A 288358-nucleotide genomic window follows, 5' to 3' on the forward strand; every position below is an offset into this window, starting at 1 on the left:
TGGGAATTATATCAGCAATATGGCTAATATCAAATGAGACTTGCTCTGAGGATTAAATGAAGTTATGCATGTACAACACTTTATAAAATGTTTGGTATAATGCTTAATAAAGATGAGCTGTTATTGATATTCAAACATCAACAACTACATATTTATTTAAATTGACTTTTAAATATTATAATTATCCCACAATATCCATGTTCCTTTAGTATTTAAAGGAAATATATTGTGTTCAATTATGCTCTCTTAAAACACCTACTCAAAACCAGCTGTTAGAATATCTCTCAATGAACATATTTTTATGACAAACTATTGCCTTTTAGAAACAAATCCTAATTATATGTTAAAATATTTACATGGGTGCATTACTCCATAATCTTTAAATCAATAAATCTGATGTACAATTTTCAATCAGTAAGTTATGATAGGAATTAAGTGTCTACTCCAGCTCTTCTTGCACACCAACTCTGTAATAAACTTGGTTCTTATATGTATTTTACATGTTTATATTTTCTTTGTAGTTTGTGATCACCTAAGATGACCTGAATGCTGAAATCTTTATTTGAAACCTCCTCTCCCTCTTTAAATCTCTCCTCTTAAAAATATTGTAATTAATGTGTCACACAAATTAAACTATTTATTAACAGCTTGACCCCTCCTTGAATACTGTGTGAAAAATAAATGAGATGCTGTGCCTGGAAATATAAATGTGCTGAAATATTAATGAAGGGATTTAGGAATGATCAGGTATGTCAATGTAGCTATCTGTATGATATATTGGAAATGTGAGGCAAAGTTTGTGTTTACTACCACTACTAAATCTATCTTAGAAATAAAAATGTAAGGTCTTTAAAGGGAAAAATTAAACTAGAATGGATATCTTTAACAAAGCAGTCAATTCCCTTTATTTTTAAAATTTTATGTACACATATGAATGATCTGTATAATGTACATTCAATATAGAAAGCTTTATATATTTGATAATGTATAGAACATTTCACAATTACACTAATCTCTTACATAACATCTTGACATCTGTTTTTAAATTTTTTTGCACAAGCTCCTTTTTCATTCAATTTGGTAAAGCCAGTTATATATATCAACGAGTACTGTGAGCTCTCAGGAGGTTAAATGATTGAGGAGAGGGTACCAGTGAACAGGTGCAAGGACAGAACCTAAAAGTGTTCAACGATGGGCGAACAGCCAGGCAGACTTGAGGCAGGAGAGGGGGATGCCCTTCTGGGGGCTCAGTGACTTTGATTTCCCAACCTCTGTAGACTGCAGTTCAACCCACAGTCACACTAATTCGAAAAAACATTATAAAAACTAGGAAGAAAGCTTTGTCTTTTTGATTCACAGTCTTGTAAACAGATATAAAGGAACAAAATGTGCTTACATACATCAAGAAAAAAAATTCTTGTGTACCCACTTAGGTTGATCCACAGAGTGCTTTCTTACAACGTGATACAATTAGAATCACTGACTTTTTTCCTAAATAAAAATATATTTATAGAAAAAGGAATAACACTGTCATGAATCCAGGAGAAAGGCAGTTAAGAGTTTTCTTCAATGGATCAGCTGGAGGAATGTGGACAGGGCACTGGCCTTTCAGCGTTTATTGTCTCTCATGAAAGTTTCACGTCTGATAGCCAAGGTCACCTGCCTCATGGTCTACAGGAGGCGGCAAGTTGGACATGACTGATGAGGATGTCCCTGCAGTAAGGTAGCCAGCAACTCCAGGTCCTGCAAGAGAAAAAAAGGAAAACCTTCTAAAGAGCAGTCATGTGAGAACACCGACCTTTATGAAAATGTGAGAACCAGGTCAAGCATCCCATCACAAGGACCTGATGCAATCTTTTAGGATTATCTAAGCATACAACAAAATCTTAACAAACACCTGCAACACCATTTTCATGGTTTGCCTTTACTATATGACAAAGTTAAAAATCATTTCAAAATTTATGCTAGACAGTAACACTGGTGAGGAAACATGGAAAAATTTTCCCTTCTCACATCTGGAAAGTTCATTTAAAAAAAAATCCTGGGCACTGAAGGATATAGCTAATGTCAAATGAGGAAAAAAAAAATGGGAAAGAAACTCTGTACTCGAGTTAGCCCATTCAAAAGTCATACTTGATGAAATTCACAACAAAAACACTTCCATCTATACTTAAGTTAAACATATTTTCATTTGGTGCACAAAAATGCTACTGTAACAAATAACACCAAACGAACAAGGGTCTCTGAGAAAGATAAGGCAAACTCTGGACACCTAGTCATAGGTCAAAACATGAATGCTATGGAAAAGGTTATTAGTATTTTCGTTTTATATGTCTTGACTCTTAAGTCTCTAGTGCACAAAAATGCCATTATCCCAGCATTTATTAAGATGTGTCCTATGAGCATATAGCCTTCTAGTTTAACTTAAAACACTGCAGGGACACTTAATTACACCTCAGAATCATTGCACAACTGTACAAAGTATTTGTAAAAGACTCTGTACTATACCATAATACTATATATTGAGCAATATTTTTAGCTGAAATCATAGGAAACAAAGCAAACGGCTAGGGAACATTGAAGGGTTAGGACTAGAAAGGCAGAGGAAGTGGCATGCATTTAGCAAAATGGTTCTCTACCTGCTTCAGAGAGCTACACAGAAGTTAGCAAGCTGCCTGGTGGAGCGGATCTAAAGTCCGCTCCTGAGGTGAAGGGGGCTGCTGCCAGTGAGAAGGGAAGGAGAGACACCTGAGGGGAAAAAAGAAATATAAGCAGCAAGGGAAGTTGTAAGGAAGTGCAAACAGCAGAGCAGGCTGAAAGGCTAAGGTCTAATAGGGACTGAAGTAGGACAAAAGGGAACAATATAGATTTATCTTTTTTTTTTTTAAACCTCTTGAGCATTTGTACTGAGGATTTGAAGAAAGCAGACACTGTAGCATGTGGTTACACGCAGCCAGAGACAACTCAGCCTGCATGAACTGCCACATGCCACCTGGAATGCCCAGGCACCTGGAACTTTGAACTTAGAAAACTTAAGGATTTTCTGTTTTTTAAGGAATGGTGGGCTTACATCTATCAACCCCTGCTGTCAATTAATCAGGACACCAGGCCTTATACAGACTGCTCAGGAGAGACAGTAGGGAGGACAGGAGACACACCCCCTTGACAGGCAGAGACACATCCCACTGACAGGCAGTTCAGAGCTACAGTGCCACACCATCATATTACTTCCTGCCAACGTTCCACTCTGGACCCTAGGCAGCAGCAAGATTGCTAGGGAATAAACCCTTAAGAATAACCCCCTGAACACTCCAGATTGGTATAGTCCCTGAGCACTTCTGATTGTGGGCTCAACTTTGTTCACATCAAACGAATTGATTATGAGACCAAATCATGAGTGCTAAATATAGAAAACGGACTAAGGATATAGTTCTCAGACTACATGCTGAGGCACTCTGGGGCAAATTCCAGGACACCACTGAATGTTTTAAATCTGGAGACACAGTGACATCTGTTGGATACTGTATGACTACTCTCAAGTTGTTTGAATGTAACTACTTAATAAAATTAATTACTATTTCTTTTGGTCTAGGGATAAAGAAAAAAAATCACTAAGCTATGAAAGCACTGTGAACTGAGAAAGTTTGGGAACCTCTGGGCTAAAATATAAACTGTGAACGATGGACCCTGAAGGATTATCCAGGGGAGATCAAATTCTAGTGCCACCATTTGCCTCTTTAAGAAAGACAGGTCAATTCCTGATATTTTTTTAAATGAAGTCTGAGATGCTCTCTCCCTCACATCTCTGGCCTCTTCCAGACATGTCTGGTTTCTAGGGGCAGGAAGCTACAGGCTGCTAGGATGGGGCAGTGTTTTCTCCAGAGACTTGTGGGAGCAAAGAGTAGGGTCTAGTAGGGTCTGCCAGAAATGGGGTGCATGGCACACCGTGTAAGGCTGCTGGAGTTAAGAGGGAAGAGAAAAGATAAAAATCAACAAAGAATCCCACAGACGGAATTGGCTACCACAATGGAGTAGTGAAAGGAGTGTGGGCTTTGGTGAAAATGAACATGGGATTTTCAGTGGGGAAAATTAAAAAAAAAAGAAAAAGGAAGCCCTGCCTCAGCAGCAGTGCCCTACTATAAACTGACACTGACCTTAGGAAATCTTTCCTAACATGGCTCCCACTGTGTAGTCTTGGACACATATAAAGACAAAAACAAAAGGTAATAAAAAACCCAACTGTGCAAAGATCTAATGAACTAGTCTGATGAGAGGCCCAAGAAACACTCCCTCTCTCCCTTTGATGACCTTAGGAAGCCAAGTTAACTATTCTACCTGCCTCTAATTAAGTAGAATAATTAAGCGTACAGTACAAAGTTCTTCATCTCCAATCCCAGCTCCTAAATCATCTTCGCCTTGGCCTGTTTCTCTTCCTTTCCCTGTTTTTTCTTTCTCTATTGATTTTCTAGGTGAGGAAATTTGAGGATTTTCACTGCTGAAATGCTTGTCAGCACCAAGCTCTTCTAGAACCTAAGAAATGGTTAAGTAACACAGGGCCCTGGACAGTGAGCAGATACAGCTAATCCACACCACAGGAAAAGTTCCACTGAGGCACTTTTGATGAACATTTATCACAAGACATAGCAATATGCCAAGCTAGGGAGTCAGTCTCATCTCAATTTATTAACACTGAGTAATCTGGCCTAGAATATTTTAATTTTCATTCCAAACTCTGAGCATGTGACTGAATGACATTTTCTCAGCTGCCACGAAGAAAATCATACATGTATTTTTGGTCATTCCAATCTTATTTTGAAATAGTAATTAACTTTATCTCCATCTCCTAAATAAGTCCACATATCAGAAGAAAGGGCTGGCGATGACTTCTGTTCTCATGGTACCTTATTTTATTTGCAAACTGATTAGAGAGGGGCTTGGTACAATCTGAATCTTCTCAAGACTGAAGGCAGGATGGAGAAAATTTAAAATTCCAATTCAATACAACATTGTGTACACTCCATGGAGTTTCACATAATGAGATCTGATCATTATTAGAAGTACTTGCCCCTTTTATCAAACAGTGACAAGCAACACATCAACAGAAAAGTTCAAACACAAAAAAGAATCGGTAACCCGAGCAATAAATACACATCAGTTCAACTGGCAGTACTTTCACAACAAAAGAACACACCAACTTGATGATGCACTATGAACTGGACAGTTTGGGGGCCAACACAGCTCAGGACTAGTCCAGATTGTCCTATGTTGACTGATGTGACTGCAGGCTTCAGCAATGACCTTCACAATCGACACAGTAACCTGAGGCCCTTTCCAGGGTGGGATTTATACCACCCTCCACTTTGATGGCTTTATTAGAATTTCTGCCCCTTGAGCTGGACCAAGGATGTGAAAAAATTCACAAACCCAAGCCTTTCTCTTCTGCTAAACTTCACTCTCTACAGCTCATCAAAGCTGCTTCTCACAACTCATTCAGAAGCCACCACAAGGATCCCAGTAAAAAGAAAGGCAAGACAGAAATCTATTTAATCCCTGAACTTTTTCTATAATATTAGGAAATGAGGGTGGGGCTGAGGACCCAAATCATTTTGAAAGAAACTCTAGGTCTCTAAAGATAAATCCCTCTCTCTTGTGTATTTTAACCACAGACCACTTGACCCACAGCTGTTAGTACATCAAGGACCACCTGCAGTCTTTTATTCCATCCAGTAAGGTCAATGGATGTGAAGGTCACTCAAGGACAAAAGAATTAGATGATGCCTTCCTAGGGACGCTTATAACCTACATATCTCCCTATTCTTCAAGGTCATATTTTAAGTAAGCTTACTCTGAGCTAGAAAAAAATAAGGCAGATTTTTTAATCATACAATTCTTACATACAAAAAAGGTGGTATTGTGTAAACTTTCTGGGCAGAATTTAAAGAGGTAAAGTTCTTGGTGTGTCTATGAGAACATACTCCTACTTAGAAGCTACAGCTTGAAAGATCTGGAAGAGACTAAGACCGTATTCTAGGTATCTCTCTCCATAGCCAACATAGGGCAGGTGATGGGAAAGTGAGAAGGGAGACCTATGGCCTCTACTCTTAAGTACACACATGCACAGCACCACATGTTTGTAAACTCTACAGCTCTGATTATAAATTTTAGTGGATTAATATTGAAGAGGTCACAGTGAGAAAAAAGCAGTAATGTCACAATCAATCCTAAAATTAAAACCATGCAAACTTTCTCCAAAGTCCCTATTTTGGATTAGTCAAGATTTAGTCTTCAGGATTTATAAATTTCTATACTAGCGATAAGGATTATTAAAATAGTCACACTGGTATGAGAAATATTGGGTAGTAATTTTTTCTCTTAATTTACCTACATCATCTCTGGTTAGAGGAGGTTGTAGGGCTGACATTTTAAAAAATACACTATAATTTCAGGCAATGGCAAGAACCACTTAATATTCCTAAGGTTAATTTCAAACTAAAAACTTTAATACCAAAGACTATATTTCATTTTTCAGCATTTAGTAGTTTAATGCTATGACCTTCTTTTTAAACAGAAGCCAATATGAAAATGAGTATTTCAGAATTATTATGTTAAAATAAGTGTGCCAAATGGACAAATATCTGGAGTTTCTTTTGACGCCCAGGCAGCAAAATATCCTTTCCTTTATGGCACCCATATATTTCCTCCCATGAGAATACAAGCCTTAAATATTTAATAAAATTACAGATTAGTCACTGGTAACTTAGAAGAAAAAATATTTGACATGTGAGTGTGCATAGTTGGAACTTCAATCTATTAATCTGACAGAATGGAATAATGCTATCATGTTTCTGATACTGATAATTCTGAGTAAATACTTCTCCACTCTTTATGTACATGTTCAAGATAAACATTTTAATACAGCCATACCCAAAATATAAAGTATGACATCCTGGATTAACTGGGTTAAAAACTGATCAGAGTCCGCTTTGTACTCAGCATACATTCAACACCACAATAGTCCGTATGTTGTCTGGGCTAGAATCAGGGGTCCACTGCACTTCCATGACATCTCCAAGATGGGTAGTTATAATAGGAATCTAGGAAAACTCGGTAAATGCTGTTTTCAGTCTAGACAGGGCAAAAGGAAGGTCCATATGGCTACTGCCATATGTCTTAGGAAAGAGAATTGGGTGTGCTTTGGTTTACCTGTGAGGTATCCTGCTGTTTGTGACTCAGAAATAAACAAATCATGTTTCTGATCTTTGAAGGCACTCCAGACTGAAGAACGAGACAGGATTTCATTCACCTAGGGAAGTAAAACAAACTCTTTGAACATAAACCAACTGGATGTTGGTAGATTAGATTAAAAAGAAAAAGCAAACTTCCAAGACAAACCAAAGAGGCCAACTCAGGAAAGGTTCAAAGATGAACCGAGACATTCATCACACACTCTACACCAGGCACATCTCATTAAACCAGACCCAAAGAAATGCCTAAATCAGTCCTCCCTCTAGACTTGGACTCAACTATTCAGACTTATTGGTTTGCATGTAATTTGGGCAGTAAGATATTCATGTGATAGTAACAATTGGCTGACTGTGGTGTGGGCTCATGAAGTATTTCTGAGGAAGCGATTTGGGACAAAATATTGCAAAATTCAAGCTAAAACTTAAAGCACTCTTTCAAACTATGGATGTGACCTGTTAGAAGGAATCAGTGAACTAAAATAGCCAGGACTGGGTGAATTTAATTCATATGACCATTATATCTACTACTGTGGGCAAGAATCCCCTAGAAGAAATCCTCAGAGTCAACAAAGAGTCTGAAATGCAGTACTTGGGTGAAATTTCAACAACAGAATCTGATCCTGGTTCGTTTCCAAGGCAAAAATATTTAACATCACAGTAATCTAAGTCTATGTTCCAACTGCTGATGCCAAAGAAGCTGAAACTTAGTGGTTCTACGAAGACCCAGAATACTTCCTAGAACTACTAACAACACCCCCCAAAAACGTCCTTTTCATCATAAGGGATTGGAATGCAAAAGTAGGAAGTCAAGAGATACCTGGAATAACAGGCAAGTTTGGCCTTGGGGTACAAAATGAAGTAGGGCAAAGGCTAACAGTTTTGTCAAGAGAACATGCTGGTCACACCAAACATGCCTTTCCAATAACCCAAGAGATGACTCTACACATGGACATCACTAGATGGTCAATACCAAAATCAGGATGATTACATTCTTTGCAACCAAGGATGGAGATACTCTATACAGTCAGTCAAAACAAGACCTAGAAGCCACTGTGGTTCAAAGTATCAGTTACTTATTGCAAAATTCAGGCTGAAATTGAGGAAAACCACTAGGCCATTCAGGATGCCTAAAGAACTATGAATGGAAGTTCATAACATCGTACAGGAGGCAGTGACCAAAACCATCCCAAAGAAAAAGAAATCCAAGAAGGCAAAATGGTTTTTGGATGAAGCTTCACAAGTCGCTGTAGAAAGGAGAGAAGTGAAAGGCAAAGGAGGAAGGGAAAGATATGCAAACTGAATGCAGAGTTCCAGAGAATAGCAACAAGAGATAAGAAGGCCTTCTTCAATGAACAGTGCAAAGAAATAGAGGGGAAAAAATAGAATGGGAAAGACTAGAGATCTCTTCAAGAAAACTGGAGCTATCAAGGGAATATTTCATGCAAGGACGGGCACAATAAAGGACAAAAACAGTAAGGATTTAACAGAAGCAGAAGAGATTAAGAAGAGGTGGCAAGAATACATAGGAGAACTATACAAAAAAAGGTTTTGATGACCCGTATAACCACGATGGTGTGGTCACTCACCTAGAGCCAGACATCCAGGAGCATGAAGTCAAGTGGGCCTTAGGAAGCATTACTATGAACAAAGCTAATGGAGGTGACTGAACTCCAGCTGAGTTATTTAAAATCCTAAAGGTTGATGCTGTTTTAAAGTGTTTTAAAGTGCTGAACTCAGTATGTCTGCAAATTTGGAAAACTCAGCCATGGCCACAGGGATGGAAAAGATCAGTTTTCATTCTAATCCCAAAGAAGGGCAATGCCAAAGAATGTTCACACTACTGTACAACTGTGCTCATCTCACATGCTAGCAAGGTAATGCTCAAAATCCTTCAAGCTAGAATTCAGCAGTATGTGAACCAAGAATTTCCAGATATACAAGCTGGGTTTAGAAAAGGCAGAGGTATCAGAGATCAATTTGCCAACATCCATTGGATCACTGAAAAAGTAAGAGAATTCCAAAAAATTCACTTCTGCTTCACTGACTACATGAAAGTCTTTTGACTATGTAGATCAAACTGTATAGATCAAACAAACTGGGAAATGCTTAGATGGGAGTACCAGATCACCATTCCTGCCTCCTGAGAAACCTGTACAGGGGTCAAGAAGCAACAGTTAGAACCAGACATGGAACAACTGACTGGTTCCAAACTGGGAAAGGAGTATGTCAAGTCTGGATATTGTCACCTTGCTTATTTAACTTATATGGAAAGTACATCATGTGAAATGCCAGGCTGGATGAATCACAAGCTGGAATCAAGATTGTTGGGAGAAATATCAACAACCTCAGATATGCAGATGATACCACTCTAATGGCAGAAAACAAAGAGGAACTAAAGAGCCTCTCACTGCAGATGGTGATTACAGATATGAAATTAAAAGACACTTGCTCCTTGAAAGAAAAACTATGATAAACCTAGACAGCATATTAAAAAGTGGGGACATTACTTTGCTGATAAAGGTCCATCCAGTCAAAGCTATGGTTTTTCCAGTAGTCACATATGGATGTTAGAGTTGGATCATGAAGAAGGCAGAGCGCTAAAAAATTGATGCTTTTGAACTGTGGTGCCAGAGAAGATTCTAAAGAGTTGCTTGGACACAGGGAGATCAAACTAGTCAATCTTAAAGGAAATCAACCCTGAATATTCATTAGAAGGACTGATATTGAAGCTCCAATACTTTCGCCACCTGATGTAAAGAGCCAACTTACTGGAAAAGACTCTGATGCTGGGAAAGACTGAGGGCAGGAGGAGAAGGGGTGGGGGGGAACAAAGGATGAGACGGTTGGATAGCATCACTGACTCAATGGACATGAGTTTGAGCAAACGTCAGGAAATAGTGCAGGACAGAGAAACACGGTGTGCTGCAGCCCATGCGCCTGCAGAGTCGGACACGACTTAGTGACTGAACAAAAATGAACAATCTAGAAAGTAACAGTATATCACATATAAAATGCGCAGTATAAATGACTTGTGTGTAAATGCATACTAAGAGGCAAGACATGTTTCTTTCTGGGAAAAAGATTTAAGAAAAAAAAACAACTTAAGAAATTTCAATGTAGAAGGTATCTTTAAACACATATCAAGGTTGAGATCAAATATTTATGGAGCACTCAAATCATGGGTTCCACAGTGGACACAAAGATGAGAAAGACATTCTCTGTCCCTGAAGTGCCTACAGTCTAGGAAAGGAGATAGATGGTGCCAGATAACATAATGGGAAGCATTAAAGTAGAGATACACATGGGGACCATGAGAGTCCAAAAGACTCTTTCTCCCAACCATGGAGCGAAGCAGTGGTGAAAGTGATTTGTTGTGAATGTGCTGGAGTTTCTACTTTGGAAATTATTGTAATTCTTTCCTTCCCTTGTGAGTGGAAGGTGGTTATCAAGAGTTGCTCCGTCAATTCTCATCAACAGGAATCCAGTGGCAAGTTGAGGGGAGCATGATTGGGGGCACGTGGTACACAGGAATGCCTTTGCTTGGCATTCAGAACACCCACAGGCAAGTTTAATAAACATATAGTTAATGACTGCAATAGCACATGCCATCTCTCTTCTTTATTTTCACCCCAAACAGCTCAAATGATAAGTCTGCTAGAAGAGAAAATGGCATAAAAAATGCTTCTTTAGTTGGAACATACAAACACAGTGGATTCACTAAAGGAAAGCTTTAAGTCAGTTTAAATCTACAGAAGAACATTAGTAAATAGAAATAGTCCAAATACTTATGAACAGATAAATGGGTAAACATGGCATATACATACAATGGAACATTATTCAGCCTTAAAAAGGAAGCAAGTGTTGAAACACACTGTAACACAGTTGTACCCTGAAAACATGCTAAGAGACAGAAGCCAGACACAGGTCACATACTGCATGATTCCACTTATGTGAAATGTCCAGAATTCCTAGAAAATAAGAGTGGTGACTGCCAGAAGCTGAGGGAAAGAAGAAATGGGAAATAACTACTTAATAACTATTTCTGGGAACTAGGCAGGTGGTGGTTATATAATTTTTTTTTTTTAATTTATTTTTGGCTGTGCTCATATTCACTGCTGCACGTGGGCTTTCTCTAGTTGTAGAACAGCGGCTGCTCTCTAGTTGTGGTGTGCAGGCTTCTCACTGCAGTGGCTTCTCCGGTGTACAGGTTTCACCTTGTGCTCTAGGGTGCGGGGGTCTCAGTAGTTGTGGCACACGGGGTTAGTTGTCCCAAGCCATGTGGGATTCTCCACATGTGGCATCAGGGATCAAAGCTGCAACCCCTGCATTGGCAGGTGGATTTTTAACCATTGGACCACCAGGGAAGCCCCACAACATTGTTAATGTACTGAGTATCAGTGAATTTTTCAGTTTAAAAGGGTTAATTTTACGTTATATGAATTTCGCTTCATTTAAAAAAAAAAAAAAGAGCATTACTAAATGGACTATATAATAATATTGAATGAGGAACTCCTCAGAAGCAATATTAAGAATAAAACCAATGAGGAAAATAAAATTACTGAACTGGTTTGAACTAGGCGTGCTCATGCAGCTGAAACAATTGTAGAGTGGAGTGTTACTCTCTCAGCTATGTCTGACTCTTTGCCACGCCACGGACTGTAGTCCCCCAGGCTCATAAGTTCATGGAATTCTCCAGGCAAGAATACTGGAGTGGGTAGCCATTCCCTTCTCCAGGGGATCTTCCTGACCCAGGAAGTGAAACTGGGTCTCCTGAATTGCAGGTGGATTCTTCACTGATTCTTCACTGAAGCCCAGCTGATACACATTAATACACACCTAATTGATGCTTTTGAACTGTGGTGTTAGAGAAGACTCTTGAGAGTCCCTTGGACTGCAAGGAGATCCAACCAGTCCATTCTGAAGATCAGCCCTGGGATTTCTTTGGAAGGAATGATGCTAAAGCTGAAACTCCAGTACTTTGGCCACCTCATGCAAAGAGTTGACTCATTGGAAAAGACTCTGATGCTGGGAGGGATTGGGGGCAGGAGGAGAAGGGGACGACAGAGGATGAGATGGCTGGATGGCATCACTGACTCGATGGACGTGAGTCTGAGTGAACTCCAGGAGTTGGTGATGGACAGGGAGGCCTGGCGTGCTGTGATTCATGGGGTCGCAAAGAGTTGGACACGACTGAGCGACTGAACTGAACTGAAGTTACAACAAAAGAGACTTTGTTGGGCTAATAGCCAACACTTTGTAAGTGCTAATGAAGGAGATGAAACTAAAATGATATTCTGTATCTTTTTAAAGATATTAGGGTAGAGTCAGTGAAACTGGTTATCACTATTTCACAAGAACTTCTAGAATTGAAAGTTAATTTTAATCAGCACTAAATGCTCAACATTCTTCTATGCTTAAGAATGTGCAACACGCTATCACTATCCAGAGAAAGAATCCCCCTGGTGACTATCTGTTGTTGTTTAGTTGCTAAGTTGTGTCAGACTCTTTTGCAACCCCATGGACTGTAGCCTGCCAGGATCCTCTGTCCAAGGGATTTCCCAGATAGGAATATTGAAGTGGGGTGCCATTTCGTTCTCCAGGGGATCTTCCTGACCCAGGGAGCAAACCCACATCTCCTGCACCGGCAGAAGGATTCTTTACCACTGAGCTACCAGGGAAGCCCCATTTGAGTATATGGTTTGTGTTTATAAGGCAGGTATGCTAGTCCATTTGTGATCTTGGGATCTGCTCCAGTTATGGTCAACAAACACACCTTTAAGTAGAACCTGAGCTGAAGTGCATGGATCACCAATGGTCAAGACCCCTGGTTTTGAAAATGTCTTGTAGTAATGAACAGATCAAGTTACCTCTGTGCAGACTCACCTGTTCTCCATGCTGCAGGCTTCGAGTCATTGCCTTGAGAGCTTTAACAATCTGAGCCTTTGTGGCTGCTGGGCTGTCCAGATTTTCAAGGCCAATGCCTTCAAGTAATTTTAAAAGGTATGGGACCAAATCTACTTTCAGGGCCTAGAAGAAAATATTAAGTATATATGTGTGTGTATGTATGTGTGCATATACACACACATATGCTTTAGAAAAAAATGTAAGCCATCCACTGAGGAAATAATTTCACTCCCAGGACCCTACCTGGAAGAGGACACTCCACTTTATTTTAATTCCAGAGACAGAATTTGGGGGTAGACGTGGGTATCTAATGATAGGGACATTTTTATTTAATGAGATCTTATTCTCTTTCATCAACTATTCAAATGTTATATGCTGATTATTTTACTTAATCCTCCCCAAATCAAATGATGAAGGCACAATTATTATCGATGGAAAAATCAACACATGAAGGCCTTGGCAGTCAGAGCTAGGTGGCAATGGACTCTGTATCTAGACCTATGAAGCACAGAACCTGAGTTTATAGCCAGTATATTGGTCTGCCTCTTCTAATGACATATACTGATGTGAAACAATATTTGGAAAATACTAATTTTTTTCACATTCTCTTAAAACATCAACCTTTACAGTCCCCATACATTTTCTATCGGCCTAATAAAAGCTAAGTAATACTCTGGTACCACACAATTTTCAATGCCCACTCTGAAATTCAAAAAGAAGAGGTGACAAAGCAACTAACATTTACTAAGTGTTCCTCTTTTTATAGATATTATTCTCAGAACAACATTGTGAGAAGCCGTAGCTTTATTTTACAGACAAGGAATCTGAGTACTGCTAAGGCTAAATAACATGCCTGAGGTCACAGAGCCATCAAGTGGCAGAACTAGCTCATGTTCTTTCTAATACAACAACCCACCTAGTCAGTTTTAAGTCTGAACCTCAGAGCATCTAATTATCTCCTTGAAATGTACCCAGTACTTCTAACTTGCGTGAATGAGGAACAGGGATGGAAGTAGGGGTGGGTGGAGAGAGATGATCTGAGAGGAAAAAGGGCTGGAAAATAGGAGAGCCAGATAATAAAGATGTAGGGCCTTGTATTCAGGTTAAGGATGTCAGATGTAACTTTGTCATCTGGCAGATAATGGGAAACCACTGAAGAATTTTTAAGTGCAGAATAACTTATAAAGAGTTCTATTTTAGAAGGATCGCTTTTTCAATGATTTTTAAATTGACTGTATGGTTTTTGTTCCCTTGATGTCTGCTACTACTTTACATTGGAATCCACCAAGTCTTCTTTTCATTAGTTTTCTTTTATATTCTCCTCGAAAAGGACTATAAAAGTCTTGGTGTGCTTTTCAAATGTGACTTAAGAAACAAAGGAATATAAACAAAAATGAATCTTTCAAAAAGGATAAACCAAATTTTACAAAGCTAAGGATAAATGTTTAGTAAACAATCAAAATTTAAAATTCAAACATCACAAAAGTACTTTGACATTGGTAAGATTTTTGGTAGCTGGCCTACCTTTTCTGTGTGTATATATACATGTTTCATCCGGTATGTGTGTGTGTATATAAAATATAAAATTGTACATGCACCAGCTCACAAGTTACCTCTCTGCCAAGTCAGGGAAGCCAAAATCAGTGCTAAATAAGTGAAAATCTATTTGTTTGGTATGTTGCCGTCCCTAAAATAGGAATCTAGAAAGTTACTTACCTGTGCTACTAATTCACTCTGCTCCTTCTGAAACATTCTATTAATTGCCTCACAGGCTAGGCCAATGGTATCCGGTCGTTTTTTCATTCCATTGATCAGTGGGCCAATGGTCTCCAAAGATGCCATGGTTCGAACACAGAGCTAAGAAAAGAGAAGGTTACTTGTAGAAAGCAATAATTTATGTAACACAGTAAATACCACAATAATATATGAAAAACCTACATTCAGTTCAAGTTTTGTTTGGCCATGCTGTGAGGCATGTGGGATCTTAGTTTCCCAACCAGGGATCAAACCCACACATCCTGCAGTGGAAGTGTGGAGCTTTAACCACTGGACTGCCAGGGAAGTCCCATCAGTTCAAGTTTAACAATGAACTGAGTCAAATTCAGTCTCCTATTAATCATATCATTTAAACCAGTTTAAGAACCGTTATAATAGCATGCAGTTCATATGGATGAAGGTACGTGGTAGGAAAGGGATTTATTCTGCAATGTACATTAGTCAGGAAGAGGGAGCACAGATAAATTCTACAGCTTTAAGCTACCAAATGGATTTATCATCAATACCTCATTTTCAGACAGGGCATGAATAACTCGAATGGCACTCTTAGGAATGGCGTTGTTCCTATGATTCATCGCCTGGATAATTTTGGGAAGATGGCCCAATGGTGGGACCTGATCAGCCAGCTGAGGCTGTGCACTGAAGAGACATACCGTTGCCATTGTCAAAGTTTCCAGAGTCTCTCCCTGGAGGGCATAAAAAACATGAACAAGCAAACTATAAAAAACTGATACAGTCTTAAATTGGTAATTATTTGGTGTTCAAAACAGATTCTAAGTGCTGGTGCTTGAAAACTGATCCACAAATCCTAAAAGAACAACAAACATCTCCATCTTGATAAAAGCATGAATTTAAAGGACTCTAAGAATGTGATATCTGAATCTACACAGATTTTCTCTGGGCATTTCTATTTTACATCTCATTTCTACTGCAGACAGATATTTCTATTTAGAGATCATCTCTCAAAAAATATTACTAGATATTTTTAGGTAATGTTACAGAATTGTCAGTATTGGAGAACATCAATAATTCAGGAAAATGCAACAACTAGTGGAATGTTTTCCCTGGTTCTGTAAAGATCAGAGTAAAGAGAAATCGTGACTATAGAAAGAGATATATATATAAATATCTGACATACTATTTATATTTTTTAAAAAGTCTTGAAAAGCTAATGATACCAACTAATGATTTCTAAGTACTTTACATTATACTAAGTGCTTCACATTTATCAAAACTCATGAAAACTTCAGCCTTAGAGGCAGATGCTGTGATCTTTCTATGAGGCAACTGAGGCAGAGTTGGGAGGTATTACTCCAGGCCACAGGCTTATCACAGAGCCTGTGTTGTTTGATGGATGCCAGGACCATCAAACAACACAGGCTCTTAGCCACCTTGAAAGCCAGCTTTTTTAATTAATTCAACAACAATCACATACCTCAGTTATTTTAATATATAGATTCAAATAACAAAACTTTCTATTTCAGGGTTTATGACTGGCCAAACCAAGACCAAATCTACTTTCTTACTTACTCTTGCTTTCCTGCTAGCTTTTGAACATAGGTACAGGGTTCATTCATTTATCAATAGTTAAGACTTTCCTATCAATTTCTTTAGCTGAGTGAAGATATATGCCCTAGCAGGACTCACTTCCATTTAGATTTCTACATTAAACCTTTAGGTTTCTCCTTAAAAACCACACAATCACTGGAAATGGGATGGCAGAAACCTTTCTGAACCTCCGCAATTGTTCTTCAGACTAAGAAGTTTCACTTTTGATCACGCATATACGAATTTAAGTGTGGGGGCTACCCTAAAAGAGGTATCCAATTCTTAACGTGTGGTCAATGAGAATGGTGTTTTAACAGAAACACTATCAACATATTTAGCAAAATATGTGAAATATCTCACTGATGACTAAAGCTTACATGAGGACTGTTCTTCTCCAGAAGCTCAGTTAACTTTTCTAGCAGTGCAGTAAGAAATTCTCTAGGCTTTCTTAGAACCCAAGCTGGTTGTGCAATAAAGATTCTCAAGAAAACTCCTCCAACAGCAAGTTCACCTTCTGCTTCTCCAAACACCACAGCAAAATCTTCAGGCAACTTTAAATAGATAAAGAATAGTCAAGTTATTTACTAATCATTAGTTATATTGGATTGGGCAAAAAAGTCTGTTTGGGCACCAAACTTTTTTTGCCTAGCCCAATACATTAACAAGAAAGAAATAAAAAACCCTATTAAAGAAATCTTCATGCAATGAAAGTGAAAGTGAAGTCGCTCAGTCCTGCCCGACTCTTTGCGACCCCATGGATAGTAGGCTGCACCGAGCTCCTCTGTCCATGGGATTTTCAAGCAAGAGTACTGGAGTGGGTTGCCATTTCCTTCTCTAGGGAATCTTCCCAACCCAGGGATCAAACCCAGGTCTCTCACACTGTAGACAGATGCTTTACCATCTGAGCCAGCTTTAAAAGGTCATTAATACAATCAAGTCAAAATTATTTGTTTTATTTTCACTTAATATATTTCAATAAAAGTTCCTTTGATTAAGTTACTCTTTTCAGAAAAAGTCCTTTGATTAAGATACTCCAAAAGTGAAAATTCCTACTTTTTTTTTAATGTTTAAAACCTTGTTTTCCAGGGGAAGATTTAAGTATCTTAGTAACAAAGCAAAGGATGGCTTTATATTCACTCAGCAGGAACTTAAAACAATAAATTTACGGTAAAATGTAAAATTCCTTCCTCTGAATAAAAGTATACTTTACCTTCCAGTTTACGTCAGGGTTGTCTTGCTGATTTTTAAAGTGCCTTGGGGAAAAAAAGAAGGACAGGACATCAAACTTTAGTCACAAGACACACGTTCATTAACCCTTATACAGTAAGTCTTGGAGCGGTGACAGATGACGTGGAAAACGTCTGCCTCCCTGGTGCCTCCACCTGCAGGTCCCAAGTTGTTCATGTGTGTCTTTACTTACTCGAGCATCATTTCTCTAACTGTCGTGGACACTTTATCTCTGGAACTATCGTTCCAAATTAACTCAGGATTTTCATGCGTTCCTTCAAAAATATGGACAGCAGCTTCAGGGTTGTCCCTCATGGCATCCATAAAAACGCTTGGGAGAAATTTCATCAATGTAATTCGAACCTGGACGAGGAAATTTGAGAAAGAAAAAAGACCTATTGAAAACATCTCAATATTTGGTTTGCTTTACATTTCTCTAAGAATGATGCTATAATGTGTGTTAAGGCTGATACGGGCCATAACTAACATCCAAAAGTCCTGGATAACAGATAAACCCTGGTTTATGGTGGCTCAGTCGTAAAGAATCCATCTGCCAATGCAGGAGATGTAGAAGACTCAGGTTCGATCTCTGGGTTGGGAAGATCCGATTTCCTGGAGAAGGGGATGGCAACCCACTCCAGTATTCTTGCCTGGAAAATCCCGTGGACAGAGGAGCCTGACGGGCTATAGTTCATGGGACAGCAAAGAGTCAGACACAGCTGAGTACGCACACACATGCAAAGGTAACAAGACTCACTACGACCTCCTACTTACCTACCTGGGTTAATTTCCTCTATCCACCTCAGATTTAAGTAACGTTAAGAAATTCAGCAGCACTGGTGTGTGAAGTTCCCAGAGCACACCAACCTACCAGACCCTGCCCTACAGATGCTGTCCCCTCTTCCCAGAAAGCCCTCAGCTGATCTGTCCCTCTACCTCTCCCCAACCCCACCCCACACCCTCACAAATTCTTCTCATGCTTTGTGTTACACAAGTAGTTTTTAGTACCATGTTTTACATTTTACTGTGCCTTTCCCCAAAAAGGATTTAAAAAGCACCTTAAAAAAATAACATCTGACACACACATAGAAACTGAAAATTAGTTTTATAGCTTGTGCTTTTATGTCACAAACTGAGACATAAGGGCAAAGGGAAAATGAAGGTTGGGAAGACAAGTTTTTCCCTCAGATCTCCACATAGTTTTATCTCCTTTGTGTGATTCAAGTCTGTGTTAAATCTCATCTTATAGAAACCTTTCCTGGCCCAGTCTGTCTTGTCAGTGCCTGTATTTTCTATTCCCTGGCACAAGCTGATACTCAAAAAACTTATTTGAACGAATGAGACTAACAGGAATTAGTACATAAAGAAAATATCAAAAGCTCTTTATAAATGCAAGCAATATATAATAAACTTAGCCCTGAACTTCCTGGCAGTCAATGAATCAATGTCAGTTACATGATAGAGAGCATCCACAAAATAGGATGTATGTCACTTCTCTTGGTCAAATTGATCTAAAATGTAAACACAAGAGTGAAAACTATAAAACACCTAGGAAAAAACATAGGCATAGATTTTTGTAACTCTGGATTAGATAATGGCTTTTTATATAATAAAAGCACAAGCTATAAATAGGACTTCATCAAAATTAAAAAAAACAAGAAAGTGGAAAAACATCCACACAATTGGGAGAAAATATTTATAAATCATATATCTGATAAGGGATTGGTATCCAAAATACATAAAGGACAATTATAACTCAACAGTAAAAAGACAACTGAATTAAAAAATGAGCAAAGGATGAGAATAGACATTTCTCTAAAAAAGATGTACAAATGGCCAATAAGCACATGAAAAGATATTCAACATCATTAGGCACGAGGGAAATGCAAAGCAAACCCTGATACAGCACACTTCACACCCACTGCTGCTGCTGCTGCTAAGTCGCTTCAGTCGTGTCCGACTCTGTGCGACCCCATAGATGGCAACCCACCAGGCTCCCCCGTCCCTGGGATTCTGCAGGCAAGAACACCGGAGTGGGTTGCCATTTCCTTCTCTAATGCAAGAAAGTGAAAGTGAAAGGAAGTCGCTCAGTCGTGTCCGACCCTCAGCGACCCCATGGACTGCAACCTACCAGGCTCCTCTGTCCATGGGATTTGCCAGGCAAGAGTACCAGGATGGGGTGCCATTGCCTTCTCCCCTAGGATGACCATATTCAATGAAGTTCTATATAGTAAGTGTTAAAGAAGAGGTGGATATCACCATCAGTGGTGGTATGTAAAAAGGTGCCGCCACTGGGGAAAATAAAAATAGTCTGATAATTCCCTGAAAGGTTAAAAATAGTGGTACCATATTACCCAGATATTCTACTCTCAGAGAAATAAAATACATAGCCACACAAAAACTTGTACACATGTGTTCACAGCAGCATCATACAGAATAGCCAAAAACTAGAAATAATCTGTATGTCCATTTTCAATCAATAAATGGAAAAACAAAATGTGGTGTAAGTATAGGGAAGTGACTGCTAAATTAGGATTTTTCCTGGTTTGATGAAAATGTTCTAAAACTGACTGTTGTTGCCCAAAACATTGAATGGTATACTTTATGTGTATGAATTGTATGGCATGTCAATTATATCTGAATAAAGTTATAAAAATGGAAAAGAAGTTTACTGACCCCAGTTCTAGAATCTCTTGTTGCAAATCATTCAATTAAGGAGCTGACACTTTATATTTTTTCCTATATAGAAAATTTAAGTAAAAATATATTCAGCTTGGTAAAATTTGTCCCTCATGTATTTCAAAGGTTAAAAAATTACTAAAAAGCTCAAAAATTAATTCTAGTACATATTTTAAACATCTAAAACATTATTTAAAATATAACAGTAGACATTATAGTTATGTGCTACCCAACTCTGGCTTTAAGAAAACTCAGTATTAAATATCAATATTCATGATTTTATGGGCCCTTGCTACAGGCACCCAAATGTAATGTTCCTTATTCATTAACCCTACTGACGACAGATTATTAGCCATATTCCCCAAGTAAAGCTATTCCAGGTCTTATGACATATTCTCAATATCTAAATCAGGAGATCAGGTAAGAAAAAAACACAACTGAATCTAGCTTGTTTTCTGTAAGGGGGAGCTCAGGAGCCTTTATTTCATATTTGGGCTGGCACAGACAGTGCTTCAGTGAGCATTACTTCATGTGAAACTGACTCAGTAACAGAAGAAGGAAACTTTGATTACAACTGTGTCTGGATGCAATTCTACTTAGAAGTATTATTCTAATGGGTTTCTGCTCTATGAACTGAACCACGGTTCCAGAGATCATTTTGTCTTCTCCAGATTTTTAATGAGAGATCTCCCTGCAGAGAGGAGAAACAAAGGCACTGTAATACTCACCTTCACAAGCCAATTCTCGAAGTGTGAAATCTAACCTAACCTAATCTATCTTCTGTCACAACTTAAAACATACTTTTAAAATATGTTTTGGCTCCTTCAAGGGAGATGAACAGTTTCATCACCATAATTCAAACACTCTATTAAGACTTCTCAAATCTAGCGCAGGCTTCCCTGATTATAATTTTTCTCTAACTAGTAATGCTATGCTAAGTCGCTTCAGTCGTGCCCGACTCTGTGCGACCCCATAGACGGCATCCCACCAGACTCCCCCGTCTCTGAGATTCTCCAGGCAAGAACACTGGAGTGGGTTGCCATTTCCTTCTCCACTAGTAATATATAGGAATAATTCAGGTATGCCAATCTTTCAACTTTCATATCAAGTCACTTTACTATTTCAGACTTTGGTAATCCTCATGAAATTAGTTACCAAAGTAACAGAGCTTTAATAATTAATTTCTTTCTAAGAACCCATTTTGTGCTCACCTTTGGACCTATTAGTTTATCTGCTGTCATTTTAGCAAAAAGTTCTGCTGTCTGGGCTCGAACCTGTGGATGTGTTGAATTGCAGAACATATCTAGTAAATAAATCAAAGCTCCTGTGAAGGAAAAAAAGCATTAGCGTTTATATGCTAAATAAAAAAATATGACTTTTCTAGTCAGTAGAATTTACTTTCAACCTTATTTCAACTCAATGCAGTTTGCTTTTTTAAAAAAATTGTAAGCCTTCCAAAGCATTCTTCTAGTTTATCAGACTATATAAAGTAGCTCAAAATAAGCTCTACCATTACAAAGTATGACTAGATGAAAAAGCACTTTATACACTACCTCTTGCCATTGCTTCTTTGATAATTTTTGTACTTGATGTCAAAGCATAGAGAGTCTCCAGAACAAGCTGACGACCTGCAGAACAAAAGACATTACAAGAATCAAATCAGCACACCACCTTACATTTACTAGGCATCAGTGCCAGGCACTGAACAAGGTGCTTTACAAAGGGCATCGTACTTTTAACTTCACAACAACCAGCCAGACAGGTATTGTGGTCTTGCTATGAGGAATCTGAGATCCAGTTTGAGTAGCCCATGAATTCACAATTAGTGAGTGGTATAACTCACTATACCACTGAGGTATATAGAGGTTTACAGAGGTCTGACTCCAAAATCCACACTCATAAGCACTATGCCATACTGTCCTCCTACCTCACTGCTCATTCTGCAAACAAAATCTCACCTCCTGACAGCCTGAGGATACTATATTCAGAGATCTATTATTTTTATATGGTGCTAGTATCTTAGAGAAATGAGTAGGAAGTAGCAGTTGCAAGACACTGTTCCAGTGTAAAACACAATAGCATCCTTCTGCACAAAGTCTGTGCACTTCTCACCCCTTCCTTGTCATTGAAGTAGACTGGACAACTGGACTTTACTCTTCCAAAGTCAAGGGGCAACAAGAGACAGGTGACCAGAGGAGTGAAGAGCTGGCAAAGAGGGTGAAGGCTGCCAGGTATTAGGCCGAGACGAAAACCAAGGATGGTAGCCAGACTGAGCTAAGTTAATAGGCAGGAGAATAAACACTCAAAATGAGACTTTTGTTAAAATGAGACTTCTTTAAGACAGGAAACAATATTTCACTGAAAACCAGTCACTGTTCTAACCATAAGTTCAAAGGAAAACAAGACTTTGGAGGGGACAGAAGAAGTCAATTATTTTATGTTTTTAATGTTCCTGAGCAAACAGTTGAAGATAATTTAGTCTAAAATATAAATGAGAACAGAATAGGCTAAGATATCTAAATATCAGCTGTTTTACCAGTAAGATTAAAACCATGACTGCACTATATAAATTCAGTATGAATATACTTTTAAACCATGACTTCTGTTAACATTCAGCCACTTTAATTTTGCATTGTTTGTAGCTGTTAAAAACTAATAAAAAAGAAAAACCAACTAAGGCTGTAGGAGTGACCAAAAAAATAATAATAATCTGCTAATAACTTTTAAATGCTGCCATTTAAAAGCTAACAAGAATATTCAATAATAACTGAACTCCACTCAATTCACTGAACATAATACATAACATGTGCAAGGTACTGGGGCAGAAAATGAGTGAGACTGGTTGCTGCTCTCAAGGAGGTGGACAGGTGGGAAGTCAAGATTAATGTGACTTCTGAAGGGCAGGCAAAGCTGACTGAGCAACGCATGTTGATGGGGAAGTGACAAAGTTGGAGTTGTATCACAAGTGTCTTTGAAAAGCAATCTCAAGGTTGATCTAACACAACTACACACTTATGTGAGACATAACTACAGTGTGTAAGGAGTCTATATTACTGCAGGCTGTACTCAAGAAATCAGGTTGCTATATTTTTAAAAACTGATCTCATCTGGTGCTAACAGTTACTATTAGCATCAAATCAGTAAAGGACAAATAATGCAGGACTGAACTTTAAGTAAAACATAAGGTGATTTTTATATTAAGCATTTTTTTCTACCACACAAGTTTAATTGAGTGTTTTTTTACTAAAACATGGAGTATCCGTTAATTCTCAATCATTCATATGTAGCTTATACTTAGCAAATTGAAAATCCTAGATTATTTTCATTTGCTTTTGGATCTCTATCATCTCTTCCAAGTTTGGATATGGAAATACAAAATAGTTAACTTCTGTAAAAATAAACTAGGAAGACAAATCTAATACAAAGAATACCACTTAAAGTATTTTAAAACACTATGTTGAAGGTTTTGCATCATCTATGTAACTGCTCCTCTCTATGCTGACTGTGCTGTGGTTCTAAAAATTCCAGTGAATATACATACTTGATGGTAAAGAATGCAGAAGAGCCAATAAATTGGACAAAACCATTGATTCAGCAATATTGTTGACACAATCTTGGTTAGATGTCACTATATTCACAACCTGAAAATCAATCAATAGGACATTAAGAGTTCTGGAAATAACTTCAAACCTAGACAAATTAAGGCAAATTAGTCAGACCTAAATAAACTTAAAGTTTATTACCAAAATGAGAAAAATGCTCGGAGGACAAAATATTTAACTTTTAGGCAAGAATTTAATTCTTAAAAATTGGCTTTATTACTTTGCTCTTTTGTGAATAAAAAATGTTAATGCTAGTATGTGTGTGTGTTTGTATATATCAGTTTTCTATTAACTTAAAGGTAACAATCAAATATAACAATCTAAACAAATATTTTAGCACCAATTCACAATCCTTAGGCTTATAAGAAGCCTTCAATCCTACACCAGTTCATGCTCCAGAATTATGGTGTACACTATCGTATTTTCCAATTGGAGATTTGGGGTGGGAAGTGATTAGCAAGATAATCATCTTCACTACTTGGATTTTTTCTTTTAGAGGGAGAAAGTAAATGTCTCCAGTGCCCAGTACAAAATATTAGGTCTATCTTTCTATTATAAAGAAATAGGCATGTTTTCTTCAAAAGAAGATGACCGCTCAAGTCTAACTTATACATCTAAAGATTAATGCCACAACTTGAACCATGTGGTCAACATCTCCAAGAAAAATATCACAGATACAATAATGCTTATTTTAAAAATTAAAAGGTACTTGAAGGAATTAAGTGGAGAAGAATGCTTTTCAAAGAAAAGACTATGCTTGTTAAGCTGTTAACCAATTTAACCTTTATTATTTTAGTAAACATTTTTTAAACCAAAATGCAATTTAAGAACACTTAATCATTCATAAAGTTCACTGTTACTGAAAGGTTGAATTTGGTGTTCTTTATAATAAATCGTGTGTGTTACAATAAGCAGGATCACATGAAAAAAGATCCTGGGTGTTTACTCTGGGTTGCCTAGATAAAGAGGACCCTGTGACCAAGGTCTTCCTGCTTCTTCCAGAGGAAAAGGCTCCACACAAACAGCTTCCTACAGGACCAATGATTTCATTCTCCTAAAGGAGGGCCCTCCAACCACTCTTGGACCTCTAAGACCCACAGGTTCTGGGTAGCTGGAAAGGATGCTTTTGTACCAGACCCATAAGAAGGGAGAGCAACTGAGGGAGATGGAACCAAACTCACAGTGTGTAGCTTGGTCTCAACATGTCTCTCTGTGGAAAAACAGAGATCCTGGAAAGTTCTGCTCCCTTTTTTTTGTCATCTGTGGCTTCCAAGCATCCCGAGTAAAGTCCATTCCTTAACTCATCCCATATGACACTATAGAAATGCATCCCAAGTTCTAATGCATGACAGATGATGACCACAGAGGGAAGCACTTTGAACACTGTACAATATTTGCTCTTCAAAATGGGCATATAATTCAAGTTTTAAAGACATTCACTTGCCTTAATAGGCAAAATGAAAAAAAAAAAAAAAAAAAAACAACCACACACAAATTTCCACTCAACTTTAGATGATGATTAATGAAGGTTCAAACCATGTACAGTATGTTGCAGGAAAGAGCATGCTTTAGAACAAAGTTCTTTTACCTCTAAAGCCAACTGCTGCACTTGACCAGCTCCATGGACTCGAAGAAGAGAAAATATTAACTTAAAATGACCAATGCATTCACTTTCAGAGCCTAGAAAGAAAAATAAAATGCTTGTCTTTTATTTCCAAGCAATGTTCTATCAATCTTCAGGAAACAGATATATTTTGTTTACTGTCGAGTCTGTGGTAAACTTTTCTCAGCAATTGTGACATTAAGTGAGTACAGTATCACTAAGGAGTAGTAAATCTTAAGAAGTTAAACAGTATTAAAGTTTATCTGGTTTGTTTTCTCTTCATTTCCATCCCAACGCCTAACTAACCAACAGGCTAAAAACAAGAAATTTATCAAATACAATTCAAAAATTAAAAGTGTTATGGTGGTACTTTTAAGCTTTACCTGTAGACCTCAAGAGCTAACCTTGTCAGCCTAATTACATCTGGAGACAGTGTGACATCATTTGGCTTTTAAGTAGGACTGAGTTAGAACTCTGTCACTTGAAAACTACATTACAGACAAGTTCCAAATCAATTCCCAGATTTGCAGCAATTTCTTTGTACCTAATATGCCAAAATCAAAAAATGAAGTTTTCTTCAGATTTTATAATACTGCCTTTAAAAACATGTATACCATGGGAATGAAATTTTCTTAGACAGCATTTAATTATTGTTGGTTATTTTATTTGAATAATTTGTTGGCAATACAACTGTAAATTATAATAGTACTGTAATACATACTGGCAAGAGCAAAGAAGTACAAGAAAGATAATATTAAGTGTTAATAAAAAGTTTTGAGGTCTTCAGGTAAGAAACTGAATATTGAATGTAATTTTATATTCCATATTTATATTTTATATTCTATATAATACTCTATTTTATATTCTATAGTTTATACATATGTGTCATATTTTATACTCAGGTTTTATGTTCGGTATTTTATCAATATATTCTATCAATTCAGTTCAGTTGCTCAGTTGTGTCCACCTCTTTGCGACCTCATGGACTGCAGCACACCAGGCTTCCCTGTCCATCACCAACTCCCGGAGCTTGCTCAAACTCCTGTCCATTGAGTCAGTGATGCCATCAAACCGTCTCATCCTCTGTTGTCCCCTTTTCCTCCTAACTTCAATCTTTCCCAGCATCAGGGTCTTTTCTAATGAGTCAGTTCTTCATATCAAGTGGCCAAAATAGTGGCGCTTCAGTTTCAGCATCAGTGCTTTCAATGAACATACAATATTGATTTCCCTCAGGATTGACCGGTTTGATCTCCTTGCAGTTCAAGGGACTGTCAAGAATTTATCCAACACCACAGTTCAAATCATCAATTCTCTGGCGACCAGCTTTCTTTTGGTCTAACTCTCATATCCATACATGACTACTGGAAAAACCATAGCTTTGACTAGATGGACCTTAGTCAGCAAAGTAATGTCTCTGCTTTTTAATATGCTGTCTAGGTTGGTCATAGCTTTTCTTCCAAGAAGCAAGCATCTTTTAATTTCATGGCTGCAGACACCATCTGCAGTGATTGTGGAGCCCAAGAAAATTGTCACTGTTTCCATCGTTTCCCCACCTATTTGCCATGAAGTGATGGAACTGCAAGCCATGACCTTTGTTTTTTTAATGTTAAGCCAGTTTTTTTCACTCTCCTCTTCAAGCCTACTCTTTCATCAAGAGGCTCTTTAGTTCATTTTTGCTTTCTGCCATAATGGTGGTGTCATCTGCATATCTGATGTTTTCATATTTCTCCCTGCAATCTTGATTCCAGTTTCTGCTTTATCCAGCCTGGCATTTCATATGATGTACTCTGCATATAAATTAAAAAAAGCAGGGTGACAATATACAGCCTTGATGTACTTCTTTCCCAATTTGGAACCAATCTATTGTTTCATGTCCAGTTCTAACTGTTGCTTCTTGACTTGAATACAGGTTCCTCAGGAGGCAGGTAAGTTGGTATGGTATTCCCATCTCTTTAAGAATTTTCCACAGTTTGTTGTGATCCACACAGTCAAAGGCTTTGGCATAGTCAATAAAGCAGAAGTGGATGTTGTTTTGGAATTCCCTTGCTTTTTCTATGATCCAATGGATGTTGGCAATTTGATTTCTGGTTCCTCTGCTTTTTCTAAATCCAGCTTGAACATCTGGAAATTCTCGGTTCATGTACTGTCAAGCCTCACTTGGAGAATTTTGAGTGTAACTTTACTAGCGTGTGAGATGAGTGCAATTGTGTGGTAGTTTGAACGTTCTTTGGCATTGCCTTCTTTTATACTGGAATGAAATCTGACCTTTTCCACTTCTGTGGCCACTGCCGAGTTTTCCAAATTCGTTAACATATTGAGTGCATGCAGCACTTTAACAGCATCATCATTTAGGATTTGAAATAGCTGGAATTACATCACCTCCACTAGCTGTGTAGTGATGCTTCCTAACACCCACTTGACCTTGCACTCCAGGATGTCTGGCTCTAAGTGAGTGATCACATCATTATGGTTATCTGGGCCATTAAGATCTTTTTTTGTATAGTTCTTCTGTGTATTCTTGCCACCTCTTCTTAATATCTTCTGTTTCTGTCCTTACTGTGCCCATCTTTGCATGAAATGTTCCCTTGGTATCTCTAATTTTCTTGAAGAGAGCTCTAGTCTTTCCCATTCTATTGTTTTCCTCTATTTCTTTGCATTGATTGCTGAGGAAGGCTTTCTTATCTCTCCCTGATATTCTATGGAACTCTGCATTCAGATGCTTATATCTTTCCTTTTCTCCTTTGCCTTTAGTGTCTCTTCTTTTCTCAGCTATTTGTAAGGCCTCCTCAGACAACCATTTTGCCTTCTTGCTTTTCTTTTCCTTGAGGATGGTTTTCATCACCACCTCCTGTACAATGTCACAAACCTCCATCCATAGTTCTTCAAGCACTCTATCAGATCTAATCCCATGAATGGATTTGTGACCACTGTATATAATTGTAAGGGATTTGATTTAGGTCATACTGAATGGCCTAGCGGTTTTCCTTACTTTCTTCAATTTAAGTCTAAATTTGGCAATAAAGAGTTCAAGATCTGAGCAACAGTCAGCTCCTGGTCATGTTTTTGCTGACTGCATAGAGCTTCACCATCTTTGGCTGCAAAGAATATACTCAATCTGATTTTGGTATTGACCATCTGGTGACGTCCATGAGTAGAGTTATCTCTTGGGTTGTTGGAAGAGTGTGTTTGCTACAAACGGTGTGTACTCTTCACAAAACTCTGTTAGAATTTGCCCTGCTTCGTTTTCTCCTCCAAAGCCAAACAAACTTGCCTGTTACTCCAGGTAACCCTTGACTTCCAACTTTTGCATTCCATTGCCCTATGATGAAAAGGACATCTTTTTTGGGTGTTCTAGAAGGTCTTGGAGGTCTTCAGAGAAACGTTCAAGTTCAGCTTTTTCAGCATTAGTGATTGGGGCACAGACTTGAATTACTATGATACTGAACGGTTTGCCTTGGAAATGAACAGAGATCTTTCTGTTGTTTTTGAGACTGTACCCCCGTACTGCATTTTGGACTCTCTTGTTGACTATGAGGGCAACTCCATTTCTTCTAAGGGATTCTTGCCCACAGTAGTAGATATAATCATCATCTAAATTACATTCACCCATTCTGCTCCATTTTAGTTCACTGATTCTTAAAATGTTGATGTTCACTCTTGCCATTCCCTGTTTGACCACTTCCAATTTACCTTGATTCATGGACCTAACATTCCAGGTTTCTACGTAATATTGTTATTTACTGCATTGGACTTTACTTTCATCACCAGACATATCCAAAACTGGGTGCTGTTTTCACTTTGGCTCATCCTTTTCATTCTTTCTGGATCTATTTCTCTGCTCTTCTCCAGTAGCATACTGGGCACCTACTATCCTGGGGAGTTCATCTTTAAGTGTCACATCTTTTTACCTTTTCATAGCGTTCATGGAATTCTCCAGCCAGGAATACTGAAGTGGTTTGCCATTCCCTTCTCCAGTGGACCATGTTTTGTCAGAACTCAATTTTCAAGCACAAAAACTTTCATCGTAAGGACCAGTGGTGGAAAAATTAGATAACCTCATCAATAACTCTAACATAAGCACTTACACCTTGTATGTCAATTTATGTCATCAATGTGATGTTTTATACTATCAAGTTATTCTGCCTTTTCAACTTATTGAAACTCATTTGCTCTTAGAGATATGAATTCTAAGCATGATGACTGACCTCTCTTTCCAGCCTATTATTTAGAGGTAAAAATATTATGGGGTCAATAACCAAGCATAATTTTCCTAGAGTTTTCCTGGTAAAATTGAGAACTGGTATTTTTAGGGCTCTTCTATTTTAAGGATCTTATTTGTCAAGGGTACAATCACATACCTGGATTATATTTTATAACATTTCTCAGAGCCTCCAAAGCCATTTCAACTCTTGGCAAGCGGTCTCCATGTTGCTCTGACTCCACTTTTGCAGCATGAGTGATGGCCATGAAGGTGTGGAGGTACTGGGCCTGGGAGCCTATATAATCCAGGAGACTTGCAGCAAATGCTTTTGGAACCTAAATCAAATAGAAAAATATTTAAAAACATGCGTGTCCTTATAAATAACCTATAACAAAGACTTCACAGTAAAAGCAACAACAAAACATTTCAAGTCATGGAAGTGATTAAATTACACAGACACAAGAAAATACCTACGCATTAAATGAGAACTGAGGAGAAAAGGGATAAAACTTAACAGCATTAGAAAGTGTTTATCACTGTTGGCCCAAATCCATCAGAAATCTGATTTACTCCCATCGGTAATATAGTATAACAACTCTGAGATAAGAATATGCCCCTACTTTACCGAGATAATTGATAGTATGATATGTAACTTCTATAAATTGGTTGCATTTTTACATTTAAAAATTATATGTTAGATTATAAATTCAAAAAGAAGTTTTCAAAGAGACTTCACAAATCACTAAACTCATTCTTCTTAGCAGCTATTTTTATATATTATTCTGTGATAAATAACATACATCACAGGTTAGTAAATTCCTTTTTTCAAGAGCAAACTCTAAAACAAAGCCTCACTTCTTTCTTCCTTACAAACCAATCAACCACCAAATCTTTATCACCCCCTCCAAAAAACACTATAACAAAACTTTCCTATGTGATCCCCAAGAACTAAGGAAAGAAAAGATTATTTGCTTCTGGAAGTGATTAGGGGTCATCACAAGAAATGACCTGATGTGACCCAGTCATCTTCTAAAAATTCTCTTTGCTCTCCCCTTCTATTTTCTTAATTTTAAAAACTGGCCAGAGATAGACTACTGTCTGGTGGTCTGATATTTAACATGATAGAGTGAGTATGTAAAAGGCTTTACAGTTCCACAAGAGACTGCAGAGCTGCAGGCATATATACAGGATACAGTGGAGAAGCATTATGCATGAAATATAAGAAATAGCTGGGAAAGGAATAAATTCTTATTCATGAATCCATTAAATTCCCCAACATTCAAAACAAAAAGTCTCGTAAGTTATCCATGGTCACCCTATCACATACCCAAGTTAGTATAAAATATTTGGCAAAAAACAGATATTATTTCCATATATATAGTGTGAATAAACCAGTAGCTTTTAATAACAAATGATCAAAAGTTACAGACAAAATCAAAAGTAGAGAGCTTACCTCAAGTGGGAAAGTAGGGACTTCATTATAGACCCTAACAAAAATCTCCCCTACAATAAGTTCTTTGGCATGATCACTGTAGACAAATTCTGATCCATAAGTTTTGTCACAGTCACCCTTTAAAAAAAAGAAAACTAACTGTTAGATATAAATCAGAATCATTAGTGTGTAGTTTATAAATCTATCCATATTCAGTTTAATAACTTATCAGAAAAATAACTTCAAAGATCCATTCATTTTTCCATGGGAGAAAAATGTGGTGGGATACACATCACAGCACTTAATGCAATTTTAACATTTATAATTAGTAATATGTCCTCTGGAAAAGGCATGCGTGTGTGAACGTGTGTTAGTCACTTAGTCATGTCCAACTCTTTGTGACCCTTTGTAGTGTTACCCGCCAGGCTCTTCTGTCCATGGGATTTTTCAGGCAAAAATACTGGAATGGGCTGTCATTTCCTCCTCCAGGGGATTATTCTAACCCAGGGATCAAACCTGTATCTCCTGTATTGCAGGCAGATTCTTTACCTGCTAAGCCATCAGGGAAGCCTCTAAAAGAGTTATGTTATTTATAGGCAGAGAGTTATTTTATTTTTTAGACCAAAATTGAAACTCATTTTAAAATTTCAAAAGATGACTGAAGTCAGCCAATAAAGTATCTTAGACCTAGTGTTTATGCAAGTATGACACGTGGCTCTCCTCTCAGCAGACATTTGGCCTGGTCAGATATAGGGTGATAGAATTAAGAGATGAACATGTCTGAACTGGCTTTAAAAAGTAATACATTAAATGATAAAGTGCAGGAAAACAGGGTCTCTGAATTAAAAAAGCAAGGTAATATATCAGTTGATTTCTATTTAAGGACAAAGAAAAAGATAGGAAAACAGGTAAGGAACTGGGGAAAAAATAGCCCCAAGAAGATTGAAATTACATAAAATTTAGGTTGGACTGAAATAATATATAAAAGTGTATAATAAATTGCAAAGAAAAGTGAATGCTCCTCTGTCCATGGGATTCTCCAGGCAAGAATACTGGAGTGGATCACCATTTCCCTCTCCAGGGGATCTTCCCGACACAGGACTCAAACCTGGGTCTCCTGTACTGCAGGCAGATTCTTTACCAACTGAGCTAGGAGGGAAGCAGGAATAAACTGTAAAGGGCTAAACGAAGAAAGAATGATATTCTCTCTCTTCTGGTAAAAAAACAGATGATATGTAGAAATCTGAGACTGGTTCTTCCTAGCTCTGCAATTCTCAAAACTTCTATCAATGAAGAGCTCTGAGTGACTATCATGAAATGAGTGGTAAGCCAAATTTTGCAATCCAGGACATTCAGTGATGGTTACTCCTTAATGAAGTCCAAACTCACAAACATAAATGTCTTCTAAACCATCAAGATTCAACCGTCTAGTTATGTATTATTCAGGCCAACTCCTTATCTCCCATTCTACTCTCTGTCTTGATTTTTTCATGACTTACTACCTTCTCCACTGGAAGGTGGGAGGATGCAAGAAATTATTAACTTACTTTTTTAATCATGCTTTCCTGTTGAGATTCAAGAAATTCAAGTAGTTCTGCTCTTGTAGAATTGTTCCATATCAAATAGGGGCTCTCTGTGTTACTGTTAAGCATCTTCAAAATCTAGAAGACAGAATATTACTGTTTTATAATATTTAGAAAAAATATTGAAGTTATCATTCATTTAAATTGTCTATGACTCACCAAGCTCTGTAACAGGAACCTTAAGTACAACGGGCTTGAATAATTTTAACAAGTTTGAAAATATAATGTTTACCATACTGCAGCTGAGAAAAATCAAGACTTCTCTGAGAAAGATCAAATTATTTGTTCCAGGTCTCACTTTTAAGTGGTGAAACTGCAATTCAAATTTGAGTCTGTTTTTACATCTCATTCTTAACATTTGCTTTGCTTTGGTGAAAATCACACACGATATTTTATTAAAGTAAATATAAACAGTAAATATAAGCTTAAAAAGAATACCACATGACTTTTTATTTGAAAACAAAATCTAAGTCTTTATGAAGCATACTCCCAAAAAGGGAAGTAGAATTTATGGGCAGAGATTCAGTTCCAGTTTTCTCAGCCAAACCCTGATTCAAGGCTGCATTAAGTAGTTCTGCAGACATAAGCTTATGCTTGCTTAGCCATCTAGAGTGTTTTCCCTTTGTGTCGCTTTACTCAATTTAAGTGTACACATACACACTTAACTCTCCTTTAAATGTTTTTTTGTGGGGACAGAGAGTGGGGGTGTGTGTCTCACGGCTTGCAGGATTTTATTTCCTCAACCAGGGACTGAATCCAGGCCCTTGACTTGAATCCAAATCCTAACAACTGGACCATCAGGGAATTCCCAAAATGTTTTAATTAGAAGTTTTTACACTTTACATTTTCTGAGCTTTGTGCTTGAGGAAAAAAGGGAGTTATTAACCCCAGACGTATAGAGCTGCTATCCTCAGCACCAAGACACAATAACCAAATTTCTCAGTTGAGAGAACAAGCGTGTGAGCATTTTCAATTTTTAGGTTTCTGAGAGCAATCGACATTGTTATATTCCTCTATTATGTAAAGGATCTTGCAATATTTATCAAAACCCAGGCTAGCTCTGAAGCACATACCTCAGTAGCACTAATCACAGCAAGTTTTCTAGCAACATAGGGGGTCAGCATGCCAGCTAAACTTTTCCTTATGGTTGGATTTTCTGGTGTTGTTTGTTCTTCAGGCAGATAACCTCCAAGGCGACTTAGAGCTCGGACACTCAGTTTGGCAAGGCTGTTGGCTACTTCCTGTTGCAAAAAAATTAACACATTTATTAAAATAGATCTCTTACCAGGCAATAGTACATTTATGGAATCAAAACAGCATGGAACATATTAAGGAAGAGAAAGCAAAGAAAAAGAAACAAAAAAGGTACTGAAGTCCCCAATACTAATGTCAAGAGTTTATGAAAAGTAAAAGTCAAGAGAATTCAGTACCACCAAACCAGCTTGAAAACAAATGTTAAAGGGACTTATATAGTTAGGAAATACAAAAGAAGAAAAAGATCTAAAACAAACAAACAAACAAACAAAAAACCCAAACAATTAAGAAAATGGCTGCTGCTGCTAAGTTGCTTCAGTCGTGTCCGACTCTGTGCGACCCCATAGACGGCAGCCCACCAGGCTCTGCCGTCCCTGGGATTCTCCAGGCAAGAACACTGGAGTGGGTTGCCATTTCCTTCTCCAATGCATGAAGTGAAAAGTGAAAGGGAAGTCACTCAATTGTGTCCAACTCTTAGCGACCCCATGGACTGCAGCCTACCAGGCTCCTCTGTCTGTGGGATTTTCCAGGCAAGAGTACTGGAGTGGGGTGCCATTGCCTTCTCCAAGAAAATGGCTATAGGATCATATATATCAATAATTACCTTAAAAATAAATGCATTAAATGCTGCAACCAAAAGACACAGACAGCTGAATGGATACAAAAACAAGACCCATATATATGCTGTCTAGAAGAAATCCACTTCAGATCTAAAGATACATATAATGACTGAAACTGAGAGGGTGGAAAAATATATTCCATGCCAATGTAAACCAAAAGAAAGCTGGAGTAGCAATCCTCATATTAGACTAAGTAGACCTTAAAATAAAGAATATTACAAGAGATAAGGAAGAACACTACCTAATGATCAAGCAATCAGTACAAGAGGAAGACATAACAACTGCAAACATCTATACAACCAACACAGGAGCACCTCAGCACATAAAACAAACACTAACAGACATAAAAGGAGAAATTGACAGTAACACAATAATAGGAGGCGACTTTAACACCCCACTTACACCAGTGGACAGATCATGAAAACAGAAAATGAATAAGGAAATACAAGTCTTAAATGACACATTAGACAAAATGGATCTCATTGATATCTTCAGGACACTCCATCCAAATACAGAAGAATACACCTCCTTCTCAAGTGCACATGGAACATTCCATTCTCCAGGATACACCACATCTTGGGTCATAAATCTAACCTCAGTAAATTTAAGAAAATTGACATTGTGTCAAGCATCTTCTCTGACCACAATGCTATGAGACGAGACATCAATTCTAAGAAAAAAAATGTAAAAAACACAAACATATGGAGATTAAACAGTACATTTCTAAGTAACAAACTGGTTACTGAAGAAATCAAAAGGCAAATCAAAAAATTCCTAAAAACAAATGACAAGGAAAACACAACTCAAAATCTATGGGATGCAGCAAAAGCAGCTCTAAGAGGGACGTTTATAGCAATAAAATCCTACCTCAAGGAACAAGAGAAAAATCAGACAACCTAACTTTACACCTAAAACAACTGGAAAAAGAATTAAAAAAAAACCAAAATTAGCAGAAGGAAAGAAATCATAAAGATCAGAGCAGAAATAAATGAAAAAGAAATGAAAGAAACAATAGTAAAGATTAATAAAACTAAAAGATGGTTCTTTGAGAAGATAAACAAAATTGACAAACCTTTAGCCAGACTCAAGAAAAAAAGAGAAGAGTCAAATCAACAAAATTAGAAATGAAAAAGGAGAGGTTACAACAGACAGTGCAGACATATAAAGGATTATAAGACTATTATGAACAACTATATGGCAATAAAATGGATAAACTGCAAGAAATGGACAGATTCTTAGAAAAGTTCAATCTTCCAAGACTGAACCAGGAAGAAATAGAAATTATGAAAAACCCAATTACAAGCACTGAAATAAAAACTGTGATCAATAATCTCCCAAAAAACAAAAGCCCAGGATCAGATGGCTTCACAAATGAATTCTATCAAACATTTAGAGAAGAGCTAATGCCTATCCTTCTAAAAGTTCTTCAAAAAGTTGCAGAGAAAGAAATACTTCCAAATCCATTCTATGAGGCCACCAACACCCTGATAACAAAACCAGACAAAGACAACACACAAAAAAGAAAGCTACAGGCCAATATCACTGATAAACATAGATGTTAAAATCCTCAACAAAATTCTAGCAAACAGATTTCAACAACACATTAAAAAGCTAACACACCATGATAAAGTTGAGTTTATTCCAGGGATGGAAGGAATCTTCAATATAGGCAAATCAATCAATGTGATACACCATATAAACCAATTGAAAGATAAACATATGATAATTTCAAGATGTGGAAAAAGCCTTTGACAAAATTCAGCATGCTTTTATGATTGAAACTCTTCAAAAAATGGGCACAAAAGGAACCTACCTCAACATAGTAAAGGCATACATGATAAGCCCACAACGAATATTATTCGCAATGGTGAAAAACTGCAACCATTTCCCCTAAGATGAGGAATAAGACAGGGGTGTCCACTCTCACCCCTAGGATTCAACATAGCTTTGGAAGTCCTAGCTACAGAAATCAGAGAAGAAAAAGAAATAAAAGGAATCCAGATTGGAAAAGAAAAGCAAAGCTCTCACTGTTTGCAGATGACATGATACTGTACACAGAAAACCTTAAAGATACTATCAGAAAATTACTAGAGCTAATCAGTGAATTTAGCAAAGTCACAGGACAGAAAATCAATACACAGAAATCACTTGCATTCCTATATACTAACAATGAAAAATCAGAAAGAGAAATTAAGGAATCAACCCCATTCATGATTGCAACTGAAAGAACAAAATATTTAGGAATACAACTAGCTAAGGAGACAAAAAAAACTGCATGCAGAAAACTATAAGACACTGATGAAAGAAATCAAAGATGACATAAACAGATGGAGAGATATTCTATGTTACTAGGGTGGAGGAATCAACATTGTGAAAATGACTATACTACCAAACACAATCTACAGATTCAATGTGATCCCTATCAAATTACCAATGGCATTTTTCATAGAACTAGAACAAAAAAGATCTCACAATTCATATGGAAATGCAAAAGACCCCGAACAGCCAAAGCAGTCTTGAGAAAGAAGAACGGAGCTGAAGGAATCAACCTTCCTGACTTCAGACTATTCTACAAAGCCAGAGTCATCAAAAAAGTATGATACTGGCACAAAAACAGAAATATAGACCAATGGAACAAGATAGAAAGCCCAGAAATAAACCCACATACATATGGGTACCTTATTTTTGACAAAGGAGTCAAGAATATACACAGGGGAAAGATAGCCTCTTCAATAATTGGTTCTGGGAAAACTGGACAGCTGCATGTAAAAAAATGAAATTAGAACACTTTCCTAATACCGTACACAAAGATAAATGGATTAAAGACCTAAATGTGTAAGACCAGAAACTATAAAACTCTTAGAGGAAAACACAGCCACAACACTCGATGATACAAATCAAAGCAAAATCCTCTGTAAGCCCTGTCTTAGAGAAATAAAAACAAAAATAAACAAGTGGGACCTGATTAAACTTAAAAGCTTTTGCACAGCAAAGGAAACTATAAATAAGGTGAAAAGACAACCCTCAGAATGGGAGAAAACAACAGCAAATTAAACAATGGACAAAGGATTAATTTCCAAAATATAGAAGCAGCTCGTATAACTCAAGGCCTGAAAAAAAAACAACCCAATCAAAATGCAGGAGAAAAGACCTAAACAGAAATTTCTCCAAAGAAGACATACAGATGGCTAACAAATACATGAAAAGATGCTCAACACTGTTCATCGTTAGAGAAGTGCAAATCAAAACTACAATGAGATATCACCTCACATTGGTCAGAAAGGCCATCATCAGCTAGAGAAGGTGTAGAGAAAAGGGAATGCTCTTGTGCTGTTGAAGGAATGTAAAGTGATACAGCCACTATGGAAGATGGTATGGAGATTCCTTAAAAAACCAGGAATAAAACCACCATATGACTCAGCAATCCCACTCCTAGGCATATACCCTGAGGAAACCAAAACTGCAAAAGACACATGTACCCCCATGTTCACCGCAGCACTATTTACAATAGCTAGAGCATGGAAGCAACCTAGATGTCCATTGACAGATAAATGGATAAAGAAGTTATGTACATATACACAATGGAATATTACTCAGCCATAAAAAGGAACACATTTGAGTCAGTTCTAATGTGGTGGATGAACCTATAGCCTATTATACAGAGTGAAGTAAGTCAGAAAGAGAAAGATAAATACCATATACTAATGCAAATATAAGGAATTTTAAAAGATTGTACCAAAGAATTTATTTGCAGGGCAGTAGTGAAGAAACAGACATAAAGAACAGACTTACAGACATAAAGAACAGACTTACAGACACAGAAAGAGGGCAGGAGAGGGTGAGATGTATGGAGAGAATAACATGGAAACTTACATTACCATATGTAAAATAGATAGCTAATGGGAATTTGCTGTATGTCTCAGGCAACTCAAACAAGAGCTCTATACCAACCTAGGGGGTAGGGTAGGGAGGGACATGGGAGAGAGGTTCAAGAGGGAGGGGGCATATGTATACCTATAGCTGATTCATGCTGATGTTTGACAGAAAATAACAAAATTCTGTAAAGCAATTATCCTTCAATTAAAAAATAAAGAATTTAAAATAAAAAAATGATTAAAAAAAGTTCATGCATTACAGCTTATTCTTCTATTTATATGAAAGACAATCAGGATCTATGTAGTCATTTGTATCCAATATAGTAACTTGCTGATAACTGGAAGCAGCACCCTGGGGGATAGGATGGGGAACAAGAGATGATTAAGTAGATCTGATCACTAGAGGCACATATTCACAATATGAATAATGAATAAGAAAGGAGTGATGGAAAAAATACCTGTAAGATAAAAAAAAAATCTGTAAAAAAAACAATCAGGTAAGTTCTCAAGTGTTTAGGCAAATAAGCTTCAACAGCACTGTTATCACTTCCCTGTGATATACAACCATAATTCTGCAATCATAAAGGTGATTCTGAGTAATCAAGAAAAGATTAAGTTATGCCCAGTATACCTATTGCAAATTCCATGGTCTTGAAAACTTCTGGGATAAGTGGTTACGATAAACAGATTTGGGGCTTAAAGAACAATAAGCTTAATAATCTTGAAAAATGGTTTATGCCTTGAGGGCTCTGGATAGCTAGGGCTTTGCTTTTGCAGTAATCTACATTTTGGGCTCAAATCCAGTGTTAATGTTCACATTACCTGCTGGTTTGTTTCTTCACTTTTCTGAATACCACTCTCTTCCAGGGTGTAGTCATAATTAAAGAGATAACCAAGCAGATGCCACAAAATTCCAGCTTGTAATAGGTGTGTCTGTAGCCAGAAATCCACAGCAAAAGAGCTAACACATTCTACCCCAAGGGCAGCCACTCTCGGAATACCCTGAGAATAAAAATAATGGAATTAAAAAAAAAAATGATGGATTTTTTTAAAAAAAGCTCCCAAGAGAAACAGACTGTGAATGTAGGAGAAGTTACTTAACTATCTTATTGTATGTGTGTTTACCTCCTCTTACATTTTCTATTCTGATTTATATCCGAGTCCTGTATCATTTAAAGCCTAAAATTAAAGTAACCATGTGACAAGACACAGAATTACTATTTTAAAAAATTAATTTGAAAACTGAAGCATGGTTGTTTACAATATTGTGTTAGTTTCAGGTATACAACACAGAGATTCATTTTTTTTGGAGATCATATTCCATGATAGGTTAATACAAGATATTGGGTATAAGTCTTTGTGTTATACAATTAGATAACAAATCCTTCCTATTTTATGAATGAAAGTGAAAGTCACTCAGTCATGTCTGACTCTTTGCGACCCCATGGACTATACAGTCCATGGAATTCTCCAGGCCAGAACACTGGAGTAGGTAGCGTTTCCCTTCTCCAGGGGATCTTCCCAACCCAGGGATAGAACCCAAGTCTCTTACATTGTAGGTGAGTTCTTTACCAGCTGAGCCATAAGGGAGGCCCAAGAATACTGGAGTGGGTAGCCTAAGCCTTCTCCAGAGGATCTTCCCGACCTAGGAATCAAACCAGGGTCTCCTGCACTGTAGGCAGATTCTTTACCAACTGAGCTATCAGGGAAGCCCATTTTATATATAGCAGTTTGTATTTGTTAATCCCATTTTTCTTCCTTTCATTCACTCCCATTGTCCCTCCTCGCCTCCCTCTTCCTTTTCTTTTTGGTAACCATAAGTTTGTTTTCTATGTCTGTGAGACTGTTTCTATTTTGTATATATGTTCATTTGTATGGTTTTTTAGATTCCACATGTAAGTGATATCACACAGTGCTTGTCTTTGTCTGACTTGTTACATTAAGCATAATATTCTCTAGGTCATTCACACTGCTGCAAATGGCAATATTTCATTCTTTTTTTATGGCTCAATAACATCCCATTGTGTGTGTGTATTTGTGTGTGTATATACAGTGTGTGTGTATACACATCAACTTAAGCCAACCATTTGTTGATGAGCACCTGGGTTGTTTTCATGCCTTGGCTATTATGAATAGTGCTATGAACACTGGGTGCACGTATCTTTTCAAATAATGTGTTCAGTTTTCCAGATATGTACCTAGGAGTGGAATCGCTTCATCATATGGTAGCTCTCGGGCTTCCCAGGTGGTTCAGGCAGTCAAGAATCTGCCTGCAATGCAGGAAACCCAGATTTGATCCCTGGGTCAAGAAGATCCCATGGAGAAGGGAATGGTTACCCACTTCAGTATTCTTTCTCTATTTTTAGTTTTTTTAGGGAACCTAAGGCAATGGCACCCCACTCCAGTACTCTTGCCTGGAAAATCCCATGGATGGAGGATCCTGGTTGGCTGCAGTGCATGGGGTCTCGAAGAGTCGGACACGACTGAGCGACTTCACTTTCACTTTTCACTTTCATGCATTGGAGAAGGAAATGGCACCCCACTCCAGTGTTCTTGCCTAGAGAATCCCAGGGACGGGGGAGCCTGGTGGGCTGCCGTCTATGGGGTCGCACAGTCGGACATGACTGAAGCGACTTAGCAGCAGCAGCAGCAGCATGCTGTTTTCCATAGTGGCTGTACTACACCAACTTACATTCCCAACAACAGTATACAAGGGATCTCTTTCTCCACATCCTCTCTAGCATTTATTATTTGTAGACTTTTTGTTGATAGACATTCTGACCAAAGTGAGGTAATACCTCAATGTGGATTTGATTTGTACCAGAATTACTATCTTTGAAGCCAATTAGTGTTAAAGACTTGAGAATACTGTTTTGTTTCACTTCTTGTATTTTTAAAAACAGTGATAAGGCATTAGTAGCAATACATGTGCCAGTGATCATAAGTATATCAATGAAGCCTTTAGTGTAGGTGTACAGATTGACTTCTTTATACCAGCATTTCTTTCTTACTAGACACATCTAAGTATGTCAAGTAAATATAGCTGGGGACATGTTTTCATCAGATTCCTTATTTCTAGGTACCTTAGCCCAGGATCAGCAACCTAGTCCTATTCTATTCCAACACAACTGTCACTCTGCTCAGTTACCAGAGAATCTCTTTCCTTTCCAGTCACTTATCACATCACCCATAGTCAACTTCCCTCAGCAGTGTTGGACTGGGAAGAAACAGCAAGCTCTCAGATCCCTATGACCTTTTCACCATGCGGTGACTTGACTCTTGGCTCAGAGGTTGAAGTGTCTGCCTACAATGTGGGAGACTCGGGTTCGATCACTGGGTTGGGAAGATGCCTTGGAAAAGGAAATGGTAACCCACTCCACTATTCTTGCCTGGAGAATCCCATGGAGAGAGGAGCCTGGTAGGCTACAGTCCACGGGGTCGCAAAGAGTTGGACACGACTGAGCGACTTCACTTTCACTTTCTTTCACTTTACTTTCATTAGACTGATTTAGTTTAGTCTTCTCTCTTGCTTCCCTGCCTCTGTTCAACTGTTCAGAGGAAACCAACTTCCATTTAAATATGTCATTCTTGTCTTATTCTTTGTGGGCCAACCCAGGAACAAAGTCATCATTTATGGCAAGGATTCAGTGAAAAATGTTTTTAGAGATCCATGTCATTTACTTGAAAATAATTTTAGGAAAAGAACTTAATTTATAAATTGAGGACTGGCTATTTGATGAGAAAACTCATTGCTGATTGAATCCAGAAAGCAATAAACGTAATGTCTACCTTGCCGAAGTAGAGCACCCGACAGAGATCCCTGATGATGCCAGGCATTTCTGTAATCTTCTCTCGGCATTCTTCAAACTGAGCAGCCACACTATAGCATCTGCTTATGTGTCCACACACCTGCAGATAACACAACAGAGTAAAAAAAGGTCACATGTGCATTCATGTTTAAGACAGTGGAAATCAAATCAGCAGAGATTCGTAATAATGTTTAATGATATATATGACGCTCCAAAATTAAACAGAATATTTCTACTGAATTATCAGTATTTCTGGTTAAGATACCCTATAGATGCAGGGTTGGCAAACCATGGCCACTATACGGCCACAGGCCAAGTCAACCATGATCTGTTTTTGTATGGCCAGGAAGCCTTAGCTTTTACATTTGCAAAGAGTTGTAAAAGTCACAAATAAAAACATGCAATAAGATTTCCCTGGTGGTAGCGGACAAGAATCCATCTGCCAATGCAGGGAACACAGGTTTGATCCCTGGTCCAGAAAGAGTCCACATGCCATGGGGCAATAAAGTCCATGTGCCACAACTACTAAGCCTGCGCTCTAGAGCCCTCCAGCAGCAACTACTAAAGCCCGTGCACCCTAGCACTGGTGCTCAGCAATGAGAGAAATCACTGCAATTAAAAACCTGTGCACCATGATAAAGAGAAGCCCCCACTCTCCGCAAGGAGAAAGCCTGTGCTCTGCAACAAAGACCCAGTCCAACCAAAAATAAATAAATAATTTAAAAACTATGCAACAGACTACACGTAACCTGAATGTCTCAAATAACCACCCTCTAGCCCTTTATTAAAAAAATTTGCCAACTTCTAGATTAAAGTATTTTTGCCCTGAATTCTAATAATGTACTATACTTATTAATAAAAATGAAACTCAAAAGCCTGTACTGAATTGTTTTATATTCTAAATTTTGCTGGCATATACAAAAGGTCAAAAAGATGCATTTTACAGTGATCTTAATGTTCCTGATGGTTCTTCTACCAAAGAATTCAACAGAAAAGAAGAAAATGAAAACACTAGGTATGGGAGTGGGAAGTAAAGAAGGAATTAAGGAAGGGGATGGAAGATAAGTGAAACAAAAATGGAAAAATTACAGATGTTTGAAACTGGGTAAAGGGGACATGGGATTCATTATATCACTCTCTATTATAAGGAACAAAATTAAACCAACAGATTACATATGATTTAGCACAGTACTTATTAAAGTGTGATACACAGAATAACAGCATCAGTATCATCTGGGAATTCTGTTAGAAAAGCATATTCTCAGGCCCCTACTCTAGAGTTTATGAATCAGAAACTCTGGGCAGAGGACCTGGGAGGCAGACCTCAGCAACCCAGGTTTTAATGAGCCCTCAAAGTGATTCTAAAACAGACCTAACGTCTGAACTACTAGTCTAGCGTAATAGTGTGTTTCAGCCTTACCTGTACTGACATGTCACTTGGTTTACTAGAACGATTCAAGACAGCCACACAGCGACTAAATGCCTCTTGTAACACCTGCAGAGAAAGAAGTCTGCCGTTAACTCTCGAAGTTTGAAAAGCCTCTTCTGCTAGGAATAAAACATTAATTAACCTTCCAGTATTAGAAACTTGGCAAATAAGTGTTGGCTCAATTAACATTTGTTAAATAAATAAGTAAACAAAGAACCCTGCAGTTTTTTAAAGGCATCCTACTACACTATTTTGCAAGTAATATTAAGTTCACCAATTTTGAATCCAATATCCTCAAATTCATGTTATGCAATAAGGCTCCATTTATTTTAATTTTGGTATTAGAATATAAAGAACATGCTTATCTGTTGCAATAAATTAAAGAAACTGTATCAACTGTATTTGTACTTGGTGAATTTTTTATTGCTAAGAGACAGTTCGCCTAAACTAGCTTTAAGACAAGGACAAAGATCATTCCATATTACCTCAATTCCATTCTCCCGTCTAAGCTCTTCAGCATTGAGGGCTGAGCAGTTAACCGTATGGAAAGCCAGCTCTGCAGCAGCAGGCAACAATGGTGATTCTTTTGAGAAAAGGAGGTCATCTGAAGTTTCCATTGTTATAGTCCTAATTAGCATGGGGTATCCTGCATATTTATAAGGCTGTAAATCTGAAATAATCATGGTTTTAAGTTAATTTTTAATTACATTGTCAAAAAAAAAAAAAAGATTAAAACAGTCAACATCTTAAATGTTTCCTAATTCTAGTTTATATAAAGAAATTAAACTGAGTACAAATCCCTTGGATCTTTTCTACTAGCAAACTTGTTTGGTTGACCTCTCTAAAATGTTTCTACTAGAAAAAGAGTATTTCCTGGTAGATTAAAACTAAACTTTGTGTATAGTGGTTTTGATCCTTCGCAGAGTATCTACTTTCTGTACGGTCCATGTGATCTTTATAACTTTTACCTTTTGAGATGACCAATAATCTACTTTAAATTAATGCATTTTTAAGATAGCTTAAAAAAAAAAAAGCCCCTTGGAACTGGTCCTGGTAGTCCTAACACATACATACATAAGAAAAAGAGTGAATGAATTAATGTTAAGTTTTATCAGAGGACCCCCTACCCCAGAACTTACTGAGTATAAACTCCATTTGTGAAAAGTAGAAGACTGCGTGAAAAAAAATTCTCATCTTGATAATACATAAAATGAGCTACAGCTGCACTATGGTGGCTAAAATAGTTATCAGCCAAAAAACAAACCAATGGTTTGAAAAAGACTTCTTTAGATTCATTCTCATTAGTGATGTCATGTAACTAAATGTTTTACAAATGCTTTCTGTTGAGTTTATATGCAAAACTGAATCAATTTAATCACTGCTCTAATGTCCAAGCTGCTCAATCCCCATGATGTCCCCTCCAATAAACTGGAATCCTACTGCTGCTGCTGCTAGGTCGCTTCAGTCGTGTCTGACTCTGTGCGACCCCAGAGACGGCAGCCCACCAGGCTCCCCCATCCCTGGGATTCTCCAGGCAAGAACACTGGAATGGGTTGCCATTTCCTTCTCCAATGCATGCAAGTGAAAAGCAAAAGTGAAGTCACTCAGTTGTGTCCAACTCTCAGTGACCCCATGGACTGCAGCCTATCAGGCTCCTCCTTCCATGGATTGTCCAGGCAAGAGTACTGGAGTGGGTTGCCATTGCCGTCTCCAAAACTGGAATCCTACTTATCTTAAATTAAGCAACACTCCTATTTATTTCACATCTCTCATTATTCTCTCTTTTCTCCCATCATCCTACAGAGCAAATAGGTTTCCCATTTAGTGTGTAAGCCAAGTTTAGTTCCAAGCCAATGCACACCTGTTATACTGAACCTAAATCCAACTTCCCCAACAAAGTCTAAAAAATTTTCAATGTGCTCTGAGCTTTCTGGCTGCTACTGTTTAGCTACCACAAATCACCCTGAAAACACTGGAAATTCCCAATAACCTGTACCCTAAAATCACACCGATTTCATTTGTAAAATTTTCAAAGTGTTTCATAAGATCAGAGGATTTTGAGAGCTACCACAGAAAATGAAGTGTGAGGGGATATATATGATCATTTGAAAAGTCCCCCCTTGCCTTTATTTTTTTTAAGATTTATTTATTTATTTAATTTTTTGGCTGTGGTGGGTATTCTCTGTTGCACACGGGCTTTCTCCAGTTGCAAAAAGCAGTGTGCGGCTTCTCACTGTGGTGGCTTCTCCTGTTCGGAAGCATGGTTCTAGGTGCAAGGACTTCAGTAGCTGCAGCTTGCAGGCTCTAGAGCATGGGCTCAGCAGCTGTGGTGCACAGGCTCAGTCGCTCCAAGGCATGTGAAACATTCCCGGACAAAGGATCGGACCAGTGTCCCTTGCATTGGAAGGCGGATTCTTAACCACTGGACCACCAAGGAAGCTCTGTTGCTTTTTAAAAAACAGGGCACCCTAGATGTTTTCAGCCTTTAGAGGTTTATGGATAGGTGCAGTCTTACAAAAGACGTGATCCTTAACTTCCAGGTCCATTTTAGATCTCATTTAATATGTTTATTATTAAATGGCTAAAGACAAAACTAACCAAGTACCTCCACAGAACAGAAATGTCCTTTAAGAAGGAACAATGAAATCTTATTGAGAATGTAAACTACTAAAAACATAGGCAAGAATTGGAAGGTATGAAACAAACATTTTGGGTCTAACTACAGAAAACTACTCTTTTACTGTATTTAAAATGGAATTCCAAGAGTCTTCTGCATAATTAGAAATACGTAGGAGGAAGGTTCAAGAGGGAGGGGACATACGTATACTTATGGCTGATTCACAGTGTTGTACAGCAGAAACCAACACAACATTGTAAAGCAATTATGCTCCAATTAAAAATAAATTTAAAAATATAATAATAAAAAAAATATTAACCTCCCCCCTCAAAAGAAAGAAGAGGCAGAAACGAGGAACATGGTAGAATGAACTGGAGGAAAAATCGTAACATATGTCTTACCTTCTTTATGACGATTGAAGAGAATGCTCTGAGTTTTCAGAATTAAAATTATATTCTCTGGATCTGGTCCATCCATAATTTTTGCGGATTTGGTACATAAAAATTCATAGGCTTTATTTACCTTTTCAAACATATCCTGTATGTAACCAAAGACAATCAACCTTTAATTCAGAACATCTAAAATCACAACTTAGAACACAGCTAGTTTGTATTTTACTAGTAACTTTAGTTATTATTTTTTCTGTTTTTTATATTACGGAATTCATTCCAACTGGAATTTAGGTGGCATACTTTTCAGATGAAACAACTTTTTTTTTTCCCCAAAAAAGGTATTCAATGATCTCAATACCATTTATTGAAAATTATTTCTTCACTGGCTTATACCCTATGTTATATTAAATTCATACACACCAGATACAGTTTCTGAATTATTATAAAAAGTTATAAGAGGTACTATTTTTTGAGCACTGTGGCAGGCACCCTGCTAAATGCTTTACATACATTATTTCACATAATTCTCAAAACACTATATAAGGTAGGTACCCTTATTAACCTCATTTTTAAGAAGATGTTACATAACTTGCCTAAGGTCACAAAGCCCATTGCTGACAGAGCTAAGACTCACATTCATGTCTGACTCCTACATCCATGCTCTTAATTACTATTTTATAATGTTCCCTGATCTATATGTTGATCTTTGTGCCAGCAGAATACTGTTATTACTATTGTAGTTTTACAGAGTACTTAGTATCTGGTAGTTTAAGTCTAGAAATTTAATACTGATTTCAAAATTTCTTCCTATATTGATTGTTTTCTTTCCTAGAAATCTGAACTGCTTTAAATTTCTCAAAAAACGTCCCAGGTTTTTTGATTAAAACCACCTTAAGTACATAAAAGTGATGTTTTTTCCAATGCTATCTTCCTGCTCAGGAATACTGCCTATCTCTAATAAAAAACGCTAGGCTTGAATCAGGGGAAACTACCTGAAGTTTCTAGCAACAGACTATGAGCACTGGTTTTAGTGGTCCTTATGTGATTTTATGAGTGTCCACTGGCATTTTAGTAGGAAGCTGCAAAAGACAAGATCAGGGAATACTGGCAGCAGATGACTTTAACTCTGAACCAAATTTTCTGTTTTTTCATTAACAGTCATAAGAAGTTGGATGTTATTAGAAAGAAATAAATTATGCAAAGCAATCTGAGTGGCAATGGTTCACCAACAGATGAATTAAGTTCACCCATCTCTTGGCTGTCTTCAATTACTCATGTGACAGCTCATTAATTTTCAAACAAACATGGGTAAGGAAAGAGAAGAAAAACCTTAAGTTACTAGTCGTGCTTCCCCAGTGGCTCAGCTGATAAAGAACCCGCCTGCCAATGCAGGAGAAGCCAAGAAATGTGGGTTTGATCCCTAGGTCAGGAAGACCCACTGGAGAAGGAAATGGCAACCTGCTAGGGTATTACTTAGGAGAAGGCAATGGCACCCCACTCCAGTACTCTTGCCTGGAAAATCCCATGGACGGAGGAGCCTGGTAGGCTGCAGTCCATGGGGTCGCTAAGAGTCGGATACGACTGAGCGATTTCACTTTTACTTTTCACTTTCATGCACTGGAGAAGGAAATGGCAACCCACTCCAGTGTCTTTGCCTGGAGAATCCCAGGGACGGGGGAGCCTGGTGGGCTGCCGTCTATGGGGTCACACAGAGTCAGACACGACTGAAGTGATTTAGCAGTAGCAGTAGCAGCAGAGTATTACTTATTCTTGTCTGTAAAATTCCATGGACAGAGGACCCTGGTGGGCTATAGTCCATGGGATCACAAAGAGTGAGACATGAGTGAGCACAGACACACTAGTCAAAGAGCAATCCTTTTGATAAAATGAGAGATGACCATTTATGCAAAAAACCAGCACGTCGATCAGAAGTTAATTTAACATATACTAGACATATATTATGAGGCAGACACTGGTGCATATCTTTTCTCTACCTGAAATGGCAGTAGAACAAAAGCAAGTCAACCCCAAGGCCCTAACTCCAAAGGCAGTACATACCCTCCCTTCTGGATTCTTATCAGGATGATATTTCTGGGCAAGTCTGAAGTAAGCTTTTCTAATTTTGCTCTCATCATGCCTGCAAAATAGGAAAACTGTTTCATGAATTGAGTAACGTGCAAGAAAAATGTTTACACAATCATCTAAAATGATTATTTTTAAGAACCTTACTTTTATTGTGTATGATCATATATTAGGCACCTAATTAAACCAGTAAGACTAAGTAAGGTTATTCTTTTTTAAAAAATATCTTTTAAATTTATCTATTTTAATTGAAGGATAATTACAATATTGTGATGGTTTCTGTTATGAATCAGCTATTGGTATACATGTGTCCCCTCCATCCTGAAACTCCCTCACAATTCCTCCTCACCCTATCTCCCCAGGTCTACACAGAGCACCAGCTTTGGATGCCCTGCTTCACGCATCAAACTCTCACTGGTTATCTATTTTACATATGGTAATGTATATGTTTCAATGCTATTCTCTCAAATTATCCCACCCTCTTCTGCTGAGTCCAAAAGTCTGTTCTTTACATCTGTGTAGTTTGTTGCCCTATATGTAGGGTCATCGATAAAGATTATTCTTATGTATTATCTTTACCATTAAAAAACAAAAAATTACTTATACAAGGTTACCATATTCACTTCAAATTACAAAACCATATTTGGGGTTCAAATAACTAAGAATTATTTTTAAACCAACTTTTCAAAATGTCACTTCAAACTATAATTCTAAGTTATTTTAACTTTCAGTTCAGTTCAGTCACTCAGTCGTGTCTGACTCTTTGCATTCCCATGGACTGCAGCACACCAGGCTTCCCTGTCCATCACCAACTCTCAGAGCTTGCTCAAACTCATGCCCATTGAGTCCATGATGCCACCCAACCATCTCATCCTCTGTCGTCCCCTTTTCCTCCTGCCTTAATCTTTCCCAACATCGGGGTCTTTTCTAATCAATCAGTTCTTCGTATCAGGTGGCCAAAGTATTGCAGCTTTGGCATCAGTCCTTCAAAAGAATATTCAGGACTGATTTCCTCTAGGATGGACTGGTTGGATCTCCTTGCTGTCCAAGGGACTCTCAAGAGTCTTCTCCAACACCACAGTTCAAAAGCATCAATTTTTTGACACTCAGCTTTCTTTATGGTCCAACTCTCACATCTATACATGACTACTGGAAAAACCATAGCTTCAACTATCAGGACCTTTGTCGGTAAAATTTTAACTTTCAGCCTACACTTAAAATGTTTTTTTTTCCTATCATATGTATTCTACTATAAAACTTCACTGATTAATTAATAAATCTGCATTCTTTCCTATACGTCATTTACTATCCTAGACACACTGCTATCAAATGTCTTCCTCAGGTATAAGACAAATTGCAAGAAGAGGGGAAAGATGATAATGAAAATAACTCACGGTCCCTGTCCTTGAGGGAGATTAAGCAGTTCATAAGCATCATCTATTGACATTGTAGGTGGCTTCTTTTCTACTTCCTTTTTCCAGGCATCAAGGGTATCTTTTAGAAGCTTGACCTTAAAGACAGAATTAAAATTTATGTTTAGCAGCAGCAGCAGCAGCAAAGTAAAACTATTTTAGAATATAATTTGTAAGTTACGAAATTGCTGTGTTATATTTACTTAAATTGACATTTTAGGCTAAACAACGAACAGCTTTCTAAACACAAATAACCAAAATTCCCTTCTAGTATTGTTAAATGTTAAGTAGCAAAGTATTTGTTATGGGGCTATTATTTTTTTAAAGTGGTATCTTAATTCTCTGCCAATTTTTGCCTCTCCTTTTAATTGTTAAAGAAAGTATGGAAAATGTAGGAATTAGTAATGAACTGGCAAAAATAAGAGTGTCCCAGGAATTAATGCTATGTTTTTTATGTGAACTCTCAGTTAATCTTACCAACCACCACAGGAATAGCTGCTGTTAGTAGTAACAGCACTATTATCATACCTGAGATTTAGAGAAGCCAAGCAATACGCTCAATAATATGTTGTTGTTGTTTAGTTGCTAAGTCATGTCCAACTTTCTACAACCCCATGGATTGTAGCCCATCAGGTTCCTCTGTCCACGAGATTTCCCAGGCACGAATACTGGAGTGGATTGCCATTTCCTTCTTTAAAGGATTTTCCCAACCCAGGGATCAAACCCATGTCTCCTGTACCGCAGGCGGATTCTTTACCTCTGAGTCACCTAGTAAGTAAGTGAAGTCGCTCAGTCGTGTCCGACTCTTTGCGACCCCATGGACTGTAGCCTACCAGGCTCCTCTGTCCATGGGATTTTCCAGGCAATAGTACTGGGTGGATTGCCATTTCCTTCTCCAGCAGATCTTCCCAACCCAGGGATCGAACCAGGGTCTCCTGCATTGTAGACAGATGCTTTACCGTCTGAGCCACCAGAGAAGCCCATAAATAGGTGACCCACAAAGAGCTTGTCCAGGATTAGAAACCGGAACCTTACACACCCAGATAATCATACCCTAGACCGATGAGCTATTAATCACCAAACTCAACCCCAGACTGCCTAACTTCAGCATCTGTGAATTTAATCAATCTCTTATAAAGACAAGCTCCCACCAAGCTATTATAATATGTAATTATATTATATAATTACATAATCTCTTAGTATATTATATAATTATATAATCTCTTAATAGATTGAGAAGATTAAGAAGAGGTGGCAAGAACACACAGAACTATGCAACAAAAGGTCTTAATGACCGAGATAAGTATGATGGTGTGATCACTCACCTAGAGCCAGGCATCCTGGAGCATGAAGTCAAGTTGGCCTTAGGAAACACTACTATAAACGAAGCTAGTGGAAGAGATGGAATTCCAGCTGAGCTATTTTAAATCCTAAAAGATGATGCTGTTAAAGTGCTGCATTCAATATGTCAGCAAACTTGGAAAACTAAGCGTGGCCACAGGACTGGAAAAAGGTCAGTTTTCATTCCAATCCCAAAGAAGGGCAATGTCAAAGAATGTTCAAACTACCATACAACTGCACTCCTTTCACCTGCTAATAAGGTTATGCTCAAAATTCTTCAAGTGAGGCTTCAGGCAGTATGTGAACTTAGACTTTCCAAATATACAAACTGGGTTTAGGAAAGGCAGAGGAATTTGTTCGATCATGGAGAAACCAAGGGAGTTCCAGAAACACACCTACTTCTGTTTCATTGACTACACTAAAGCCTCTAACTATGTGGATCACAAGAAACTGTGGAAAATTCGTAAGAAATGGGACTACCAGACCACCTTGTCTCCTGAGAAAACTGTACGCAGGTAGAGAAGCAACAGTTAGAACTGGACATGAAACAATAGACTGGTTTAAAATTGGCAAAGGAGTACGTCAAGGTTGTATACTGTCATCCTGCTTACTTGACTTCTATGCAGTGTACATCATGCAAAATGCCAGGCTGGATGAAGCACAAGCTAGAATCAAGACTGCTGGGAGAAGTACCAACAACCTCAAATATGCGGATAATACCACTCTAAAGGCAGAAAGCAAAGAGGGAACTAAAGAGCCTTCTGATGAGGGTGAAAGGGGAGAGTGAAAAAGCTAGCTTGAAACTCAACATTCAAAAAACAAAGACCATGGCATCCAGACCCATCACTTCATGGCAAAAGAAGGGGAAAGAGCAAAAGCAGTGACAGATTTTATTTTCCTGGGCTCCAAAATCACTGTGGACAGTGACCACAGGCATGAGATTAAAAGATGCTTGCTCCTTGGAAGGAAAGCTATGACACATCTAGACAGCATATTTAAAAGCAGAGACATAACTTAGCTGACAAAGGTCCGGACAGTCAAAAATATGGTTTTCCCAACAGTTATGTACAATGTGAGAATTGGACCATGAAGAAGGCTGAGCACCAAAAAACTGATGCTTCTGAATTGTGGTGTTGGAGAAGACTCTTGAGAGCCCTTTGGAGAGCAAGGAGATCAAGCCAGTCAATCCTAAAGGAAATCAACCTTAAATATCCATTGGAAGGACTGATGCTGAAGCTGAAGCTCCAATATAACCTGATGGCAAACAGCTGATGCAATGAAAAAGGACCTGATGCTGGGAACAACTCAGGGCATGAGGAAGTGGGGGCAACAGAGGATGAGATGGTTGGATAGCATTACCAACTCAGTGGATGTGAGTTTTAGCAAACTCCAGGAGGGTGAAGGGAGGGAAGCCTGGTGCGCTGCAAGGCGCCATGGAGTTGAAAAGAGTCAGACACAACTTAGCGATGAAACTTCAACAAATTTTGTTACATGTATGAAATTGAGTTTGTTTTTGTCAGAAAAGATCAAGATGGTAAAGTCCTTTTATGCTCCCTGAAAAAACTGTCTTTCAGTTTAGGATTTACCCAAATACACTCAAATTACAGAGTGCTTAAGTAAAAAGAACTATTTAAGAAATCTATTATCCTTCTTAGAAAGAAGAAATACCCAGAAGCGATTAGAGGTTATTTTTATGATTTAAGAAGGCACAAATTAATCTGCTGACTTACCGGGTCTTTAATTGGCCAATCTGGAAACCGGAGTGTATCACAAAGTTGTTTGAGATAATAAATATTACAAAATAGTTCATTTTCTAGTTGTGGGTAGTTGATAACTGGGATGGGACAATATTGATAAAGTGCTCTTGTGTTACTCTGAAGACGAGGTGTGAAATCAGCAAGATGGGCAGCAATCTTCTCTATCATGAGCCGCCTACAATTAGAAAAGTCTCCAAGCATTATGATGGAATTATTTATTTTAAAAAATATTTACTTACTTGGTTGTACCAGATCTTAATAGAGACATGTGAGACCTAGTTCCCTGACCAGGGATTGAAACTGGGCCCTCTGGATTCGGAGCATGGAGCCTTAACCACAGGAACAACAGGGAAGTCCCTATTTTATTTTGTATTTTAAAGAAAAGTTTACGACAGGAAATCATGCAAGATAATTACATGGATCTTCTTCAGAGTAATTCAGTTATTGACCTAAAATGAGAGCTTAAGAATGTTACTCAGAGTGTTCTAAATTTATTGTGTACAAACACTCTATGGATATAAATTTGTTTGTAGTACTACCTATAGAGAAGACCAAAGAGAAAAAGACTGAGAATACCAACCCTTCTTACTGAAAATTCAGTCATTAGACGGTCAAAAGGTATGGAATCTGCATGCATGAGGGCACAGACATGGAATCAAGTCAGCTCTCTCCCCAAAGAAGCTCACTCTGTGGGCTTTATTTTAGTTAAATTAGCACAACCTAGGATCTGGCCCTCAGCTAAGCAGAAACCGGATCGGCTCAGGATACACAAAGCTACATCCTTTAGATGAGGGACTCATACCAACCAATCTCAGAAGAAAAATATTACACAGAATAATTATAATAAACTTATTCATATTGCTATACATTTGTTCCCAGTGAAAAATATGACAGTCATACAGAATATATTCAAATTGGTGACTAGTACATGTCAAGCCTATAGGTCAAACTATTAGAGAAGCCAAATGATGACCAGCAGGTAGCACTGTGAGTGTGGGCCAGCCAAAAAAAGAGTGGGTAACTGACTCAGAAAATCAACTGCCATCCAGCTAGGAAGACTGAGGGGTTGTCCAGAGAGGCAAACTTGACACTGGAATCATGAACTGCCAAGTCTTTACCAGACACAGCCTGTATGGATACTGATATCTGCTTCTGGGCCTCTCCTTTTTCTTGGTGGAAAATGGACTTTACTATGGCATTCCTCTGGCAACTTCCAGATTACGGTCAATGTGTGCTGGCTAGCACACATTGAAATTAAATTAAATTTCAATTTAATTAAAATGAAATTAATTAAAATGACTCTAGGTATCTCTAGTCCGATCTACTTTTGTGGGCATAGTTTTTAAATGGGACACAGTTCTATTTCCAAATACTCAGAAGAAGTGTCTTAATTTAAGCCCCATATGTCCCTTACATATACATTAATTCATTGCCTGAAAGTCCAGTGGCAATAGGCTCCATACCCTCATGTAAAACTCTACTAAGGTAACAGTAATTTTGTCACATCACGTTAGAACAAGAAAAAAGCTGAGGGCCTTGTGAACAAGTCACTTGATTTGGCACCAATGACTACTGTAGCTTGAGATTAAGCAACTACTAAAAGTAAATCTTTTCACAGAAGTCAAATCAGAAGGCAAAAGGTTGAGAGTCTGTATAAAATACAATCGACTGGTTATTTACCTCATTTCACTGCTCCAGATTGCTTCTGGAGTATCAAATTCTCCTAGAAAGATCTCAGAAAACTTTTCAGGCTCGTAATTTTCTAAGTAACAAACCATTGCTTCTGGTAGAATGTGCCCAAGTATACTTCTCTGAAAAATATCCTGTCCTTTTGTCTTTAAAACAAAACAAAACATAGTTAGAAACACTTTAAAACTTTAGTTATCTTCCAGTTTTCTACTAAATGAATTGGGATTAGAGAACATTTTAAGAAGCTAATTGGAACATACTGCTTTTATGCTTTGGAAATTTGATGGAAAAAAATGGCAAAATGAGAATAGTAAGGTTCCTGGTATGACCTGCCTTGGAATGAGCTCCAAGATGGAACTTGTATCTAGCCCTGCAGCAGCCTTAATTCTCCTCAGGGGTCAGGTACTGCCAACATTATTTAGGGCATTTGGCCTCTGACCATGTGTAATGGTAGTGACCAACAAAAGGAAAACCCAGCAAAGATTTACATCAATTATTCTGTTACACTGCTGGCAGTAGTTCCCAACCTACACTTGCTTCTGTTTTCAAAAATAAGTCTAGAAAAATCAAGATCTTAAAGCCTATCCTCATGACGTGTGGATAAAACTTAGATGGAGAATTTCTATTAAAAGTAATTATAATTAATGGTATTAAGAACTTCATATTCTCTGGTTGGCCAAATGGAGTCAGGGTAATGTTCATACTTTTATCATGGTAAATTTTTAAACTCATTTCTTTACCTAACTTGGGGGGGAACCCCTAAGGACTATAAATACTTTTCTTATTTCCTTCTAGGCAAACTGAGGACATTTTATTCCTCTAGGATCTGACAAAGAAGTGAAAAAAGCCCACATATGATTTTACTACTTAGTGCACAGACAAATTAGATGATGAATATTTTCAGGCTTTTTACTAATAAAAGCCATAAATTCACTGTTAAACTTTTAGGCGAAGAACTGCTGTTCTGTCCTTTAGAATACTATTATTTGGTTCTACATCTAGAGTTCTGTTATAAACAAATAGTGTTTTGCTGTAATTATTCAAAATAGTTAGGTGAAATGATTTTATAATATAAAATTTGAAAAAGATTACATATACATAACTGCACAGAGAAAAGGGGAAAAAAAGAATGACAAAAGTGCTTTATGTTGCATTAATGTGGTAACATTAGACCCAACTTTTTAAGAAACTTGTTATTCTCATTTTCTATTTGTATAGAGCTATGGAAACCATACTTCCATGGGCATCACTTTAATATTGTTAGATTGTAGATAGATTACTTTCTAGGGTTTTACTGGCTTCTCTATAAAACATGCAGTTTTGGTCTTGTGTCTGTTGTCAAAGTAATGTAACACTCCTTGGTTAGTCTCTTAAACAGAGGTCCAGTTTCGATTTATACCACTCTCAATAAAATCTGAAAATCAATGTTTCATGAAAAGTCTAACAAAATTTCAAACAAGATTCAGTTATTTATTTGCAGTAAACATTTCTGCAAAATGTAGGTCAAAGTTACATTTGTCAAAGCTACCTGGATAAAGTCTCATTTTTTATATTCCTATTATTCCTCCCCAAGTAAAATGGCAAGAATACTTGAGAGCACCTGAAAAAGTAAGTAGCCTCAAAATAAAAACTTAGCACTTCTCCCACACTGGGATCTGAACAAAAAGAATGTGAAAGTCTTACTGAATCTGAGCTGACTATATGAGACTCAGGCATATAATGAATTATTTACTACCACTACTAATTAAATTTTACACAAAGGGAACAAATTATACTCATAGATAGCAAATGTCAGGTTATACTCATATCTATAATTTAAATATTAAGTCTAATAGGCAATATTTATTTGAAAACATTAGCTTAGACTTTCTTTGTGCAAGGTACCACAAGGAAAGCAAAATTTGAATAAAAGAATATCTGCCTTCAAGTGCTTATAAGCCAATAAACATATACAACTTAGGAAACGTTAGTACCAGGACAGGTTCCCCAGTATTAAGTCCCATATTCAGAGGATTAATCTGGCTTACCTCTTCTGACTTGAAGGCCTGTTTGGTATGTGTGTACTTCAAAAATCTAGGGGGAAAAAAAACTACTTATCAGGTACAGGAACTGATTTAGATTTAATAACCTTAATTTTCTAAGACTGGGTTTTTTTTTGAAGTATAGTTGATTTACTATGTTGTGCCAGTCTCTACTGTATGGTGAAATGACTCAGTTATACACATATATTCTTTTTTCATATTATTTTCTATTACAGTTTATCACAGGATATTGAATATAGTTCCCTGTGCTATACAGTAGGACCCTGCTGACTAAGACCAGATCTTTTTTATAAATAAAAGCCATAAAAAAAGGCTCTTAAACTTGTAAATCCATATTCTCAAACTGCTGAATTTTTATTTAAGGCAAGATTTATATGAATTAGAAAAAATTTTTAATGATGGTCATATAATAATTATATAATAAAAACATTACTCAATTTTAAGAAAAAGCAAAATGTAAAACAATATAAATACATTAAATCTGTATGATTAAAATACTAGATGATGATACAATTTTTATGTTAGATGTGGTAAAATGGTGTGATTCTGAAAAACTTTTCCCCAATCTTCTAATTTTCAAATTTTCAGATATATAAACACCTCTTAAAATGAAAAATATAATAAAGGCAATGGTATGCTCACAAAACATAAATTCAATAAATCTGTCCATGTACAATTCAAATAATTTCAAATAAATTTTACCGAGCAACAGGAAGCACATTGGAACCTGTATACATCATGATGAAGAAAAATACTCCACTTAGATAAAGTCGAGGTAACTGTGGGTTATCTTGCATAATATGGTATAACAAAATAGCAACCTTCTCAACAAGGATAGGGTCAAAGGTCAACAGTAGCTAAAAAAAAGAAATAAAATGTTTTTGTTACTGGGCTATTAAAACTTGCAACATCATCATTCATCTTAGGTTTTATGCATTTCATGTGCTTAAGTTACAGTTTCTCCTAAGTAGAAAGTGGTGGTGATGGTTTAGTCGCTAAACCAGATCTTGAGATCTGTGGACTGTAGCCTGCCAGACTCCTCTGTCCATGGGATTCTCCAGGCAAGAATACTGGAGTGGGTTGCCATTTCCTTCTCCAGGGGATCTTCCCAACACAGGACTTGAACCTGGGTCTCCTGCATTGCAGGCAGATGATTTACCAACTGAGCTAAGAGGGAAGCCAAGCAGTAAGTAGTAAAATAAAAATCAGATTGACTCAGTATGTTTGTCTACCAGCTTCTAAGCAGATTTGAAAAATATTTTATAGATTTAATGCAGAGACAGTAAAATATTAATAGAGAAGTAATCAAGATTTATTCATTAAAAGCCCAACCATGCCTGAAGCTGTTTTGTTTGATTAGAGGGAAAATTGTTTTCTGGGCAGGACTCTTCCTGAATGGACTTCTCTGTTAATGACAAAAGGAAAAAGAAGAGTAGCTACACTTTGGGTTAGTTTCAGGTCAGTTTATTTGAAATGAAGCATCCTGTGAAGACTATTTGGGAACTCAAAGAACTGAGCAGAGCACAGCTTTCAGGGGAACAGCACTAAAAACAATAGTGCAAGTGCAGGTACCAGGCAAGAGGGTAACCAAATACCAGTAGGGCTGCTACTACCAGACGGTACCAAGAGATGCCATCTCCAGAAATCTGAGCTAGCAATACTGAAGGAACTATCTGGAATCTCTGGAATGCACCTGGACTAATTAAAAAAAAAAAGTGTCAAGTACTGCTATGACTAAACATGTGATAAATTTAGTAAGTTTTATCTTAACAAATGTAACATTTCAATTTGCCATGAACACTTACTTTCGAGGAATCCCCAATTTGGAGTCAAACGCTACCAGTAAAAAAATTACAATAATGAAAATAAGTATTAGCTCAGACTAGGGGTCAAAGTTCTAGATTCAGTATATGAGACTGCATAGCCATATGTCTTCAAGTAATTTACATTTTTCTGTTTTTGGTGTCTTATCTATTCAACAAGGTATTTAGATTATACATAGTAAAATAGTACTAGGATGTATTTTACAAAAGAAAAACTGAGACATAATAACATAGGATTTTTCCTAGAGTTAATGGTGTTAAGATTAGACATCACTCTAACAAAAATATGGCAATTAACAAGCAACAACCTAGAATATCTGAAATAGTGACTATACCATAAAACTTAGGATATTCATTTGCTACATCCTAGACCATTCCAAAAATCCTGAAGCTGTATTAGATGGTAAAACTGGTTATTGCTCTTATAGTCAAATGATGTACAGAAACCTGTACCGAGCAATGTAGATAGATAATGTTCCTGAAAAACACTACAGCTTCCTAACTATGCTTTGCAAGAATAAGGCCTCCCAGAATATAGAAAATTAAGTGAAAACAAAAACAGCTTCTAAGAAACTTTTTTATTTTAACGGTATAAAAAAATACAGGAGGCACAAACTGCTTAAAAGCAGCTAGGTTTATCAATAAATTTCTTCTATCATTCTATTGATACTTGTTCAGATATTACCAAGAACTTTTGGTTAATTAAAATATATCTTCCCCTCAAAACTTCATGGTACGCTGACCACATCTCTTAAAATTTGTTTTTCAGTCAATCCTTCCTGGCCCGAAATTCAACCTTGTTTACATCTACTTCTTTTCTCTCAGTTTGTAAGTATTGGAAAATGTTTGGCAGAGGCAGATGTTTTAGGCACGGTCCTTTATCTACATGAGAGAGGCCAGGATGGAAAACAAACCCTTCTCCTGTACCATGTCACATGTGCAGCTACAGAGACATCTAGGCTAGGGTGGTAGTAGCTGCAAGAAGTAACTGCAGTGCTCTTCAGAAGAGTACACGAACACTGAAAAGCTGGCAAGCTTAAACAACAGAAGTTGGGGAAGATTTTTTTTAAAGTTGATAGGGCCCTGTCACTGTCATATTCCAAGTTTTTTTTCATTACCAGTGACTTTCACAGGCACCTATTATGTATCTGTGAACATAAAATGATACTGAGTAACTCTCCTCTCCCTTCTCACACCAAAGTACAACTGAAAGATACAAACTGCACAAGTTACTGACATATTTTAAAGTCACAAAATGTGTGGTTAATATAAAAAATTAGATCTGACAATAGAATAATCAATAGATAGGGAAAACAATGACCTGAAATCTCAAGGAACTGACTTAGTTGGGGCTCATCTTGAGTTTAGGCAGCTTACTTCCCACAGAGTAGAATAACAATAAGGAATAAATAAAAGATACTTTAGTACATCCAGTATAATTTCAACTCAATACTCTGGATCAGCTGAGATCCATGGAAACATATAACTAAGAAGACTCAAAATGCTGACAAGACTGCTGCATCCATGTCTTGAGATATAATCCAGCACGTCTACATCTGTGGCCTGCTGTATGCTTCCCTAAAACAGTACCCCTAAAAACACCATCATGCACCATACACTTGAGCATGTCACCTTTCTGTTATTATGTTGTTGGGATTTTTAAGAACAGATAATAAAAAAACATCTTGAGAAAATTTTGGAGCCTGGAGGCTTCCCAATTCTAGGTTCTTGGATGTACACCCTTCCACAGTAATTCATGTTTTTTGAAAATGGAACAGACTACAATAAAACAAAGACTGGTGCTCACAATACAGTTAAATAAGGGAAAACGATTCTGAAAATATTATTCCTAGTTTATTACATAAAAGTAACTTACCTGAATAATATGGGGAAGGCAAGCATTGTCTGACAATAATCTTTTCACTCTGGGTAAAGGCCGAATGATGGCATTATCTTGATCCCTAGAAAAATATTTTCTACGGTTAATATTTAATTTAATACCTTTATTAAAATTTGTATGTTCAGAGAATGTGGCATTCTACTAGGCATGAAGCATGTTACCTTATGTTTTTGTTAATGAAGACTAAGCTCTCATACAGCTGGGAACATGATTAGGTATTTTAGTTTAAATCTATTTGACTGCTTAATAGGATTTCATTTCCTTCCATAAGATTTCCTCGAAAAACAGTACCCTAAAACAGCCAGAGGTTCTTATTTACTATTTAACTGATTAAACTTGATGTTGTCCAAAACACTGTCAGTGGATATTACCCCCAAAGGGCATATCAAACCTTTTCACATAAATTTAAACTTTAACTACTCAGTATTTTCCAGATAAGGCCTTAATTTTTATGCTACATTACTTCTGAATACTAACTATGTTTTTAAGCTTGACCTGAATTCATATTTTAGAGAACTGGAATTATGAAAGTCTCAAGTACTATAAGATCAACAACTAATCAGTAAATTCCATGACAAAATATCTTTATTATAGTAACAAAACAAGATGATATATATTCAAGTTTGATAAAAATTGAAAAGTTCTATGCAAGGGTTACGATTATGACTATCACTGGATACCTTCACTAGTCAAGTGCGGCAAGATATGGGCCTAGACTCAGGTTCTTAAACCAGGAGAGACTAACCTGACAGATCAGGAGCAGGCACTAGGCACTCACTATTATGAACTACAGTGTTTATTTCAAAATGTTCCTACCCCAATCACATGAATATGACAACTTGTACTGTTGATAGAGAACAGCTAGTAAACCTCAATTTTTAAAGATTATTTGAAGCTTCCCAGACGAAGTTGCTTTTTAGCTACCCTATCAATAAAATTTGCAGATTATTTCATTATATCATTTCAAGAAGCTCCAAAATTCAAAACAGCATTCCCTCAAAAAGTCACAAATGGAAAACCTTTGCTCTAAGTCACTAGAAAAATACAATGCCTTAGAAAACATCTATAAAAATGAGGAAAACAACATGTTTTAGAGTCCCTGTTAACCATGGAAATATTCAGTTACATTTTACCTGCTTGGAAAATATCCACACATTGTGATCAACATGTTCAATATAAGGGTGGCAAGGTCAGTTTCATTTAGTACAGCCTGTCCACTGGCTAAGAGACACCACTTAAGCTGGGGTATTGCCTGAAGTGGTCGCCATCCATCCATGCCTTGAGCCCAGCATCTGGTTTTTGCATTTAACATTCCTTTGGTCCACAATTCTTGCATCTAAATGAATCAAAGGCATCATTATTACAAGCAGACCAAACAAAATGAAGTTTGCTAATGTTTTCTATTTCACAGAAAATATAAAGCTATGAAATGTATGTGCAAATTCACTATTAGAAAACAACAGATTTTGTTGGCAGGCCTTCAGGCACTCAAATTTGTTTAATATTAGAAAATAACCATTTAGTTGGTTAAACTGCAGAGCATTAGAAACATACGAAATAATAAAAACCATAGGCAGAGTATAAACAAACAAATTACATATAAGCAGAAGGCCTGGTCTTCTATAAAACTATCTTTGACTAAATGCCAACTTAGCCTGGAAGTCAAGACTGGGAGGGCAGGACTTCCCTGCAGGGCAGGTGGCCCAGTGGTAAAGAATCCTCCTGCCAATCCAGGGAACATGGGTTCGATCCCTAGTCCAGGAAAGTTACAAGCCACAGGGTAACTAAGTCCATGTGCCAAAACTACTGAAGCCCACGTGCACTAAAAGCCTGCATATCACAACTATTGAGCCCACGTACTGCAATTACTGGAGCCCACGCACCCGAGAGCCCATGCTCCACAAGAGAAGCCACTACACTGAGAAGCCCATGCACCACAACTAGAGAGTGGCCTGCACTTGCCGCAATGAGAGAAAGCCTGCCATAGAAACAAAGACGCGGTGCAGCAGCAAGAAACAAAAAAAGACAGAGACGGAAGGACCAAACATCACCAGATGTTCAGATGGAAGTTGCTATTGAACTGGATATGCAATTTTCAATGACTTTAAGACTGCATATTAAAACCTACCTGTTCATACCATAAAGAAGCATTACTGTTTAACATAATTATTAAGATAGCTATTGTTATATAAAAGTCATGAAAAATCTGAGCACTACCTCAAAACTTTATAATTTTTATTTTCTTAATAATAATACCTTAATAATGAGGTATACTTGATTTAAAATGTTAATTTCTGCTATACAGCAAAGTACATTCTATTGCACACATATACTTTTCCATTATGGTTCGTCACAGGATCTTGAACATAGTTCCCTGTGCTATACAGTAAGACCTTGCTGTTTATTCATTCTATTATATATATACTAGCTTGCATCTGCTAACTCCAAACTCCCAATCCATCCCTCCCCGACTTTTTTCCCTCCTTGGCAACCACAAGTCTCTGAGTCTGTTTAGGTTTCATGTATAAGTTCATTTGTGTCGTATTTGAGATTCCACATATAAGTGATATACAGTATCTCTTTCTGACGTACTTCACTTAGTGTGATAATCTCTGGTTGCACCCATGTTCCTACAGATGGCATTATTTCATTCTCTGTTGTGGTTGAGTAGTATTCCACTGTATTTAGGTACCATGTGTTGCATGTGTTGTTCTTTATCCACCCATCTGTCAACAGACATTTAGGTTATTTGCACGTCTTGGTTACTGTGAATAGTGATGCTATGTACATACAGGTGCATGTACCTTTTGAATTACAGTTTTGTTTGGACATATGCCCAGGACTGAGACTGCTAGATCATATGGCAACTCTATTTTTAGTTTTTTGAGGAACCTCCATACTGTTTTCTACAGTGGCTGGACCAGTTTACAGTCCCATCAACAGTGTAGGAGGGGTTCCCTTTTCTCCACACCCTCTCCAGCATCTGTTATTTGTAGAGTTTTTAATGATGGTCATTCTGACTGATGTGAGGTGGTATCTCATTGAGTTTTGTTTCTATTTCCCTAATAATTATTAGGGATGCCATGACAACGGCTTTTAAAGTGTTTAATTGCATTCTGAGGATGCATTCCTCTTGAAACAGTTTTATTTATTGATTCATTGCTCATGCCATAGCACAGGGGAACTTAAGTTCCCACACCAAGGATCAAACCTGGGCCCCCTACAGTGGAAGCGTGGAATCCTAATCACTGAACCACTATGGAAGTCCCAACAGCTTTTAAAACTAAGAATTAAAGACATGGCTGTGTGTGTGTGTGTGTCTAGATATGTGAGTCTTTCAAATTGAAATGAAGTCCTTGGAACTGATGATAGCAAATTAAATCGCAGATTTAAAATACTAAACATCTCTATATGTGCTAAACAGGAGGACATCAAAAAGGCTAAGACTTCCATGAAAAGTTTCTCTGAAACACATACCTCATGAAATCCATATGGCCCACTCCTTTCTTTGTCTGCATTGCCAAAGTACCATTCCTTTTCACTCTCTCTCTTCATATCTGGAGCAGCTTCAATCACATTGCTCTAAGTTTTAAAAGGATTTAGTTATTTTTCAAGGCAGAAGTCTAAGGGGACAGATATCATAAAAAGTTAAACAGCACTAATTTCTTGAGTTTATATGTCTTTAGAAATCCACCTAAAATTTAAATTACCTGATTTTAACAGTTGAGAATTAGACACCTAACAGTACTAAAATGCTACTTGTTATTATGCATATGAAGTAAACAGTTTCCTAAATTCACTTGGCTAGCTAAGCTAAGTCACTTCAGTCGTGTCCGACTCTGTGCGATCCCATAGATGGCAGCCCACCAGGCTCCCCCGTCCTTGGGATTCTCCAGGCAAGAACACTGGAGTGGGTTGCCATTTCCTTCTCCAGTGCATGAAAGTGAAAAGTGAAGTCGCTCAGTCATGTCCAACTCCTAGCGACCCCATGGACTGCAGCCTGCCAGGCTCCTCTGTCCATGGGATTTTCCAGGCAAGAGTACTGGAGTGGAGTGCCATTGCCTTCTCCGATTCACTTGGCAATCTAAGCTAAATTCAAAGACATCTATATGCCTGATTAGTAAGTGTTAGTCGCTCCGTAGTGTCTGACAGTTTTCGAACCCATGGACTGTAGCCCACTAGGCTTCTCTGTCCTTGGAATTCTCCAGACAAGAATACTGAAGTGGGTAGCAATTCCCTTCTCCAGAGGATCTTCCTGATCCAGGGATCAAACCTAGGTCTCCTGCTTTGCAGGAAGCTTCTCACCCATCTGAGCCACCAAGGAAGCCCAGTAATAAATTATCAGACACTAAAATTTTAGCAGCAAATACTGCAAATAGCTATATAATCAAACACAGGCCACTAACCAAAAATACAATGCTTAAAATATTAAAGTTCTTTTGAGGGAAAAATTTACAACAACTGAAAATTTCAATAAACACCTGAGGTCAAATAGTTACACAGGAAGATATTCAGCTTTTTTAAATAGTTACTTTCAACCTACTACCCTCATGACAGATAATTCTTTCAATTTCATATACCACTGTTTATGACAATCTAGGACAAAATTTTTATGTACTTAGTATATTTTATTAAAACATGATTTAAATACCCTGATTACTATCAGCTTTCAGTTAGATTTACATAGAGGTATAGGAAAGTAGTTAAGAACATAGATTCTGGCTTCTAACTCTGGCTCTGTCCATAATTAGGTGATCTTGGACAATATACTTAGCCTCTCTGTAGTTCCTTTATCTCATCTGTAAACTGGGAGGGCTGTTATGGGATTTAGAGATTTATTATATTGTGTATAATAACAGTACCTTAGTTCAGTCCAGTCACTCAGTACTGTCCTACTCTTTGCGACCCCATGAATCGCAGCACGCCAGGCTTCCCTGTATATCACCAACTCATGGAGTTTACCCAAATTCATGTCCATCGAGTCAGTGATGCCATCCAGCCATCTCATCCTCTGTCATCTCCTTCTCCTCCTGCCCTCAATCTTGCCCAGCATCAGGGTCTTTTCCAATGAGTCAACTCTTCGCATGAGGTGGCCAAAGGACTGGAGTTTGAGCTTCAGCATCAGTCCTTCCAATGAACATCCAGGACTGATCTCCTTTAGGATGCACTAGTTGGATCTCCTTGCAGTCCAAGGGACTCTCAAGAGTCTTCTCCAACACCACAGTTCAAAAGCATCTATTCTTCGGTGCTCAGCCTTCTTCACAGTCCAACTCTCACATCCATACATGACCACTGGAAAAACCATAGCCTTGACTAGACAGACCTTTGTTGGCAAAGTAATGTCTCTGCTTTTGAATATGCTATCTAGGTTGGTCATAACTTTCCTTCCAAGGAGTTAGTGTCTTTTAATTTCATGGCTGCAGTCACCATCTGCAGTGATTTTGGAGTCTTTTAATTTCATGGCTGCAGTCACCATCTGCAGTGATTTTGGTCTGGTATTTCCGTACATTTGTAATCCAAGTGTTATAATTACTATTACTTGTACCCAATAATAAAAAATGCTATTTCTGCTTTATTGACTATGCCCAAGCCTTTGACTGTGTAGATCACAATAAACTGGAAAATTCTGAAAGAGACAGGAATACTAGACCACCTGACCTGCCTCTTGAGAAACCTGTATGCAGGTCAGGAAGCAACAGTTAGAACTGGACATGGAACAACAGACTCGTTCCAAATTGGGAAAGGAGTACGTCAAGGCTGTATATTGTCACCCTCTTTATTTAACTTCTACGCAGAGTACATCATGAGAAACGCTGGGCTGAAAGAAGCACAAGCGGGAATCAAGATTTCCCGGAGAAATATCAATAACCTCAGATATGCAGATGACACCACTCTTATGGCAGAAAGTGAAGAGGAACTCAAAAGTCTCTTGATGAAAGTGATAGAGGAGAGTGAAAAAAAGTTGGCTTAAAGCTCAACATTCAGAAAACTAAGATCATGGCACCCAGTCCTATCACTTCATGGCAAACAGATGGGGAAACAGTGGAAACAGTGGCTGACTTTATTTTGGGGGCTCCAAAATCACTGCAGATGGTGACTGTAGCCATGAAATTAAAAGACACTAACTCCTTGGAAGGAAAGTTATGACCAACCTAGATAGCATATTCAAAAGCAGAGACATTACTTTGCCAACAAAGGTCTGTCTAGTCAAGGCTATTAAGAGTTGGACTGTGAAGAAGGCTGAGCACCGAAGAATTGATGCTTTTGAACTGTGGTGTTGGAGAAGACTCTTGAGAGTCCCTTGGACTGCAAGGAGATCCAACTAGTGCATCCTAAAGGAGATCAGTCCTGGATGTTCTTTGGAAGAACTGATGTTGAAGCGAAACTCCAGTCCTTTGGCCACCTGATGCGAAGAGCTGACTCACTGGAAAAGACCCTGATGCTGGGCAAGATTGAGGGCAGGAGGAGAAGGGGATGACAGAGGATGAGATGATTGGATGGCATCATCGACTCGATGGACATGGGTTTGGGTGGTTGGACTCTGGGAGTTGGTGATGGACAGGGAGGCCTGGCATGCTGCGGTTCATGGGGTCCCAAAGGGTCGGACACGACTGAGGGACTAAACTGAACTGAATACCGAAATAGCACTTTGTACACAATTCTACTCACCTCCTCAAAGATTAAACAAAAATTTAACATTAACACTAAAAATATCACCAATGAGATAAGTATAGATCCTTTCTCTTAAGTTAGGTATTAGAAGAAGTCTTTCGGTTAAATTGTAGTTTTGATGATACAGAGTTCTATTATTTTTCTGCTGACTAATCATCAGACAATGGTACTGAGTAATAGTTACATAATCATAGGTAATTACAACTGCAAGCCATAATGAAAACATGATTAACCTAACAATATAAAATAATTGCATACAATTTGGGGGGGATTCACGCAGAGTGATATGGTAAGTGGCAGTGCATATATGCACATGTTTTCATCTGCTCAGCCAGTCTATGTCTTTTGCTTGGTGCATTTAATCCATTTACATTGAAGGTTAATCATCAATATGTATGATCCTGTTATTTTCTTAGTTGTTTTGGGTTTACTTTCTGTAAGTAGGTTTTTTCCTTCTCTTGTTTCCTGCCTAGAGAAGTTTCTTTAGCATTTGTTGTAAAGCTGAATTCTCTTAACTTTTGGCTTGTCTAGAAATTTTCTGATTCATCAAATCTGAAGGACAGTCTTGCTGGGTAAATATTCCACCCAGCAATGTTGCAGGTTCTTCCTTTTCATCACTTTAAATATATCATGCCATTCCCTTCTGGCCTGAAGAGTTTCTGCTGAGAATGAGCTGATAGCCTGATGGGAGTTCTCTTGCATGTTCTCATTTTTCCCTTGTTGCTTTTAATATTTTACCTTTATCTTTAGTTTTTGTCAGTTTGGTTACTATGTGTCTTGTATGTTCCTCCTTGGGTTTATCCTGCCTGGGACTCTCTGTGCCTCCTGGACTTGGTTAACTACTTCCCTTCCCACGTTAGGGTAAGCATAAGTTGCTCAGTCATATTTGACTCTTCGTGACCCCATGGACTGTAGCCCAGCAGGCGACTCTGTCCACGGAATTCTCATGGCAAGAATACTTGAGTTGCTTGCCATTCCCTTCTCCATGGACTGAACCTAGGTCTCCCACATTGCAAGTGGATTCTTTACCCTCTGAGTCACCAGGGAAGCCCTCATGTTAGGGAAGCTCTCAGCTATTATCTTTTCAAATATTTTCTCGGGTCCTTTTACTCACTCTCTTCTCCTTCTGGGACCCCTATAATGTGAATGCAGGTAGTGGTTTAATGTTGTCCCAGATTCTTTTGATCTGAGGTCATGATTCTTTTGATGCTAAATTCATATTCAAAGAAGGTTAAACTTATGAAATCTAGATAAGCATGCGTACCTGCAGTGGTACCGTAGCTCGGCTTACATGGAGGTGTGCAAGGGTAAGCAAATCCACAAGGATTCTAATTCCATTTGAATCCATCAGGTCCTTAACATTTTTCTGAAACACAGAAACATGTTTACACAATTCAAAATCTTTCTCTCCAACAGATATGACTACCTAAAAGGTTCTCAAAGAAGAGACCCTTTTATGTGGAACATATGGAATATATATGTGGAATATGTGGAATCTCTTTGGAAAAACTAACATATAAATGGTATTACTCAGTATTTTCAGAATTTTGTGTTCAAGGAGTATCAATTTAGATAAAAGTTAAAAAGGCAAAACAATATTACAGAGAGTTCACATAAAGAATTTTTACTTAAATATGTTCTGAGCAAAACAAAAATAAATTAAAGACTGGATGGAATAAACTCTGGTTCTGTAGTTATCCTCCATCTTTCCAATATCTTTTTGTTAATAAATAGATTATTCTATAATTAGAAGTAGAATCTAGTATATTAAAAAAATTTAATTCCTGTTTGTTTTTGTAAGCAAGATAAAACTGATAATTTCTTAGAAGTTAGGAAGAGATTATAATTGAAATTAAATTTTCATAGAACTTATTTTATTTCATTGAAAAACATCTGCATTATTTACTAAAAATGAGAATGAAATTAAGCAAATCAGTGTCAACTAAAAAAAAAAAATGAACATCTGGCAAGAACTTTTCCCTTCAAGAGTTGAGTGCACACAGAGTTTCCTGATCTAAAAAGAGAAAATTAGACAAGAACCATGTCTTGATAATTAATCCACACGGTAATCATTTCTCTTCTTTACATATGTGTGACTTAACTTGGAAACAGCAGCATATTATGCAAAATACTGTACCTTATTAAGGATCAACTTGTTAAGGAAGAGGATCAACCTATCCCGTTCAAGTTTATCTGTACACTATTGAAATAAACAAGAATTTAGTCAGAAGTGAATAAATACAAACACAGATTAAGACATTATCATCACTGGACAAAGCCAACCAACAGCCAAAAAGAAATAACGTCATCCTGCAAACAAAGAATATCAGAGAAGACTGTCAATAACTGCAATTTCTCAATGTCTTACATTTTTTGTAACTTTATAAAACATGTCTAATTTCTCTAGAAAGGCAGATACTTTAAGTCATAAACAGATTAATACATAGCCTTTAAGAATGCACATTAAAAACTGAAATAAATGAAAAAATTGGCCCAAATGATACTCTCAAGTAAAAATTATAAAGAACTGATTAGTGATATTTCACATAAATCACATAATCATGAACACAATAAGAAAAAATTTATCTGCCTAAAACACAAATGCTATGTCACAAGTACTCAGGTTCACTCGAATAAGAGTGAATTAGAATTCAATTGTGAAATCTGGTATAACAGTGAAATAAAGAATTTTCATCTGGTTATTTCCTGGGTCTGTTCTCTGAACTTACTCAGAACCAGTTTTCTATCCCACAAAGTATGGCTGAGAGTTAAGGCAATTATAGCAAGCACCAACGACCATTTTAAAAACTGGTGAAATGATTCTAAGGCTGAAACACTGAAATTTAAATTGTTAAAAGGAATGCAAACACAAAACGAAAGAATAAGATGTATAAACTGTAAGAGGTAAGTAATGCTCAAATTTGAGCTGTATAATGGATGAATACGTCAGTTTGTTCTTGTCTCACCTTGCTCAAATGTTAAACAAACTTTATTAAATTAAAAAAAAAAAAAAAACACTCCTAAACTATGCTAACTCAAGGTTCCCTTTCTAAAAGTTTTACTATTTTTACACTTTGAAGCTTAGTATGCTAGCATCATTTAAGATTCTTCCAAAATGTCCATTTCAAAAGAATATTCAACTCTGAAAGTCACTATTTCTTTTATACACCTGTCCAATTCATCCATACTTAAAGATTGGCAAATAGGTCACTAAAGTTCACAAGTAGCAACTAAAAAAATAAACTGACATGGACAAATGCTAACCCATTAGTTATTTCCCTGTTTTCCTAACTTATATTTAAATAAGTATAATATAAACAACAGAAAAACTCAGGTAGAAAGTTCTGGCAGCAATGTGATCAAATAGTACTTTAGTTCTGAAAATTTAACATATACTCCAGTGACATTATCAAATAGCAGTTTCTTTTACTGACATCCTTACCCTTTCTAACATTCCAATGATATATCTTGTATCTGTAAAAGGTCCTATTTCTTCATGACATCTGCCATAAACAATAGCAAGGGCTTGTAAACATAAACACTTCATGTTTACTTTTGGGGTGAGTAGGAAACGATGATAAAGTTCATTGAAAAATTCATACCTAGATTAAAAAAAAAAATTCATAATAGAATTAACCATGAGACTAACAGTGAAAACAAATATAACGATATGAAGAGTAGCTTACGATCGCTTAATTGATCCACTGTCTTCATTCTCATCTTCCTCCAATAGTAATCTCAGGTAATAATCTCCTATTTTGATCTCCTCTGCCAAGCACTCATATTTAACCTTTATTAATAAAAGCAAATTACATTATTATAGTTTACAATACAGTTTTGGAAATTTTCACACAATCATTTCTTAAAATTCTTCCTGTTCAGAGCTTTCTTCTTTTCTTGATGAGATAGTCTTTAACAACAAAAAATCATCATTTCTTAAAACGTCTGGTAATTATTATTAATATAACTTAGTTCAGTTAAATGCTCAGAGTCAGAATTCCACACTAGTTTTATGAATGTAAGGCTTTCAAATAAAAACTGTCAGAGGACTATATATTGTCCATGAAGATTTAAGGGAAGAAAACACCAAAATACCATAAAGAGATAATCTGGCTACAACTAAGCAAAAAGTAAATGATTACACACCACACACAGTTTGCCAAACTCATACATGGTACTTGTATGAGTTAGGGCCTTCTTTGATCTCCCAACACATCAACTATATTTTATGACATTTTTTATAGTATCAATTTTTATATAGTATTCATTCTCCATATATCCAGGTTACACATTGGAATTAACATGTGAGGGAGTAGCCTATGATCTGGAACTGGGGTTTGTCTCAAGCGAAGATTTGCGAACAACTATAAAAAGGAATTTCTTGACCAGATAATCAAAATTCTTTTACCAAAGCCTACAACGACTGTTTTCTAAAATTATAAACTATACAGTATAAAATGTATATGTATATCTATTTCATTTTTTCCCATAAATTCCGAGTTTCAATTTGTTCAACCCCATTTATTAAGAACATAAGGTATGCATTATGCACTGTTCTAGTTATTAGGGATGTAGCATTAAACTAACAAACAATTCTGTCCTTACAGGAGTAGCAGATAAAAAAGAAATATATATATGATAGTTGGGTGATAGTATGTACTATGGAATAAAATAAAGCAAGGAGGGAGTGGGAAGACAGAATATGTGTGCCTATGTGTGTGTGTGTTCACATGTTTATGAAGGCTGTAATTTTAAACACAGTGGCCAGAGAAGGCCCACTCAGATGATGACATCTAGCAAATGACTTGAAGGAAATGAAGTTCTCTGCAGAAAATAAAATTTTAAGCAAAAGGAACTGCAAGTAGAAAGACCTTGATTCAAGAATATGAATTTCATGTTTTTGGGGAAGCCAGAGTGGCCAGTCAACAGTGACAGCATACCAGGAGATGAGATCACAGAAACACTGCTTCGATTTAGGGGATACATATTTTGTTTTGTAAGTCATTTTAAAGACCCAGGCTTTTACTAAGTGAGTTGGGAAGCTATAGAAGTACCAGAGTGCTTTGAGCAGAGAAGTGACAAGATTGACTTACACTATAACAAGATCATACTGCTAACCAAGTAGATAACAGATTGCAGAGAGGCAATGGTGGAAGCGCAGAAATTGCTACAATCCCATAAAGAGAAGAGGGCTGGATTCTGGGTACATTTTGAAGGTGCACTGAATAGAATTTGCTGACAAATTCTATGAATTGGGGCATAAGAAAAAAGATGATTTCAAGGGTTTTGACTAGAAAATAAGGAGTAGTCATTATCTAAGATTAGAAAGACTATATGTGAACTAGATTTGAGGGAAGAAGCAGAGCACAGTTTTAGAGCTAAGTTCTGGAAGTTTATCAGATATCCAATTCATAAAGCAAAAGCATGAAATCTAGAAAAGAAAGTCTAAGCAGACGATAAATGTCTTAAAGCCATCATCATGTGTATGTGCTAGTTGCTCAGTCATGTCTGACACTTTGCAACCCTATGGACTCTAGCCCACCATGCTCCTCTGTCCATGGGATTCTCCATCAGTTCAGTTCAGTTCAGTCACTCAGTCGTGTCTGACTCTTTGCGACCCATGGACTGCAGCACGCCAGGCTCCCTTGTCCATCACCATCTCCAGAAGTTTACTCAAACTCAAGTCCATTCAGTTGGTGATAGCATCCAACCATCTCATCCTCTGTCATCCCCTTCTTCTCCTGCCTTCAATCTTTCCCAGCATCAGGGTCTTTTCCAGTGAGTCAGTTCTTCACATCAGGTGCTCAAAATATTGGAGCGTCAGCTTCAGCATCAGTCATTCCAATGAATATTCAGGATTGATTTCCTTTAGGACTGACTAGTTTGATCTCCTTGCAGTCCAAGCGACTCTCAAGAGTCTTCTCCAACACCACAGTTCAAAAGCATCAATTCTTCACTGCTCAGCTTTCTTTATAGTCCAACTCTCACATCGACACATAAATACTGGAAAAACCACAGCTTTGACTAGACGGACCTACATCGGCAAAGTCTGCTTTTTTAATATGCTGTCTAGGTTTGTCATAGCTTTTCTTTCAAGGAGCAAGCATCTTTTAATTTCATGGCTGCTGTCACCATCTGCAGTGATTTTGGAGCCCCAAAAAATAAAGTCTCTGTTTCCATTGTTTCAGAATCTGTTTGCCATGAAGTGATGGGACCAGATGCCATGATCTTAGATTTCTGAATGTTGAGTTTTAAGCCAACTTTTTCACTCTCCTCTTTCACTTTCATCAAGAGGCTCTTCAGTTCTTCACTTTCTGCCATATGAGTGGTGTCACCTGCATATCTGAGGTTATTGATATTTCTCCCGGCAATCTTGATTCCAGCTTGTGCTTCATCCAGCCCAGCATATTTTGTACGATGTACTCTGCATGTACGTTAAATAAGCAGGGCGACAATATACAGCCTTGACGTACTCCTTTCCCGATTTGGAAACAGTCTGTTTTTCCATGTCCAGTTCTAACTGATGCTTCTTGACCTGCATACAGATTTCTCAGGAGGCAGGTAAAAAGTGTTAAGTCGCTCAATCATGTCCGACTCTTTGTGGCCCTACAGACTATATAGCCCACCAAGCCCGCCAGGCTCCTCCGTCCGTGGGATTTTCCAAGCAAGAATACTGGAGTGGGTTGCCATTTCCTTCTCCAGGGGATCTTCCTGACCCAGAGATCGAACCCAGGTCTCCCACATTGCAGGCGGTCTCTTTACCATCTGAGCTACCAAGGAAGCCTCAGGCAGGTAAGGTGGTCTGCTATTCCCATATCTCTTAAGAATTTTCCACAGTTTTTTGTGATCCACAGAGTCAAAGGCTTTGGTGCAGTCAATAAAGCAAAAGTAGATGTTTTTCTGGTACTCTCTTGCTTTTTCGATGAGCCAACAGATGTTGGCAATTTGATCTCTGGTTCCTCTGCCTTTTCTTAGCCCAGCTTGAACATCTGGAATTTCACGGTTCACGTACTGTTGAAGACTGGCTTGGAGAATTTTGAGCATTACTTTGCTAAAGTAATTACTTTCTCCATCAGTAAATAACAACAACAACAAAAAAAACCCCATGAGAATGGATAAGAGCACCGAGTCAATATAAATGAAAAAGAAGACCAAGAACTGATCCTTCAGGGCCAAGCAACATTTAGCAGTTGAACAGTAAGGAAAAATGAGCAAAGGAGGCAGAATGGACAGTGAAGGAGAAAATCCTCAAGAATACAGATTCCCAAAACCACAGTAAAGACAGGTTTTTCAAAGGGGAGGCGATGAGCAATAACAAATTATCAGTAAGTTTAAGAAATGCGGTTGGGTTAAAGAGCAAAGTCAGCAGAGTCATGAACATGATCAAATTTACAGCTAAAATAAAAATTTAGACACACAAGAGACAGCATTCCACCACCATGTTTCTTGTTCTTATTTTGTCATTATTCACATCACTATTTCAATAGAGCAGCAAAAAAAAGGCCACATTCAGAATTAAAATAACACAAAAAGTCTATTGAACAAGGTACAAGAAATAAGAGGAACAAGTATGTTTCAACAAAGAATCTAAAGGGAAAGAAAACAAGCACAGAACAGATCTAGAATGCATAGGATCAAATCTATTAAAACTCCTACATGATTTTCAGGTACAAAACCCAGGTACTTAACAAATTTAATTTTTCATTTGTCTCAGGCAAAGTAAAAGTTTTCCAATATTTCCTGTATAAAATTATAAGTGAAAGGGAGAGATATACATTAAGCAATTACAAATTAAAAAAAAGCATAACTCCAAACTAACACTTTTAAAAAATAAATACACTACAAAAATTAAAATTTACCTCAAATTCATGATGGTTCCAGGAGATAACATTAGCACTACCAAGCTCTCTATCAATATTAAATGCTCTCATTTCAGATTCAAGACTATCTCTCAATTCTTCTCGTGTTTTGAAATTCCAAATTAAGTTTGACCTGGCATGGTCCTGACCAAACCTAGATATACATGTAATCAGAAAATAGTGGGAAGCAATAAATAATTTTAAAAATCTACAAATCTGCCTAACAATAACTTATAATAAGCAACAGGAGAATTAATAAACTTTAGCAAACATAAATAAAGAAAATAAAATCTCTGTAAAGTTAGTATAGTAAAATATTAATAGTAAAATTTCAATCACAGGTATACAAGTGCTCATTGTAAAATTCTTTTACCTTTTCGGTACATTTGAAAGTTTTCATTATAAAATGGTGAGGGGGAAAAATGAAGCCAAACCATAAAACAAATCTGTATGGATTTCAAAACAAGGAACTGATACTTTAATTTTAATATTTATTGTTAACATAAATTAAGAAAAGAATTATAAATAGATGACATTACAGGTTGGGGATAAGAATTTCTGGATAATTGAGTGTGGAAGTGTGTGGGATGAGCAACATTCCAGATTAGAACCTTACTAACTATCCAAGAAAAAATACTACTACACTGCCAACCTCTGATAGATATTTTCAAAATACCTTTCTTTTATTCCTGGAATTATTTAACTATCATAATAAATTTGAACTCAAGTCTGAACTAAGGGTGGGTGGGCTTCCTACCATTCACTTTTAACCTGCAATCCTCCTAAAAAGTCTGATACCAGAATTTCAAGGAAATTTTAGGGAGGGCAACACAACTGAGAAATTCCAGAAGAAGAAAACCAAGGAATATTCTTAAGGCCATATTATAAACACACTACACTCATAAGGTACTGTGGGAAGATTCTAAAGCACTTATTTTCCCCTATATAATCAATAGCAGCTTCCAGACTGAGTAGTGTGAATTATCTCAAAAAAGTTTTTGCAAACTCCACCAAATGTTTCAAAGTCCTTCAATGTGTGTATAACTGTGAGTGTGTGGGGAGGGTGTTAAGATGGAGGATGCTGGGATGAAACAGTAGATGGGGAAGAGAGGCTACCATGGAGAAGGCAATGGCACCCCACTCATGGATGGAGGAGCCTGGTAGGCTGCAGTCCATGGGGTCGCTAAGAGTTGGACATGACTGAGCGACTTCACTTTCACTTTTATGCATCGGAGAAGAAAATGGCAACCCACTCCAGTGTTCTTGCCTGGAGAAGCCCAGGGACGTGGGAGCCTGGTGGGCTGCTGTCTATGGGGTCGCACAGAGTCAGACACGACTGAAGTGACTTAGCAGCAGCAGCAGAGTCTACCATATTAGAAAGGCTGGAAAAGTATATGAGGTCAGCTCCCTGGATGTCCATTTCCCACAAGTCTCCTTATGTTTTCATCATCCAGCTCTTTTAAGACTGTATTTCCAACAAGGCTTAAAGAAGTTACAGTTATATCTAAGCCACAATAAAGTGTTTTAAAGTAACCATCTCTAAGCCTTAATAATTCTAAAAGTTCTTTTGGGTCATCAGACTACCAACACTCTACAGAAAGTCTTAATTTTATGAAAGCATCACTAATCATACCAATCTTTCTTTTTTAATCATACCAAACTTAACAGCTATAATTCTTCACCCTGATAGCATAAAAAATACCTATAGCATAAAGCACTGCATTCAGGCAAAAACAAAGAAACAAACAAAAAATTGTCATGATTTTTCTAAGACCAATGCTAAATTTAATTAACTGGAAAAGAGGCCTAAAGTTTACCTATAATAGAAGAGATCCCAGTTTGCTTCTATTTTTATTCTTTGTCTTCTCTTTCGAAGAACTACTGGCTTTTGATTTATATTCTGGAAAAGAAAAAAATGTCATAGTGCTCAATCAGGAACTATTTAAATAAGCTCAGTGAGAATCTCATTATTTTGTAAGTGATGAGAAACATTTCCATTATCAAATTTTGGCAGAGACAAAATTAATGAGACAGAATCTATAAAATATAGAATATGAGATTATATCACAATGTATTTATAATACTTTGTCAGCATGTATTACTATAGTGTTGCTGAAATAGTTTCCATGTAGCCTGAAATTATTTTTTCAAATCCAAACTTTGTTAATAACACTGAAAAACAGGTGACTTATTTTAAACATTTACATGCAGTTAATATACAAATCATATCATAGCAAAAAAATAAACACAAAAGATTAGAGGTTACTAAATTGCTACCAAAGACAAGAGGAACAAGTATAAATTGAAATAGCTGATGGACAAAAACTAAGTAGCTATATTCATATACATGTGAAATACAACTTGAATTCAATTTACTAAACAAAGAATATCAAAGACAACTTCACATACCAGGCAGTTTAGTGTATTTCATACATGTAGCAGGGACTTAAACTCATCATGTTGTTTCTGTCCTGAATTTAATTGTTAAAAGGGGGGAAAATTTTTTTAAATAAAAATGAGTGAGCCTATATATCTACACTATCTCTATTACACAAATTCTGCAAGGATGCCATCAGTAAAAATTATCTTTAAGACTAAAGGCCCACCTACTTCTCTAAAGACTATGAACCAAATTTTAGGCAGTCATAAACGTATCTGAGAATTCAAAGAAAGTTATGGTCATATTTCACAGAAAGGCACATACATAAGGTTTATAACTGGAGGGGAAGATTTCAAAGATTTCTTGGAAGTCTGAAGGTTAAGAACCTTTGTTCCAAGTAAAATATGTAGATATCAATCATGAAATACTAATCGTCAATGTGACTTTCTAAAAGTAGAAAGTAGCATAGATTAAAACATGAAAGTCAGTAACTTCATTAAGGAAGTGGCAAACTATATAAAATAAACCAATAAAACAGAGTAGATATCACAGAAAGAATAAAGGCAAAGTAGTAAATTTTAAAAAGTAAATGCTGTTTGAAATATAAAACATATTGACTGAAGAAATACTCCCTACAAATTTTAATTCTATGCATTATCATGAAAACTAATGTTAGGTGACTTGAATACAGTATATAAATAGCTCAAAATTTTAGTTTTAAGGACAAACCTTTCCTTAAAACCTCTAATTAAGTAATACTATCTTCAATTTCCCCTGCCCTCAGGACAAAAAGCTGGGAGTCTAGAATTATAAAAATGTAAACACTATGCAGAAAAAGGACAACCAGCTTGTCTTAAACTAAGCTAATTTAGAGATGCAGGTTAAAAGCTCTAAGTGGCTAAACAAACCCCTAAACTGTAAAAAAAATTTACATAACATAAATAAGAAAAAACCAATTCTATACATTAGCCAAAGGTTATTATTAACACAACACAGAACATCAGAAATGGAACTGACTTTCTAAACATTCTGATTACATAAGAAATGCAGGTCATTTTAAGACTAAATAGTTAATCTGGACAATGATTAATTTTCAGACTTTAGTTGAAGCTCATTAATTACATATTTTGATATTAATGTTTCCATGAATAAAGTAGTCACAAAGATTATTCACTGTTTTATAAAGAAATTAATGTTGAAAACAGTACTCTGGCAGAAATAATTAGTTTACTACCACAATAATTTACTGACTAGCATATTAATATTTGGTGTCATTATTTGCTTAGCACTTTAGGTAATATCTCATGTAAATGAAACCAACTAACTGATAAAACATTATTGAAAATAAAAATATTTCTTTTCCATCTTAATTCTTACCTTTAAATAATAGATGCCATTCACATTTCTAGCTAAAATAGCTTTGTGTTCAATTTTATACTGGATAAATGTTATATATGAAATCTGATGCAAAAACTTATTTTCTGTATAATTACACCCAACAGCTTGAAACAAGTATTACTTCAGCAATGGGTTTAACTACTTGAACCCAGAAGCTTGCTATTTTTAATAACTATGAAAATCGTTCATATCTAAAGCCTTTCAATTTTCAAATGCTATAGCAATATTATCATGACATGTATTGCCTTTTATTATACGTACTTTTAATACTAACTTCCTTGTGCATCAAAGCAACCTCAAAGGACAGAGATAAGAGGTACTGCTATTCTGATTTTATGAAAAAGGAAAATAAAATTCTGAAAACCCTTAACTTACCATATGGGTTAGTAAGTGACAGAACCAGGCTCAGATGTAGGTTAACCAATTCAAAGTTCAGTCTTTTTACTATCCTAGACATTTGAAAGCCTATCTATTGATTCTTTATAGTGATATGTCACTCATTCAAACTAACATTAACTCATTATGCTCAAGTTCTAAAGAACTGAATTTTGGTCTCAATTTCAGATCGACACATAAGATAATAATATTTCTGTTCTGGTGCACCTGATGCCTTAAGTTTAGACATTCTGGAAATTCATTAAGAAACCTATTTATTTTTAGAGACATATTATTTTCCTTGAATAAGAAAACAGCTACCTTAAATAAAGAGATGGTTCAAGAGAAAGAATATAAACATGGTCAACAAAATCCGAGATCAAGTCAACTTTTACATGAAACCTTAAACCATTTTCAACCACGGTACATTCCATCTTAGATAGAAGGATGAACATTACTGGATGAGGTTCTCTAGCACATACTACATGCTGAAGAATGAAACAAACTGTTTCAGATCTGACCTTGATTTGAAGAAGTAATAATGAAATTTAAGTACATACAGTAAATTTAACAATGTTAATCTTATTTTCAAAATACTTGTCTCAAAAAAGCTAAACAAGAAGGGCAGTTTTATTTCAATAGATAACAAAACAAAGTTCAGACAAGGAAGGAAAAAGATATATATGAAATTAAAAGTGTGGACACTGTTCAGTTATGGAAGAAAAATTAAGAGTGAAAAGAGAAAGTGGCAGTTGCTCAGTTATGTTCGACTTTTCGTGACCCCGTGGACTAGAGCCTGCAAGGCTCCACTGTCAAGGACCGGCGCCCACCAGACTCCTCTGTCCATGAATTCTTCAAGAAAGAATACTGAAGTGGGTTCCCATGCTCTTCTCCAGGGGATCTTCCCAACCAGGGCTTGAATCCAGGTCTCTCACACTGCAGGCAGATTCTTTACCATCTGAGCCACCAGGGAAACCCAAGAGTGGAATTTTATATTAAATGATTAAAATCCTAACCACTGATTCATGAAACTATGAATTAAGAAGAATTTATATAAAACATAATCAGAACTAGGTGATGTATCTTTTCAGGTGTTCCGTCAAAAGTATCTGACTACCATTTCTATGAACAGTGACAACTGAAGTAACCTAGGATACATGGAAGTCTTAGAAGTTCAGAAGAAGACTTTATTTTTACCTCTTTTTGTGCAATGCCCATTCTATCCCTCCAGTGCATTAAGACAAGATCCACTTTTTCTTTGGCAAATTTTTCAACTTCTTTAGCAGCTTTTCCAGCTAGTCTTTGCCACTCTGGAACTTTATTAAATTTTCCATACTGATCCTATTAAATAATGTTGAATTCAATTACAGTCCTATATTTGTGAATTTATTTTAAAAATATAATTAGAGTGAGTCACACTATTTTACATGATTAAACAAATACTCAGAAAAAAAAAAAAAACAGTGGAAAAACAAAGTGAACATTTCCACAACATATTATATATTTTGTCCAAGAAATCTTAAATTTTCTATTTTACAAAATGAATATTTTAGAGGGATAGCAAGATATTAAGTGGGAGATGGGTGCAGACAGAGAAATGAGGTGAAGAAAGGAAACAAACACATTCTAATTGTTATTATATGACATCATTACAACAGCATATCTTGAAAGTCATTAAGTAATTTTCTCAAAGATAGCCACCAGTAATAATTAAGACTGCTTTGTAAAGGAAAAAAAGCCCTACTTAGATTAATTTTTTCAATGTTAGCCTCTTTCACCATTTATCAATTTATGTATTATGTGTTAATATCACTTTATAAATTTGAAACAAATTTTTAAAAAATCCATTATTTAATGTGCCTATATGCTGTTAGAGAAAAAAATACAAGATAATTACTATTCATAAAATTAGATTCTGGTGATAACTTAATTCTAAAGATTATAGAACTGTACACTAAAAATAGGTTAAATTTTGGGGATGTAAATTTTACTTCACTAAAGCTGTTAATAGTAATAACTTAAAGGAATACTACTAATTAAGTGTTTCACAAAAAAGTACTCTTTCATACTGAAAAAACACTTATGACAAGGATATTTACCATTGCTATTTTCACATTATCTCTAACGTGCATCCTATCAGTATCCTTCTCAGGAACTGGATCGGAGCTGTCCAAGTATGCCAGCAAGCCTGGGGGCTAAAAACAACAATAAAAAACAAGATATACAATCCATTTTCAAAACAACTGCACACACAAAATCTAGCCTTCAAACACCAAATAAATTAATACGATGACTTAGCTTGAATGGGCGAATTTAATTCAGACAATCACTGTACCTACTACTGTGGGCAAGAATCCCTTAGAAGCAATGGAGTAGCCCTAACAGTCAACAAAAGAGTCTGAAATGCAGTAAGTACTTCGGTGCAATCTCAAAAACAAAACAATGATCTCTGTTCGTTTCCAAGGCAAATCCATTCAATATCACAGTTACCCAAGTATATGCCCCAAACACTAATGCTGAAAAAGCTGAACGGTTCTATGAAGACCTACAAGACCTTCTAGACTTAAGACCAAAAAAAAGATGCTCTTTTCATCATAGAGGACTGGTATGCAAAAGTAGGAAGTCAAGAGATACCTGGAGTAACAGGCAAATTTGGCCTTGGAGTACACAAAGAAGCAGGGCAAAGGCTAACAGAGTTTTGCCAAGAGAATCCATGGGTCACAGCAAACATCCTCTTCCAACAACACAGAGACGACTCTACACATGGACATCACCAGATGGTCAATACCAAAATCAGGTTGATTATATTCTTTGCAGCCAAAGACGGAGAAGCTCTATACAGTCAGCAAAAACAAGACCAGGAGCTAACTGTGGCTCAGATGAATTCCCTATTGCAAAATTCAGACTTAAATTGAAGAAAGTAGGGAAAACTACTAGACCACTCAGATTTGACCTAAATCAAATACCTTATGATTATACAGTGGAAGTGACAAATAGATTCAAGGGATTAGATCTGATAGACAGAGTGCCTGAAGAACTATGGATGGAGGTTCGTGACACTGTACAGGAGGCAAAGATCAAAACCATCCCCAAGAAGAAGAAACGCAAAAAGGCAAAATGGCTGTCTGAGGAGGCCTCACAAATAGCTGAGAAAAGAAGAGAAGGTAAAGGCAAAGGAGAAAAGGAAAGATACACCCATCTGAATGCAGAGTTCCAAAGAATAGCAAGAAGAGATAAGAAAGCCTTCCTCAGTAATCACTGCAAAGAAATAGAGGAAAACAACAGAATGGGTAGGACTAGAGATCTCTTCAGGAAAATTATAGAGATACCAAGGGAACATTTCATGCAAAGATGGGCTCAATAAAGGACAGAAATGGTATGGACCTAATAGAAAAAGAAGATACTAAAAAGAGGTGGCAAGAATACACAAAAGAACTATATAAAAAATGTCTTCATGACCCAGATAACCACGATGGTGTGACACTCACCTAGAGCCAGACATCCTGGAGTGTGAAGTCAAGTGGGCCTCAGGAAGCATTACTACAAACAAAGCTAGTGGAGGTGATGGAATTCCAGTTGAACTATTTCAGATCCTAAAAGATGATGCTGTGAAAATGCTGCACTCAATATGCCAGCAAATTTGGAAAACTCAGCAGTGGCCACAGGACTGGAAAAGGTCAGTTTTCATTCCAATCCCAAACAAAGGTAATGCCAAACAAAGTTAAAACTACCACACAATTGCATTCATCTTATACGCTAGCAAAGTAATGCTCAAAATTCTCCAAGCCAGGCTTCAATAGTACATAAACTGTGAACTTCCAGATGTTCAAGCTGGATTTAGAAAAGGAAGAGGAACCAGAGATCAAATTGTTAACATCCGCTGGATCATCAGAAAAGTAAGGGAGTTCCAGAAAAACATCTACTTCTGCTTTATTGACTATGCCAAAGTCTTTGACTGTGTGGATCACAACAAACTGTGCAAAATTCTTCAAGAGATGGAAATACCGGACCACCTCATCTGCCTTCTGAGAAATCTGTATGCAGGTCAAGAAGCAATAGCTAGAACCGGACATGGAACAACAGACTGGTTCCAAATTGGGAAAGCAGTATGTCAAGGCTATATATTGTCACCCTGCTGATTAAACTTATATGCAGAGTACATCATATAAAATATGTTAGGCTGGATGAAGCAAAAGCTGGAATCAAGATTGCCAGGAGAAATATCAATAACCTCAGATATGCAGATGACACCACCCTTATGGCAGAAAGGGAAGAAGAACTAAAGAGTCCCTCAATGAAAGTGAAAAAGGAAAGTGAAAAAGTTGGCTTAAAACTCAACTTTCAGAAAACTAAGATCATGGCATCAGTCCCATCACTTCATGGCAAATAGATGGAGAAACAATGGAAACAGTGAGAGACTTTATTTTCTTGGGCTTCAAAATTACTGCAGATGATGACTGCAGCCATGAAATTAAAAGACGCTTGCTCCTTGGAAGAAAAGTTATGACCAACCTAGACAGCATATTAATAAAGCAGAGACATTACTTTGCCAGCAAAGGTCCATCTAGTCAGAGCTATGGTTTTTCCAGTAGTCGTGTATGGATGTGAGAGTTGGACTATAAAGAAAGATGAGTACCAAAGAATTGATGCTTTTGAACTGTGGTGTTGGAGAAGACTCTTGAGAGTCCCTTGGACTGCAAGGAGATCTAACCAGTGAATCCTAAAGGAAATCAGTCCTGAATATTCATTGGAAGGACTGATGCTGAAGCTGAAACTCCAATACTTTGGCCACCTTATGCAAAGAACTGATTCACTGGAAAAGACCCTGATGCTGGGAAAGTTTGAAGGCAGGAGAAGGGGACGACAGAGGATGAGATGTTTGGAAGGCATCACCTTCTGGATGTACATGAGTTTAAGCAAGCTTTGGGAGTTAGTGATGGAGAGGGAAGCCTGGCATGTCTCAGTCTATGGGGTTGCAAAGAGTTGGACACAACTGATTGACTGAACTGAACTGATGATTTAGCTACTGAGGATAACATTTATTATATGATAACTCCTTTGATTAGTATCTTTTATATTAAAAACAAACAGGTAAACTAAAAAAAAAAAAAAAAAACAACAACAACCCTTAACCATATAAATAACTTATCAATGAAATTTTATTGGGTAAGAATATATATTCAACTGACTTACCAAAATGCGTTTCAACAAGTTTGTTGCAGTTGCATTATCAGCTGTCCAGAGTCCGACTAAATGTCTACTTAGCTGTCTGAAAAAAGCAGACGTTGAGAAAGGTTTGCTGCTTTATCTCAGCTAGAACAAAAAGGAATTTTTAAGAACAACATATCATGTAAGAAATAAGACTACAGTTAAAAAAAAAAATTCTACCTACTCAATACTCTGTAATAACCTATATGTGAAAATAATCTAAAAAAGAGGTGATATATATATATAACTGAGTCATACTGCTGTACATGTGGATCTAACACAACACCCTAAATCAACTATACTCCAATAAAAATTAAGGAAAAAATCATTCCGATGTTAAATACTAAAAATTAATATTTTAACTTGAGATATATGAGTTAGTAATTCAAATATTACTAACATTTCAATATTTTCCTCAAATTAAAATGCTTCCTTCTTGAACTCATCAATTTTCAACAGATCTAAACATGAAGAGGTAGGTTCTTACCACATATTTTTAAAGACAGGGAAACAATTAGACTTGATAATATAATTAGTTTGTATTACAAGTCCTGCTATAGTGATCATATCATTCTGGAATTCTTTGGAATTCTGAACATGAGCAAATGTCAACTATGTTCTAATACATACTTCCTGGCAAGGTCAGAGATAGAAAATATTTTCAGTTTTGAAGTCCGAACAAAGACTTAAAAAGCACTTTTGAGCTAAAAGAATATTTTGATTCAAAGTGAGTATCTAAGATTCACATTGAATCTAGGACTTAGTCATTTATTAATCTTAATCCCCATGATGATATCTGTTACCCAGACTGGAAGCTTCTTGTAAACAGGGAATACATTTTATTCACCAGAGACCCTTCTATGCTTTGGTAGGGATTCAACCGCCATTTGCAATAAGAATGAGGATGAATCCTGTGAGGGGAATGACCAAATAACCACTTAAGGGCATATATGTTTCACTACCAGAAGAAAGCAGTTTAATAAGAAAACCCAAACTGTGATTTGTTCTGACACCAAAAAAACAAAAATCACTACTAAAACTGTTTACTCTATGTCTCTCTGGAAGCCTATTAACATACTGAAGTAATAACACATAATTTCCTTCACTGGCATTTGCTAAGTGTCGTATTAATGATTCCTAAAAAGATTTTAATTAGAGATAAGAGATAACATTTTATAGCAGCAATTTATAAAAGATAAAGCAATGTAAATGATAAATAGTATTTCTATTATAATTTGACAGTTTTTCAATATTGTTACTGATCACAGTAGGGAATGCAACTGATTGATTAAACTGATTAATAAAAAGTAAGACAAATAGGAAAGGGCTAGCATAGGGGTTTAATGGAATAAGATATTAAATAGTCTCTACTATGTAATATCTTAGCAAATATATAAGGCAGTACATCAAGGAAATAACCTTTTTATATCTTTTTGTTTTCACAAGCAACACTGAAGACTACTTTTATGCCTAGTATTTTCAAGTAAGGGATGCAGATAGCTTCTCATAATAGTAAAAACAGAAAACTGCTGGCAGAGCAGCATACTACAGTAGCCAATAACCAAACATAGGTGATAAATACATGAAATTTTATTTCTACAATAAAGTAAGCATAAGTCAGCAATTTACACTATTATTTTAAAAAGCCAAAAAGAACATGATTAAAGTATTACGTCAAGAATTATAAAGAAGAATTAAAAGAGCCGGAATTCATACAGCAGGGAGTAAACAGATTTGTGTGTTTCCTCATATTTGAAGGATTTTTTTAAAAGAGATGATTTACCTAAGGGAAAACCTTTAACTGCAAGAGACTTAGGATAGGCTTGATTAGGTAAGGCTGGCTAGATAATTAAGTTTTCTTTTTTCTTAGAGTACCTAACAGACCAAAGTTATTTAAAAATCACTAGGTGGGTCATCTACATACAAGATAACCAGGAGGAAATGTAAGGAGAAAAGCCTTGGGGACATGTGGTTCTAGTTCCGTCAGCTACAAAGCACTCTTTTCCATGTTCCAGTCCCATGACTATGTGGTGTAGAGCTGGATGAGCAGAGAGTGGGGGGAAAAAAGCAGTTTTATTTTTTTCCTCCCCAGTTATGCAGGGACATGGACAATGATCTTTTGGGTACAATCTTTCCATAAGGAAAGGACAAGAACTAGGTGAATCAAAAGAAAATGAAACATCTGTGTAATCCAAACACTCTGTTTTATGTAATATCTGAACCCCTCCTCTAAACAAGTTAACTGATAGCAAATTAAATTTAACCTACCTATTTGTAAGCATCCTTTGATCTGAGCTTATTGTAAACATCGCAGTATGCAAGTGTCGAGGTAAGGCACCTTCACTTAGGGCAAGCTCCTGCATTTTTGTGGCAATTTCTTTGTCACCTTCCTTTGGAAAAAGGGTAAGATGATCCCTAAAGCAACAATCTAAAGCAAGCTATTTTAATTTTGTTAATTTTACATCTCTAGATAAAATAATTATTCAGTATACAATGTAATAAAAAATTAAATATGCAACTCCAATTATCTGAAAATAACATAGGTGAATAAAATTATAAGTCATTTAAAAACATTATTTGCCTTTGGAATAAGGTTTTAATGTTCCAAGATATAGTTATCTCATGAATTATACATTGCTTAACTTTAAAATTAGGTTCATTCCTTGAGTATATATCAGCCAATGAAGGGGAGAGGTGACTTACAGAAATCAGTAACTCCTACCAAAGGCATCTGCAAACCTGCTTGCTCTTGTTGACAAAGATATATTCACTTTTATGGTGAATACAATTCTTTATTTTTTTTAAAAAGAATGATGTGATGTTGAGGTAGTTCTTTGTATTCTTATTTCACTCTGCTTATTTAGACTTACTTTCACAAAAGGGTAGGATAGATAGGACTACTAATCAAAGATAAATAGAGCTATGAATTAAGCAAGCACTGTGATATTTAAGATGTGTGAAAAAGTAAAAATACAATGTTACTGAAAAAAAGTACAAGTATATAGTATAACTGAAGATTCAGAAGTATACAAATGTACATGCAGTATGAATATGTACATATACCATTTGATACAAATGAATGTAGTATGTATATAAATATACATAGTATGTATATGTACATATATAATTTTGAACATGGTCTGAGAGGAAATTCACCAGAAAACTAACAGCTGTTGTCTCTGGATGGTAAAAATACAGGTGATTTATTTCTTCCTTGTGTTTTTTCTGAAAAACCCAATACTTCTTAAAAAGATCATACACTGCTTTTACAATCAGAAAATAGCAACTTAAGATATTTGCCAGGATTTCAGTGTAAATTAAAAAAGCCTCCCTATACAGACACTGCTCTAGTAACTGGCTAGGAATCTGACACCTGTGACTTGTACTGAAGTCAAAATGGCCTTTTGGTTATATCTGCCACTCATTAAATATTTCTGAATGAATGGCAATATATTAATGGATCAAATCCAGGAAGACTCATTGGTATGGTCTCATGGTCCTAACTGTCCTTGGCGACTTCAAACTATGTAAGTGAGAGATGTGGCATTTACTTTGGAAGCTAATATTAAGCATAGAACCTATTAGCTGAAGGGGGACAATTCACTTTTATTTCATGAATACACTAAAAATGCAAATAAACTTTGATGTTCCAACCAATCTAAGTCTATATATAATTTTCAATAGCTGTTTAACAGTATACTAATACTGTGCTTATTATTTAGCTACTTGTTATATTTATGAACTATAACGGCAGAGTTTTTTGACAAAGAGAGCATTCTTACATTTTATCCAATTATGACAACAAAAGTATATAAAAGCCATTAAACTTATATTGTAAACATCCAGTATGTAAGTTCATATTAATAGCCATGATCTCATCTTCTAAAAAATATCTATCTATACAAAGTCGCTCAATTGTATTTTACTCTTTGTGACCCCAAGGACTGTAGCCTGCCAGGCTCCTCTGTCCATGGAATTCTCCAGGTCCGAATATTGGAGTGGGTAGTCATTCCCTTCTCCAGGGGATCTTCCCAATTGAGGGATCGAACCCAGATCACCCACAGGGCAGGCGGCTTCTTCACAATCTGAGCCACCAGGGAAGCCCAAGTAAACTGGAGTGGGTAGCCTGTCCCTTCTCCAGGGGATCTTCCCAACCCAGGAATTGAACTGGGGTCTCCTACATTGCAAGTGGATTCCTTCTTTCCCACCTGAGCTACCAGCTGAGCCCCAGAAAAAACACATAAGGCTAAAGCAACTATCCTGCAGAAGCAAGAGTTCATGTCCAACAATATCATGTCCTGATCTCTGGGGCTTAAATATATATGCAGGTTAGCATGAGAAACTTTGTGTTTCAATATTTATTTAATACTACTTGGCTATAAACTAACTCCATTAATAGATTACCATATAGACTTAGTACCTGAATGAAGTTTCAATACCATCACCACTACCATCCATAAAAGAGAGGAAGAGAGAAACAATGCTAACTATTCTTTTAAAATAAAACAAATAATGGAGGACCACAAAAATTCATTTGCTCTAAATCTACTTACTTAAGAACTTTAAATTCTTAGTTTATTATTGAAGGATTGTTGTTGCAAGTAGTTTAAAAGTAATATAAACATTTAAAATTACTTTTCTTACCCAGAAATACTGCATATTTCCCATAAAAGACTGAAAGTAACTTTGTCAACCCAAGTTAAAAGAGCCAATCAACATTCAAGTAAGTTGAACTTTCAAAATTGTTTTCTCACCTCTATTATTGCCTTCATAACCAATCCAGCTCCCTTTATAATTGCCATGGAAGGATGCTTTAAAATAGGGAGAAAAAAGTATCACAGAATAAAAGAGTTTTATTCCAACATATTTAGGGGTTGCTCTTAAGAGGGATACACAGTTTTATGCAAGGTATTAAGTCATAAAATTGAAAGTGAAACCCTTTCACCCTTTCAAGCCATAAAATTAGTACAAAGCTACATCTCAAAGTCAGTTCACAGTATGGTTTAAAAATTTTAGGTATTCTTACAATATACCTTTACAGATACTACAAAGAGTTTACAGAAGTAGAAACAGCTAGTACTAACGTGAATAATTATATATATTCTACTTATTGGAATGATAAATATAAAATAATTATGATATTAACATAACAGAAACAGACATTTATAAATATAAATATCATATATACACATGTGCATAATAAACATGATGGCATTATATGAAATAAATGTTTTCAATTGCTCATGAAAGGCCCTGCTAAAGCTCACCTTAATATTTGGAAATTTATAAAGAAAAGAGAACTTTGAGTTGATCACAGGAAAAAAATCAGTTTTCCACTACTTTTAAGATGGAAAAGATGGGCAACAGAGTCAAATATTGATCAAAAGCCATCAATAGAGCTCTACATGAAACATTAAGAAATCAGTGAAATATTCTAATACTATAACATACTAGGCTGTATTTATTTAGATTACCACAGAAGCACACATACATTATTTTATAAACAAACTGACCAAAAAGTGGTTCTCTCGGATTAGTTGTTAGCTGATAAAAGTGTAAGCTCTCACCTGAAAGAGTTTAAAGAGTGTTCTTCCATTGGATGCTACCATCTCCAAGAGCATATCGAACTGCTGCCCTTCTGTTGTCTCACTATATGGAGCACACAGGGCAAAAGTAAGGAAGTCCAAGAGTGAACTAATAACTAGGGCACCAGTCCCATGATCCTGAAACAAAGTAACATATTACCTTGGCTTAGCCCAGAGAGCTTCACAGCTAATAATGGGTTTTTTTCTGTTATCCTATTATGTGAGAAGTAAACATTTAATTTACCAAAATGAATTTTAGAGTGCTCTCAACATGAGTACTACTCGAAGCAGTACTTGTTTTACTAATGTAGTATATCCAGTGCTTATCTTGTCTCAGAAAGAAAACAGTTAAAATTCAGTCAAATTTCAAGAGAATAACCAAGACTCCTCAAACATGTATAACTAATGTTAATGCATATTTGTATAAAAGGCAATCTTGGATAAAACCTGCAAAGCTCTAGCAATCTGTTCATATTCCTTCTAGATGTTACAGACTGCCCATCTCCAAAACTGTTAACCAATGATTGAGGAATAAAAAAATTTTTTTAAGCAAATTATTTCATAATGACATTTTTAAAGCGAGCAGAAAAGTAAAAATCTGGTATATAACTAAAAAGTTAAAGGCTTTGTAATTTATCCTTTCCTAAATAATTAAATAGCCTTAAGACACTATTTTATAGTAATAAAATAAGTAAGTGAGCAAGCTGAATTGTAACCAATACTGAAATGAGGGCCACAATTTAAAACAAAACAGAACAAAAACTGTCCATGTTGTATTTTCAGAATATCCTCAATCTCTATGGTATCACTCATCACGACAAATTTAATTTTAACTCACCACATGGGAATTAAATTTCTCCAGTAAGTTTTCCAGAAACTTCTTTGAAGAGAGAAGAGAAGCTTTGTTTAGCTGTTCTTGTCTTAAATCATAGTCATCATGCATGGGCTATTGATTAAAAACAGTGATAAATTCATAAGCAGTTGTATCACATAAATGCTATTTATGAAGAGTACTCACTGAACACTGAAAGAACTAAAAACTACATCCTTTAAATTTAAGGCAGAAAGGAAACTTGTGATAAGAAAAGCAAGCAGAAATGATGATTTCTACTGGGTCTGATGAGACTGTGGATAATTTGCCTAAGCGTAAATAGTACTGCAAGGGTACTTTTGAGAGAATAAGTCACAGATCTCCCTCTTAAAAGGCAAATAACACCCATTCTGCCTCCCACAATTTTATACTATAAATTTGAAACTATAAACTTAGCATTTTAAAGTAAGTACATTTTAAAGTAAGTACTAAAATTAACACCAAATACTTCATTGTCTCAAGATGATTCACTTTTGACAGTTGGAATAAACTAAGAGCATAAAAAGGATTCCAGCATGATAGTTAGGAGTAAAGATCAAATTCTAATTCTGGTAATGACTATAGCCAACCTTCAGTTCACTTTAGTCGCTCAGTTGTGTCCGACTTTTTGCGACCCCATGAATAGCAGGATGCCAGGCCTCCCTGTCCATCACCAACTCCCGGAGTTCACTCAAATCCATGTCCATTGAGTAGGTGATGCCATCCACCCATCTCATCCTCTGCCGTCCCCTTCTCCTCCTGCCTCCAATCCCTCTCAGAATTAGAGTCTTTTCCAATAAGTCAATGCTTCACATGAGGTGGCCAAAGGATTGGAGTTTCAGCTTCAGCATCACTCCTTCCAATGAATACCCAGGACTGAACTCCTTTAGAATGGACTGGTTGGATCTCCTTGCAGTCCAAGAGATGCTCAAGAGTCTTCTCCAACACCACAGTTCAAAAGCATCAATTCTTCAGCGCTCAGCTTTCTTCACAGTCCAACTCTCACGTCCATACATGACTACTGGAAAAACCATAGCCTTGACTAGACGTACGTTTATTGACAAATACCTCTGCTTTTTAATATGCTATCTAGGTTGGGCATAACTTTCCTTCCAAGGAATAAGCATCTTTTAATTTCATATCTGAAATCACCATCTGCAGTGATTTTGGAGCCCCCAAAAATAAACTCTGGCACCGTTTCCCCTGTTTCCCCATCTATTTCCCATGAAGTGATGGGACCAGATGCCATGATCTTCATTTTTGGAATGCTGAGCTTTAAGCCAACTTTTTCACTCTCCACTTTCATTTTCATCAAGAAGCTTTTGAGTTCCTCTTCACTTTCTGCCATAAGGGTGGTGTCATCTGCATATCTGAGGTTATTGATATTTCTCCCAGCAATCTTGATTCCAGCTTGTGCTTTCTCCAGCCCAGCGTTTCTCATGATGTACTCTGCATATAAGTTAAAAACCAGGATGATAATATACAGCCTTGACGTACTCCTTTTCCTATTTGGAACCAGTCTGTTGTTCCATGTCCAGTTCTAACTGTTGCTTCCTGACCTGCATACAGGTTTCTCAAGAGGCAGGTCAGGCGGTCTGGTATTCCCATCTCTTTCAGAATTTTCCACAGTTTATTGTGATCCACACAGTCAAAGGCTTTGGCATAGTCAATAAAGCAGAAATAGATGTTTTTTTGGAACTCTCTTGCTTTTTGGATGATCCAGTGGATGTTGGCAATTTGATCTCTGGTTCCTCTGCCTTTTCTAAAACCAGCTGGAACACCTGGAAGTTCACGGTTCACGTATTGCTGAAGCCTGGCTTGGAGAATTTTGAGTATGACTTTACTAGCATGTGAGATGAGTGCAATTGTGTGGTAGTTTGAGCATTCTTTGGCATTGCCTGTCTTTGGGATTGGAATGAAAACTGACCTTTTCCAGTCCTGTGGCCACTGCTGAGTTTTCCAAATTTGCTGGCATATTGAGTGCAGCACTTTCATAGCATCATCTTCCAGGATTTGAAATAGCTCAACTGGAATTCCATCACTCCACTAGCTTTGTTCGTAGCCAACCTTAGACACAGTTAAATTACTTTAAACTCTCTCAGTTTCATTTTCCTCAGTTATAAAGAGGGAATAAAAATACTTACCTTATTGGATTATTATGAAGCTCAAATGAGATAATTCATCCAAAATTATTCAACACTACTATTACTTTTTGTTCTAGTGTTTCCACGAATTCTTTTTAAAATTACTTTATGCACTTTTGTCTGTTCTGGGTTTTCACTGTTCTGCACAGTCTTTCTCTAGTTGTAGCAAGTTGGGGGGGCTACTCTCTAGTTGTACACAGGCTTCTCGTCATGGCGGCTTCTCTTGTTGTGGAGCACTGGCTCTAGGGACCATGGACTTCAGTAGTTGCGGCTTGCGGAATCCAGAGAGTGTGGGGTTCAGTAACTGTTGAGCAGGGACTTAGCTGCCCTGTGGCAGCTAAGTGGAATCTTCCTTACCAAGAATCGAATCAGGTCCACTGCATTGGCAGGTGAATTCTTAACCACTACATCACCAGGGAAGTCCTTCACCAATTCTTTAATGGAATTACTTTTAATAAAGATAATAAAATCCACTTTGGGAATAAATGCAAGGTTTTGTACAAGTGATTTTATACAAGGTTTTATACAAGGGCTTCCCTGCTGGCTCAGACAGTAAAGAATCTGTCTGAGATGCAGGAGGCCTGGGTTCATTCTCTGGGTTGGGAAGATCCCCTGAAGAAGGAAATGGCTACCCACTCCAGTATTCTTGCCTGGAGAATCCCATGGACAGTGGAGCCTGACGGACTACAGTCCATGGGGTTGCAGAGAGTAAGACACGACAGAGCAACTAACACATTCAAGTGATTACTTATACTTAATGTATACCATTAAGTCTGCCTAAAATACTTACTATAAGGAACATATGCTCTACACAAAATTGAAATAAACCAAAAATTTCAGTTTTACAGCTTTCTCCCCACAATAAGCTGTCTGCAAGTTAAGAGTTTTACCTCGCAAACCGGTTTCAAATGTGCCTTCTTTAGTCCATCCTACTTCAGCATTTCATTTCTTACATGATAATTTGCTCTCCATGCCTCTAACTTGACCTCTAATCTATACTTCCCATACCATCCATGAATTTCCTAAAATTCCACAACTGACATGTTACCATTCCTCTGTTGAAAAAATCAGTTTTCTTTAGCATGCAAAACTAGCTTCCTTGATACAAAAGACTGTTTATGGTCTCTGCACACATCTCTAGCTCTAACTCCTAAACCTGTGTGCCTACATTCATGTTATGATCCAGTCATATTCAATTATTTTTCGTTTCCCAAATAAACTTTTGCCTATGCTAATTATTCTTCCTGCCTCTTGAGAAACCTGTATACAGGTCAGGAAGCAACAATTAGAACTAGACGTGGAACAACAGACTGGTTCCAAATAGGAAAAGGAGTAAGTCAAGGCTGTATATTGTCACCCTGCTTATTTAACTTATATGCAGAGTACATCATGCAAAATGCTGGGCTGGAGGAAGCACAAGCTGGAATCAAGATTGCTAGGAGAAATATCAATAACCTCAGATATGCAGATGACACCACCCTTATGGCAGAAAGGGAAGAACTAAAGAGCCTCTTAATGAAAGTGAAAGAAGAAAGTGAAAAAGTTGGCTTAAAGCTCAACATTCAGAAAACTAAGATCATGGCATCCGGACCCATCACTTCATGGCAAACAGATGGGGAAACAGTGGAAACTGTGACTAACTTTATTTCTCTGGGCTCCAAAATCACTGTGGATAGTGACTGCAGCCATGAAATTAAAACACACTTACTCCTTGGAAGGAAAGTTATGACCAACCTAGACAGCATATTAAAAAGCAGGGACATACTTTACCAAAAATGGTCTGTCTAGTCAAGGCTATGGTTTTCCAGTAGTCATGTATGGATATGAGAGTTGGACTGTGAAGAAAGCTGAGTGCCGAAGAATTGATGCTTTTGAACTGTGGTGTTGGAGAAGACTCTTGAGAGTCCCTTGGACTGCAAGGAGATCCAACCAGTCCATTCTAAAGGAGTTTAGTCCTGGGTGAACTCAAGCTGAACTCCAGTACTTTGGCCACCTGATGCAGAGAGCTGACTCACTGGAAAAGACCCTGATGCTGGGAAAACTTGAGGGCAGGAGGAGAAGGGGACGACAGAGGATGAGATGGTTGGATGGCATCACCGACACAATGGACATGGGTTTGGGTGAACTCTGGGAGTTGGTGATGGACAGAGAGGCCTGGAGTGCTGTGGTTCATGAGGTCGCAAAGAGTCGGACACGACTGAGCAACTGAAAACACTGAATTATTCTTCCTTAGGAAAGTCTTCTCACAACTAGAAATATCTACCTGACCTTTAAGATTCAGATCAAGTGTAACATATTCCATAAAGACTAACCTAGAACCTTTTGTCTTCTCATCACAAAATCATAATCAAGTCCTGCTTTTTAGGGATCCCACGGCTCCTACTATGTATACAGTTATATACAAATGTGTAGCTCAACATTCAGAAAACTAAGATCATGGCATCTGGACCCATCACTTCATAGCAAATAGATGGGGACAGTGTCAGACTTTATTTTTTTGGGCTCCAAAATCACTGCAGGTGGTGATTGCAGCCATGAAATTAAGACGCTTACTCCTTGGAAGGAAAGTTAGGATCAACCTAAATAGCATATTCAAAAGCAGAGACATTACTTTGCCAACAAAGGTTCGTCTAGTCAAGGCTATGGTTTTTCCAGTGGACATGTATGGATGTGAGAGTTGGACTGGGAAGAAAGCTGAGCACCAAAGAATTGATGCTTTTGAACTGTGGTGTTGGAGAAGACTCTTGAGAGTCCCTTGGACTGCAAGGAGATCCAACCAGTCCATTCTAAAGGAGATCAGTCCTGGGTGTTCTTTGGAAGGAATGATGCTAAAGCTGAAACTCCAGTACTGTGGCCACCTCATGCGAAGAGTTGACTCACTGGAAAAGACTCTGATGCTGGGAGGGATTGGGGGCAGGAGGAGAAGGGGACAACAGAGGATGAGATGGCTGGACGGCATCACTGACTCGATGCAGATGAGTTTGAGTAAACTCCGGGAGTTGGTGATGGACAGGGAGGCCTGGCATGCTGCGATTCGTGGGGTCGAAAACAGTCGGACACGACTGAGCAACTGAAGTGAAGTGAAGTGAACCTTACTAGACTGTTAGCAAATTCAGGGAGGAATTTTTTTTTTTTTTTTTGAGTCTTTCTCTTTATTTAGCAGGGTACCTCCTTCAAAAGAAACCAAAGAGTTTTTTAAAATTTCCATCAATATGAACTTATGGATTTCTTTTTTTTAATTTTTTTTTTAAACTTTACAATATTGTATTAGTTTTGCCAAATATCGAAATGAATCCGCCAGAGGTATACCTGTGTTCCCCATCCTGAACCCTCCTCCCTCCTCCCTCCCCATACCCTCCCTCTGGGTCGTCCCAGTGCACCAGCCCCAAGCATCCAGTATCGTGCATCAAACCTGGACTGGCGACTCGTTTCATACATGATATTATACACGTTTCAATGCCATTTTCCCCAATCTCCCCACCCTCTCCCTCTCCCACAGAGTCCATAAGACTGATCTATACATCACAGCAGGATCCTCTATGACCCACCTCCCAGAATATTGGAAGTAAAAGCAAAAGTAAACAAATGGGACCTAATTAAACTTAAAAGCTTCTGCACAACAAAGGAAACTATTAGCAAGGTGAAAAGGCAGCCTTCAGAATGGGAGAAAATAATAGCAAATGAAGCAACTGACAAACAACTAATCTCAAAAATATACAAGCAACTCAGGGAGGAATTTTGTCTTGACATCTTAGTATTTCTTTTTGAAAACAGCACAGTGCCTAGTTTATAGGCTATGCTTAGCTCAGTGGGTAAACAATCTGCCTGCAATGCAGGAGACCTGGGTTTGATCCCTGGACTGGGAAGATCCCCTGGAGAAGGAAATTGCAACCCACTCCAGTATTCTTGCCTGGAGAATCCCATGGACAGAGGAGCCCGGCAGGCTACAGTCCATGGGGTCCCAAGAGTCGGACATGACTTAGTGACTCAACTAACTACTACTACTAAACAAATGTTTACTTGAATAAGTAAATGGCTGTAAGAGCAAGTTAGGAATTATAAAAACACTGAATTTAACTGAAACAATAAAATCTAGGTTTGTGAAAATTGAAACCATCAGTCACATAGATTCAGCTTCCTTGAGAAAAACACCAGTACTTACACACATGAGGGCACAGAGCATATCAACAGCTGCATGGATGACTCCATTGTTGCTCCTCTTGAGTGCTTTTACTACCTTCACTCCAAGACGCTCCCGAAACCTCATGGGACAAAACAACAGCATATAGTAGCAACACCAGAGCATCGTTCTATTATTTTACTATAAAACTATTACACAGTAAGTTATTTTAAGTTTCTACTACATTACTACAGCAATTACATATTCTGAATCCCATATCTAGAACATAACAGTTTTCATAATTTTTTTCCTTTGGAGGGGCTGGGGTGGGCGGGGGAGCAGTTGAAGGTTGATTAAAGCTAAAAGGCTTGAACTTCCCATTCAAATTCACTAAAACAAGAGTCAGTAATATCATGGGTGAATGTATAAATAAGAGTCAGCAATATCATTTCCATTCATTCATCTTGCTTTTTTATATCTCATGAATAGAAACTACTATATCACCATATTAAAAAGTAACAAGTTTAATCAGATATAAGGAGGTAAATTTGTTGATTATTTGCTATTTTGAGTTTTTCAAATTCTTACTAAAAAAAAAAAAAATTAAGGCAACTTACTTTGGAAGCTGAGTAAAAGCTAGAAAACCAGCTTTGGAAGCCACAAGCCTCCTCACAGCCTGGAACTGACTCTCAAGTTCTGCATTTGAAGCAACAACATCCCCTTCCTGGGACAATAATGCCGTTATGGCATTATTGATCAGTTTTTCTTTGTTTTCTGAGAAGAGACCCTAGGTGAGGAAGAGTATTTCAAAAAAGTTTCTATACCAAAAATTAATGACAATGAACAAATTATGATACAATTTATCTTACATCCTGCGTCACTGCATGCAGAACTCCACTATATGAAATGTTAGCGTTGAACCTGAACACAGCATCTGCAAAGTTGCCATCTGTAAGGAAATGAATGATTCAAAACGATTTAGAGGTCTGCACTGTATTTATTTATTGTTAAGTAGATGGATAGAAATGAAATTATACTTAAATCAATACTTACTTGGAGGTGTAGCCAAGAATCTGAGATGAAGGCTCTCTACCTCCTCATCGACAGGCATGCTGAGTAACCCCCATCGCTGACCTTTATGAGTTGATGTCATTTTTACACAAACATCTCTGTTACCAGAGGCTCTTACTCCATCCAGCAAACTTGCTAATAAGGAATCTCTAAGCAAAGTTAAAAATAAAAAAGGTTTTAGGATTGATAATCTAGGGAGATTTTCACTTAGAAAGCAACATAGGGCCTTTAGAAGGTAACCAGCTCAGGGGGGCACCCTGGGTACCAGGGAAGTACTAAGGAGAAGTGGCAGGAGAGAACCTGACCTCCAATACTAGTTCTTCACTTTCCTGTTTCACATCATGTACAAGTTACTAAAGAAATGGATTGTTAATATTTTCCTCTTGTTTTCTAATTTTAAGATTATCTTTTTAACAGTTTTACTGAGAGATAACTTACAAATCACAAAAGTCATTCAATTAAAATGTAGAGTCTGATAATTTTTCATAAATTTATACAGTTGTACAATCATTACCACAATCCAGTTTTTATACATTTCCAGCACCCGAAAAAGTTTCCTTGTGCCCATCTGCAAAAAACTCCCTAGCCTCAGGCAACCATTTATCTGCTTCTTTCTCTACAGTTTTACTTATTCAAGAAACTTCATCAAGAGAATAAAAAGACAAGCCACAAGTTGGGAGTAAATATTTACAAAAGACATATCTGATAAAGGATCATTACTCAAAATATACTAAAAACTCTTAAAATTCAACAATAAAAGGAATAACCCTATAAAAAAAACGATCCTACATCCTGGGTGGGAGGAGGGTTTGGGGGAGAATGGATACATGTATATATATGGCTGAATCCCTTTGCTGTTCACCTGAAACAATCACAACTTTGTTAACTGGCTATACCCCAATACAAAATTAAAGTGGGAAAAAAAAGGAAAAAAAAATGATCCAAAGTACTATATGATGCTTTACATCATATAACATCAGGAAGATGCTAATTAAAACAAGATACCACAACATTAGCATTAGAATGGCCAAATCTGAAATACTGACACCACCAAATGCTGATAAGGATGTGGAGAAACAGGAACTCTCATTACTGCTGGGTGGAATGCACAATGGTAGAGCCACTTTAGGAATACAGTTTGGCAGTTTCTTATAAAACTCAACAAACTCTTACCATCTGCTCCAGTGACTACATTCCTTTGTATTCACTTAAAGGAGTTTAAAACATACCCACACAAAACCTGCACACAGGTTTAGTTGTTTTACCATGTGGTGTTAGTTGCACTGAGTGTATTTTTATCAAAGTAACTGGCTCAGTTCAGTTCAGTTCAGTCAGTCGTGTCCGACTCTTTGCGACCCCATGAATCGCACCACGCCAGGCCTCCCTGTCCATCACCAACTCCCAGAGTTCACTCAGACTCACATCCATCGAGTCAGTGATGCCATCCAGCCATCTCACCCTCTGTCGTCCCCTTCTCCTCTTGCCCCCAACCCCTCCCAGCATCAGAGGCTACATCAGGTAGCCAGAGTAACTGGCTACCATTATCCAAACAATTTAAGAATGAAAGTGAAAGGTATTATTTTTAAATACTTAAAAAGTGTAAGTTTCAGAAACATACTTTATTTTCCATCCTTTGATTTAATATCAAGTAATCATTTTTATGGTTTTTCCAGAGGTCACGTATGGATGTGAGGACTATAAAGAAAGCTGAGCACCAAAGAATTGATGCTTTTGAACTATGTTGGAGAAGACTCTTGGACTGCAGGGAGATCCAACCAGTCCATCCTAAAGGAGATCAGTCCTGGGTGTTCACTGAAAGGACCTATGTTGAAGCTAAAACTCCAATACTTTGGCCATCTGATGCAAAGAGCTGACTCATTGGAAAAGACCCTGATGCTGGGAAAGATTGAGGGCAGGAGGAGAAGGGGACGACAGAGGATAAGATGGTTGGATGGCATTACCGACTCAATGCACATGTGTTTGGGTAAACTCAGGGAATTGGTGATGGACAGGGAGGCCTGGCGTGCTGCGGTTCATGGGGTCACAAAGAGTCAGATACGACTGAGCGACTGAACTGAACTGAACCATTTTTATACTCTTTCAAAACTTGAAGACTAAATGAAAGATATTTTAAACATGCAACAAAATAAAGTTGTCTTTTCCTTCATTACATAATTTTAAAGTTCTAGATAAAATTTATCTTTTTTTTTCCTCTTTGATGAAGCACTTTGCCTTGCACATACTAAGATCTCAAAAACTAGATGAATTAAAAAAAAATACCTCTCTGTTGAAGAGTATTTCCGTATTTGACCTTTTATAAATTCAATGGTAAAAAGCTGTGGATTTTCTGAGTCACAAACCAATGCAAACACCTAGGGAACACAAGAAATAAGTTCCATGAAAGATGTTAGTTTTATGGTATTCCATTAGAAAATCTACATATCATTTAGTTGACAAAAGTCAATATTTAAAAATGTAACTTGGTTATAATATCAGAATTTAAGAGCTGCTTAAAAGTCTCATTCAAATTTTCATATAATACTTAATAAAAAGTTTTCATTATGTACTTGAAAAACAAATTTTACAATATTCATTGTTCTAAGATCAATAAATACAATGAAAATTTAAATGCAGATCGTTTCCTGTTCTTTAGGCATAAAAAATATTAAAACAGAAAGAAAATTATTCTAATATACAAACAGGAAGAAATCTCATTTAAACTATTACTGAAACTTACTTCTCCTAAGGGCTTCAATGTTGCAATATTATAGGTTGCTGGATCACGTTCTACTAAACATGTTTCTGTAAGCGCTAGAATTCTTTTTACAGGTTCCTTCAAACAAAATTGACATATATTAAAAAACTATTGAAGAAAAATGTCAAAATCAGATGAACAAATTTTCACTTTTAACATATGAGCTTACCGAATGTCTAGGTGATATTTTCTGGACTATAAACTCTGCTAAAGATGTGATGGATTCATCAGTGCTGTATTTGCCAAATCGGAGGTTCAAATATTGCTCAAATTCTAAAGGTTCTTTTCTGATCCGCAATGAAATACCTATATAGTTGCCAGCATGATCTATTGCACTTTTGATAATTTCTTCTCTTTGCTCTGATGCAAATAAATGCTGCATAAATTTTGAAATTTAAAATGTTAGGGTTGAAATCATTAAAATGTGACCATAGTGAATCAACTTATAGGAAAGTGCCTGAAGGAGCAATTCTAGGAGGAAAAAAGGTAGATCTTATCAGAAGTAAATAAGCAGTATGTTGTGGCTGATTATAAATTAAAATCAAAGTCTGAAATATAAAACCTTGCAAATAATCACTGAAAGGAAATTATCTCATAAATTCTCAGAGTCTGGTTCTCATCCCTGTGTGGAAAACAGCACTCTAGGGCTCCAAAAAAGGCCCCAGCCAAGTCCAATGGAGGTGCTGGATACTACGGTGGACAGAATTCCAGTTTCAACTAAGGTAGCTCTGACTTCATCTGTTTTTATACAATGGGCTTTCTCGCAAGATTACCTTGAAAAATGCTTAAATGCTCACCACGTCACTGGCCTATGAATATTACAAACCAACCTCCAGAGTGTATTAAGGATAAGGTATTGCTACTTGCATGTGGTACCTGGAGGCCAAAAATGCTGTGAAGGGCAGGATAGGAGAATCCCACAAGAAAGACCTGTCCTGCCCGGAATGCCATGAACTACCCTGCTGAGAAACACTGGATCAGATGTTTTAAAACCTGATTTCATTTCCAACAGCTTATCTCAGTCACTATGGATGCAGAAGATATCAGTTTCTTGAATGAATCTGTCATGGTCTCATATCTGTAGTGAACTGACTCATTTTAGCTAGTGTTTTTTAAAAGGCAGACAGTATGCTTAGCTTCCTGCAACTCAAATGGTCATCCAAGGACCAGGAAAGTCAGCATCACCTGTGAGCCTGTTAGATGTATAGCATCTCAGTTCCACCCTCAATCCTACGGAATCAAAATCTGAGAGTGAACAAGATGCCCCAGCTGATTTGTATGCACCTTCAAGTTTGAGGCACACTGCCACATACCATACTATGAATAAACGTGTTCCCAAACTTGCCTGAATGTTCAGCTCAATTCCGGAGTTTTAAAAATTGCAATTGCTAGGCCTCCCATTATATTAATTGAATCAGTATCTTCAGAAAATGAGCCGAGGGCATACTGGGCTTAAAAAAAAACTCTCCAGGTGATTACAATGTGAAGACAAGTTAAACCCACGGACCTACATATTAAGGCTACCAAGTTTGACGTCACCTATCATTTAATAAAAGTAACATATCTGAAAAAAATTAAAACTGCTTGATGCCAACAAGCAATAAAACATGTTGGCAATTGAGGAGTGTCACAATTCTTATCCTTAATGTTTACTTTATGCATTGGAAGGCTTGATGAATTAATGTCACTCTGTTAAGATCTGTGAAGCCATATTACTGTAATCAAATATGTTTTCCACCAAGAGGTTAATCATTATAAACTTCTACCATCCAGGGAAGAGACAAACCTTTGGGCAGCACTATGACAGGAGGTTTTAGGCTGCTTTAGGGTGGGAAAGGGAACTGATTTTCTCATGGATCATTCATTTTTTGGGTCTAGACTCAGCAGTAACAAAATGTCTACATGCACATTCCTAGATGAGTGGCACTAGGCTGGTACCCATCATCTGGGTGGAGTGAGGACGGGACAAGGCCTGTAACTCTGAAGAAGCTAACATATTTTGTAAATCAGATCGCTCACCCCATCCATCATTCTCTTTTCTTTTTGCTATACTTAGCCTCTTGTATGGAGAAGGCAATGGCATCCCACTCCAGTACTCTTGCCTGGGAAATCACATGGACGGAGGAGCCTGGTGGGCTGCAGTCCATGGGGTCGCTAAGAGGTGGACTCGACTGAGCGACTTCACTTTCACTTTTCCCTTTCATGCATTGGAGAAGGAAATGGCAACCCACTCCGGTGTTCTTGCCTGGAGAATCCCAGGGACGGTGGAGCCTGGTGGGCTGCCGTCTATGGGGTTGCACAGAGTCGGACATGACTGAAGACACTTAGCAGCAGCAGCAGCCTCTTGTATTTCCAAAAGACTTGCCCTGGTTCTGCTATCCAAGGATGGATAATTTATCTACAGAACACTAATCTTGGGAGTAGTGTTCCCAAGATATTAAGGTAGCTACAGGATTTAAAATCTCAAGAGAAAGGACTCTGAGAGTAAGTTCACCTGAGCCTCTCCATCTGGACACTCTAATGCTCATCTCTGAGGTATGGGGTTTAATAAAGAAAGGCAGGATGTTTCTTATAAAAAAAAAAATGATCATAATCTATAGCTGTTTCTACTGCCAATTAACAAACAGGATCTCAGTACCTTAAGAGGTTTCTGTTGTGTCCCAAAATTTACATGTAACTCAGAATTTCAAAATAAAACATGCAATGAACTCCAAATTTGAATTTTCAAAGTATATTCAGATTTCAGATTACAAATATCTGGGCAAAGGAAAGAAGACTATAAAAAAAGATAGTTTAACATAACTTTTCAAAGAAAGTTTAGAAACTTTCAAGTAACACATTAATACTAATGAAAATAAAACTGTGATCACTGTTTATTAAATATTAAGTGACATACTGTGCTAAGAATTTTATATAAAGTATCTCATTTGATCAAAAAACCTAAGACATACACAAATTTTCCTCCACATTTTAGAGAGCTGCAAACTGGAATTCAAGCTGATGTCTACCTGATACCAAAGCCTGCACTCAAAATAACATACTTCCTTCCAGAGGACTCAAAGGAAATTTCAAAATTAACTGTAAAAACTCTGCTTTCCTTCAAATGGTCATGTCTCTTTTAAAATAACTTTTTAAAAACACTACTTACCAATCTACTAAATCCTCCATAAAGTATACAAAACCCTCCTTGATAATCAGAGAGATCTACAAAGCCTTCAATATTTCTGTAGTCATAGGAACAGAGGACTCTGTTTGTTGCAGGGTTAATTTGGTCAAAGCCTCCTGGTGTTACTTCCAAAACAACGGGTTTTCTTGTATCACTCCAGTGATGCTTATAGCAGTTATATCTCTGCAGAGAAAAATAATAATACTTTTAAATTCATATTTAAGGTTACCATAAAACACCATTACATTTAGTGTATCACTCATTGCAGAAAAAAAAAAAAAAACCCTGAAAATCTAAATATTATAAAATTTTAGAGCTACTAATCAAATTCTTAAAGACATTTTTACTTTGGCCATTTGGAGGTTTATGTTTATTCAATTCAGAATGTTTAGGCTAACTAAAGACAGTACCAGTATCACTTGAGGTGCTCAGTTGTGTCCAATTCTACGACCCCATGAAGAGCAGCATGCCAGGCCTCCCTGTCCAACACCAACTGCCGGAGCCTACCCAAACCCATGCCCATTGAGTCAGTGATGTCATCCAACTATCTCATCCTCTGTCGTCCTGCTAGCCTCAATCCTTCCCAGCATCAGAGTCTTTATCAGGTGGCCAAAGTACTGGAGTTTCAGCTTTAACATTAGTCCTTCCAATGAACACCAAGGACTGATCTCCTTTAGGATGGACTGGTTGGCTCTCCTTGGAGTCCGAGTCTTCTCCAACACCACAGTTCAAAAGCATCAATTCTTGGGTGCTCAGCTTTCATTATAGTACAACTCTCACATCCATACATGACCACTGGAAAAACCATAGCCTTGACTAGACGGACCTTGGTTGACAAAGTAATGTCTCTGCCTTTTTTTTTTTTTTTTTTTGTCTCTGTTTTTAATATGCTATCTAGGTTGGTCATAACTTTCCTTCCAAGGAGGAAGCGTCTTTTAACTTAATGGCTGCAGTTACCATCTGCAGTGATTTTGCAGCCCCCAAAAATAAAGTCTGACACTGTTTCCCCATCTGTTTCCCATGAAGTGATGGGACCGGATGCCATGATCTTAAGTTTTCTGAATGTTGAGCTTTAAGCCAACTTTTTCACGCTCTTTTTTCACTTTCATCAAGAGGCTCTTTAGTTCTTCACTTTCTGCCATAAGGGTGGTGTCATCTGCATATCTGAGGTTATTGATATTTCTCCCAGCAATCTTGATTCCAACTTGTGCTTCTTCCAGCCCAGCATTTCTCATGATGTACTCATGGTAAATAACCAGGGTGACAATACACAGCCTTGACATACTCCTTTTCCTATTTGGAACCAGTCTGTTGTTCCATGTCCAGTTCTAACTGTTGCTTCCTGACCTGCATACAGGTTTCTCAAGAGGCAGGTCAGGTGGCCTGGTATTCCCATCTCCTTCAGAATTTTCCACAGTTTATTATGATCCACACAGTCAAAGGCTTTGGCATAGTCAATAAAGCAGAAGTAGATGTTTTTCTGGAACTATCTGACATTTTCGATGATTCAGTGGATGTTGGCAATTTGGTCTCTGGTTCCTCTGCCTTTTCTAAAACCAGCTTGAACATCTGGAAGTTCACGGTTCACGTATTGCTGAAGCCTGGCTTGGAGAATTTTGAGCATTACTTTACTAGCATGTGAGATGAGTGCAATTGTGGTAGTTTGAGCATTCTTTGGCATTGCCTTTCTTTGGGATTGGAATAAAAACTGATCTTTCCCAGTCCTGTAGCCACTGCTGAGTTTTCCAAATTTGCTGGCATATTGAGTGCATCAGTTTCACAGCGTCATCTTTTAGGATCTGAAATAGCTCAACTGGAATTCCATCACCTCCACTAGCTTTGTTCATAGTGAGGCTTCCTAAGGCCCACTTGACTTCACATTCCAGGATGTCTGGCTCTAGGTGAGTGTGAGTGATCACACCACCGTGATTACCAAGGTCGTGAAGATCTTTTTTGTACAGTTCTTCTGTGTATTCTTGCCACCTCTTCTTAATATCTTTTGCTTCTGTTAGGTCCATACCATTTCTGTCCTTTATTGAGCCCATCTTTGCATGAAATGTTCCCTTGGTATCTCTAATTTTCTTGAAGAGATCTCTAGTCTATCCCATTCTATTTTTTTCCTCTGTTTCTTTGCATTGATCACTGAGGAAGGATTTCTTATGTCTCCTTGCTATTCTTTGGAACTTTGCATTCAGATGGATATATCTTTCCTTTTCTCCTTTGCTTTTCACTTCTCTTCTTTTCACAGCTATTTGTAAGGCCTCTTCAGACAGCCATTTTGCTTTTTTGCATTTCTTTTCCATGGGGATGGTCTTGATTCCTGTCTCCTGTACAATGTCACAAACCTCTGTCCATAGTTTATCAGGCACTCTGTTTGTCAGATATAATCCCTTAAATCTATTTCTCACTTCCACTGTATAGTCATAAGGGATTTGATTTAGGTCATACCTGAATGGTCTAGTGGTTTTCCCCACTTTCTTCAATTTAAGTCTGAATTTGGCTATAAGGAGTTCATGATCAGATCCAGTAAGCTCCTGGTCTTGTTTTTGCTGACTGTATAGAGCTTCTCCATCCTTGGCTGCAAAGAGTATAATCAATCTGATTTCAGTGTTGGCCATCTGGTGATATCCATGTATAGAGTCTTCTCTTGTGTTGTTGGAAGAGGGTGTTTGTTATGACCAGTACATTCTCTTGGTAAAACTGTATTAGTCTTTGCCCTGCTTCATTCTGTACTCCAAGGCCAAATCTGCCTGTTACTCCAGATGTTTCTTGACTTCCTACTTTTGCATTCCAGTCCCCTATAATGAAAAGGACATCTTTTTTGGGTGTTAGTTCTAAAAGGTCTTCTAGGTCTTCATAAAACCATTCAGCTTCAGCTTCTTCAGCATTACTGGTCAGGGCATAGACTTGGATTACCGTGATATTGAATGGTTTGCTGTGGAAACGAACAGAGATCATTCTGTCTTTTTTCAGATTGCATCCAAGTACTGCATTTCAGACTCTTTTGTTGACTATGATGGCTACTCCATTTCTTCTAAGAGATTTCTGCCCGCAGTAGTAGATATAATGGTCATCTGAGTTAAATTCCATTCCAGTCCATTTTAGTTTGCTGATTCCTAGAATGTCGATGTTCACTCTTGCCATCTCCTGTTTGACTACTTCCAATTTGCCTTGATTCATGGACCTGACATTCCAGGTTCCTATGCAATATTGCTCTTTACAGCATCAGACCTTGCTTCTATCACCAGTCACATCCACAACTGGGTGTCATTTTTGCTTTAACTCTATCCCTTCATTCTTTATGGAGTTATTTCTCCACTGATCTCTAGTAGCATATTGGGCAACTCCCTACCAACCTAGGGAGGTGAACTACCAACCTAGGGAGATGAACTCCCTACCAACCTAGGGAGATGAACTACCAACCTAGGGAGTTCATCTTTCAGTGTCCTATCTTTTCCTTTTCATACTGTTCATTCTGGCAGAATGTGGTCCACTGGAGAAGGGACTGGCAAACCACTTCACTATTCTTGCCTTGAGAACCCCATGAACAGTATGAACACTATGAAAAGACAGTATATCTTTTGAAAATTAACAAAGGTTTTAGTTGTGAAACAATTTTAAGTCACCCTCATGCAAATCTTAAGGGCAATCTTAAACAGAAGTTACTCTGAAGGAATTCCACTGGAGAAAAGATTTCAACTTTTGTCGATGGATTCTTTTAATCAAGTTAGACATGGAAAAGAGCTAAGTCACATTTCAGGGCTTTTAGGGTATTTAAATTAAACAACCCAAGCTAATTCAATATATCAATGTAGATACTTTTCTTGTTGTTGTTCAGTCGCTCAGTCGTTTCTGACTCTGCGACCCCATGGACTGCAGCAAGTCAGGCTTCTCGGTCCTCCATTATCTCCTGGAATTTGCTCAAATTCATGTCCACTGAGTTGGTGATGCTATCTAACCATCTCAGGCTCTGCTGCTCCCTTCTCCTCTTGCCTTCAATCTTTCCCAGCATCAAGGTCTTTTCCAATATGTCCACTTTTCACATCAGGTGGCCAAGGTATTACAGATTCAGCATCAGTCTTTCCAGTATTCCAATATTCAGGGTTGATTTCCTTTAGGATTGATTGATTTGATCTCCTTGCTGCCCGAGGGACTCTCAAGAGTTTTCTCCAGCATCACAATACAAAAGCATCAGTTCTTCAGTGCTCAGCATTTGCTATGGTCAAACTCTCACATCCCTACATGACTACTGGAAAAATCATAGCTTTGGCTATATGGACCTTTGTTGACAAAGTGATGTCTCTGGTTTACAGTACGTGGTCTAGGTTTGTTATAGATTTCCTTACAAGGAACAAGCATCTTTTAATTTCACTGCAGCAGTCATCGCCTACAGTGATTTTGGAGCCCAAGAAAATAAAATCTGTCACCACTTCCATTTTTTCACCTTCTATTTGTCATGAAGTGATGTAGATTTTTTTTCTATACACACAAAAAAGCTGAAGCCTCAGTTTGACTGTAGGCTTTTCTAAATACACACCACTGGGAAGTCATCTTTAGAAGTTTGATCACATTAGCAAGTAAAATTTGATTTAGATAACTGGTGCTAATTGTGTTTGATTGACTCTTTGCAACCTCATCAACTGGAGCCTGCCAGGCTCCTTTGTCAGTGGGATTCTCAAGGCTAGAATACTCGAGTAGGTTGCCATTTCCTTCTCCAGTGGTCTTCCCAATCCAGGGATCTAACCCACATCTCCTATGTCACCTACATTGGCAAGCAGTTTTTTACCACTAGTGCCATCTGGGAAGCTCTATTTAGATAACATTCCTTTATAAATTAAAGAACTTAGTATCAGAAATAATTACAAGGGTGAACATCCATTTACTCCCCAGTTTTATTCTTAGAAAAAACATTTAGTTGAGGCTGATAACCAAAATGATATGTACAGAATAAAGGCAAAATGAGACCAAGAGAAAATAGGATAACAAAATGTCAGATGTGAAATGAACATTCCCTTGTTGACCCAAAAACTCCATAAAGTTTTCTACCCACCAATATGAAGTGGAATGCATGGTCAGTTACATGATTCTTAAGGTAAAAATAAACTGGTTGCTGCTCAAAAATACAACTACTTCTAACACTAAAATGGCAGAGAAATTTTCTTGCAGGTGTTCGGAAAGGAGAGTAAGACATTAGATAATAAATATCTCCACCTCCCAACATTAAACCCAGCAATGAGGTTCACAGAATCATATCCATCAATTCCCTCAGCATTTCTGAGCTACGGCATCATGAACATGACAGTTTCATAAAAGGAATTCTGCAGAAAGACCAAAGGGCCTGCATTAACCCAAGAATATATTTAAAGCCTTGATTCTGCACTAAAGGATGGAGCAGTACCACACCTTTCCAGCAGAAGTGGGTCACAAAATTTGGTGGGAAGGGAGGTCACAAAAGTTGGTGCTTTTCCCACTATGCTGGTTTACATGCCTCAGCCCAGTCTGCAGGATATTCTCCATTCTTTCAGAAGGTAATCAACTGTAAAGCAGTGAGATTTGCCAAGGGAACAAATCACTGTCCTTCAGGATTGTGGTGGCCAAGACAGTCTTAAGAGAATCTGATTTAGAGTATATCTAGGAGCGATGGGAAGCCGAAGACCAAATTCAACTTTTATAAAACTGCTGCTCTTCAGGCTATCTTCTAGGGATACTGTTTCCACCAAAAAGTTTGAAAAATATTAACTTGCTGAAATTAACATATATAAAGGGGAACTTATAACAAAATCTATAAATATGCTTTAGGAAGCAGTTGTTTTCCAAATAGATGAGCTATACAGAAAACTCACCTACTAACATAATTAAAATAAGTGTACTAAATTATGATTTATAGAAATGTGATAAGCAGCAAGGAGCTCACCAAAAACCATTAAGCTATTTTAAATGGCTCCTTGGCAACCAACCATTTGCTTGAGTTGAAATCAGGAGGCTTCTCAGATACTAAAACACAGAACAGAATACCCATAGAAAGGATGAGGGCTTTTAAAAAACAAGGGAACGGTACTGCCAGCATATTAGAATTCAGGTCCTGCCTTTTGCCAGAAGCTAGAGTTATGGACAGTGCTCCGAATTTACACATCACTCTGGATCCCCCAGCCCTATTATATAAGCAATACCTTCTCATGGAAAGAAATTCCGTATTTGAAGGGAGTGAAAGAAAAGCATCAGCGCCCATTTCCTCTCCCCAGAAGACTCAGATTTACTTTAAATGCTGCTATAACATGTCTAGAGAAGGCCTGGAAAAGTTAAGATTCTAATAAGCAATAATTACTTCCTGAAAGCTGTCATTGCACCATGCAAATCCTCATTATCGGCAAGACCCAGTGAGTGTGAGCATGATCAGTCTCTCAGTCATGTAGGACTTTTTGTGATTCCATGGACTGTAGCCTAGTAGGCTCCTCTGTCCATGGGATTTTCCAGGCAACAGTACTGGAGTGGGTTGCCATTTTCTCCTCCCAGGGATCTTCCTGACTCAGGCATTGAACCCACGTCTCCTGCACTGGTAGGTGACTGAGCCACCTGGGAAACCCCCGGATTCAGGGTGAGGGCATACAATGAGACAGTTTCAATACATATATTTTCTTACAAGTTTAATACTTCCAAAATAAGAATCTTGTACAACAAACAACAATTGCATGTTCTAAGAAGTATTATGAGCAGTGTGAAGCTTCTGTTGCTGTTAAGAAACAGAATAAAGACTTGCTGAATGAAGCCTTGTTTTTAATATTTAGTTCTGCCTGAAAATTGTTATCTAACTATTCGCATTAACAATCATAAATCTAATTTCTCATATTTGAGTTTCCTGTTAAACTACATTTATCTATCACATGATATCAGGAGACATTAAAATTATGTTTCAGTTTCTTCAGCTTTGCCACAAAGGGAATACACAATTTATGCAAGGATTTCTAAAGTGCAACACTGATAAGCCAAAAAAGATATTAATAAATGTTAGAAATACTTGCCCTTCCTGTGATTTTTCCTTCTGAAAAATCAGTTCTAAATCTCTGAAAGAGAAGACATACAAAACATAGTTTATAACAACAGACTTATTAACAGAGACTCTCAGTTCAGTACTTTCTATCCAAAGTAAGTAAAATTCCAACTTGGTAATCCTGATATTAAAAAATGTTATTAAAGTTATAGTTGAAGGATATTTAATAAAAAGTGTGTGAAATTTTATTGAAAAACAGGGTAGATTAAACATACAACTGCTTTGTTCTATATAATGCATTTAAAAAGACCTAAAAGAACTATCAAACCTAAAGGATTATCCAGCCTCTTAGTAAGAAAAAAGTAAAAGTTTCACAGAGTCAATTAAGGGTCAATAAGTGGGAAAGGGGCTCAGAACACCAGCATCTGTACTTTAATGTAACTCATTAAAAAAGAGAAGAGAGAAATTTAGTGTATTAACATGAAACAGTTCTCACCAATGCTTCTGTAAGAAGTTCTGTTCTGTGCTCTGTAGAAAATTTTAATGTTTCTGACTTTTTTCCACTGCCTTTACGAAATGTGAGGTTGAACTCTGTTCCTTGTCCTTTTCCTACAGGGCTGATGCTGCAAATGTCTCCATAAGGCCACTAACAAAAAAAAGGAAATCATTCAACTGGTGCTACACTGTGGTGAAATGCAACACTTATTTTTACGATTTTAATTTCAAATCACTGATTAAATGAAAAAATTTTATAACACAGTACTGAGATCTAGAAAATGTTTTGTTTTACAGTAACTCTACAAAACAAACTAAAAAGTTTTCAGTTATCAGAGACAATAATAAAAAAGTTACGTTTTCCAATTTCAATCCCTGATTGATTATTAATGATTGATCAATCCAAAGCAACTAAAATACACAGATATGAAAAGAGCTGGGGAATAACATTTTATGATTATCTACAAAACATTTAAAAACAGCAACAAAAAGAGGAATCTGTAAAACATGCCTAATTTGGACTTAAATTAGAATATTTTAAGTGTTTATTTACCCATATTCAGTTTAGTCTTGCCTTTATAAATATCAACCTTATTTTTATGACATACATTTTCTAACCACTGCACTTATGTATGTCTGTATCAGAGTAACAATATTGCCCTTAAAATTATAAAAAATTTACAAATTTTACATTAAAATGATGTTTATAATCAAAGTAACCGTAAAAAGCTATACTCCTTAGAGCCTAGAAATATGCACACATATGCTCCCTTTATTTATTTATGTTTGGTCCTGAGTATTGAGCATTATATAAGCATATTAATCTTTTTCAAATTTGACATTTCTATCCTTCCTGGCCTGATTTCAGGCTAGGGACCACTGGCTTTTAAAATTCAAGTGGAGTTCAAACACCTAATAGCTTCTAAAATTATTACCTGATTTGTTACTTCTAAGGTATTGGGATTATATGTAGTTATCGCATGGGTTCCAACTGAAAAGACACGCTTATACCTACAAAGGAAATCAAGTACTTAAATTCAGTCTTAAAGGAAACATTTTATAAGAAAATACATATAACACAAAAGAAACATCTCAATAAATAAATAGAAATGTATTAGTTGATTTAATGTGACTAAATATAGCTTTGTTTTATATTCTCACATTTTTAATGTTCTGAAATGCCACTGATATATAAATCTACCCATCACTCAATCTACTGTGAAACAACAAGATCCTTAAGTAGAAAAGTAAAACCTATGGAAGCAATCTTTGTTGTTAGTATACATGAAGTTAAGCAAAAAAACTGCCAGATGATGCCAAAATATTCTAAATGGGAAAATTAAAAAAAAAAAAAAGACACTATACACTAGTAATTCTTTCAAAATATACTTTCAACAAGATCATGACACAAATAAAGGAAAAGCTACAGCCTACAACTGATGTATCACAGTCCTTTTTCTGGAATCTTAATGATTTCCATTTAACCAACTACCTTTATTACAATTAAGTGTTGCAATTTTATAGAAGTAGGAAGCCTACATCACAGACAAGCAATTTTCACTTGTTAAATCACTTCCTTCACTTAAAGCAACATATTTGAAGGAGAATAACCATTTGGGTATCAGTAATTTTTTAGAAGAGAGAGAAATTCATAATGATAAAAGTGGAAAGTGAATTACAAAAACTTATTTAAAACTGACAAATTAGCTCTTTGAAAATAAAATGATAAACTAGGACTGTGCTGTGAGGTCAGTTGCTCAGTCATGTCTAACTCTTTGCAACCCCATGGACTGTAGCCCGCCAGGCTCCTCTGTTCATGGGATTCCCAAGGCAAGAATACTGGAGTGGGTTGCCATCTCCCTCTCCAGAAAATAAGCCTAAAAAAAATACAAAAACAAAATTAAGAATATGATAATTTATAACCATAGACACAGAAGAAAAAAATGACTAAGTCTATGTTGATAAATATGAAAATTAAGAATAAATCAACATCTATTACAAGAATTTAAGAAAGCTGCAAACAATTACATTCTACAAAAGTACCAGGATCAAATAAGGAGATGAAACCCTAACTGCTGCTGCTGCTAAGTTGCTTCCGTCGTGTCCAACTCTGTGGGACCCCATAGATGGTGGCCCACCAGGCTCCCCGGTCCCTGGGATTCTCCAGGCAAGAACACTGGAGTGGGTTGCCATTTCCTTCTCCAATGCATGAAAGGGAAAAGTGAAAGTGAAGTCGCTCAGTCGTGTCCGACTCTTCGCGACCCCATGGTCTGCAGCCTACCAGGCTCCTCCGTCCATGGGATTTTCCAGGCAAGAGTACTGGAGTGGGGTGCCATTGCCTTCTCCATGAAACCCTAAAGGAACAGGTAAATTCTATGCTTCGACTGTTCCAGGAAACAAACTAAAGCTTCTCAGTTCTTCCAGGGATAATAAAATCAGGGGGAAAAAAAACAAATCTACTTTTAAATAAATACTATCAATAAGAATCAAATGACAGATTAAAATAGTAATACAGTTTTCATTCCAATCCCAAAGAAAGGCAATGCTAAAGAATGCTCAAACTACTGCACAATTGCACTCATCTCACATGCTAGTAAAGTAATGCTCAAAATTCTCCAAGCCAGGCTTCAGCAATATGTGAACCGTGAAGTTCCTAATGTTCAAGCTGGTTTTAGAAAAGGCAGAGAAACCAGAGATCAAATTGCCAACATCCGCTGGATCATCGAAAAAGCAAGAGAGTTCCAGAAAAACATCTATTTCTGCTTTATTGACTATGCCAAAGCCTTTGACTGTGTGAATCACAAGAAACTGTGGAAAATTCTGAAAGAGATGGGAATACCAGACCACCTGACCTGCCTCTTGAGAAACCTGTATGCAGGTCAGGAAGCAACAGTTAGAACTGGACATGGAACAACAGACTGGTTCCAAATAGGAAAAGGAGTACGTCAAGGCTGTATATTGTCACCCTGCTTATTTAACTTATATGCAGAGTACATCATGAGAAACGCTGGACTGGAAGAAGTACAAGCTGGAATCAAGGTTGCCAGGAAAAATATCAATAACCTCAGATATGCAGATGATACCACCCTTATGGCAGAAAGTGAAGAGGAACTCAAAAGCCTCTTGATGAAGATGAAAGTGGAGAGTGAAAAAGTTGGCTTAAAGCTCAACATTCAGAAAATGAAGATCATGGCATCCGGTCCCATCACTTCATGGGAAATAGATGGGGAAACAGTGGAAACAGTGTCAGACTTTATTTTTGGGGCCTCCAAAATCACTGCAGATGGTGACTGCAGCCATGAAATTAAAAGATGCTTTCTCCTTGGAAGGAAAGTTATGACCAACCTAGATAGCATATTCAAAAGCAGAGACATTACTTTGCCAACAAAGGTTCATCTAGTCAAGGCTATGGTTTTTCCTGTGGTCATGTATGCATGTGAGAGTTGGACTGGGAAGAAGGCTAAGCGCCGAAGAACTGATGCTTTTGAACTGTGGTGTTGGAGAAGACTCTTAAGAGTCCCTTGGACTGCAAGGAGATCCAACCAGTCCATTCTGAAGGAGATCAGCCCTGGGATTTCTTTGGAAGGAATGATGCTAAAGCTGAAACTCCAGTACTGTGGCCACCTCATGGGAAGAGTTGACTCATTGGAAAAGACTCTGATGCTGGGAGGGATTGGGGGCAGGAGGAGAAGGGGACGACAGAGGATGAGATGGCTGGATGGCATCACTGACTCGATGGACATGAGTCTGGGTGAACTCCGGGAGTTGGTGATGGACAGGGAAGCCTGGCATGCTGCGATTCATGGGGTTGCCAAGAGTTGGACACGACTGAGTGACTGAACTGAACTGAACATCATGACCAAAGGCAGTTCATTTTAGGAAAACAGTTGAATATTAGAAAAATGTATAATTAGCATATTTATTGAAATATCTTTCAGTATTTTAGTAAAAGATTTTTAAATTACCAAAATGGATGTTAAATATCACCAGATGCCTTTTTTATATGTATGGAAAAGACTGTGCTTTTCTGCTTTAAACTACCAATACAGTAAAAAGGTATACATTACCATAAACCAAGTCACTATCTGACTCAAAGGTCACACACTAAGAGTATTCTCATTAAAATCAAGAGAGCTCTTTCAAATTTTAATTTCCTAATATATTTTCTAATCAGTACATTATATAATAAAAATGACAAAGTTTCCATTTTGGGGAAAAATGATAGATTTTATTAATTTCTACCATTTTGCTGTATTACAAATTTCCCCCCTAATTTCTTATGTTGAAGGTGGCATGGAAACTAAACAACGAGCACACTTCCTTCTAATATAAAAACATTCATTTGCTGCTTTGTAAGTGGCATCACCAATGCAATGGACATGAGTTTGAGTAGGCTCCAGGAGTTGGTAATGGGACAGGGAAGCCCATGGCATGCTGCAGTCCATGGGGTCGCAAAGAGTTGGTTGCGACTGAACTGAACTGAACTGAAAGTGGGGAGAGGGTTGAGGGACAGATGAAGTAGATGAGGATTTATCTAAATAGCTCAAAAGTCTCAAAGTTTCAGAGGCTTAATCAATGGGAACAAAGAAAACCAAAGAAATAAAATCTTATTAAACCAGTATTTGCCTCAGAAGATAGCATAATGAAATCAAATGTATGGCAGAAATATGAATTCACAAATTCTAACTTTCAAAATCATCTTGACAAACATGCCAATATTTTTTTCTTTAAGAATTTTTATTGCAGTATAGTTGACTTACAGTGTTGTGCTAGTTTCAGCTGTACAGCAAAGTGAATCAATTATACATATAAATATATCTACTTTTTAAAGATTCTTTTCCCATATAGGTCATTACAAAATACTGCGTAGAATCCCCTGTGCTATACAGTAGGTTTTGCTAGTTCAGTTCAGTTCAGTTCAGTCACTCAGTCGCGTCCAACTGTTTGCGACCCCATAAATCGCAGCACGCCAGGCCTCCCTGTCCATCACCAGCTCCCGGAGTTCACTCAAACTCACGTCCATCAAGTCGGTGATGCCATCCAGCCATCTCATCCTCTGCCGTCCCCTTCTCCTCCTGCCCCCAATCCCTCCCAGCATCAGGGTCTTTTCCAAGGAGTCAACTCTTTGCATGAGGTGGCTAAAGTACTGGAGTTTCAGCTTTAGCATCATTCCTTCCAAAGAACACCCAGGACTGATCTCCTTTAGAATGGACTCATTAAATATCTATTATATGCAGTGGTATCTAGGTCAATCTCAATCTCCCAATTTATCCCTCCCTCCCTTCCCCATCCACCCCAACCATAAGTTTGTTTTTCACATCTTTTACTCTCTGTTCTATAAATGAATTCATTTCAAACATACCAATTTGTATAATCCTGAAATAAAACTATAGAATTTACTTTACTCTGGAAGCAAAAGTGTAAGAATTAAATCCCTGAAATGTTCCAAATATCAACTGATATGGTGATATTCATAATCTTAAGAGAATCTAAGTCAAGAAAACATCCTTTTCAATTCTATACTAATCTCTACCAAACATAGTTCTTCCTAATATTTTTCTTGTGTAACTTTTTCATCTTGATTAGTGCTGTGCAAAAGAACTTTCCAAAATGATGAAAATATTCTGTAGCTACACTGTCCAATTAGGTAGCTCTTTTGAGCACCTGAAATGTGGCTAATGAGCAACTGTAAACAGCCACGCTTGGTTAGTAGCCACCATACTGAAGAGAGTGCATTCTAGATTATGCAGCACAAGTATGCTGGAGTGAGATGTCCATTAGCCCCAAAATACTGTCATAACTGGTAAACTCAGAGCTCTAAAGCTTCCTAAGAAGAAAGCTGTGAGAAAATTCTTAGGAGAATGTCCTTCCATTCCTCTCTCTCTTCTCTTTTTTTAAGAGTTCCACAGACCTCTCTCATCTAGGATGGCCGCTGCACTTGCCTTTAAGGTTAGGGTAAATACTGTACTCCTAGGTCATTTAAAACTTTTACAGAGGTTCTTTTGTGGTCCAGTGGTTAAGAATCTGCCTTCCAGCCAGTGCAGGGGATACAGGTTTGATCCTTGGTCCCGCAAGATTCACACACTACTGAGGCCACGTGCTGCAACTATCCAGGACCAGAGGCCATGCTCCGCAACAAAGAGAAGCCACCACCATGAGTAGCCCCTGCTCACCGCAACTAGAGAAAGCCCACACACCGCAATGAAGACCCAATGCAGCCCAAAATTAATTAATTAATTAAAAAAACTTTTTAAAGCACCCTTAAACCTTCCAAGTACCTAAAAAGCCCCTTTGGATACCAGATTTAGATTAAAATCAGAATGAGCTCACATGTATGGTATGTTAGTGAAACTTGCAATTTAAGATTATTTTTTAAGTGAAACAAAGATGAGTATTTTTAATGATAAAAGATACAATTCACAAAGATAGACATCATAAGCTATAATAAGACATTTAACAACAAAAAATCAAAGATACGTAAAACAAAAATGAAAAAATATAAGGGAAAAGAAAAAAATATATAATCATAGTGAGATAATAGTAACATTTCTCTGAGAATATTTTATCAAGTGCAGAAAAAATAAGAATAGGAGCATCTTGAATGATGTCATTAATAATTTAAATATGCTAGATTTACATTAATGTTAACCTTATATCCTACACAAATATATTTAAAATTTTGTTATCTCATACGTTGTTATGTCCATAGGACATTTAGAAAAACTGGCAAAAAGGTAAACATTACTAAATTTCAAAAAGTAGACTTCTTTTTCTTGTGATCCAAATATATATATATTTACATACACATACATATTATTTTTGAAATTATGTTCCATTATAGTATATAACAAGATATTCACTATAGTTTCCTTTGCTGTGGAGTAAACCTTTGTTGCTTGCTGCATATATATTTTTTAATTACAAGTCTAGTTTTCTATTTTCACTAAGTCAAACAAGTAGAATCAAAATGTCACCAACTTTTTAGTTAGGCAAAAATTCATAAGTTTTCTAAAATATATATTATTTATGTATATGTATACAAAAGTTTTTCTACTACACTTGATAAAGGCTTGAGAAAGAACATTAAAAAAAAAAGAAACAGAGAAATTGGAAAACATTAAATAAATGAAATAGGAGCACTGAATATGAAATAGAAAAAGTGAAACAAACTCAATAAAAGTAAAAGATCTTCATACAGTCCAGTTGTTTTTAAACATGGCTGCTCATTAGAAATGTATCTGGAGTTCTGGCAAAAAAAAAAAAAAAAAGAAATACCTGGGCATCTGTGGTGGTGGTGGTTTAGTCGCTAAGTCGTGTCCAACTTAGTGCCCATGGACTGTAGCCTGCCTGCCTTCTCTGCCCATGGGATTCTCCTGGTAAGTATACTGGAGTGGGTTACCATTTCCTCTTCCAGAGGATCTTCCCAACCCAGAAATCGAACTCGGGTCTCCTACATTACAGGCAGATTCCAAGATAATTCTGATATGCATCTGGATTTGATCACAGGTTCTTTTATTTAATGGTAGTCTTCGTAATATAGAATTCCATTATTTTTCTATTAACCAATTGTGATACGATGGTACTGAGTAATAATAATTTTTCTTGTTGTTCAGTCACTAAGTTGTGTCCGACTCTTTGCGACCCCATGGACTGCAGCATGCCAGGCTTTCCTATCCTGCACCATCTCCTGGAGTTTGCTCAAGCTCACGTCCATTGAGTCAGTAATGCCATCTAACCATCTGATCCTCTGTCTCTCTCTTCTCCTTCTGCCCTCAATCTTTTCTTGCTTTCTTCTTTTTCAGAAATTTTATTTTTGGCAGCAGTGGGTCTTCGTTGCTTTGCACAGGCACATGGGCTCAGTACCTGAAGACCGCGGGCTCTAGAGCCATGGGCTCAGTGGTTGTTGTAATGGGATTAGATGCTCCACGGTATGTGGAATTTTCCTGCACCAGGGATTGAACCTATGTCCTCTGCAATGGCAGGCAGATTCTTATCCACTGCACCACAGGGAAATCCTGCTTTCACCTTCATGATTTTTTTTCATACAGAAACTTTTTTTAGGGAAGAAGAAACTAATAATGATAGGTCAGCTATTCCATATTATCATGGACTGCCTCAATATTAAATGGGTACCTAATGGTGTGCTGGGTTCAATGATATGGCAGTGAGTAAGAGTTCCTTAAAGACCTAGTTTCCTCTGGGCAGATATTTTATTTATTATTTAGTTAACCAATTTAGATATCTTAAATAAAACTTCAAAGTAGAGCTAAGACAACTGTCAGTCGTTGTAAGAAAGTTTATTTCAGACCTGAATACTCTTAACTAGCTTCTATCAATTAGACATGTAAAATATTATCAAGACAAAAAATATTATAAAAATACTGGGCACCATCACAAGGTCATATACTTCTGTCCCGAAATTCGTACTATTCATTTATCTCAAGAGAAAACTCAACATCACTTTTTTTTGTTAAGTACAGAAAAAGCTTGTGTTTATTATAAAATAATGGTTCTCAGGTGGTGCAGTAATAAAGAATTGGCCTGCCAATGCAAGCGGAGAAGGCAATGGCACCGCACTCCACTACTCTTGCCTAGAAAATCCCATGGACGGAGGAGCCTGGTAGGCTGTAGTCCATGGGGTCCATAAGAGTCGGACACGACTGAGCGACTTCCCTTTCACTTTTCACTTTCATGCACTGGAGAAGGAAATGGCAACCCACTCCAGTGTTCTTGCCTGGAGAATCCCAGAGACGGGGGAGCCTGGTGGGCTTCCGTCTATGGGGTCGCACAGAGTCGGACACGACTGAAGCAACTTAGCAGCAGCAGGCAACACAAGACATGCAGGTTCGACCCCTGGGTCAAGAAGATGCTCTGGAGTAGGAAATGGCAAACCACTCCAGTATTCTTGCCTGGAGATTTCTACAGACAGAGGAGCCTGGTGGGCTACAGTCCATGAGGTTGCAAAGAGTCAAATATTAATGAGCTGCTGAACACACACAATGGTTCTCTATTTTCCTGTGAAAATAAAAACCTTTGTGTATTTATTTTAAAGTTAACATCTTCAATCCTTTCAATGGATAGTCTATGCAACAGGTTTCAAATAACCCAAAAAGATCTAAACAGAGCTTAGAGATGGCTTTTGTTACCTCATCTAGTCCTCATAATATACAGCTTGAACTCCTATAGTACCCTGGGTAAAGCTGGCTACTTTTAATTGTTCACTAGCTGTGGACACTGCTGAACACACTGCTGTGTTCACAGCAGTGGTGCTGTGGAGAAGGCAATGGCACCCCACTCCAGTATTCTTGCCTGGAAAATCCCATGGATGGAGGAGCCTGGTGGGCTGCAGTCCATGGAGTCGCTAATAGTCGGACACAACTGAGCAACTTCATTTTCACTTTTCACTTTCATGCATTGGAGAAGGAAATGGCAACCCACTCCAGTGTTCTTCCCTGGAGAATCCCAGGGACAGGGGAGCCTGGTGGGCTGCCATCTTATGGGGTCGCATAGAGTCGGACACAACTGAAGCAACTTAGCAGCAGCAGCAGCAGTGTGGTGCTGGAGTGACTGTGAGGAGATACTCCACAACCAAGGGCAGAGAAGCCCCAGCAAGACAGTAGGCACTGGAGCAGTGACTGCACAGCCCTAGAGCCACTTTGAGGAGATACCCCACTCCCAAGGGCAAAGGAGAAGCCCCAGCAAGATGGTAGGAGGGACGAAATCAAGTTTAGAAACAGACCTCATACCCGCCAGAGAGGCTCAGAGAACTCAAACAAACCTTTTGCACACCAGAACCCATAGACCCCACAGAGACTGAAAGAGAACTGTCTCTGAGTGTCTCCTGTGGAGGGAAGGGTCAAAAGTGGTCAAAAGGGGCAGGCGTTCTGGGTGCAGCAGACTAGGGTATGGCATAAGTCTCTTGGAAGAGGTCGCCATTAACCACACCACAGAGCTGCCAGAACTTACATAGGACTGGGGAAACAGACTCCTGGAGGGCAGAAACAGAACTCTGTGCACACCATGACCCAGGAGAAAGGAGAAGTGACCGAGACACAAGAGACTGGCCTAGACTTACCCATGAGCATCTAGGAGTCTCCGGCAGAGGCCTGGGTCAGCAGTGGCCTTCTGTAGGTTTGGGGGAACTGAGTATAGTAGTGCATGCATGGGAACTTTTGAAGGAGGTCACCATTATCTTCATTACCTCCACCATGGTTTCAGTTCAGTTCACTCTGTTGTGTCCGACTCTTTGTGATCCCATGCATTGCAGCACACCAGGCCTCCCTGTCCATCACCAACTCCCAGAGTTCACTCAAACTCATGTCCAGTGAGTTGGTGATGCCATCCAACTATCTCAACCTCTGTGGTCCTCTTCTCCTCCCGCCTTCAATCTTTACCATCATCAGGGTCTTTTCCAATAAGTCAGTTCTTCACAGCAGGTGGCCAAAGGATTGGAGTCTCGGCTTCAGCCTCAGTCCTTCCAATGAATACTCAGGACTGATCTCCTTTAAGATGGACTGGTTGGATCTCCTTGCAGTCCAAGGGACTCTCAAGAGTGTTCTATAGCACCACAGTTCAAAAGCATCAATTCTTTGGTGCTCAGATTTCTTCATATTTCAACTCTCACATCCATACATCACTACTGGAAAAACCACAGCCTTGACTAGACAGACCTTTGTTGGCAAAGTAATGTCTATGCTTTTGAATATGCTATCTAGATTGGTCATAACTAAGTGTCTTTTAATTTCATGGCTGCAATCACCATCTGCAGTGATTTTGGAGCCCCAAAAAATAAAGTCTGACACTGTTTCCCCATCTATTTCCCATGAAGTGATGGGACCAGATGCCATGATCTTTGTTTTCTGAATGTTGAGCTTTAAGCCAACTTTTTCACTCTCCTCTTTCACTTTCATCAAGAGGCTCTTTAGTTCTTCTTCACTTTCTGCCATAAGGGTGGTGTCATCTGCATATCTGAGGTTACTGATATTTCTCCCAGCAATCTTGATTCCAGCCTGGCATTTCTCATGATGTATTCTGCATATAAGTTAAACAAGCAGAATGACAATATACAGCCATGATGTACCCCGTGCTCTATATGAAACCGGTCTGTTGTTCCATGTCCAGTTCTAATTGTTGCTTCCTGACCTGCATACAGATTTCTCAAGAGGGAGGTCAGATGGTCTGGTATTCCCATCTCTTTCAGAATTTTCCACAATTGTGGTTATCCACATAGTCAAAGGCTTTGGCATAGTCAATAAAGCAGAAATAGATGATTTTCTGGAACTCTTGTCAGTTTTTCGATAATCCAACGGATGTTGACAATTTGATCTCTGGTTCCTCTGCCTTTTCTAAAACCAACCTGAACAGCTAGAATTTCACGATTCACATACTGTTGAAGCCTGGCTTGGAGAATTTTGAGCATTAATTTACTAGCATGTGAGATGAATATGATTGTGCAGTAGTTTGAGCATTCTCTGGAATTGCCTTTCTTTGGGATTGGAATGAAAACTGACATTTTCCAGTCCTGTTGGAACTAGTCCTGTTGGAACCAGGAAAAACACTGCTGAGTTTTCCAAATGTGCAGGCTCATTGAGTGCACCACTTTCACAGCATCACCTTTTACGACTGAAATAGCTCAACTGGAATTCCATCACCTCCACTAGCTTTGTTCATAGTGATGCTTTCTAAGGGCCACTTGACTTCGCATTCCAGGATGTCTGGCTCTAGATGAGTGATCACAGCATTGTGATTATCTGGGTGGTGAAGATGTTTTTTGTAGAGTTCTTCTGGGTATTCTTGCCACCTCTTCTTAATATCTTCTGCTTCTGTTAGGTCCATACCATTTCTGTCCTTTATTGGGCCCATCTTTGCTTTTGAACTGTGGTGTAGAAGACTCTTGAGAGTCCCTTGGACTGCAAGGAGAGCCAACCAGTCCATTCTAAAGGAGACCAGTCCTGGGTGTTCATTGGAAGGATTGAAGCTAAAGCTGAAATTCCAATACTTTGGCCACCTCATGCAAAGAGTTGACTCATTGGAAAAGACTGATGCTGGGAGGGACTGGGGGCAGGAGGAGAAGGGGACGACAGAGGATGAGACGGCTGGATGGCATCACCGACTCAATGGACATGAGTGTGAGTAAACTCTGGGAGTTGGTGATGGACAGGGAGGCCTGGCGTGCTGTGATTCATGGGGTCGCAAAGAGCTGAACACGACAACTGAACTGAACTGAACTGAACTTGCATGAACTGTTTTCTTGGTATATCTAATTTTCTTGAGGAGATCTCCAGTCTTTCCCATTCTATTGTTTTCCTCTATTTCTTTGCAGTGATCACTGAGGAAGGCTTTCTTATCTCTCCTTGCTATTCTTTGGAACTCTGCATTCAAATGGGTATATCTTTCCTTTTCTCCTTTGCTTTTTACTTCTCTTCTTTTCACAACTATTTGTAAGGCTTCCTCAGACAACCATTTTGCCAGTTTGCCTTTCTTTTTCTTTGGGATGGTCTTGATCACTGCCTCCTGTACAGTGTCACCAACCTCCATCCATAGTTCTTCAGGCACTCTGTCTATCTGATCTAATCCCTTTAATCTATTTCTCACTTCCATGGGGTATAATCATAAGGGATTAGATTTAGCTCATACCTGAATAGTCTGGCCTGACGAATTCCTGGACTGTACAACCCATGGGTTTGCAAAGAATCAGACACAACTGAGCAACTTTCACTTTCACTAACTGAGCTATGCTCAGTTAAGTGACTTTCACTTTCACTAACTTCGTCTATGTCACTGTAGAGTGACACTAGCAAATCTGTACTCGTCACATAACTAATCATTTTAACCAAACCTTTGCAAGCAGTAAAACGTCTCAGAATCTGCAAAAAAGGCAGTAGAACAGCATTTTAGCTGGCTTCTAAGATTGCATTCCAGGGTGTAACAGGGACACAGAAACCCTAAGAAAATTATCTGTTTTGGGCAGAAAGAAGGAAGAAGATATACTAGGTCCCTGGGGCACATTAGCTAATCAATTAAATTTAAAAGGGATCTGATAATCTGGCCACTGCCTGAGGGAGCAGCCCAAGTCCAAGCTCAGGGCTGCCAAGAGGAGCTACCCCAGGTCCAAGGGGTTGCCAGGAGGAGCTACCCCACGTCCAAGGTAAGAAGCAGAGGCTGCGCTTTGCTGGAGCAGCCATGAAGAGATACCCCACATCCAAGGTAAGAGAAACCCAAGTTAAGATGGTAGGCGCTGAGAGAGGGCATCAGAAGGCAGACAGACTAAAACCACAGTCACAGACAACTAGCCAACCTGATCACACGGACCACAGCTTGTCTGACTCAATAAAACTAAGCCATGCAGTGTGAGGACATCCAAGACGGAGGGGTCGTGGTGGAGAGGTCTGACAGAATGTGGTCCACTGGAGAAGGGAATGGCAAACCACTTCAGTATTCTTGCCTTGAGAACCCCAAGAACAGTATGAAAAGGCAAAAAGTTAGGACACTGCACGATGAACTCCCCAGGTCGGTAGATGCCCAATATGCTACGGGAGATCAGTGGAGAAGTAACTCCAGAAAGAACGAAGAGAAGAAGCCAAAGAAAAAACAACACCCAGTTGTGGATTTGACGGGTGATAGAAATAAGGTCCGATGCTCTAAACAGCAATATGGCATAGAAACATGGAATGTCAGGTCCATGAATCAAGGCAAATTGGAAGTGGTCAAACAGGAGATGGCAAGAGTGAACGTCAACATTCTAGGAATCAGCGAACTAAGATGGACTAGAATGGGTGAATTTAATTCAAGATGACCATGATATCTACTACTGTGGGCAGGAATCCCTTAGAAGAAATGGAGAAGCCATCATAATCAACAAAAGAGTCTGAAATACAGTACTTGGATGCAATCTCAAAAACGACAGAATGATCTCTGTTCGTTTCCACAGCAAACCATTCAATATTACAGTCATATCCAAGCCTATGCCCGAAGCAGTAACGCTGAAGAAACTGAAGTTGAACGGTTCTATGAATACCTACAAGACCTTTTAGAACTAACACCCAAAAAAGATGTCCTTTTCATTATAGGGAACTGGAATGCAAAAGTAGGAAGTCAAGAAATACCTGCAGTAACAGGCAAATTTGGCTTCAGAGTACAAAATGAAGCAGGGCAAAGGCTAAGAGAACGCACTGGTCATAGCAAACACCCTCTTCCAACAACACAAGAGAAGACTCTATACATGGACATCACCAGACAGTCAACACCGAAATCAGGTAGATTATAGATTATATTATTTGGAGCCAAAGATGGAGAAGCTCTATACAGTCAGCAAAAACAAGACCGGGAGCTGACTGTGGCTCAGGTCATGAACTCCTTATTGTCAAATTCAGACTTAAATTAAAGAAAGTGGGGAAAACCACTAGACCATTCACGTATGACCTAAACCACATCCCTTTTGATTATACAGAGCAAGTGAGAAATAGATTTAAGGGACTAGATCTGATACACAGAGTGCCTGATGAACTATGGACGGAGGTTGATGACACTGTACAGAAGACAGGAATCAAGACCATCCCTGAGAAAAAAGAAATGCAAAAGGCAAAATGGCTGTTTGAGGAGGCCTTAAAAATAGCTGTGAAAAAAAGAGAAACGAAAAGCAAAAGAGAAAAGGAAAGATACACCCATTTGCATGCAGAGTTCCAAAGAACAGCAAGGAGAGATAAGAAAGCCTTCCTCAGTGATCAATGCAAAGAAATAGAGGAAAAACAATAGAATAGGAAAGACTAGAGATCTCTTCAAGAAAATTAGGGGAACAATTCATGCAAAGATGGGCTTGATAAAGGACAGAAATGGTATGGACCTAACAGAAGCAGAAGATATTAAGAAGTGGTGGCAAGACTACACAGAAGAACTGTACAAAAAAGATCTTCATGACCCAGATAATCACAATGGTGTGTCACTCACCTAGATCCAGACATCCTGGAATGTGAAGTCAAGAGGGCCTTAAGAAGCATCTCTACGAAGAAAGCTAGTGGAGGTGATGGAATTCCAGTTGAGCTATTTCAAATCCTAAAAGATGATGCTGTGAAAGTGCTGCACTCAATATGTCAGCAAATTTGGAAAACTCAGCAGTGGCCACAGGACTGGAAAAGGTCAGTATTCATTCCAAACCCAAAGAAAGGCAATGCCAAAGAATGCTCAAACTACCACACAATCACATTTATCTCACACGCTCGTAAAGTAATGCTCAAAATTCTCCAAGCCAGGCTTCAGCAATACATGAACTGTGAACTTCAATATGTTCAAGCTGGTTTTGAAAAAGCAGAGGAACCAGAGATCAAATTGCCAACATCTGCTGGATCATCAAAAAAGCAAGACAGTTCCAGAAAAACATCTATTTCTGCTTTATTGACTATGCCAAAGCCTTTGACTGTGTGGATCACAATAAACTGTAGAAAATTCTGAAAGAGATGGGAATACCAGACCACCTGACCTGCCTCTTGTGGAACCTATATGCAGGTTAGGAAGCAACATTTAGAACTGGACATGGAACAACAGCCTGGTTCCAAATAGGGAAAGGAGTACGTCAAGGCTGTATATTGTCACCCTGCTTATTTACCTTATATGCAGAGTACATCATGAGAAACACTGGGCTGAGGAAGCACAAGCTGGAAACAAGATTGCTGGGAGAAATATCAATAACCTCAGATATGCAGATGACACCACCCTTATGGCAGAAAGTGAAGAAGAGCTAAAGAGCCTCTTGATGAAAGTGAAAGCGGAGAGTTAAAAAGTTGGCTTAAAGCTCAACATTCAGAAAACGAAGATCATGGCATCTGGTCCCATCACTTCATGGCAAATAGATGGGGAAACAGTGGAAATAGTGACAGACTTTTCTATTTTGGGAGGCTCCAAAATCACTGCAGATGGTGATGGCAGCCATGAAATTAAAGATGCTTGCTCCGTGGAAGAAAAGCTATGACCAATCTAGACAGCATATTAAAAAGCAGAGACATTACTTTGCCAACAAAGTTATATCTAGTCAAAGCTATGGTTTTTCCATAGTCATGTATGGATGTGAGAGTTAGACCATAAAGAAAACCAATGCTTTTGAACTGTGGTTTTGGAGAAGACTCTTGAGGGTCCCTCGGACTGCAAGGAGATCCAGCCAGTCAATCCTCAAGGAAATCAGTCCGAATATTCATTGGAAGAACTGATGCTGAAGCTGAAACTTCAATACTTTGGCCACCTGATGCAAAGACCTGACTCATTGGAAAAGACCTTGTTTCTAGTGAAGACTGAAGGCAGGAGAAGGGGATGACCGAGGTTGATATGGCTGGATGGCATCACCGACTTGATGGACAGGACTTTGAGTAAGCTCTGGGAGTTGATGATGGACAGGGAAACCTGGTGTGCTGCAGTGCATGGGGCTGCAAAGAGTGGGACATGACTGAGTGCCTGAACTGATCTGAACTGGGTCCCCAGTAATATTAAACAGGAGGTACAAAGACTTGCCCCATGCTCCCAGTCCTCCCCCTCCACATCCTTCCCCTTTACCAAGAACCCCCACCAGAGAGATTTGTTACATCTGTATCTGATCAGTGTACATTGATACATCAGTATCCAACAAAATCTCAGCTGATACTAGAGTTCACTCTTGGGTGTCTCACATTCTATGCTTTGGACAAGGGATCCAAGTGTATCTACCAATACAGTATCATGGAGTAGTTTCACATTCCTAAAAATCTTCTGAACTCTATTTATCCTTTCTTCCCTGCTACAAACCTTGGATGCCACTGATCTTTTTACTTTCTATAAAGTATCCCTTTTCTACAATGCTATATAGTTGGAATTATACAGCACATAGCCTTCACAGATTAGCTTCTTTCACTTAGTATTTAAGTTTTAAGTTAAATTTAAGTTTCTTCCATCTCTTTTCATGACTTGATGGTTCATTTCTTTTTAGCACTGATTAATATTCATTGTCTGCATATATTAATTTACTCATTCACCTACTGAAAGACCTTTTGGTTGCTTTCAAGTTTGGTAATTATGAATAAAGATGCTATAAACATCTGTGTGCAGGCTTCTGTGCAATGTAAGAATGTAAATTCTCAGCTTCCCTGGGTAAATTTAGTGTAACTGCTGGATCATATGATAAGAGACCTGGAGGAGGGCATGGCAACCCACTCCAGTATTCTTGCTTAGAGAATCCCCTGACAAAGCCTGATAAACTATGGTACACAGGATTGCAAATAGCTGGATAGGACTCAAGCAATTTAGCACCCACATGCATGGTAAGAGAACGTTGAGTGTTGTAAGAAACCACAGAACTATCTTCCCAAGAAGCTGTACCATTTCACATTTCCACCAGCAATAAAGGAGAGTTCCTGTTGCTTCACATCCTCACCAGCATTTGGAGTTGTCAAGTGTTCTGGATTTTGGCCAGTTAACTCTACATTCGCATTTTCCCGAATTACTTGTAAACTGCATATTTTCTTGTTTTCTCTTTTATGGCCATGCCGCATGGCATGTGGGATTGTAGTTCCCAGGCCAGTGGAAGCACAGAACTCTAACCACCAGACCACCAAGAAATTCCCGGCATATTTTCTTTGGTGAGGTCTCTGGTAAGATTTTTGGCTCACTTTTTAATCAAGTTGTTTGTTTTTTCACTCGTTAAGTTTTAAGGGTTCTTTGCACAGTAGAACAGTTATCTTTTGCAGTTATTTTCTCCCAAATTGTCTTCACATTCTCTTGATAGTGTCTTTCAGGAAGCATAAGTTTTCAACTTTAATGTAGTCCACTCATCAATTCATTTTTTCATGACTATTACCTTTGGTGTTGTATCTAAAACATCATCACCAAACCTAAGGTAATCTGGATGTTCTCCCATGTTTTCTAGGAGTTTTATAATTTTGCATTTCACATTTTGGTCTGTGATCTGAAATTTGAGTTAATCTGAGTTAATCTTGTGAAGGATGTAGAATCCAGGCCTAGATTCATTTTTTTGCAAGTGGATATCCAGGTGTCAAGTATTATTTGCTGAAAAGATTCTGTACTTTAGTTGGTGGGATGGCGGGGGGAGGAGGGTAGAAGGTATGGAGAGAGTAGCAAGGAAACATTAAAAAAAAAAAAAAGACTGTGCTTTTAATAGAACATTGTGCATAAAATATAAAATTCCTATAAGGAGATGTGGTCCTATTTGCACTTCTGAAAGATATTCAAATATCAAGATTGCCTGATAAGCACTAAGAGATGTACAAAGAAAACACAAAGACAATTCAGGATGGACTCATATCTCTGGTTTAGAGGCTGGCAGGGGCAAGGGCTAAAATCAACAAAGCAGGGGAAAAAAACCTCAGGATTCCTAGACTTATTAGAGTTGGTGAGGTGTGTTAGTAACAGGCAGCTAAAGAGAAGAGTCTCTCTTCCTTGTCTAACTCTATTCCTACTTACAAGAGAAAGGAATCAGAAATTCACCAGCTTCCCTTACCCTTAACTCTTATCTCAAATTTCCTGTATCAAGTCATTCCAGGGGGCTATAAATATAGTGGGTATCTGCCAATGACTTATCACAGACATATCCCAATGTAGTGAAGCTAAAGTCCTGTTCAGATACTAAAATCCTACTTTTAAATTCAGAGCATTTGCTGCAATTAATGTATGCAAATATTAAAGTGATCCACAGGCAGATTTTCCATGTAATTTCCATTCAGGAAAAAATTAAGTACCTAATTTTCAACATTACTCTGAAGTTTTTCGTAGAGAATCTTCACTTCTGTTTAACTGAAATGCATGAATCTTCCTTTTATCAGAAATGACTTGCCAGGTCAAAAAGGAAACTTTGCTCTTTAATGAAAGAAAGCGTTTTTTATTAATGAAATCTCCTACTTCTCGCTGTTTCTAGAACAAAGATAAAATTTAATTGTGTACAAGTGGGAAAATGACAAGCACAGCAGAAAAGCTACTTTGCCAGCTGAAGGGTCTACAATGATGGTGAACAGACCCAAATCATTAAAAAATAAGTAGTGCCTGCAAAGTGAAACATGAAAACTATTATAAAGGTAACATGAAATAAGTGACATGAATATCCCCAAGGGAAATACCTGGAGAGGTTATCTTTAATTTAGGTATACTAAGAGAAAGAAAAATATTTGACCATCTTTACTGTCACTACCAATAACATTTTTCTGAAATGTTGGGGTTGAGACGGGATCTCTTAAAACCAAGGCCCTAAAGCCCCCATATCACACACAAAATTTGTTGTATGCAGATATATGTTCTAAAGAGAAGGTTCATATAACAACTCTAAAACAAAAGAAAAATTTCAATGTGGGGACATTTATTATTTCATAAGACCGATGAGAAATACTTTAAACTTAGATTAGAATTGACTACATAAAACTGTTGTTGTTAGTCACTCAGTTGTGTCCAATTCTTTGCAACCCCATGAACTATAGCCCACCAGGATCCTCTGTCCATGGAATTTTCCAGGCAAGAATATTGCAGTAGGTTGCCATTCTGTTTTCCAGGGGATCTTTCCGACCCACGGACTTAACCTGGGTCATCTGCTTTGCAGACAGATTCTTTACCAGCTGAGCTACCAGGGAAGGGCTACATAAAATAGGTGATATAGTATAAGATTCAGTGCCACATAATAATATATATAACATAATGAAATAACTATCACTATCTGGGAAATGTAGGACTTTTGAAAGGAAAAGTAAAAGTGTAGTTGCTCAGTCATGTCCAACTCTTTGCAACCCCATGGACTGTAGCCCACTAGGCTCCACTGTCTGTGGAATTTTCCCAGCAAGAATATTGGAGTAAGTTGCCATTTCCTTCTCCAAGAGATCTTGCTGACCCAGGGATCAAACTCACATCTCCTGCATCTCCTGCATTGGCAGGACGATTGGATTGCTTACCACTGAGCTACTTGGGAAGCCCTAGATATCCACATACAAAAGAATAAAGATGGATCCCTACTACCCACTATACACAAAAGTTACCCAAAATCAAAACTATAAAACTCTTAGAAGAAAACAAAGGAATAAATCTTTGAGACCTTGAATTAGGTAATGGATAACAACACAAAAAGCTCAAGTGGCAATAGAAAGAAACAGATAAACTCGATTTCATCAAAATTAAAAACTTCATACTTCAAAGCACACCATCAAGAAAATGAAAAGACAAGCCACCGAACAGGAGAAAATATCTGCAAATCATATCTCTATAAGAGACTTGTGTTCACAATACATACGGAACTCATGTAACTCAACAAATAACCCAGTTAAAAAATGGGTAAATTATTTGAATAGACATTTCATGATATATATACACAAATGGCAAATACGCATGAAAAGATACTCAACAGCCTAGTCATCAGGGAAATGCAAATCAAAACCACAATGAGATACCATTTCATACCCACTAGGATGCCTAAAATAAAAAGACAGACAATAACAAGTGTCGGTTAAGATGTAGAGAAATTGGAATCCTCATACACTGATGGCAGGATTATAAAATGCTGCAGCCACCTGGAAAACAATTTGCCTGTTCCTCAAAAAGTTAAACACAGAGTTATCATATACTTCCATATAACTCCATAGACCATCAATTCCACTCCTAGGTACATACTCAAGAGAACTGGAAATATAGATTCACCAGTAAACTTGTATGTAAACATTTATAGTAGTGCTATTCTATTCATAACAGTAGAAAAAGTAGGAACAATATAAACATCCATCAACACAAAATGTGGCATACCCATACAATACATTTAACAATAAAAAAAAATGAAGTAATGACATGTACTTGGATATACATGGATAAACCTTGATAACATGTTAAGTGAAAGAAGACAGTCATGAAAGATTACATATTGGATGAATCCATTTATATGAGATGTCCTAACTAAGAAAATACAGAAACAGAAAATAGATTAGAGGCTGACAGATGCAGGGAATAAGAGAAGGGAGGGAAGGAACTGCTAATATTTTTAAAGGAGTACTCTTGAGAGGTGAGGAAAGTGTTCTAAAAAGAGTTGTGATGGTTCACAACTCTATGAAATATACTAAAAACCACTGAATTGTACACTTTTAAAAGTTTTATGTTATATAAATTTTATCAATAAAGGTGTCGTAAAAACAAAACAAATTTCAAGGTGTGAATTAGAGGGAAGGAATTGTGCTTACAGCACAGAGATAGTTCTGCTCCTAATAATTACAAAGAAGGAAAGAAAAAAAAAAAGGACTGTCTTAAGGCATAGTCACCACTAAGAACATTAAAAAAATTTTTTCCAGATGATCACAATTACAACAAGCTCGCAAAGCAAAAAGTATTATAGTTATTTTGTTCTTTAGAATTCAACAGAATGCTATAATTGCATTTAAAAAACAAAAGTTATATTACGATGATTAGAGCAATCTAAAATTTGAGGAAAAGATAAAGATCATTTAAATATACAACACTTTTTAAGGTTTACTGAAAGAATTAAAGAGTCATACTACTCTGGATATGCCAATATTCTAACTTTGCTTAATGAAATTAACTGAAGAAAAAAATTTCAAGACAAGTATTCTACAAGGATAACAATTAAGTAGCTCATACAGAGCTTCTAAAAGGAAACAAAATTAAACACTCAAATCTTTCAAAATTAGTCAGTTCATTAATGCAAACCAGAAACACTACAGAATTCAGATGTTGCACCATTCTAAGAAGTAACAACACTATTACCTAAAAAATGGAAAGTTAAGAATAAGAACTATGGCACTCTCTCTCCTCATCTTCCGGCTGGGGGGCGGGGATTAAGAACTAAAGTTATGGTTTTGTGCACATGTCACGTTTTTATCTTAGTCTGAGGCCTGATTTGGAATAATGTGGTCACCTATTTGTCAAACTGTGGCATACTCATTTTACTAATTACTACTCAAAATGACAACAAACTAAACTTCTTTGTAATGATCAGAAAGTGCCATTCATTGAAGACTGAATGTATTTAAGGTATAATTTTAAAACCTTCACACACTCCATATCAATTCATTTAATCCTTATATCAATCAGACGGCTAGGAATTACTATCCATTTTATAGCAGGAAACAGGAACCATTTACACCTCAGTCTGGCCAGGCAAGCTACTGAGAAATGTCATCAACCCCTCCCAAGGAAAAGATCAAAACCAATTTTTAAATTTCATTACAGGTTAAAGGAAAAAATACAAAATGCACTAATTGGCATATTTTCTTTGACTGTCAAATGGATGTGAAAATGTATTGATAACATGTAGGCTCATCTCTAGGTGATAAAGTTGTGAAGTAACACTCCGCTACTACAAAAACTCATCCTTAAGTGACAGCATTCAAGACTACGGATAATCGGTTTCTTTTCCTTTTAATTCTTATCCAAATTCCTTCCGAAAACAGAGAAAACCAGACATATCAAAAGAAAAAGTAGTTTTCAAAATACTCTATAGAAGAACAGAAAAGTAAAACCAACAAATACTTACTTCCCCCTCCATGAATGTTTTGTTGTGTAGAAACATGCTAAATCCTTATTTTCCTTAATAATGTTCATTTTGTGCTGAATCCTGAAAGATAAAAATATGGGTAAATTTTGTAACAGTGCTAACCTTAAGAATTTTTCCTGAATCTCCCACACCATATTTTCATAGACTGCCATATGGTACTGATTTTAAGACAGCCACTTTTTCTACAAGACCATAAGGATGGTCTGTTCACCTCTCTATCAGAGAGCCTTTAGCACACTATATTGTCACAGCTCTTTTCCACTATGCTCAGTTTGAGGACAACAATTGCCCTCGTATCAACATCCCAAGAATAGAGAATCTAGTAAAAAGTGTTAAAGTAAATGAATCTTTAAATCTCACACTGCCAAACAATATTTTAACACATGACTGTCAAGTGTCAAACCAATTCTAAAAGGTTTTTGTCTAGCTGCTAAGTGCTGGCCATCTTGCTGTTACTGTCACTTTAAAGGGAACTTACTATAAATAAGGTTTAACTTGAACAATATTCTCATTATAAAAGTAATTTAGTAAAAGTTAAAATGTTAGTCACTCAGTCATGTCCAGCTCTTTCAGAACCCATGGACTTGCAGCCCACCAGGCTCCTCTGCCCACGGAATTCTCCAGGCAAGAATACTGGAGTGGGTTGCCATTCCCTTCTCCAGGGGATCTTCCCAACCCAGGGAGTGAACCTAGATCTCCTGCATTGCAGGCAGATTCTTGACTGTCTGAGCCACAAGGAAGCCCAAAAGTAATTTAAGTACATAGTAAAAACATTTTTAATGTTCATAAAGTAACTCATCTTTCATCCTAGCATCCAAAGATACTAACTTTCCTTCTTCCAGCTAGGAAAAAAAATGTCTTTTTAAACAAAATTGAGGCTGTCATTTATACCATTTAGCTTGTTTTCACAGAATATTAACCTTTTTCCAAGGAATTAAACATTCTTTGAGAAAAAGATTTTTAAGTCACAAGAACAATGTTACTCAAAGTGTACCTGTAAACATCAAGTGCAGAAATTAAGTGTTCAGAAATGCTTGTTACAGTTTGGTTAGTGAACTCTCTGATTAAACAGGATATAGAAAGTTGAGGATTGCTGACTTGTATGATAAATCACACATGGTATGAGCTTCCTAACAGCCACAGGAAGAGGGACAATGCTATGTGCAATATTTCAAGATTAGTTTGTTGACTGTAACCCTGAAGTGTATAAAATCCAGAATCCATTTAGCTCACGAAAAAATTTCAGTTTATCTAACTTTACACAACTAATTGTACAAACTGGCTACTAATGAAAGACTAATGATAAATTCTGAAAATATTACATCATTTGCTTCATACTGAATATGATCATTTTACTTCTTTTGTCACTTGGGTACTACTTCCTATCCTTAATAATTAGAAATACACTCTAAAAAATATTGTAGAATACATAAAGTGTCAATAATGCAAACTGAATGGTTATAATTATGGCTTACTTAGCTTTCTAAACATCTTTATACATCTAAACTTTTTTAATCAACAAGTATTCTTTTCATAAATAGAATAAAACTATTTTTCATTCAAAAACATTTTTATCACAGCTTTTTGAGACAATTCACACACCTTAAAATTCACCTCTTTAGAAGTATACAATTCAGAGTTTTGGTATGTTCACAGAGTTCTACAACGAATACACTATTTTTATCATTCCAACAAGAAACCCTGCTGGCAGCCACTCCCGGTCCCCTCACACCCACTACCTGGCAACCATCTACTTTCTGTCACTATGGACCTATTATGGAATCCCATACAAACAGATTCATAAAATGTGTTGTCTTTGTGACTGGCTTCTTTCACTTAGCATAACAAGCAAAACATTTTCAGTTTATCCATATTGTGGCATGCATCCGTTTCCTATTGTATAGAAACACCACATTTTGTATAACCATTCATCAGCTGATGGACATGTGTGTTGTTTCCATGCATGCATGCTAAGTCGCTGCTAACAGGTACTTCCAAATAAGGTTTTGTCAAACCTTCTGGAAAAACATCAATTCATGCTCTGAGGAATAATAAGAGAACCACAAGGAACAGCAAATTTAGAGAAACCTTTATTGTCACCAGAGAGAAATTTCTCTTAACAGTCAATGACATCTTCCTACTAGTATGTATAGACAGCTAAATATAGGCCTGTCAGCTGGTGTGCTGTTCTGTTTTTTTCTAGATCGTGTATCTGAAATGACACAGGCAGCCAACCAAGAATTATTAAACCAGCAAACATTATTCCTGCCTTCTGAGTCATCTGTAGTAAATGATATTGCTGGAAAGAAACTTAGAGAAGATCTCTGAAAATGTGCCAAACAAGTGAAAAATTATAGGTCTACAGAGGTATATTCCCCTCATATACAGTAATTGAAGATTGGGGAAAAAAAGAAAAAACGGAGGACAGAAAAGGTAAATGGCTGACATTGAAGAGTGGAGTTTGGATTCAGAGTTCACAATTTAAGATGGGAATGACTGACTGAACTCTGGCCTCTCTAGGAGAAACTGACAAGAAAGAAAATGCGTTTGAGTGAAGACTGGCTGATATCATCAAGGGACTGTAAAAGGAAAGTGAGAGAAAAATATAAAATTTTAAAATGACAATCACAAAGAACTTAGGACATGATCTAATAAATCTGTAGGGAGTCTGGGGGGAAATAATCTAGTAACAACAAAAACAACAAAGCATACTGAAGAATCAAAAAAATAAACCTAAAGAATGATCTCATCACTGATTTGGGGGAACAAGTAACTCAAACGAACCTTTTAGGAGGGGAATTAAGAAAGCTTATCTACAACTTTTTGGAGACTTATGAATTCAGGGGTGATAAAAGCACTAGATGCCCGAAAGTTCCTAGGTTAGGATAGATAAAGGGACAAAGGAAGAGCAGATACAACACATTAATATAAAATTAATATAAAACTGAAGACACATAAATGGTACACAGGTATATGAAAAGATGTTCTATGTCATTATCAGGGAGATGCAACTCAAACTCAAAACTACAAGAAGATACTGCCTCACACCTGTTAGGATGGCTATTATCAAAAAAAAAATAAATAAAGTTCTGGCAAGCATGTAAAGAAACTTGATCCTTTGTACATTGTTGATGAGAATGTAAAATGGTGTGTTATGGAAAACAGTATGAAGTTGCTCAAAAAATTAAAAAATAGAATTATTAGGGAATTCCATGGTTGCCTAGTGGTTAGGAAGTGAAGTGAAGTCGCTCAGTCGTGTCTGACCCTTAGCGACCCCATGGACTGCAGCCTACCAGGCTCCTCTGTCCATGGGATTTTCCAGGCAAGAGTACTGGAGTGGGGTGCCATTGCCTTCTCCATAGGGTATATAATGTTTTCACAAAAACTGGTCCAGGTCCTCGGCTAAGAGGAGACTCTGCCTTGGGCCTGCCGGTGCAATAAACTGCACTCCACCATCTGCATTGTCCTTCTGAGTGAGTTTGTTTCCCAGAAGGCGAGCTACAACACTAAGAGATGACACAACCATATTCACTGCAGTATTATTTATAAAACTGAAGATGTCTAAACACCCTAAAGGCCCACCAACAGATGAAGAAAATGGATTAAGAAAATGTGGTATACACAATATTATTCAGTCTTAAAAAAGAAGGATATCCTACAGTCTTCAATAATATCAGTTGAACTTAAAAACATTATGCTAAGTGAAATAAGCCAGTCACAGAAGGACTAATGCCACTTACATGAATTATCTACAACAGTTCAACTCAGAGAAGAAGGTAGAATGGTAGTCGCCAGTGACTGGGCTGGAAGGAAAATGGGGAGTTGCTAATTAATGGGTACAAAGTTTCAGTTATGCAAGATGAGTAAGTTCTAGAGTCTGTTGTATAGCACTGTGCCTAAATAGTGAACAATAATGTATACTTAAAATCTGTTAAGAGGGGAGATCTTATGTTAAGTGTTTTTACCTCCCCAAAATTAAATTTTAAAAATTCAAAAAGTAAACCACTACCTTGGCTTGTCAGAAAAAATACTGTATTCCTGATACAGATTACAATGCTAACAAAAAAATATAATGTAGAGTTAAAGGCTTCTCTGGACATCAGGAGACGTGTCCGAGGCCAAAATCAGCACACCCAACAATTTACGTCTCATGTTTTAGGAAGCAACAAGTGATACTGCTATTCTGCATCCAATCCTGAACAACAATCCAAAAAAGGCGAAGGCTAGTAAAACGGAAGTATGCTTAACAGGAGAAAACCACTCCTCAATCTGAAAAGCTCACCTTCAGTCATGTTATATTTAGATAAGGATACACTGGAGAGATGAGGAAGGGAAGAAATACTTACCTAAGTAGCCAAGTCAACCCCAGAAATGACAGGTTAATTCAAAGCTCTTATTAGTGCCTACACACCTGAATTAAGATAATGCTTTTCTATTTTAAACCCTGAAATTGGAGAGGGGAGGTGCCCCTGATCAAAAAATGTATGACATGCCTTGAAATTATGCAACAAGTAGGTTTTATTAGGGCTTCCCAGATGGCCTAGTGGTAAAGAACCCACTTGCCAATGCAGGAGACATTAGAGACGTGGGTTCAATCCCTGGGTCGGGAAGATCCCCTGGAGGAGGGCATGGCAACCCACTCCAGTAGTCTTGCCTGGAGAATCCCATGGACAGAGGAGCCTGGCAGACCACAGTCCACGGGGTCGCAAAGAGTCAGACAAGACTGAAACGACTAAGCACCCAGCACAGGTTTTACTAAGTACTTATCATGTGTTAACGATGACACATAGCATTTACAACCTCCTTACTATCTCACTGTCTCCATAACAACTAAGATACAGGTATGATGATCCTCATTTTATTGACAAGAAAACTGAGAATTAGAAAAATGAAATCACTTCTCTAATGTAACAACTATTAAATGGCTGGGCCAAGCTTTTGAACTCAAACTGTTTAACCCCACACTTAAACTAAACTATAATAGTATTACCTTCCCTCAGATTTAGAAAATCAATGGGGAACTCCCTGGTGGTCCAGGGTTAGGACTTCCTGCTTACACTGCAGGGGGCCATCCCACATGCGATGCAGCTAAAAACAAACAAAATTCTCTTTTAAATTTAGAAAATAAATTTATTCTGACCATATAATTACAGACTTATTGACAGCACATTCCTAAATTAATTTTGAACTAATTCCAATTATTATCTTCATTTGGAAATATGATTAAGCACCTGCTGCATGGACGGAGGAGCGTGGTGGGCTGCAGTCCACGGGTCGCTGAGTCAGACACGATTGAGCAACTTCACTTTCACTTTTCACTTTCATGCCTTGGAGAAGGAAATGGCAACCCACTCCAGTGTTCTTGCCTGGAGAATCCCAGGGACGGGGGAGCCTGGTGGGCTGCCGTCTATGGAGTCGCACAAAGTCAGACACGACTGAAGCGACTTAGCAGCAGCAGCAGCAAACAACTTTGAAACTCACAATTTTAAGCAGTGAAACAAATTACCATAATCAACACAAGGCAAAAGAAATACAACAAAGAGGATGTCTCCAGGGTTGAAATACTCTACCATGTAGAGATAAATATTTTAAATATTTCCATCCATAGATAAGCTTGGGCTTCCCAGGTGGCACAGCAGTGATGAATGCCTGCCAAAGCAGGAAATGTGAGATCCATCCTGGGTCAGTAAGATCCCCTGAGCAGGAAATGGCAACCCACTCTAGTATTCTTGCCTGAAAAATTCCACGGACAGAGAAGTCTGGTAGGCTACAGTCCATGGAGTCACAAAAAGTCAAACACAACTGAGCAGGCATCCATTATAGATAAGCTTAATTAAAAAAAAAAAAAAAAGTGTTCAAAACAAATACATGACTACAGAAATTTGCTACCAAATGGAGAAAAGAGTCTCTTCAATAAGTAGTGATGGGAAAACTGGACAGCTACGTGTAAAAGAATGAAACTCAAATACTTCCTAAACACCACACACAAAGATAAAAGTTAAAATGGATTACAGACTTGTATGTGAGACCAGAAACTATAAAATCCTTAAAGCAAAACATAGGCATTACACTCTTTGACATAAATCACAGCAAGATCCTCTATGATCCAATCTCTAGAGTAATGGAAATAAAACCAAAAATAAACAAGCAGGACCTAATAAAACTTAAAAGCTTTTGCACAGCAAAGGAAACTATAAACAAAGTCAAAAGACAACTCTCAGGATGGGAGAAAATAAAAGCAACTGAAACAACTGACAAAGGATTAATCTGCAAAATATACAAGCAGCTCATGCAGCTCAATACCAGAATAACAAACAATCCAATCAAAAAGTGAGCAAAGAAGTAAGAAAAAATGGGCAGAAGACTTAAACAGTCACTTCTCCAAAGAAGGCATACAGATGGCTAATAAACTCATGAAAAGATGCTCAACATCACTCAGTATTAAGAAAAATGCAAATCAAAACTACAATGAGCTATCACCTCACACCAGTCAGAATGGCCATCATCAAAAAGTCTACAAACAATAAATGCTGGAAAGGGTATGGAGAAAAGGGAACCCTCTTGCACTGTTGATAGGAATATAAATAGATACAGCCACTATGGTAAACAGTATGAAGACTCCTCAAAAAACAGAGAATAAAACTACCATATGACCCAGCAATCCCACTACTGGGCATGCAAGCATGCTCAGTCACTAACTCATGTCTGACTCTCTGCAACCCCATGGATTGTAACCTGCCAGGCTCCTCTGTCTGTAGGATTCTGCAGGCAAGAATACTGAGTGAGTTGCCACTTCCTTCTCCCAACTATTGGGCATACACCTGAAAAAACTATAACTGAAAAAGACACATGTACCCCAATATACATTGCAGCACTATTTACAAAAGCTAGAACATGGAAGCAATCTAGAGGTCCATCAACAGATGAATGGGTAAAAGAGTTGTGGTACATACATATAAAGGAGTATCAGCCATAAAAAGGAACACATTTGAGTCAGTTCTAATGAGGTGGATGAACCCACAACCTATTACACAGAGTGAAGTAAGTCAGGAAGAGAAAGACAAATATCCTGTATTAATGCATATATATGGAATCTAGAAAGATAGTACTGATAAACCTATTTGCAGGGCAGCAAGAGACACAGACATAAAGAACAGACCTGCGGACATAGTGGGGGAAGGACAGGGTGAGACAAATTGAAAGAGTATCATCTTGCCCGAGAATCCCAGGGACGGAAGAGCCTGGTGGGCTGCCGTCTATGGGGTCGCACAGAGTTGGACACGACTAAAGCGACTTAGCAGCAGCATGGAAACATGTACATTACCATATGTAAAACAAATAACCAGTGGGAATTTGTTGTATGATGCAGGGAGCTCAAATTGATGCTCTGTGACAACCTAGAGGGGTGGAATGGTAAGGGAGGTGGGAGGGAGGTTCAAGAGGGAGGGGACATGTGTATACCTATAGCTGATTCATGTTAAATGTATGGCAGAAACCAACACAATATTGTAAAGCATTATTCTCCTTTAATCAGATCAGATCAGATCAGATGAGTCGCTCAGTCACGTCTGACTCTTTGTGACCCCATGAATCACAGCACGCCAGGTCTCCCTGTCCATCGCCAACTCCAGGAGTTCACTCAGACTCATGTCCATCGAGTCAGTGATGCCATCCAGCCATCTCATCCTCTGTTGTCCCCTTCTCCTCCTGCCCCCAATCCCTCCCAGCATCAGAGTCTTTTCCAATGAGTCAGCTCTTCACATGAGGTGGCCAAAGTACTGGAGTTTCAGCTTTAGCATCATTCCTTCCAAAGAAATCCCAGGGCTGATCTCCTTCACAATGGACTGGTTGGATCTCCTTGCAGTCCAAGGGACTCTCAAGAGTCTTCTCCAACACCACAGTTCAAAAGCATCAATTTTTCGGCACTCAGCCTTCTTCACAGTCCAACTCTCACATCCATACATGACCACAGGAAAAACCATAGCCTTGACTAGACGAACCTTTGTTGGCAAAATAATGTCTCTGCTTTTGAATATGCTATCTAGGTTGGTCATAACTTTCCTTCCAAGGAGTAAGCATCTTTTAATTAAAAAAAAAAAAAAAGGGAAATATGCTACCAATCAGTGATTTCAGGATCTTTATAAGTTCAACAGAAAAATACTAGCCTAACAATGAATTTTTAAAACAACCAGATTAATGAGATCTGAGTTGGGACCTAATTCCCAACAGTGTACTATTAACCTTTTTAATTTCAAGTAAATCTATTTTATATACTCAAAACCTCAATCATTTGTAATAAAGTCATTTCATCTAATAAAGACAACGAGTGTGGAAACCGCATTAACACTTTCAGACCCTGAGAGTATTTCTAAAGGAGCAGGTATTAATATCTAACAAACCGTGCTCCACTAGAGAAAGGAATGGTAAAACACTTCAGTACTCTTGCTTTGAGAACCCCATGAACAGTACGAAAAGGCAAAGACATATGACACTGAAAGATGAACTCCCCAGGTCGGTAGGTGCCCAATATGCTACTGAATATGAGCAGAGAAAATAACTCCAGAAGGAAAGCTGCTAAGTCGTTTCAGTCGTGTCTGACTCTGTGCAGCCCCATAGACGGCAGCCCACCAGGCTCCCCCATCCCTGGGATTCTCCAGGCAAGAACACTGGAGTGGGTTGCCATTTCCTTCTCGAATGCAGGAAAGTGAAAAGTGAAAGTGAAGTCACTCAGTCGTGTCTGACTTTTAGCGACCCCATGGACTACAGCCTACCAGGCTACTTCATCCATGGGATTTTCCAGGCAAGAGTACTGGAGTGGGTTGCCATTGCCTTCTCTGCTCCAGAAGGAAAGAGGCTAAGCCAAAGCCAAAACAACGCTCAGCTATGGCTGTGCCTGGTGGTGAAAGTAAAGTCCCATGCTGTAAAGAACAAAACAGCAAGAAACTTGGAATGTCAGGTACATGAATAAAGGTAAATTGTGAAAGTGAAAGTCGCTCAGTCATGTCCAACTCTTTGCAACCCTGTGGACTATACAGTCCATGGAATTCTCCAGGCCAGAATACTGGAATGGGTAGCCTTTCCCTTCTCCAGGGGATCTTCCCAACCCAGGGACTGAACCCAGGTCTCCCGCACTGCAGGCGGATTCTTTACCAGCTGAGCCACAAGGGAAGCTGGAAATGGTCAAACAGGAGATGGCAAGAGTGAACCTTGACATTTTAGGAATCAGTGAACTAAAATGTACCAGAATGGGTGAATTTAATTCAGATGACCATTATATCTACTACTGTAGGCAAGAATTCCTCAGAAGAAATGGGAGTAGCCCTCATAGTCAACAAGAGAGTCCAAAATGCAGTACTTGGGTGCAATCCCAAAAACAACAAAATGACCTCTGTTCAAGGATAACCATTCAATATGACCATAATCCAAGTCTATGCCCCAACCACTACTTCTAAAGAAGCTGATGCTGAATGGTTCTATGAAGACCTCCAAGACCTTCTAGAACCAAAAAAAGATGTCCTTTCATCGTAAGGGACTGGAATGCAAAAGTAGGAAGTCAAGAGATACCTGGAGTAAGAGGCAAGTTTGGCCTTGGAGTACAAAATGAAGCAGACAAAGGGTAACAGTTTTTCCAAGAGAACTCACTGGTCATAGAAAACACCCTTTTTCAAGAATACAACGAAAAGAATAATATCTACCCAAACAGGAAAAGGAGCACGTCAAGGCTGTATATTGTCACCCTGCTTATTTAACTTATATGCACAGTACATCATGAGAAATGCTGAGCTGGAAGAAGCACAAGCTGGAATCAAGATTGCTGGGAGAAATATCAATAATCTCAGATATGCAGATGACACCACCCTTATGGCAGAAAGTGAAGAGGAACTCAAAAGCCTCTTGATGGAAGTGAAAGAGGAGAGTGAAAAAGTTGGCTTATAGCTCAATATTCAGAAAACGAAGATCATGGCATCCGGTCCCATCACTTCAGGGGAAATAGATGGGGAAACAGTGGAAACAGTGTCAGACTTTATTGTTTTGGGCTCCAAAATCACTGCAGATGGTGACTGCAGCCATGAGATTAAAAGACGCTTACTCCTTGGAAGAAAAGTTACGACCAACCTAGATAGCATATTGAAAAGCAGAGACATTACTTTGCCAACAAAGGTCCATCTAGTCAAGGCCATGGTTTTTCCAGTGGTCATATATGGAAGTGAGAGTTGGACTGCGAAGAAAGCTGAGTGCCAAAAAATAGATGCTTTTAAACTGTGGTGTTGGAGAAGACTCTCAAGAGTCCCTTGGACTGCAAGGAGATCCAACCAGTCCATTCTAAAGGAGATCAGCCCTGGGTGTTCTTTGGAAGGAATGATGCTAAAGCTGAAACTCCAGTACTCTGGCCACCTCATGAGAAGAGTTGACTCACTGGAAAAGACTCTTGATGCTGGGAGGGATTGGGGGCAGGAGGAAAAGGGGACGACAGAGAATGAGATGGCTGGATGGCATTACCAACTCGATGGACTGAGTCTGAGTGAACTCCGGGAGTTGGTGATGGACAAGGAGGCCTGGCGTGCTGCGATTCATGGGGTCGCACAAAGAGTCAGACACAACTGAGCGCTGAACTGAACTGAACTGACTGAAAGAAATAGACCTATCTATAGAAAACTATAAAACACTGATGAAAGAAATTAAAAATGACACAAACAGATGGAGAAATATACCATGTTCATGGATCGGAGGAATCAGTATAGTGAAAATGAGTATACTACTACCCAAAGCAATCTATAGATTCAATACAATCCCTATCAAGCTACCAAAGGTATTTTTCAGAGAACTAGAACAAATAATTTCACAATTTGTATATGGAAATACAAAAAACCTCGAATAGCCAAAGCAATCTTGAGAAAGAAGAATGGAACTGGAGGAATCAGCCTGCCTGACTTCAGGCTATACTACAAAGCTACAGTCATCAAGACAGTATGGTCCTAGCACAAAGACAAAAATATAGATCAATGGAACAAAATAGAAAGCCAAGAGATAAATCCATGCACCTATGGACACCTTATCTTTGACAAAGGAGGCAAAAATATACAATGGAGAAAAGACAATCTCTTTAACAAGTGGTTCTGGGAAAACTGGTCAACAATTGTAATACAATGAAACTAGATCACTTTCTAACACCGTATACAAAAATAAACTCATAATGGATTAAAGATCTAAACATAAGACCAGAAACTATAAAACTCCTAGAGGAAAACATAGGCAAAACACTCTCCGACATAAATCACAGCAGGATCCTCTATGATCCACCTCCCAGAGTAACAGAAATAAAAGCAGAAATAAACACATGGGACCTAATTAAACTTAAAAGCTTTTGCACAACGAAGGAAACTTTAAGCAAGGTGAAAAAACAGCTGTCAGAATGGGAGAAAATAACAGCAAGCAAAGCAACTGACAAAGAATTAATCTCAAAAATATACAAGCAGCTTATGCAGCCCAATTCCAGAAAAATAAACAACCCAGTCAAAAAATGGGCAAAAGAACTAAACAGACATTTCTCCAAAGAAGACATGCAGATGGCTAACAAACACATGAAAAGATGCTCAACATCACTCATTATCCGAGAAATGTAAATCAAAACCACAATGAGGTACCATCTCATGCCAGTCAGAAAGGCTGCTATCAAAAAGTCTACAAACAATAAATGCTGGAGAGGGTGTGGAGAAAAGGGAACCCTCTTACACTATTGGTGGGAATGCAAACTAGTACAGCCACTATGTAGAACAGTGTGGAGATTCCTTAAAAAACTGGAAATAGAACTGCCATACAACACAGCAATCCCACTACTGGGCATACACACCAAGGAAACCACAATTGAAAGAGACACATGTACCCCAATGTTCATCGCAGCACTGTTTACAATAGCCAGGACATGGAAGCAACCTAGATGTCCATCGGCAGACGGATGGATAAGAAATCTGTGATACATATACACAATGGACTATTACTCAGCCATTAAAAAGAATGCATTCGAATCACTCCTACTGAGGTGGATGAAACTTGACCCTATTATACAGAGTGAAGTAAGTCAGAAAGAAAAACAGCAATACAGTATACTAATGCATATATATGGAATTTAGAAAGATGATGATGATGATGACCCTATGTGTGAGGCAGCAAAAGAGATACAGATGAAAAGAAGAGTCTTTTGGACGCTGTGGGAGAAGGCAAGGGTGGGATGATTTGAGAGAATAGCATTGAAACATGTATATTATCATATGTGAAACAGATTGCCAGTCCAGGTTCGATGCATGAGACAGGGTGCTCAGGGATGGTGCACCGAGATGACCCTGAGGGATGGGATGGAGAGGGCTCAGGATGGGGAACACATGTACACCCATGGCTGATTCACATCAATGTATGGCAAAAAACACTACAATACTGTAAAGTAATTAGCCTCCAACTAAAATAAATAAATTAATAAAAGAAAAAAAAAAGAAAACAAGAGACAACTCTACACATGGACATCACCAGATGGTCAATATCAAATTCAGACTGACTATATTCTCTGCAGATGTAGATGTTGAGAGATCTATACAGTCAGCAAAAACAACACCGGGAGCTGACTGTGGCTCAGATCATGAACTCCTTATTGCCAAATTCAAACTTATATTCAAGAAAGTTGGGAAAACCACTAGGCCATTCAGGTATGATCTAAATCAAATCCCTTATGATTATACAGTGGAAGTGAGAAATAGATTCAAGGGATTAGACCAAATAGACAGAATGCCTGAAGAACTATGGACAGAAATTCATAACACTGTATAGGAAGTGGTGATCAAAACCATCCCCAAGAAAAAGAAATCCAAAAAGGCAAAATGGTTGTCTGAGGAGGCCTTACAAATAGCTGAGAAGAGAAGAGAAGCAAAAGGCAAAGGAGAAAAGGAAAGATACGCCCATCTAAATGCAGAGTCCCAAAGAATAGCACGGAGAAGGCACTGGTACCCCATTCTAATACTCTTGCCTGGAAAATCCCATGGACAGAGGAGTCTAGTAGGCTGCAGTCCATGGGGTCCCTAAGAGTCGTGTCACTTTCCCTTTTCCCTTTCATGCATTGGAGAAGGAAATGGCAACCCACTCCAGTATTCTTGTCTGGAGAATCCCAGGGACGGAGGAACCTGGTGGGCTGCCGTCTGTGGGGTCGCACAGAGTCGGACATGACTGAAGCGACTTAGCAGCAGCAGCAGCAGCAAAGAATAGCGAGGAGAGATAAGAAAGCCTTCCTCAGTGATCAACACAAAGAAATATAGGAAAACAATAGAAGGCAAAAGACTTAGAGATCTCCTCAAGAAAATCAGGGATGCCAAGGGAATATTTCATGCAAAGATAAGCACAATAAAGGACAGAAACGATATGGATCTAACAAAAGCAGAAGATATTATGAAAAGGTGACAAGAATACACAGAAGAACTATATAAAAAAGATCTTAATGATTCAGATAACAACAATGGCGTGATCAATCACCTAGAGCCAGACCACTTGAAGGGTGAAGTCAAGTGGGCCTTAGGAAGCAACACTACAAGCAAAGCTAGTGGAGGTGATGGAATTCCAGATGATCTATTTCAAATCCTAAAAGATGATGCTGTTAAAGTGCTTCACTCAATATGCCAGCAAATTTGGAAAACTTAGCAGTGTCCACAGGACTGGAAAAGGTCAGTTTTCATTCCAATCCCTAAGAAAGGTAGTGCCAAAGAATGTTCAAACTACTGCACAACTACACCCATTTCACATGCTAGCAAAGTAATGCTCAAAATTTTCCAATCTAGGCTTCAACAGTATGTGAACTGAGAACTTCCAGATGTTCAAGCTCAATTTAGAAAAGGCTTTAAAGAGAGCAAATTGTCAACATCTGTTGGATCATAGAAAAAGCAAGAGAAATGCAGAAAAACATCTACCTCTGTTTCAATGACTATACTAAAGCTTTTGGGACCACAACAAACTGGAAAATTCTTAGAGATGGGAATACCAGACCACCTTACCTGACTCCTGAGAAACCTTTATGCAGGTCAAGAAGCAACAGTTAGAACCGGAAATGGAACAATGGACTGGTTCCAAATTGGAAAAGGAGTACATCAAGGCTGTATATTGTCACCCTGCTTATTTAACTTGTATGTAAAGTAGCTGATCATGTAAACCGGACTAAATGAAGCACAAGCTGGAATCAAGAGTGCCAGAAATATCAATAACCTCAGATATACAGATGACACCACCCTTACGGCAGAAAGCAAAGAGGAACTAAAGAACCTCTTGATTAAAGTGAAAGAGGAGAGTGAGTGAAAAAGCTGGCTTAAAGCTCAACATTCAAAAAACTAAGATCACGGCATTTGGTTCCATCACTTCATGGCAAATACATAGGCAAACAATGGAAACAGTGAGAGACTTTATTTTCTTGGGCTCCAAAATCACTGCAGATGGTGACTATAGCCATGAAATTAAAAGATGCTTACTCCTTGGCAGAAAAGCTATGAGAAACTTAGACTGCATCTTAGAAAGCAGAGATATTACTTTGTCAACAAAGGTCCGTCTAGTCAGAGCTATAGTTTTTCCAACAGTCATGTATGGATGTGATAGTGAGTGCTGAAGAACTGATGCTTTTGAACTGTGGTGCTGGAGAAGACTCTTGAGAGTCCCTTGGACTGCAAGGAGATCCAACCAGTCCATTCTAAAGGAGATCAGTCCTGAATATTAATTGGAAGGACTGATGCTGAAGCTGAAGTTCCAATACTTTGGCCTCCTGATGCAAAGAACTGATTCCTTAGAAAAGACCCTGATGCTGGGAAAGATTGAAGGCAGGAGGAGAAGAGGATGAGATGGTTGGTTGGCATCACTGATTCAATGGACACTGGGAGACGGTGAAAGGCACATGCTGCAGTCCATGGGGTCGGCAAAGAGTCAGACACAACTGAGCTACTGAACAAAACAAAAAGTATTAATAACTGACTAGTGGATGATGGTAATGCACAAATACATGAAAATGCAAAAAAAAAAAAAAAAAAAAAGAATATTCTGTGCTTGACTACACATCACTTAAAGTGAGAGTTGGAATAATTGCAAGAGAACCATTGGAAAATGAGTAATAGCAAGTCTAGGGTTCCTCCAAGTGCAATGGTAGGTGATGATTCTATCTGAGAAGACTCACTTGGAATATCTCCCTGTAGCACAGATATTAGAGTGGCTATCCCACACACTAAACATTAACTAATGATTAGTCCAAGAAGCTAGTATTAGTAAGATATACAATAAAGTTGTTTTAATAATCTATCACCAAGATAAAAGTGGTGAATTTTTAAAATTTTACTATGGTCAAAGACACACTAGTGGTAACCATCATTTATTGGCTGTATGACTTTGAACAAAAGTTTCTTCACTTCTCAGAATCCCAGTTCATCTACAGAGATGACAGTACTTGTCTCAAAGGGCCATGGTGAGGACCAAGTGAGATAATCTGAATAAAGGTGTTAGTGTGATATCTGGCTCAGAACAAGCATTCAAAAATGTAGTTAGTATTTTTGTTAGCAATCATAATAATTACTGCTGTACTTTAAATATACTACCCCAGATACACAACAGTTCTTTTGAATGTTATTACTACAGCTTTCGTTTTCACGATTACTTGTAGGCCAAGCATTTTTTAAGATATTTAGCAGGGAAAGTTATTAAGTTACTTGATCCTTTCTAAGTCTTTTATCTACTAACTTTAGTCCTTGTGTATTATTCAATGTGTATCACAAATATGTGTCACTTAGAATTTCTACCTTTAAACATATATTATGTTAATTTAAACAGTATTCTAAAGCTTTTACCTGCTCATTTAAAAATAACTATACCAATATACCAACAAAGGTCCGTCTAGTCAAGGCTATGGTTTTTCCAGTGGTCATGTATGGATGTGAGAGTTGGACTGTGAAGAAGGTGGAGCACCGAAGAATTGATGCTTTTGAACTGTGGTGTTGGAGAAGACTCTTGAGAGTCCCTTGGACTGCAAGGAGATCCAACCAGTCCACTCTGAAGGAGATCAGCCCTGGGATTTCTTTAAAAGGAATGATGCTAAAGCTGAAACTCCAGTACTTTGGCCACCTCATGCGAAGAGTTGACTCACTGGAAAAGACCCTGATGCTGGGAGGGATTGGGGGCAGGAGGAGAAGAGGACAACAGACGATGAGATGGCTGGATGGCATCACTGACTCGATGGACGTGAGTCTCAGTGAACTCTGGGAGTTGGTGATGGACAGGGAGACCTGGCGTGCTGCGATTCATGGGGCTGCAAAGAGTCGGATACGACTGAGCGACTGAACTGAACTGATACCAATATATCATATTTCTTAAAGTAGGTGGAATACATCAGGTTATTATTATTTAATTCCTTGCGGTTTTCCTAAAATGCTTTCAAAAAGAACATAAAAGATAAGCCAAGATAATCATGATAAGATTATTTTAAAAGACATTTAAATTTTAAAAATTAAGTCAACTATAAGCATCAATTTTATTTACATTTAAAATATCTCTCACTTAGGCATTTGAAATTTCAATTATTAGAAATGTACTTTTACCTGAAACCAACCTATTAGTTTTTAATTTATTTTTCATTGAAGAATAACTGCTTTACAGAATTTTGCTCTTTCTGTCAAACCTCAACATGAATCAACCATAGGTATACATATACCCTCTCCCTTCCATCTCCCTCCCCATCCCACCCCTCTAGGTTAATACAGAGTCCCTCTTTGAGTTTCCTGAGCCATACAGCAAATACCCATTGGCTACCTATTTTACATATGGTAATATAAGTTTCCATGTTACTCTTTCCATTCATCTCACCCTCTCCTCCCCTCTTCCATGTCCAGAAGTCTATTCTCTATGTCCCTTTCTCCATTGTTGACCTGTAAATAAATTCTTCAGTACCATTTTTTTCTAGTTTCCGTGCATATGCATTAGAATACGATATTTATCTTTCCCTTCCTGACTTACTTCACTCTGTATAATAGGTTCTAGGTTCATCCACCTCATTAGAACTGACTTCGTTCCTTTTTATGGCTGAGTAATATTCCATTGTGTATATGTACATAACTTCTTTATCCATTCATCTGTCAATTGACATCTAGGTTGCTTCAATGTTCTAGCTATTGTAAACAGTGCTGCAGTGAACAATGGGATACACGTGTCTCTTTCAATTTTGGTTTCCTCAGGGTATATGCCTAGAAGTGGGATTGCTGGGTCATATGCTGGTCTTATTCCTAGTTTTTGAGGAAATATCCATACTGTCTTCCATAGTGGCTGTATCAATTTACATTCCCACCAACAGTGCAAGAGTGTTCCCTTTTCTCCACACCTTCTCCAGCATTTACTGTTTGTAGACTTTTTGATGATGGCCATTCTGACCAGTATGAGGTGATATCTCATTGTAGTTTCGATTTGCATTTGTCTAATAATGAGCGATATTGAGCATCTTTTCATGTGTTTGTTAGTCATCTGTATGTCTTCCTTGGAGAAATGTTTGTTTAGGTCTTTTCCCACTTTTTGATTGTTTGTTTTTCTGGTATTGAGTTGGATGAGTTGCTTGTATATTTTGGATATTAATCCTTTGCCAGCTGTTTCATTTGCTATTATTTTCTCCCATTCTGAGGGTTGTCTTTTCACCTTGCTTATAGTTTCCTTTGCTGTGCAAAAGCTTTTAAATTTATCAGGTCCCACTTGTTTATTTTTGTTTTTATTTCCAGTACTCTAGAGGTGGGTCATAGATGATCTTCCTTTGATTTATGTCATTGAGTATTGTGGCTATGTTTTCCTCTAAGAGTTTTAGTCTGACATTTAGGTCTTTAATCCCTTTTGAGTTTATCTTTGTGTATGGTGTTAGGAAGTGTTCTAATTTTATTCTTTTACATGTAGCTGTCCAGTTTTCCCAGCACCATTTATCGAAGAGGTTGTCTTTCCCCCATTGTATATTCTTACCCTCTTTGTCAAAAATAAAGTACCTATAGGTGTATAGGTTTATTTCTGGGCTCTCTATCTTGTTCCATTGGTCTATATTTCTGTTTTTGTGCCAGTACTATACTGTCTTAATGACTGCAGATTTGTAGTATAATCTGAAGTCAGGAAGGTTGATTCCTCCAGCTCCATTTTCTTTCTCAAGAATCCTGTGGCTATTCAGGGTCTTTTGAGCTTCCATATAAAATGTGAAATTTTTTGTTCCAGTTCTATGAAAAATGCCATTGGTAATTTGATAGGGATCGCATCAAATCTGTAGATGACATTTGGTAGTACAGTTATTTTCACAATATTGATTCTTCCTACCTAGGAATATGGAATATCTCTCCATCTATTTATGTCATCTTTGATTTCTTTTATTAGTCTTACAGTGTTCTGTGTACAGTTCTTTTGTCTCCTTCAATTCAGTCACTCAGTTGTGTCCAACTCTTTGCAACCCCATGAACCGCAGCATGCCAGGCCTCCCTGTCCATCACCAACTCCCAGAGTTCACCCAAACTCATGTCCATTGAGTCAGTGATGCCATCCAACCATCTCATCCTCTGTCATCCCCTTCTTCTCCTACCCTCAATCTTTCCCAGCATCAGGGTCTTTTCAAATGAGTCAGTTTGTCTCCTTAGGTATGTTTATTCCTATTTAATTCTTATTGTTGCAGTGGTGAATGGGATTGATTATTAACTTCTCTCTCTGATTTTTCATTGTTAGTATATAGAAATACAAATGATTTCTGTGTATTGATTTTGTACCCTGTGACTTTGCTAAATTCACTGATTAGCTCTTAGTAATTTTCTGATACTATCTCTAGGGTTTTCTATGTACAGTATCATGTCATGTGCAAACAGTGAGAACTTTATTTCTTCTTTTCCAATCTAGATTCCTTTTATTTCTTTTTCTTCTCTGATTGCTATAGCTAGGACTTTCAGAACTATGGTTAATAATAGTGGCGAAAGTGGACACCCTTGTCTTGTTCCTGATCTTAGGGGGAATGCTTTCAGTTTTTCACCACTGAGAATAATATTTCCTGTAGGCTTATAGGCTTATCATATATGGCCTTTATTATATTGCATTAGGTTCCTTCTATGACCATTTTCTGAAAAGTTTTAACCATAAATGGGTGCCGAATTTTTTCAAAGACTTTTTGTACATCTACTGATATTATCATATGGTTTTTATCTTTCAATTTTTTAATATGGTGTATCATATTAAATGATTGATTTGCATATATTTGCATATATTGAAGAATCCTTGCATCCCTGGAATAAACCCAACTCGATCATGGTATATGAGCTTTTTGATGTGTTGCTGAATTCTGTGAAACCAACCTAACAGTTTTAAATTTATGTTTGATGTCTTTAAGTTACAGCTTATGAAACCTTTGGAAAAAAGAATTTTACTCCATAAAAATAATCCCCATTCAATTATCTCCTCTGTATATTTCTTAAATAAGCTCTAAAAGTGGTCCTTGAACTGTTGTTTATCAACAAAAACTCATAAGCAACCATAATTCCCACTAATAGCGACGAAAACTCTGCAGAATTTCTAGTCTCAGGTGTAGGAGCATAACAGTTATTTATAGGCACATTCTATAAATAACAGCAAATTGTCCCGTTAAGAAAATATAAAAATTGTTAGATGAGATCTTGGTAGCAGCTGTATCATCAGCATTTGCTATCCTGCCAGTTGTTGAGGTGCTATTCAAAATTAGCAAGAGTTCATGTGTTCAACCTAATTACTGCTTAAATTTCATCTCCATTCCTGCAGGACAGTCCCACTTTAAATTCTCAAAGATCTTTTTGATAAAAACTCAAGTATATAAGCCCTTTGTAACTAAATCACCTGGAAAAGATTCATAATTTTTGCAAGTTTGCTTCACTTGTTCTCATTCTATATCCTAATAATACACCGGTAACAGAGCTTTTCTGCAACTTTTCCCTTTGTCTTTTAAAGGACCTGCATGAAGGGTTAAAAAGTCAAATTCAAGGCAATAGGCATTCTGGCTAGATCCACCTTTTTCAATGAGTCCCTTGCTTCATCCTTTCAAGTAACACTTTAGGTTTTCACAGTCTTATTACTGGCAGTAAAACTGACAATCCATTTAAAATCATTTACAGATAAAATAAGAACAATCTTTTGGACAATATGGTTTTGACACAAAAGTGCAGGATTTAAGAGTCACTGAGAGACACCCACATCAAAATGACACTAAGAACAAAAAGCAGTATGAAGGGACCCAGCATCACAAACACTTAAGCAGACTGTTGCTATTTAGTCCCAAATCCTATCTGACTTTTTTTGTGACCCCATGGACTATATAGCCTGCCAGGTTCCTCTGTCCATGGGATTTCCCAAGCAGGTATACTGGAATGGGTTGCCATCTCCTCCTCTAGGGGATCTTTCTGACCCAGGGACTGAACCTGTGTCTCCTGCACTGCAGGTGAATTCTTTACCATTGAGCTCTTCGAGCAGATTACAGTCAGGCAGTCAGGGTATAAGCAAAGAATTTGCACACACAGCAAAATTAAGTCTAAGTGCATGGCTTGTGTTAAGTAAAAACTCACACAGAGCCCTTACTTAGCCAGGATGAATGAGTATACTCAGAAAAATAATACACTAATGAATGAAGGAAGGAAATGGTTTTAATCAAGGCTATTTATCTTCAAAGCACACACTCTGCATAACCAACTGGAAAGGATTTTTACACAAATATGAAAACTTTCAAAGAGCAAACAAGATACTAACTTTCCACCTTGAATTTGTAAAATGAAAGAATAAACTTTTTCATCATTTTGCTCTCACTCTCAAGTAATGAGTTAAAAATATGAGTTTGTCTTGAAATGCCTCAAAAAAATATGGGTGTCTAATGTAAATTTCTTTCAACTTGGCTGTTGGTGAAAACTTTTATGTTGGGGGAAAACTACTTTTGCCTTTATTTTCTGACCAAACTCTCCTGCAACAGAACACTGTTTTTCTGCTACACTGTACACCTGAAAATATTGTAGATATTCACATGATAGAAACTAATTTGTGAACTTAGGATTTCCTCATACATCTACGTCCTACTGAAAATGCAGAAGGAAGGAAAACCATTGCTAAGGCAAAGGCTGACCCAAGTAATAACCAAAGAGAGAATCCCTTATTACTGGCTTCTTAAAAAGCCTAGTTTTATTTGTAACTGGATTCAAAACCTAAGTGAATTATATCTCTAGGTTAGGTCAGTTTCAAATAAAAGGTAAAAAAAATATATAAATGGTTAACAGAACATTAATTTTTACCCATATTAAAAAGCTACAACTAGACTTAGAATGTGCTGTGTCTGAGAGAAAATTGATATGAACTTTAACCCTGTTTTTAAATTTTTAATCTTTATGTTTTAATATATAACTCAAGGGTAGACAGAAGTATTTTTCAACAAATCAGTAATGTGAATGACATCTACCATACAGGGATCTTTAAACAGCTATAAAACAGATCACTAAGTAAGGTTTTAGTACACTCTATCCTAGTTTTCTTTACTTGCTGAAGAACTTCAGAGATAAATATTATAAGAAAGCCAGTTCAAAGCCAAAATGAACTTTCAAATACTTCTACCATCATAGGGTAGGGCAAACTAATCTAAGACCCCCTGATTCTCTTTATAAAATCCATTCCTCTCTAATTAGAAACTGAATATATATTCATGAAATAAAAGGGCAAGAGAAATTCAAAAGCAACCCATAAATCTGAAAAAACACTTAACGTGATCTCAATGGGGGGAGAAGCAAGCATATATACCATAGCAGTTAATTTTGCTGGCCTTTCCTAGTCAATGTAAATTAAATACTGAAAAGATATCTATCTCTTCATATTTTAGATTACATCTGAAGGGATAATTCTTATTTTTAACAAATAGATCTCTATTTACTATAAAATAATAATAATGTTTTTGCCAGGAAAGATACATGGTTATGACTCTTCCCTTTCCAAAATTTAAAAATGCCTTGAAATATTCACCTCAGGGGGAAAAAAAAACCTAAGAAATATGTTCACTTAAACAATTCTGTGAAATCAGCGGTAGGGATCATTTACATATTTCTAGTTTGCACACATTCTTAAAGTTTTCTAGAAGACACAAATTTCTATTTCATTTTATCTTTGAATCTAACTTGGCTTATGCAAGACCAAAATATACTAATTCAATAAACTGTTCTTCAGCTCACAAACAGGCCCTTAATAATCTTGCTCTCACAGACCCTAATGGTAAAAAAGATTTTCAACTGCCACATTTTAACTTCTTTTTCTTAACATTAAACACACAATGGGGGAATAAACTTCCTAGGCATATGGCAAATATAACTTGAAGACAGTAAGCATCAGATCAGATCAGATCAGTCGCTCAGTCGTGTCCGACTCTTTGCAACCCCATGGATCGCAGCACGCCAGGCCTCCTTGTCCATCACCAACTCCCAGAGTTCACCCAGACTCACGTCCATCGAGTCAGTGATGCCATCCAGCCATCTCATCGTCTGTCATCCCCTTCTCCTCCTGCCCCTAATCCCTCCCAGCATCAGAGTCTTTTCCAATGAGTCAACTCTTCGCATGAGGTGGCCAAAGTACTGGAGTTTCAGCTTTAGCATCATTCCTTCCAAAGAAATCCCAGGGCTGATCTCCTTCACAATGGACTGGTTGGATCTCCTTGCAGTCCAAGGGACTCTCAAGAGTCTTCTCCAACACCACAGTTCAAAAGCATCAATTCTTCGGTGCTCAGCCTTCTTCACAGTCCAACTCTCACATTCATACATGACCACTGGAAAAACCATAGCCTTGACTAGACGGACCTTTGTTGGCAAAGTAATGTCTCTGCTTTTGAATATGCTACCTAGGTTGGTCATAACTTTCCTTGCAAGGAGTAAGCGTCTTTTAATTTCATGGCTGCAGTCACCATCTGCAGTGATTTTGGAGCCCCCCAAAATAAAGTCTGACACTGTTTCCACTGTTTCCCCATGTATTTCCCATGAAGTGATGGGACCGGATGCCATGGTCTTCGTTTTCTGAATGTTGAGCTTTAAGCCAACTTTTTCACTCTCCACTTTCACTTTCATCAAGAGGCTTTTGAGTTCCTCTTCACAAACTTAAATTCTGAAACTTTAAAAACCCCACTGATTTTAGACTTATGTTAGAGGTCACTTTTCCTTTTAAGTAGTCCATAAAAGTACAAGTAAAACTCAACTATGTAGGCTGCTAAATAAAGTTAAGAGCATGTGAAAAGTACTAGGAAATTATATGTTTAGCTTTATTGAATGAATCATACTTAAATACAACTTTGCACAGGTAACTGTCTCAAGTTTGCAACAGTGTCACAACTATATTGGCTTAAGTTACTTGCTACAAAGATATCCCCAACTCACTGATTCTTAAAGGAGTTTCCAGAACTAAGAATCATACCATAAGGTAAGAGATGTTACTGACTGGCATGTGCTAAGCATCTGTGAACACAGCTGAAGCAGGAAAAGGTGTTGAAAAGAACATTTAATTCAATGTATTGAATTAAAGTAATGGTTGCAAGAGTGGAAGTTGGGGTGGGGCTGCTGCCCCTTGAGACACTATGATTAGAAACACTTCTAGGATTTAGGGGATGGAGCTACATACCCCTCAACAAGCAAGACAGTCCCACAGACTGAGAACTGTCCTCAAGTTACTTTCAAATATCCAAGTGGTCATTCACATAGATAAAAGCCTATTTACAGCTAATCCCAGAATTTAGTTTTACATTACAATGCTATGCTAAGTCACTTCAGTCGTGTCCGACTCTGTGCGACCCCATAGATGGCAGCCCACCAGGCTCCCCCGTCCCTGGGATTCTCCAGGCAAGAACACTGGAGTGGGCTGCCATTTCCTTCTGCAATGCATGAAAGTGAAAAGTGAAAGTGAAGTCGCTCAGTCGTGTCCGACTCTTAGCAACCCCATGGATTGCAGCGTAGTAGGCTCCTCTGTCCATGGGATTTTCCAAGCAAGAGTACTGGAGTGGGGTGCCATTGCCTTCCCCGTTATATTACAATACAAATCATGAAATATGTTTTGCCATTTAATATACACATAATTTTCCTGGAATGCATACATCATAAAAACTATGAGAAGTCTGAATTCTCATGGCTTTTCAGAGTATCTGTATTATGTCTGCATTTTTGATGGATATTTTTTACTGTTTTTTTCAGTACTTTAAAGCTGTCACTTAGCTGTCCTCTGGCTTGCATGGCTTCTCTGCTGTAACTCTTAACTGTGTTTATTTGTATAGAATGTTTCTCTTTTCTTTGGTTACTTCAACAGTTTCTCTTAGGAGAAGGACATTTGAATTTGATGCCTTATGCAGGTTTTTTAAGTGGCAGGTGTTTATCCTGCTTGGTGTTCTTTAAGTTTCTTGCACCTCCAGGTTGATGTCTGGCATTAATTTCAAATAATTCTTGATTATTTCCTCAAATATTTCAACATTTCTTCTGTCCTCTTCCAGGATTCCAATTATGCATGTATTTAAATGTGTTAGATAGAATCGCCAAGCTCTTCTTTTTTTAAACTCTTTGTGTTTCACTTGGATAATTTCTGATATCTACAAATTCACTGATTCTTTCTTTGGTTGTGTCAGATCAACCAATGAGCCCAAAGGCATCCTGCAATTTATTACTATGTAGTAAAACTTCTGACATTTCCTTTTGATTCTTTCTTATAGTTTCTATCTTTCAGCTGAAACTACCCACCTGCTTTTGTATGCTGTCCACTTTTTGTTCATACCTTTAACATCAATTATAGTGACTATAGTGAAGTCACTCAGTCGTGTCCGAATCTTTGCGACCACGTGGACTGTAGCCTACCAGGCTCCTCAGTATTCCTTGCCAGGAATTTTCCAGGCAAGAGTACTGGAGTGGGTCGCCATTTCCTTCTCCAGGGGATCTTCCCAACCCAGGGATCGAACCGGGGTCTCCCGCACTACAGGCAGATGCTTTACCGTCTAAGCCACCAAGGAAGCCTCTAACATCAATTATAGTCGTTTTAAATTCCCTTATCAGATAGAAGCACCTGTGTTAGCCAAAGAGTAATCCTGGTGATTGCTCTTTCTCTTGAGAATGTTTGTCTTTTGTATGTCTTGTAATTTTTTGCTGAAAGTGGGACATGTAATAGGACAGCAGAGATAGAGGTAAGTAATTTTTGTGAAGGGAAATGGGTACATCTTTTCTTTGCTGAGTCTTTAGTGCAGGATGTTAGGAGTTGGGCTGAGTTTATGATTTGCTGTTGCTATGGTTACCCCTGGAGAAGGGAATGGCAACCCACTCCAGTATTCTTGTCTTGGAGAATTCCATGGACAGAGGAGCCTGGTCCATACTCTTTGGTTCATGAGGCTGCAAAGAGTCAGACATGACTGAGCAACTAATACTTTCACTTTTGTGGTTTTATCCCCACTGTATTACAGGCTTCAAATATCTACAGAACAGCTTCTGTCTAGGTTGAGAATGGTTTATTAAAGCAATGTCTATTTGATTCTTTGCCCTGTGCCTCTTTGCATAATCTTATTCCTCATCTTGTACTATTTTGCAGTTGCTTGTTATTCACAGTTTCTTAACTTAGTGGCAGGGAGGTGGGGCTATAGTCTCTGTTGTCCTGATTAAGGTTTAGTCCTAGACATACATTGTGTCTCTGGATCTCAGAGGTGTAATTTTCCTGTTTCCCCAGCCTGGAATTTTGGGCTTGGTGCCCCTCCCTCAAAAATATGCTCTCCCCAGTTTCTATCTTCCCTCAGCTCACCAACAGGGCCTGCTGGCAGAGATGCCATTCTCTCTAAAGATTAAGGTTTTTATTCTATAGGAGAGAGAGAATCAAGAGTTTTTTGCACCTCCTGAAAACTCTGCTGCTCTTCTCTGGGTCAGCACCACAACAGACACTCCCCAGATCTCATTCCAATCTTTCCTAGGAGTACCCAGTGAACAATGTAGATAAAGAAGTGAGCTCAGCCTTCATCAACTTGTCAGCTATTCAAGCTGAATGCTCTTTATCAGTGTCCAGCTGTGTCTACTGAAGGTGAACGTGAGTTCATACGTACTCTTTCTCTCCTTAAATTTCCGGCCACTGGTTTGCTCTGTGGCCTCAGCAACTTAATAGGTTCAAAAAAAAAAAAAAAAAAATCATGAATTTGAAGTTAGTCCAATTCTTTTTTGATCCTACAGAGGAACCAAAGGGCTCTTTTTGTCCCAGGGCCAAAGCCAGAGGTGGTTATACTAATTTATAAACTATTTCAGGGTAGTAAAGGAGCTGTTACAAATTATTTGAAATAAAAAGGAGGTCTTTACTGGGTTTGATAAAGTTGAGAAACACTGACTTAAAGGATCTTTTTGAAAACAACTCCCATCTAACCACTAATAAGCATTACGGTAAACATTTAGGCCTAAAACTATTAGTAGCAACAAAATTTTTGATAGTTTATCTGCTTAGATGTGCCTCTATTTTACTAATTTTAAGTAATCAGTCAGAGAAAAATGGGAAAGGTATGTGCAATGGAAACCTCAAATTCAAGTAGAAGTAGTTTAGGAATATAGCCAAATTAGTTAAAACAGAGTTTTAAATTTCAACTATAATTTAGTATCTATCTCCCTTCTACAAATTCGATAACAAAGCCAGTATTGTTTCCTTCCACCTAAGCAACCAGCTTCTATTTATTTGTGGATAAAGTTAATTCTTAAAAATAACTCATCCTTTTCATAATTGCATAACTTTTTCCCTTATAACGTTCATATATTTTACTGTTTACTACTGCCAGTTTAGAAAAAAGAGGAATATCCATTACCTCCCGGTGGAATACAAATTGTGGTATTTTTCCATGAACTAGACTATAGAATGTAAAATTCCTATCTCTTAATAACCCTCTGACTCTACTTTTCCTCCATTAATATGTGCCACTTCCTGTTTTCAAACAAAGAATATAATGTAAGATTTCTAAACCAGGATGGGCTTATATTCATTCCATTGTGATATTAACCCCACAAGCCAAGTTTAAGATACAGCTGCTTAAACTGTTTCACATTACATTTAAAATGTTAACATGATCTTACATTATATGCTAGTCAAACAATAAAGCACTTCTAAAAAACAGTGAAATCAAGTCTTTTGGGGACACTCAATTATTGACGAGTTTTTTAAAACCTCTTTTTTTTTTAAAGGCAAGTCCTGTTTCATTTCCCCATAAACTCACAGAGTACTAGTAATATACCTAACACCTGTAATTTCCTTAGGCTCTCTAGACTACTTTCAAATCTAGAAATCTGTCAGATCCATCAACCAAGAAGAAAACACAGTAAGACAATCTTTGGGACAGGTCCTAAAAAAATATTCTGAAATTTAACTTTTCACCCAAGACTCTACACTCCAAGACGCTCAAAATAACTCTACAGTATAACCTCCTTCACAATGGGCAACAGCCATCAGGTAGAAGCCCAAGGGGAATCAGGGTCGGATCAAAGGGAAAAGCAGAGACAGGAACCGAGAAATCTCTAACTTCGGGAAACCACTGCCACATTTGGGGAAGACTTCTAATTTTCTCCCCTAAGCAATCTGTAAAGGAAAGTCTCACAAGAGAGGTTACCTTAACACCCTACACGATTTAGGGGAGGACACTTTTTAAGTGTAGAGTCAAATCCGCGTTTGACTCTAAGTCCCACTTCACCCATCTAAAGGCCGCATTCAGAGACAAAATCACAGCAGCGGAGGAAAGGCCCCTATGAATAAGCTCTCGTGGAAAAGGGAAACGCTGAGGGGAGAAAAGGAGAAAACTTCATTTTGGAAAAGGAGGGGCTGGAGAAGAAACGACGCGGGTGCTCCCCATTTCCTAACAAAACGAAACAAAGCTACGCAAATAAAGTTAAAAATCTATGCAATACTTGGCAGGAAGGAGGGTCACTGACCCACGGAAACAAGAGTTCCAGGCATCTAGCAGGAAGAGCGTTCAGACTAGCAGGATGAAAGGGAATCCGGAGGGCGGAGCCCAGAGGGCTGCAAACCCAGAGGAATAAGGGCTGAGCGGGGTAAGGATGTGCAGAGTGCAGTGCGGGGACCGTGGTGGGAAGAAACCCAGAAAACGAGGCGAAAAGAGGGGTGGGACTGAACATGGCAGGGCTCTGGGTGACTGTCACTCAGAACCGCAGGGGGGCAGGCAGGGTGGGGGTGGCGGGGTCCGACTGCTCCTGACCAGCAGCCTGGGGGGAGGGTAATCTGATTTCCTGAACTGCTGGAGGTTGCGGCCCTCTACCACCCTTCCTTCTCCCTGCCCTTGGCGGCCCAAGTCCTCGCAGCGTGGCGAGGGGATAAAGCAAAGCTCGAGTCCGGTGCCCGTGGTGATTTACCTTCGCGGGAGGCTGGAGAGGCTCCAGCCCGAGCTCCTCTTGCCGCCGGCTCAGCGTCCAGAGTGGGATGAGGTGTCCTCCGGCCTCCTCCCCTACACCACTTCCCCTTTCCCCGCCGAAGCCCCGTAGCTCCACTGCCGCGGGTTCCTGGTGCCGCGGCGGCGCTGCCTCCCCGCCCCCTCCACCTCCTCCCTCTGCCTCTCAGAGGCTCACTCTGGAGGCCGCCATCTTCGCTCAGGCTGTGAGGACCGCGCTCCAGTACGCCTGCGTCGCCCTTACCCAGAGTGTCACGAGACCCAGTCAGCTGATTTCAGTTCTTCCGCCTCCTGTTCCACCCTCTTGTATGCATTTCTCCGCCCTCCCCGTCGTATTCGCCTGCTTGCCATGAGATTCCGCGTTCAGCCTGCTGGCTGGTAGACACGCCTTCCTCCCCAAACGTAGTTGAGACATGCGCAGAATCTCCAGGAAGATGGTGGAAGACTCCACGCCCCGCGCGAAAGGAATCTGCATCTCAGCCTGTGGCCTTGAGTTCTGCTCGTGGTCGTTGTGCAGAACAGGTTATGTACTCTTAATCTCATGAAGTGTTGTTTTAAAGCATTTACCCAGTCTTGTCTTGAAATGCCGTGGAGTATCCGCGGGAAGATCTATACCCCGTTTGCTGGATTGAGAGCCAGCAGTTTCACCAGCTACTGAGACTCGCAGAAAACAGCTGAAAAGAGTTTAAATATGTGTTGGTTTGGGAAGTCACCGAGACCAAAGCTTCGGAAGTACAGACGGCGTTTTCCTGCTGGGAGTGCCAGAAAAATAATACTGATAGCTCCCATTTATTGCTAATCCCGTGTCAAGGGGTTTGCTTAGTTAATCCTCAACACTGTGGAGTAGGAATTATCCTTGTTTTGCAGGTAAACTGAGGCCCCTCTACACAGTAGGGGACTCAAGGAATCTGACTCCAAAGTTTGTGCCTTTTCTATTATCTCCTAATGTATGTGGAAGCTGGAAGAGAGGAATAGGGTTAAAGAAAAGACAGTAGTGTGTGTTACCTGTGGGTAAGGGTTTGATTAAATTCACTCTCCACTCCCAGATCTGAGACCTAGAGACCGCAGTTCAAAAACAACTTGAAGTTTGTTTAGTTACTTTTCTTCCAACACTGCAAATTTTAAAACTCTCATGGAAACTACAAAAGATAGCTGATATACGTGGCTAGCATGAATGCATTATTTTATGACGGTTAAAGGTCTCTGATAATAGGTTTGATAACTGCTCAGCAGAGCAGTGCTAAGATAGTATTCTTCTTTGAGTGGCTGACTCATTTTTAGAGATGGAAATTGCAGGATGGAAAACGCAGGCAGTGGTTTTACACATTTTTGTTTACTGATTCTTTTGCCCTTTTGCCCTACTTGAGGTCGAAAGAAACTGCTTTTATCTTTACAGTAGACTTTCCTGAATTGTGACAGTAAGATAAGGTACATCTCAGTCAGTTCAGTTCAGTCGCTCAGTCTGGTCCAACTCTTTGCAACCTATGAATTGCAGCATGCCAGGCCTCCCTGTCCATCACCAACTCCAGGAGTTCACTCAAACTCACATTCATCGAGTCAGTGATGCCATCCAGCCATCTCATTCTCTGTCGTCCCCTTCTCCTCCTGCCCCCAATCCCTCCCAGCAACAGAGTCTTTTCCAATGAGTCAACTCTTCGCATGAGATGGCCAAAGTACTGGAGTTTCAGCTTGAGCATCATTCCTTGCAAAGAACACCCAGGACACCTCCTTTAGAATGGACTGGTTGGATCTCCTTGCAGTCCAAGGGACTCTCAAGATCTTCTCCAACACCACAGTTCAAAAGCATCTATTCTTTGGCGCTCAGCTTTCTTCACAGTCCAACTCTCACATCCATACATGACCACAGGAAAAACCATATCCTTGACTAGACAGACTTTTGTCAGCAAAGTAATGTCTCTGCTTTTGAATATGCTATCTAGGTTGGTCATAGCTTTCCTTCCAAGGAGTAAGCGTCTTTTAATTTCATGGCTGCAGTCACCATCTGCAGTGATTTTGGAGCCCAGAAAAATAAAGTCTGACACTGTTTCCCCATCTATTTCCCATAAACTGATGGGACCAGATGCCATGATCTTCATTTTCTGAATGTTGAGCTTTAAGCCAACTTTTTCACTCTCCACTTTCACTTTCATCAAGAGGCTTTTTAGTTCTTCTTCACTTTCTGCCATAAGGGTGATGTCATCTGCATATCTGAGGTGATTGATATTTCTCCCAGCAATCTTGATTCCAACTTGTGCTTCTTCCAGCCCAGCGTTTCTCATGATGTACTCTGCATATAACTTAAATAAGCAGGATGACAATATACAGCCTTGACGTACTCCTTTTCCTATTTGGAACCAGTCCGTTGTTCCATGTCCAGTTCTAACTGTTGCTTCCTGACCTGCATACAGATTTCTCAAGAGGCAGGTCAAGTGGTCTGGTATTCCCATCTCTTTCAGAATTTTCCAGTTTATTGTGATCCACACAGTCAAAAGCTTTGGCATAGTCGGTAAAGCAGACGTAGATGTTTTTCTGGAACTCTCTTGCGTTTTCGATGATCCAGTGGATGTTGGCAATTTGATCTCTGGTCCTCTGCCTTTTCTAAAACCAGCTTGAACATCTGGAAGTTCACGGTTCATGTATTGCTGAAGCCTGGCTTGGAGAATTTTGAGCATTACTTTACTAGCGTGTGAGATGAGTGCAATTGTGTGGTAGTTTGAGCATTCTTTGGCATTGTCTTTCTTTGGGATTGGCATGAAAACGGACCTTTTCCAGTCCTGTAGCCACTGCTGAGTTTTCCCAATTTGCTGGCATATTGAGTGCAGCACTTCCACAGCATCATCTTTCAGGATTTGAAATAGCTCCACTGGAATTCCATCACCTCCACTAGCTTTGTTCTTAGTGATGCTTTCTAAGGCCCACTTGACTTCACATTCCAGGATGTCTGGCTCTAGGTAAGTGATCACACCATCGTGATTATCTGGGTCGTGAAGATCTTTTCTGTACAGTTCTCTGTATTCTTGCCACCTCTTCTTAATATCTTATGCTTCTGTTAGGTCCATACCATTTCTGTCCTTTATCGAACCCATCTTTGCATGAAATGTTCCATTGGTATCTCTAATTTTCTTGAGGAGATCTCTAGTCTTTTCCATTCTGTTGTTTTCCTCTATTTCTTTGCACTGAACGCTGAGGAAGGCTTTCTTATCTCTCCTTGCTATTCTTTGGAACTCTGCATTCAGATGCTTATGTCTTTCCTTTTCTCCTTTGCTCTTCACTTCTCTTCTTTTCACAGCTATCTGCAAGGCCTCCCCAGACAGCCATTTTGCTTTTTTGCATTTCTTTTCCATGGGGATGATCTTGATCCCTGTCTCCTGTACAATGTCAGGAACCTCAGTCCATAGTTCATCAGGCACTCTATCAGATCTAGTCGCTTAAATCTATTTCTCACTTCCAGTGTATAATCATCAGGGATTTGATTTAGGTCATACCTGAATGGTCTAGTGGTTTTCCGTACATTCTTCAATTTAAGTCTAATTTTGGCAACAAGGAGTTTATGATCTGAGCCACAGTCAGCTCCCAGTCTTGTTTTTGCTGACTGTATAGAGCTTCTCCATCTTTTGCTGCAAAGAATATAATCAATCTGATTTCTGTGTTGACCATCTGGTGATGTCCATGTGTAGAGTCTTCTCTTGTGTTGTTGGAAGAGGGTGTTTGCTATGACTAGTGTGTTCTCTTGGCAAAACTCTATTAGCCTTTGCCCTGCTTCATTCCATACCCGAAGGCCAAATTTACCTGTTACTCCAGGTGTTTCTTGACTTCCTACTTTTGCATTCCAATCCCCTATAATGAAAAGGACATCTTTTTGGGGTGTTAGTTCTAAAAGGTCTTGTAGGTCTTCATAGAACCATTCAACTTCAGCTTCTTCAGCGTTACTGGTTGGGGCATAGACTTGGATTACTGTGATATTGAATGGTTTGCCTTGGAAATGAACAGAGATCATTCTATCGTTTTTGAGATTGCATCCAAGTACTGCATTTCGGACTCTTTTATTGACCATGATGGCTACTCCATTTCTTCTAAGGGATTCCTGCCCATAGTAGTAGATGTCATGGTTATCTGAGTTAAATTCACCCATTCCAGTCCATTTGAGTTCACTGATTCCTTGAATGTTGATGTTCACTCTTGCCATCTCCTGTTTGACCACTTCCAATTTGCCTTGATTCATGGACCTGACATTCCAGGTTCCTATGCAATATTGCTCTTTACAGCATCAGACTTTGCTTCTATCACCAGTCACATCCACAACTGGGTATTGTTTTTGCTTTGGCTCCATCCCTTCATTCTTTCTGGAGTTATTTCTCCACTGATCTCCAGTAGCATATTGGACACCTATGAACCTGGGGAGTTCCTCTTTCAGTATCCTATCATTTTGCTTTTTCATACTGTTCATGGGGTTCTCAAGACAAGAATACTGAAGTGGTTTGCCATTACATCTAAGAGGTAGTAATAAGAATAGGTGGTTGGTTGTGGGAAGACTGTTACAGGATGGAACTAGGATCTGCTGGCTGTGGTGTGCAGTAAAGGGAATCTACTGGCTTCAGGTTTGGGGGAAAGAAAATGCAGTGCTTCTTGTAGGTGTCAACTAAGGTGTGCAGGTCTCTAATACTGAGAAGACCTGAACTGTCCTATGGCTTTCAGGGAAAGACTTTTAAAGACAGGGTGAGGGAGAGAATTGCTGGGTGTGTGATCGGCTCGGGGACATTTTTCTGATTGTTTGGTGATGAGGTAATCAGGAGTCAACATCATCAACCTTCTGATTCCAATCAGTCTGGGGTCCACATGCTTGTAAGCAGTGTACAGTTAACTTCTACCTGGTGGAAGTTTCGGTAGCTGCAAAACAGCTCAAAAGGGTGTGGCTCAGAACACTATCTATAGCCTTTGGGGGGTTAGTCGCTAAGTCATGTCCGACTCTTGCAACCCCATGGACTGTAGCCTGCCAGGTTCCTCTGTCCATGGGATTCTCTAGGCAAGATTACTGGAGTTGGTTGCCATTTCCTTCTCCAGGGGATCTTCCCAACCCAGGAATCGAATCCTGGTCTCCTGCACTGCAGGCAAAGTCTTTACCAACTGAGCTACAAGGGAACAAAAGCTCCTTGACTTTGTTTAATGGCTAGACTATGTCTGATTGACCATTTTCTTTTTCTTCTGCATTTACTGACCTGATTAAGTTTATACTTGAAACTCTGGCAAAGCCTAGGAAGCTGAAGACAGAGTCCTACCTACTGAGTAGGACTCAGATTTAACTGGGAACCCAGATTTAGGACTCAGATTTAGTAGGACTCAGAAATAACTCCAGAAAGAATGAAGGGATGGAGCCAAAGCAAAAAACAATACCCAGTTGTGGATGTGACTGTTAACTTCTTCTACCTGGTGGAAGTTTGTTTGTTTGTTGTACAAGTAAGACCCAGGAGAGAAAGAAATTCCCTGGTGGCTCAGTAGGTAGGATTCTGTGCTTCCACACTGCAGGGAGCATGAGTTTGATCCCTGGTTGAGGAACTAAGATCCCACATGCAATGCGACATGGTCAAAAAAGAAAAAAAGGAGGTTGTTAGAGGACATGAGGGACAGGGAATCTGTCCCAGGAAGGCCCATAGGCTCTGTTTGGTTACATCGGGCCTAAAATAGAGTAGGAAGGAAGAAGGTGGAAGGGAGAAGGTAAAAGCAATAGGACTGCTGAGTTAAGGGGCCTTCTTGGCTTATCCCAGGAAAACAGAAATTTGTGTTTTTGTAGCATCTTACAGATTACAAAGACTTCCTATAATCCCAGAAGTAGATTTTGGGTGTATTATTTTTATTTTATAGAGGAAAAAAGCCAGGAGAATCTAAGAAACTTCCCCAAAGTGAACTAACTCCTAAAGATTGAGCCAAGATTTAGTTACAGGACTAGTTATATCAAAGCCAGTAAACTATTATACCTACACACTATCTCTCTGTTCAACATTTGGGACAAATAAAATCCATACTTGGAGTTAGGAGGAGCCGTAGACAGTGACTTTCCCCTTCCCTTGCCCTGTCCAGCCCCTCAGCTGTAGAGCAAAATTCCCTGCCTCCCAAAATATTTTTTCTTTGTAGTTTTAGAAACCACTGTCTTTGTATTCAGCCAACTTGCCCTCTGTTTCATGAATAGTTTTTTTTTTTTTTTGCCTGTTCCTCTTCTGTGACATCCCTTTTAAGTATTTGCCAGTATAACATGTCAACTTAAAAAATAGTCACAACCTAAAAGTTGAGACTCATCTCACACACTAGCACAATAATGCTCAGAATTCTCCAAGGGAGGCTTCAACAGTACATGAACCAAGAACTTCCAGATGTTCAAGCTTGATTTAGAAAATGCAGAGGAACCAGAGATCAAATTGCCAACATTCGCTGAATCATAAAAAAAAAAAAAAGAATTCCAGAAGAACATCTACTTCTGCTTCACTGACTATGCTAAAGCCTTTGGGATCACACCAAACTTTGGAAAATCCTTAAAGAGATGGGAAATACCTGACCACCTTACTTATCTCTTGAGAAATCGGTATGCCGGTCAATAAGCAACGGTTAGAACAGGGCATGGAACAACAGACCGGTTCCAAATTGGGAAAGGAGTATGTCAGGCTGTATATTGTCACCCTGCTTATTTAACTTATATGTAGAGTGCATCATGTGAAATGCTGGACTGAATGAAGCAGAAGCTGGAGTCAAGAGTGCCAGGAGAAATATCAATAACCTCAGATACACAGATGACACCACCCTGTGGCAGAAAGTGAAGAAGAACCAAAGAGCCTCTTGATGAAAGTGAAAGAGGAGAGTAAGTGAAAAAGCTGGCTTAAAGCTCAACATTCAGAAAACTAAGATCGTGGTATCCGGTCCCATCACTTCATGGCAAATAGATGGGGAAACAATGGAAACAGTTACAGACTTTATTTTCTTGGACTCCAAAATCACTGCAGATGGTGACTGTAGCCATGAAGGTAAAAGATGCTTACTCCCTGGAAGAAAAGGTATGAGAAACTTAGACTGCATCTTAGAAAGCAGAGACATTACTTTGCCAACAAAGGTCCGTCTAGTCAGAGCTATGGTTTTTCCAGTAGTCATGTATGGATGTGAGAGTTGGACCATAAAGAAAACTGATGCTTTTGAACTACGGTGCTGGAGAAGACTCTTAAGGGCCCTTGGACTGCAAGGAAATCCAGCCAGTCAATCCTAAAGGAAATCAGTCCTGAATACTAATTGGAAGGACTGATGCTGAAGCTGAAATTCCAATACTTTGGTCTCCTAATGTGAAGAATTAATTCCTTAGAAAAAAACCTCGATGCTGGGAAAGATTGAAGTCAGGAGAAGAAGGGGACGACAGAGGATGAGATGTTGGATGGCATCACTGAATCAATGAACATGAGTTTGAGCAAGCTTCAGGAGTTGGTGATGGACAGGGAAATCTGGCATGCTGCATGGGGTTGCAAAGAGTTGGACGTGACTGAGCGACAGAACTGAACTAAACTGAAAGGTTGAGAGTTTTGTTTAATTTGGTGGGAATTTGGGGGACTTCAAACCCAGAAGATAGCATTTTAAGTGACACTAAGAGAACTGCTCCAAGGAGGAAAGGAAAGGACCCAGGTTATATAGAAGTTTTGCAACAAAGAGCAGATAGTCTGAACATCAAAAGATTGTTGTTAATTAAAGAAAACCAGATATCATATGTTAAGGAATTTAGCGCTTCTCTATGTATGAGAAGATGCAAGTCTGGACTCACTGAAATCACTCCTTTCATATGCATCTCAGCTATCCTCAGCCAGTATCCAGTGATTTTCACATCCTGAGCTCTCTTGGGGACGTGGCTGCAGCCTGATGGCTGTTGGATCACAGGTATTCTCCCCATGAGTGCCCTTAGGGCTTACCAGCTCACTTGGGCAGGGATTTCTGATGACTGTGACATCCTTGTTTACTGATATGGCAGGAAATATTTCATGACTCAAGAAAATCCTCCTATCTGCCCCCCTGTCCTTTGCTTACTGGGCTTCCCTGGTGGCTCAGATGGTAAAGAATACACCTGCAATGCAGGACACCTGGGTTCAATCCCTGGGTTGGGAAGATCCCCTGGAGGAGGGCATGGCAACCCACTCCAGTATTCTTGCCTGGAGAATACCCATGGACAGAAGAGCCAGCAGGCTACAGTCCATAGGGTCACAAAGAGTTGGACACAACTGAGCGACTTCACTTTCACTTTTCACTTTCATGCATTGGAGAAGGAAATAGCAACCCACCCCAGTATTCTTGCCTGGAGAATCCCAGGGATGGGGGAGCCTGGTGGGCTGCCGTCTATGGGGTTGCACAGAGTCGGACATGACTGAAGCGACTTAGTAGCAGCAGCAGCAGCAGAGCGACTAAGCACACATATACCTCTGCTTCTATCACTCTGATTAACCGTCCTGGCCTCAAACTCTGATCTTTAGAAGCTGTATTCGCTGCTCCTTACAGGATGTGGTTTCAAGCCTGTCCCCTGGTTGTTCTTAATTGATTTGCACAAGTTAGTCAGTATCCTTCTCAAAACACTAGAACCAAGCAGCAGAGGCAGGAAAGGTATTTCCCTATACTTCTGTTAAATGAGGTCCCACTGCCAGCCATTTTTTAAAGGAGTGACTCATACAAGCATGACCTTCAAACTTCTCTTTCTGGATTAATCTTTTAAAATTTTTATTTATTTATTTTGCTGCACCAGGTCTTACTTGCAGTATGTGGGATCTTAGTTCCCTGACCAGGGATGAAACCCAGGCCCCCTACATTGGAACCTTGGAGTCTTGGACACTGGATTACCAGAAAATCCCTGGATTTGTCTTTTTATTCAGAATATAAGTTTACACAAGATTTTCTGATACTTTTATAGTGTACACATATCAAGTTTACAAATTATACAAAATATACTTAGAGCATTTCACAGCTTTTTTGATATCAATAGCTTTTATCAGTGGCATATGTTACTGTACAAGGCAGGGGAGGTTTAAGACTTTAGACGTGAGACAAACACCTGCTTATCAAGCTCTCTATTGCTGTTAAATGGACCTGCCTAATTATATCAAAGCCCAGATCCTAAATGAATCCCCAAGAACTCTATATAAATATATTCAACTGTTTCCAACATAGTAACCTATCCCCAAGATGCTGAATACTTGAAATAAAGTTAAAATACCAGATCTAATATGAAAAAAATCTAAAATATTACATTTAAAAGTTTATATTGATTACATGTTGAAATAATATTTTAGTAAGTATTCAGTTAAAAGAAGACATTATTAAAATTAACTTCACTTTTTTTAAAAACTGTAGCTACTAGAAAATGTAAAATTATATATATGGTTCATGTAAAACATCTCTTAGAAGATGCTGCTTAGAAGGTCTTGTGCAGACACAGTTAGAAAATACTTTCCAGTTGAGCTGGCAAGCTTGAAAGTCCTAAGAATCATTTTCTATTGGACTTCATTTTTTTGTTGTTCTTTTTTGAAAGTTTATTGTGTTGAAGAGGCAGGTCAGGTGATCTGGTATTCCCATCTATTGAGAAATTTGTATGCAGGTCAGGAAGCAACAGTTAGAACTGGACATGGAACAACAGACTGGTTCCAAATAGGAAAAGGAGTACATCAAGGCTGTATATTGTCACCCTGTTTATTTAACTTCTATGCAGAGAACATCATGAGAAACGCTGGACTGGAAGAAGCACAAGCTGGAATCAAGATTGCTGGGAGAAATATCAATAACCTCAGATATGCAGATGACACCACCCTTATGGCAGAAAGTGAAGAGGAACTAAAAAGCCTCTTGATGAAAGTGAAAGTGGAGAGGGAAAAGTGGGCTTAAAGCTCAACATTCAGAAAACGAAGATCATGGCATCCGGTCCCATCACTTCATGGGAAATAGATGGGGAAACAGTGGAAACAGTGTCAGACTTTATTTTTTGGGGCTCCAAAATCACTGCAGATGGTGACTGCAGCCAGGAAATTAAAAGATGCTTACTCCTTGGAAGAAAAGTTATTATCAACCTAGATAGCATATTGAAAAACAGAGACATTACTTTGCCAACAAAGGTCTGTCTAGTCAAGGCTATGGTTTTTCCAGTGGTCATGTATGGAAGTGAGAGTTGGACTGTGAAGAAAGCTGAGCGCCGAAGAATTGATGCTTTTGAACTGTGGTGTTGGAGAAGACTCTTGAGAGTCCCTTGGACTGCAAGGAGGTCCAACCAGTCCATTCTAAAGGAGATCAGCCCTGGGATTTCTTTGGAAGGAATGATGCTAAAGCTGAAACTCCAGTACTTTGGCCACCTCATGTGAAGAGTTGACTCATTGGAAAAGACTCTGATGCTGGGAGGGAATGGAGGCAGGAGGAGAAGGGGACAACAGAGGATGAGATGGCTGGATGGCATCATTGACTCGATGGACATGAGTTTGGGTGAACTCTGAGAGTTGGTGATGGACAGGGAGACCTGGCCTGCTGTGATTCATGGGGTGGCAAAGAGTCGGACACGACTGAATGACTGAACTGAAATGAACTGAATACCAAACTCTTCATCCTTCCCCCCACCCACCCTTGAGAACCACAAGTCTCTTCTCTATACCTGTGAGTCTGTTTCTGCTTTGTAAATAAGTTAATTTGTGTCATATTTTAGATTCCACATATATGTGATATCATATGGTATTTGTCTTCTCTTTCTGACTTACTTCACTTAGTATGATAATCTCTAGTGGACTTGACTTTAATTTCTTATGTAGTTGTTGTTTGTCTCCTGTAGTTTTTCTCAAGTTTTATCTCTCCACATATATTTAGTTTTTTTTTTTGAAACTAAAACACATGTTTACATGAAACACGTTTCTTGCTTTCATGTAGACTTGAAATTATTGACAACATTGGCAAATTATGACATGAGAATTCATATGTGTAGTTTCCAGAGCAGAATTTGCCATCCTGAAATATGTCTCTTTGGCATATTGTTTTAAGCTGGCTATTTTCTGAGAAACAGAATACATCAGAAGTGCTCTGAAAACCAATAATACTTGCACTTTTGTGAGAAACATTATATTTGTAAGGGAAATCTCCATTTGTAAGAGCATCTTCCTCTCTGACGCTGGAAGAAGAGGTTTACCAAATCTCTTGAAACTTATCAACAGAGTAAACAATGACTTAAGTCTGTAACAAAATCACCCTCATTTCTTGTGCTTTTTCTTGCAACCTTTCTTAACTGACTTTCCCTACCTGACTTTTTCTGACTTTAGCTGAAGATGGTATTTAAAATATAAGAGCTTTGGCCATTTTGAGAGATTACTCAGTTTTCCTAGGTCTCTCCCATGTATACCATGTTATTAAACTTTGATTTTCTCCTGTTAATTTGCCTTATGTTATTTAATTTTAAACCATCCAGAAGAATCTAGAAAGATGAAGGAAAACTTCTTCCTCCCCAATACCTCCAATCAATTACAGGAAATAATCTAGTTCTGACCATATTATGAAATAATGTTTCATAATATGAAAATTATGAAATACTTGTTCTATGGTTTAACAATTTGAAACCATTAATGAAATATTAACTGATTAAGGAAAAGTCCTTTCTGTGTCCTTTTCTCTTTTAAAATTAACCCCAGGGCTTCCCTGGTGGCTCAGTGGTAAAGAGTCTGCCTACCAATGCAAGAGACATGGGTTTAACCCCTGATCTGGGAGGATCCCACCTGCTGTGGAGCAACAGAGCTGGTGCAACTACAGCTATTGAGCCTGTGCTCTAGAGCCTGGGAACTGCAACCACTGAGCCCACGTGCCACAACTACTGAAGCTGGGTGCCCTAGAGCTCATGCCTCACAACAAGAGAAGCCACAGCAATGAGAAGCCCACACGCTGCAACTCAGCCCCTTCTCCCCACAACTAGAGAAAAGCCCATGTAGCAACAAAGACCCAGCACAGCCAAAACAAATAAATAAGATTATTTAAAAAATTAACCCCAGCTGCTCTTTTTGCACTATTGGTTACCAAACTTAACCTGGGTCCACTCACCTGCTGTGCAGCAAAGCCAATCTACTGACTTAAGTTGTGGTAAAGGATAGTATGGCCTTTATTGCAGGATGCCAAAAAAGGAGGATGAGCAATTAATGCTCAAAACACCCAAATTTCTAATCGCTTTCAGGGTAATGTTTTTAAAGGCAACATTTGGTGCAGGGTGAATGACTTTCTTCCTGTTGGTTGGTGGTAAGGTGACAAGTGATGTTCAGAAATCTTAGTCATTGACCTGCTGATTCCACCTGTTAGGGAAAGCACACTGACTGAAACCGCCCACACCCTGGCCAGGCACTATAGTAACCATTTGCGTGAGTTGTTTTACGACAGGAGGTCCTGGTAAGGAACATGGAACTAATAAGCCACCACCAACCGGAAGAGTTCAGGAAAGGTCAAAAGGAGACACCACATGTCCGACCACCTCCCAGAATCCTTCTCGTTGGCATCCATCTTGGCTGAACAAGGTGTGCACCACGAGGAAGGACTCTGAGTCAGAATGATTGGCCAGAGACAACCTGGAAACTAACCCCATTACCATAAAATCCAAAACTGCGAGGCACATGGCAGAGCAGTGCTCCTGGGTTCCGTTTCCCTACTGCTCTCAACCCGGGCACCCTTTCCCAATAAAATCTCTTGCTTTGTCAGAACATGTGTCTCCTCAGACAATTCGTTTCTGGCTGTTAGACAAGAGCCCAGTTTCAGGCCCTGGAAGGGGTCCCCCTTCCTGCCACACAACAAGTCTGAAGTCTGTATTTGTGATCAGCATGTAGTCACCATCCTTCAGCTGTGTGGTAGTCTTAGTTTCTACAGAAAAACTCAAACATATGCATCAAATTCTTATGTATATTCCTTGAGGAGGAACTAGGACTCTGTTTTATTGCTGAACTATTGTTTAAGCTGTCATTACTTTTCTTGTTTGACTGCTTTTCTTTTATTTCTGTATTCCTTCATTTCTCTAATTAGTAACTGCTTTAGTCTGCTCTTTGGAACTCAGGGAAAGGCTAGGAGACAAAAGCCTTTTTCTACAAATAAGAAGGGGAAGACCCCTTAGGGTCCCACTCAGTTCCAATATGAGGACTTTCCAATTCAGTATTCTTGTTAGTTAATCCGAACTCTTCCCGTATTACCAGATATGAGAAAAATCTAAAGCCTTACATATTTTTTTCTGTAGAGGATTTTGAAATGAGCAAGTTTCCCAACACATTGTGGAATTACTAAATTTACACATTCTTAGCCGTCTGCACTTGAAGGAAATATAAGGTGGTTAAAAAAAAAAAAAACTGAGGCAAGTCCCTTATTCTCTGTAAAAGATTAATAATGCAAGCTTCAGTTTTAAATAGAGTTAGGAGACCAAAACGGGGAGCTCTCCCACACTGTGATGATAGCAGACCTCAAGAGGAAGAAAGACTCCTTTTATTTTCCTGGCAAGGACTCAACCAATGAATATGGCCATGGCTATGGACATATTGCTTACTATAGCCTTTCCAACTTCCTTTTTTCCTGTATAAAGCATTCTCCTTCCCTTGCCATGTGGGGGAAATTGCACATGGCTCACCATGGTTGCAGACCCAGAATTGCAATTCTCAACAGATCCCAAACACATCTTTTCTGGAGAAATACCTGGCAGCTCATTTCTTTCAGGTTAACATCTCTTTGAGTCTCAGTTCTGTTATCTGTAAACTAGGGATATTGATACTTACCTTGGGAAACTGTAGTGAGAGTTAAGTAACATTGGAGCCTCTGCTTACGTACCACCCAATAACTTAGTTTCCTCACCAAATGTAAGGTAATCTCAGAGTATCCAACTGGTATGTATTATACTTGTTCTTGAGTTTCCTTGGACTCACCATAACAATATAAATAGACGTTTTAAAAATATTTATTTATTGGCTGCACTGGTTTAGGCAGGTGGAATCCTTTTTGTTGCAGCATGGGGAATCTAGTTGCAGCATGTGGCCTCCAGTTCTCTGCTCAGACCCAGGTCTGGGATCAAACCCAGGTCCCCTGCACTGGGAGGGTGGAATCTTAGCCACTGGACCACCCGGGAAGTCCCTATACACATTTAGAGTATTGTTCAAAAAAGGGGGAGGCTTGTGTTCATTCTTGACAACCATATTAGTATAGTTACAGCATGAAAAATTGTAAAATAATTCATGCCAAAAAGATGTCATTATTCCTTTATTTCTTACAAAATAACATAAAGTCAACTTGCTAAAGTCATATACATGAATGTTAACAATGCAAAACGACCTAAATGTATGAGTATTTGTCTTTACAGTATAATATTTGAGAAACAAAATAGGAAAAGAAGTACGTCAAGGCTGTATATTGTCACCCTGCTTATTTAACTTATATGCAGAGTACATCATGAGAAATGCTGGGCTGGAAGAAACACAAGTTGGAATCAAGATTGCCAGGAGAAATAGCAATAATCTCAGATATGCAGATGATACCACCCTTATGGCAGAAAGTGAAGAGAAACTCAAAAGCCTCTTGATGAAAGTGAAAGAGGAGAGTGAAAAAGTTGGCTTAAAGCTCAACATTCAGAAAACGAAGATCATGGCATCTGGTCCCATCACTTCATTAGAAATAGATGGGGAAAGAGTGGAAACAGTGGCAGACTTTATTTTGGGGGGCTCCAAAATCACTGCAGATGGTGATTGCAGCCATGAAATTAAAAGACACTTACTCCTTGGAAGGAAAGTTATGACCAACCTAGAGAGCATATTCAAAAGCAGAGACATCACTTTGCCAAAAAAGGTCCATCTAGTCAAGGCTATGGTTTTTCCAGTGGTTATGTATGGGTGTGAGAGTTGGACAGTAAAGAAAGCTGAGCACCAAAGAATTGATGCTTTTGAACTGTGGTGTTGGAGAAGACTCTTGAGAGTCCCTTGGACTACAAGGAGATCCAGCCAGTCCATTCTAAAGGAGATCAGTCCTGGGTGTTCTTTGAAAGGACTGATGCTAAAGTTGAAGCTCCAGTACTTTGGCCACCTCATGAAAAGAGTTGACTCATTGGAAAAGACTCTGTTGCTGGGAGGGATTGGGAGCAGGAGAAGAAGGGGAGGACAGAGGATGAGATGGCTGGATGGGTTCACCGATTCGATGGACATGAGTTTGAGTGAACTCCGGAGTTGGTGATGGACAGGGAGGCCTGGCGTGCTGTGATTTATGGGGTCGCAAAGAGTTGGACACAACTGAGCGACTGAACTGAACTGAGCCCAGATTTGACTACAAAGAAGTTCTTAGAATGCCAATGACTCATTCACACCTAAATCAGGTGGGAAAACATCCTCTACAGTTAGCACCAGAAACTTTTACTTCCCATTAATTTTGTCAAAGTTCATTGAATTAAAATATACAAATAATGAATTCTGGAGAGAGTGTGAAGAAAAGGGAACCCTCCTAAACTGTTGCTGGGAATGTAAACTGGTACAACCACTATGGAGAACATACGGAGTTTCCTTGAACTAAAAATAGAACTACCATATGACCTAGCAATCCCATTCTGGGCATATAATTGGAGAAAACCATAATTTGAAAAGATACATGTACTGCAATGTTCATTGCAGTACTGTTTACAATAGCCAGAACATGGAAGGAACCATATTGCTTCCTAAATGTCCATCAACAAAGGAGTTGGTAGGGAAGATTTGATACGTATATACAATGGAACATTCAGTTCAGTTCAATCGCTCAGTCGTGTCCGACTCTCTGCGACCCCATGAACCGCAGCACACCAGGCCTCCCTGTCCATCACCAGCTCCCAGAGTTCACCCAAACCCATGTCCATTGAGTCAGTGATGCCATTCGACCATCTCATCCTCTGTCATCCCATACTCCTCCTGCCCTCAATCTTTCCCAGCATCAGGGTCTTTTCAAATAAGTCAGCTCTTTGCATCAGGTAGCCAAAGGATTGGAGTTTCAGCTTCAACATTAGTCCTTCCAATGAACACACAGGACCGATCTCCTTTAGGATGGACTGGCTGGATCTCCTTGCAGTCCAAGGGAATCTCAATAGTCTTCTCCAACACCACAGTTCAAAAGCACCAATTCTTCGGTGCTCAGCTTTCTTTACAGTCCAACTCTCACATCCATACGTGACCACTGGAAAAACCATAGCCTTGACTAGATGGACCTTTGTTGACAAAGTAATGTCTCTGCGTTTGAATATGCTATCTAGGTTGGTCATAACTTTCCTTCCAAGGAGTAAGCGTCTTTTTTTTTTTTTCTTATTTTATTTTATTTTTTAGATTTTCTTTTTTTTTTAATTTTATTTTATTTTTTAAACTTTACAATATTGTATTAGTTTTGCCAAATATCAAAATGAATCCACCACAGGTATACATGTGTTCCCCATCCTGAACCCTCCTCCCTCCTCCCTCCCCATACCATCCCTCTGGGTCGTCCCAGTGCACCAGCCCCAAGCATCCAGCATCGTGCATCGAACCCGGACTGGCATCTCGTTTCATACATGATATTTTACATGTTTCAATGCCATTCTCCCAAATCTTCCCACCCTCTCCCTCTCCCCAGAGTCCATAAGACTGTTCTATACATCAGTGTCTCTTTTGCTGTCTCATACACAGGGTTATTGTTACCATCTTTCTAAATTCCATATATATGCATTAGTATACTGTATTGGTGTTTTTCCTTCTGGCTTACTTCACTCTGTATAATAGGCTCCAGTTTCATCCACCTCATTAGAACTGATTCAAATGTATTCTTTTTAATGGCTGAGTAATACTCCATTGTGTATATGTACCATAGCTTTCTTATCCATTCATCTGCTGATGGACATCTAGGTTGCTTCCATGTCCTGGCTATTATAAACAGTGCTGCGATGAACATTGGGGTACATGTGTCTCTTTCCCTTCTGGTTTCCTCAGTGTGTATGCCCAGCAGTGGGATTGCTAGTAAGCGTCTTTTAATTTCATGGCTGCAGTCACCATCTGCAGTGATTTTGGAGCCCCAAAAAATAAAGTCAGCCACTGTTTCCACTGTTTCCCCATCTATTTGCCATGAAGTAATGGGACCAGATGCCATGATCTTAGTTTTCTGAATGTTGAGCTTTAAGCCAACTTTTTCACTCTCCTCTTTCACTTTCATCAAGAGGCTCTTTAGTTCTTCATTTTATGCCATAAGGGTGGTGTCATCTGCATATCCGAGGTTATTGATATTTCTCCCAGCAATCTTGATTCCAGCTTGTGCTTCTTCCAACACAGCATTTCTCATGATGTACTCTGCATATAAATTAAATAAGCAGGATGACAATATACAGCCTTGACGTACTCCTTTTCCTATTTGGAACCAGTCTGTTGTTCCATGTCCGGTTCTAACTGTTGCTTCCTGACCTGCATACAGGTTTCTCAAGAGGCAGGTCAGGTGGTCTGGTATTCCCATCTCTTTCAGAATTTTCCACAGTTTATTGTGATCCACACAGTCAAAGGCTTTGGCATAGTCAAAGCAGAGATAGATGTTTTTCTGGAACTCTCTTGCTTTTTTGATGATCCAGCAGATGTTGGCAATTTGGTCTTTGGTTCCTCTGCCTTTTCTAAAACCAGCTTGAACATCTGGAAGTCACGGTTCACGTATTGCTGAAGCCTGGCTTGGAGAATTTTAAGCATCACTTTACTAGCGCGTGAGATGAGTGCAATTGTGCAGTAGTTACTCAACCAGGCATTGAAACATGTAAAATATCATATAAGAAACGAATCGCCAGTCCAGGTTCGATGCAGGATACAGGATGCTTGGGGCTGGTGCACTGGGATGACCCAGAGGGATGGTATGGGGAGGGAGGTGGGAGGGGGGTTCAAGATTGGGAACACGTGTAGACCTGTGGCAGACTCATGTTGATGTGTGGCAAAAGCAATACAATATTGTAAAGTAGTTAGCCTCCAAGTAAAATTTTTTAAAAAAGAAAATTAAAAAAAAAAAGAGCAAAATAATGCCATTTGCAGCAATATGGATGACCTAGAGACTGTCATACTGAGTGAAGTAAGTCAGACCCAGAAAGACAAATATCACATGATACTGCTTATGTGGCATCTAAAAAAAAGAGGTGGTACAAATGAACTTATTTATGAAACAGAAGTAGACTCATGGATGTAGAAAACACACTTATGGTTACCAGGGATGGAGGGGATAGGTAAGTTGGAAGATTGAGATTGACATATACACACTTTTGTATATAAAATAGATAACTAATAAGAACCTGCTGTATAGCACAGGGAGCTCTATTTAATACTCTCTAATGGCCTATATGAGGAAAGAATCTTAAAAAAAAAAAAAACTGGGTATATGTATACATATAACTAATTCACTTTGTTGTACACTTGAAGCTAACAGCACTGTAAATCAACTATACTCCAATAAAAATTTTTAAAAAAGAAAAAAACATTTATTGAAACTAGAAGGAAAGGATGTCTATTTGTTGATATTGGGTAATAACATATTGTGTGAAAATGAAACAATTATGCAATTAAATTCTTGCTGACTTTGAGCATATTAAGATGATATGCTGCTATTTCATGTAAAACTTAATTTTACCAAGAAATATATGACTATCGTTTTTAGTTTTCTTGGAAGAAGTAGTAAATGAAGTGGCAGCCACTTACTTAGTATGAAGGTAAGGAAAATAAAAACCAATATTTGAAGTAGTATTTCAAACTCGGCTAGTTATCCTATTAAGTTCAGTTCAGTTCAGTTCAGTCGCTCAGTTGTGTCCAACTCTTTGCAACCCCATGGATCGCAGCACGCCAGGCCTCCCTGTCCATCACCAACTCCCAGAGTTCACCCAGACTCACGTCCATCGAGTCAGTGATGCCATCCAGCCATCTCATCCTCTGTTGTCCCCTTCTCCTCCTGCCCCCAATCCCTCCCAGCATCAGAGTCTTTTCCAATGAGTCAACTCTTCCCATGAGGTGGCCAAAGTACTGGAGTTTCAGCTTTAGCATCATTCCTTCCAATGAAATCCCAGGACTGATCTCCTTCAGAATGGACTGGTTGATCTCCTTGCAGTCCAAGGGACTCTCAAGAGTCTTCTCCAACACCACAGTTCAAAAGCATCAATTCTTCGGCGCTCAGCCTTCTTCACAGTCCAACTCTCACATTCATACATGACCACTGGAAAAACCATAGCCTTGACTAGACGGACCTTTGTTGGCAAAGTAATGTCTCTGCTTTTGAATATGCTACCTAGGTTGGTCATAACTTTCCTTCCAAGGAATAAGCGTCTTTTAATTTCATGGCTGCAATCACCATCTGCAGTGATTTTGGAGCCCAGAAAAAATAAAGTCTGACAGTGTTTCCACTGTTTCCCCATCTATTTCTAATGAAGTGATGGGACCAGATGCCATGATCTTCGTTTTCTGAATGTTGAGTTTTAAGCCAACTTTTTCACTCTCCTCTTTCACTTACAAGAGGCTTTTTAGTTCCTCTTCACTTTCTGCCATAGGGTGGTTTTATCTCCATATCTGAGGTTATTGATATTTCTCCTGTCAATCTTGTTTCCATTCTGTGGATTTTGCAAAAAAAAAAAAAAAAAAAAAAGTAATAATCAGTGTAAAGCAAAATAAAAGGCAACTGTTAATACAATTTGAAAAATATCTTACTAATACAAAAGTAACTTACTTTTGTTAGTTGTTCTAGTCACTGCAGCCACCAAATTTCAAAAAAAATGTTACAGTCACTTTGGGTCTATTGCAGGCCTGCCTGTCCAACAACCTTTGAGAATTGAAAGCAGCACACTGTACTAGGAAGAAACAGGCGTTTCCTTATGGCAAGTAAGGTACCAGTTTTTACCCTATACATTCTGACAATGTATTCAATCACTTAGGAACATATATTTTTTCTTTTATCATTGCTCTGTCTTGTAAATGTTCAATTCCCAATTCTACCACTTAGTAGCTACTTAACCTGTGAATCTTAATTCCTTATTAATGAGATAAAATTAATATACATATCAACTACAGTTGTTTTGAGAATTAAGAATCAAAATATTCTAATGATGAATCAATATTAGTTAATGTTATAAATGTATATAATAGAAGAGTCAAGCTCATAAACTCAAAAATCGGATAAAGGAGAGGGAGGTGGTTTAAATGAGCCAAATCTTCAAGTTTCAAAACAGGAGTAAATTAATACTATTTAAAAACCCTGAAAGAAGGGCAAAAGGAAACTAACCTTTAGTAAGCACCATTCATGTTCCAAAAGTGTTAACTTCCTCTCTTCCTTATATAGTTTTTACTCTCTTAATTCTAATTTGAATTCAAAAGCAAATTCAAAAATTCTAATTTACTCTCCTTAATTCTAAAAATAAATTATGTAACATTTGGGGGCAGTGTTGGATTACACATGTTTAAACAAATATTAGATTATCAGCAAAGGAAAGGCTCCCCCAACCCCCACCCCAAAAAAGAAAAAGAAAAAAAACTTGGAAAAGACTTTCTAGCCATTGTTTCATTTTTAAAAATTAGAATAATAAGCATGGGTAAAATCAGAATTTTGTTGAATGTTTTTTATTTCTTTCATGGGTGTAAAATTGAAGACCTCTAATCTCTAATGGGGTTCCTCCAATGGCTCAGAGGTAAAAAAATCTGCCTGCAATGCAGGACATGTGCGTTTGATCCCTGGGTCAGGAAGATCTCCTGAAGTAGGCATGGCAACCCTCTCTAGTATTCTTGCCTGAAGAATCCCATGGACAGAGGAGCCTGGAGGGCTGTAATACATGGGGTCGCAAGTAGTCAGACATTTGTTTAGGCTTCCCTGGTGACTCAGTTGTGAAGAATCCTCCTGCCAATGAAGGAGATGTGTGTTCCAGCCCTGGGTCGGGAAGATCCCCTGGAGAAGGAAATGGCAGCCCATTCTAGTATTCTTGCCTGGGAAATTCCATGAACAGAGGGGCCTGGCAGGTTACAGTCCATAGGGTTGCAATAGACTCAGACACAATTCAACGACTAAGCAACAACAGCAACATATTTTTTTTAATATAACTATTTGGAAAATAGGAGTTCAGATAGGCATGAGAGATCAAAAGAGAGTTACAGGGAGGTCATTCCTGTGCGTCAGGGATTTACCATAAGCTCTACTCTGTGCTGCAACCTACTGTTACCTGTTTTGTACAGATGGGGAAAGTCTTCAAGTTTCAGAGAGCTTATAGGACCTGCCCAAAGTCTCCCAATTAAGTAAGTGCTAGTTAGAATTTGAACTGGAACACACATCTACCTGGAAACAAAGTCCAAGATTTTCTAAGAATAATCAATGCCTGTTTTTATTTGTAGGTGAAATGGTGTACTTTGAGCCAATGGAATAGACAAATTAGATTTTCTTCTGCTGCTTCCTCTGTATTCCTTGCGAAATCTAAGATTTTCTGCTATGACCAGAATACAAATTATGTAGCAATGATCATTAGTATCAGCAGGTGGAGGAAAACAGGCCTATGGGGGTCACAGGTGGTTTTAGGAGACTTACAATATGTTAAATACTGATTTCCACCAGAGGGAAAATGTATACAGTAATAGCTATTTAGAAGTTGGAGAGTTAAGTTTTTCCTGAGGATTATTAACATTTCCACACTGAGGAATTTCCAACAGGTAGTTCCCATCTATAAGCTTAGTTTATGATCTAACAGAATTTTTCAAAAATCGTATAGAGAGCTTGGATTAAAGAAGTCTTTGAAAATTTACCACATCATTAAATCATCCTTACCTTTTTAAAATATATAATTTTAGAAAACATATATTTTCTCTAATGTGTATTTCATTAACCTATGTGACTACATGTCAGTATCAATTATTGGAAAACTATGTAACTATTAGAAAACTTTGTTTCTATATGTGAAACAGTTTGAGATTTTTTTTTTACAAATATTAAAATGAAATCATTTTCATTCCTGAATTTATATCTCTGTCAGCAACTAAACTGGCTCTAAATCAAGTTTTGCAAAAATGCCCCTGATGAATAATAATAGTGAGAAATCAAAAAAGATGGTTTCCTTTAGAACAAGTAAAATGTGCAAATCGTTATTTTTAGCATTTTATCCCCCAAATTATTAATTTGTTATTAAGATTTTCTATACTCTCTCAAATGACCAAGAAAAAGATACTCTAGTTAACTCAAAATTCTGGTTAATTTTGGGCCAGTTTTCAGAGAAGTTTTATATGTCATATATCATCCTATCATATCTATTGTTTATTGAGTAGTTACTTTGCATACTGTGCTAAGGACTTTAATGCATCATCTCATTTAATTTTCATCACAACCATGTAAAATAAGATGCTATATTTATCCTTATTTTATAGGCAAAGAGCCCAAGACTTTAGAGAAGTTATTTAGCTTTCCCAGTGTCTTTTCACCAGAAAGTCAGTCACAAAGCCTTTAAAGGTCTTTTGGATTGTAAAGTCCATGCTCTAAACTACTTACTTTAACAAAGTAAACTACTTCATTTAACATACAAGTTCTACTAGCCATGGTCACCTCTTTCCTTGCTCATTCAGAAGTTACTTCTGGTTAAAGTTCTACTAAAAATTTATATTAGGGATTTTTAAATGAAAGAAAGACAAATAATGTAACTCTTTCACACTTTTTTATACATTTTCTCAACATAGAAAAGGCCTTGACTAGTGTTTTATTCTTAGCAATGTCAATTTTATAAAACTATATTTTTAAATTAAAATTCGATAAAATATCTCCTCAAAAGGGTCAAGGGTCTGTAGTTTTAAACAATAGCAATTGTGATTTACCCCCATCTGCAGTTTCCCTCAGTTCCAGCCCATTTGTAGCCTAAATTACGAATAACAGAAGTGGAAAGTAAGTTGTCTTTTTCTAATGAAATCAAATAAATGACAAAAGGGAAGTGAAACTGTAAAATAACCCAAAATCAATGGAAATTAAGCTGTATAGGGTTGAAGTGGAGTAAAAAGAGCATTTTCATATTTTTTTTTAAAAGTAAAATGACTATACTTTTAGTGTTTGAGTAAATTTATCACATTATCATTGACTTGTACCCAGAGTCCAGGCCTACTTGATATCAGGTAGATTAACATATCAGGTCCTGAAAGCTGTTGGCTCTTTCATTGTCTTCCCTCCATTTCATTCCTTAACTCATTCACCTGTTTTTCCATTTGGTAAAAGATGTCTTGGGGAAGGGGGGAAACCTAGTTCAACTTTGGGAACAATCTCCTAGTATTTTAAGAAGTGAGCAGATGAATACACATGAGCAGCTAATGGTGGTAACAACCCATTAAAAGGATAGGTAGTTTTATCTCTAAACATGTTTAAATGATCTCTCTCTCTCTTTTTCTCTCTTCAGCTTTAATTTTTTTTCTTTTTGCTTAACTTTTTATCACTCCCCCAACTTGACTCAGGGGGACTTTTAAGTAAAAAATGACCAAAAGGCACTCAGTTATCAACGTACTGAAAGAGAACTACATAGCTCACTATCTAGTCAACGTTTATCACAAAAACACCCTCATTAAAGTTTGCTTTCAAACTGTGGTGCTGGGGAAGAATCTTGAGAGACAGCAAGGAGATCAAACAGATCAATCCTAAGAGAAATCAACCCTGAATATTCATAGGAAGGACTGATGCTGAAGCTGAAGCTCCAATACTTTGGCCACCTGATGTGAAGAGCCAGCTCATTGGAAAAGACCCTGATGCTGGGAAAGATTGAAGGCAGGAGGTGAAGGGGATGACAGCGGATGAGATGGTTGGATGACGTCACTGATTCAATGGACATGAGTTTGAGCAAACTCTGCGAGACAGTGAAGGGCAGAGAAGCCTGGCATGCTGCAGCCCATGGAGTCTCAAAGAGTCAGACATGACTGAGTGACTGAACAACAACAAAACGTTGCTTGTAAGAGTCCTCGTTGACTTGAGGCATTTCAGTTATGTAGTTTCAGATTTTTAGAATAGTTTTTGTAGAAAAGGGCACCCAACCATTCCTTGCTGTTGTCTTTTCATGACTGTGGCCTTGAACATCTTCTACTGCAAGTTTCCTGGAAGATGGGGAATTAAGTAACACAAACCAGATGGCAGGGAGTGGTGACTTAAATGTTCTCAAAGAAAGTCTGATTCCCTCTAGCTCAGAATGCAAATCCTTTTCAAAAGTCATCATTGTTAACTTGCCTCCCTGGGGATCACTCAAGCCTCTAGCAACTTGGACTGTGAGGGTTGAATTTCAGCTCTGCCACTGAGGGGCCAGAGTGAACCATGCAGTACCCCTGGATCCTAACAAGCCTCAGGAGGCTACTTACCTGCCTGCAATTCAGGAGACCAGGGTTTGATCCCTGGATTGGGAAGATCCTCTAGAGAAAAGAATGGTTACCCACTCTAGTGATCTTGCCTGGAGAATTCCATGGACTGAGGAGCCTGGTGGGTCACAAAGAGTCAGACACAACTGAGCAACTAACACTTACTTGATTTTGCATCAAAACCTTGCTATGTTTGATAGGTAGAGTCACTTACAGTTTTAAGTATCAATAAATCAAAGTGTCCAAAGAAGTTATAAAGATCATAAAATGATTTATTGAGAATAGTTGAATGCACTCTGTTAAATAAGGATAGAGATTTTACAAACTATTAATTTTTGCAACACATGAAATAACTACAAAAGATATGAAGTAGGAAGCTTAGTAATTCCAGTCCTACCTCCTGGAGGAACTGATTTGATACTAACCCAAACAACCTTCAAAGTGCAAATTTCATTTCTCTCCTAATGCTGCTTTCTATTCTCCCTCTTTCCTTTTTGTGACCCAGTACTGACGTGAACAGTAACTGTCTAGGATCATTAAACCAAGCTGTTGCAAAAGCTGGTCTGTTGATTCAGTATTTGGCTGAAGAATAGAAGGCTGGCTATTCAGTGAAAGTTTTGATTCCATTTCTGTCAAGCCAGCAAATAACAGCAACAATCTAGCTTTGCTAATAAAAGGAACAAAGAAAATAAACCAATACTTTTTGATGACATTTCTATTGCAAAAAGGGGAGGTATTTTCTCCCTTTTCCATCCTTTTCTGGTATTAGGAAGTATTAAGACCTGGAATATGGTTTGTGTCTGAGTAAATGCTTATATACAAACTCCTTAAAAATAAATAATTTTTCTTCTCCCAGCTCTTCAGTTCCAACTCTGTTCTGCTCCAGACTCTCTTCTCTTCCCACTGTGTTCCACGTTGTTATCTGCTCGATACAATTACTTTCTTTATAAGCTAGCCTATTCAGAGAAGAAAGATGTTTACGGCTTTGTGACCTTCCTGCTGCGTAAGCAGGGTTCTGATTTAGTTCAGAGCTGCCAGGGCTGAGAAAAGGCTTTCCGTAAGTCACAGTGCCCTCTCATAATATATTCTGCCATTTTCTTGCTTATGTTTTGCAGAAGTATCAATGCTGCAAATTTTCACAAGCCCAGTTTTCTACAGGAAAAGGAGTTTGTGTCCTCTGATGGTTTTCTGGCTGGGGGGACTTATGCCCGTGTTCTGGTTGGTGGAGCTGGATCTCATCTCTCTGAAAGGCAGTGCAGTGTCCAATAGTAGGTTTTGGGTTGTCTATGGATGTTTTTCCCTTTCACAAGCTGAGAATGTAGCCAGATCTTGCATTTCTTTGTCTTTGAGCCCTTTGCATTGCAGCAGGGAGCAGCAGATATGAGGCAAGAAATGACAACTCCTTCTAAGGCTTTTGTTTGTGATAGTCTTGGCTTAGAATTATGTAGAAAGTGGGAATGAGAGAGGTAAGTGCTTGAATTTTAGTAGGTGAAATTTGTGGGATCCAAGGAGAAAGAAATACTCCTTAGACTATGAGATGGGGTGGGTTATGAGTGGAGTTTCTGTCCCACTAGGTACACTCTGGGACTTTAAGTAGTACCTGAGGAAATGAAGAACCCTACCATGAATGAGATTGAATTTCCCATGATAGGAGGCTCAGCACAAAATAAAGTTGCTTAGAATAAATTTCAGGCTTAGTACAATGGTACCATTTATAAAAGTGCTTGCTTGGGCAATGATCAATGCATAACATAAAATGATAAAAAAATTATATATAGAACATGAGAACTAGAAGTGACTTCTATGTTCATTTAGTCTAGACTCTTCAGTTTTAGATTATGAAACCAATGTTTAAGTTATGTAAAAGAACGTGTTCCAAGTTGATGGCCTAAAGCCAGTGCAGAGCTGAGAAAGTGGGTTATCATCCTACTGTGCATTTTCCTTTCAATATCATCATTTGAGAAATTCAGATATATTTGTAGCAATTAAAATTAAAATACATTATTATTTCATCATAACCATGAGTAGCCCTTATCAAAATAAAATCTCTTACTTTTGAAATGAAATAAGGACATCAAAACTACAAATATCTAGCTCTAATAGTGGAGGTAAAGAAAAAAAAAAAAGAACCATGGCTATGGGAATGTTCTAGTTTTTTCCCATTATACAAATTGTGAGGAAAATGATGAGCTACATTATCAACAGCTTAAGTAGTTGCTATTATAGTTTCTGAGAATGAAACACCTAAGGCATATTCCCTGTAGACATGAGTGTGTAAGTGTATGAATAGGCAGACACACACAGAGAAATCTGTCAGCTATCAAACACTGTGGGGTTTTCTTTCCAGAAGTGTGCAAACCTACTTAAGAGTTAAAGAAGAAATTTTTGTATACCTTCTGATTGAGTCTTATTTTTTAAGAATCCTCCTGAAAAAGTGAAAGTGAAAGTCACTCATTCGTGTCCAATTCTTTGCAATCCCATGGACTATATAGTCCATAGAATTCTCCAGGCCAGAATACTGGAGTGGGTAGCCTTTCCCTTCTCCAGGGGATCTTCCCAACCCAGGGATCAAACCTAGGTCTCCCGCATTGCAGGCAGATTCTTTACCAGCTGAGCCACAATGGAAGCCCAAGAATACTGGAGTGGGTAGCCTGTCCCTTCTCCAGTGGATCTTCATGGCCCAGGAATCAAACCACAGTCTCCTGCATTACAGGTGGACTCTTAACCAACTGAGCTATCAGGGAAGCCCTATATAATACTATTTCTAGTCTAATTTTTCCCATTATCAAATCTTTAATCTGTGTCTTTGTCATCCCTTGTAATTTTTTGCTCTTTGGAGGCAAAATGCTGATTGAGTTTCACTTCTTATTTTCCTCTGAACATTGGTGCCAGAGAATAAAATTATCTGTTGCAGAAGAATTTCCTTCTAGCTGAATGAGAAGCCTGTACCAGGATGAGTACAACAATGAGAAGACCTAAGTAATTTGGGTGTTCATTCATCAATGCATCGGGTGGCTGTCCCTGGGTTGCTGTGAATTCAGACCCTTCTCTAGGCAAATTCAAAGGGCAGCACAATGCCCACAAGGTGGAAGCCTGTCCTTTGAATGCTGCATCACAGGGGGTTGGCCTGGCATGTCTGCCCTTATTCAGCCATCTGTTCATATGTTTCCATAGGAGTCTCTCTGCCAGCAGGGCCCATGGCGGATGAGGATAAACAGCAGCACCATTAGGATACCAGACACCAGGCAAAAGATGATGGCAAGGATGATCCTTAGAACTGTGAGAAAATAGGAAGAACATTAGTGTAAAATAAAGGATTGGGAAAACATGAAGATCATAAAATTAATGTATCAGGAAAATATGAAGATTACACATCAGTGTTGGTTTCTGCCTTCATTTAAAATGTCAGTGGCATTTCTAAAGCAGCCATGAAATAGTATTTTTCATATAGCATAGTAAGATGAAAAAAGCACCAGACTAAGAGTCAGGAAATGACCTATGTTCCAGTTCCAGCATGACCTTTGACATTTGGGCCTCAGTTCTGGTGGGCTACAGTCCATGGAGTCACAAAGACTCGGACACAACTGAGTGACTGAGCACACGCATATTCTTCCACTATAAAGTGATGGTAATCAACTGAAGTATTTCTAAGGTTCTCCTTCAGCAATAACTTCATGCATTTTTTGCACATTTTTCTACAGTTAAAATTAGTTGTTCATGGTGTCAGAGTCAAAGGCATTCTGAATACTCAACTGCAATCATTAACTGGGTCTAAAAGAAATAGAATATCAACTTTTGCTCTCTGAATTCGATTTTCAGTAAATATCTTTTAAAGAGGAAACCTTGAGCACATACTGAGTATGGTAAGCATTTTTAGGATAACTAAATCACTGCAGATGGTGATTGTAGCCATGAAGTTAAAAGATGCTTATTCCTTGGAAGGAAAGTTATGACCAACCTAGACAGCATATTAAACAGCAGAGACATTACTTTGTCAACAAAGGTCCATCTAGTCCAGGCTATGGTTTTTCCAGTGGTCATGTATGGATGTGAGAGTTGGACCATTAAGAAAGCTGAGCCCTAAAGAACTGATGCTTTTGAACTGTGGTGTTGGAGAAGACTCTTGAGAGTCCCTTGGACTGCAAGGAGATCCAACCAGTCCATTCTAAAGGAGATCAGTCCTGGGTGTTCATTGGAAGGACTGATGTTGAAGCTGAAACTCCAATCCTTTGGCCACTTGATGTGAAGAACTGACTCATTTGAAAAGACTCTGATACTGGGAAAGATTGAGGGCAGGAGAAGGGGGAGACAGAGGGTGAGATGGTTGGATGACATCACCGACTCAATGGACATGAGTTTTGGTAGTCTCTGGGAGTTGGTGATGGACAGGGAGGCCTGGCGTGCTGCAGTTTATAGGGTTGCAAAGAGTTGGACATGACTGAGCGACTGAACTGAACTGAACTGATGCTATTGTTATTTTGTACACTTATTTACACATGTCCCTTTGATAGCTGACCAGTCATGAAGCAGATATATGTAGTTGTTTTTTCATGAGATGCTATTCATTATTTCATCTGGAAAGCTATCCTCTCACCCAACAATACCCTAGTCCATTATAGTATATATATATATATTATAAAAATCAGCTTGCACCATCTCTAAATGTATATCTGATTTTCATTGTAAAAGTATGAGATTGCTTGTTGGCTTAGGTAATAGGAGAGCAAACATCTCTCACATCCTGGTAGTCCTGTCCACAGAACACTAGTGTTCCATGGAAAACAGCTGAAAATCTCTTATTTAACCTAACCTTATCATTGCAGAGATGAAGAAAATGAGAAGCAGAGAGATTAAGGTAAGCAGGTAATTGTATTTGGGTTGAAATACATGACATCTTATCAGTCTTAGGGGTTTAAAACCACCTGTGAAGAAGGCTGAGCGCTGAAGAATTGATGCTTTTGAACTGTGGTGTTGGAGAAGACTCTTGAGAGTCCCTTGGACTGCAAGGAGATCCAACCAGTCCATTCTGAAGGAGATCAGCCCTGGGATTTCTTTGGAAGGAATGATGCTAAAGCTGAAACTCCAGTACTTTGGCCACCTCATGGGAAGAGTTGACTCATTGGAAAAGACTCTGATGCTGGGAGGGATTGGGGGCAAGAGGAGAAGGGGACGACAGAGGATGAGATGGCTGGATGGCATCACTGACTCGATGGATGGGAGTCTCGGTGAACTCTGAGAGTTGGTGATGGACAGGGAGGCCTGGCGTGCTGCAATTCATGGGGTTGCAAAGAGTCAGACATGACTGAGTGACTGATCTGATCTGATCTGATTCATTAATTCTCTAAAAAGCAGAGACATAACTTTGCCGACAACGGTTCATCTAGTCAAAGCTCTGATTTTTCCTGTAGTCATTTATGGATGTGAGAGTTGGACCACTGAAAATTGATGATTTTAAAGTGTGGTGTTGGAGAAGACTCTTGAAAGTCCCTTGGACTGCAAGGAGATCCAACCAGTCAATCCTAAAGGAAATCAGTACTGAATACTTGTTGGAAGGACTGATGCTGAAGCTGAAACTCCAATCCTTTGGCCACCTGATGCGAAGACCTGACCCATTTGAAAAGACCCTGATGCTGGGAAAGACTGAAGGTGGGAGGAGAAGGGGACGACAGAGAATGAGATGGTTGGATGGCATCACCAACTCTACAGACACGAGTTGGTGTTAGTTGGTGAGCTAGTTCTGGGAGTTGGTGATGGACAGGGAGGCCTGGCATGCTACAGTCATGGGGTTATGAAGAGTCAGACACAACTGAGAGAGTGAACTGACTGACTGATTCACTAACGACTTCCAAATTTTAATCTTCCCAAAATTCAAGATTTATATATCCAACTGTGTATTCAACACATTAGCTGGGACATCTAATAGTCATTTCAGTCTCAACAAGTCCAAAACTGAACTTCTAGTCCCCAAACTCCCCATGATCTCCCTCGCTAAGTGTGTTGTTCCCACAGTCCTCCCACTTCAGTTGATGAATATTTCCTACTTCTAGAGTCTCAGTCCACAAATCTTGGAGTCTCCCTTGACTCCTCCCTTTCTTTCACATCCTATCCCGAATATGTCAGGAAATCCTGTGGTCCTACCAACAACTATATCCGCAAACCAGTGATTGCTCCCTTTTTCAGCCACCGGTCTGTTTTGAACCACCAGAATTTTTGTGGGATAAGTACCTCCAACTTCTTCCTAGCTTCTATCCTTTCTCACCCACAATCTGTTTTTAACACAGAAGCCAAATGGCTTCAAGTCAAATCATGCCACTCCTCTACTTACAGCCTGCAATGAATGCTTATCTCACTCAGAATGAAAGTCAAAATCCTGATGATAATAGTTTACAAGGCTCTATAATAGCCTCTTGGATTTCCTCTCCTACACTCTTCCTTTACTTACTCTCTTTTGGCCACACATGCCTTTTTGTTGCTTAAACATTCCTGGCATTCTCTACTTTACCTCCTTTGCTATAGTTTTAGCATTGCCTAGACACTCTTCTCTGGAAAAGGTCAGTTTTCATTCCAATCCCAAAGAAAGGCAATGCCAAAGAATGCTCAAACTACTGCACAATTGCACTCATCTCACACACTAGTAAAGTAATGCTCAAAATTTTCCAAGCCAGGCTTCAGCAATACATGAACGGTGAACTTCCAGATGTTCAAGCTTGTTTTAGAAAAGGCAGAGGAACCAGAGATCAAATTGCCAACATTCACTGGATCATTGAAAAAGCAAGAGAGTTCCAGAAAAACATCTATTTCTGCTTTATTGACTATGCCAAAGCCTTTGACTGTGTGGACCATAATAAACTGTGGAAAATACTGAAAGAGATGGGAATATCAGACCACCTGACCTGCCTCTTGAGAAACCTGTATGCAGGTCAGGAAGCAACAGTTAGAACTGGACATGGAACAACAGACTGGTTCTAAATAGGGAAAGGAGTACGTCAAGGCTGTATATTGTCACCCTGCTTATTTAACTTATATGCAGAGTACATCATGAGAAACACTGGACTGGAGGAAGCACAGCTGGAATCAAGATTTCTGGGAGAAATATCAATAACCTCAGATATGCAGATGACACCACCCTTATGGCAGAAAGTGAAGAAGAACTAAAGAGCTTCTTGATGAAAGTAAAAGAGGAAAGTGAAAAAGTTGGCTTAAAGCTCAACATTCAGAAAACTGAGATCATGGCATCCGGTCCCATCACTTCATGGCAAATAGATGGGGAAACAGTGAAAACAGTGGCTGACTTTATTTTTCTGGGCTCCAAAATCATTGCAGATGGTGATTGCAGCCATGAAATTAAAAGATGCTTACTCCTTGGAAGGAAAGTTATGACCAACCTAGACAGCCTATTAAAAAGCAGAGACATTTTTTGCCAACAAAGGTCCGTCTAGTCAAGGCTATGGTTTTTCCAGTGGTCATGTATGGATGTGAGAGTTGGACTGTGAAGAAAGCTGAGCACTGAAGAATTGATGCTTTTGAACTGTGGTGTTGGAGAAGACTCTTGAGAGTCCCTTGGACTGCAAGGAGATCCAACCAGTCCATCCTAAAGGAGATCAATCCTGGGTGTTCATTGGAAGAACTGATGCTGAAGCTGAAACTCCAATACTTTGGCCACCTGATGCGAAGAGCTGTCTCATTCGAAAAGACCCTGATGTTGGGAAAGATTGAAGGCAGGAGGATAAGGGGATGACAGAGGATGAAATGGTTGGATGGCATCACCGACTCATTGGACACAAGTTTGGGTAAACTTCGGGAGTTGATGATAGACAAGGAGGCCTGGCATGCTGGGGTTCATGGGGTCACAAGAAGTCGGACACGACTAAGTGACTGAACTGAACTGAAGACACTCCTCTCACAAATCCCTGTACCAGGTAACTCCATCACTTTCCTTGCTCAGATCTTATCTTCTCAATGAAGACTTTCTGTTTAAAAATGCAACCTATATGCCTTCTCCCCACACCCATCCCCACTTGTCACTTGTGATCCTCACCTTCCAAAGTACTTATTTACTACGTTTATTATTCATTATCCATCTCTCTTTCCTTCTAACAGAATGTATGCATCATAAGGTCAAGAACCTTTGTCTTTTTTGTTCATGAATGTATCCCAAACACTTAGAACAGTATCTGTCACATAGCAGGAGCTCAATAAACATATTTTTTAATTAATTTTTTTTATACCTATGGCTGACTCATGTTGAAGTTTGACAGAAAACAACAAAATTCTATAAAACAATTATCCTTCAATAAAAAATAAATTAATATTTATGAAAGGAATTAATGATCTAGAACTCATATATCTTCTCAACTCTTATTTCAGTATTTTTTCTCACCGTGTCAGAATGCCTCTTAGTATCATAAGAAAGTGAATATTAATCAAATTAGATCTTGGTGGACCAGTGCCATTAGCACTGCAGATGGAGTTAAAGTTGGAGGAAACTAAACAGAATTGAAGAAGAAAGGAAAGGACTAAATGAAAATGAGGGAAGAAGGCAGAGGCTAATGATTCTTTAAAATTAATGTCTATGACTGACTTTCTGTATTTGGAAATTTATTTTCAATTTTTTTGGCCATGTTGTCATTTACTTTCCCAGTCTTTCCCCTTCCTTTGTTCCTTCCTACATAATGCAGTGAGTACACACCAAATGCCAGGCCAGCTGTGTGTTGGGTTCTGGGGTTCCAACATCCTTGCTCTTGAGGAGATCAATATCTAATGAGAGAACTAGATAATCATGAGATTGTGTAATAGTAAAATAGAGCTGTAAAAGATAATGCCATTTGAACAGAGAGAAAGTTGAGATTATCACGAAGTGTTCTACTTGGAAGAGATAGAATTTGGAAAGTCTTCTGAGAAAATGATAAGATTTGAGTTGGACTTTGAGGTAAATAGAATTTTGTCATGAGACATAATGAACTGCATGAGAGTGTCTTTGGGAAATAGTGAGTGGTTGCATGTGGCTGGAATATAGGTTGTGGTGAGTTGAGGCCAGATATGTAGGTTGAGGCTCAGGTTTTACTAGTTCTAGTTTGTCATGGGGCAAATGGAAATTATCAGCAATTATTACACATTGAAGTGACATTGCCTAATTTGTCCTTTAAAAAAAAAAAAAGAAAAACTGGAAAAAGGGAAGATGGTGGAGACATTCTCAGCCTGATAGCTATTAAAATGCCTTTGATAAGATACTGAGCATTGGATACAGCACTAGAAGTGTGGCCCTGACAAGTGTGGCAGATGAGGGAATTCAAGACATACTTCTAAAGAAGAATTGACAGACTTTATGATGGACTAAATATACTGGTAAAGTGGACATTGTGGTCTAGGCCATCCCATGAGTTCTAGGTTGGATAAATAAGAATTAGGCTGCAAAGTGAGATTGAAAGCACATTGGAAAGGATCCATTTGGAGTAGAGGAGATAATAAAATTTGTTTCAAATGTAGGATTGAGGTGGATTATTATCCTGGTAGAGATGATCAGTAGGCAACTGGAAAAAAACAGGTCTAAAAATCTATATATAGATATGAAAATAAGGACGGTAGAAGAAGATAGAGTCTTCAGTAACTCTGGTTCATGGTGACTGTGGAAAGAGGAAACCAGGGACAGAGCCCTGAACACCATCATCTCCGGGGTTGGTGGAAGTTAGCAATCCAGTAGAAACTCAACAAAAAGTCTGAGAACAAAGAGAAGACTAAGGAGAGGTTTTTTCCTCTCTCTCGCTTTCCTTCTCCCTCATGTTTATTTTTTAAAGTATACATTCCTTTGTACTGTAAATGATTTTGTGAGTTTGACAGAGTAATGTTCTGGAATCTGAGAAAAGACAGTGGTTACTTATATCTTACTGTAAAGAGGTCTAGTGCCGGTAATGACTAAAATATGTCCTACTACATGGGGACACATGAAAGCTGCTGAAGGCAGTGTGAATTGGTACTCAGTTCAGTTCAGTTCAGTTCAGTCGCTTAGTCGTGTCCAACTCTTTGCCACCCCATGAATCGCAGCACACCAGGCCTCCCTGTCCATCATCAACTCCTGGAGTTCACTCAAACTCATGTCCATTGAGTCGGTGATGCCATCCAGCCATCCTCTGTCGTCCCCTTGTCCTCCTGACCCCAATCCCTCCCAGCATCAGGGTCTTTTCCAATGAGTCAACTCTTCGCATGAGGTGGCCAAACTATTGGAGTTTCAGCTTCAGTGTCAGTCCTTCCAATGAACACCCAGGACTGATCTCCTTTTGAGAACTATTCTGGCAGTGTGTATCAAAAACTTCCTGGTGCCATAATTCCCCAAGTCCTGTCTACTCTACTTTTCTGCCTTTAAATACTTTTGCTTTTCTCGTTCACATGTACTAGTTTTTTGTTTTTTTTTGCGGGGGTGGGGGGAGTATTATTTCAACAACCTCCCAACTGTTCTCCTCCTCTCAGAACCACTTTTCTTAAATCTACTTTCCCCACTGGAACCAAAGAGATCTGTCTAAAGCAAGAGGCTAGTCACATCATCTGTCTTCTGGATAAAACCCTTTAATGACCAGAGTTAGTTAACTTGACCTACAAGACACTTAATGCCTGCTTCTCCAGCATGTGAAGATTGAAAAGATTGTACTCTCACCAGACACACTTTTTCAATTCCTAAAATGCTCCTAATCCTAACCCTCTTGGCCTTTATACATTTTCCCTATTCATCTATAACATTCTCTTTTCTCCTCCTCTCCACTCATCTGGTTAATTCCTTGTTTCCTTCAGGTTTTTGTTTAAACATCTCTCCCTTGGAAAAGATTTCTCTGATACTTTAGACTTCAGATAATTGCCTCTGCTATATGTTTTTATAGTTACCTGTGTGTTCTTCATTACAGTACTCACCATGCTTAATTGTTTGAGATTGTTGAATTCTCCTGTCTCTCTGTCCTCCTTGCCTGCCTCCCCACATCCATGTCAAAATTTACAAGACACATAGGGAAAATTTCTCTGGTCTTGATGTTGTTTCCTTAGCAAACTTACTGACTGCTATCTAGGCACATATCAAGTACATAATAGGTACTGAATAAATATCTATTGTTTACTTAATGTTTGTAAACTTTGACCCATCAATGCTATTTTGGGGTATTTGTCCAAAGAGAATAGTTCACTAGAGAGTGTGCAAGGAAAGGGAAGAAATATAGTAGACATATGATGTTGGAGAGTGCTTTAGGCTTGAACCCTACTACTCATGGCATATTCTTTTCTGAGGTTTGATTTTCTAGCCTGTAAAATGGAGATAGGTGATTCTGCTAGGAAAAGTTTCAAAAAGAGGCCACTGAATTAGGCATGAGTTCATTCAGTTCAGTCACTCAGTTGTGTCCAACTCTTTGCAACCCCATGGACTGCAGCACGCCAGGCTTCCTTGTCCATCACCAACTCCCGAAGCTTGCTCAAACTCATGTCCATCAAGTCAGTGATGCCATCCAACCATCTTATTCTCTGTCATCCCCTTCTCCTGCTGCCTTCAATCTTTCCCAGCATCAGGGTCTTTTCCAAGGAGTCAGTTCTTCACATCAGGTGGCCAAAGTATTGGAGTTTCAGCTTCAGCATCAGTCCTTCCAAGGAACACCCAGGACTGATCTCCTTTAGGATGGACTGGCTGGATCTCCTTGCAGTCCAAGGGACTCTAAAGAGTCTTCTCCAACACCACAGATTAAAAGCATCAGTTCTTTAGGGCTCAACTTTCTTAATGGTCTAATTCTCACATCCATACATGACTACTGGAAAAACCATAGCTTTGACTAGACGGACCTTTTTTGGCAAAGTAATGTCTCTGCTTTTTAATATGCTGTCAGGTTGGTCATAACTTTTCTTCCAAGGAGCAAGCATCTTTTAATTTCATGGCTGCACTCACCATCTGAAGTGATTTTGGAGCCCAAGAAAATAAAGTCTCCTACTGTTTCCATTGTTTCCCTGTCTCTTTGCCATGAAGTGATGGGACCAGATGCCATGATCTTAGTTTTGTGAATGCTGAGTTTTAAGCCTTCTTTTTCACTTTCCTCTTTCACTTTCATCAAGAAGATCTTTAGTTCTTTGCTTTCTGCCATAAGGGTGGTGTCATCTGTGTATCTGAGGTTATTGATATTTCTCCTGGCAATCTTGATTCCAGCTTCATCCAACCCAGCATCTTGCATGATGTACTCTGTATATAAGTTAAATAAGCAGGGTGACAATATACAGCCTTGACGTACACCTTTTCCTATTTGGAACCAGTCTGTTGTTCCATGTCCAGTTCTAACTGTTGCTTTTTGACCTGCATACAGATTTCTCAGGAGACAGGTCAGGTGGTATGGTATTCCCATGTCTTGAAGAATTTTCCACAGCTTGTTGTGATCCACACAGTCAAAGGCTTTGGCATAGTCAATAAAGCAGAAGCAGATATTTTTCTGGAACTCTCTTGCTTCTTCTATGATCCAACAGATGTTAGCAATTTGATCTCCAGTTCCTCTGCCTTTTCTTTTCTGCTTGAACATCTGGAAGTTCTTGATTCATGTACTGTTGAAGCCGGGCTTGGAGAATTTTGAGCATTACTTTGCTAGCGTGTGAGATGAGTGCAGTTGTGTGGTAGTTTGAACATTCTTTGGCATTGCCTTTGTTTGGGATTGGAATGAAAACTGACCTTTTCCAGTCCTATGGCCACTGCTGAGTTTTCCCAATTTGCTGGCATATTGAGTGTAGCACGTACAGCATCATCTTTTAGGACTTGAAATAACTCAGCCAGAATTCCATCACCTCCACTAGCTTTGTAGTGATTCTTCCTAAGGCCCACTTGACTTCCTATTCCAGAATGTCTGGCTCTAGGTGAGTGATAAAACTTTCATGTTATCTGGGTCGTGAAGCTCTTTTTTGTACTGTTCTTCTGTGTATTCTTGCCACCTCTTCTTAATATTTCTGCTTCTGCTAGGTCCATATAGTTTCTGTCCTTTATTGTGCCCATCTTTGCATGAAATTTTCCCTTGGTATCTCTAATTTTCTTGAAGAGATCTCTAGTCTTTCTCATTCTTTTGTTTCCCTCTAATTCTTTTCATTGACCACTAAGGAAGGCTTTCTTATCTCTCCTTGCTATTCTTTGGAACTCAGCATTCAGATGGGTATATCTTTCCTTTTCTCCTTTGCCTTTAGCTTCTCTTCTTTTCTCAGCTATTTGTAAGGCCTCCTCAGACAACCATTTTGCCTGTTTGCATTACTTTTTCTTGAGGATGGCCTTGATCACTGTCTCCTGTACAATGTCACAAATCTATGTTCATATTTCTTCAGGCAATGTATCAGATATAATTCCTTGAATCTATTCGTCATTTCCTCTGTATAATCATAAGGAATTTGATTTAGGTCATATCTGAATGTCTAGTGTTTCCCTTGCTTTCTTAAATATAACTCTGAATTTTGCAATAAGGAGTTTATGATCTGAACTACAGTCATGAATTAGGTATGAACGACTTTCAACAAAGAAATGAAGGAAGACTAATATAATTTTACAAAATAGTTCAGGAGTGAGAGGGAGTAAAGGAAATAGAGTAATAGGTGGAAATTATTAGTTTGAGAAAATTGGGATTGAAGAGAGTGATATGGAGCAGGCCCTTGATGGTGCTCTTAATAGAAAAGGGGACAGAGCCAGAGCAGAGGAAGAAAATGAAGCTAAGAGTTTCATGGAGGTCCAAGGGGACTGTAGGAGTGAGATCATGTATTTGAGGAGAGGAGTTAGGTTGCTCAAGGAGGAACATGTTTTCCTGAAGAACAGTAGGAAAGGCAGGTTAAAGCTACTGAGATATTTTGAGGCAGTGACCGGAGAACATAAGAGAGTTTTCAGTGGATTATTTTGTTATTCTTAGGACATCTCATGAAAATTAGAGAAGCAAAGATGGAATTAGAAGTTGGATAAAATCAATAAGACCTTCCTGTAGAAAATAGGAAAAGAGTCCAGTAAGGATGAATACATTTATCATGTAGCATTGAAAGATACAGCTGAGTTTGGACTAGAAATGTCAACGTTCATAGTTTGAAATGGTGACAGTTGGTTTCATTCAGCTCCATTCAGCAAATCAGAATGCAGAAACTGTGTGCTTGGTTTGACCTAGGGGTGTGTATTGGTGAGGTGGGAAGGGTGTGGGTAGGGCCATTTTTATGACTGTCAGAATTGCCTAGATTGAGGACAGGAGTGGAGTGATGAGTGAGCTGGGGTTTACCAAAGCACGTTCCCAATGTCATTAATGAATGATAAGACATGTTTTAAGAAACTGATGATGATGAAGAGGATGAGAAAAGGTATAGTAATCACACAGTCTCATCTCTGGGGGAGGAGGGGTGCTGGAAGGCATATCATTGAACAAGGACTCTAAATGGCAGTGGGGAAACAGGAGAATGCCAAGGTGACTATGCTGGAAACAGAGGCTAAAGACACAGACACAGTGGTATAAATATATGAATATATAGTCAATGAGTGTTTACAGTGCAGTTACATTCGAGGCTCATTCATAGCTTCTCTCCCCCTTTTATTGAACAACTAGGCCCAGACATATGGAAATCAGGCTAGGTATGGAAGATGGAACATTTATTCAATTAGCAAATGTTGATTAAAAGCACCAGGTTCTAGACGTTGCTTACTGACTGAAGGTTCAAGGAAGATTAAGGTATGGATCCTGCCTGAAAGAGACTCATGACTGAATCTTGGGGATGTGTCTATGTGCTACGGATTCTCAACTTGACAAAGCTTATGAGGGGAAACTAAAACTTCCTACCAGTAAATCTCTTTCTTATCAGATAACTGGAGTTGGAGGTTGAGGTGGGGTTGGGAGAGTGCTAGTAAGGAGAGTCCAAGTGTATTAGTAAGATTTTGGAATTAAGCATTTTCAAAAAAATTTTTATTATTTTTAAGTAACATAGTATGGAACTTAGACTTATAATGAGTTTCCCAGAAAAGGCTCTGATTAATATAGTTGATATGACAATGAAGTTAATTAGGTCTACTAGCACTAGTGAAAACATTACTCATAGGAATAAATAGAATTTCATAGATGGAAATACTCTAATGAGTAGGCTTGTCAGGCATTTTGTACACACAATGTATGTCCTATTGATGGTTTTGTACTGCTTCCTCTACTGGATTTATCAGGGTACTGTTAATGTCTTTGAATTTAGCTTTTTTTTTTTTAATAAATGATAAGAATTTAGTAGTTAGGGCTATTTATCAAATTTATCTAGGTATCCTGTACTTTTATTTGCTAAATTTGAAGGTCCTTGTAAAGAGTCATTCAACCCCTACAACCTTCCAAGTGGGCACCCACCCCAATGGACACTTTCCGTCCCAGAGATTTCCCAACATTGAACACTATCTTCCTGAAATATTTACCTGCTGCCCCTCACATCACTCTTTGAGACCATATAGAACAAATTGAATCCTTTTTCCTTAAAGCAGTTCAAATATTGAATTCACTTTGTTGGAGACCACCTCATGTAACAAACTTTTTATGACTTAAAACCAGTGGTGTTCTGCTAAACTGGATTAAAAAAAAAAAAAAAAACCCAAAACAAAACTCCAAATTGCGGTAAACATTGACTTCTGTGTCCCACATGACACCATGACCAATTTCAAATAGCCAGAGTGAAGTCACTGAACTCAAAGTGGGAAAGTGAGACATATAACTTTCCACTCTTCAGATCTGTGTGAGCTAACTCCAGCACACCAATCCCTACATTTTCTTTTTATTAACATGTTTTGCTGCTTAACTGTGTTTCACTCTACTTGGGTATGGGTTTGCTGATGTTTTTGTTTTAAGGAAAAGAATTCTACAGACATACTGTAGGTAGATTTGATAAGAAGAGGTGACAGACAGTTGTGGAAAATGAAGAGAGAGAATCTGATAACTCCCAGGGTACTAGGTATTGCTGCCAGTCAAGATAGAAAGAGTAGGTTCAGGGAAGAAAGGTAACTAACTTATATATTCATGGGCAAATATTTATTGGGCACTAATCCATGTCATGGAGAAGGCAATGGCACCCCACTCCAGTACTCTTGCTTGGAAAATCCCATGGACGGAGGAGCCTGTTAGGCTGTAATCCATGGGGTCACTAAGAGTCTGACACGACTGAGTGACTTCACTTTCACTTTTCACTTTCATGCATTGGAGAAGGAAATGGCAACCCACTCCAGTGTTCTTGCCTGGAGAATCCCAGGGACGGGGGAGCCTGGTGGGCTGCCATCTATGGGGTCGCACAGAGTCGGAAACGACTGAAGTGACTTAGCATAGCATAGCAGTTCATGTCAAGCACAGTCACTTCTGGTTGCTGAGGACCAATACATGAGAAAATACCACAAATAAAAATCCTTGCTCTTGTGGGGATGACATTTTATCTCATTAAAATTGGCCACTTGAAGGAAACCTATGGCAATCTGTTTGGACCCTCAATAAAGTAACTCCACTGTCCTTTCCAACTTAAAGCAACTAGTACGTTTGATAAGGGCTTTTTTAGCGCTTATACCACATCAGTAGAAGAAACCTCCATCCAAACTGATTCCATATGCTCTCAACTTTTGTAGGGAGCCCTCCCTAGCGCTCCTTTCAGCCTCCTTCCCTCCAAATCCAGGGTTGTTCCTATAGCAACTCTTGGAGTCTTTAGGCATAACCTTTGCTGTTCTGTATAATAAGCATTTCTCTACTTCTCTACTACATTGTAAATTTTCCCAGGTTGTTTCCTTAGCCAGTTCCATCTTAAATAGATGAAGCAGAGCCACCCATCAGTTTAGGCTTTATCTGAAGTAGCAAAGTCCAAACTAAATACACTTTCAATTTAGAACATTAATTTAAACCAGCCAAGTCATTTTACTTTATATTAATATTTTCCTTCTTGTTACATTAAAATTAAACCATAAAACAAAAATAGAGCCTCTAAAATCTGTTCCTCAGGAATTTTATTCTAAGTAAACATACACACAATTTTTAAAGACACCATTTCAAAAGTAATGCTTTTGAATTTCCTAAAATGACTTTACTCATTATTTTACATTTGGCTTACATGCATGAAGGAGAAAGGATATTTGAATGATGGCCCCAAGGCCAAATATTTACTTGGAAAAGAAATAATACAAATAAACACACCAATTGATGTCTTGTGTCAGTCAGTCAACCCATGACCAACTAGGAGAGAGAATGGCTTTAACTCTAGACTCTGGCATCCAGTTGAAACCATCTCTAGAACCTGTTTCATCTTTATGTGTGCTGGTAAAGTAGCATAGTGTTTTCTAGATGTGTTGCATCTGCATGTTGCAAATCTACAGGACTCTAAAGAGTGTTACTTGAATATGATTTCTTCTTTTATAGTAAGTGGTTTCTGCAGGACCTGAGAGTTTGCTCAGGTTTTCTGAAGATACCAGAATTAAAGCCTTACATATTCCTCTTATCCTCAGAACAAATATTACACCTATACTTTCAACATTCCAGTAAGTTTCCCCCTTCTCCCCCCAGGAGGTATGCAGAACATTCTTACATTTCTAACTTTGTTCCAGTTTTGAGGTAGGAGATAGATGGGCCCCTGTGTCGGGAGCAGCGTTAGGCATTACTGACAAAATGGAGGCACGGCCCCAACTCCCCCTCTTTGTCCTGCAGGCACAGACCCGGGATGAAGGAGTTAGGACTTGTGATTCTGACTTGTTTTTTCCTCTCCTCAGCTGAGTTGACTGAAAAGAATATTAAGGTGCTTATTGTTCTTGAGAGGAGCATGAGAAGGCACAAAGCCTTCTGCAGCTGTGCTCAGAGAATAATTCATAAAGTTAATCATTGACATTTGTTCAAGGACTTTTGCAAAAGAGTGTTCCAGGGTGAGCACATAGACCGCAGCTTGAGGCCATGGGAGGGATTGCTATCTGAAGCCTATTTGTGAGGAAAGTGTTTATGGCAAAGGAGTTTGCTGAATTTAGGGCTTAGGAATAATTAAAATACCTAGAAGCTAAAGATTTAAGGAATGTTGTAATGTTAGCATATTCTACTATAGCTTATAGAGATTGGGAACTTTAGAGATATTAATAGCTGGAAGCCATTTTTAAGAAATAGTAAGCTTAGGATACTAGGGGCAAACAGGACTTAGAAAGATAAGAAATGAGCTGAGGTTTGTGGTATGCAGCCCAGACTTCAGTACAAGTTACAGTGTAATCACGAGTTAAAGTAAATACTATTCTGAGAGAACTGCTGAAGCAGAAACTCTGCTTGAAGGACAGCAATGATTTATGGAGACAATAAATTTGGGTGAGGGGAAATTGAAATCATGTCAAACCTCTGACCTAATGCTTTTGTTAAAGTATAAAAAGAATCTTAAGCTTGAAATAGAGTTACACAGTCCAAGAAAATTGAGAGGCTGCGTCATTTCTCACCGACACCACCCATCTCTTCAGGTTGATTCCCTGGCTGCTGGAGCTGGACTCTGGCACCCCTGGACTGGACAGCTGGTGTATGTCAAATGGAATAAAATTGAAGCTTTAGTCTCACCTAAACACTCCAAGGACAAAGCTAGTGGCAGAAGCTGAGCTCTGCTGACATAAAGATATAAGATGGCCACTCCTGAGGTCAAGGAAAATTTCCATGTCAGCACATGCTTATGAAGGCTCCTTGGGGGTCAAAAAAGGAAGGGTACCACACCATAAAAAGTTTGGACATATCCTCACAGGCTTCTGCAGTGGGATTCATCTTAGTAGAAAGTTGCACATGCATCTTGGGAAGAGTCCTAGGACTGGTCAGGTGTGAAAAAGAAACCCAACATAATTGGCCAAAGGTAAACAAAGACCCAGAAGACCTGTCTTATATAAGGGATTTAAATCACCTCTTTACTGTGCTCCTCCTCATTACAGAGGACTCCCACACCCTTTCCCTGTGGGTGTGTATTTCTGCCTGCTGCTGCTAAGTCACTTCAGTCGTGTCCGACTCTGTGGACCCCATAGATGGCAGCCCACCAGGCTCTGCCGTCCCTGGGATTCTCCAGGCAAGAACACTGGAGTGGGTTGCCATTTCCTTCTCCAATGCATGAAAGTGAAAAGTGAAAGGGAAGTCGCTCAGCCATGTCCAACTCTTAGCGACCCCATGGACTGCAGCCTACCAGGCTCCTCTGCCCATGGGATTTTCCAGGCAAGAGTACTGGAGTGGGGTGTCATTGCCTTCTCCGTATTTCTGCCTAGCTTCTCACTTATATAAACTACTTCTCTGTGTGCTCTCCCATTGGTTGTGCTAATAAACTCTGTACCTGTTTTTTAAATTTTTGCCTCCTTGAAACATTCTTGCTTTCAAAGGAGGGGAAGAGCCTGGGAATTTCACCCGTTGCCTCTAGTCCCTGTTGGTCTAGTGGTTAGGATTCCTGGTTTTCATCCAGGCTACCGAGGTTCAATTCCTGGGCAGAGAACTAAAGTTGATTTCTCTTCAGGACTGTTCACTACTGTTTCTCTAAGATCAGTCTGATGCTTGTTTCCTGAATTCCAATTCTTTGATCCCAAGTAAATGTTTTCTGCTTGATTACTGCTTCCTCGGTTTATACAGGTTGACAAGGTTTATGGCAGGTAGAGGCAGAGCCCAGTGAAGAAATAGGAGTTTCCTGAAGTTGAGGTCTCTGAAACATACAATTATCACCCAAACCCTATTTCCCTCAAAGATGGGGGTGAAGCCAGTTTATAGTCTCAAAGCACCATCCATCTGGAAAAAAGATGTTCTGCCTTCTCTGCAGAGCTCTGCATTCACCCTAATTGATAATGTCCTCAGTACCTTTATGGTTTCTTATGGCACACTCCATGGACCAGTCTTGGGAGATAACGGGGGCAACCAGCTCAACAAACTTCGCCAAAGGGCAGCTGGGGGTGCAGCCAGGTAGCGTGAGGGGATGTGGTTCATATCGCGTCTCATTCCGATAGTACATCTCTACGAAGTATTCTCTGGTGGAGAAAGGTGGAGGGAATAGAGGGAAGAACTCTGTTAGATCTGTGCTGTTGACCTGCCATTGAAATTCTTTCTACCTGGTCTGTACCATGTCAGTTGAAGGACTAGTGGAAGAATTTAGGGGAATGAGTAGATATTAGCCAGTTTAGCTGTGGGAAGAGGGAGACTGGGGCAGGTGGGCCTGATTGGGAGGGTGGAAATGGGAAAGCTGGTTTGTTAGATGACCAGGGGCATGTGAGGTGGGACCTGGGATGCTGAGTTAGAGAAGGAGCTGAGACACAATGGTTGAGGGACTTGGGGGTGATTTGGTGAACCTTCAGGTAAGAAGTAGGGCACAGGTGGGATGTTGGGGTTTCTTTCTCCTATTCTGTCCCTTTCGTGCTTCTGATTTGCTCTGTCCTTTTCTCCTTTTTTCTCTCTCAGTATTTCTTTCAGTCTTCCCGCTGAATGAATGTATCTTCCCTGTCCTTAACCAGGCCAGAAACATGAAACTGAATAATATATATAAGAAAAACTAGCAGCATGACATCTGGTCCCATCACTTCATGGCAAATAGAAGGAGAAAAAGTGGGAGCAGTGAAAGATTTTCTCTTCTTGGGCTCTAAAATCACTGTGGATGGTGACTGCAGCCATGAAATTAGAAGACGACTACTTCTTGGAAGGAAAGCTATGACAAACCTAGACAGTATATTAAAAAGCAAAGACATCACTTTGCCATCAAAGGACCATACAGTCAAAGCTATAGCCTTTCCAGTAGTCATGTAAGGCAGAACGCCAAAGAATTAATGCTTTTGAACTGGTGGTGCTGGAGAAGACTGGTGCTGGAGAAGACTCTTGAGAGTCCCTTGGACTGAATGGACATCAAACAGATCAATCCTAAAGGAAATCAACCCTGAATATTCATTGGAAGGACTGGTGCTGAAGCTGAAGCTCCAATACTTTGGCCACCTGATGTGAAGAACTGACTAATTGGAAAAGACCCTCATGCTGGGAAAGATTGAAGGCAGAAGGAAAAGAGGGTGACAGGATGAGACGGTTGGATGGCACCACCAATTCAATGGACATGAACTTGGGCAATCTCTGGGAGATAGTGAGGGACAGGGAGGCCTGGTGTGCTACAGTCCATGGGGTCACAAAGAATTAGACATGACTTATCGAATGAACAACAACAACAACAAATATACTTGACTATACAGCAAGACATAAAAATGATACCTCTGAAAGAGAGGGTGAGTGTATACTTAAGTCCTTACTTCTGCTGATGTTGGGGCGGGCTCTCCCACTACTTTATTTCATAAAACAATATATTGCTTAAGGAAGGACCACTGTCCCAAACCAACCTTGTAAAGCTAGTACAGGATCCCTGTAGAAGTCACCTGCCAAAGAGACAGGAGAGAAGATCCTTTTTGGGATAGTAATCACAGAACTGCAACTTTTGGATGTTGTTACGAGCAAGTCTTTTGAAAAACATCACTTTAAGAAACCATATGTGTGCTAAGTCGCTTCAGTCATGTCCAACACTTTGAGACCCTATGGATTGTAGCCTGCCAGGCTTCTCTGTCCACAGGGATTCTCCAGGCAAGAATACTGGAGTGGGCTGCTGTGCCTTCCTCCAGGGGATATTCCCGAACCAGGGATCAAACCTTCGTCTCTTATGTCTCCTGCTCTGGCAGGTGGGCTCTTTACCACTAGTACCACCTGGGAAGCCCAAGAAGCCATATAAAAAGTAGTAATTACAAATATTCACTTATATGTTCCTAAAAACTCCTCTAATATTGTATGAATGAGTACATATATCTTGTATAAATTTTTCAGTGACAGTACCTTTTATCTCACGGTAATATGGCAAAGAGGACTAATAGTTCATCAAAATTCATGATTTTCTTTCCATCAAATAAGGTTGCAGCTGAGAAGTGAATACACTTCCCAGACTCCCCTGCACTTAAGAGGGACCAAGTGACTAATTTTAGCGAGTAGAACTGACATATTTTTCTTCTGGGCTAAGGTGCTTGATAAGCAGTTTGCCTTCTTCACCCTCTGATTCTTTTCTACATGCTCTCTGCAGATGAGGAGGGCACTTTTGAAAACCGTAGGTCCAAAAGATGGAAGCCCCCAGTTCACAAATCACCACGTGTGAATCACACCAAGGATGAGTCACTTCCTGTTGGCCAGGAACATCTACATTGGACTGTTAGATGAATGAGAAAGAAATCTTCATTGAGTTAAGCCTCTGAGATTTGAGGTTCATTTGTGCAGCAGCCAAAATTACCCTTATAATTAATATATTTGGAAAATATTTTTAGGAGACTTAAAATTGGCTTGAGTGGTAAGATACAAGTTAAGGTGCATACAGAGAGTTTGAATAAAAGTATTTCGTAAAATACGAAAGTGAGAAGAAGCACTATTTTTTAACTTAGTGAATTATTTTATATATGATTTTAAGTTTATGTACTTAACCAAAAAATAGAATATTTTTAGAATATATTTAGCTACCTTATCTACAGCCTTAAAAGTTTGTCTGTTTAATGTAAATAAAAATCTAAAAATTTTATTTTTCTCTTTATTTTCTAATATGGATAAAGTGGGATCACCTTACACTCAGGATCACCTAATTTGCAGGTATATACTTTATACCTGTATTTGCTAACTTGGATTCTCCTTGCTCTTAATTTAAAAGTAAGCATGTTTAACTTTTGATACTCCTCTAGAGTGTTAAAAAATCCCAATATAACAACAAATTTGACTTCTCACCTGTGAGTGACCCTTGGTTACTTTTTTCTCTATAGGTAAGCGTCTCTCAGATAAAAAATGCCCCAAACTTGATTCATAACGTGAATTTATTCAAGCTATTCAGTGAGACAAAATGCTGCAGCACCCTAAATAAACACAAGCTCAGGACTACTGGGTGCAGAAACCAGGGAGGAGAGGCCAAGAAAAGTGGGTAGTTTCTTTTGTCATATCCCAACGTGACAGTGCCTATTCCTAGAGTTGATCCTGGAATGTGCACTGGATTTATTAACTCTGTGCCTGTAGCCAGTCTTCAGAGCGGAAGTCTTTTGCAGGGCTTTTTAATGACAGAGCACTTGATGTCCATGTCTTTGCATTCCCATTTTTGGCCCTGTTTGGATTTTCTCCATGTTATGGGCATCATCTCTCCATTCTGACTCTAGGTATTTGAGAGCAAAGCTTGCTAAGACCACATTTTAGTTCTCTCTTTATGCTTGGCACCCAGTTAGAAGTTCAACAAAGAATGAACATACTTTTTCCCTAGCTGCAGAACTCACTTTCTTTGTAAGCAGTGAAGATTTTGGTTGCGAATGGGCCTCTATGTTGCTACTTTCCTATTCTGCAAATTCAGGTAGCCAGAAACCTACAGCCAGGACTACCAAATTTGCCAAAAGAAATGCAGGATACCTTGTTATTAAGAATTTCAAAATGGCAACACTGAACTGTTAAACCAAGCATAGGCTCTTCCGAGCACAGGGCCTTATATAACTGCAGTCAGATGGTCCTGACTGCAGCTATTGTGAATGCCTTGAGGGGAGAGCAAAATGCACCTCCCCAGCTAACCCTGAAATAAAACTCATGAGCCCCTGCTCTAATTCAGTTCTTGCACTGTGATTATTCCATCAACAATATCCATGATGTCTCTTTTTCCCAACAAGAATGCCAGTGTCACAGCAGACACAAATTTTTGCTATGACCTTGGCTAGGTGGCCAACTCTTTCTGGTTTGCCCAGGGCTTTACCGGTTTTAACAATGAAACTTATATGTTCTGGGAACCCCTCCAGTTCTGGGTAAACTAGGACATTGGTCTCTCTGACCGTGGCCTTTCTAGTGGGCTTCAGCCAAGCCTTGGTCAGCTGGGGAGGGCCACACCAGATTGCAAAGTAGTGGACACTATGCAGAGGAATACTTTAAGAATCCTACCTGGTGGATATGAATAACCATAAGTTTCATGGATATGTTTGAAGTCTTTAACTGAAAGAACATTATTTGTAACCAGCAACAAACGATTTTTTCTTGATATCTTCTACCACCCTGTGTTTTACAAGGGAACAGTGTAATATCCACATCCTTCTTAGAATACCTTAATCTTTTTTTTAAAAAACATAATTTCTGTCGCTGATAGGGGGTGGTTCTATCAAATTTTTCATCTACTGTGTCTGTACGTGATTTCCCAATTAAAGTCTTTATGAAAATAAAGAAAAAAGGAGACATGACTAAGCAAAGATACGGTTACCATTCTTCCCCCGAATAAAAAACCAAACCAACCAAATAGACAAGACAACCCTTAAGTCAATAATAACACTAATGATCGTAATACCTGGTTTCCAGTGGTATTAATTTTGAGAAACACCGCTTAGACACTTACCCATCCTGGAAGTACAATTCCATCATGTGGCAGGACGCATAGGGAGGAAGGATTCCGTTGTAAACATCTAGCGCCATCTGCAGGCCACTTACAGTAGTGTCATGCTACAGAGATTTTGAAACAAACATTTTTTATTTCATCTCTGTTTCAAATTTACATTCACTAGAGAAGGCAATGGCAACCCACTCCCGTACTTTTGCCTGGAAAATCCCATGGGCAAAGGAGCCTGGTAGGCTACAGTCCATGGGGTCACTAAGAGTCGGACATGACTGAGCGACTTCACTTTGACTTTTCACTTTCAGGCATTGGAGAAGGAAATGGCAACCCACTCCAGTGTTCTTGCCTGGAGAATCCCAGGGACGGGGGAGCCTGGTGGGCTGCCATCTATGGGGTCGCACAGAGTCGGACACGACTGAAGCGACTTAGCAGCAGCAGCAACAGGTGTGTAACAAGCACTTACAGAGTACCATGGTGGTTTCTGATCCAACTAAATTTCCCATAACCCCAGTGATTTAAGAAGTAGAGAGGGAAAGGATGAATTTTGATTGTGCATCTCCTTGGTGCTAGGCAATGAGATTTACATACATACAAGTATTTCCTTTAAAAAGATGAAGAAACTGAGACCCAAAGAAATGAAGTAACTTGGGCAGAATTCCCTGGTGGTCCAGTGGTTAGGACTCTGCACTTTTGATGCCAAGGGCTTGAGTTCAGTCCCTGATTGGGGAACTAAGATCCCACAAGCCATGTGGTACAGCCAAAAAGAAAAAAAAGAGGGGGGGAGGGGACGGAATTAAGTAGCTTACTTTATGTCATACATCTTCAAAATGGCAGAAAGTAAATCTGAGTCAAGTCTTCTGATTTTGTCCTATGCCTACCCCGTAGAACATATCTCTGTTTTAGTGTGTTTCATTGATTTTCATTTAATTTTAAAATAACTTGGAATACATTAATGCTAAATTATATTTGTTTTCCATAGATTAATATCATCTGTGATTTTAAAGTTGGGGAAGAATATATAAGGTTACAAACATTTATACAGAATAAAATGTAAAGAAGTAGAGAGTGTAGCTTAAAATAATTGCTAAAGTTTTACTTTAGAATAGCCAGAAGGCATGGGAGACTGGTTTTCAATTCCAGTTTTGCCATTGATTAGCTATCTAATCTTAAGAAATTCTTAATTTTCATATCTATAAAATGGGCCCAACATTTGGTTACCTAAACTATATGGCAGTGTTTACATACTCCAAAGGGGTTAGAACCAATTCACTAGAGGAAAAAAAGGAGTTACAGATTTATGACTTGCCAGAAGTCATACAACAAGTTACAATTAGAAACCAGAAAACCTGAAACTATCAACAAATTTCAGGCCTGTCTTTCTCTAAGAGGCACTACACTTTGTTTCCTCCATGAAACTTTTCTCTACTCTGTACCATTTAGAACCCCAGATAATAAACTCTGCTTTATCTTTAATTGCTTCTTTCATCTTCTTGCAGAATGACACCAGCCAGACCACATCTGAGAAATCCTCTGTCCTGCAGAAATGGGTGGGAGCCTGACCCAGCCCTCCATGTCCTGTTTACCGGCTCATCCCAGACTCCATGGACACCCATTTCAGTGCACGGTACATCCCTGGAATTCTCCTCTTTTCCTGGCTGCTGCTTCAACATGGATGTCTTTTCTGAGATCTCACTCTCTTTCCTTTCTGCACCCAAATATAACTCTGACTTCAAGTTGGAGCTTTCCTTCCCCCTTTTTTTTCTATCACCTCTGCCATCTGAAGATTCCTACTTGGATGTTGCTGGCACTTCAAACCCAATTGTCTAATCAGTATATTCACCTGGACCATGACCACATCTGTTAATAGTTCTACCCTCCTTCCAGTCATCAACGTTTGAAACACCACCTTCATCCATGGCTTAACTTCCATACCACTGTCCTCCACCCACATTCCAGTCCATCACCAAGTCCTGTACACTCAGCTTTTCTTATAACCTTTCTACTTCTTTTCCTTTGTTATTTTGCCTCTAATTTTAGTTTGGAACAGAAATGATGTTTCCTTTCTCTGAGGCACTAATTCATTGTCTCGTGTGACATTGCTATTCTGCTATGCTGGGTGTTTATATGCTTACTTTTTTTGTCAGTGAAAAAAGTCAAAGTTGCTCAGTTGTGTCCGACTCTTTGTGACCCCATGGACTATACAGTCCATGGAATTCTCTAGGCCAGAATACTGGAGTGGGTAGCCTTTCCCTTCTCCAGGGGATCTTCCCAACCCAGGGATCAAACCCAGCTCTCCTGCACTGCAGGTGGATTCTTTACCAGCTGAGCCACAAGAGAAACCCAAGAATACTGGAGTGGGTAGCCTATCCCTTCTCCAGTGGATCTTCCCAACCCAGGAATCAAACCTGGGTCTTCTGCATTGTATGTGGATTCTTTACCAACGGAGCTATCAAGGATTAGACTGTAAATCCCTTGAGACCCAGAATTATATATTTCACTAAAAAATTTTGAACATCTGATAAGGAAATGATGATGAAGAAGTTGAGGCCCCTCCTGAGAGAGCTCACACACTTGAACAGATGTTGAATGGAGACAGAATACTTACTGCAGAATACATAATGAGTTTTCTGCGGTTTGATGGCTGAGTTGCACTCTTCATGTGATTGAGGATTTCATTGATCAGGACACCTTTATGAAGATAGATCAACAATGGAGCTGAACCAAATGTGGGCTTATATTTCAGTCCATAAGCTTTTTGCTCATTTGTATAGAGAGTCTCTCTGCCAGGATTCTCAAGACTTAAGAAGGGAGGGCAAGAACTCATTTTGCTGGAGCATCTGCTATGTGCTGCTGCTGCTAAGTCGCTTCAGTTGTGTCCAACTCTGCGACCCCAGAGATGGCAGCCCACCAGGCTCCCCCGTCCCTGGGATTCTCCAGGCAAGAACACGTTTGAAACACCACTAGAGTGGGCTGCCATTTCCTTCTCCAATGCATGAAAGTGAAAAGTGAAAGTGAAGTCGCTCAGTTGTGTCCAACTCCTAGCGACCCCATGGACTGCAGCCTTCCAGGCTCCTCTGTCCATGGGATTTGCCAGACAAGAGTCCTGGAGTGGGTTGCCATTGCCTACTCCGCTGCTATGTGCTAGTAGCATGATTTACATGCATTATTTACTGAATCCTGACTTCTATTCCCCATTCAGAGGTTAGGAAGTTGAGGCTCAGAGCCATTAAGTGACTCACTCACTGGGGAAGGAGAGCTGGATTGGCACATTCAGATTTGATTCTACCAGATTTTGTTAAAACTCAAGTTAGGAGGTTGATGAACTTGGAAGGAATTTCAGATGGCTTTTTCCAGATAGTTGTTAGCCAGTGCTCTGCTCAGGGCAGGTCTGAAATGACAGTGCAGCATACACCTCTCTGTCTTCATCCCTCTAGTAGCCACACCTGGGTGAAGCCAGGGGAGAAAGCAGCTCTGTGGATCTCTGCACAGGGCACGGACTGTGTTCTGTGGACCATTGCTCCAGGTTACACTAGGTTTCACTATTGGGAGGCAGCCAGAACCTTCAGATTTCATCTAGGTCTCCAACTGTTGACAGTAGAGGAAGTTTGCCCTTTGCCCCTGTTGCTCCTAAGGTGGTAAAAGGCAAACAGACACAGAGCAGAGTCTCCATCTTCTCAGCAGACACTGATGCTGAAGGCACCTGTGATGCAGGTGTTGTTCTGAGGAGGTGCTGCCTCAGGGGCTTCCACACCATCTCCTGAGGACTCCTTGTGTCTTGTTGGTCATCTGTCTACACTGCCTGTGGTCTCCTCCCTTGAAGATGACCAGTTTTCTTTTGTAATGAGCAGGGCATTGATGTTAACAGATTGATTATAATCCTAGACTGTATGGTCCACTTTGTGAAACACACACTGAACAGCTACCACAAGTCAATTAGACTGGACTTCCCTGGTGGCTCAGATGGTAAAGCATCTGCCTACAGTGCGGGAGACCTGGGTTCGATTCCTGGGTCAGGAAGATCCTCTGGAGAAGGAAATGGCAACCCGCTCCAGTACTCTTGCCTGGAAAATCCCATGGACGGAGGAGCGTAGTAGGCTACAGTCCATGGGGTTGCAAAGAGTCGGACACGACTGAGCAACTTCACTTCACTTCACTTCCTGTCCTCAAAAATCTCATAAAACAGTGAGAAGAGACTGTGGCATTGGTCTGTGTACCACCATAAGGACAAAGAGGAATGAACTAAGGAGGGAGATGATCGGCATCTGTGGCTGCTGGGACATCTTTAACTAGGAATGGAGGGAGCTAGAGGCTACATCTCCCATAGGTCTGTATTCCTCTGCCTCAGGGCAGGTTGGCCTCTGGGAGCCCTTTAGAACTGTGTCTTGAACTTCAGGCCACAATAGAAGTAAACTCTGGCTGAGTTTCTGGGAGTGATGATAGGCAGTCACCTTCAATCAGCAATTTGTTCCTTGTCAGTGCTTTTCTGGTGGCTCAGATGGTAAAGAATCCTCCTGCAATGTTGGAGACCTGGGTTCAATCTTTGGGTTGGGAAGATACCCTGGAGGAGGGCATGGCAACCCACTGCAGTATTCTTGCCTGGAAAATCCCCATGGACAGAGGAGTCTGGTGGGCTACAGTCCACAGGATTGCAAAGAGTCAGACACGACTGAGTGACTAAGCATAGCACAGCACAGCATATCTGAAAGGAGATATTCTACACTGACCAACATGCATTCTCTATAACACTTAGCTAATTAACATCAATTAATTAGTTAATGGCTAGACATGGATTTAGTTCAGTTAGCAACTTGTTTTGTGTCAGTAGGTGTCTTTGCAGCAGCCTTCAGTGTTGATGATGGAATAGATCAGCTCTTGGTTCTGTAGTGGTTTCCCAGCTTGTCCCAGGAGAAAATAGGGGTAATTGTCATAAGCATCTACAGGCTCTGGCAGGCCAATAGTCAAGTTATATATGAAGGGAAATTGAAGTTCAGAGAGGTTCAGCAACTTGCCCAAGATCATACAACTTGTACACAGAGGGGCTAAGTTTCTCTGAACTCAGCAGGTCTAGCTTCAAAACCTTTCCTCTTAATTATTAGGCCATACTGTAGCATAAGCTAGCACCCAAGCTCCCTGGTGCATAATTTATTAAACCTGCACACACTGGACAAAATATCATTATTTGAGGATACAAACTTCACTTCTCTCTCTTGGGCTACAGCAGGAGTTGGCAAATTTGTTCTGTGAAAGTTATATGATTTATGCTATTCTCTCAAATCATCCTAGCCTTGCCTTCATTGAAACATGTGTATTACCATATGTGAAATAGATCGCCAGTCCAGGTTCGATGCGTAAGACAGGGATGCATCGGTGCACTGGGATGACCCTGAGGGATGGGATGAGGAGGGAGGTGGGAGGGGGGATCAGGATGGTGGACACATGTACACCCATGGCTGATTCATGTCAATGTATGACAAAAACCACTACAATATTGTAAAGTAATTAGCCTCCAATTAAACTAAATTAATTAAAAAAAAGAAAGAGCAAAAATGTTATGTGATTTAGGCTCTGTGGGCCATGTGTTCCATCACAACCATTCATTCTCAAGTGGAAGCACAAAAGCAGTTAAATATACTGCATAAATGCATGAGTGTGACTGAGCTTCAGTAGCATTTTACTAATAAAAAATAGGTGGCAGCAGACCAGATTTGGCCTGCAGGCTGTAGCTTGCCAACCTCTGGTCTTCAGCAAGAAGCAGTTTCCATTAAAACAAACAGGTACATGCACATGCTCAGTCACTCAGTCGTGTTTGACTCTGCATCCCTGTGGACTGTAGCCTGTCAGGCTGCTCTGTCCATGGGGTTTCCCAGGCAAAAATACTGGACTTGGTTGCCATTTCCTCCTCCAGGGGATCCTCTCAACCCCGGGATTGACTGAGTCCATATCTCCAACCTCTCCTGCATTGGCAGGCAGATTCTTTACCACTGAGCCACATGGGAAACTCTAATACAAACAGGACCAGGCATATATTCCTATATTAGTCTTAGGAATTAGTCTAGAGATTTCTTTGTGTGTGTGTGTGCTGGGGGTGGGGTGGGGTGTTGTAGTGGTGAAGGCAGTGAGGAGGATATTACTGAACAGTGTCACCCTTGAAACCAACTGATGGAACAGAAGTTCTGGCAAAGGTAAGAAGATGCTGGTCAAAGTCCTGATGTTCCCTTGGGACTCTGTCACCAAACTGTTCATGCTTTCTCTGCAGCATTCAGGTGCTTTATAACTCAACAAGTGTATAGTTGACAAATCTCTCTTGCTTTGCCAGATATGAACAATAGGCTGAAATTGTGACTTGGCAGGAATTATGAAGGTAACAACTTCCTGGCTCATTAATAGTACTGAGCTTCCCCTAGAACATAGGACAGGTGTGTGCATATGAGTGCTAGCTTTTGGAGTCTAAGACCCAGAGAATACCTTAGGGAAGGACTCTGATGGAATCTAGTTTAATGCACTCACCAGATGGGGAAACTGAGACCCAGAGAGAGAAGGTGACTTCCCCAAAATGCAATTTCTAGTAGTCAAAGGGAAAAAGTAAAGGAAATATAAGCAAGCTGTTGGGAAAAAAAAAATCTCACATCTTATATTCAGATACAGACCCCTGCATCTATTAATAGATTCTTGTAGATTCCTTCCTGGCTTTCCCTGGCCTTTTCTTCACTGTCTCCTACATCTAGAGAAGTGCTTCTGAAACTTTAATGGGATTTCATTAAAATGTAGATTTAGATTCAGCTGCTCTGGGGTGGGAGATGGAATTCTGCATTTCTTGTCAGAGGCTTGGTGATGCTGACTTTGCTGGCCCATGGATTTCATCTTGAGTAGTGAGGGGATGATTGCCTGAGCCCATCATGACTAGGTTGGGGGAAACAGAGTCCTGTCTTCACCATCTGAAGCATTTGGCCACCATACTGTTGGCCCCTGCTGGGTCAGGAATGAGACCTGGTACTTGTGTGGTCAAGGAAGCGCAGCTTCCACCTTCTGTGTCCTTGGTTGTTTGGTATGTAGGACTGAGTTGCATCCTGGGCTCTGTTCCTACACACAGTCCATGTCCTGCCTGCTAATTTTTCCTAAGACACCAAGTTCCAACTATGACTCACCTCTGGGTGCTCTCCCAACCCCAAGGAAGGGCTGAGTCCTGCTGTCATGCCCTAAGCTTGGAGTGAGGACTTGTACATTCCATCAAGTCTCCCTCTGTGTCTTGCAACCAGGTCTCTGTAACAGCAGGCCTGCAGACTGACCATTTGTTTATGATGCTCCCCTAAATTCTTGCCCCAAGCACTATGTTCACCTCATATGAAATTACTCCCAACTATCTTGACTTCAGACCTCATTAGCTGTTCTTATTACAGGTTCCTTCACTCTTTATATGAGCTTTTCTAGCTCTTCTCCTGGTTAGTGACTTAAACTCTTTCTCTTGCTCTGCAGCCCTGAGTGAACATCCTTCCAGTCTGGTCCAACCCCTAGGATACTTTGTCTCTGTTTTCTCCTGGAGGTCTGTTGAACTTGTCCAACCTCAAGGTGAATAGGCTCCAACAATGGTGTGGAGTATGTGACTAAGAACATCTCCTGTGGCTTAAAATTTCTTCATTGTTATGACAGCCTGGCACAGTGGACTTCTTCTTGCTCTCCATCTTTAGTTTTAATGTCTATATGAACGACATTTGAACCTGTCATATCCTCTTGGGTCTTGGCCTGCCACTCAGCTGCCCTCAGAGCCTCAGCACCTATCCCTGTCCTGCCTGGTCCTGGCTTCTTTCTTCTACCCACCTGTCCTGATTACAAGGGTTAGGCTATTGTATTAGGATCAGATGTCCTGTTCTACAACAGGTCAAATCCAGCTGAGAAGAGGCATCACTGAAAAGTCAACACCTTTTAACACCAATGAAAAAATTTGAGCAGTGTCATAAACTTGTCAATTGCAATACATATTAATCAACAGGGCATAATCAGCCTGCAAATTACATTGTATTAACTTTAACAGTGGTTACAACCAAGGGTTTCAAGAAAATAGGCCACTTTTGCCTTTCCTCCCACTTGAAAAATTCATCCAGTAAGCCACCAGGCATAATTGACTTTCATGGAACTCAGATACAAAATCCATGATTTTTTGATCTGGAAAGAATGAAAAGTATCATTTAGCATTATCCCAAAGTTTCTGTTTTCCAGCTGGGAAAATTAAGGCCCAGGGTGAATAATTTTGATAATCATATAACACATAATGTTTAACTGTATTAGGTACTATTTGTGCTAAGCCTTTGGAATACATACATTCATTTTCACCCTTAATACTTAAGAAGTGAGTAGTATTATTATCCCCAATTTGCAGAATAGAAGCTGGTGGAATGATTATGTGTCTAATTCAAGGTCACATAGCTGATTAACAGTTGGACCTGTTAATCAGACCAGATCACTCAGCAACAATTCTAATGCACTTCTCTCATTTTTAAAAATACTTACCCCCCTGCAATCTAGATTTTTCTTTCTGCTTATGAATTCCATAGAGGGACAGAAGGGACAATTCTGATATTTCTTTCAACTTAGTCATGGTGTCCTCTGTTGCCCAGGAAGGTAAAGTGAAATTATGAACACCCTGTATCAAAGAAAAAGGAAGAAAATGTGTATTTTATTTCTGACTATCCTCTTTGTTGACTTTTTATCCTCCTTCTCCCATGAGAAGTACTGTGTCCAGCCTTTCTTGGTAGAGAGGGAGAGTTCATGAAAGAGGAAATGAAAGTGAAGTAGCCTACAGAACAATTAAGTGAGAGAGATGTAAAATACCTTAGCCATATTGCAGAATAGCTCAGACTGAACTGTAGTAAGAAAAAAAAAAAATCCCAGACTTGAACCAGAAAATGGGCTCTTGTTTTTATTGAAGACTTTTATAAGACTAAAAAGTCTTCCTTGAAACAGATGCTGATGATACACTGAAAATATTGGGAACGTTGAATGTGCTTTTGGGTCAATGACCTCTAACATGGAAGAGGGCAACAGGTACCATTTATTATCGAGTTGCAATTCTGAAAGTAACTTGCTCCTTAGACACTCACAATGCCCTCAAAGTCAGAAGTGGCTAGGAGTCAGGTGGCTGGTCAGAATTTTGCCCCAAGATTCAGTGAACTGGTTGGGAAAACAGAATTATGGTGGAGCATGATGACTGAGAAAAACACCATGAAACCCTGAAAAAAAATAGTAATTTATCTAGCTACAAAGATTATTTCACATGCATTGTACAGCAAGTGAGAGATTCTTTCCTGATAGATCAATTTTAATAGCCTGGTTCAAATTTTGCTTGTTTATTTCTATATCCAGAAATCAGGTAACTTTTTTCTCTTTTTATAAAACATTATAAAATCTTTATATAAAATCTTATAAAATCTTTAAATAAAGTATAACAATTGCTTTTTTCATTAAAGTCCATGACAGGAACCCAGCATTTCTAAGCGACTGAAAAATAACTGGCGTGGCACAGAAAAGCAATTTTGCTTACAATTTTCTAAAGGGTGAATACGTAACTAACAGAGAGAAGCCAAAATTCTGAAGTTAATATAAATAAGTCTTGACTTATATTTCAATGTCAAACGCTATGTAATATATCTTATACAAGCAAAGGAAAATGTATTCATCTGTTTCAAAATAGGCATAAGTCATCAAATCAGATTTCATGTTAATCTTTGGTATTTTTATGTTTACCTCACAAAATAAAGGGTCGTAGACTTTACTCCAAATTCCAAGAAGATCCTGGTCATGGTATCCTGTAAGTTTTGGCAAGACTTCTATAAAATCCTGAGACACACACAGAGGTAAAAAATTTTTATATTAGGGTTTCTCAACTTGAGCATTATTGATGTTTGGGCTACACAGTTCTTTTTTGTGGGGCTGCCCTGTGCACTGTAGGATGTTCAGCATCCTACCCTCTAGAGGCCATATCACCCCTAGTCTCTCAGTGGTGACAACCCAAAATGTCTCCAGATACTGACAAAGGGTCCCTGTGAGGCAAACTTGCCCTCAGTGGGAGCTACTGTTCTTCACATACAAGTACACCAGTAATACTGGCTATACTAATGCCAACCCAAAGATTTTTACAAACACTAATTATTTCTCATTTTTACATTAAACATTGTGGGTATGTGCTGGCAGTAGCCACATGCTCCTGGTGTGTCCTGGGATCAGACTGAGGTGTACTGCCTCAAATTCATTTTGGAAATAGGTGAAGTATAACTCATATGTAAATGAGTGGAAGGTGAGAAAGGAAACCATGGTCAAAGAACCCCAGGAAAACACAACAGAAACGGGACCTAGTTCTGGCTATAAGTGTGAGATTTGGATGGGATGCAAACATTTCTCCAGGTTCTGTATTGTTCTTAGATTGTCATGGCAATGAGACCCATTGGTCAGCTATCTATTCAATGGATTGACAGAAATTTCTGGGAAGCCTTTGGAAGATACTGTTTGTCTAGTGCATATATTTTCTAGGAAAATAAAATTTGTCAATATTAACCGAAATGAATTTCCATAAAATAAACAGAAATAATTATTAAAGAGCCCCCAACTTCCCCCAACAAAACAAAGTGAAACAAATCTTCAGGGCCAGATTATTTTATGGGGAAATTCTATCAAGCTTTTCAAGCGTAAGTTATTCTAGTCTTATTTTAACTAGTCTGAAGCATATGAAGAAAAAAAAACTTCCAAAAAATTTTTGTAAGCATTGATACTGACAAAGCCTGGTTAGAAAAGAAAACTATAGTCTGAAGTTACTTTGGATATCAATGCAAAAGGTCTAAGTAAACTCTTAACAAATAATTCAGTATCATACTAAAAAGAAAGAGTCTTGAATCTAGACATGTAAAGATGGTTCAGTAGTAGTAATCTATGAATATAATTAATCTTAGTAATTGACCCGAGAAAAGTAACTTAATTATACTAAAAATGTTGAAAAAACCTTTCAAAAAATTAAATATCAGTACTGAAAAACACTCAAGAAAATAGGAAAGATAACTAACTCCTTAACTTGATAAAAATATCTCTATCTGGTCAAAAGGCCAATATGTTTAATAGGGAAATACTGCTAAAGTCAGGATTAATACAAGAAAGCCCACTACCAATTCTATTATGTAGTACTGGACTGTAAGTACCAGCCAATACAAATAGGCAAAATAAGTCAGAAATACAAATATTGGAAAAGTAGAGGTAAGCCATTATTATTTGTAAATATTATAAACCTGAGACAAACTTAACAGAAAAATCTGTATGAAGAAAACCTTTAAAACGATCTTGAAGATAAGAACAGATAGGAAAATATTCTGTGTTCTTGGAAAGGAAGACTACAAATTTGCAACAAAGTTTCAAATTCTCCCTAATTTATGCATTTAATATGATCTCAATAAAAACTTCCCTGGGCTTTCCTTGGGCTTCCATGGTAGCTCAGCTCCTGCAATGCAGGAGACCCGGATTCAATTCCTGGGTTGAGAAGATTCCCATGGTGAAGGGAATTGGCTACCCACTCCAGTATTCTGGCCTGGAAAATTCCATGGACTGTTTAGGCCATGGGGGTCACAAAGAGTTGCACATGACTGAGTGACTTTCACTTTCACTAAAAACACTGAAAAGGTAAGTGAAAACATAGAAATGAAAACTCAGAAAAAATAGAAAATGTGGAATGTCCAGCCCTTTAGATATTAAAGCATATATAACTTTTAATAATTATAACAGTGTGATTTTGGTTAAAAAAAATGAAAGAATAAGAATAAAAATTCTAGAAATAGACATGTGGGAATTTTAATATAAAATAGTGGGGGAAAAGATGCCCTAGTCAATAAACAGTGACAAAGCCATTAGGTAATCTTCTGGGAAAAAACTTCAGCAGGATAGATACCTCACACCCAATACCAGAACAAACTGTAAATGGATTCAATATGTAAATATAGAAATGAAGCTATAATAGAATTAGAAGCATTGCAGACTTCCTTGCAACCTAGGAGTGGTGAAGGCCTTTCTCAATGTGACTATAAATATACAAATACAGCCGTGTGACAAAACTGTAAACAAGCAGTGTTGTTTTAGTCACTAGGTCACGTCTGACTCTTTTGTTACCCCATGGTCTGTAGCTCGCCAGGCTCCTCTGTCCTTGGGATTTCCCAGGCAAGAATACTGGAATGGGTTGCTATTTCCTCCTCCAGGGGATCTTCCCAGCCCAGTGACTGAACCCGCTTCTTCTGCATTGGCAAGCGAATTTTTTTAACGCTGAACCACGAGGGAAGCCCAAAATGGGCAAACAAAAAGAGGGCCAGAAAAAAATGTTAAAATAGAGAGAGAAAGCTCCTATAACTGTATGAAAAGAAGAAAACCAATACCCAAAATAAAAATGGTCAGCTGATGTGAGCAGAGTAAAAAATACAGAGGGCATTTAACTAGGTGAAGATATCCAAAGCTCACTCATCATAAGAGAAGAATACTGCAGCACAACATTCTATAATAGTGATGATACTGGGCTTTCTTGTCTCAGTCCTGATTTTGGAAGGGATGCTTCTAGTGATATCATCTTTTGTCTATGCACTGTTGGGAATACTGTGGAGAAACAGGTACTATTGTACTTTTCTAAATTGGTAACTTTTGGAAGGATATTTTGATAATATTCAAACTGGCCCAGAATTTCTATTTCTGTATGCCAGTAAATGACACTTTTTTTTTTTAACCTTATAAGGATGTAGCCTCTTCTGGAATTCTTCTGATATCAAAGTCTCACTCTGAAGTTCTTGAAAACGAGGGCAGTTCCTGAAAGGTAGGTATAGCAACTGAGGAAAAAGAGAAATCATAAGTCTTTTATTAGTTGGAAGAACTAAAGAAGCTGCAGCCATTAGATATAAAGTGACTTGAATAAAATATTCAAATGTGTTTTAAGCTGAATGGAATTCTAAAATTGAGGAAAAAGATAAATGATCTGCAGGTCTTAAATAATAGTTACCCAAAACTCAAAAGCTTTTTTGTCCCTTTCATAAACTTGCCTAAATAAGACTGTGTTATTGCTAAATAGTTTCACTTCTGGTTTCTCTGTGAAATGGTGACTGTTATCTTGCTTCCTTCCAAATCTCTTTCATTTCTAGCACTAGAGACACATCTGTGTCCATGCACTCTCTCTCTCTCTCTTTCACACACACACACACACACACACGAGTATAGAGAAATGAATTAGAGATGCCAGAAAGAATCTTAAGAGATTGATTAATCATTCACTGAAGTAAGTTCTTGCAAATTTGCAGACTGTTAAAATAAGGGCACATACTAAAAACATAGAAAATATATTTGAAAATCTATTATGAGGACAAAGTGATCATCCCTTTAAAGTGAGTTTAAATCTGACAATCCTTTCTATTTTTAACTATAATCTATAGGCTGGTAACTTCCAAGTTCATTTCATTGCTCTTCACTTTCTATCTGAGCTAGTCCTGTATCAGCCCTTGGTGGATATCATTAGTTGAATGTTTATCTTCATCCTCAAATTTGACATTTACAAACTTGAACTCAACCTCTTCATTTTGTATTCTCTCTTCCTTTGTCAGTAGTAAAATTTATCATCCTCTTCATAGACTGACTAATCACTTTTGCCTGTTTACTTCCAAAACATAGTTATTTCTTGAACAATGCAGAGATTATGGCTGCCAACCCTTACACAGTTGAAAATCCGTATAGCTTCAGAGTCCGTATCCACTGTTTCGCATCTGACAGTCTACCTACTGTGGGTTTTGTAGTGCTGTAGTATACATTTATTGAACAAAATGTGTATGTAAGTGGACCCGTGTAGTTCAAACCCACATTGTTCAGGAGTCTATCCAAAATAGACCCCTCTTCTTTTATCTTCATTGTCCCCTCCCAGTCCAGACCACCATAATCCGTGTTTCAACTATTGTAAGGGCTTTCTGTGGGATCACTTTGCATCACAATTCATCCTTCATGCAGCAGTTACACTAATACTTTTTATTTTATTTTTTTAAAGGCTAATATGTTGAAGCCATCAATCAAATCATGCCATTCTGTAGCTTATAACTTTCACCGTCTTTGCATTTTACTTGGAATAAAATCCAAACTCAGCCCTTAGTGATCTTTCTGTCCTGCTTTCCTACCGCTGCCCCCTCACTCACGTGTTTCCAGCAACACTGGGAGCCTCCTTGCTGTACCCTGAACACACAGGCTGGCAGTCTCTGCAGACTGTTCCCTGTCTGAGACATTCCCCCTCTACAGCTCTTCTAGACATTTTGCTCAGCCACCATCACATTACCTTATTTTATTTCCTTCAAGGAACTCATTGCCATTTGAAATGACTGTATTTATTTACTTCTTTATCATCTGTTTCCTATAAAACAGAAACTTGAAGACAGCCAGGGTCTTGTCTATCTCGTTCTTTGCTGTCATTTGTTCACTGTTGTCAAAGCCTAGAACAGGGCCTGACATATTAAATGCTACTCAAAAATCATTTTTTGATAAGTTGCTTCCTGTCTGTCATTTCTGATTCTGTGTCACCTGGTCATACCTTGCTTTCCTTTCTCTAGTGTCCTTACCATCTACTTTCAGGCCTTCATTTCCTCACTCATGCATGGTTTCAAGTTATTTTCAGAGGTCCCAGTATCTTTTTCCTCCAAGTTAATGTCAGACAAGTGCCCCAAAGCACTGCTCATCAGGTGTGTACACAGTACTGAGATAAGTACAATAGTTTCTTCTACATCCACTGCTTTACATCTAAATTTCCCTGCCTGCACAGGACTGTTCTTTTAAAGGCCTAGGTTTTAATGAATTACTTAATTTTTCTAGACTTTAGTTTTCTCACCCCACATATTCAAAGAGTCTGGATGAAAACAGAAGAATCACCTAAACATCTGTCCAGCATTTTGTAGTTTATAAAGTCATTTCCTTTTCTTAACCAACTTGGTTTTCACAAATCCCTGTGAAGAATTTAGGTGGGTACGAGTATTTCCATTTTATAGAAAAGGAGACTGAAGAACAGGGAAGTAAGCTCAAGTATCTGAAGTGGTGGGTGGCTCTCAGACTCGGGTTTTCCCAACTTTAAATTCAACCCTCCTTCTATATCATGCTGCCTTTATCTCAAGATTCCTTTGGTTATTAAATTTGGATTCTCTAACATGTGCCCAACACAATTATTCTGTCTTGCTTTCATTCTTTCTAGACAAGAACTCTGGACACAGAAGGGCAAGTACTTTACATTGACTCAAAGCTCAGCTTTGGGGCTGCCTTCTTGTCCTTTCATACCCTCCTCCAAGGTCTGGTTCAAGTTCTCACTCTGTCCATGAAGACTTGAATGACTGCCCTTTATAGTTCTAAGAATGACTTGGTCTCTGAATTCCTCCAGCATGTGCAGCTTGTTCTTGAAATCACTGCCCACATTGTATTGTCTTCTACATACTTCATATGTGTGAATCTTTTTTCATCAAATGGACTGTAAATTAAGGAAGAAAACTGGTCTCATATTTCCCTTCTATTTCTGTATAGCACTTAGTAGAGTTCTGGGAATAACTTTAGTTGATTGATTTCGTTAAATTTCTTAGTTCATGTTAGAATTGTTTCATCTTGGTGAGTAGGTTTCAGAGGGCCACAGGTAAGGGGGCCATTTTGCTTGTTTCTCTCTCCCTCTCCTCTCTCCTTCACTCTCAATGCTTTTTCCTTCCTCTTCTAATAGCACCTGCATCCCTTTACTATGTAAGTTAACCATTATCTTTCAGGACTAAGGATTAAATAGCTACCCTGGTTTATACTGGCTAAAGCTGGTGCTTCTGTCCACTCTTTGTGTAGAAAAGGCTGTGGGAAAAGTGAATATTTTTCTTTTTCAAAGAAAACATTCACAAGCACCACCTTGTGAATTCACAAGCACCCTCAAACACTGATAATCATGATTCACTTCTGATTCTGTGAAGGAAAGGGCATAAATAAATCATCTTGTCTTTTCAGGAGACACTAGAAAATTTGATTGGAGTAGATTTACCTAGAGAGGTTGACAGGGTTAAGCTATTTCTACAAAGCACTTGGGAAAAATTCTTAAGTCACCAGGCTCAGCAATTAGGTCAAATTTCTTGGAGTACTGACAATGCAAATGGGATAGTAACCTAACCCAGAGGTCACCAGGCAACATTCTAGGCCCAGTAGTCATGCTAAGCTTCAGTCATAAAGAGAGGAGATAGCCATGTTATAATGTGACTCCAGGGGAATTAGGAAGGTTTCCTTGTCCCAGACTATTCCTTCATACAGTCTTAAATTCAAGACCTGGAAGATTAGTTAGATTTATTATTACTATTTTAAGAATAGGAATTCCTCTGAAAAGATAAAAGAGTTCTTGGTCAGTCCCATCAGTGTAAATAAATTTGGGAGTTTCTCTTGAGCAACTTCATTTAGGCAACTTGGTTTATGGTACTAATTCTCAGCTTGGCTGTCCACTAGAATCATCCAGGGAAATTTTTACAAACATATTGGTGCCTGGGTCCCACCCTCAGAGATGCTGATGTACTAGGGGGTGTGCCCTCTGCGTCAATATTTTTAAAATTTTCCAGGTGATTCTAATATGCAACTAATTTTGAGAATGACTAGTTTGCACAAAAGGAAACTACTCTGGAATGAGATCTGTCTGGTTCTAGTCCCAGTAGTGATGTTTTTCAGCTGTGTGACTTTGGATCTATTTTGTTCATTGGACTTCTCTGAGCACTTTTTTCTCTGGCTATAAAAGGAGCACAATAATATTGTCCATTCATGGCTGTTATGAAAGGTAAATATTATGACACATATAAAGTTTTGGCCACCAATTATGCACCTAAATCTTTCTTTTTTACCTTAGCTAGGAAAGGGGATTTTCATCAGGGTAGGGATATTTTCTAGGTAGAGAGGTCTTAGGATATTTTGGAGGGAGGAGAACCCTTTGTTGGGCACCAACTGTGTGTGTGCATGTAAAGATGAAGAGGGACAAATAGCCAGAAGTTAAAAGAATAGCAAAGCAAATAATAAATCTCTAAAGAGAAATTCTGTTCCTACTCCCTCTTACCAGGGCTTTCTAAGTCCTGTGCACCATTATTTAGGAAAGAATTAAGGCTGCACAGCCCACAAAGTATCCAGACTCCCAAATCTGCAAGTCCTGAGTAGCTTGCCTTCCTTCTTCCAGAACAAATGAAATCTGTGTTTTCCCAGAAAACTGACCTGATCTTCAGAAACAGGGACTGTGTGCACTGGGATGGGCTGCCAGAGTAGGCTGGGATTCCAGATGCTGATACCCTCTGGGGGAAATAGGGCTGCAAGGTTTGTCATAGCACTCATCAAAGTCCGGTCAATATCCGTGCTTCGAACATGAACCTAGGGTAGGAAAATCAAAGCAGATCCAATTGAGAGGAACTGTGGTTTTCCCTCCACTATGGAGCTAATAGTATATTTGAGAAATGGCGAGACACCCACACCAAAATATTAGCAGACATGGTAGCATCATAATCATAATACCTATTATGGAAAAGACAGTATTATGGGCATGCCATGACTTAAAGCAACCCGGTGTGTCAACAGTTGAATTGATGAAAGAGACGAATTAAGTACTGGCTACTTGCCAAGCCAAAATATTTACCATAGGTGTCCATTTTGACCTTATTTATATTCATACTTTTTTTTAAGAACAAAATATTTATATAAAGAGGAGTACATTTGTAAACAAGATACCTGACTTTTATAAGTTCCTTAGGAAATAGGAAACTTTTACAAATACATTATGTTACATTATTTCAAGGGGGAAGGTTCCCACTATTAGCTTCCCAACTTACCTGTTCACGCTTATAAGATTCATTCAAAAAGTTTTCATAACGTTTCCTTATATATTGTCCAAGTTCATAATGCTGTGCCATGCCCAACTATGGGAACAAATAAAAGAAAAAAATATGAAAGTAGGTTCTATGAAACTGTGAGTCTTATCACTCTTCATTGAATAAGTAGAGTGAACAGTGGTATATTTTAATAGTTTCATAGTAACAACACATTTTAAAATGCAAACAGGAAAAAAGAACTGTAATCTTTAGTCATGATTAAATTAGCTCCCTGAGAAAACTCAATTCATTGTCATTAGCACTTAACATAGAATCTTGCACAGTTAATAGCTGGTGGTTGACTGAATTTAAGTAAATGGTTCATCTCTTCTGGCAGAGCATTCTGTGGGTCATCTTTGTTGGTAGAGACTTTCAAGGGCTGGTTAGCTTGTGGAGGAAATTCAATCATCCTATAAGAGGTTAGACTTGATGAATCTAAAGATCACCTTCAACCTCTGAGTGAAATAATTTATTGTCTATACAGTTCACTTATGTCTGGTTCGTGAAAAGTTAAAGCCTGTTATTTGAAGTGTGGACTCTGGATCAGCAGTATTGGCATCACTTGGGAGTATGTTAGAAACCAAATTCTTGGGCCCCACCCTTGACCTATTGAACCAGAATCATTGTGGGGAGAGCTCAGAAATCTGTTTTTTAACAAACTCATTAAGATTCCAATGGCAGTTAGTCATCAAGAAGTGTTGCCTTAGCTTGATGATCCTCAAGCATTACTGTGCATCAGAAGCAAAATTATCTAGGGTGCTTCTTGAAACGCAGATTCCTCAGTGTTTCTGCCAGGGATTCTAGCTCATTGGATCCTGAGGGTAGCCCTGGAATCTGTATTATGACAAGTTCCCTAAGTGACTCAGATCTGTGTAGTAGAACACTATGCTTTGGGCAATATTGCATTCAAGTCTGTCTTTAATTCAGAGCCTCATCAGAAGAGGAGTCAGAAAAGATGTGGTCACTGTGGCTTTGGATTGGTTCCACTCACTCATTTACTTGCCACTCCTGGCTACCTTTCTAGATGGGAAAAGAAGTAGGAAAAGAATAATGTGTACTTTGAGGTTTGTGAGTTTCCTGAATGATCCGGATAGCTGAAGAAGCAAGTACTTTTGGTATAATTGTTGTTCTAACCTAAAGCTAACTTCTAAGGAAATAGTCATCTTCTATAGAACAGTAAATCACCTGGGGAACTCAGTAAGAACAAAGATTCCCAGGCTTCAACCCTAGAGTTTCTAGTTCAGTCAGGGTGTCAGAGAATTTACATCTCTGACAAATTTCCAGGTAATGGTGATGTTGCTCATCCAGGGACCATACTTTGAAAACCATTGAACTCAAAAAGAACCATTGCTTTGTCACTACGCAGATTGGAAGTACCTAGTCAAGGGCAATGGCAAACCTAGACAGCATATTAAAAAGCAAAGACATTACTTTGCCTACAAAGGTTTGTCTAGTCAAAGCTATGGTTTTTCCAGTAATCATGTATGGATGTGAGAGTTGGACTATAAAGAAAGGCTAAGTGCTAAAGAATTGATACTTTTGAACTGTGGTGTTGGAGAAGACTCTCGAGAATCCCTTGGATTGCAAGGAGATCAAACCAGTCAATCCTAAAGGAAGTCAACCCTGAATATTCACTTGAAGGGCTGATACTGAAGTTCCAACACTTTGGCCACCTGATGAAAAGAGCTGACTCATTGGAAAAGACCCTCATGCTGGGAAAGATTGCAGGCAGGAGGAGAAGGGGACAAGAGAGGACAAGATGGTTGGATGGCATCACTGAATCAATGGACATGAGTTGGAACAAACTCCAAGAGACAGTGAAGGACAAGGAAGCCTGGTATGCTGCAGTTCATGGGTTTGTGAAGAGTTGGCCATGGCAGAGTGACTGAACAACAAGCCAAGGGCAGGAATTTGAGCTCCAGAACCTTGTTACTTCAAGAGTGGCCATGTACCAGCACGATGAGCATCACTTAGGAGTTTGTTAGAAATGGAGAATCTCAGGCCATGTCAGGCCCAATTAATTAGAATCTGCATTTTAACAAGATCCTCCAATAATTCACTTGCACTGGAAAGATTGAGAACACCAGGAGAAACTGGTGGCTAGTCAAGAGAATGCCAGAATAAGCCAGACAGATCCCACAGTCTGGAAGAATCTTTTGATTTTAGTGGAACATTACAGCAAGGGAACCAGAGTCTTGACAGAACCATAGATACCATGAAGCAGCCCTGTAGTTTTATAACCCTTCTCTTTTTCAGGAAGCCAAAAGTTATGTAGGCTATGGTGAGAAGAGCTCTGATGGGAGCCAGAAGATGCTGGCCTCAAATAGCCTCTTTGCATTTTCTCCTCATTGAGATGCAGCTACGACAGTAATTCTCAGCCTTTGCTACATGCTAGATCAAGGAGTTTCTAAAAATCCCACTGTTCAGGCTGCACCCTAGATGGATTAAATAAGAAACTTCCAGGCAGACAATAGTATTTTGTAAAGCTCTCCAAGTAGTTCCAATATTTAGCCAAGATCAAGACCCATTAATTTAGGGTAGATATTCAACTCTAAACATTCTATGATATTTTCTTAATATATTTAAACAATATTTTGGTCAGGACAGAAGCAATACACGTGGCCTTGTGTCTCCAAACAGAAGGTTAATTCACTTACACAGGTGAAGTGTGCAGGGCACTGGAGCATTACCACAGATCTCTTTGTTTCCCAGTTCACCTTCTTGGGTGCTCTTTAGGAAGTAGGGCTCCCTGTGTTTAACTGACTACTTTTAACGAAGGCTCAATCCCAATACATCCATCTAATAAAAATCAATTTTAGCAATGCTAGTACCAAAGGAATCGAGTTTTCCTAACTCTGCTGATTCAGGATTATTTTCTACTTTCTCAGGTAGAGCCTGAGAAACTCACGGGCTGGCTTGTAAGCAATTCTTGGCTCTCTTCAACATCTTTTAAGTTCATGTATTCTTCTGTTATACACAGAGTACATCATGCAAAATGCCGGGCTGGATGAAGCACAAGCTGGAACCAAGATTGCCAGGAGAAATATCAATAACCTCAGATATGCAGATGACACCACCCTTATGGCAGAAAGTAAAGAGGAACTAAAGAGCCTCTTGATGAAACTGAAAGAGAAGAGTGAAAAAGCTGCCTTAAAACTCAACATTAAAAAAACAAAGATCGTGGCATCCAGTCCTATCACTTCATGGCAAATAGTTGGGGGAACAATGGAAACAGTGACAGACTTTATTTTATTGGGCTCCAAAATCACTGCAAATGGTGACTGTAGCCATGAAATTAAAAGACGCTTTCTCCTTGGAAGAAAAGTTATGATCAACGTAGACAGAATATTAGAAAACAGAGACATTACTTTGCCAACAAAGGTCTGTCTAGTCAAGGCTATGGTTTTTCCAATGGTCATGTATGGATGTGAGAGTTGGACTATAAAGAAAGCTGAGCACTGAAGAATATTCATTGGAAGGACTGATGCTGAAGCTGAAACTCCAATACCTGTCACCTGATGCGAAGACCTGACTCATTGGAAAAGACCCTGATGCAGGGAAAGATTGAAGTCAGGAGGAGAAGGGGATGACAGAGAATGAAATGGTTGTATGGCATCACCAATTTGATGGACATGAATTTGAGAAAACTCTGGGAGTTGGTGAGGGACAGGAAGCCTGATGTGCTACAGTCCATGGGGTTGCAAAGAGTTGTACACAACTGAGTGATTGAACTGAACTGATTCTTCTGTTGCCCATTTACAACTCATGATTTAATAAACCCAACAGGAAATCCTATATATATCAAAATTCTATATATGTCTATAATTCTATATAAAATTCTACATAATTTTCCTACAGTTACTAGTCACCAGGGGTGACTTGATCATGATCAGAGATTGTTGAGCACAAACAAAACACATTTTACACTTTTTAGATTCCAGGTACCTGTGCAAAAACACTTCCCCATATTTGAGTAACTAAAATAGTTATACAGTTTCAATATATTGTTAACAATTCCACAGTTTCCCTTAAGACTCATAAGAAACCCTTAGATGAAAATTCAACCAACCTGAGTGAGTTGGCCAAATCCCTGTGGCCATGAGGATTCCTTAATGGGATCATTAGGAAAGGTTTCAATAGGACTTCGGTCTCCATGCCTAAAAACCTGAAAATAGATTGAGATAGTAATGTTACCAGCTTAGGTGTTTTACCTCTGTTCATCGTGATAGAGGGCTTCCCTTGCAGCTCAGCTGGTAAAGAATCCGCCTGCATTGTGGGAGACCTGGATTTGATCCCTGGTTTGGGAAGATCCCCTGGAGAAGGGAAAGGTTACCCACTCCAGTATTCTGGCCTAGAGAATTCCATGGACCATATAATCCATGGGGTTGCAAGGAGTTGGACACAACTGAGCGACTTTCTTTTACTTTTTTTTTTTTTATTGTGATGGAGGTTTCTTCTAAACCTCTGGTTCTCAACACTGGATGCTTGCTGAAATCAACTGGGAAGTTAAAAGTTTTCTAAGGACTGGATTCCTCCCTTGTGATTTTGGTTTAATTAGTTTCAGATGCAGCCAGGGCATTAGGATTTTAAAAACCTCCTCAAGTAAATTTTAGGCTAAGAACTGCTATTCTAAGTTTACTAACACTGTCCTAATAGCTCATCATCTTGTTATTCACATTACCAGAAACACAGGAAAACTGTTAGTGAACTGTTATTGTTTCAAGTAATGTGAATGAGAATGATAAGCCATTAGAAGTCAGGTGACCCACAGGTCTCCACAGGTGGAGAATGATTTGTACATCAGATAGGGCAAGAGGGAAAACAAAGCTTAGCAAGATCACTTTATTACAGACAAGCTCTGATGAGAAATTCTGCTGCTGCTGCTGCTAAGTCGCTTCAGTCGTGTCGGCTCTGTGTGACCCCATAGATGGCAGCCCACCAGGCTCCTCCATCCCTGGGATTCTCCAAGCAAGAACACTGGGGTGGGTTGCCATTTCCTTCTCCAATGCATGAAAGTAAAAAGTGAAAGTGAAGTCATTCAGTCGTGTCTGACTCTTAGCGACCCCATGGACTGCAGCCTACCAGGCTCCTCTGTCCATGGGATTCTCCAGGCAAGAGTACTGGAGTGGGGTGCCATTGCCTTCTCCACTAATGAGAAATATCCCCTCTCTAATTATGATTATAGTAGTAATAGTGTTAACATTTTGACATATAATAATAGTCGCTTTTAAATGCTACATACAGTTTGTGACCATCTTTGGCCAATGATTTATTAGTTTTTAGGAAGTTAAGGATAAAGAACTTGCCAGTGAGATTAGAAAAGCTAATTATCAACACTTTAAGAACATACTTCTGGATTTGTGTGCATGTCATCATGCTTCTTTGCACATTTTACTCTTTGGGGAGGGTAGTCTGGACTTTTGAAACCTTGGTGAGTGAAAGTTGCTCAGTCATGTCTGACTCTTTGTGACCACGTGGACTATATAGTCCATGGAATTTTCCAGGCCATAATGTTGGAGTGGGTAGCCTTTCCCTTCTCCATAGGATCTTCCCAACCCAGGGATTGAACCCAGGTCTCCCACATTGCAGGCAGATTCTTTACCAGCTGAGCCACAAGGGAAGCCCAAAAATACAGGAGTGAGTAACCTATCCCTTCTCTAGCAGATCTTCCTGTCCCAGGAAACGAACCAGGGTTGAAACCTTGGTACTTTGATTTTAATATGCTTTCTGAATAGCATATCAAACCAAACACAAAGATATTTTATAAGCCAAAGATAAGAAAAGAAAAACTCAAGAAATACAAGATGAAGTCTGCACTGGTGTCAGCAAACATTTTTAATACAGAGGAGGGCTTGCCTAACACCTTGCATTCTCTGAGACTTCCTGCACTGGTCACGCATACTTCCTAGCTAACATGCTCCACTGAAAAGAAAGCCAAGAGGCTGTTCTTTTGAAATCTTGTAAAACAGTTCAGCAGACACAGAGTAAGAAACAGTCTCAGACTTAAGTCATCTTTGAGATGGGATTCCAGGAAAAGGAAAAGGAGGGAGGCTTCTAAGACCTGGGTTGTGTCTCTGGTGTTTGAAGAAAACTTATCTTTTGGCCATCTGAACTGGTAAGAAATTGAAATCTTGGTAGAACAGGCTATGGAAACAGAGGGACAATGGTGTGGTGGATCTTAAGAAACTATTTTGGTCAGGTAAGGAATTATTGTCATGAATGGTCACTTAGCTGTGTACTCTCTGGTGGGCACATACAGTTACTAGTCACTAGGGGTGACTTGATCGTGATCAGAAATTGTTGAGGCTAATCATTAGTGCTTCTCTTTCCACAATCAAAACACATTTTACACTTTTTAGATCCCAGGTAATTGTGCAAAGTACTTGAGAGCTTCCTTGGTGGTTCAGACTGTAAAGAATCTGCAATGCAGGAGACCTGGGTGGGGAAGATCCCCTGGAGAAGGAAAAGGCATGCCACTCAAGTTGGTATGGAGAAGTCTATGGACAGAGGATCCTGGCAGGCTATAGTCCATGGGGTTGCAAAGAGTAGGACATGACTAAGCGACTAAAACTTTCCCAGATCTGAATAACAAAATTACTATATGGTTTAAGTGGATTATAAACTCCACATTGTTTAGTTTCTAGAGTTTCTCATCCTTAGCACAGTTGGCATTTTGGCTGTGGAGGACTGTCCTGTGCATAGTAGGGATGTTTAGCAATGTCCCTGGCCTTCGCCCACTAGACGCCAATGGCATTCCCCAGTTGTGACATTTCCAAATGTCCCCCAGGAGCCAAAACTACCCCTAGCTGAGAGCCACTGAACCAAAGAGAAGTTGGATGAGAGACACTATAGCAAAATAAGTTACACTTCCTACCAGCCTGTAATCACAATAACTCAACACTTTTAGAATGCTTGCTTTGTCCTAGAAGCTGTGCTTCTCATATATCTAATCCTTTCATCAATTCTACAGAGCAATTACTATCATTATCCTCATTTCACGCACCAGAAAACTGACCTTAGTTAAATGACCTGCCCAAGGTCACACGGTGCATAAGTGGTTGAGCAGAAATACAAACAGGTTTTGTGAGTCCAACACCAGCTTCTGAACCCACGTAAGAGGCTCATTTCTCTCTGCTCTAACATGCCTCTTAGCCTTCCACCAGTGGAAAATCTTGGACCTGCTGCTTTTTTATGAACTAAAATTAGAAATTATGTGTGTGTGTGTGTGGGGAGTTGTGTTGCATCAGAGGAAACCAAAACCTTGATATAAGAAACATCCTCAAATATTATTTAACAGATAAATCTGAGGATATGCAACTAAATGACAGAATGGCCTGGGGAGAAAAACAAGTGTGGTATCCTTAGATGAGTATCTTAAAGAGCAAAGCTGAAACAAGACCATAAGACGTGGGCAAGCTTTCCTGCTCTGTTTTACAGGTCAGGAATAATTGTACTCCCCTGCATTTCAGTGGCTTTCCAGGTGGTCTGGTGGTAAAGAATATGCCAGCTAATGCAAGAGAAGTGAGAGACGTGGGTTCAGTCCTTGGATGGGGAAGATCTCCTGAAATGGCAACCCATTTCAGTATTCTTGCCTGGAAAATTTCATGGACAGAGGAGCCTGGCAGGCTCCACGCGTTTGCAAAGAGTCGGACATGACTGAGCACACATGGACATTTCAGTAGGTTTTCAGGGCTTCTGAAGTAGTGGCTCACACATGCTATGAACTCTTTGGAAGGGGTGTTCCACAGAAACACTTAATGAACCATCTCCCACCTCCAGTGCTAGAAATCAAAATGTATATGTGTGTGTGTGTGTGTGTGCACACATGCACACCTGTCCCTCAAGCACATGAAGGTGGCATTCTCAAGCTTCTGGAGTTTCTTCACTTTACCTGGAGGCTTTGGACTATGCTCAGGCATTTTTTTAAAAGTCTGTGGCAGGGCAATCTTCTTAGCTGCTGCCCTGCCAAAATTTATATCTTCTGTTCTCAGTCCAGCAATCACAGTCTATCAAATCCTTTAGAAGCCTAAGACTAGTGGTACTACTCTACTACTGGTACTGAACCTACTGGTTCTGCACTAGGACTATTTGCAAATTACAAATTTGCAATACAAAAGGACTAATTACAATAGGAAGACATCCAGGATAATAACAACCCCTTAGGTTTGTGTTTCGGTAGTTTTGTACAACTCTTTCCCCTGCCATCTCTTTTAATTCTTACAACTCTGTAAGGACAGATTGGCAGTATTGCTGCACTGAAAAAATAAGAAAAGCAAGGCTTAAAGAGATGAAATAAGCCATCCAGATCTCTTGCCTCCCTCCCATGATTGCTAGCCCATTGTTTTCTCTGCCATATCACATTTACCTTACCCTTTTAAATCAAAGGGGGATTCCCTAGTAGCTCAAATGGTGCAGAATCTGCCTGCATTGCAGGAGACTTTGATCCCTGGAGAAGGAAGATCCCTGGAGAAGGGCATGGCATCCCATTCCAGTATTCTTGCCTGGAGAATTCCATGGACAGAGGAGCCTGGTGGTCTGTAGTCCATGGGGTCACAAAAAGCTGGACACAACCGAGCAACTTTCACTATTACTACTAAATCAAAGGTAACTTTTTAAAAAGAATGAAGATTTGGTACCCATGTGACTGATTCTGCTCCACTAAGTCTGTTGACCAGATTTGGTGCGCTGTGTATGATGTGGAGACCCTGATGACTGGAGGACATCTTGTCTAGTCCCCCTTCCCTGACATCAGTCAGGAGCTCTAAAGTGTAAGTCAGAATAGTGTCTTGATTGCTTTAGAACCCTCGAATGTCCTCTCATTCTATCACACTTTTTTTTTTTTTGCAGAAAATTAGAAAAATATACAAAAATAGAGATTTTTATAATGAGCCACTATGAATCCATCACTTGCTCCAACAATGATCAGCTCATGTGTGGCCAGTCTTGTTTCATGTACTCCCACTGACTCTCAGACATTATATCATTTCCCACTGTTCTTTGCATAAAAGTCAAAGTCCTTACAATAGCTCACTAGACACTACCTGATGTGGTCCTGCCCACGGCCATGTTCTTCCCTTACATTTTTGCTAAGCATGCTTAGCCAGAGGAGACTCTGCTGTTCTATCCAGTACATTAAGTGTGTTCCAGCTTCAGGGCCTTCATGTTCTGTCTTCCTGGAATGTCCAGCTTCTGCATCTCCTGGCACATTCACTTGGTTGCTAAGAGAACTTGGCTTGTGGAATTAAACTCCACTTCCTATTTTGTTAGGTATGTTCCAAGTCATGAACATTTCTTGATGCACAAACCTTGCCATGAAGAATAAGTTTATTTAATTTTCTTCCTTTTAGGAAATGAGAAACAACTCCTTTGGTAAAGAGAATTAAAAAGTGAAAGACTTTGGGTAGAAAGGAATGAGTTGAGTAAATAAATGACACTTCAGAGGTTAGAAGGGAAGCCAACTGCTTCTTAAGGGACTCAGTGTGGGAACGCACCCTGTACTCCCCATGAGGAAGGCTGAAAGGCCTGGCATACTAATGGGATGTATTTACGGCCCAGGAGGATACTGAGCCTACAGTAGAGAGGAGAGAAGCCCTCCTCAAGTGTACTTACACACAGATGTGTGTCTCCCACAAGACAAAATACATTAGAATTCACAGGCGGTAGAAATTGAGTGCAAACCTGTTAGCCTAACGTTCCAGCGGACATGATAATTATCTAATATCTTCAATTCTCCTTGCTGAAAAATGATGAAAGGTCAAGTAGAAACTTTAAGGACATTATATTAGAATATTCAAAACTCTGCAAAGTCCCACATTTAAGAGACTTTTAAACACAGTTTAATTCACATTTTTTTCCCAAAACTGATTTGACTATAGAAACCTATTTTTTAAAATCAAGCAAAACCTGTTAACAACTTGTCAAACTAGCATTCCACTAGATATGCACTGGTGAACCTGTTTCAAAAGGCACATGGTGACTCTGTTCATGAGAGAACAAGAAATGGACAGATTCCTGCTATTTCTGCCAAGAACAGTTTTTCAGAATTGAGGAAGATTTATTTTTCTTGGATTGCAGTGGAAAACCACTGCTGAATATGTGTGAAGCCAACACACAGACCTTGCTGGGGAGGCCTCAGCTCCATGTTCTGGGTTGGACACACATGGCAGGAACAGAATATGTCTAGTGATTAAGGGCAGTTTTCTGAAATCATACAGCCTGGGTTCAACTCTTAGCTGTGTGATCATGGCAATTTGCTTAGTCTCTTTGTGCCTCAATTCCTTCAACTATAAAACAGGGTTAATAAGGTTTTTACAAAAACCTCATAGAACAGTTCCCAGATTTAGCAAACAAAAATGTAAGATGCCCCAATATTGCATGTAAACATATGTATATTAACAAACTATTTGATGTTCATCTGAAATGCAAATTTAACTGGGCATCCTGTGTTTTCTGATAACCCTATTTTGTAGGGTTGTTGGGAGGACAATGTAACATAATTCATATTGAAAATCTCATTGAGATTTTTGTTTGCTAAATCTGAGAACTGTTGCCCAGTGGCTCAGTGGTAAAGAATCTGCCTGCAATGCAGGAGATGTGGGTTTGATCCCTGGGTCAGGATGATCCCCTGGGAGAGAAATGGCAACCCACTCCAGTATTCCTGCCGTGGACAGAGGAGCCTGGTGGGCTACATGGGGTCACAAAAGAGTTGGACTTAGTGACTACACAGCGACAACAATCTTTCTTTCACTCTGGTTCTCCTAATCATTTTTAGGGAATTCCTGGGTATATAATCAAACCATTTATAGTCAGATATTTTCTATAATCAATAAGAAGAATATAGTGATATCTTCTGGCTTAAGTCCTTAGATATAGTTTTATGGTAAAGAGACATGTATTGTTGCCTCAATCTACCATTAATGGAAGAAAGCTGTGGTAGGAAAAATTGTTAACATTAGTCTTGTATAGTAACTGTTAAATCTTTTAGTTCCAAGAGAGCTAACTTTGTAAGCTTTTTCTTAGGGAAGAATTAACTTGTAGTTCCTGAACACATGTTAACCAAGAATGGAGAGAGAGAAGGGAAACCTACAACAGTTTGGTAGCCAGGGAAGCAAGCCTGGGCTGTTGTAAAACAGGGAGGAGAGAATGGACCAGATGCAGTTAGGTGCGAGTTCACTGTAATATCTAGAAGAGGATTACCCCTCCGCCAGCTTGTTGACAGTGCAATTTCTGCAGATATAAGTAAAAGTCTAACTCAAATGGATTTCCCTATATAAAGTACACAACGTTATAAAGACTTTCTTTTTCAACACAGAAGCCTGAATTCTGTGAACACTGGTGAATCGTTCGTAAATAAATTGACGATACGTTCCTCTGGTTCTCTCTCTCTCATTGTTGACTCATGACCTAGTAAAGATTTATTGGATGAAGAATCATGATTTGCAAAAACATATGGTTATGAAATTTTTCTATAGAAGGGAAAGAAAGAAGTTCTGAGTACAGCAAGCTGAGAAAAATGAGAATTTCATGTTTAATTTTTAAGTAAAAGGTGACCTCCCTGGAAAGTATAAAAATAAATTTTGGATATCCTTTCAGGAAGAAAATGTACTTAACAGCATACTTCTACTCTATCAAATGAAAAGATGTGATAAAGAAAAAAAGATGGAGAGAGCCTATAAAATACGTGGAGAGGGTCAGAGGCAGAGAGACAGTGAGTGAAACAGGAAAAAGAGAAATAAAAAAACAGAGACAATCAAAGATCAAGACAGAAACCAAGAGCTATAAAAGAATCAATTTCAGGACGGTTAGTAAAGTGGTTAATCCCCTTAATCCCCTTTACTTCACAAACTTTCTCCCTATCTATTTTTTAAAACAATGCCAACAGTATATCTTCTTTCCTTGACAACATCCATTAGCCTCCCATCCCCCTTTCCTAATTTGTCACGCTTCCTAGCATGTCACATGGGTGGGGAAAAACATGATTTTAATGATCAACCATATCTGTTTCAGGAAGTCATCCTAGAATTCTTGGGTTTTAGTTTTATGCTCAAAGTCTGCTTATAAATGTGTTTTCTAGTTTCCTGATAAACAAAAAGGGAAGGGGTTATTAAATTGAGAAAATGACAGTTTTTTGGCTTGCCAACAAATAATCATTAAATGAAACCAGTCTAGCTACTGGTGCTAAACAGACCTAAAGAGGCACCTCCTGGTCTCGTGTGGCTATCAAGAGGAAAACATTTAAGGCAGTTGCACAGTAAGTGACTAGGTAAATAACATTGGCAAAGTAAAAAATTATCCAAACCAAACAGGATTTTGTTAGGACATGTTTGGTTTTTTTTACAAGGAACTTGCAAAACTTGCTTATTCACTTTCTGATTTGGGTCTCTGGGAGACTATACTAGGGTAAAATGAAACGGACACTTGGTTTTCAGACCCTGTTGGTAGCAAACGGATTTAAAGGAAAAGCAATGAGAGAAGTCTACTCACCAATGTCACAAACCTCAGTTCCTTGGCTCTCACACCTCCGTCCAGGTCCGGCAGGAAGGAAAGCAGAAGCAACAGGCTGAGGTGAAGGCTTGTTGCCCTGGTCATGAGGAGGGCAGCATTTCTCATCCTGGGGAGAGCTGCTTCAGGCTAGAGTTGGGATGTGCTGCTTTCAGGGCAAAGCCATTAGAGGGGAAGCTATTTAACCAAGAGTTTGAAAGGGAAGGAGGAACTGGGAGGAGCCAGTCTCCAGGTAGCTTGGGGAGGGATTTAGCCTGTGTCTGGTCAGATCATTTTTGGCTGAGTGTCAGAGTTCATGGTCTTCTGGATTTAAGTTACAATACTGAGGCCCAGACAAGGGAGAGCTGTTGCTCAGGGTCATAGAGCACACGGCTAGATATTTCTTTTCTGCCTTATCTTTATCCTTTCTTTAGGTGGGGTGTGATACAACATTTGCTTTGTGGCTGTCACTTGGGAAAGGATTAGACCTCAACTTTGGAAACCTTAAGTTAGTGACTTCTAATCTTTTTGGTAATGTAGAATTATAGGAGAGAAATATGGAAGGAACTGCATATACCAGCATATTTTGGGTATATTCTCCAGGCCAAATATGGCTTTTTCCCTAAAACTCTCATGTAGCCTATTTTTAAGTTGAAGAAAAGTAAGAACAACTTTGTTTTGAGAATTTTTAGTCACACTTTAAGATATTTGGGGCTTATTTGGGGCTCATCTGAGGTATCCCCAAGTTAGGATTAGAAGTACCTTTTCTAACCTGACAGTTTACAAACACAACAACAAACTGACCTAGAGTTCTGTTATTAGTCACCGACTCTGACCGGGAGTCATATAGTCTGGGTGAGTCACAGCCTTGCTTCTACAGCAGTGATCTAATCAGGGATGCTATGAAAGAGGATAATCCAGACTGAGAGAATTTAGATTTCCTTTTTTCCCAACCTGTCAGCCCCATACAGGCTAAAATAGGATATTGGTGCAGAGCTGCCTGTCAGGATGCTCCCACCCCATCAATGGAGAGAACCCCTCATTCTCTGGTACAGTGCACTGGGGAGACCTCTGTTGTTATATGATCATAGGCTGCTGTAGAAAGTGGCTGGTGGGAGAGCTGTTGCCTCTTCTGGTGTGGGAGAATATGTGTGGAGAATGAATGCATGTGTGGTTAGGGTTTGGCATTTAAGGGAACTTGTGACCCTCTCTTTACCATTGAATTCTCCACCTGCCAGTCCCCACTGTCATTTTTAATGCATGAGATATTGAGGAGATACATCAGAGAAAAGGAGATGAAAATTGAAAAGTTGCCCAGGTGGGCAGAGACAAAGTTGCCACATGGATTCCTGCTGTATGTTCTGGGCAACCTGAGAAAGAAAGTTCCAGCAGCTGCTGACCACCTGCTTAGTTCTGAACAATGTGCCTTCAATTGTGCCAGATACTTGATTCTTCACAGTGCCTTATTTTCTCAAGAATCAGCCAGTTCTTTGTTCTCCTATCTTATTCCTTGTCTCACCCTTTGACTGTTACCTGGCACTATTCTGACTACAGCCTTCATGCTTTCTGATAATGGCTCTGGTTCTTTAACCTACCTGTGCCGTCTTGTGCTAGGTTGGATAAACTATCTCTCATCCAGACCCTACTTTCACTGTGTCACCTCCTCTGGGCTCCTTTTAGCCTTCCAAGTAAGAATGAGAACAATAGCTTTTTATTAAAAGAGCCAGAAAAAGGCTGCTTGAATTGAATACATCTCAACTCAAACTTAAGTCAGGTTGGAATAAGTGAATGGCTTTTATTTCTACTCTGTTTCAGTCATCATCCTAACTTCTAGTTTGTTCATCAAATTGTAAATGGAGGAGAAGATCAAAAATGTAATTCTGAACACCATGCAGTTGAGTCTGAAAGATACTCTAAATTCAAATGGATCCCATTTTAGGATTTTCTTTGGTCTCCTGAACCTTAAATTAATATGGCCTTATAAAGACCTAAAAATTCATTTGGAATAAACATATGGATATGGTATTATTGAAAGTGAGACTTGAAAAAATACTGGGGTGTCTTGGACACCCCAATGACATGTCAATCATGTTAGTGCAAATGATTAGCAGAACTTACTGGCTAAATCACATTTTTCCCTTTGTGGTACTTCTTTTATCATATGCAAAGTGTTCAAGCTCTAATTGATTCAATGTGAGGAAGTTCCAGGTTGGGCTCATTGGAAAGTAAACTTCCTGGTAGAGATTTGCATATAGGAAATTTATTAGGGAGTGCTCTCAGGATCAAAACAGGAAGGGGAGGAGAAATAAACAGACTTGGGGAGAGAGAGAAGGCCTCAGCTGACCATGCTATGAATTCTGAAATTGAATGGCCTTTTGGAGTTGTCCTGAATTGGTGTGAGGAAGCCAGGCTTTTTTTAGCCAGTTGTTGGAGGCAGGGGTTCCCAGCAGGGAGAATGATTGTGGGTTGAAATGACTCTTTTCTATAATGGCAGTTCTCAAAGCAACTGACAGCTGAGTGACGTCAGACAACAAATTCCCAAGAGCTTGGGGAAATTAACTCTTCAGCTCATGAAAGGAGCTCTGGGTGGTGTAACATAGAATCCATGACAATGAACAAGTTCTTATAGGAAAAAAAATTAATGATCCTTTGTAGATAAAAGGCTATAAAAGCACTAAGTTGACCTTGATAGTAAGAGTCTAGTTGGAGTTGAGATCCATCAATAGGTGTATTGGTTGGTCCCAGGTAGGACTGCTGTGTTTGAACTCTCTGACTTATTGTTGTTTAGTCACTCAGTTGTGTCTGACTCTTTGTGACCCCATGGACTGCAGCATGCCAGGCTTTCCTGTCCTTCACTGTCTCCCGGTGAAAAGATGTTATGTTCATTGAGTCGGTGATGCCATCCAACCATCTCATCCTCTGTCGTCCCCTTTTCCTCCTGCCTTCAACTTTTCCCAGCATCAGGGTCTTCTAATGAGTTGGCTCTTCACATCAGGTGGCCAAATAATTGGAGCTTCAGCATCAGTCCTTCCAATGAATATTCAGGATTGATTTCCTTTAGGACTGACTGGTTTGATCTCCTTGCAGTCCAAGGGACTCTCGAGAGTCTTGCCTAGTATCACAGTTCAAAAGCATCAATTCTTCAGCACTCAGCCTTCTTTATGGTCCAACTCTCACATCCACGCATGACTACTGGAAAAACCATAACTTTGACTGTATGGACTTTTGTTGACAAAGTAATGTCTCTGCTTTTTAGTATGCTGTCTAAGTTTGTCATAGCTTTTCTTCCAAGGAGTAAGTGCCTTTTAATTTCATGGCTGCAGTCACCATCTGCAGTGATTTTGGAGTCCTGGAAAATGGCTTGCTACATCTTCACAATTCTATTATTTGGCCCTCAGTGCCTTATGGACTGTTGATCATACATACTGATGAACAGTCAATATAAAGGCTTTTTTTTTTTTTTAAAGAGAGAAATGCTCTTTCTTACTGGACATGCCTTCTCTATTTGCAAAACAAAGGAGAAAGAGAGAGCGAGATTGAGATGCCTTTGAAGCCACCATTGACTTCAGGGTCCTCTCTCTTCCCAGTCCTCCAGGCACACATTTTAGTGGCAGGGGCTCTTTTAGGAATCTGTGCTGGAAGATGCTGCTGTACAGAGGCCACCAAAGGCAAATTTTTGTATCAGAACCTCGTTAAAATATTAGCTTCTTTGAGGCAAAATTTAATGTAAAATGTGTTTTTAGTAAAAGTTCTTTACTCCTGAACTGATCATTTTGTGGTTTTTGGGTGTGTTTGTCTGTTGACCCTTGGTTTAAAATAACTATTTTATTGTATAATATTTAGAGAAATCTCATTTCATATAACCAATGACTATGTCATTGGAATGTTACCAAAATGTAACTTCAGCGATCACCAGAACATCTTTCCTGTACTCCACAAATTAGCGTGCATACAAATCACGTTGGAAGCTTAATAAAATACAAACCCCTGGGGCTCACTCCCAGAAACTCTGGTTTGGTAGGTTCAGATAATATTAGAAACAGTGCCCTGCAAGATGTTATTAGAGCCTTAGGCAAGAGGAAAATTATCAGTCATACTGTCCTTATTTAAATCTTTGATATTTAAAAAAAACATCTAAATTGTTTTACATTAATTTTTATTTTTTTAAATATTGTGTCAAAATATTTATCTTGATTACTGAGGTTTTTGGCACCCCCTTAAATTATGTGCCCAAACTGAGTACCTCACTGTCCTCTCCCTGGTTCCCTGATGTGATGCTAAGAATTGGAAGATGAGAGAACTTTTTTGTTTTAAAATTAAATGATCTAACTTTCCCTTGTTCTCTCTGCAAGGAAACACATGTTTGGGTGGGATGAAGCCACGTTTGGAGGAGTATACTGACGTGTGGAGAATGGAAAGGAACCAAGTACTTTTAGATGAAACAAAGCTGACTGCATCTATTTGGATAATACAACCTAGCCTTCCTCATAAACCTTGCCCCTTGGAATAAAACTGCTTTTCTCACATTTAGGACTAACCACACCTTCATGGGAAATAGATGGGGAAACACTGGAAACAGTGGCAGACTTTATTTTTTTGAGCTCCAAAATCACTGCAGATGGTGATTGCAGCCATGAAATTAAAAGACAGTTACTCCTTGGAAGAAAAGTTATGACCAACCTAGATAGCATATTGAAAAGCAGCGACATTACTTTGCCAACAAAGGTCCGTCTAGTCAAGGGTATGGTTTTTCCTGTGGTCATGTATGGATGTGAGAGTTGGACTGTGAAGAAGGCTGAGCGCCAAAGAATTGATGCTTTTGAACTGTGGTGTGGGAGAGGACTCTTGAGAGTCCCTTGGACTTCAAGGAGATCCAACCAGTCCATTCTGAAGGAGATCAGCCCTGGGATTTCTTTAAAAGGAATGATGCTAAAGCTGAAACTCCAGTACTTTGTCCACCTCATGTGAAGAGTTGACTCATTGGAAAAGACTCTGATGCTGGGAGGGATTGGGGGCAGGAAGAGAAGGGGACGACAGAGGATGAGATGGCTGGATGGCATCACTGACTCGATGGACGTGAATCTGAGTGAACTCCGGAGTTGGTGATGGACAGGGAGGCCTGGCGTGCTGCGATTCATGGGGTTGCAAAGAGTTGGACACAACCGAGTGACTGAACTGAGCTGAAGTGAACTGACTAGACAGACCTTTGTTGGCAAAGTAATGTCTCTGCTTTTCAATATGCTATCTAGGTTGGTTATAACTTTTCTTCCAAGGAGTAACCGTCTTTTAATTTAATGGCTGCAATCACCATCTGCAGTGATTTTGGAGCCCAAAACCATAAAGTCTGACACTGTTTCCACTGTTCTCCCCACCTATTTGCCATGAAGTGATGGGACCAGATGCCATGATCTTCGTTTTCTGAATGTTGAGCTTTAAGCCAACTTTTTCACTCTCCTCTTTCACTTTCATTAAGAGGCTTTTGAGTTCCTCTTCACTTTCTGTCATAAGGGTAGTATAATCTGCATATCTGAGGTTATTGGTATTTCTCCCAGCAATCTTGATTCCAGTTTGTGCTTCTTCTAGCCCAGCGTTTCTCATGATGTACTCTGCATATAAGTTAAATAAGCAGGGTGACAATATACAGCAATTAGCCTCCAATTAAAAAAAAAAAAAAAGAGAGATTTGGTGTATATATACCACATCTTCTTTATCCATTCATCTATTGATGGACATTTAGATCGCTTCCATATTTTGACTATTGTAAATAATGCTGCTGTGAAATAAAGGTCCATTTCTTTAATATATGCTTATAATAAATGGGCAATCTAGTGAGTAAACTAGTTTTCCTGAATTCTGTGAGCTATTCTAGCAAAGTATTCAAACCTGAGTAGGGAATCCTTGAAACTTCTGGTTTGAAGCTGGTTGGTTAGAATTACAGGTATCAGCCTAGGCTTGGGACTTGCATCTGAAGTAGAGAGTGCTCTGCTGGGATTGAGCCCCTTACCAAAAGAGTCTGATTCTATCTTTGGGTAGATAGTATCAGAATTGAGTTGAACTGTAGGACTTCCTGCTGGCATCCAAGAATTGCTTGTTGGTGTGGGGAAATTTCCACATGCATCGAGTTTGGAATTGGGTTCAGAACCTTAGTTAATATGTCCCCTCAAAGACAGGCAAATGTTGTTTTATCACTGTCTTACCTTTACTATAGCCTTACAGACTGAATACTATATTTGTTCTACTATATTTCAAAGGTAAAGAACTTACAACTTACAAAAATATTATCCTATCTCATTTTGTATGCATGTATATTGAAGAAAAACTGAATGGACATCCATGATATTTTGATAATAAGTTTTTTCCTGGGTGATATAATTATAAGTGATTTTATTTTCTTCTTTATCTTTTCCCAACTTCCCAAATTTATTACAATGGAAAAACATCTCTTTAAAGTCAGACAATTTTAAATGTCTAATATTTGCTATGTGTACTTTCTCACTTGATTATGCCTGTTCTTATTCTATGGCCAATTCCTAAACTACTGATGATAGAAAGTTTCCTTTCTCCTGCCTCAATTTTTAGCCCTGTTTCCCACCCCTGCCCCCCCACCCCCGCCTTTTCATATGTCTTGTATTAAAGACATTACATAACTTGTAGTATTGTGAAAACTCCAGAATAATACAATACCCATTTAGAAAGTCTTCAATTTGTTCTTAGAATTTTTTGAATCAAATTAGGTCACTGTTTTATGAAAAATATTTAATTGGCTTCCTGCTATACTTAGAATAAAACCCCGAATTCCTCCATGGGCTACAAGGTTCCTCTTGGTCTGGCTCCTCCTTCCTCTTCAACTCGTTCCTATCATTTGCTCAGACAAGCTGCACAGGCTTCTGCTTCACGCAGTTTGCATTTTACAGCTCCCTCTCTCTGCTGTGTCTTCCCTCCAATGGGCTGATTCTCTCATTGCACTTCTTTAGATGAGCATTCCTTGACCCTCCCAGTTAAACTAATAGCTTCCAGCAGTCTCTATCATACTACCCTCTTTTATTTCTGCCATAGCACTTTTTATACCTGACATTATGTTGTGTGTATATGTTTGTTGTTTATCTCCTCCATTAGAAATTTTAACCTTCATGAGAGCAAAGGCTATGCCCCATTGGATAGAATAATACCTGGCACCTAGTGGGGGTTCATTAAATATTTGTTGAATGAATGAATGAATCTTTACAAGTCAACTACTTTATCTTAAAAAAAAAAATCCCTAACACATTTTGAAGCTTTCTTATAGTGTCTCTAAACTGGTTTTCCATTTATTCATTTCAAGAAGGATGGACATTTTTACAGCTTGGATGACTTTCTTTGGACAAGTAGAGTCATGTCAGTCTTTACCTCTTGATTCTGAGTCTTTCAAAGCTTTGTGATTTTCTAAGCTCCCTTCTCCTAATTTTGGCTGCTGACCTGCTAATTTCTGTAAATTGGGATGTGTTTGGGGGGAGTCAGCTGAAGGAGGGACATTTTTAATCCCATGGTTGATCTGAAAATTAATATAGCTTATTAATTTTATGTTATAGTCTGTTTTATTTTACTTAATAATTTTAGATAAACATCTTAAACTTTGTAACATATTCACAAATATAGACCCCAATTTCTTGTTAACAAGTACAAAAAATAAAGAACCTCAAGGAATCAAAGTAATGTGTCATCAGGTACATTCAGTAGAGTTCATACTCTTGGCTCTGCCTGCATTTATTTTAACAAAATAATATTTTAGATTACTTATGGGGCACACACTCCATGATGCTGTTACTACCATCCTTCCATCCTGTTACAACACTCACACATGCGCACACACATACACACATGAATGCATACCCCAGAAGAAATATACCCTCCCTCAGGAAGTGTGGTGTTAATCATCCTTACAGGGAATTATTGCAAGACAACATGGGGACACTTTTTGGGAAAAGTTTTGGGTGGGCGTTAAGAGTAGGCTTCCTAAAACATTCTAAATATATCTAGTTTACCCCCATTCATCCTTCATCATTCTCAATAGATTTGTTAAATTTACTCAAATAAATCTGAGTAACCTGAAGTTCATACTCTACCTAACATTGCCCACAAGAAATAATGTTGAACACAGAAATATTATTCTTAGCATAAAAAATTCAAGGACTTTGGTTACATGACATAATTTTGGCTATCATATAGATATAGGAAATGAAAAGTTATTTATCTTCCCAAGTTTGGACAACAAAGTAAATTCTTCAGAGAAATTACTATAGTAATATACAGATAGTAGTGGATTGGACCAGATTATAAAGCCATATGGTTGTTTCAATCACGAAAGTCTTATGATTCAAAGGAAAACTATAGAAATCTTTATTTATTGACCTTGTATTTTCATTGTCAGAAAGGCTAACAGAAGACGAGGGTCTTTGTAGCTGAAGGATTTTAAATTTAGTGCTGCTACTGACATTATGGAAAAGTAATGTAAAGGATCATAAAATAATGCCAAAATGTCACTTGCTCAAAAATACTATTTATCTGTATTTAAAATACCTTAGTACAAACTATTCTGTATAAAATAAGCTTAAGGATATGTTGTACAACATATGGAATATAGCCAATATTTTAAAATAACTATATAAACAGAGTATATACTTTAAAAGTTGTGAATCACTATACATGTGTAAATTATATAATATTGTACATCAACTATTCTTCAATTAACATTTTGAAAAAGGATATATTCTAAAAACAAAAATACCTTAGCTTAGTTCTATCAAAATTACGTATGTGATTAATGTGTTTGGTACCATGTTACAAAACAATGATTCACAAGAATGGTAGCCAAGTCTACTTCTTCTCAAAGATCTCATAGTTACAAGGGCCATAGTTACTATGTTTAATCCTAAATCATAATCCTTTCCTACAAATCTACTGAACTCAACCCCAAACAGGGTACTTTTATCTGATCACTTTGTTCAGATGAAGAATTACTATAAAACGGTGGTTCTTAAAGTGTGGGGTGAGGGCTCTGAGCTCTTTCTATGAGTCCCCAAGATCCTTTAAGAAGATTCCTGAGATCTATTTTGTGGGTCCATGAGGTCAAAAATATTTTTATGACAATACTAAGATATTATTTTCCTTTTCACTCTCATTCTCTCCTGAGTATTCCTTGGAGTTTTCTAAATGTGATGACATCATTGTCTTGACGGCAAGTTGAATGTGTGCCTGTGTACCTTGTGTTTTAAAATACCCTCAGTATTAATTTTGGAAGCAGTAAATATCAATAGATATAACCCAGATAAACAAAAGCTATTAACTGTTTTTATGAGTCTTAAAGGGGTCCTGAGAACAAATATTTGAGAAACGTTGCTACAGGCAAGCTAGTGATTAAAAATGTGTTGAAGATCTTGATAGCATGAACAAGCCCTAGAATATCAAGTATGACTTTCCTAAGGCACATCTTATATTATGAGCAAAGGCAAACACTCAAAATGTATTGAACTCAGAGAAACAAGCACAGAATATTATGGTTGCTAAGAAGAGGAACATTGACTTAATCATCTGTTAGTCTATTATTTAGGTCAATAGAAAAGACATGGAGGAAGGAGAGATTATGCTACATTCTGGGGAACTGCAAGGAGTTGGATCAGGTTATTTTGAAGGTGAATAATCTTGCTAAAGCTTAACTTGTTTTAGGTACTTTCATAACTTTAGTGATTACTATTGGACCACATTTAAAATAATCCACTGAATGGTGTTTGTAAAGGTTTAACAGCCACTCTGAAAAAAATTCTGATTTGTAGTGTTTGCCAATTTCCATGGTGTAAATATTCTTACTACAGGTACTTTCAAGCTATTAACATGGTGTCACTAACCATAGAGCGGGGAAGAGATGAGCACATCATTATTAACCATTATATAGAGTATCTCCATCATACATATCAATCACCTCAAGGGAACAGATAATACAGTGTGGTAAAATAATTTGGAAGTGATGAATTTTGAGTGTTTATTATCTTTGTTTTTAATTTATTTAATTTTACATTTCCTTTTAGGGAGCAAGGGAGGGAAAGATAGAGATACACAGAGAGAGGCAGAACCAGAAAGAGAGAGAGAAGAGAGAGGAGGGAATAGAGAAGAGAGGAGAAAGAAGGAGGGAGAGAGGGAAGGAAAGAAAGGCATAGAGAGAAAAGAGAAGGGAAGAGGGATGGAGAGAGAGGCAGAGAGAGTATATAGCTTAATTTTGAATAATGACTATGTTTAGCAAACAGCTTGTGAAAGTCCTGAAAATTTAACAACTGGCTCTTGCAAAAAGTATCAGTTGGTTCGAGCACACCACTAGCCCACCATCTCATGAGCACTGCATTGTTGATTATGGTGTCATTACAATTTCCTCATTCTGGAGGGGGAGGAATATGGAACATCCTGACTGAGAGGATTTGTGATGGTGAAACTCAGTGACAGGTGTAGTTACAGGAAAGTGTGGGTGGCAGACAGGTGGGTGGGGGCAGCTGTGCAGAGTTCACACAGAAGGGTAAAGAATGGGAATTCTGAAGTCAACATGAAAGGATGAACACTAGGTGTTAGACACAGGAGTTTTTTAGAGGGATGGAGAAGAAGAGAGGGTATTCATATTTATGGAGTGCCTACTGTATGCTCTGAACTTTTCCTGGTACATCTTATTTCATGTAATCCCCACAACATGACAGAAAGGCAGATAGCTAAAAAGTACAGTGTAAGAATTTGAATTCACATCTATCTAACTTCAAAATCTTCATTTCATCAAACAAAGATAGAAAATTCACATGGCAGTGAACAGGGATATATGGAAGCAAAAACTAAGGAGACAAATCTGAGGCTGCAGTGTGAAAGCTATATCATAATGTGCTGGATTGGAAAGGCTAGCTCCGGACAAGGCAGTCTTCCAGCTGCCTGAGGCATCCTCCTAAGAGGAGTATCTGTGATCTTTGAAAGACAGAACATACTCTTGTGATGAAAGAGAATTCTCTCCTTTTCAGGAAATGCCCAGAGCCTTGTGCAGTTATAGCCAGCAATAAGAGAATTGGTGTGGTAGTTAAAGGAATGTTTTACAAGCAAAATGCAGGAATCCAGAGTTAAAAACATCTAATATGTTCATATGAAGCCCCAAAAAGAAAGGAGGAGAAAAAGACCCAGGGAAATTGTACCCACCTCTGTTTTATTCCACCACTGCTGCTATTGATGGCCTCCTGCAGATTCTCCCTCTGTCTTTCCTTCAACAGAGGGTCTCAGTTGCCCATCAAGCACAAACAGGTTGTTGCCCTGAAACCACAAGCATGGCCATCCCAGAAGCCTCCTTTCTTCCATTCTGCTTGTGTCTCATGCTCTCTTCCCTTTTGGCACTCAGGTAGCAGAAAGGCTGTTGGCCTGGCCCTGCTCCTGGTCAGTGTGTTGGTTAGGTCCTCCAGGAAGCAGATGCCAAGACAGAGTTGGAAGCACTAGCTCTTTAGCGCAGATAATGATGCTCAGTTGCTTAGTTATGTCCGACTCTTTGAGACTGCCAGGTTCTTCTGTCCATGGGATTTTTCCCACGAGAATACTGGAGTGGGTCACCATTTCCCCCTCCAGGAGATCTTCCTGACTCAAGGATCAAATGGCATCTCCTGTTCTCCTGTGTCTCCTACATGGTAGGTGGATTCCTTATCACTAGTGCTTGTCAAAGAAGAAAGGGAGAAGGAGTAGGCAAGAAGATCTTTCAGACCATGATCCAGGTCTGATACTTGGGAAAAGGAGATATAGATGGAAGGAGGATTAGGTAGAAAAAGCCTCAGACTGTGGGGAAATCCTGAGGCAGTCTCAGTGTGCAAAGTGGGGATTTCAATGCAATATAGGAATCCTGAAATTCAGTATACCACTTTAGTGGCAGTCTGGAGGCTGCCAGAGAAGAATGTGGCCTCAGTTCAAACACTACTGCTGCTGCTGCTGCTGCTGCTAAGTCGCTTCAATCATGTTTGACTCTGTGCGACCCCATAGACGGCAGCCCACCAGGCTCCCCCGTCCCTGGGATTCTCCAGGCAAGAACACTAGAGTGGGTTGCCATTTCTTTCTCCAATGCGTGAAACTGGAAAGTGAAAGGGAAGTCACTCAGTCGTGTCCAACTCTTCACGACCCCATGGACTGCAGCCCACCAGGGTCCTCCTTCCATGGGGTTTTCCAGGCAAGAGTACTGGAGTGGGGTGCCATTGCCTTCTCCATCAAACACTGGTGGATCCCAAAAGGCACTGTGACTGGAGACTGTTAGCTAACGGTACTCCTTGGAACTCACTGGCAAATTTGTTCCTGAAGCCAGGTCTGAGCATCACATCTCCATGCATGCTCAGAAGATTTGCTACCTCTATTTTTCTAGACAGTGAAGGGCAGTTCTCATTTGCTGGGTGTCGATGGGAAGAAGAGCAGGGCTTCAGTCTAGGTCTCTGCCTCCTGCTCAGGTTTTCCCCTGAAGGCCTGATGCTGTGCTTCCCCTGAGAGGGCACCGAAGCCTCTTGTCCACTTTATTACTTAGGATTCTTCTGGTGGAAAGTGATCTAATTTAGTTCATCTTAATCAGGAAAATAATTTTTGTCTCATGTAACTGAACAAAGGAAAGGGTAAAGATCAATGAGTACTTAGGACTTGAGCCACTGGGGTCCATCCAATTCATTCTTCTTTCTCCTTCTTGCTCCATTGTGGCTTCAGTTTCTCAAACTACACATTCACTCCCACCTCGATTGAAACTTGAACCAAAGTTGCATCCAAGAAGAAATAACTCTTCTTCTCCATTTCAAAAATCCTGGGGAAGAATCTAGCTGGTCTGGTTTTGGGTATAAGCCTATCACTTCATATTCATTCAAACAAATGTTAATTGGTTATTTGCAGGTGTTAGGCACTGTTCTAATTTCTTAGAATGCTGGAGCTAACAGATCTAAATAGTTTCTTCTTTCGTAAAACTTTGTTTGCAAGGAGAAACAAGTAAATGAATAAAGAAACAGGATAATTTTAAGTAGTAATAAATACCATAAGCACAATAAAATAAAATCATAAAAGAGTGAGAGACTCTGTGGGTGGGGTTACACTAGATGGGTGGTCAGAGAGGGTTATCTCTGAGGTGACATTCCAGGTGAGACTGACTGAAGTGAAGGTCTGAGCTCTGAAAATATCTGGAGCAGAAATGACTGGGCAGAGTAAACCTAAATTGGGAACAAGGCTGTTCTATCAAAGGCCAATGTGGCTGGAAATTAGGTAACATGGGCAAGAGCGGAGGAGATGAGGTCAGAGAGGGGAGAAGGGGCCAAATCCCACAGGGCCTTGTGTGCAGTGGTGGAGTTTGGATTTACTTTAAATGCAATAAGAAGACAAATGAGGAATTTTCATCAAGTGTTTTAAAAATCACTGTGGCTACTTGTCAAGAAAGACCCTGATTCTGGGAAAGACTGAAGGCAAAAGAAGAAGGGGGCAGCAGAGGATGTGATGGTTAGATAGCATCACTGACTCAATGGACATGAATTTGAGCAAACTCTGGGAGATAGTGGAGGACAGATGAGCTGCTGCAGTCAGTGGGGTCAGAAAAAGTCAGACACAACTTAGTGACTGAACAACAACAACAACTTGTCAAGAAATAGACGAGCAAAGAGATGAGTCAGGAGGTATGGAACTGACCCAGGAGAGAGATGACGTGGATCAAGGTAGACGTAAGGAGGTGGAAAGATGGAAAATAAGTACATAATAGGAAAAGAAACTTTGTATCCTATTACAAGTTAATCACTAAAGGGACGTTGCCTATAAACTAATACATAGGCCCATCTCTGGGAACCCTGCCACCGGAGTACTGAGTGTTAAGCTAAAATATCTTTGTTCAGCTACAGGAAACATCCTGACCAGCCCAACTGTGAATGGCTGTAGGACAAGAGAAGTGAACACAGCCCCTTCAGAATCTGGCTGGGACCATGACTTTACCTGTTCTCCTTTTAGTATGAAAGAAGCCTGAGTCCTAACTTGGGTAAGACAGTTCTTTGGAACACTAGTCCATCATCTTCTCTGTTTGCTGGTTTTCCAAATAAAGTCACTATTCCTTGTCCCAGCAACTCATCCCTCAATTTATTGGGGGATGTAGCCAGCAGCATGAGCCTGGACTTCATAACAATATGATGGGGATATCAAGAAATACTCCTAGGTTAGGCTTGAGAAATTGGATGAATATTTTTGCTATTATTGAGGCCACATATGAGAATGCTTTGGGCCATGAGTTGCTGAAGAACCATTTCAATTTTTGTAACGAGTAGTACAGAGGTAGAACATTTTGTTGTTGGTTAATTTAGGGCTCAAGGATGTCATCAAGAGTCTAAGTTATTTCTTTCCCTTTTTATCTCCTCTAGATTAGCTCTATTCATGGTCTCAATATGGTTGCTATTATTGTAGGTATAGCTGCTTTGTCTATACATATTGCTATAATGTAATGCAGTTGGAAACAGCCAGATGCAGAAAAAGAATGGGTATTTCATTTGCATGACTCAATCTGTAAAGAAAACGTTCACCTCACATTCTACTGACTTAAGTAACATCACAACACCACACTTAAATGAGTCACTGGTACTGTGTAGGACCACTGTGGTGACACAGACTGGCGCTCAGCCTACTTAATGGTCCAACTCTCACATCTGTACATGACTACTGGAAAAACCATAGCTTTGACTATTATGTAAAATATATACATTTAATACACATTATTTTTTGTCTTCCAACCTTTCTAACCTTGGAAAGTAGTCAGTTACTTACCAGAGCTCCAACAAGGCCCATTGGAAGGTGGTTAAACTCACACAATTAGGTGAAAGCACTTTCTAAGGGAAATATATGACATTTTCTGAATGCTTTCTAATGTCAGACTCTGTGACAGGGCATCACATCACACAACAATAACCCTAAAAGTGTTTATTCTTAACCTTGGGAGTTCCCTTGGTGAAATCTGATACTGGCCCCCTACACAGAGGGCAAGGAGAGAAGAGGAAAGAGGATCCCAGTTCAGTCTGGTAAATGGCAGGTTTAATCACCAAAGGAACTCACGTGAGAGGCTTGTCTTTTTTGGCTGCAAGAGTAGCAGATCTCTGTGACAACCCACTAGACTCTTAAAAGTTTACATGTTGACCTTAGTAGGATTCACTTCTGTATTCAGTATAAATGATCTCAGTAACACATTACTTTCTCAAGGCTACATCCTTGAAGATGACTCCCACTATGGAAATAATGGGCACAACCTATATTCCAAGGACAGGGGAGCAGGGAAGGAGACTCTGACTGTTCAGGTCCAGCTTGCGGATCAACCAGAGGTCGTGTCCACTTGATGACCTCCTTCAACAGAAAGGTAGCTATTATCTCCAATGTACAGAGGAAGAAAGCAGAGTTTGGATGTTAAAAGGTATTCTCAGGATACAGGATAATGGTCAGGTTAAATCCAGGATTTCCTGAATATTAAATTTATATTTTTAACCATTTGCCATATCTTTGCTAAAAGGTATGTGTGATGGACTTCCCTGGTGGTAGAGTGGAAGAGAATCTGCTTATGAAATCAGGGGATAAGGGTTCAATCAGTGGTCCAGGAAGACTTCACAGCATAGAGCAACTAAGCTCTGCATCACAATTACTGAAGCCCATGTGCCTAGAGCCTGTGCTCCATGAGAGATACCACCTCAATGAGAAGTCTGGGCACCATAGCTAGAGAGTATTCCCCACCACTCTCTGCAACTGCAGAAAGCCCACATGCACCAACAAAGATCCAGTGCAACCAAAAATAAAAAAATAATTAATTAATAATAAAATCAACACTGCCACAGATGTTCATACAAGGAGATAGCATACGGCCAGAGATTCTGGTGGTGATTAACGATGCTGACTGGGAACTGCTGGGTGAACTGGACTACCAGCTTCAGGACCAGAACAGCATCCTCTTCATCTCCATGCTGCAGTGTAGCTAAGGGCTCCTCTCTATGCCTGGGCCTCCTTGGAGTGGGCAGAACAGAACAATCAGATATCCCCTGGGGCCCTACCTCCAGATCTCCCTATCCCCCTTGGCGACTTTCTTCCCTACTCTGTCCCCTGGGCTCCCTCCAGGCAGGGAAAGAGGCCAGGTGCTAAAAATGATCCTTTCTCAGGCACCTGAGCAGGGGAAAGGGGGCAGGAGGGCAGGCACTTGAGCCTCAGCTGCTGGGAGAAGGAGTGGGGGAGAGTGCCCCTCAACATGGTAGGAGTGGAGGGGTCTGAGCAGCCAGGTGACCCAGCTACTGTCCCTCTTTGTGTCCCACTGAGTGACTGATGAGACACTGCAATTCCTGGGTGGAGTTGCCTTCCTGGGAAAGATGAATGAACCTCAGTAGCTGACGGCAGGCCCCTCCCCTCTCAAACACTGGAGGAGTCTCCACCTCAGTTTCTCCATCTGGACAGCAGAGGGCTCTGCCTGTCCCCCACTGATATCATTATGGAACCCCAGCTGGGATCCCCTATTCAGTGCTGACCACCCCCTATGCACACACACAGCAACTGCTCCTCCAACCACACCCCTCCTTCTGCTCCCCCATTCACAGCCCTTGACCCTGACCACCCTCTCCTGTGGTGACACAGGCCACCAGATGGACTCCTGAGACCATACAGCTCATTCCACTGAGGGTGGAGAGCAGGAGGATGTGCTCTAGACCTTGGACTGGCAAATAGAGGCCTTGGGTAGGGGGTCAGTGTGCCTCAGGTTCCTCCTCAACAACTGAATTTTTATAATATCTGAAAATTGAGGGGGCTTCCCTGATGGCTCAGACAGTAAAGAATCCACCTGCAATGCAAGAGATGTGGGTTTGATCCCTGGGTTGGGAAGATCCTGTGGAGAAGGAAATGGCAACCCACTCCAGTAATCTTGACTGGATAATCCTTGGACAGAGGAGCCTGGTGGGCTACAGTCCATGGGACTGCAGAGTCAGACACAACTGAGCAACTGACACATAATAATAAAAACAGTATGCATGAGCCAGAAATTTAAAGTAGTGACAAATTTTTAAAATAATTTTACTTACATAGGCTTTTCACATGTGTTGTTAGACTTTATTTTATAGTTTTAAAATTACAACTTCCCTTTTAATATACTTGTAACTGCTTGGAATGTGTCTATATGAACTGTCTACTCTATACTTATGCCATAAAAATAACATAAGACACATAAAGTACCTAGAACAAGAAAGGCACTGAATCAACATATCCTTTAACTTTTTAAATCAGAAAGACCTATAGCAAAAATTGAAGGAAAAAAGCGTCTGTCTGTGGTACATCATTACCTGTTGTGAGAAATAATTTTACAATTTCAATTAGCAAAAAATAATTTTGTTTTCTATCATGCATTTATTTAACCAATATTTATTGGACTATCAACCCTACTGAACACTTTGGTCGATGCTGGTGATATAAACGAAGCACATTCACTTTTGGGAAGCAGTTCAGAGTGAGGCAAGTGAGATCACATAAACTAATGACTATTTAACATGTGGTAGGCAGGAAGTGCTCAGAAAAGAGAGGAATTGTCTCTCTGTGTGCCTGTGTGTGTACACATCCACACACTCATCAGTCTTCACTTATTCTCTAAAAACTCATGGTCACTCTTCAGCAAATCTACCCTAGAACTTGGAGTTACCTTCTTCACAACACTGCAAGCCTTTCCCTGGGCTCAGCCACTTGCTTCTTATCTTCACATAGACCATTGTTCCCTCTGCTCTCAACATGAACTCACTTTTCTGAGCAATAAATAGGCTGTGTGGGAGTTGGACAGGAATAGAACAGGTGGTTTGGAGAAAGGATGCTTCTTGTGTTCTCAAATGGACCTTTATAAGATCAATCTGTTCTGGCTTTGGTGGTAGTGTTAAAGAACACTGCCCTTTGTAGAGCATGTTTGCTCCTTGTCCTGCTACTTGTCTTATTTGAGTTACCCATTTCCTACTGAGAGGCTGCAGTGAGGGGTTGCCAAACTTACTTCTTAATAGTTAAAATGTTTTACTTTTTGACAACATTGTATAATCTTCTCAATGTTTTCCCATTGCCACAGAGTTGAGAATGAATTTAAAGGCCCAGTATTCTAAATCACTTGTCCATTCTCCAGCTCTCCAGAGAGCAATGTGGTATAGGGACTCAGGACATAGGTGTAGATTTGACTCCTATGCCACTGAAAGCACGCTGTGTGCCTGTAGGCAAGTTCATTGAGCTTGTGAAACCTTAGTTTCTTTACCTACAAAATGATGATGATGATGATTATAGTCCAGAATTTTGGAGGATCTGACTCAATAAATAACATAAATAATATGTATTATCATCTTAGACAGGGTTTCCCAGGTGGCGGTAGTGGTAACGAATCCACCTGCCAATGCAGGAGATGCAAGAGATGGGGTTTAATCCCTGCATGGGGAATATCCCCTGGAGTAGGAAGTGGCAACCTCTCCAGTATTCTTGCCTGGAAAATTCCACAGACAGAGGAGCCTGGTGGCCTATAAGTTGATGGAGCTGCAAAGAGCTGGACATGACTGAGTGACTGAGCACATTGTCTTAGGCAATTAATCTTTCGACATTCGTAAATATTTGTTCAAATATTTGTTGAGCATCTTCTGTGTTTCTCACGAGTTTTAAGTACTGGGGATACAGCAGTGAGTTATAATAATAACAATGTAACAGAGAAAGCCTTGGTCTTCCTAGAGAGCTTTCCTAGGAGTGGAAGAATCAGACAATACTCAGATAAATATAAATCTATGATATGACTTCAGATAGTAATAAAGATGAAGACATTAGGGAGGTCTCTTTGAACACTCAGCAGAGACTGAATAAAGTAAGGGCAGGAAACATGTGGCTTTCTGATAGCAGTGTGGAGCTTATGAGTAGCTGTAGAGGGGAGATGATCTAGAGAACAGAGGGAAATGTTTGATTCTCCCATTTTATGTTTTCTGCTTGTCGGGAGAGTGTGTAATTTCCTCAGTTCTGTCTTGCCACAGCAAAGATTTGAAATGGTGGACCAGTATTACAGCTTGGTTACAGCTCGAGGCATGAGGGTGGGCTGACCCCAAAGAAGAGGCCTCAATCCGTCCTAGCTTCCTCTTCTTATACATTTTGTCTCTGAGCCTGCCCTATGCAAATTGGGCTAGCCAAGAAGAGGGTGTGTTTGTTTCACCTGAAGTTCTGAGAGGCTAACAGGTAGGAAGGCTAGAGGCCCCCAAATGGAGGAAATATGCTGCAAGTGTCAGACGTTTTTCTCTCTTTTAAGCAGCCGGAGGAAACAAACGACATATGTCAGATTTTTTCCCTTCTGTATACAAAATTAAGAGGAAGTTTCTTTTAAAATTCTATGTTGCCATGATGACACCTGGTTCCACGTAAGCTTAACTTTTCTCAAACCTTGAGCTAACCAATGTGTTTTTCTTATGGAAATGTTTTTCTTAAGCTATGTTAATGAGCTATGTGTTTACCCTAGACTCTTTCTTCAAGTCACCTAAGACTCAGAACAGACTTGACAAACCAGTATGTTTTATTCAACAAACCAGTATGTTTTACTCATGCAAATGTTCTAAGCTATGTTAATGAGACTATGTCTTTGCTTGGACACCTCTCTTTCTTCAATATTCACGTCATTTGTTTTACAGCCTGGAATGACTTACCTTGTGCCAATGTTATCTCAAAATGCATGTTGTGGATGAGGGACCTGGTGCCACTCTCTGAGTTTTGAGACATTTCCTTTCTCTAATTAGCAGCCTGCTAATAGGTTTAAAACTTCCTGCTAAAGACTAGCATGGGGGCACTCTTTCTGCTCCCTTCTGATGTCTATGTCAGAAGCTTTCTCTATCTCTTTTATAGTTTAATCAAACTTTATTACACAAATGCTCTGAGCAATCAAGCCTTGTTACTGGCCCCAGATCGAATTCCTGTCCTCCGGAGGCCAGGAATCCCAGTGTTGTTCATGGCTCAGCAACAGCCTTTCAGTTCTCACTCCAGTCTGCAGATTTTCTTTTGTTGCACTTTCGTGGGCTTTTCCCTTTCTTTGTCTTTTAGACACCAACATTTTGGACTCCTTTTTCCTATTCTAACTACCTAACATGCTGCACTTTATTTCTTTGAGCACAACTGTGGTTTTAGATTGGAGATCACATGGGCTTGTTTTATATGGGTTGGAGAAGGGGGTGGTAGAGGATGAGATGGTTGGGTAGCATCACAGACCCAATAACATGAGTTTGAACAAACTCCAGGAGATAGTGAAGGACAGGGAAGCCTGGCGTGCTGCAGCCCATGGGGTCACAAAGAGTCAAATACAATTTAGCAACTGAAAAACAACACTTATTGATGAGCTGATTTGGTTGAGTGACCATAGAAGAACAGGGGAAATTTGACATTGGCTCTCTGGGTGTTCCCTCATAGCTCAGTTGGTAAAGAATCTGCCTGCAATGCAGGAGGTCCCAGTTCGATTCCTGGGTCAGGAAGATCCCTGGAGAAGGGATAGGCTACCTGTTCCAGTATCTTGGGCTTCCCTGGTGGCTCAGCTGGTAAAGAATCCACCTGCAATACAGGAGACCTGGGTTCAATCCCTGGGTTGGGAAGATCCCCTGGAGAAAGGAAAGGCTACCCACTCTAGTATTCTGGCCTGGAGAATTCCATTGCCTGTATAGTCTAAGGGATCGCAAAGAGTCTGACACAGCTGAGTGACTTTCACTTTCACTCTGGGTGTCAGTATAACTCTCACTCATTCAAGTGGGCTCTGTAGTAGTTGGGAGTCCAGGATAAGAACTCATATAATAAGTCAGCTGAGCTATATGGTGGATGACAAATATCTCCATTTTTCTTGGTAATAGTTGACAAGACTAAATCATGTCTTAGAGGTGATAAAATGTACTGTGTAAAAATGACTTCCCACAATAGGTAGTGATGTATCACATGGTAAACACATCTTTCTTTCTTTTTTTTCTTACCACAGGTCTTTCTCATTTAAAAAGTTAAAGGAAATGTTAAGTGCCTTTCATGTCCTAGGTACTTTTTTATGTGCCTGATTGAATTATCACAATAATCTCTAGAGGTAGGATTTATATCCATATTTTACAAATGATGAAAGAAGGCTCAGAGAGGTTAAATAATTTGTTCAAAATCACAGAGGTTGTTAGCAGCAGAACCAGCACTTGAAACCCAGATCACTATGATTCCAAAGTCTATGAATTTTTGCTCATAGACAATTGGCTTTCTTAGGCAGGGAGTTTCAGTCATATTAACCAGGAAGGCATTTTCCTATGAACTTTAAATAAACATCTCCCAAAGGAGGTTCCTCACATCTTCATATTGTGTTGTGGATTGAAGGAGAATTAAGTATGTGTGATAGGCAACTTAAAAAAAAAATTAAGTTGATTTTGAGCAAAGTTCATGACACTGAAGAGAAGCGCTAATGCAATATGATTCGCCCATGACAAAGAAACCTTCTTTTGAAAGACAGAGACTGGCTTTGACAAATCTTTCACAAATGTTTTCCCATCTTATCTACTTTGCATCCCTTGCTATTGAATGAGCAGCCACATAGAAGATCCTATTGAGGATATATTCCTTAAGAGGAGCTATCATATTTTAGTTCAACCATTCAGTTCAGTTCAGTTGAGTCGCTCAGTCGTGTCCGAATCTTTATGACCCCATGAACTGCAGCATGCTAGGCCTCCCTGTCAATCACCAACTCCCGGAGTTCACTCAAACTCACGTCCATTGAGTTGGTGATGCCATCCAGCCATCTCATCCTCTGTCATCCCCTTCTCCTCCTGCCCCCAATCCCTCCCAGCATCAGAGTCTTTTCCAATGAGTCAACACTTCACATGAGGTGGCCAAAGTACTGGAGTTTCAGCTTTAGCATCATTCCTTCCAAAGAAATCCCAGGGCTGATCTCCTTTAGAATGGACTGGTTGGATCTCCTTGCAGACCAAGGGACTCACAAGAGTCTTCTCCAACACCACAGTTCAAAAGCATCAATTCTTCAGTGCTCAGCCTTCTTCACAGTCCAACTCTCACATCCATACATGACTACTGGAAAAACCATAACCTTGAATAGACGGACCTTTGTTGGCAAACTAATGTCTCTGCTTTTCAAAATGCTATCTAGTTTGGTCATAACTTTCTTTCCAAGGATTAAGTGTCTTTTAATTTCATGGCTGCAATCACCATCTGCAGTGATTTTGGAGCCCCAAAAAATAAAGTCTGCCACTGTTTCCACTGTTTCCCCATCTATTTCCCATGAAGTGATGGGACCAGATGCCATGATTTTAGTTTTCTGAATGTTGAGCCTTAAGCCAACTTTTTCACTCTCCTCTTTCACTTTCATCAAGAGGCTTTTTAGTTCCTCTTCACTTTCTGCCATAAGGCTGGTGTCATCTGCACATCTGAGGTTATTGATATTTCTCCCGGCAATCTTGATTCCAGCTTGTGCTTCTTCCAGCCCAGTGTTTCTCATGATGTACTCTGCATAGAAGTTAAAGAAACAGGGTGACAATCTACAGCCTTTATGTACTCCTTTTCCTATTTGGAACCAGTCTGTTGTTTCATGTCCAGTTCTAACTGTTGCTTCCTGACCTGCATACAGGTTTCTCAATAGGTAGGTCAGGTGGTCTGGTATTCCCATCTCTTTCAGAGTTTTCCACAGTTTCTTGTGATCCACACAATCAAAGGCTTTGACATAGTCAATAAAGCAGAAATAGATGTTTTTCTGGAACTCTCTTGCTTTTTTCCATGATCCAGTGGATGTTGGCAATTTGATCTCTTGTTCCTCTGCCTTTTCTAAAACCAGCTTGAACATCTGGAAGTTCACAGTTCACGTATTGCTGAAGCCTGGCTTGGAGAATTTTGAGCATTACTTTACTAGCGTGTGAGATGAGTGCAATTGTGCAGTAGTTTGAACATTCTTTGGCATTGCCTTTCTTTGGGATTGGCATGAAAACGGACCTTTTCCAGTCCTGTGGCCACTGCTGAGTTTTCCCAATTTGCTGGCCTATTGAGTGCAGCACTTTCACAGCATCATCTTTCAGGATTTGAAATAGCTCCACTGGAATTCCATCACCTCCACTAGCTTTGTTCATAGTGATGCTTTCTAAGGCCCACTTGACTTCACATTTCAGGATGTCTGGCTCTAGGTGAGTGATCACACCATTGTGATTATCTGGGTCATAAAGCCCTTTTTTGTTCAGTTCTTCTGTGTATTCTTGCCACCTTTTCTTAATATCTTCTGCTTCTGTTAGGTCCATACCATTTCTGTCCTTTATTGAGCCCATCTTTGCATGAAATGTTCCATTGGTATCTCTAATTTTCTTGAAGAGGTCTCTAGTCTTTCCCATTCTGTTGTTTTCCTCTATTTCTTTGCATTGATCACTCAGGAAGGCTTTCTTATCTCTTCTTGCTATTCTTTGGAACTCTGCATTCAGATGCTTATATCTTTCCTTTTCTCCTTTGCTTTTCACCTCTCTTCTTTTCACAGCTATTTGTAAGGCCTCCCCAGACAGCCATTTTGCTTTTTTGCATTTCTTTTCCATGGGGATGGTCTTGATCCCTGTCTCCTGTACAGTGTCACAAACTTCCATCCATAGTTCATCAGGCACTCTATCTATCAGATCTAGTCCCTAAAGTCTATTACACGCTTCCACTGTATAATCATAAGGGATTTGATTTAGGTCATACCTGAATGGTCTAGTGGTTTTCCCTACTTTCTTCAATTTCAGTCTGAATTTGGCAATAAGGAGTTCATGGTCTGAGCCACAGTCAGCTCCCAGTCTTATTTTTGCTGACTGTATAGAGCTTCTCCATGTTTGGCTGCAAATAATATAATCAATCTGATTTCAGTGTTGGCCATCTGGTGATGTCCATGTGTAGAGTCTTCTCTTGTGTTGTTGGAAGAAGGTGTTGGAACACTACATGACCAGTGTGTTCTCTTGGCAAAACTCTATTAGCCTTTGCCCTGCTTCATTCCCTACTCCAAGGCCAAATTTGCCTGTTACTCCAGGTACTTCTTGACTTCCTACTTTTGCATTCCAGTCCTCTATAATGAATAGGACATCTTTTTTTGTGTGTTAGTTGTAAAAGGTCTTGTAGGTCTTCATAGAACCGTTCAACTTCAGCTTCTTCAGCATTACTGGTTGGGGCATAGACTTGGATTACTGTGATATTGAATGGTTTGCCTTGGAAATGAACAGAGATCATTCTGTCGTTTTTGAGATTGCATCCAAGTACTGCATTTTGGACTCTTTTGTTGACCATGATGGCTATTCCATTTCTTCTAAGGGATTCCTGCCTGCAGTAGTAGATATAATGGTCATCTGAGTTAAATTCACCCATTCCAGTCCATTTTAGTTCACTAATTCCTAGAATGTCGATGTTCACTCTTGCCATCTCCTGTTTGACCACTTCCAATTTGCCTTGATTCATAGACCTGACATTCCAGGTTCCTATGCAATATTGTTCTTTACAGCATTGGACCTTGGTTCTATCACCAGTCACATCCACAACTGGTTATTGTTTTTGCTTTGGCTCCATCCCTTCATTCATTCTAGAGTTATTTCTCCACTGATCTCCAGTAGCATATTGGGCCCCTATTGACCTGGGAGTTCCTCTTTCAGTATCCTATCATTTTGCCTTTTCATACTGTTCATGGGGTTCTCAAGGCAAGAATACTGAAGTGGTTTGCCATTCCCTTTTCCAGTGGACCACATTCTGTCAGACCTCTCCTCCATGACCCACCCATCTTGGGTGGCCCCACAGGGCATGGCTTAGTTTCATTGAGTTAGACCAGGCTGTGGTCTGTGTGATTAGATTGACTAGTTTTCTGTGAGTATGGTTTCAGTGTGTCTGCCCCCTGATGCCCTCTCGCAACACCTACCATCTTACTTGTGTTTCTCTTACCTTGGGCATGGGTATCTCTTCACGGCTGCTCCAGCAAAGCGCAGCCACTGCTCCTTACCTTGGACGAGGGATATCTCCTCATGGCTGCCCCTCCTGACCTTGAACGTGGAGTAGTTCCTCTCAGCCCTCCTGCCCCGTGCAGCCACTGCTCCTTGGACGTGGGGTTGCTCCTCTTCAACCATTAGCAGAATCTGAATTTGAGTATGCCAATTAAATACAAATATGTTTTAACCTGTCTTGTAATCCTATTAGGAATCTGAATTTGGAGGCCAGTGGGAAACTGAGCCAGACTTGCCTGTGAGTGTCGAGGAGTCTCCAGTGGAGCCTTGGGTCCACAGTTTGGTCTCAGGCCAAACAATAAGGAGGGGACACAGCCCTGCCCATCAACAGAAAATTGGATTTGAGATTTAGTAAGTATGGCCCTGCCCATCAGAACAAGACCCAGTTTCCCCCAGAGTCAGCCTCTCCCATAAGGGAGCTTCTGCAAGCCTCTTATCCTCATTCATCACAAGGAAGACAGAATGAGAACAACAATTACAGAAAATTAACCAAACTGATCCCATGGATCAGAGCCTTGTTTAACTCAATGAAGCTATGAGCCATGCTGCGTAGGGTCATCCAAGAAGGATGAGTCATGGTGGAGAGTTCTGACAAAACATGGTCCACTGGAGAAAGGAGTGGCAAACCACTTCAGCATTCCTGCCTTGAGAACCCCATGAACAGTATGAAAAAGAAGAAGATATGACACTGAAAGATGAACTCCCCAGATTGGTCAGTAAGTTCAGTCGCTCAGTCATGTCCGACTCTTTGTGACCCCAGGAATCACAGCACGCCAGGCCTCCCTGTCCATCACCAACTCCCGGAGTTCACCCAGACTCATGTCCATCGAGTCAGTGATGCCATCCAGCCATCTCATTCTCTGTCGTCCCCTTCTCCTCCTGCCCTTAATCCCTCCCAGCATCAGAGTCTTTTCCAATGAATCAACTCTTCACATGAGGTGGCCAAAGTACTGGAGTTTCAGCTTTAGCATCATTCCTTCCAAAGAAATCCCAGGACTGATCTCTTCAGAATGGACTGGTTGGATCTCCTTGCAGTCCAAGGGACTCTCAAGAGTCTTCTCCAACACCATAGTTCAAAAGCATCAATTCTTCGGCGCTCAGCTTTCTTCACAGTCCAACTCTCACATCCATACATGACTACTGGAAAAACCATAGCCATGACTAGATGGACCTTTGTTGGCAAAGTAATGTCTCTGCTTTTCAATATGCTATCTAGGTTGGTCATAACTTTTCTTCCAAGGAGTAAGCGTCTTTTAATTTCATGGCTGCAAGCACCATCTGCAGTGATTTTGGAGCCCCCCAAATAAAGTCTGACACTGTTTCCACTGTTTCCCCATCTATTTCCAATGAAGTGATGGGACCAGATGCCATGATCTTAGTTTTCTGAATGTTGAGCCTTAAGCCAACTTTTTCACTCTCCTCTTTCACTTTCATCAAGAGGCTTTTTAGTTCCTCTTCACTTTCTGCCATAAAGGTGGTGTCATCTGCATATCTGAGGTTATTGATATTTCTTCTGGAAATCTTGATTCCAGCTTGTGCTTCTTCCAGCCCAGCATTTCTCATGATGCACTCTGCATATAAGTTAAATAAGCAGGGTGACAATATACAGCCTTGATGTACTCCTTTTCCTATTTGGAACCAGTCTGTTGTTCCATGTCCAGTTCTAACTGTTGCTTCCTGACCTGCATACAAATTTCTCAAGAGGCAGGTCAGGTGGTCTGGTATTTTCATCTCTTTCAGAATTTTCCACAGTTTCCCAAAATGCTACTAGAGAAGAGTGGAGAAATAACTACAGAAATAATGAAGAGATGGAGTTAAAGCAAAAACAATGCCCAGTTGTGGATGTCACTGGTGATGGAAGTAAAGTCTGATGCTATAAAAAACAATGTTGCATAAGAACCTGGAATGTTAGTTCCATGAATCAAGGTAAATTGGAGATGGTCAAACAGGAGATGGCAAGAGTGAACATTGACATTTTAGGAATCAGTGAACTAAAATGGACTGGAACAGGCAAATTTAATTCAGATAACCATTATATCTAGTACTGTAGGCAAGAATCCCTTATAATCTTGGAGTAGCCCTTATAGTCAACAAAGGAGTCTGAAATGCAGTACTTGGGTGCAATCTCAGAAATGACAGAATGATCTCTGTTCGTTTCCAAGGCAAACCATTCTTATCATGGTAATCCAAGTTTGTGTCCCAACAATTAATGCTGAGATGCTGAAGTTGAATGGTTCTATGATGACTTACAAAACCTTCTAGAACTAATGCCAAAAAAGATTTCCCTTTCATCTCAGGGGACTGGAATGCAAAAGTAGGAAGCAGATACCTGGAATAATAGGCAAGTTTGGCCTTGGAGTACAAAAAGAAGCAGGGAACAAGCTAACAGAGTTTTGCCAAGAGAAAGTACTGTTCATAATAAACACTTTCTTCCAGAAACATAAGAGACAACACTACACATGGACATCACCAGATGATCAACACTGAAATCAGGTTGATTATATTCTTTTCAGCCAAAGATGGAGAAGCTGTATATAGTCAACAAAAACAAGACCAGGAGCTGACTGTGGCTCAGATCATGAACTCCTTCTTGCCAAATTCAGACTTAGATTGAAGAAAGTAGCAAAAACCACCAGACATTTAGGTATGACCTAAATCAAATCCCTTACCATCATACAGTGGAAGTGACAAATAGATTCAAGGGATTAGATCTGATAGAGTGCTTGGAAAACTATGGATGGAGGTTTGTGACATTGTACAGGAGGCAGTGATCAAGACCATCCCCAAGAAAAAGAAATGAAAAAAGCAAAATGGTTGTCTGAGAAGGCCTTACAAATAGCTGAGAAAAGAAGAAGTTATAGGCAAAGGAGAAAAGGAAAGATATACTCATCTGAATGCAAAGTTCCAAAGAACAGCAAGGAGAGATAAGAAAGCCTTTCTCAGTGGTCAATGCAAAGAATTAGAGGAAAACAATAGAATGGGAAAGACTAGAGATCTCTTCAAGAAAATTAGAGATACCAGGGGAACATTTCATGCAAAGATGGGCACAATAAAGGACAGAAACTATATGGACCAGAAGAAGAAGAAATATTAAGAAGAGGTGGCAAGAATACACAGAAGAACTATACAAAAAAGATCTTAATGACCCAGATAACCATGAAAGTTTTATCACTCACCTAGAGCCAGGTATCCTGGAATGCAAAGTCAAGTGGGCTTTAGGAATCATCACTAAGAACAAAGCTAGTGGAGCTGATGGAATTCCAGCTGAGTTATTTCAAGTCCTAAAAGATGATGCTGTGAAAGTGCTGGACTCAATATGCCATCAAATTTGGAAAACTCAGCAGTGGCCACAGGACTGGAAAAGGTCAGTTTTCATTCCAATATCAAACTTGCCAAAGAATGTTCAAACAATCTCACACTTGTGCTCATCTCACATGCTAGCAGAGTAATGCTCAAAATTCTCCAAGCTAGAGAAGGCAACGGCAACCCACTCCAGTACTCTTACCTGGAAAATCTCATGGGCAGAGGAGCCTGGTCGGCTGCCTTCCATGGGGTCTCGAAGAGTCGGACACGACTGAGTAACTTCACTTTCACTTTTCACTTTCATGCATTGGAGAAGGAAATGGCAACCTACTCCGGTGTTTTTGCCTGGAGAATCCCAGGGACGGGGGAGCCTTTTGGGCTGCTGTCTACGGGGTCGCATAGAGTCAGACACGACTGAAGCAAATTAGCAGCACCAGCAGCAGCAGATTTCAACAATATGTGAACTGAGAACTTCCAGATGTTCAAGCTGGACTTAGAAAAGGCAGAGGAATCAGAGATCAAATTTCCAACATCTGTTGGATGGTCAAAAAAAGCAATGAATTCCAGAAAAACACCTGCTTCTGGTTTACTGACTATGCCAAAACCTTGGACTGTGTGGATCACAATAAACTGTAGAAAATTCTCCAAGAGATGGGAATACTAGACAATGTAACCTGCCTACTAAGAAATCTGTATTCAGGTCAAGAAGCAACAATTAGAACCAGACGTGGAACAATGGACTGGTTCCAAATTGGGAAAGGAATACATCAATACTGTATATTGTCACTCTGCTTATTTAACTTATATGCAGAGTACATCATGCAAAATGCTGTGCTGGATGAAGCACAAGCTGGAATCAAGATTGCCAGGAGAAATATCAATAACCTCAGATATGCAGATGACACCACCCTTATGGCAGAAAGTGAAGAAGTACTAAAGAGCCTCTTGATGAAAGTGAAAGAGGAGAGTGAAAAAGTTGGCTTAAATCTCCACATTCAGAAAACTAAGATCATGGCATCCAGTCCCATCACTTCATGGGAAATAGATGGGGAAACAGTGTCAGACATTATTTTTCTGGGCTCCAAAATCACTGCAGATGGTGATTGCAGCCATGAAATTAAAAGATGCTTACTCCTTGGAAGGAAAGTTATGACCAACCTAGATAGCATATTAAAAAGCAGAGGCATTACTTTGCCAACAAAGGTCCTTCTAGTCAAAGCTATGGTTTTTCCTGTAGTCATGTATGGATATGAGAATTGGATTATAAAGAAAGCTGAGCACCAAAGAATTGGTGTTTTGAACTGTTATGTTGGAGAAGACTCTTGAGAGTCCCTTAGACTGCATGGAGATCCAACCAGTCCATTCTAAAGGAAATCAGTCTTTCAGGACTGATTTATTTATTTATTGGAAGGACTGATGCTGAAGCTGAAACTCCAATACTTTGGCCACCTGATACAAAGAAATGACTCATTGGAAAAGACCCTGATGCTGGGAAAGATTGGCTATGGGAAGAGAAGGGGACAAGAGGATGAAATGATTGGATGGCATCACTGACTTGATGGACATGAGTTTGAGTAAACTCCAGGAAGGCGTGCTGTAGTCCATGGGGTCTCAAAGAGTCAGACACGACTGAGAGACTGAACTGAACTGAGGTACATTCAAACTTCACTATTTGCACATTCTACATTTGTGAATATGCTTACTTGGTAACATTTATTTGTAAACCCATATCAATACTCATGTGGCTTTTGTGACTTCCCAGGCAGTCCAGTGGTTAAGACTCCACACTTCCACTGCAGGAGCTGTGGATTCAATTCCTGGTCATGGAATTAAGATCCCACATGCCACGGATTGTGACAAAAAAAAAAAAGCATGGGGCTTTTGCCATCATTGGTGGACATGTGCAGAGTGATGGAAAATATGAATTTTTGGACATGCACATTCCCTGCTGATGTTGCACAAAGTCATGCTCTGCTTTTTTGTTTCAATTCTCATATTATAAACTGTCCTTTTCATAGTTTATTTTGTGCCATGTTTTCTTCATTTTATGCTTTTCTGTTGATGACTTCACTGTTTAAAATGACCCCCAAGTGCTGATGTGCTTGCTATCTAGGGTTCTGAAGCACAGAAGCCTTAAAGAGAAAATCTTTAAAAGATGTGCCTTAAAGAGAAAATACTGTATTAGAAAAGTTCCCTTCAGGCATGAATTATAGTGTTGTTGGCCAAAAATTCAATGTTGATCAACAATTTTTACTAAATAAAGTGCCTTTACAGTATGGTACTGGTACAGAAAGAGAAGTATACACCAACGGAACAAGATAGAAAGCCTAGAAATAAACTCATACACCTATGGGCACCTTATCTTTGACAAAGGAGGCAAGAATATACAATGGAGAAAAGACTGCTTCTTCAGTAAGTGGTGTTGGGAAAACTGGACAGCAGTTTTTAAAAAATGAAATTGTAGCACTTCTTACATGTACACAAAAATGAACTCCAAATGGATTAAAGATCTAAATGTAAGGCAGAAACTATAAAAATCTTAGAGGAAAGCATAAGCAAAACACTCTTTGACATAAATTGTAGCAGTATCCTCTTTGACCCACCTCCTAGAGTACTGGAAATAGAAACAAAAACAAACAAATGGTACCTAATTAAACTTAAAAGCACAGCAAAGAAAACTATAAACAAGATGAAAGGGAGAAAATTATTGCAAATGAAGCAACTGACAAAGGATTAATCTCCAGGCAGCTCACGCAGCTCAGTATCAAAAAAACAACCCAATCAAATATCAATATATATATATAGATATTTATATATATATATTATATATATACATAATGTATATAAACACAGCCCAGTAAAAAAAAGCAGAAGACTTAAACAGACATTTCTCCAAAGAAGACATATAGATGGCCAACAAACACTTGAAAAAATGCTCAACATCACTAATTATTAGAGAAATACAAATGAAAACTACAATGAGGTATTACCTCATACTCATCAGAATGGCCATCATCAAAAAATTTACAGACAATAAATACTGGAGAGGATTTGGAGAAAAGGAAACTGCTTGAGCTGTTGAATGTAAATTGATACAGCCACTATGGAGAACTTAGTACGGAGATTCCTTAAAAAACTAGGACAAAGCTACCATATGACCCAGCAATCCCACTCCTGGGCACATAACCTGAGAAAACCATAATTCAAAAAGACACATGCATCCCAATGTTTATTGCAGCACTATTTACAGTAGCCAGGACATGGGAGCAACATAGTTGTCCACTGACGAATGGATAAAGATGTTGTGATACACATATACAATGGAGTATTACACAGTCATAAAAGGAATGCATTTGAATCAGTTGTAGTGAGGTAGATGAACCTAGAGTCTATTATTTAAGTCAGAAAGAGAAAACCAAATATCATATACTAACACATGTATATATATGGAATATAGAAAAATCATACTGATGAGCTTATTTGCAGGGCAAGAATAGAGACACAAACATATAGAGAACAGACTTATGAACACAGTGGGAGAAGGAGAGAGTGGGACAAATTGAGAGAGTAGCATTGACATATATACATTACCATGTGTGAAATAGCTAGTGGGAAGCTGCTATTTAACACAGGGAGCTCAGTTCAGTGCTCTGTGATGACCTAGAGGGGGTGGGATGAAGGGGTGGGAAGGAGGCTCAAAAGGGAGGGAGATATGTATACTTACAGCCGATTCACTTTGCTGTACAGCAGAAACCAACACAACATTGTAAAGCGATTATCCTCCAATTAAAAATGAATTTAAGAAAATAATTTAAAAATATAAAAAAGTTAAAAATTAGGTGTTTTTAGTCAGAAACACATATGAAACAAGGCTCTGTGTTGCTCGGGTAACAAAGACGTTGTGATCATAGGCTCCTGGGAAACTAAGCCTAAGATTGTCTTAGAAGTAGTGGTTCAGGATTCACTAATGCAGTGTTTGTGCTGAGTGTATACAACATAGTTGCTGTGAACAATGAAAATCAGCTGTTTTTAGAATATCACCCTAGCAGTGTGGCTTATAAATGTTTGAATCTAATTCTTTACTCTTCCTAGCTTTGCTGAACATTTAGAGAGACATCACTTTACCTTCTTGCTGGAGTGTGAGTTTCAAAGTACTTGCTGGATGGAATAGTCAAGTGTTGCACAAGCGAATTGTGCAATTGTGCATTCTGAAAAGGTAGTGTGTATGTCTTCATCTTTTACAGTAAGTCCCATACATATCAAAAATATTCCATTCTGATAGCATGTTCATATGTTAAACAAAGGTTCACCTAGATACCCAAATAACACAATTGGCTATATAGTACTGTACTTTAATAGATTTATACTATTTTTCACACAAATAATACATAAAAAACAACCACAAAAATAAACATTTTAGTCTTATAGTAAAAGTGATAGTGTTAGTCGTTTGGTCCTGTCCTACTCTTTGCGACCCCTTGGATTGTAGCCTGCTAGACTCCTCTGTCTACAGGGTTTTCTAGGCAAGAATACTGGAGTGGGTTGCCATTTCCTTCTCCAGGGGATCTTCCCATAACTCAGGGATTTAAACCAGGTCTCCTGCATTGCAGGTGGACTATTTATCACCTGAACCAGTCTTAGAGTACAGCACCTTGAAAAGTACAATAGTGCAGTACAGCGGCTGGCATACAGGGGTTGGCATTGAGTGAATAGATAAGAAGAGTTACTGACTGGAGAAGCAAAAAGAGGTGAGAGATGGTAGAGCTCAAGGTTTAGCAACAGGAGACAGAGGACAAGCTGCAATTTCACTCATGCCTGACATTGATGGCACAGGTTCTGGTTCCTTGCTGAATTCAATTCTACCTACTTGAAAAATAATCCAGTGCTCTCTGGCTAGTAGCTCTTGTTTTCTCATCATACATGACACAGCACCACTGGATTGCATTCTGAACGGCTGCTGCACCCTTCGTGTACCATTCTATATTCAGGTCCTGTGCCTCAAAAGCTAACAGTGCCTCCTCAAATACAGAAAATCACCTTGCCACTTCCTGTGCCATGAATCTCTTTGATTTACTTGAACAGTTGCACCAAAGAACAGAGTTAGCCTATTAGTTAGCTAGCCTAAAAACTAGCTGGCATTAATTTTTCCTTCTTCTGATGTAACTTGAGTCTGGCATCCTTTTCCAGTACAGTCCTGTCTCATCAACATTAAAAACCTGATTGGGTAGATACATGTCTTCATCAATATTCTGGAAACATTTCAGGAAATTCCCAGGCAGCTACTGTAACTGCACTTGCTGCCTCACCATTTACTTTTCTCTAGCCTTGAACTGATGAAACCATCATCTGATTCTTTACCATGTTTCTTCTTTAAGTCTTCATAATGGCTTTTGGCTTTCTCTTGAAACAGACTTAAGCTGAAAGGGACACTGATGCTGATCCTGCATCCACACACTGAGAAGTTTCTTCATCTCCTCCATCACTTCTCCACACTTCTTCAATATTATTGTGTACATCATTGGCACAGCAAACTTCACATGTTCCATGATCTTGTCCTTATTCTTTAGAATCATGCTGATGGTTGGACAATTCATGTTATAAGAATGAGCAATGGCTACCATCTTTTTGCCTCACTCCACTCTTTCAATTTTTACTTTTTTTTCCATTGTTATCGCTTGGTGATTCTTAGCAGTACCAGCTACATCATTGCTGTTTTTTATGCTTGCTTCCTGATAGCTTGGGCTTGAAGTAAATACACTGTACTACTGTACTCTATACAATACTGTACCAGAAAGTACACAAAAGCACAAGCACTTGTAGAGGTAGAGGATCCATGCATATGACAAGGTAAGGCAGCCACATGAACCAACTCATGTGATTGGACATGTGAACACACGTTTACATCTTTAAAGTTTGCAATTTGAATGTTTCTATGTAGCGGACTTACTGTATTCCCAAGGTAGCTAAATGTTTCCAGCTTATAGTTAACTGTATGCTATATACATATATGCATATAGTTATATACATATATATGTATACATACATATATATACATATAGTTAACTAAAGTCAGCTAAATGTTTCCAGCATATAGTTAATTGACTGGAGTCTTAACGGGAAACCCCCATGAACTGGTGATGGAACTGTGAAGAGAGGTAGAGACTCAGTTAGGTCCCTGGACAATGTTCCTTGCAAAATTTATAATTCCTTTAGCTGCAGAGTGGATGCCCTTAGTGGGACAAAGCCATGAGCAAGACAGACTGTAAATAATTCCCATTCCATAATCATAGCTATATAGTCAGATCCCTCTGTATCTGAGAATTCTGCATCCTTGGATTCAACCAACCATGAATTGAAAATACTCAGAAAAAAACTGAGAAAGTTTCAAAAAGCAAAACCTGAATTTACAACATCACAGCAACAATTTACATTATATTTACAATTTTTGCATAGTATTTGTATTGAATTCACAACTGTCTATGTAACATTTACATTGAATTAGGTATTGTTCACTCTTGCCTTGTTCTGTTTGTCCATTTCCAATTTACCTCTATTCATGGTTCTTACGCAATATTGTTCTTTACATCTGGCTTTACTTCCATCACCAGTCACACCCACAACTGGGCATTGTTTTTGCTTTGGTTCCATCTCTTCATTCTTTGTGGGGTTATTACAGTGTCATATTTTTTCCTTTTCATACTGTCCATGGGGTTCTCAAGGCAAGAATACCTAAGTGGTTTGCCATCCCCTTCTCAAGTAGACCACATTTTGTCAGAACTTTCCACCATGACCCGTCTGTCTTGCGTTGCCCTACACTGTATGGCTCGTAGTTTCATTGAGTTAGACAAGGCTCTGATCCATGTCATCAGTTTGGTCAATTTTCTGTAATTGTGGTTTTCATTCTGTCTTCCCTCTGATGAATGAGGATAAGAGGCTTGTGGAAGCTCCCTGATGGGAGGGACTGGCTGTGGGGGAATCTGGGTCTCATTCTGTTGGGCAGGGCCATGCTCTGCTGCTGCTACTGCTAGGTCGCTTCAGTTGTGTCCGACTCTGTGTGACTCCATAGACGGCAGCCCACCAGGCTCCCCCGTCCCTGGGATTCTCCAGGCAAGAACACTGGAGTGGGTTGTCATTTCCTTCTCCAATGCATGAAAGTGAAAAGTCAAAGTGAAGTCGCTCAGTCGTGTCTGACTCCTAGCGACCCCATGGACTGCAGCCTACCGGGTTCCTCTGTCCATGGGATTTTCCAGGCAAGAGTACTGGAGTGGGGTGCCATTGCCTTCTCCCAGGGCCATGCTCAGTAAATCTTTAATCCAATTTTCTCTTGAAGGGTGGGGCTGTGTTTCCTCCCTGTTGTTTGGCCTGAGGCCAAACTATGGTAGAGGTAATGGTGGTAACAGTTGTATTCATCGCCCCGACCCTGCAGCAGGGTCGACCCTGTCGACCCATGCCTCTGCCAGAGATTACTGGACACTCAGGCAAGTCTGGATCAGTCTCTTGTGGGGTTGCTGCTCCTTTCTCCTGGGTCTTGGTGTGCACAAGGTTTTGCTTGTGCCCTCCAAGAGTTTGTTTCCCCAGACCTGTGGAAATTCTGTAATCAAATCCCACTGGCCTCCAAAGTCAAATTCCTGGGGGGTTCTCAGTCCCTTTGCTGGATCCCCAGGTTGAGAAATCTGTTGCGGATCCTAGTACTGTCATAACAGTGTGAGAACTTCTTTGGTATAATTGTTCTCAAGTTTGTGGGTCATCTTCTCAGTGGCTCGATGGTGGGGCTAATGGGGACCTCCTTCAAGAGGGCTTATGCCACAAGCTGCACCTCTCAGGTCTGCTGCAATCAGAGCCCCCGTCCCCACGGCAGGCCACTGCTGACTTGTGCCTCCACATTAGACACTCAAACACTCAAAGGCAGGTCTGGCTCAGTCTCTTGTGGGATCTCTGGGTCCTGGTGTGCATAAGGTTTTGTTTGGGCCCTCCAAGCATCTCTGGTGGGTTGGGGTTTGACTCTAAATGTGATTTCACCTCTCCTACCATCTTGTTGGAGCTTCTCCTTTGCCCTCATCGTCAACGAAAGAGTATGAAATGCAGTACTTGGGCTCAATCTCAAAAATGACAAATGATCTCTGTTCGTTTCCAAGTCAGACCATACAATACCACAAGCCTATGCCCCAATCACTAATGTCAAAGAAGCTGAAGTCGAATGGTTCTATGATGACCTGTAAGACCTTCCAGAACTAACACCAATCATAGGGGACTGGAATGCAAAAGTAGGAAGGAAAGAGATACCTGGAGTAACAGGCAAGTTTGGCCCTGGAGTACAAAATAAAGCAGGGCAAGGGCTAACAGAGTTTTCCAAGAGAACACACTGGTCATAGAATGCAGCCTCTTTCAACAACACAAGAGATGACTCTACACATGGACATCATCAGATGATCAATATTGATCTCAGATTGATTATTTTCTTTGCAGCTAAAGATGGATAAGCTCTATACAGTCAGCAAAAACAAGACCAGGAGCTGACTGTGGCTCAGATCATGAACTGTTTATTGCCAAATTCAGACTTAAATAGAAGAAAGTAGGGAAAATCACTCAGGTATGACCTAAATCAAATCCCTTATGATTATACAGTGGGAGTGACAAATAGATTCAAGGGATTAGATCTGATAGAGTGCTTGGAGAACTATGGATGGAGATTTGTGACATTGTACAGGAGGGAGTGATCAAGACCATCCCCAAGAAAAAGAAATTCAAAAAAGCAAAATGGTTGTCTGAGGAGGCTTTATAAATAGCTGAGAAAAGAAGAGAAGCTAAAGGCAAAGGAGAAAAGGAAAGATATACCCATCTGAATGCAGAGTTCCAAAGAACAGCAAGGAGAGATAAGAAAGCCTTCCTCAGTGGTCAATGCAAGAATTAGAGGAAAACAATAGAATGGGAAAGACTAGAGATCTCTTCAAGAAAATTAGAGATACCAGGGGAACATTTCATGCAAAGATGGGCACAATAAAAGACAGAAACAGTATGGATCTAACAGAAGAAGAAGATGAAGAGGTGGCAAGAATACACAGAAGAACTATACAAAAAAAGATCTTAATGACCCAGATAACCATGAAGTTTTTATCACTCACCTAGAGCCAGATATCCTGGAGTACAAAGTCAAGAGGGCTTTAGGAAGCATCACTAAGAACAAAACTAGTGGAGCTGATGGAATGCCAGCTGAGCTGTTTCAAGTACTAAAAGATGATGCTGTGAAAGTGCTACACTCAATAGGCCAACAAATTTGGAAAACTCAGCAGTGGCCACAGGACTGGAAAAGGTCAGTTTTCATTCCAATCTCAAAGAAAGGCAGTGCCAAAGAATGTTCAAACTATTGCACAATTGCAGTCATCTCACACGCTAGAAAAGTAATACTCAAAATTCTCCAAGCTAGGCTTCAACAGTATGTGAACTCAGAACTTCCAGATGTTCAAGCTGGACTTCGAAAAGGCAGAGGAACAAGAGCTCAAATTGCCAATATCTGTTAGATCATAGAAAGGGCAAGAAAGTTCCAGAAAAACATCTGCTTTTGCTTTATTGACTATGCCAAAGTCTTTGTGTGGATCACAACAAACTGGAAAATACTTAATAAGATGGGACTATCAGACCACTTTACCTGCCTCCTGAGAAATCTGTATGGAGGTTAAGCAACAGTTAGAACCAGACATGAACTAGTTTCAAATTAGGAAAGGAATATGTCAAGGCTGTATATCGTCAACATGCTTACTTATTGCAGAGAGAAATATCAATAACTTAAGATATATAGATGACACCACCCTGATGGCAGAAAGTGAAGAGGGACTGAAGAGCCCCTTGATGAAAGTAAAAGGGGAAAGTGAAAAAGTAGGCTTAAAACTCATGTTCAAAAACTGAAGATCATGGTATCCAGTCCCACCACTTCATGGCAAATAGATGGGGAAACAATGGAAACAGTGACAGACTTTATTTTCTTGGGCTCCAAAATCATTGCAGATGGTGAGTGCAGCCATGAAATTAAAAGACACTTGCTCCTTGAAAGAAAAGGTATGACCAACCTAGACAGCATATGAAAAAGCAGAGGAATTACTTTGCTGGCGAAGGTCCATTGAGTCAAAGCTATGGTTTTTCCAGTAGTCAAGTATGGACATGAGAGTTGGACTATAAAGAAAGCTGAGTGCTGAAGAATCGATGCTTTTGAACTGTGGTGTTGGATAAGACTCTTGAGAGTCCCTTGGACTGCAAGGAGATCCAACCAGTCAATCCTAAAGGAAATCAGTCCTGAAGATTCATTGGAAGGACTAATGCTGAAACTCCAGTACTTTGGCCACCTCATGTGAAGAACTGACTCACCTGAAAAGACCCTGATGCTGGGAAAGATTGAAAGCAGGAGGAGAAGGGGATGACAGGGTTGGATGACATCACCAACTTGATAGACATGAGTTTGAGCAAGCTCCAGGAGTTGGTGATGGACAGGGAAACCTGGCGTCCATGAGGTCACAAAGAGTGGGACGTGACTATGCTACTGAAAATAGCTGAGAGTTGAAAAAGTATTTGGAAGGATGCAGGTAGGTTATAGGCAAATAGTAGGGCTTTTTTTTGTCTGTAGTGTTGGTGGGGGGTGTCCTGGGACTAATCTCCTTCAAGTACTATTTGAACTGTTGAACAAAATGACTATTCGAACTGTTGTACAAGATGACTATTTGAACTGTTGTGGGAGAATTTGTGGGAAAACAGAGGAGGAAATGTCTGATTCCTTCCAGGAGATTACTATAGAGGAGAAACTTGAGCTGATTTTTATGTAGGGAGAGAAGTTCTTTAGTCTAGCAAGAGGGTGAGGTTAACTGGGGGCCTGGGATTAGAGAAAATTCCAGCCAGAAGAGCAGAATTAGCAGAGGCAGGAGTGTGTCAAAAATGTGTGTATAGAGGGAGTAGGTGTGTAGGAGTTTTGGCAGGTAAGGAGGGAACAGTAAATTGGGGATGAGGAGGGGTAGTGATTAGACCCCATGATCAGGGTTTTGGACTTTCCACTGTAGGTATAGAAAAGCAGATCTGAGTTTAGAAAAGATCATTCTGGCATCAGTGGGCAAGGTAGATGGGAGGAGGGAGACTTTGTGCTGCCATTAGTGCTGGTGATTAATATCCAGCTCCCCCTCCCTCTCCTGAGAGATCTCAGTGCTCTGGGGACTCCACAAGGATTCCTACCTGTGGTCCGTTTCTCTAAATTTTTACCTTTTCAGACTTGAATGGGCATACAAATCTCATTGAATTGCAAATTCTGATTCAGTAGTTCTGAATCAGAATCTGAGTAGTTCTGAATCTGAGTGGGATCCAAGCTTCTGCCGCTACCAGTCCATAGACACACTTTGAGGAGAAAAACTCCAACTTGCTTGCACATGGGAACAACCTGGATTTATAAAAGCAAAAACTGATGTCTGGTGCCACCTATGAGATTCTGACTAAATATATGTAATCTCTTGCCTGGTGGCTCAGAGGTTAAAGCCTCTGCCTGCAATGCAGGAGACCCGGGTTCGATCCCTGGATCGGGAAGATCCCCTGGAGAAGGAAATGGCAACCCACTCCAATACTCTTGGCCTGGAGAATCCCATGGAGGGAGGAGCCTGGTAGGCTGCAGTCCATGGGGTCGCAAAGACTCAGATACGACTGAGCGACTTCACTTCACTTCATGTAAGGTGTGGCATGGGCAATGAGAATTTTAAATGTGTCCCAGTTGAAGGTTCAGGTGTTTTTGTTTGTTTGGTTGTTTTACTTTTAATATTTTACCAGAGGATACTGGAATCTGGAACCACCAGCCACGCAGGCAGGATGGATAGTGAATGGGGATTCAGTGTCCTGGGAGAGAAGGAGTAATTACTTCACCCTGGATTTGTGCTGGCTGCTGGAGGCTGGAGTGGGCAGAAATGGAATGGGACTTCCCTGATCATTGTGTTCCTGAAACTATGGCCCCTGGGAGGGTGGGGAAATCCTAGGGATCCCTAATAATTGCCTGGTAGTGGTGGTTTAACCTGTCAGCTAAATCATTACATAAGAGCAAGGGGGGAAACTATTTTCCTAGCTTCTTGGGTTTTCCTTTTAGCTCTTCTCTCCCTGTCTCCATAGTGAGTGATAGATATTGACTTTAAACTTCTTGCTTAAGAGCTGTACCAGCTGTCTACTCCCATGCTTTTCTGTATTGCAACAAGCTTTGTTACTTCATACGTGTTATTTCTTTCCCATGCCTTAACATGGACCCCCAGTACAGTTTTGCACAGAACTAATGAAAGTGATTGATCACCCTTGAGTTGTTCCTAACTTTATAAGAAATGATTTTAATGTGTTACACATTCGTTCTTATTTCTGGAGGGAAGGCAGTTACTCTTTAATAGTTAAAAAAATCTCCTTCTATTTTTGATAGAGTTAGAAATTTTTCTTCTTTTCTAGAAAACAGGAATATTACTGATGTTCATCAAATTTTCTTTTTATTTTTTGAGATGCTGGTACACTTTTCTCATTATGTTTATTAAGGTGAAGAATTACATTAAAGGATTATCTAATGTTAAACTATCCTTGCATTCCTGGGAAAAATCCATTTTGTTTGTGTTATCTTTTATTTACTAGTTTTACAAAAATAGCATTTGTAAATAGCAATGGATGAGGTTGTCCTGTAGTTTTTCTTATTCATACTCTGTAAATTTGGACATCAAGGTTTTGCTAATCTCATTAAATGACTTTATCTTTACCTACTCCTTGAAAGAATTTATATAAGACTGGAAATATTTCTTACTTGAATATTTGATAAGCTTGATGGTTAAGCTATTGGAGCCTGGGTTTTTTGTTTTGCTTTTGTTTATGGTAGATTTAAAAAAATTTTAATTATAGGATAGTTGCTTTACAATATTGTGTTGGTTTCTGCCATACAACAACATGAATCACTCATATGTATACATGTGTCTGGGCTTCCTAGGTACTCAGCTGGTAAAGAATCCACCTGTAGTGAAGAAGACCCTGGTTCAATTTCTGGGTTGGGAAGATCCCCTGGAGAAGGGATAGGCCACCCACTCCAGTATTCTTGGGCTTCTCTGGTGCTCAGGCAGTAAAGAATCTGCCTGCAATGTGGGAGACCTGGGTTCAATCCCTGGGTTTGGAAGATCCTCTGGAGGAGGACAGGACAATCCACTCCAGTATTCTTGCCTGGAGAATCCGCATGGACAAAGGACCCTGGTGGGCCCCAGCCCATGGGTTCCAAAGAGTCGGATACGACTGAGAGACCAAGCACAACACATACATGTGTCCTCTGCTTCTTGAGCCTGTCCTTCCCAACCTGATCCTATCCCTCTAGGTTGTCAATAGCACCAGACTGGGTTCCCTAATGACCTAAATTCTATACTGTTGTGGTTGTTCACTGGTTTCAGCAGTGTACATTCTCCAACTATAGCTGATATCAAGCTGTCAATAGTGTCAACTTAAAAAAAATGCACAACATGAGAATTTCAAGTTAAGTTTTATTTGGGGCAAAATGAGGACTGCAGCTCAGGAGACAGCACCTCTGATAGTTCTGAGAAACTGCTCCAAAGAGGTAGGGGGAAAGTCAGTATATTATATGTGATTTTAGTGAAGGGGGAAATACATGCAGTCAAGCACATATTTTTCCAAAAGGCTTTTATGAGTCTCATGAAGATTTTGCTAGTCACAAGGAATAGTTATCACTTTGAAGGATTTTAGTCCTTTTCTAGAGAATTGGGCTCATAAAATTGGCTCTTGAAAATGTTTAACTATCTGAAGACTTGTTTTGCCAGGTGCCCCTTCCTCCCACCAAGCACAGAGTGCCTCATTTCTGCTCTCTACACTGAGCTCCTTTCAGGGGTTGTTGGAAGTCAGTAGCTACATCTACTCATGATTTAATCCTTGTAGAGATAGATAGGAGGTGCCAATGGCAAGTGCCAATTTGTAATTGACAACAGTTAACAATCACCTTACAAAACTCCTTAATACTTAATAATTGGCTTTTTAATTTCAAAGTGAGTTGACTCCAGGCCACTCATATAGGGTTACATCTTCTGGGAGTTTTCATTGGAATTGCATTATTTTTTTTTTTATAAATTTGTCCATTTAATCTATTTTAAAATTTATTGACATAAAAGTGTTCATAATATTCTCATGGTGTCTTTTAAATCTCTACATCACATTTAACTCTGTTTTTTTTTTTATTCTTATTATTATGTTGGGAGGGTTTTTTTCTTGATCAATTGTGTTAATAGTTTGTCAGCTTTTGTCTTTAGTATATACTTTTTGTATTGGAATGTTTTGTATTGGATTATTTCTACTTTATTTTTTCTTTCATATACTTAAAAAAATCTCTTTTGCAAAATTATTAAATTATTTATTTCTTTTTCATTTATTGGCTGTGCTGGGTCTTCAATGCTGTGTAGGCTTTTCTCTAGTTGCCATGAGTAGGAGCTACTCTCTAGTTGCAGTGCTTGGGTTTCTCATTTTGGTGGCTTCTCTTGTAGCTGAGAAAGGACTCTAGGGCATGTGGGCTTCAATAGTTGCAGTGTGAGAGCTCAGTAGCTGCAACTTCCAGGCTCTAGAGCCTGGCTCTATACTCGTGGCACATGGGCTTAGTTGCCCCACGGGGATCTACCCAGCCCAGGGACTGAACTTATGTCTTCTGCATTGGCAGGAGGATTCTTTGCCATTGAGCCACCAGGGAAGCCCTGACCTCCCATCTACTTTCTTTGGGCTTATTGGGTTATTTGGGTTTTGTTGGATGCTCTATTAGCCAGAGTACTAAGAGGAAATAGAAGGCATACTCAAAGAAAGGATAGCTGAAGAGAGTTCAATGAAGAGAATACACAGATATGACAGGGTTAAGGAAAACAACAAGAGAGGAAGCAGTCAAAATTCATGGCAGTAAGAACTCAGTATTACTCCTCAGCCTGAAATTATGAGGGGAAGGGGCTGTGCTTTCAGACTCTCTGATGAAACTTGTAGCCTTGGGAGAGGTGCTGCCCAAGGAGAGCTATGGCCTTAGGCAGAACAATGTAGCCTCTGTCAAAACTAGTAAAAAGGGAGCAGGGAATAAGTAACTTATCACTCTCTGGGTAAACTCAACTAGAAGTCAGCTGAAACATAGCTGGGATGATGTAGTCCTCAGGACGAGGCCCTTGGAAGCACAGAGTAAGAAAAAGTCAACCAATGGATCTAGAGGGCATACAAAAGTAATCAGCAGAGATATAACTCATTTAAGTCCCTCTGCACCCTCACCAATTTGTGTATTTAGGGTATATAGTTTCCTCTAAGTCCTATTTGAGCTGCCTCTCATAAATTATAAAATAAGGTATATTCATTAATGTTCTTTGCTAAATATTTTGTAGGTTCTGTTAAGATTTTTCCTTTAACCTATGAATTATTTAGATGTATGTTTTTTATTCCCAAACATAAGGGGTTTGGTGGTTATCTTTTGGGTATTGATTTCTTTTTTAAAGAAGTTTTTTTGGAGTATAGTTAATTTGCAATGTTGTATTAGTTCTGGTGTACAGCAAAGTGAATCAGTTACACACACACACACACACACACACACATATCTCCACTCTTTTTTACATTTCTTTTCCCATACAGAGAATTGAATAAAATTCCCTGTGCTATACAGTAGATCTTTAGTAGTTATCTATTTTATATATATGGCTTCCCTGGTGGCTCAGACGGTAAAAGCATCTGCCTACAATGCGGGAGACCTGGGTTCGATCCCTGGGTGGGGAAAATCCCTGGAGAAGGAAATGGTAACCCGCTCCAGTATTCTTGCTTAGAAAATCCCATGGACAGAGGAGCCTGAAAGGCTACAGTCCATGGGGTCGCAAAGAGTCGGACACTACTGAGCGACTTCACTTCACTTCATTTTATATATAGTAGTGTGAATACATCAATTCCCATCTCCCACTTTATTTCTCTCTGCTTACCTCCTGTTAGTCATAAGTTTGTTTTCTACACTTGTAACTCTTTCTGTTTTGTAAATAAGGTCATTTGTACCCCTTAAAAAATTTCCATATATAAGCGATATCATATTTATCTTTCTCTGTCTGACTTACTTCATTAATTAGGACAATCTCTAGGTCCATCCATGTTGCTGCAAATGGCATTATTTCATTTTTATAGCTGAGTAATATTCCATTGTATACACACACCATTCCTCTGTTGATGGATATTTAGTTGCTTCCATATCCTGGCTATTGCAAATAGTGCTGCAATGAACATTGGTGGGCATGTATCTTGCTGAATTATGGTTTTCTCCAGATATATGCCCAGGAATGGGATTGCTGGATCATATGGTTGCTCTATTTTATAATAGGACTGTTAACTCTGTCTTCCCATTTACGTTTCATCAGCACTTATATTTGTCACATTTAGGTTTTGTATGAATGGCAAACACCCTGGCTGTGGTTAATATTTTTGGCTGCTGCCACAGAGGAGAAGGTAGTTCTGTTCATTGGTGTAAGTTTGTTTACAAAAAGCTTTACAAGAAATTTGTAATGAAACCCTCCTTTATTCCACTACTCTTAGAAGCTCTGTGAGCCCAACACACAAGATCTTTTCTGGGTCTCTAAGTGCTCAGTGATGATGTGAACAGTAGTCCATTGCAGGTTTTTCTTGGTAAGATCCCAATTTTAAGAGAATCAATAGTATAAAATTTCATCCCTGAGTGGGAAATTGATTTTAAAATGACAGATAGGAGAAAAAAATTTGATTGAGGTTAATTCCTATATGGCTCTCACAGGTTTTTTGAGAATTGAGAGTGGACTTATTTTAAAGCATCTGGCCCTTCCTACATTCCTCCCACTTGAGAGTAGAGAGGCAAATTGCTTGGGGAAACCCCCAGTCAAGCAGCTACAGTCTTCCTGGTGATGAAAGAGCAACATTTTGGTGAGTGTAATTAGGGATCAAGTGAATCACTGCCTAGTGACATCAACTCATCAGCATCTGTGACAGACCAAAATAGTCACTCCCTTTAAGAAATACCTGGATGTGACTGCCTGATCTATGTATCCCAATAAAAAGGGGAGGAAAAAAAATGGGAATTTCCTGGCTTTCACCTAGGGCTAAGTTTTCCTTTTTTAGGTCCAAAATTACAGTTCTGACAAGTATAACCCTCCAAGGAGATAAGCGCTGCTCTAAAGGATCCTGGGAAAGGCAGGATCCAAGCATCAAGCTGAAAAATTTAAGGGTGAATTCACTCTGGAAAATGAATTTGATCCAGGAAACAGACATGAACTTGTACAAACAGACCCAAAGGATTCTCTTAGGAAATATTCCTTAGAATCTCTAGAACCTCTAACACGCTCTAGAATTCCCTTGGATTTGTATTTCTAGGGCTTCCCTGGTGGTTCAGCAGTAAAGAATCTGTCTGCCATTGCAGGATTGTGGGTTCACTCCCTGAGTTAGGAAGATCCCCTGGAGAAGGAAATGGCAACCCACTCCAATATTCTTGCCTGAAAAATCCCATGGACAGATGAGCCTGCTAGGATACAGTCCACGGGATCTCAAAGAGCTGGACATGACTTAGCGACTAGACAATACACAGGGTCCCTCAGCTTAGAAATGGGGTAGTAAGAGCAGTGACAGCTGCCATGGACTGACCATGCGTCAAGCACCCTGCTAAGTACTTTATTTATTTACATGTACTGTGGCTTTAAAACTTAATCTTGTATTTGGCAAAACTAACACAATATTGTAAAGTTTAAAAATAAAAAAACAAAACAAACAAACAAAAAAACTTATGATGTGGGTTTTGTAAGTATCTGTATTTTGTAGATGTTGAAACTGAGAATCAGAAGAGTAAAGCCACCTGCCCAAAGTCACACATAACTAGGATTTGCACACATTTCTGACACCTGAACCCTTGCTGTGAATCATCATGCCTAACTTCACATGGGTGCACAGGATTTTGTGAACAGTAATGGCATTTTCAAGTTCATCTTCCCCATTTCGGCTATGATTATGTGAGGCAGGGCCAACTGATATAAGCTACAGTTACTCCCCTGTTGCAGAGGAAGAAAATGAGGCACAGAGAGGTTGAGTGATTCACTCAAAGTCCTATAGCAGCAAGCAATGGAATCAAGGCTGAGATCTAGATGGTCGCAAGGCCAGTTTCTCCCCACCGCCATGCTGCTCTTGGAAATATGCTGTTTTCTGGCCCCTGAAGCCATGG

At 39.1% G+C, this 288358-nt stretch overlaps 2 protein-coding genes across 2 annotated transcripts; both read right to left on the reverse strand.

Moving 5' to 3' along the window:
- Nucleotides 1–877: 877 nt before the first annotated feature.
- Nucleotides 878–163037, reverse strand: DNAJC13 (DnaJ heat shock protein family (Hsp40) member C13). The gene is made up of 56 exons (XM_005906542.3): nucleotides 162806–163037; nucleotides 134394–134474; nucleotides 112843–112918; nucleotides 111909–112058; nucleotides 111444–111485; nucleotides 104407–104607; nucleotides 101428–101634; nucleotides 101241–101336; nucleotides 100784–100875; nucleotides 98486–98652; nucleotides 98302–98381; nucleotides 98050–98219; nucleotides 97475–97574; nucleotides 91157–91264; nucleotides 90301–90456; nucleotides 89488–89544; nucleotides 87002–87123; nucleotides 84719–84794; nucleotides 81625–81720; nucleotides 80723–80866; nucleotides 77190–77272; nucleotides 75373–75526; nucleotides 71200–71303; nucleotides 70956–71115; nucleotides 69651–69713; nucleotides 68778–68879; nucleotides 64319–64423; nucleotides 61975–62177; nucleotides 60818–60902; nucleotides 57821–57975; nucleotides 57104–57149; nucleotides 55068–55222; nucleotides 53361–53562; nucleotides 50272–50387; nucleotides 48854–48932; nucleotides 46805–46940; nucleotides 44272–44456; nucleotides 43778–43852; nucleotides 42338–42457; nucleotides 39371–39550; nucleotides 33873–34040; nucleotides 32764–32877; nucleotides 31238–31354; nucleotides 29942–30119; nucleotides 25569–25660; nucleotides 23920–24019; nucleotides 21932–22006; nucleotides 21590–21702; nucleotides 17893–18062; nucleotides 17683–17725; nucleotides 16850–17023; nucleotides 15431–15610; nucleotides 14865–15005; nucleotides 13128–13271; nucleotides 7204–7303; nucleotides 878–1743 (listed from the first exon to the last, which is right to left on the reverse strand). Exons 2-56 carry the CDS (start codon nucleotides 134459–134461, stop codon nucleotides 1637–1639), a joined length of 6732 nt encoding a protein of 2243 aa, XP_005906604.2. The 5' UTR covers nucleotides 134462–134474; nucleotides 162806–163037; the 3' UTR covers nucleotides 878–1636.
- Nucleotides 163038–187305: 24268 nt separating this feature from the next.
- On the reverse strand, nucleotides 187306–242059 carry ACP3 (acid phosphatase 3). The gene is made up of 11 exons (XM_005895640.3): nucleotides 241859–242059; nucleotides 233445–233540; nucleotides 229337–229423; nucleotides 228729–228881; nucleotides 224234–224332; nucleotides 221232–221324; nucleotides 219999–220131; nucleotides 214099–214181; nucleotides 211497–211600; nucleotides 206951–207117; nucleotides 187306–190434 (listed from the first exon to the last, which is right to left on the reverse strand). Exons 1-11 carry the CDS (start codon nucleotides 241982–241984, stop codon nucleotides 190316–190318), a joined length of 1260 nt encoding a protein of 419 aa, XP_005895702.2. The 5' UTR covers nucleotides 241985–242059; the 3' UTR covers nucleotides 187306–190315.
- Between the last annotated feature and the right edge of the window lie 46299 nt (nucleotides 242060–288358).

This window comes from Bos mutus, chromosome 1 (assembly GCF_027580195.1).
Source record: "Bos mutus isolate GX-2022 chromosome 1, NWIPB_WYAK_1.1, whole genome shotgun sequence".
NCBI lineage: Eukaryota > Metazoa > Chordata > Mammalia > Artiodactyla > Bovidae > Bos > Bos mutus.

Bases quoted from the DNA above. Each gene is read 5' to 3' on its own strand.
- ACP3 (XM_005895640.3), bottom strand. From the start codon at position 241,984: ATGAGAAATGCTGCCCTCCTCATGACCAGGGCAACAAGCCTTCACCTC. The intron at 233,541-241,858 runs GTGAGTAGACTT...ATCTATTTTCAG, and splicing joins AACTGAGGTTTGTGACATTG to GTTTTTAGGCATGGAGACCG. The intron at 224,333-228,728 runs GTCAGTTTTCTG...CTTTTTCCTCAG, and splicing joins TCCCTGTTTCTGAAGATCAG to TTGCTATACCTACCTTTCAG.
- DNAJC13 (XM_005906542.3), bottom strand. From the start codon at position 134,461: ATGAACATTATTAAGGAAAATAAGGATTTAGCATGTTTCTACACAACA. The intron at 62,178-64,318 runs GTATGTGTTTCA...TGATTCATTTAG, and splicing joins GGCCATATGGATTTCATGAG to ATGCAAGAATTGTGGACCAA. The intron at 43,853-44,271 runs GTAATATGGAAT...CTTTCTCTGCAG, and splicing joins GACGGGAGAATGGAATTGAG to GTGTTACAAGAGGCATTTAG.